Below are 288,358 nucleotides of genomic sequence, written 5' to 3' on the forward strand. Positions count from 1 at the left end.
CAATATTTTCCTGCTTGACATTGAAAGCATTAAATCTTATGCTTAACAATGAAGTGAGAAAATAGTTGTAAATATATTCTGTTCATCTGCAGTTGATTGGCAAATGCCATCAGTCTCATAAAGTGTTGATTATACATTACCATTTTTTATATTGAACTTCCATCATAAAAATGTGTTTTATTAAGTGTGCTCATAACAGAGTGCATTGTGGATGGTGGCCCCCTGCTGAACAGATTGTCTTTTCACAGCAGGTGGACTGCCATTTGCTACAAACTCTTGGAATTGACATCATTACACCTCAATTTTGTGATTCATGTTTGTTGGTAGACGGTGAGATATCTCATTTCCAAAGTATCGGATGCTGTTTCCCCAAAAGGGTTTTAGCGATATTTCTTGTGATTCACATTGTCATTAACATTTTAAGTATATTTCTCTGGATTAGTGGATTTCTCCAAATGCTGATGTCTGGTTTGAGTAAAGAAGTTTATCAAAGCAGAGCAACAAAGCAGTTGTGCAAAGCGTGTTGGCGCTTGTCACTTTGACAGACTGTAGGTATTCAACCCACACTAGCTTCAAAAATAGCATAATTCATGCAATCCAGGTGGACAATTAGGTAAAATTATGATAATTATAATCAGTGAGGGGTTTCATGTGTTGTGTTATGTTGTGGGCATGTGTGTTCTTTAACCAAAGAATAACTTTTGAACCAAAATGGCTGCCAGACCCTCATTAATGGCATATCCACAGAGACTAAACACAGTCTCCACTGAAATAGAATATCTGTATTATATCATTATTAGGAATAGCATGCTGGTAACATTTCATAGTTCATATCTCATTTTGTGGTTCAGTACATCTGATTGCCGTGATTGGTTTTTAAATTTAAAAATAATGATTAAATGAAGACAGCATGAGTTGCTCAAAGTTCGATCCACGGGTCAGAAACAGAAATCATGTGGAGCCCATCAATGAGCATCACAAAAATTGCATTCATTATATTTTAATCATCTGTGGTCCATTTGAATATTTTCAGTCAGTATCTTTCATTGGAAACATTACCTGGCTACTTCATCAACCTTCGCTCCTTAACAATCATCTGTCAGGTTAGAAATGGCAACTTGTAGAAAGCTGCTGGTTGCTCTGCAACTTGTGTCCCCCTTGGGAATGCAGGAATTATGTTTGGTCACTAATGCTAGTGCTGTTAGCTACCATTGAGGATCTGAGTGGACGATGCAGCAGTTTATTGAGGAAGTGACACAGCCACCATTGAAAAAGGCTTTATGGTTTGGACAAAGTTATTTCAGGAAAGATCGATTAAATCCTACTTCACTGAACCTCAGGGGACAGAATGATCTGCCTCATTTGCAAACAGGAGAATACAGTGTTTAATACATTTAATGTTTAACGCCAAATATAACGCTACTACAAGACCCATCACAAATCCCACAACAAATTTATGGTTGAAGAACGTAAAAGTAAGGTTTAATGGTTTCAAGACTTATAACATTTGTAAATAGACTTTACACATCTTGTCAGTGATGTGTAAGCAGTGACGGTGTAACACAGCAGTTTCATGAGCGAACACATTGCTTGCTAAAGCCTGATAGAGCAGTTTGGTGATGCAGAGTTTGTGTGAGACTGCTTGGTGAAAGTGGCTGACATTTCTTAACAAGGTGGCGTGACTTCCTGTAGTGTACCACAACTTGTCATTTTTACGTTTTGTTTTTTGTACGGTTTTAACAAATGAGATATGACACTGTTAATAAGTGAACTTAGGAGGTGTGCCAACAAGCAAAGTACAGAACCAGGAGACTGGTGTTCATGTCCCATTTGAAACTTAGTCAAGTAAGTTATTTTGTCATGTCTGTTGTAAGTCATCTGAGTTTTTGTGTGGATAAAACAAACAGCATGTGATCTGTTAAATAGTGATCTGGCAGGTGGATTTTCTTACCTTTTGACAGAGCCAGTCTGTGTGCTACCCCTGCTTTCACTCATTATGCTAAGCTGCGCTCATTGTCTTTGGGCTGTAGCATTGTATGTCACATTATTTTCTAGAAAACAGAATACTCCAAATACTACTGTTACAGTAATTCTTATCTATTTGAAAAGCTTAGGGCAAGATAAACTCTCAAACAAAGACCGTGCTACACAGTGTGCCACCCTGGCACAGGACGATTCAGCTTTTCCATGTTGCCAAGCAGCACTGGATCCAAGTTTGATCCCACACAGCTTCTCCCATTACGTATGTGTGTCCCCACCGTTGGCCAAGTCGGAGGACAGTGTGGTCAGGCGGTAATAGTCCCTCATATAACCAAAGTGCTATGATGTCAACATAATCACATTGTTTGTACAGTAACCACGATGTGGAGAGCTGCACTGTTAGGTCAGTCCTTCTCTATTTCTGGGTCTCTTTATGTGAGAAAATGAATGATGGCAAGCTTTATCCTGTATGCTGCCAAATGTGTTCTGCTGCTTCACATTCAATAGTTTCGCACACACACCCTCAACCTATCAACACTAATGACCTCATGCTGAATTTCCTACGTGTTCCATCTCTCACAAATAGGCTAATTTTAGACCACCCACAAAGTGTACACACAGGCACCCACAAAACCAAAATGTTCACCAGACATGATGCAATGCAACTGCAGGACTGAACACAAGAAATGTGGGAATTTATTCACACAATAGGCCCAAGGCCCAAGTTTCACCCTTTTACAATCTCGAGTCTGACACTCTTATGGCTCATGAGAGGCAGAGCCACTGAGTTGGCGCACCGCTTATGAGAAAAAGACAAACGTCCTGCAGAGAGCATTGAGATTGGAGCTCCTGTTTTCATTACTTTGGTTTATCGGCTCAATAGTCACCTCCTTTCTCCCAGTGCTAAATGTCCCCTTGATTTGCTCTTCTCGTGCCTGCACCTGAAACAATTCATTAAAAATGAATGAGAAGAAAGCAAAACACTGAGGGCTGGGAGATGAGAGGGAGCTGGAGACGGAAAGAGAAAGTGAAAAAGACTGTAGTCTGAATACAGGTAAAGATTACACAACTATAAGCTATTCAAAATAATGTTTCCAAGTGCATAATTCTAGAATTAGAGCCTGAAGACCGAATGGCTATAGATTCAATGTTTATTTACAATAACTTCCTGGTAGAAAACCACCACGTCATGTACATAAACATACGTAAACAAACATCCATGAGCAAACGCTGCCTTAATTTTAAACTACCAAAAAAAGACTTACTTAAAAAAAAAAAAAAAAATCAATATCAGTTTAAGTATGTGCTATCTTTAGAATATTTTAACCACTCTACCTTGCTGTAAGACAGTCTTTACCGAGGGGGATTTCAAGCTGTTAAATCAAAAACACCAGACTCCACTGAGAAAAACATTTTACTCCACCAAACAGCAGAGTTGCTGGTCTGTCACAGCCTCATTCAACTACTGTGTAAGGTTAAAGAGGAGCAAATATTCAAATATAAGTATACTTAAACTGATATAGAAACTGATTTTTTTTCCTGCAAGTTGTCCACAGTAGTATTTGCTCAGCAACATGTTGACGCAACACTAGTAGATTTGGTTTATCAAAGACATCAGCAAAACAATACGTTCATTAAATAAGCACAACTTCATAGGGAACTTCAAGGGAACTTCATATGTTGGACAACCATGTTTAAATCTATATCTTTATGCTTGGTACCGACTGAAAATGACAATAGAAATAAACAAGTTTACCAAATTTACTGAAAACAATTGAAAACAGTAGTAGTTTTCTGCCTGAAAGTAACTGTTGTTGTTTGTGCAACGTCACAGTGATTTGGTCTATCCTATCGTACTGAGGCATACATTCATACATTCTTTGGTCTTACTTGAAGTCCGACCTTAACCTCAGATCCCCCTTTTATATTTTTGATACACCTTCCTAATACAATATTTATATATTGATTCAAGACAGAATCTGTGTTGTAATTTGGAGGGTATACATCCCTGTTTTAGCTTCTTTGTTGAAAGGTGAAGCAGTTCACGTCTACCACTGAACCTAACTTATCATTCCCACAGCTGTTTCTATTATTGAATGACTGCTTTTTCCTGTAAAGAGAACAAATCTCCAGCACATTCTCAGAGACGTTAGGGGCAATTGCAGTCTTCAAGTGACTTAATTTCTCCAGTTACAGTAGTTCATAGCTTCCCTTTCGGTTAAAGCAACCTATACTTAATAGTTCCACAATGAATTTTTGATACTTATGCACCATTAAGAAATCACTGTGGGTGTTTGGAGAATTTATGGTTGAATATAAGTGATATTCCACTCTGCTGGGGTATTAAGGTTTACAAGCGTTATTCCAGAAAGGATGATTCATGGAAAAAATCACAGGAAAAAAGGGGTATTTCTCACTTTGAAGTTGGTTTTCCATGTTGTTGAGCTCCTGAACTTGATGTAGCAGAAAATGTTTACTTTAGAAATGGCCACTTGTTGATTTTGTGTAATGCTTTCTTCTACATGCCCTTTGTGTTTGTTCCCACTATGCAACCTTGAAAGAAACCACCAAAGCAGTTGTTTCGGTGCCATGAGAGCCCATTTTCATTGCTGTTTAACTTTGATCAAACATAAGTAAATAGTTAAAGAAAACACATATGGACAGTGGTTATTTTAGCGTCCTTTAAGTCAGCCAGAGCAAAACAAGATCCCGTCTCGACATGAATAAGCCTGCAATTTCATGTGAGCAACAATGTGCTCGCAGCTCTATCAGATCTGCTTTTGTTTTGTTTATCTTTCCCCATTTGCATCATTATGAGGGGAGAAAAATCTATAGTAGAGTTTGAATAGCTGGGTAATGAGGAGGAGGAATCAATCTTCCCTTCAAAGTAGGCCCGCTGCAGCAATGAGAATATAAATTCAAACTCATAAATCCCACACTTTTAGGTCCCCACATCCTTCTTAATGTCTCCAGAGTTTACAGCGGCCTTGTGTGTGATACTCCACTGTAGATGGCCTGGTTGATTTACGGGAGGTTTTTCTCTTCCTTTTGGGAGGTAATGCTAGAGATATGCAAGTTAGCCCTCTCTGTGTGAGCAATAAAAATGCTGTAATTGCTGTGTTAATTTTGGGCCAAGCACAAAAAGGATGTTCTGCCGATCCATCCAACTATCAATCTACCTATCATCTCAACATTTGGCGTGCGTGGACCATTATTACATATGCCACATAATTGGGCATAATTAAAAGGAAGCGTAAGTACTGTAATTAATGTCAGTTGTCAAGCTCTAAAAGGCAGGCAGAGGATAATGTTTCCCTGTGGCTTGAGCAAGAAGACCTCTGGAATCAGGAGGCTTGTGATTAATATTACCTGACCTTTCTGCACACACAAATGATGCAGATACTCATTGAAAATCACTTTTGCTATCAATTACAGACACACACTCAACCTCAAGAGCCAGCAAATGTTCTTTATTGTATTTTCTTTTCATCTTTATAACATTATGTCTTAAATGAGTTAAGTTTAAAAAAAAAAAAAAGCCAGATTAACTGATTGGTTTAAAATGTATCTTTTTACCCATTTGACCATTTGCTAAACCCCTCCTCTGAACAGTGATTGTCCAATCAAAGCTTAGCAACTGTAACTAGGCACAGCAGCTCTCGATCTCACCATATGTTGAGACAGTGTGCATGATGTATGAAAGTGTTGGGATGATGCTTTCTTTTCTTTTCTTTTTTTTTTTTTTAACTTTTCCAAAACCAAACATGCAAGACCCAAAGTGAAAAAAGTGAATAAAACATCTCTTTGCTTTATTGAAAGCTGTAGACATAAAGCAATCTCATAACATATTGTCATTGCTAAGACATATATCATTAGAAGAAATATGTAATTTTGTAAGAATACTGCTTACATTAGAAAAACCATCACTTGCGCATCCAGTGTATTGGAGCAGGCCCTGGATGAAACTTTATCACATTTTAGTGGCTTAGTCCTGCTCTATTTTGTATTTCGAGAGGTTTACACTTCAGCAACCCCAGCAAAACCTGTTATTTGAAATAGTGTTAGGTTTGCACATATCTCTTAGTCCTTATCTTGACATCTTTAAAGGGACAGTTTGGATTATTGGAGGAATTGTCGTATAAGGTACTTGTCCATAGTCAGTGTCTTACATACAGTAGATGTCAGTTGGCATGCTAAGCACTGTAATACTGTGGAGGGGTCTGCAACAAAACATTTTCTAACCGTGTGAAAAATTTAATACCATCTTAAATGTGCAATATGTAAAATATTATCACAGCTTTACCTTACCGTCAGGCAGCAATTTCCAATGTTATGTAAATCTCTTTAAAGCCAGACTCTATTGATAAAAACAGTAATATAACATTGCTGAACATTGGAGCTGCTGGTCTGCTGCTGCCTCGTTCAGTTGATTTCTTATTATTGTGTAACTTTGTCATTGAAAGCAATTAGTTTGGATTTACCAAAGTCACACAATAATCCAAACAAACTGACCACTGATTAAGGCAGTGACAGACCAGCAGCTCCCATGTTCAGCGACCTAAAATGACTACTTTTATTAATAGATTCAAGTGGATTTGAGAAGAGCATATGGAGAACTAAAACTCTTTCAAAATGGAAGCCCTAAAGTTCCTGAAATCAATAATTTCTAGTGTTATGGGTTCCTTTCTGCCTAAATCATATTACCTTGCAAGGCAGCTGACTTTACAAGATCATGAGATCACGTGATAATCCAGCCCTGATTTGCAACAGAGCTTGCCCTGAATAACTCCCTCAGTAGAAATATTGTTACCAAATCTCTGCTGGTGGACACATTTTTAAAATTGCCCGATAGATACCAACATATCGCCCAAATGTACTGTATGCTGTGCGTGAAATGAAAGCTTGACGTAGGCATAGCAACAATAACTAGTGCTTCAGCATGCGATAAAGTATAACAAAAGATACTTGTAATAAATACTCCATACTTTACTCTAATGACTGCTGACGTCACCCATGTCCACTCTGGCAGTTTTTTCAGGAAAGGTTATAGACAGCATGAAATTAAGCTTTCCTCCTACCAGACATTCTACCTTCGACTGGCTTTGGTAAATTACTAAAATGGCGTAAATACAAAGCTACAGAGAAACATATGGAGCTTGTTATTTGTATTCCTGGCCATGACCTGCAGGAGGCCAAAGCAAATAGGAATTCTTAAAATGTGCAATGCTGGGAATAAGTGGGGAACAAGCAGCAGGAAATCAGTTTAATGTGGAACATGCTTTCAGCGCTCTTGTGTTGTTTTTTTTTTCTTGTTTAACTCTGTCTGACCCTTGCTGTATGAGATGTGAAATGGCATTGATCATGCTGGGTTAACTGGGATCAAGAGTTTCAAGATTTCTTTCCTTACAGCCAGAAAAAAGACAATATTATTGATGTACATTTTCCAACAAAAATCTGGGGGCTGTTAATTCCATGTAGGCAATAATATTTTCAGGGCAGTCACGATTACACCACATAAAGGAAATCCATGTCAAAAACAGGACTTTAGGTTTGATTTTTGCTATAATAACCTTGTGGTTTATCTGAACCTTGGTGGGTGGCATTTTAATGTATCCATATGCAGAGCAACAGATGAAGAAGTCAGGATTTATATTGTTTAAAAGTCCAGTTTTATGATGTAATGTCTAAAATGTATTGCTATTCACATACAACATAATGATTACTCCCCGAGGAACAAAAGCTATACCCTAGGAATATTTGGAACACACGTCAGAATGGTACTTTTAGTGACTGCTCTCCCTCACTAGGTTTATTTCCCCCAGCCACCTGTCTTATCCAGTGTGGGAATACCACACTGTACCACAAAGCAGCCACAGCAGTAGATCAACTGATGACCTAATGCAGGATGAGAAGAGGCGACATCCTTTTTTTTTCACCGTACCACATGGGATCTATTTCCTCTCAACATTAATAATACTCTGGAGCATTAAGGCATGCAGCAAAAGCAGATGTATTCTTCCCCAGGCTGATTCAACTTGTAAGCATTTCCTCTCCCGAACCCCCCTCCTCAGTCCTGAGGCAAAGCATGATTACCCGATTTTAATGAGATTTTTAATGTGATTTTTTTTTTCTTCTTTCAATTCCTGCAAGACAATCCAACTCTCTCTTATGTACATACAGTGGTTAATGTTTGCTGTCTGATGGTATGCAAAAGGGACACATGTTGTCTTCCTGCTTCCCACGCTTCTTTCTTTTCATTGTGTAGGCCAGAGTTCTGCCTCTTACCTTATACGTTTACATGATATTAATAATCCTCTGGGAGAGGGAATAAAGTAGGTGTGTAGGCTTTGTTGTGGCACTTCAGAGTCACATCTGAGCACCTTTTCAGTGTTTTTATGCTGCAGGGGATTACTCCATGCCAATCTGAACAGTGTACACGCCACACAGACGTGTATGATTGTTAATTTGCATCTTTAATATCCAGTGCAATAATGTATTCAGTGCAGGCGGCATAAGGGTTAACTAAGTGATACTAAAGTAGTTTTTAGTCTCTTTATTGTGCACTTCATTATTTGTCTACCTTAAGTAATTTTAGTGTGATAGTTACTTTCGCAAATTACTTAACAAACTACTGATGCTTTAATCTGATTGATTATGCCAAAACAATTAACTAGCATTGTTCTTTTTCATTTTTTTCCTTGCAGGAGTATCACAGTAAAGTCATATTGCCTTTGCTGTGATACTTAATACCAAACATGAATATTTAAAATAATGTAACTTGAATTTGATCATTAAATAATGTATGTACACTTACAAATGCAGGGGCTGTTATCTTGGCTTATTCAGAGTAGCATTGTATAAAACAAACCCCATACAGCATAAAGATGAAGCATGCTATTTAAAAGAAACTAGCACTGACCTGTCTATTATCCTTCCTCAGACCCAGCAACGTGAAGGTCTGATACTGCATGTTTGGTTGAAGAGAATCTGTACTGTGGTCTGCAGGAAATATTCTCCCGAGTGCAGCTAAAGTAGCGATTCACACTTGTGTTAACCATAATGAAAAATACACACTTAGGGATAAACATCCCTCAGGTTTATCGATCAGACAAAATCCCTTAGATATATAGCACCTAATGAAGTTGAAAATAGTAGGATTTTGTTGTAAACAGTGCACAAAATCCTCTCTATACTAGACAGCTTTATATCTGCCTAACTGAGTCATTGTGCTGACGGACTGGACCCACAAAAGAGCTCCCTCAATTACAACTTCAGCCCTTTCTGGTGTATACAAGTCCAAAATATCTTAAGTTTTGATTTTAAAAACAACGCAAAGTATTATCTTTGTTTGCTTTATGCATTTAGTGTCATTATGAATTCACATTTGGTGTTTTGTTATTGCTAATTCTCTGAACACAAGTTATGCCCTTCAGTTGAGTAATATAGTGAGCCATCATCTTTATAGTTTTATGCATTAAATACGAATCTGTTTAGCAACTTAAGTTGAGCCTATATCATGAATAGCCTTGCGTGCAGTGCAGTCTTATTGTAGCAGCTGCTATACTACACATTCAGAATGTCTTACATGACAAGTAGAAACTGCAGGTTAGATGAGATACTGACAATATGTTACATTATTTTTGCCTCTGTGCTGGCGAAGCCATGGCCAGAGGCATTATGTTTTGGTGTTTGGTGTCCTTAAATTCGTCCCATTCACATGAATACGATATCTCTAGAATGCCTTGAAGGATTTATTCAAATCTGGCCCAAAGTTCAGTTTGGACTCAATGATTGAACTGATTAGATTTTGGTGGCTATAGGTCAATGAGCAAGGTCACTATGACCCCTTCCTTCTCATTTTCGTGAATGCTAATTAGATCTTCTGTGCTGTTGCTAGGAGGATGTGTTTGAAGCATCCATGTTTTCTTAGAGAAGAATGTAAACTTTGCTGCAACTTGACTGGTTCGCAGAGGCATACGACCGCAAGGTTGAAATTCTAGTTGTAGAGGTTAACTGGGTGGGATGGAAAGCAATTTGTCAGATGTTTTGTTTTGCTAAAGTAAAGTGAAAAGGGAATTTGCGTTGCTGCTTCCCTTAAGTTGACGCAACAAGGATAGGGTTCATCAGGTATATCCTAACTGGCCAAAGATGTGCATGCATGTTAAAAATAACTGCTCTGAGGGTAGTTGTGTTAAATACAGCTTGTGTCATATAAAGCTCTGTGCAGAAGTCTCTGTTGGGCTGCCAAGAGTTTGTTTGCATTGAGTTCAGCCTTTCTGGACTCTGCTTGCCCCCACTTTTGCTCTCCTCTTTTCTCCCCTCTTTTCTCCCCCAGTCTCCATTCCTCGACAATGGGGTCATGGTGCGTTCTTGAGCATGTGTCATCCCAAATAACGGTGAGAGCTGACAGACCCTTGGCTTTCTCCTCACATGCTCGCCTTATATTTGGACGAGACTATGACATCATAGGGCAAAATGCCTGGTTTCCGTGCTGAGATTGTCCTCCCGTTCAGTTTACCTTTCCTTTTTCCCACAGCACAGACAGCAGCTGTTCTCACTCCATTTTTGAATGAAACTCAGGATTTCCTGTACTTTTTTGGGAATGATGGTGACCATATGCTTGTCCAACCAGAGCAAATAAAAGTCACAGTTTCAATGTATTTTCTTGAAATACTTCATCAGTCAGCTTGAAAGTGGTGATGTAGAGTCAACAGTGATCCAGAATAAACAAGTCCAATTCACAAACACAGAATTCACTATCAACTCATTAGCGGATAATTTACTATTTTTCAGGCAAGCTTAGTGTGTAATAAGCTATTTTGTGCTCACATTAGTATTTTAATTAAGTATTTTATTGAAACTGCTCTGTCATATCATTTACACTGTTTTAACTGTTTTACATTTTCTTATTTAGACTCATCTAAATTAAGTTGCAGGTTTGCCTTCACAAAATCAGGATAAAACAGGCAAATAGCACTGATAACATTGCATGCATGCCTCTCAAATATGTATAACAAAAAGCTTTTTCTAAAAGTAGTATGAAACTGATTTCCAAGCTGAACATTAACAGGCATTCAAACCATATGTGGAAACGACAAGCATCAGCTGGGGACCTCCTGTCAGGGAAAAATTTGCTCCTTATGTCTGTGTTTCGTAGGATGCCTTCAGATGAGATAGAATTTACACAGTTTTACCGACCAGATACCCCCTCAAAAAAAAGTGTCGAACTCGTGTGATGATTCACAGATTAAGTGCCAGAATAAATATTTTCCTTTCTCTACCCACTGTTCAGATTTGAGTGGGCATCATTGCTCAAACCATGCTCTGTGCTTGTGTAGTGGTGCTTTGTTTTACCGCTTTTAATAGTCCCCTTGGTCTTGGAACATATGATGAGACATGCTGGTTTTGAACTGCCCATGGGAAGAATGTAAGCATCTGTCCATCCTTTATTTAAAGCTCTGTTTCTATTTGTCTTCTTTTCCCTTTCACAACATGCCATGTGAAATAACTTTTCTCTGACTCACTCAATTTCAACTATTGTCTCTCTTCTCATCATATTTTTTTGGCTGAGTAGCATCATGCTCAATGATTTATTAGATGCAATTGGTCTGCCAGTATCAAGTGCTGTGCTGATTTAAAAATGTTAACTGATTAAAAAAAATATAAATGATTCTCAATAAAATAGTATAGAAACCCCAAGTAAATCTGTTTCAGCACCTCCGGTTCCCTTGTTTTTTTGAAAATGTGTTTTTAGTTAGAAGCCTAACATAAGGTCTGTGATTACCACAAACTGAAGAGACTTTCAGGTTTCGTTCTACGACATAAAATATGTCAGTAAATGTCCTACTCATGAAGCTTTTATGTGTCTGTTATTTGGAAGAAAGTGAAAAGCATCACTCTAAGCGCAATTAAATATGTCCTATTTCTCAGGTTGGAAATTATCATTTCATAACCTTACAGTAGTGTTTGGTTGATGGTTTTTGTTCATGTGATTTAAACTTGCATACAGAGCAATATGTTGACATGGCTGGTAAAATCGAAGGATGACTGAGTATAGTCATTAGTGAACTGGGGTTGTGTCTTCCATTGCTTTTTTCAGGGGTCTTAAGCAAAACAAATTGCTGCCAATACAGTTGAAGAGAGAAGACAATCCAATAGGGAAAAGAGGGGATGAATGGAGACAGATTTGAGTAGCGGAAGAAGTGACAAGGCTGCCCATTAGGGCCTCGAGTGTATTGGAGGGGTCGTTGAGTGTGTGTTAGCATTTGTGCGATTATGACACTTGAAGTGAGCTAGTCTGTGTTACATTTATCTGTGACTTTAAGAGCTGATGCCAAATGTGCATGGGCATGTGTGGTTAGATTTTAATTGGTAAATATTTTTTAAATGATGGAATAAAAAGAATGTGACAGAATGAGAATGGAAATATTCTCACTAAAAAAGGACAACTTGGTTAAGTTCTTGAGATATTCCCAAAGTTTCTGAAAGTCAGAGGGGAGGTAGGAATGTGACAAGGATTGTGATGACTCCTGAGCACAGATTTGACATGTTACATAGAGGATGGGTTTCCTTCTCTGGAGCTGGGAGACACTGTGGCAAATGAACTGAGAAGCCTCCATTTATTTTCTCTCTAAATCCTGCTCACTGTTTCCACTCCACTAACCTCCAATCCCTGCTCATGTAAAAGACATACACATTTTAATAACTGTGAGAACATTTTTTTTTTCTCTTCTTTGCAGCATTTAATTGTCGTGATTGTGTTGTGTAGGTGCAATATTCTTAAATCTTGCTCAGGACTCTGCATACAAAAAGCAGATGCAGGTGATTTTTTCAGCCCTATCCCATGTTGAGGTGAGGGGCGGGGGAAAGACAAGTTTCTTTGCCACAGAGGATTTCCGGGAGCTGTCATTGTAGCTCTGAGACAGCTCTGAATTTATCTGCAGGCTGTCAGTGGAATTAATACAGATAAGGTAAAAAATATGACAAAAGTTTGAAAGTCTGTAGTCGAAAGGGAGCTCTCTCACTGCCTCGTTATATTAAAGAGCAAGCCCAAAAGGGGGGAAATATATCTCTAATGGGTTGCATTTGGAGGCTTACTGTACAGAGTTTGGACGACACCCAAAGCCAATTATATCTGTGCTCTGTCCAAACTTAATCACCACCCCAAGCTCTTTAGGCTTTTACATTTAATATTATGAACCATGAGGAAACAGTGTTTGTCAAGAAACATTGCTGTTTTCCCTGCTTCTCTTGTGATGAGAGTGGGCCACTAGATCTTGAACTTTTTTTTGTCTCTGTTTCTGTCATGTTAACAACTAGAGGTTCTTGGGGGTTTAATGGGTGCAATAAAATGACTGTCAAGTTCAGGGGTGAAAGCTTTCCAATAGCAAAGCCAGTGTCTCATTGCCTAAAGCTGTTACCCAGGTAGAACTCGCAGGCTAAATATACACTGCAGCTCAGATACATGGGTCCATCTCAAGCTTTTGTTTTCAACTTCTGAGAAAAATGTCTTGGCATATTTACATTCGATATTAAATGGGAGTCATCCAAGTATTGCCTGATCATCCGCTGAAATAATTAGCAGAATATTTGAACATGTAGCTCACAGCAGGGACTGTCAACATGTCTCCTGAGGGGGATTTTGGTGTATTTTCCTAAGCACACAGTCCAAACATCCCTGCTGAATTGCCTGGTTGTTCTCTCTAAATGAGATTGTTGTGTCTGTAACCTTAAGCTTTCCGCTTCCAGTATGTTAATAGACTACAGCAGGGGTCCTCAATGGTTTTCTGGAGAAGGACCCCTTAGCTCAAAGAGAGACCCCCCTACTACATACACTGTATAAAACTGAGTTGCACTTGAGAAAATCTTCGGAGTGTTTTTGTTTCTTTTCTCGTTCTCATTTGCCTGTTGCTGCTAAGTCACCAACAGTTGTAGCATGGCTAGATGTGTTAGCCTCACCCTCTGCGCTTTCATGGTTTCTGAGGTTGACAATATGTCAGTCTTGAAAAAGTTACAAAACAATCGATTGAGTCTCATAACATGGTTCGTACTCTTGGAATATTAATACATCTTACTGGCAAATATGTTTCCATGGTATGTAAATGTTAGCTAAGTAGTTCACCTTTCTGGTATAAACAGTTGCTGCACAGTGATTTAGCATTAGCTAGCTGACATTATTGCACATGGATTCATGGGTGACAGTTAGTCTATTTTTTGTGATACGTACAGTATATTAAATGTTTTTTCTTTTTTTTAATAACAAATCTTTGCTAGGTTGTTAAATTTATGTTATTGTGTATTTTTAGACATTTTTGTTTAAGAAAAATTATTTATAAAATAATTAACTATTGTCAATTAAAATGATCAAACAATAACTTGGCGGCCCTTCCTGCAGTTAACTCCAAGGACCCCGTAGGGGTGGCAAACCCCTTGTTGGAGAGGCATCACAGTATGTGAATCAAAAGCACTCACTCTCAAACAATTTATAGATGCCAGTGTTATGATCTCTTGCTTTTGTGTTGGCAATATGGCATTTTTTACATCACTGTAACATTTTTGAATCTAATATCTAATCTAATCTACTTAAGCCCTTCACAGCAGGGCTATATCTAAAACATGGTGAGACTTGATCTGGATGTTATCATCCTAAAAGCCAGTGGTTGCTTCAGTCACCACAAAGATGAACTTGGTCACTGTGGCATCTTTCTTTATTCTCCCTTAAAATTACAACATGGCAGTGCTTTGTAAGGAATGCTTCAGGATATACTATAAAGAAAAGCAGTTTATTTTTAAAAATAAAATAGTTGCCCTAACTCTAAATGTGACAGATGCCATTGGGTATTCAGTGAAACTTTATTTTGGCACAGCTTTACAAACTCTGACTGCAGCTACCATAGTGCTTCCTTGGATACTTCTGCAAACACTTAACTGGCTCATCTGTTCTGGGAGTAACATAATCCAATATCTGGTTGGAACTGCTACTGTAATCTTCAGTGTTGCGCTAAGAAGACATGACATCACTTTCAAGTTCTCATTGTTGGCAAAAATTCACTTCCTACAAGACCATCTGATAGTTGTTTGTATTATTCATCTGGGCATGCAGTTAACATGAAGCCTTTCTCTTTTTTTGGCCCAGAAATACACATCCTTTAACTTAAATATACTTCTATGTATAAATACTTTAAAGGCAGGATAATATCCACTTGAAGCAAAGCAACGGACACATTTTTCTCAAAGAAGGCATTTTTTAAATCCATATTATATATCTCTCAGCCTTCAGATGGCGTGTTCAGAGGAGGAGGAATTGCCAACACAATCTATAAAATCAAATCCTATTAAAGCGCAATAAACAAGAAGACACTAATCCATCCCACGCCTGCCTCTGCCAACTCTGAGCTGGGCTGTCTTTGCAAAACACTGGCTACAGTTGTACTGAGCATTTACCAGTTTCTCGCCCACTCTTTCTCATCAGTGTAAATTAATTGTAATTTAGGTGTTTACCTACTGCAAAGTGGGCTTGATGCTCTTAGATAGGGCTGCACGATGTACGCCATTTTTCATCAGCTTTGTTTTGAATTAGCCACATAACCTCTGTAGATTCATGAAAAACATATTTTATGGACCAGTTTGTTCTGGGATGCAAGAATCAGAATACAAGTTATGATTAGGTAGAAGACCATTTTAATCTCTTAAAATTAGCCATACAGTACTCTGTGCTTGTGTTGACAGCATACTGTAATGTTGGGACGTATGCATGAGTCTTAGTAGCTGTTGTTGGGTTTTCATTGTCAGTGGGGTGTGCTGGCATGAGGTGGAAAGGGGCTCACGAAGGTCTTTACCTTGACAGCTGCACCTTTCAGTGAAATCACCTCTGGTGCTGCATCACAACAGCAGCATATGAGGCTGACCTCATCCTCAAGATCAAATGACTCAGCAAAATTTAAACTGCATGGTGGTAACCCCATAGTGGACAAGAGCAGAGCTACCAATCTCATCTCATACACATTAAGTTAATTGACTTTATCAAAAAAAAGCCATCCTGTATTGCATGAGATCATACCTATACTTGAGTAATGGTTTATACAAAGTAAGGAGGATTCTTTTGAATGGCCATTTCCTTTGTAGTAATCAGACAGCAGCTACAAAACGGTCAGATACAGGTTTCCAACTGCTATGAAAAAAGTCATGAAATTCCTAGAAAAGTCATAAAATGACAAAAACCCATTTTCAGGCCATGAAGTAATTTGGAATAAACAGAATGGTTTGGAAACGTCTTGAATATACATCGTCTTGGCTATTGTTTAAATATTTTAATAAAAATCCCAAAACATGTATAACATTACGCATATATGTTCCTTGTATTACTAATTTAAAATGCAGTATTGCGCTGCATAACAGCTGAGACATCATTACTAACGTGATTCACATAGACCAGACTGGCATCATGACATTGCAAGGTGGCAGTATCGCAAAGGCTCAGGTTCAGGCAAGGTCACAAAAACAGTTATTAGAAATATCCATACACCTGATGTCCTGATTTATTTTTTAAAAATAAATAAATATGTTTTGCTAGGTACCCAGATGTTCTGTTCTGGGCAGACAGTCTTCTTGTCTGTAAATGCCTGGGGAGTGCGTATTTATTAATGTATGGCTGTAACTCTGTAGGCCTACCTATTTTAAAGTCATGGATATGGGGTTAATTATTAAGGAAAAGTTTTGAAATTTCATTGATAAAATGTGTGGGAACTTTGTAAATATGTCATTAAATGTAATGATTTAATGTAACCACTGTTACATTGGTTAATTGGACTGAAAAGGGACAGTATTATTGGTATACTGTGTCTCTTACTCAGCTATAGCTAGATGCTAACTACTGAACCGATAATGACTAGATGCGACCAGTTAGTGTTAAACCAAATAAAGACTCAACTAATTTGTCTTTTTACACAGCAAAATCGCAGACACGTTTCTTTGTCAACAGATTTTTGCCAAGCATAAATACAGACTCTGGTACCACAAAGCACACAGAACAAACAGCAACAAAGTTGGCTAACCGAAAGGCATTAATTACAGGAATTTACCACCGACAGATCTATCAGCCCGTGATATCAGCCGTCACCAGCTAAAACTTTCACCTTGTAAAATGTGTTCAGATGACAGGAACGAGCTAATTAAAATGATCTCTTGCTGTTTAAAATTTCAAACAGTGCCATCCGATTGCCTGACACAGCAAATAGCTATTAGAGCTGTTTAAACAGTCAAGTGTTTTTGGCAGAATTGAGACAAATTGCATAACATTTAGAACTAAAAGTACCTTCCAGGGGGTTCTGTTTTAACCTGGGAAATTGATATGAATGCTTCTTTGTTTGAATACTCGAGTGATGATAAAGCTGAAACAGCTAATCAGTTTCCCACAGTTTGTGGGTTTTTAGACTAAATTTAGTTGTTTAACAGGGAAAGTGAAAGCTAAGTGTAGTGTGAAATTAGGTATTGGTATTTGTTTCAAAATGAGAGGAACTGCTGTCATGCTGTTCAAGATGGTACTAACTCTGTTCCTTCTTTCTAAAACTCTTGTGAAAACACTAAAGCCCTCAACATCATCTCGGCTGGGTACGCTGTGAGCACGGAGAATGAGACCTGTTTAAAGGTAGTCATTTTGGTTCCATGCCTTGACAGGGCAATAATAGCTCTTGTGTGTACTTACAACAGGGAAATGGCGGAGCTCCGGCTTTGGTGCAGCTTGTATCGTTTTATTTCTCTCTCTTTGGTTGCAGCGTTAATTCACGGTTACCACTGTCACACTGACACATTTCAATTACACTGAAAAAAACAGAGAGAGAGGGAGAGAATGAGAAATATGGGAGCTGTACAATTCAACTTGCACCACTTTTATGTAGACTAACGTGTGTGTTCATCAGTTTGTTTGCAAGTTTGCACATTAATTTAATTAATCAAGACCACTGCTGATTTTAATTGTGAATTCTTAATGTAATGGCCCAATGGTGTAAAGTAATTATGTAAGCAACAGCCTCTACCTTGCTGTCTCAGCATCATAAATACACTAGATGGTAGGTTTTACAATTAGCATCACCATGGGGTGGGGTCTACACACACACACACACACACACACATATAGGCTACACACACATGCACACAGAATCAAATGAGGCCTGCAACGATAGCCAAATTCCTCATCATCACCAAGATGAGTGAAGCTTCTGCTATACCCAGACATTAACCCGCACGCATCCACAATTTTCTCAGGCTGACACTTCAATTAGGCTAATCCTGCCTGCATACAAAATGCTGCACTCCTTCTCTCTGAAGCAATGTTGCTGGAGACATGCCATATTCCTGTGCTTTTTTGCCTGCTCTGCATCACAAGTAGAGGAGCTTTTTCAGTGATGGAGGGATCCAGAACGATCAGTTCCACTTTCAGGCAGAAACACAGAGGGAGAGATGCAGGGAAGCAGAGAGAAAACGAGAAGGTGGGAGGGAGGAAGGAATAAATGGTGGGCAGTTGAGGGTGGCCAAAAAAAGACGATGTAGCCCTGCTGTGCGTTTCCTGCTTTCATGTATTCCACAGGCACATATAGAAGGCAGGGGGAGGCCTACAGTGCAAGCTGTTGATATAATAAACAACTCAGTGGTGCTCCTACAGAGGCGTCCACTGTCCTGGTTGGGGGTCTTAATTGTTTCAGTTGCTTTAAGGCACTCGAAAAAAAGGACTGTGAGAACAATATAGCACCAATTACCAAGGCAGGATAACTTATTTTTTTTTACATTTTTTTGTTTAAACAAAACTTCTGGTAGATGATAATGTTATACATCATCGATTTGTGTTTGTGCAGTCAGTAAAGGGACGGTTCACCCCTCAAAAAATGATTAATACTTTTCCTGTTACCTGAAGTTCTATTCACCAGTCTAGATTGTTTTGGTGTGTGTTGCAGAGTGTTGGAGATATCAACCACAGAGGTGTCTGCCTTCTCTGGAATATAATGGAACTATATGGCACTTGGCTAGAAATCAGCCAAGCTCAGCTCAGCCAAGGAGGATGCCATTAATGTCAACATCTAACACTGTCACAAGCCTCTTCTCTTTCTCCTGTGCAATTATACGATCTGGAGATGTAGTTTGGTAGAAAGAGAATAGTTCCTGCAAGAACTGCTCACAACAAGGTCTGTCAATTATCGTGAGTAACTGGGTCATGATCTCTGGAAAGAGACATTGCTGTTTTTCCAAAGTATTTTTTTGTGCTTTGAGCAACGCAAGCTGAGTGCCATCTAGTTCCATTATATTTGAGAGAAGGCAGACATCTCGATGGCTGATATCTCCAACACTCTGCAACTCACACCAACACAATATAGATGAGTAAAAAAACACTGCAAGCCAAGAGGAAAATTATTCAATTTTGATTTTGGGATAAACTGCCCCTTTAACTGCATTTAAATTTAAATTGCAATTAAAATTGTTTTTGAAATGAAATACATTATGGGGGATAAGACATGTTGACCTTGTGTGCAAACCTTTGTATTTGATAAGGGCCACTGAACAGAAATGCAAATGATTTGCCCAAAATGTTTCAAATGGTAACTTGTGCCTGGAAAAATACCTAAATTGCTTGCAAGGCTGGATGACTGATGATTACACAGCACTGTAACCTAGAGGTAATAGACTCACCTTGGCATCTGAATTTTTTTCCATGACTGATTTGAGTGATGTATGTAACATACAGTATTCATAACATGAATGCCAGTGGGTATGGCTGTGATGTTATGAATGCTAACAAGCAATGGCCTGAGAAAATGTCACAGTTGGATCGAGAGCAATTGCACGAAGTTTCACAAATATGTCCGTCTGAGTTAGAGTGATTGCTGACATGTCTAAGTATGAAACATATCGAGACAGTGTAGGGAAGTGAGAGACAGTTTTCAGGAGGGAATAAATTGACGAGCGAACACAGCTGCTGTGGCATCATTCTGAGTGTTTGTGGTAAAAATAGAATGCAAGTCAAGTTGGAAGACTTGAAGAAAAGTCAGTATATTCACCCACTTTCTTTTTCTTACTATGCCCAATATATAGAGCAGAGAAACTACCCAACATAACCTTACAGTGCAATTCAAACACTAAAAACAATGGAGGTGGCAAGGCTCTTTTTGTTTTGGATCACCTGTCACTCGATACTCTCAAGTGACCAAAGCTGTCAGCACTACATGGACACTCCACCCCCACCTCCCTTTCCTTTTACTCCCTCCACCGCTCCCTCTCTGGTATCTCGCCTCCCTGAGGCAGTACACTAGGACATCTAGGCCACCAGTGGGAATACAGTAGTTAATCTCTGCTAGTTAAATGCTCTTGTATGGCCCTGAGCAGTAGCAGTCAACCATCCCCTCTTTTCTGCTTTACTTGCTCTCTGGGGAATCTGTTCAGCCCTCTTTTAATGTATTACATGATGAAAAGAAAAGCTTATTTCAAGCTAACAGTTTTAAGCCTGTTTAGTATTACTATACTAAATTGATTGTTTGATTGGAATTGATTGGCAGTCTATCTGTAGCTCTCAAAAAACAAACAAACAAACAATGCTTTTCCAAGTTTCTGTCAAAGGAAAGAGATGTCATTTTTTTTAGTGTGATCCCATTCTACATCTGCCACCTTGTTTCGTTTTAGCAAACTGGACACAAATATTCACGGCTTCACTTGTGCCAGCCACAAAATCCCAGCAGGATTTTCCACACTCATTAGCATGCACTTAACAAGTTACCACTTCTGATGTCACAATACATTGACACACGCACAAACCACAGGGAGAGCAGATAGAGGTGCCACTAAATGTTTTTTAAATGACAACAATTTTTGTGCTTCAGTAGCTCCAGGTGAGAATCCCCACATAGCAGGGAAAATGGAATCTGCCACCAACTGTGCTGAAGGCCGCCAACTCTTAGCCTTGGCCTTCAATAGTGGATATGCTTTAACAACCTCCCTGGTGTAGGGCAAAAGAACTATTACAACTGTGATAGCAGTTGCAACAGATGAAAGGTTGACTCAGTAGTCCTCTTGAAGCAGTACTTCAAATTGAATCAATTTTGCCCACTATTCAGAGAGCTCACAACTGATAATGAATCGGTCAAGTGTTAAACATATTTGCAAATTAATGTTTTGATTAGAATCTCCAGTAAAACAACCTGACAGCTCTTAATCGCTCCTAATCACATAGGTTTTCTACGTTGACTTTCAAAATAGTGTCCTCTTCTTAGCTTCTGTGGTAGATCATATCATGCCTCTGTAGAAAAACATGACAGCTTCATGTTATCCCGATGCAGTTTTATCTAACGTCAAAAGCAAAACTATTATAAAAAAGACATCAGAACAAAGATGGACAATATGAAAGCCTTGCTGTGTATGAGGAGTCCCCTTAAAGCCCTCTTGCTGTGAAAAAATGGTGCCTTAGAGCAAAACTGTCTCCACTATCAGCTGAAATTATATACACCCTGACAGTGAAATGACTACCAGCTGGCGAAGAAAAAAAAGAAGGGGGGTAACATTTAATTTCATGACAGCTCATTTTAATTGCATCCCCACCACCACCTCCAACCCTTCCATGAATTGCTTAAGACCACATTAGGCTACAGCATTGCATTAAAGTTTGAACTTACACTTCCTTCACGTCTCTCCCATTATATACAGGAAGCTGAATTTTCCCATTACAGTGAGTTAGTCACAGCCACTTTCAGTTAGCGGAGCTGCCAAATGCGGAAGAGTTTTATCATCAGAATGTATTATGTAAGATTGACTGCAGGGTGGTGTGCAAGAAAAAAAGAGAAGAAACTTGCTATCAGCTCCTGCGTCTAAAATGGAAGAATCCTGTGCAGGGGTGGTCACGGGGCTAGAACCATTCAAATGGGCCAAGAGTGCTGATGCGTCCTATTTACCGTGTGGTAATGGATTTGTTTGTGGCCCAAACCCCCCTCCTGTCTCGAAGGAATATTGGGGGCTTAGCTCCATTCACTTTCTGCTGCCCTGGCCATTTATTTTGATTAGGGAATGAAGTCCTCCACAGAGCCATACGCAGAATAATTGACACTGTGTCCTCTGAGGTCACAAAAAATATACCCTTAGTACTTATCCCCGTGGTGAAGTGGCAGTGTATGAAAAGATTGCAGCTGAGCACCGAACTGAAGGTGCATTATTGCTTTAGGTTGCAACAAAAAAAATAAAATCTGTCGGGGAGCTCGTAAATTATATTTCCTGTTCTTTTTTTTCTGGCTTGACAGGATAATTGATGTGGGCTGTGAACTTCCTATTGCCTTCAACTAGCCTATATATTGTATATATTTCTTTTGTTGTCAGTTAGGTCCAAAAGATCACTGGGGATGTCAGTGGTTTGTTTTAGGTTATTTGAGGAAATAACTTAACTCCCACCTTACCATTTAAGAAACTTTAATGTGTGTACAGTTTTATTTCTAGAGGAAAATAAGTTTTTTCATTCACTTTGTGTTTTGCCACTCTGTTCTGTGTGTGAACGCTCTGTGATGCATTTACTAAAACACATTGCGATATGACATAACTAGAGCTGAAACAATTGGTCAGTTAAAAAAAGAAAATTAATCAACTATTGTGATGATTAATTAGTTATTTGCCTGTTTCTTATGCAAAAATGGCTAAAAAAAGGGGGGGGGGGGGTATTTTACTGATACCAATGTCATTATTAGTTCTGCCCACTAATCTGATTGTTTAACGATTCACTTATGGATTCCTGCTCAGTTGACTGCATGGAGAAAAAGGTAGGCCTACATAGATATTCAGCATCATTTTTTTTATTTGTGATCTAAATGAATGCAAAAACAACATATTTGAACCAGAGTTTTTCTGTAGCTGGCAGATAGAAAATATCAACAGCCAAATTGTCCAGTGGGAAATTTCCCCAAAATTTAAAAATAAATTCATTAATAGCATATTAAATAGCCTAATATGCATGTGTGGCCTATAACCAGTTCTCAATTTCCATCCCAAAGACTCCAAGGCGTTAATAGATAAATCAATAATCAAGAGTTGTCGGATGCAGCCCCCACAGTAACATTAGTATTTTTCGTTGCAGTCTCAAAGGAAAATATATTGTATATAATAATCTGGTATTAATATTTAAGTAGGTATCACATAACTTTATTGATCTGTGCAAAATTTCAACAGCAAACCTAAAATTATCATCTCATTACCTACCCAGAAACCACAGTTTCTTTTGGTACAAGATCAGATGCCAAAAAAACCTTTTTCCCCCCTCACACCCACATTCAGAGATTAGTTCCTAAAAGTGCCCTGATGCATGTCCACTCCCAGATGAAGCCTACAAGGAACAGAGAGTGCAGAGGCAGAGAGAGAAGGGGAAGCAGATGGTTGGCCTACAGAGGTTCTGATCACAGGGATATTGGCAAGATGCTGAGCTAGAGAAATTAACCTTCAGAGGTTTTTACACTGCGGCAACTGTTGGCTCATGCTGGATTCCTCTCTAGCCCACTCTCACTATCTCTGTCGTTTCTCTAGTCATGCTTTTCGCTCAAGTCATCTCGACCCTATCCCCGTCCATTTTCATCAATTATTACCTCCCTATTTTCTCTCCCTCTTGCTTTACTTGGTCACTCAGTTGTAGAAACCCTCTCTGTTAACCCATTTGCACGGAGCTAGCCAGTAATGACAGGCACTTGAAAGACAAACAAAAATGTATAATCACACTGATAACTGCATTCTTTTACTAGCCTTTTGTGTTTATCTACTTTCCCTCCCTTGCAGTAGTTACTAAAGGTCAAACCCTCATTTTGCTTTTGAAGTAGCTCTAATGTGATGTGCAGACAAAGTCAATGTAGCGTTGGCAGCAGTGTCAGCTCTTATCTGGGTTCTTCATCGTTGAACTGGGAGTCCGCTCGATTGAGGATCCCCATATGGATCATCATCATCAGCCTGCTGCAGGGCATGGTGCCTGTCTTCTCTGCTGCACAGCAGCTTTTACCATTCTGCCGGCGAGAGGCCCCTGGGTCGCGCTGCTCGTAGACCCATAGCTGTCCATTTAATTTGCAGCGCACAGTCGCTCCACTTGTTCTGCATTGTGCCTTCAGTCCAGTCAAGCCAAGGATCCAGGAAGTGCAATGTCTGTTTACTCAGCTGCTTAGCTCTCAAGTTTAATATTAGCTTTGCTGGCGGCCAGCTGTGACAGTGAATTGGTGACAAGGGTGTGATCTCTGCCCTGTACAAGTATATGAAATCACTGCTAAGGTGTGGCACTTGACACTGTAAAATCTAAACTGCCACAATACAGTTTATATTAAAGATGAAGTGAAACTGGCTTTAGTTTACACAGTATTTAAGGCTTTAAAAAAATCCACTGCACTTGGAAATGTCATTGTGAGGAAAGCGTTTGAATTCAGTCAGTACAGGTCATCGGGAGAAACTGTGCTGCTTTATATTCATTGTAGTTATTTTTGGGGTGTGGCAGAAGCCATTTTAAAAATGTAGTAGAAAGGGATTAAAGATGAAACTAGGGCCTCTGCTGTTGTCTTACAGCTTTAAAAGATGCAGCATCAAAGGATTGTAAATCAGGAAACATTTTACAGCCATTTTGTTGGAAGTGCATGTGTTTGTTGGATAGTAAGTCTTAAGCAGAGGTTGTGAATGACATGATCAACAATGCACAAAAGAATAGCACAGGTTTACAGCCTGGTTCAAAAAATGGTTTTGGTCTCTATTCTGTCCAGCTAATATCTAGCTTATCTCAATAGTGATAACAACCGAGGGTGATTTTATTTATTTATTTTTTGAAATAAGTCACCCTTTTAAATTTTATTAATGCTTAACAATATGCATAGTTAAGGGAGTGGCCACTTTGGCTGTCTGTGAAGCATCACCACAGTCTGTAAGTCAGATCCACCTCTCACTCCTTTGCAGCTCCACCCTCTTGTCCAATTATGGTCATTTCTGTCTCAAAAAAACCCAAAAAACAAACAAAAAAACATAACAAAACAAAAAAAAAGGGATAATGATGGCCAAAATGCCAAATTCGAGGCCCCAAAACGGCAGTCCACAAACCAATGGATGATGTCACAGAGACTATGTCAATTATTTGATAGATTAATGTGTCTCTTGTGTATTTGTATTTCAATCTAAAGGATGCTGGAGATGTAAACACAGAAAGCACAACAGATTTTTTTTTTTATCACTTCAATACATCAATTTATTTTTCTACAAGGCATTGTGCCAATCGAGTTTGTCAGAAATATGTACTTTGATTTTAATATTCTCATACAGGCAAAGTAATTTGCTTCCGAGTAATAACTTAACTTTTTAAATGAAAAGCCCCATACTCTGTATTTTATATTTCATATTGCAATTCAGTGGACTGAAGAGAGCTTTAAATAGTGCCCAGTTTTCTATTTATTGAATCAGGAATAGATTTTGAATCAAATCATGGCACTAAGAATCGAAAATGAAACATGGGATACCCGAAGATTCTGACCCTTACAGAAGAGGTTTTTGTTTAAAGAAAAGGTGCCATGATGTAGACTGTGTTAACAGCTATCTTAGGATATCTCTGAAATCTGTTACACTTTTTTTGGGTTGTTGAGTTTCTCGAAATATCTTAGTTTTTGCAGCTACAGTGCACCTGCAGCATTATACATAATTAAAATATTCACAACAACGTTAATATGAAGATGGATGCATGCAGAGCATAACTGCCAACAGTGTCTTATTAGTGAAAATGAGTCATAACCTGATACATGAATTGGTGAAGTGGGAACAGGTGATTGTTTATCAACACACAAACGGAGCATCAAGAACACAGTGGGCGGTGGATGTTGCGAGTGTCAGACTTCTTGATCAAAGCAAACTGCCAATATAATTGAGTTCTTTGAATGCATAGTTATGTAATTATTTTTTGCTGCAGTAGAATCGGGCATGGAAGCTTTTCTTCTTCCTAAACTGAGAGGATAAAAAGAAATGTCTGGTTCTTGAATCCCACTCACTACTGTTGACAAAACCATCCTGCTCCCTAGCCTTCATTTGGACATGTTTCATCAAATTTCGCATGTGGAGAATAAAGCACTCTGGAATGAGGCAAGCTGTGGTCTTTTTTTTTTTTTTTTTTAAGGGGGAAAAAAGGGATAAATGAGAAATGACTTATGCACAGCGTTGTGACTGGCTGGATGGTTTCATAATTCTGCAGAAACTGCTGAGAGATGAAGATGGAACATCTGCTTGACACATCTGAAGTGCAGTCTCCGGTGAAAAATAAGGGCTGACGACAGTAGGAGTTACGTATTTTGTTGTATTCTTGTCGGGAACGATGCAGACATCTGTATTGGCGTGATTGCTCAAGAAATTTAGAATTGTTTTGGCCAGTTTCCATCGTATTGTCAGAAATAAGATGAAGCAATAATTGCTCTTGCCATGCTGTAATCTGTGAACATTTTCCTACATGTCATATGCAATTCCTTTGCAATGGTAATATGATACTCGTGCATTCAGAGCAGTCTGTTTATTTTAGCTTCCATACTGGCATCTGAAATCTCAGCAGTCTCTTGATCTGGGGAGCCATCTCGAACATATTATAGGTGTGGGAGGGCAAATGTAGATGAAATGGATGCATCTTGACAGTTGTGATGCTTATAACACAGCAAGAAACATCAGCACCCAGCATACATTACGAGAGGTCCTTCATAAACATTGCCTTTGAGGGGCACTTTGCTTGTTCTGGCAGATGCAATACTTGTGTTAAGTTGCATGTTGATTTTGAGGTGTGATTTAGAAAAACAAACAAACATACAGCTCCAGAAATTATCTCTGTAGTTCTTGCAGTATGTCATTGCTTTTGACACATAATCTCTACAGCAGTCAATTTTTATCGAAGACAAGTACCTCTTGATATTTATTATGTTTCAACACTACTACGATCTGCTGTTGTGTGGACAACATTTTGTGAAGCTTGTTATACATCAAAACTTTTCAGGGTAGAATGAGGAATAATGTTTCTCCAGCAAAGTGTCATACTTGACAGCATCTGTCATTTCTTGCCATGTGGGATGATATTTTCTAATTGGGTGCATGGATAGTTTTCTGAATCCTGAAAAACTTCTTCAGGCAAGCAGTTATCGACTTTTAAAGTGTTGCCCAGCTGTCAAGCAGTTTAATACCGTTTGTTTGAAAAAAAAACAAAACATTTTTTGTTCTTGCAGCTTTCTTGCTTCAGGTTATTGGTACTTTATTGTATATCTGTAGGTTTGAGTTGTTGACAAAATATAGCATGCAGTGTTGTTAGTTTTACTTACTTGTAGCCAGATTGTGAACAGATTGGAGAGGTGATGCCTAATGTTTTTTTTTTCCCTCAATACATGACCTTGTGAGCCAGTCTGCAGTAACCTCTGAGAAAGAGTGATTTTGAATATATCATCAGAGATAATGTAAATTTTTTTTTGGAAAGCACAGTAAAGAAGTGTTTTTAGTATATAAAAAAAAATGTGCAGGTAGTTTTTTGTCACTTAATATTTATAAATGTTAGTTATGCACTATTCTGCGAAAAGTTAAACCTCGGTTTTCTGGCTGTAACAGTAATAATTAGGGCTGTGTAATGGCAAGAATACTGGCCATATCACAATATCAGGGTTATGCTTAAATATAGAGTGATTTATTGCAATTTCACTTGGGTTGTAAAACAAACAAAAAAAGACGAAACGTTATCTACTGGAGACAGAAGTCATTGTAGCATGTACGCAATTGTCCAGCCTACAATACTGTGTTTCTAATATGCAACTAGTCTACTTAGACAGTTATTGCTGGATGTTAGTATTAATGTCCCTATGTCCCTGTGATAATGAACACATGGAAAATAGGCACCCTTATTGCTGAAGGACCAGGTGACACATGTTTTCGTGGGGAATAAGACATCAGTGGGCTGAATGGAGATAATGCTTTGGATTAAGTTGTGTAACTAACAAACTGCTTTTGTAATTGAAAGAATTCATCTCAAGATAAAGTTTTGTGTTGAAACTTCCAAAAAGGCAAAAAGCATTTTCCTCTTTTACTAGTCGAATAATGTTATCCACAACACTCGCAGTCAACATCGTTTCCACCTCTGGTAGTGCATGCCTTGCACTGTAATATATCACCACATTACAGCATCTTCTTATCAGTTTATTAGAAAGAGAAGCATATGCATTTTTGATGGGACTGAAAATCATACCTCTGAGATCTCTAAGTTCCCTGGTATACTGTAATATCTTGATACCGCCCATGCCTAATTACAATACAGTAAGCAAGGAGCTGTCATTCATGTAAAATAATTTGTTACCTTTGGCATCAATTGAAGATGGATCTTCTACTGGTGTCTAAACCAGTATATGTGTAGTCATTATGTTGAATAGTCAATTATTTTGGTCAAATGGGAGGTTGCTGCTTTTACTGTTGTCATTCTTGTTATTAATGAGTATGCACATAATAGATGAGAAGAAGGAACAAACAGCAAAAGAAAAAAGTACAGTTTTTAAGTAGTGCAATGCAATGGCATTGAATGTAATGCAATGTGGTTTTAATTCTTAGTTACAATACTACACCACTTGGTCGGCATGGTGAACAAAATCTGTGGTAAAAACAAGGCAGCTTTGAAAACATTGCACTTCATCTGTCAAAGGTTCCCCTGATGATTCATTGCGGCTGACATCAGTGACAGGAAAACCAGAGCGATGGAAATCTATTCAAATGTGGTGAGGCTCAATTTCCCCTTTCATGAGAGAACTGTGGATAATATGTTGGACCCAGACCAGCAGGGGGTAAAATAGCTCCATCAGTCTTTTCAAGTCAAAGTGAGGTGGAGGGAAACAAGTGAAACGCCGATGCATAACACTGACATTTTTTAATAGAATTAATTTATAACAAATGGAACTTGTGTCAGCAAAGAACTGATTTTCATACAGACTTCTTTCGCCACCAATGTAACCTAAGTAAGAAAATAAAAAGCACTCCTTTCATTCAGAAAAAGAAACAGTTTACGCTTACAACTAATCAGAGGTAATTGTATGATCTTTTTAACAAGCCATTTTTTTTTTTTTTTTACAATTTCATTATTTAATTTTCAGTCTATGCATCCAGACGAGAGATAGATAGAGAGAGCAGAGAACACAACGTTTATTTCTGTTAATGACACTCCAAGCTTGAATGGCAAAGCCACAAGAACAGATGGTTGGGGGACAGATTTTTCTGAAGTCATCTGCTGGAGTAACCATGGCATCATCAGAATGGATGCTCTTTTTCGCCACAAACTTTTTTTTTTTGTCTTTTTCAAGAGTTGATACCTTTTTTGTGTTATTTACATACACACAAAGTGAACGTTTAAGGAGATTTTTTTTTTTTTATATAGATGGGTTCAAGTAATATATTATTGGGTTTAGAATCAATAGGGCAGTGCATAGTACAAAGATAGAGAAAGTGCAAATCTTCCTACCAGGCCACCTTTGGCCATTCTGCAATGTTTCACCCTGCATATGGAAAATCAATTAAAAAAAGGAAAACTGAGATGAAAAATAAACATCCGAGACTTGAACATAATGTAACATTAGCCACCATGGGGTTAAATAATAGCACTTTTATATCTCAAAATTATGACAAAAAGTAAGCAGTTGACAAAAGTAAAACACATAGCTGCTTGAGTTAACAAGGGAAAGAAAGCACCTGGAATGCACATCCACAAAGCCATCAAAGAGGGTATGGAGAGGTTAAAGATGCTGCTCAACAATAAAGACTGAAACAACCAAACTAAACCCCAGTCTCTACGTGTAATGTCGTAAAAAAGGAATTAGGATTGTCAGGATAACAGGACTGATATTTTGTAGCAGATAGCGTTTCTTTATATCTGCTCTCTGTAGTGACACACATGAAGTCTGGAACTCAAACCTAAGGCATGAAGAAGAAACCCTGCGGTGACGACCTGTGCATTAGGCATTCTTTTTGACCAAATCTATCAATTTTAAAATTGGAAAATCGCTGCCTTAAATCGGTAAAAAGCTCATTACTGTAAGGTTTGGGCCTTCATCCTATTTAGTTCAGAGACCAGTATTCTGCAGCCTCATCCCTGTCTCTATGTCTGGAAAATTTAAACATTTCTTTTGTGACTATTGTGCATTTTTGACTGTATTCTGTAGAGGTCAGTAATATATAAACAGTTGTATTCTAATTCACTCAGCCACAATAAGGCCACTGAAAATGAAAAATATGAGCTTTGAAATGTTCTTATTTGCATATATAATCTCATAGTGTGACAAATGAATACTAAAGGTAAATAAACTATACAGTTACATTTATACTAAATGCCTAGGTTACTCAAAGGATACATTAATGTTAAATGAAACATTATAAAAACAGGCATAAATATAAGGCACTCTAAATGCAAAATGAAAAAAGAAATGTCATTACCATTGAATGCTTTAAAGAACCACAAGAAAGTGACGTCTTTGTACCTTGCCCTATTGTGTGGAGCGGTGATTGCGGCTGTGTGACCCCTCTGCCTCTAATTACAGACTGTAGGAGAGCTTGAAAAAAATGCACCAGTGATGCTGTGACTGGCACCTGACATTCCCACTCCCACACCTTACTTGCGGGGGGAACAACAATGTCATGAGTGAATGACATATCCACATAAAACCCTATCTAAAAACACACATATTTATTGCACAAGAAAAGATGCACTGAATCAGAATACAATTTGTCCTACTGATGTGCATTCCAGTGAAAAATCTCATTTCATTTCCCCCATAGCACACAACTCTCAATTTGGAAGCTTTCATAGATAATCCTCATTTCATATATTTTTACTCATAAATTATGTAAATTATCAATATATATAGAATGTTATATTTATGCTTTAATATATATTTCACATATATATATCTGTACCATAACTATATATTCATCTATCGTATCCAATTCACCAATTCATCAGGTTCTCTCTTATCATCCTTCTAACATGGAAGAACTAAGATAATCGGTAGCAGCAACTTCATACTTTGCTCATCCCTGTTGATTCCACAAAGCCCCAGTTTGTCTTATGGGAGTAATTAAGTTACCATGTATGTGATCATGGACAGAAAAAAAAAAAGAAAGAAAAAACAGAAATCAAGACCAAAAATAACTCTTGAACAAACTTACATTTTGGTAGTGTGAATTCTGTTCTGTGCACCAAGTGCACCAAAATGAGGGAAAAAAAACTAGAAACAAAATAAAAAATTAAAAAAAGCAAAGAGATTCTCTGCAAAATAGCACGTACATCAGAACAGTTCTACAGCTTTAAAAAAAAAAAAAAACATTTAATACGTTTTATCACTTTTTTTCCCCAAGCGATAAATTTGTGTAAAAAAAGGAAATTCACACAGTTCAAAAAAAGCACATCAGCTGTATAATAAAGTACTAAAAAACTAAATCAATAATTTTTATTTATTTCATATTTCATTTGAGCTTTACCCTCTCCCGAAAATTTAGATGATGAACATTGCGACAGGAAAAGGGGTATTTATTCATTATTACTATTAGTCTGTCCTGCTGTTGTGGACCAAGCATTGTCTTCTTTTTCGATGGGTTGTCTGTGTGTACTTGATTGTGAAACAGATTTTTTTTTTCTTTACAATGTGCATCAAGTTTTTTCCCCCCCGCAATTCTGTGTGCCTCCAGTGCCTCTCGTAATAGTTCATAATCACTGATGCATTTCTGACGATGTCATTATTGTTCATTTACTTTTTTGTTGTGTTGGTTTCATTCAGTTTTATGAGCCCCAAAATGAATCCTTGAAGCAAAAGAAAGGGTAATTCCGTACGATGCTTCAACAGTCAGGATTCCCTCGCTTTGTAGCAAGGCGAGGTTGTATTGGGGTTGGGAAATACTTGGTCCTCCGGGAATCATCTTTTTCATTTTTTGACAAGTCATGTCACACATCCAACACTTAATGAGTTGTTAGCAAGGAGTTAAGGAGTACTTTCTCAAGCAGGAATTTATGGCTCAGAAGAGAGGCTCACTGGGTTTTCTATCCAAAGGGCCCTCTGCTTTTTTCTTCCAATTCTGGGTCTTTTACGTTGCATAGTGATCAAAGCTTCCCAGGTACTCCAAGCCAGCTCTGTAGCAGAACTGGTATTGATCCTGAAAACAAAGAAGAAAATACGTAAGCTCACACACTCTCTCTTAGGGATCTTGACTAGCGATTCTTCCGTACCATTTTTGGTATGATTTACTTCTATCATGACTAGATTCACATTACATTTGTTGGCTTTTTTTTCCATTGAATTGAAATCATATTTATTTATATTCCAAAGGTCCCGAGTAAAAAAATTGATGAGATAAATTTACAGTAGAAAGCAGATAAGACTGCTCTAGAATGGTTCAGTTACTGAATTAATCATTGCTTGTTGTTTTCTTTGCAAATATAGCAGAAAAACTCACCTCTGTCTGCACCATAGCTGGTCTCTGTGTCCGTAACATTTTCACTGTCTGAAAAATGTCTACTACACCCTCATATCTCATTCGTTCCAAGACAATGCTGAGGGTGATGAAAACTCCAGTTCTACCAACACCCGCGCTGTGCAAGAAAGGGCAGAGAGGTCAGCGTCGAGGCCAGAGAAACCAGATAAATATAGAAAAAGTCATATCAAACCACATATCATTATGCTAATTCAGTATTTGTGTCAATATAAATCATTTGCAACTCGAGAGATATTTGCATTCAGTTTTTTTTCCGACAAAGTGCAAGTACTGGTTGATCGCTTACCTACAGTGGACCGAAATAGGCCCATCTTGGCCAAACTGCTCTTTTGTTTTATGTACTTGGCCAATGAAGTCGATAAAGCCCTCTCCTGATTTTGGCACTCCTTGTTCAGGCCAGTCTGTGAACTGAAATTGTCTTACTGTCCGTGACTGTCCATCCTGAGAACAGATGAGAGAGAGAATGCACAGAGCCCACTCTTTAGATGGAACATCAGACAGAAATATTGAAAAATGGCAAAGAAAAGTTGATGCAGGGAAACTAGGGAGCCAGTCTGAGGTGTTTTACCCAACCCATGGCAGGCCATTTCATGACCATCTCCATCATAATTATCCACGTCTTTGTGGGTTTTACATTGTAAGACAGCGTTCTTTAAAAAAAATCTAGCAAAAGCACCAAGTTTTAAACATCAGAGAAAATGTTGTGTTATTAAAGATGCCTGTCATTTTACCTGAATGTATTAAACATGAACACTGGAGATGCTAATGCCTTTGATGTGCTACCCTCGACAGGGTGCTTGGAGAATCGACTTTGAGGGTGTGCATTACTTAAGTGATATTGTATCCCCTTGATAAGAGGAGCAATCCCGTTGACGAGACAGTGTAACATGCACTACAAAGGAGGGAGCCTGCGCCATTTATCTGCGCAAGCCTTTGATGGAATTAAAAACTCTGGCAGCTCGCAGCTGCCGGCACCACATTTGTTTTTACACTTTGACATGTGTCATCATTCCCACAAATATATATTTATGTTACACTTAAGGCCATAGTTTGGTATAAACAAATACTTGATACAATGCCAAAAAAAATTGAGCTAATGACTACTGCAGCGTTTAATCCGGTGCTTGATGAGCTTTCACCATCCTGCATGCTAAAACACTGCCGTTCAAATCTTTATCAGTCAATAAAATCATGCGATTAAGAAATTGCAAAATACGATATCAGAAACTCACTTGTTTCTTTTGAAATTCCTAAAGACAGTGACCCAAAGGTAAAGCGTAGATGCAACTTCAGTGGTAAAACGAATAAAAAAAGGTGAAACTATTATTTTGTGTGGTGATGCATTCAGTGTCCCCAGTGAGCCCAGAGTTACTTCATGAGCCAGACTTTGAAAAACAAATCACTAGACCAAACATTGAATAAAGAGCTCCATTCCATCAATGTCAAATTTTGATCTTGTTCTATGAAACAAAGTCTGCTTACCCTGGCATCAGTCACTTTGAACTCTCTCAGGATATACTGGGGCATGTTATACTCAGCCATGGGGTCCACCACAAAGTACTGGTATCTGGCTGACCTCTCTGCTGGCCAGTACTGGTGGCATTTTTCCTGTAGAGAGTGAAAATAGAATACCACAGTGAGCCGCAACATTCTCTTCATACACAACCCTCATTGTGTTCATTCCCTGAATTATTTCAATTCATACTGTATCTTCTGCTGGAAAGCGTTTATTCTCATGGCTGCATCTATGTAAGGTATTTCATATAATCAGTTGTGTAACATGCTTTGTATTCTGTAGCCAGAATAAAGAGGTTAATGTGCCAAGAATAAAAGAAAGAGGAGAAACTAAATGTATGCATACCCTGCCCATTTCTCTAAGCTTGGTGAGCATAACGACAATGGTAGAGTTGTGCTCCCAGAGCATTCTCCAGAAGTCCTCTGTGGTCTCTGCCAGTGGTCCCTGTGTGGCAATATAGGCTTTTTGTTGCCTGTGGGAATGCATTAATCAAAGCATGGAAAAGGTGTTCAATCAGCATAAAAATACATTAGAGAATGTTGAAAGAGACATGTTTGCAATGACTGGCCAAAACATGGCAATTGCTCTTGTCTTGTATACATTTGCTGGCTCTTGTAGTCAAAAAACATATTTGCTTTTAGGAAATGTCAAGCCGTTTTCATGTCCAATGAACTTCTATAAGGGCTATCTGATAACCAATAAGTGTGAGAGTATTTTAGCACTTACCTGTACCCATCAATGAAACTGGCATTGATGTAGTCGGAGCCCTCAACTCCTCGAATGGGCTGAAGACACACTCGTGTGGACTCGTATGGCATTATGTTAACAAGGCGGTTCTTGAACTTGTTGCAGGGGAGATTGGCACTGATGAATCGTGATGTATGGGCTTTAGTGTTAGCTAAACGCTGCATCAAGACAGAGAAAGAGAAGTATCTTTGAGTACTGATGTTCTGGTGTTTCTTAATTTCCCTTGTGACTGACTGTGTTTGACATTAAAGGTTGATTGTACATAATAAAGATCTGAGTGCGATGAACAATCGCACGCCTTTGGATTCATGCCTACTCTTGTGAGAGAAGAGAAGAATACAGATAATAAGCTTTACATATTGGGTGATGAAATCTACACTATAATGGCCCATTGTATACTGATTTTACATACTATTTCACGCATCCACAAAGTATGGAAATGACAGAGTGATTACTATCGCAGCATGCCTTTGCGGAGGAAAAATAGCATGTTATGATGAAAAGACAGAGAAATGGATACCTGAGCGAGCCTGGAGTGGACAGAAGTGCAGTGTAATCTAACCTGTTTATCATCTCTTAGTGGAATCAACATCCATCACAGAGCAGGAAAATAGATGCGTGACGAGCAAGGCAATACCACACATAGAGCAACGTCACAGACTGCAAAGGGCTGGATGATGATGGTTGAGCCGCTCATTGTAAATGCAGAGTATATTGCTCAAGTCTCCTTCCCGCAGCTGTTCTGTGGTGGGGAAAACCTGTGTTTGGCATTTTCATGTAAACTAAGATCCCTGTTACCCAAGGAAGGGGAGCTGTGGGAAGGGGAACCAGTGAGGGAGAATTTATCCTATGTTGGGTTACACAAGCGAGTCAACTAATTGGAATAGAGAGGAAACCACAGGCCCCATGCTGTCTAGCAGGCCGATTGGGAACTGGAAAAGAGTTGGGGAGCTTTACTGAGAGTGGCCAGTCTGACATAATTCTGGGCCTAAATGTGACTCGGAGCAGGGGCGCCAGTGGGATGCCTGTACAGTCTCCCTACATATGGGTTGTTGTTGGTGTTGTTGGTGTAAAACTTGAGGTCAGGTGTGCTGTAGTTTTAGCTAAAACTAGGGCTGTGCCCGACTCAGTAATATGTCAGTCGAATCATATTTGCCACCCCCCCTGCGCAGTACGTCTCTCCTCTGTCCTCCTGTATGTCCACAACTCCCTGTACCAAAGTGTAGTGTGAAAGTCAAGAGTGCTCATTTAGCAGCATAACCTGGGCACATTTTTGTCAACAGATTTTGCCGGGGAGTATACTGCATAGCACACTGACTAGCAGAATACAAAAAACAAAACGACTGCTCGACTTGAAGCATTCTCAGTTGACTGAGGGGTCTCTGACTGATTATTTGAATCTCCAACTTTCAGGGTGCAGACTTACCCAAAAAGTAGCTTATTAGTAGAAATCCCTGACCCAAACAAATGCTTTTGCTTCAATAAAGTCGTTGTACCTTGAACTCAAGTTCCATGCCGGTGACATTCTCTCCACCCTCTATCTGCGTCAATTTCTGGATGTAGGCGTATAGGTTTCTGGCGGGCACTTCGGTGGTGCCGCAGTTGACGGCCTCTTGGAGCGCGTCATGTATGAAGACATACTGGTCCTCTGTCTGCACCATGTAGTTGCGCTGGGCACGCATTAGCGTTACATGCCCATAGATGTCCACAGTCTTCTCGTGCTTGATACGTTCCATCATGGCATCAATCACGATGAAGCAACCTGTGCGTCCCACCCCAGCACTGTAGTCAGAAATAAGATAAAGAAGGAAGAATGTTAATGGGATGGTATTCTCAGTTGTAGCTGTAAAAGAAAAGTCAAATACATAGATTTTATGGAAAAAAATATATCTGACATGTTTGCCGTACTATATCATAACTTTTACAAATGAGGTGCAGTCTTTTCTGAACATGTACAAGTGTTTGGAGAACTCCCTTTATCCCAGTGATGAGGCCAAAAGGTAAACTCTCTGCGCCAAGTTTGCCACTGTAGGACAGACCATTTGGCTTGGAGTGTAATTAAATCTGAAGTGGCACTGTGTGGAGAAGAGGGCTTGGCAGTCACAGCCTTCAGCAGGCTCACTGCTGGCTTTGCAATCTAGTCTCTCCCCTCTGGACCCCACCTGTGCTCTCCAATCCATCAGGACTAATCACTTATGCAACGGCAACATTTAACCTTTATCTCACGGTTCCGAAAAGTGCCACTACAACAAATGCACACGGATATGTGGATACACAGACGCAATTTTGAGGATATGATTTTTTGAGGGCTTCGCTAATGTGCCGGGCAACTTCTGAGAAGTGCAGCTGACTTCAATTAATGCCATTAGATTAGCACTATGCACCCAAATAACGCAAGAGCTTTAGAAGAGGCACTGAAAGGCAGGTCTCTTCATTAAGATTCACATCGGCACATTGTTACATTAGCGTGTAAAAGTGCACAAGTGAAAAAAGCACTCTGACAGAGGGAAAATGTTTTACCCTTTCTCTTTGACCTCTTCTTGCAGACCAGCTTGAGACATATTGTGCGAATGTAGTGCCTTCACCAGACTGCTCACAATTTAAAAACACTCACGCCTGCACCTTACATGTTTTAATAGTGCATGCCTCCGCACAGAGGATGTTTTCTGATGACAATTTATTTACCATGGGGCGACATGGTTGTGGTAAATCTTGTTCGTTAAGTCTCCTCCCACCTCCCGCAAAGCACAGCATTGACAAGACAGCACCTTGCGCTTGGCACTCCAAAGTAAATAGGTTATTCAATCCATTAAACTGACATGCCTACGAGGTGTGAGCCATGCTCTCGTGCCTCCTCCTTGTGATGGAGCATTTGTTTTTCATTTGCTCTGAGGAACGGAGGAAAGAGTTGAGAACGAAAACTCAAGAGGGAGTAAAGTTAGTCCCCAGGGGACAAGTTTGGTTAATGTGCCATGTGGCACTGGAACTGTGCTGCGAATGGAATAAAGACACGTATGGGAGTCATTGGCTTTAACAAATGATCTGATGATCACTTTCAAAATGGCTGACATTGGCTCAATGAACTTTCTTTCCCCTTTTTCTTTTAATAAAACTCTTCACAGCTCTAGGGCAATCACAAAATGTGCATGCCAGAGTCAAACAACGAATCAGGCTGCAAAGAATTGTGAAAGTGTCTCAGGGATATTTGAAGAATGAATCACTTCCAGGTCTGAGAACACCTCAGCCCTTGGGCGAGGGATGCAGAAACTCGAGGAGATTTCTCCCTTTACCCCAGCTGTTTCCAATCTGAAAACATTTTACAGTGCAGACCTGAATGTGGGAGAGTGATGACCTGCAAGAGAGTAAGCGACAGAGTGACAGCACTGAGCTAGAGAGACGGAGACAGAGGAAGATGAGGAATGGGGGAGGGAGGTGAGGAGACTGAAGGTGGAGCCGTGTTATGCAGGGGGGAGATGCTGCCTTGAAGTTGTGTAATTAGTTTTCTAAAAGACTGAGCAGCAGGAATATATATTAAGAACAATTTTTTCCTAAATGTAAGACCAGGAAAAGCTTGGAACATATGCAATATTCCTTCATCGACAAGTGTGTGTGGTGGGGTGAGGTGGTGCAGAAAGCTGTCGGTACATTTGGCAGTTGAAGGGGAGCTGGCGGATTGACTGCACTAATGACCTGACACTGCCTTTTCAGCCAGTCAAGACCAGCTGCTTTGGACGTCGACACACATTAAGTGTCAGACTAATATGCTTTCCAGGAGTTTAGGGAATAGGGGATGGGTGAGAGAGTGCAGTGCAAAATACAGCTGCAATGAGTCCTGAGAAGATAAAGCATGAGCAGCAGTGAAAGCAATTACATATGTATTGTTACCAAATCTCTTGCCGTCAGCTAACCTGTCACCATTTCCCTTACACTGCCTATTGAACATGCACACATGAACTCAAACTCACCAGGATCACCTCATTGCTGTTAATGGAGTCAATAACAATTTTGAATACTTTTCAAAATGTGGAAAGTAAATCAAAAAGGTCATTCATCTCCAACTTGGGGATATGGTGTTTTGAGATACATTTTGTATTATGTGCCTTCTACCATAGTAATACAGAAGAAAGAGAGGGGGAAAAACAGGAGGAAAATCTGGCTAGGTTGTCAGTTCAATGTTCAGTTCAAAACTGTGGGTTGTTCTATCAAAAGTTTCCATTCTGAATCACTGGGAAAGGCCAGTACTCTCCATGACATTCAATCATGACCTTTTGACCTCTTCCATCACCTCACAATGCATGGATAGCCCTTTAGCTAGAACAGCAAAACGGTCCCTGACCTACGGGTTAGTGAAAACAGCAGGAACTAGGAAAGCAGGATGTATGCTATAATGTCAGATTCAATAAGACATACTGTGATTTCACCTTGTGTTGGAGAAGCACAGTGAAAACACGAGTGCATTTTGCCATGCATCAAACCTGTATTTGATGTATCATTTGAAAGGGGACCTATTATGCTTCATTTATGATTTTACAGTGTCAGATGTTTATACTGAATGTAGCCAGTGTATCAAATAATAAAGTAAACATATAAAACTAAAACCCTGTGAGCAAAAACCTCAGGCTTCAGACCATTCTGACTATAGTTTCCAACATTTTTTCTGCTTTTCACGACCAACTGACATTAGCTTGTGATGGATTTCCTTATCTGGTCCTGGCACGCTACTGCAAGTGTTTACATTACATAGCCTACACTGCAACATGCAGCTACATGCAAATGTCAGGGAAACATAACCTTGGTTGCCAGTGTGGCTAATTTCTCCCCCATTTCTGATCATATTGATGTTATAACATGTTCGGCTCTGAATATTTTGGTTGAGATACTTTCATTGTTGATTTGTCACATTAGGAAGCTTACTATACTTCTCCCAATTCAGATGATATTGGCCCTTTAAATTGCCATTATCTGTGATTTTTCATAGATATGAGACAAGGCTGATTCATAGTTGAATGCAGTTTTCGCAAGTCTGAGCATGTGCTTGAGCAGTGGTGTGTCTGCGTTGCAATTACAAACCGGCAGTTGGCGGTAGAATTCATATGCTGCTGTGCTGAGTTTGCGTGAGGCGTGGTAAAGTTTTATTGATTCAACTAACACAGCTAAAATATAAACAAAGTGTGGCTTAATAGTAACAATATCAAACAAAAGCACAAAATTTGGCTCCATTATAACATGGAAAAGACAAAACAGTTGTGTTTTGTTAGACATGTTTTCCCCACAAGTACAACATGCTAATATTATTAGCTTAAGCCTATGACATTTTACATTGCAAAAATTAGCATAGCAGCTGGAAGAATATTATTTTATTTATATGAGGCCAGGAACAACAGCAACAGTTAAAAAAAGGAGCTTTACCAAATTTGGCTCCATTGTAACTCAAAAAGTAAACTGACAAAACAACACTCTTATACTAGACATGTTTTACATATACAACATGATTCCATTATTCGCATTTCTTATGACATTTCTCTTTGCATTATTGGCCTTATGTCTAGCAGACTTCCTCCACTCATATGAAGTCAGGATAAATTACACACAAGATTTTCTGAGGGGGACTTTGTTGTCTTCACATTATATCTTATACACCAAAAATAAATACTTATATTATGAGTAAGAACCTTGGGCTTAAAACAGTGCTATTATAGAGCCTTTCAGAGGGAGGGTGAATACAGGTGTTCAGCTCAGACAGTGTGGGGAGAATAACGTGTTTTTAAAGAATAAAGCTTGTAAACATGCTATAGTAGCAACCCAAAATACAAACATGAACCTGAAAGCAAGTGTAATAGCCTCTCTTTAAGTATGTGCAACACATAATACTCTTAATTTCTATTTAAAATTCCTTGGCCACATGTTCATCATTAGCTTTCTGAGCTTATTTGATAGATTGTCTGGCTTCTAAAATTGTGTCACTGACACAAATAAATAAATGCATGAGTAAAATTAAATCATCTGACAAGTTTGAGTAAACTTAGCTTATTTAAATAAGACAGACATTGCATGTAAAAATTGCAGGTCTATGTGGAGGAATACAGATTAAATGATGATGCGATTATATCTAAGGATCTGAGTTTCCAATGGAGATAATGACAATTATGATAAATGAACGTTTCTAATTAGTGATTTACAAAGAATGGTAGCATTGTGCAGTTTTTTTTTAACTTCATATGCCACCAGCCAAACAAACAAATCCCGAGCCCTTGATTGTTTTTTTTTTTATGTCTTTATGGTCTTTGCATCAGCACGAACGTACATTGTAAGCTGCAATTTTTGGTGCACCATCTAATTAATCAACTGTTTAAGAGACTGTACCACGTTGTTAATTACTGGGAACAAAGGCTCGTTTTTGTCTCTCAGCTCTTATTTAGGCCTTTTTGCATGCGTATAAACAGTTTCAGCATCTACTGTACAAAATATCTTTATCTTCAGTTGATCTCTGCTTAGCCACAAAACAGTCCCAGTTTTATATGGATATAAAAAGATGGCTCCATTTAAAATTGTGGTCTGACATGAAGTAAAGAAATGCTTCTGAAAAGATTTGGAGCTTGGAAATGAGTGTATCTGATAGAGAGCCAGAGGAATTAAAAATTCCCATCTGCACAGTGACATTAATTCCTACATTCTGTTTCATTGTTTAAAAAAAAACAAAAAAAACTCAGGATTTTCAATTTGAAGCAATTCGGCAACTAGCTCTAATTAACTTCAGCATGTGGTAATTCTAATTCTTCAGTAATCCCCCTTGCCTTTTTGTCACTTTCTGACACAAGTTTTCATCTGTTACACTCACTATGGCTGTTTCCTCATTTTTACTGTCTTTTTCCCCCTTCAGTCACTTGCGCTCTCTGTGCTGAGCCTCTGATGACTTCCTGAGTTGAGAGGAGCCAGAAGTCTGCGTTATATCCCTGTGCCTCTCTGTTGGGAGTATGGTCGCTTATGTAGCTGAGGGAAGTGAAGTTGGCGTGAAAGTTATTTGTTTCAGATGCAATAACCCAGGGGAAAAGCCAAGGACTTGTGGGCTGCTGATGTGCGACATGTTGGTGGTGTAGCAAGGAACACGACAGGTCTGCGTGTTTGTGTGTCAGTGAGTGGGAGGAGATGTTTGAGTTTGCTGAGGGCAATGACACTAGTACTCTTTGTACTGTGATGTTGAAAGCACCTTCAGATTTAAAGTGCCTTCTGTGAAAGCTAGTAGGCTGATTTGTTTGGGCTTGCGGAGGGCCATCGTTTACTCCCTGTCAAATATTCCACTTTTAGCAAACATTTTTCCTTCATGTCTGGTTTCTTTTAAAGAGTCTCTATCATTACAAAATGACTCAGATATGAAGCTCCAAATATGCATGAATCTATTATATTCCTTCCATATGTATTCATATATTCATTATAACAAATGGAGAAACCAAAAATCAATTTCATGCTTCCGGATGTTTTTGTGAAACCATGTTGCTTCTTACCTGCAGTGTACCACCATGGGCCCTGCATCTGGAGGGTTGCAAGCTTTCACCCGTCTCAGGAAGGCCAGGAAAGGAGTGGGGTGCTCCGGTACCCCGTGGTCTGGCCAGGCTGTGAACTGGAACTGCCGCACCTCTCTCTTCTCACTGGAGCCATTCTGAATTATGGAGGTGAAGGAAGGTTAGTGACCAACACAGCTCACATGAAGTACTTGACAGATGTTTTGGGGTCTACAGCTGAGTTTCCACTAGACAATTTCAGTATAGTTCCCTTAGAACTGGTATGTAACCCGTACGCACATGTACCTAAACTCTAGATCTATTTTGTGTTTCCACGGCAGACACTTTTCTTACATGTAGGCAGAGTTTGTACTGGATGATAATAGCCACATTGCTGCTCTGTCCAGCTCTCATTATATTTTCTCTAGCAATGCAGAGGAAGGTCTGCACCTTGCTAATCATCCTTAGTGTAAGGTTTCATGCCAAAGTTTTTAGAGTCACTGACTCAGTAGATGGAACGTTTAAAAAGTTTTTTTTTTAAAACTGATGCTTCTCTCCTGACCAGTCAGTGGACAACAGTTTTTTTTGCTCAACCTTTTAGTATCGGATCACGGTGCTAGGTACCTTAACACAGGGGTAACAAAAAATGTGACGTAAAGGAGAGGTTCTATTGGTACCATCCAAAACTTTTAAAAAATGGAAACACAAAAATAACTTCTCTTATGTGTAACTAACAGAGCCGTCTAAACCAGGCTGCTTGGTGGAAATGAGGCTACTGTAGGTCAAGAAATCCAAATGCCCCTTACTTTAAAAAGTGCAAATGTCCTGACACAGTATGTAGCCAGCTCTACTGTGTCTAGTAGTGTCACTTGGATGAGGCCATATGTCTCCGTCCCTCTTGTAGGCCAGTATTGGTCACATTTTACCTGCAGTGAAGAGAAACACCACATTACACAAGGTCTAGATCGGAATACAATAACAGTTTTTGCCCTATAGTAAGATGAGATTTGTCTGTCCAATTGAGGTTTATTTACTGAGTGCAAATGCTCCTTTTCAACAGGGCCCTTCTTAACATTCACACACTTATACACAAAGTCAAACAATGGTAAAATAAATGTCCGAATTCCCCTCATCCCTGCTGACTAGATTTGATTTCATAATCAATTAAATGGCCTGAGATATTTGTAAAGAGCCGACGGAGCTATTAATTATCGTGACATACTCTGTAATTACAAAGGTAGCCGCAGTTTCCAATCGTATCACATGCTCAGCTTTATTGCCATTCGAGTGTACAGCTTTGTATTCCAGTTAACGGCCAATAAAAAACTGCTCCATCATAGCATTACTGCTGAGCTGACAAAGGGAAGCACATACTGGTGTTGGGGAGGAAATAACTGGGTTCAGATTCACTTGTTTTTCTTCATGCTGTCCATTAGAACTAAAGTGGGGTTTTAGCAGAATGTAAACATAATCAAAATGTCATCATGCTCAACAAATCCTGTTGCCTGGTGATCTGTGGCTGTTGAGGTATATGACACCAGTTGTACCACTGGAATATTCAAATCTCTAAAATGTGTGCTATACACTCATTTCCTAAGCAGCTGTTATAAGACTGACACCAGTAGCACTGTGACACCAGGAGAAAATGAATGGATTCATAATAGCATTTACTTGCAAATACTCAAGCTTTAGATATGCAGAACGTACATACAAAGACAGCTTGAGTGCTTCCCAGCAAGTGATACGACTGATTAATATGAAAGACAGGAGCTGTTGGCAGCAACAAAAGCGCATTATGCACTACAAATGTCAAACAACATAATAGTATGGAGGCATCCGGGTGGGAGATGTCTCACAGGAATCCTTTACGGCGGAGCCAAGATACACTCTTATATCACAAAGCATCTGTAGAGTGAAACGGACACCTGACAGCATGAGGCGAATTTAATTGAAGAATTATGCATTTTACAGTGCCTATAATGTTGAAAATCAGCCAAGGGATCTTATTTGCTTTGCAGATTGTACAGATACTGCTCTGTGGATTGAGTCAGCAGCACCCCTGTTAACACTATGCCAGGATGTTAGAAAAGGCGTACAAGTGTGAAGGTCAGTAGCTTATGGAGCCTGTGCGAGCTTTATGTGCTCAGTCAAACACTGTAAGATGTGCAAGACAGAGAGACAAAGTGCCTTTTCACCATGTCAATCTTAAAGAAGGAGTGAGTGCGTACAGCCAGGCAATGTAGCTTTTCAGGCTTTGAGTCTTTTAATCACTGATTGTAATCCAGTGCCTTCAGCAGTGCTCCGCTAATGAAGGGAACCATGCCACTAATCAGTCAGGACTAAACAACAACAGAAAGTGTAAAGAAAGGATTGAGGATATCAGTGAGGAACACGATGGAACTTGGCTTCGCCTGCAGAATAAATACAAAGGCATATGGGGAGGACCAAAATTCAACATACTGTACAAATTAAACAGTAGATAAAGGACTTCAAATTGACTGTGTCACCAGTGGGTGGACGGTAACAAAGTACATTTACTTAAGTACTGTACTCAAGAGCAGTTTTTGAGTATCTGTTCTTTACTTGAATATTATTTCTTTTGGAAACTTCTTACTTTGACTCCATTACATTTGAAAGACAAATATTTTACTTTTGACTTTGCTTTGCTCTGAAGTTAGCAGATATTGAGCAGTTTTTTTTCCTCTTTTCCAAAATGCAAAAGTCTGTAAACTGTGATTGTGCACTTCTGCATGTGGTTTGTTTATAAGTGGTGTTTCCTGTATGCCAATGCCTTGTGCATGCGTTACTCTGACTGGGTTAATGAAATGCAAAATATGTTTTTGATTGTGTGTTTCTGTGGACATTTTTATAGCCTTTGTAGCATATTAATCATTTTTATGAGTTGGGGTTGTACATCCCAAAGTTAAAAATTAAAACAAACTTCTGCCCTGTTATTTAATTGAATACTACTTGGAGCTATAGAGTACTGTAGAGAAATATGACTTTCTCTTACCCTGGACCTCTCCTCCAGTTTGGTCATCATGACGATGATCGCGCTCCTCTGCTCCCAGATCATCCTCCAGAATTCACCAAACGTCTCTGGCAGAGATCCTTGGGTGGCAATATAGGCATTCTGTTTCCTGTAGCCGTCAATGTAGTTGGCATTGATGTAGTCACTTCCAGGGATACCTGAAAAAGTGATGAGGCATGAGCTGAGTTGTTATGCAAGACAAATACTCAAATATTGATTCATGAGAGGCACCAATGTTTTGCAGAGGACATGGATATTTAGCTGGTGGCTGTCTCAAAACAATGGTTACTTTTGTTCATCTAATACAGTGTGGAAAAGATAGAAATTGTCCCAAACTTGTAATCGTTGCTTCCTAGTTGATATAACTCTTGATTTCCGCTTTGATTATATGAGGTAATGTCAGATTCTCCCCCCAGTGGACACTGCATGAGGCTACCCTCTGTTTCCTAAAATGAAGTCGATTACCGCAACATTTTTGTATTAAATTTAAAAATGGCATTAAACAGTAACATTTGGAACCAGTGTTACAGTCCATAAGGATTTGTATTTGCTATCAACAACACTTTTAAATCCGCAGCTTTTGTGTCGCTCTTTCATATCTGCAACTGACTTGCAGATAAAGCTTGGTCTGTAAAAGTCTATCACCTCACATGGAGAAAAACAAACCAACAAAAAAACCAGCAAAACAATTTCCCCCCTCCCCTACCCTCCTCACTCCTCCTTCCCTTTGCTTATATTAAATGAAAGGCACAGCAGCCTTTTCCAATCCAGGCGAAAGAGACAGAGCTGACAGCTAGTCAATGCTTCAGGACTGGCAGTTTAGGGGCTTCGTGCACACATGGTCGACCAAGATAAGTCTCATCTGCATGGACGCCACGTATCAGAGAATCCCCTCACTATAACTGCTCCCCCCTCCCCCTCTCTCCCCCAGACTCTCTTTTACTCCCAGGTAACTTATTCAACAGAAAAAAGGAAAGAAAATGGAATATGAACACATTCAAAGACCAACCCACATATTTTTTTTATTCTTATTCCGACTGTCCCCCGCCCTCTCTTTTGCAGTTGAAGTTGTCCACACAGCCAGACGGCTGTACATTTCCATGATGGACAAGGGATAAATGCAATTAAGCCCAGTGCATTTTCAAATTGAAAAGAAAAAGCAAAAAGAGACATTACTGTGGTTTAATGAGAATGCGGCAAGTTGTTTAATGCACATTTGCAAATGGATTTTGCTTTTGTGCTTTCTGTCACTCAGGATTTGTACAAATTCTACCATTTTCTCTGTCAATATGCGTATTGAAAAATAAACATTGCTAAAGCGTTGTTCAGTACTCAGTAGCCCTCACAGAAAAGCAAAGGAATCTCAAAGGAAGCAAAGATTTTAGGTACAACATTCTCATGGTGATAAAGATGATGATTCTTAGAAGTAGTAGTATATTCACCATAAGACTGTGTGCTGTTGTGAGAAGATGGTTATAGTCACACTATCAAATTCCAACACTGTCTTAATAAATGACCTCTTTGTAGAATAACAGCTGGCTTGTGACAGCTACCACGCTAAATATAGATCACTGGAAAAGAAATTGAGCTCTTGTATAACTTTTTAATGTTTCAAAAAGACCATAGAATTGGTGGAATTTGGAGGGAACATAAAATTTGCAAGGATCATACAAAAAAATGATACATACTAATTGAAATCAGAAACTGTACAATTTGGCAAACCAAGTGTGGACAAAGTTTTAGGGATTAACTTTGAATTCCAGTTTAATCCTGCTAAGCCCATGTTTTGTACGGTCAAGCAACTTGGCAAGAGGTGCCTCGACAGTTGATGAAGTAGAGCAAATTCAGCGATGTCACATCAGTTAAAAGTTCACAAATGTTCTCAAGCGTCTGAGCGCCTGTATTCCGAAGATTCTGCTGATCCATCCCCACATCAATATATTCTGAAAGTAGCGGTCTTCAAATTCTGATGTCAAATCCCAAATCCCTTTTTATTCAAAGAACTCAATCAAAGTAAACAATGGACAGATTGCTTGCCAAAAGGCTTTAAGCTTTAGAAGGAAAAGAGGAAGTCCCTCATGTCCCCCTGGCTGAGAACTACTCGCTTGCTACAGCACAAAGGCTCCAATGTGGTTGTGCAGATGTGTTTATACGCCCAGCTAATGGAGTTCCATCAACACTCAAGCTGTGTGTTGTTTCTGAGAGACTGCAAAAAGGGCTCTTTGAGTCTTTATCTATCTGTTTTTGTCACAATGGCCATTTACTTCTTTGTTTATTTCCCTTCGCCCTCCATGGGAGCAGCTCAATGGAAATGGTTAATTAATAGCTATGTGTGTATGTGCAGTTGTGTTTATTCCAATAAATTTGTGAAGGAGCCAGCACTTAACAAGCCATTTCAAAATTGACTTTTAGTTCTTAGAAGCTTTACTGTACTGTGCAACACTTCTGGGCTGGTTCATGTTAGGTTTGTGATGGGCTCAAGTGTAAAATTGTATCTTGAGTGAGTCCTGTCCATATAATGTTACTAGCAATGCCTCTGACTTATCTTATTTTAGCACTTCATTTATCTGTCTTGCTGTGAGTTTTGCTTGACAGTTTCAACCACATGACAAATGGGCAAACACATTTTTATGTCTGATTTTAGAAAAGGTGCATCCACACAAATAAGTAATGTGTAATGCAAATTACAATGAGCTATACCAGGGTTTCCCACACATTCATTAATTTGTGGCAACCCACCATGATTAAAACATCTGCCCCCACATACAGATTTGATATTTTTGCAGCTGGACCATTCATTGGAAAATAAATGCTGATCATTTTCATTTTAACAAATTCTCAGAGCATACTCTGGGCACAGACGGAGCAGCAGAACACCAGATGCAGTGAAATGGAAACTTAACGCTCTAATTCTGTGGGAACCACTGACTACACTGTCTATCTGTCAGTGTATGCACTGCTCTGATTTCGAGGTATAAATTACAGTCAAGAAACAGGCGAAAGCTTCATACAAAATAGTTCTAAAAGAATTACTGGATATTAAGTCAGAAAAACTGTTGCTCCTGAAACTTGCATCTCTCTTACTGCAGTTGATTGTTTAATCTGACCTGAAAGATTGCCTCAGCATTTTAAGGGAAAATTGCCAGTTTCTAAAACCACCTCTTTCTTTGCAAGCACCTGAGGCATGAAAGGGAATAAGTAGTCTGACTTGCTTGTGTAGGAATATAATTTAAAAGTGCATTGGGTTGCGCTCCTGAGGTCTCAAAGATACAGTTGTACTGGCTGTCTGTTGAATCGATACAGCTGTTGGGAGGGAAAATGTCTGTGGGCGGCATACCGTCAATAGCAGAGAGCAAGACTCTGGAGTGGTCGTAGGCAATCACATTGGCATATCTGTTCTTTGGTTTATTGACCTCCAGGTTAGAGTGCTCCCATGTAAACTGCTGGCCAGGGTCGATGGACTGTGAAGCAGAAGAAAATTGATCATTACAATAGAATATTATGTATGATACAATATTGCATGGACATTTAACAATAGTTCATTGCTGAAATTGAATTCAATTCCATGGCAATTGCCCATGAGTTGTTAGTGAAAGATCAATATTAGAAAGCTTCAGAAATATCACCACAGAGCAACTGGAAATGAAGATGCTATGTTATATTGCTTACGTCTCTTAAACAGTGCGCAACTCAAGGCCATACTAAGTCTTGTGTCTCTTCAAACATTTACCAGGCTTTTGTTTGTCTAGGGCTATGAGGAAGGCGGTTTATAAAAGTGAAAGCTTTGATTTCAGTCTTTTCTGGTGTGTCCTCTTTGTCCCACAGTCTCTTTTCTGTACACTGACATGTGGCTGAAAAAAAAATATTTTGTATTAATGCTATGCATAACATTGATTTTTGGAGCTGCTGTATTGTGTTCCTCATGTGAACACAACAGTGATTCAGAAGTATTGCCTCATCTTCTAGCCCTTCGGCGTGGAATTGTTTTGTCTTTTTTCTTGCCCTCAAGGTCAAATAACATTTAAGGCTGGCCATTTTCAGCTCACAGTTTCCACCAAGTGCAGAGGATTAATACACATAGCATTTACAAGGACATAAAAAAAGCATGAGCATGCAAGAATTCCTAGCCTTGCCAGTTAAAAGCCGAAAAAGTTGTGACCGTGATAGAAAAGTACTTGAGGTTAACTGAGTCCAAAGGAAATTATTGTTCTCTGACTGAAAGCTGATTTAGTACATGAATAGTTGAACCCAGACTTTTATTCTTCTAAGTTAATTTAAATAAAGTCTATTCTGGCCTCTCAGTATCTTGTAGAAAATGGTGTGTCAACAGACACTGGAATCTAAGTTGAAGTCTGCAAAGCTTGAATTAAAAATGGAAGAGTACATTTCCTGGATGGAAATTTGACATAGAAGGTGGATTGTATACTTTTTAGAACAATGTGAATTATGTTATAACTTTGGCATGAAATGACCTCCACATATGAATGATTAGATTCAGAAAAAGATGTTCTGAATAGGCCTCAAAGGAAAAACTTGTGTTCTGTCGGCTTTACGGCGCATACTAGAATACCACACTTGAGATTAGTTCAACAGAATTTGCAATCCAAGCCCTCTATCAGCTTTGTAAAACAGGGATTGATAATGCTCCCACATCACCAATAAATAAACTATAAAATCTAATATCACAAAGGGAAAATACAAAGATATGAAAGATGGCATTCCATTCCACATTACAGGGGAAATATTGTGCTTGTGTTTTTAATGACCACAGACTGCTTTTATGACTTAATCTCCACTGGAAGTAGAAACCCAAGTACAATCGGACACATTGTAACTACCAGCCACATTAGTACACTGACCTTGCTTATAATCTAGAGAGAGATATGAATATAATCACACTTTTATGACTTATTTGGGTAATTTATTGGAGCAATAAATGCTAAAGATAAGCTTAATTATTCATTTTTAATGATGGCAAACTTTATAATACTCTACCACGGAAGGGAGGTATTAAAGAGCATGTGAGCTCAGTGTGAATACAATAACACATTTCAGTACTTTTTTATCTGCAGCAATCACTTAAAGCAGCAATATGTGGGGGACAGACCACTGGCTAAGCCTTATATTTTATCAAAATATGTTGAAACAGTGGACTGCAACATTGCTCATAATAAAAATCTTTATTTCATTGTGCTCACAAAATTGCTTTCCACTGCTCTCGAATAAGCACTATGAAATTGGAATTCAATGTACTTAAGCTGCAGTAATGATTGGGCAGCTTGGCAGCCACCCATATGGTGACCTCATAGATTCTGGAGCCGTTGCAGGACCCGCAGAGAGAAACGGGCAGCGAAAGGGTGACCATTCCTATCTCACACCATGCCCCTGAATCGACCTCTCGCTCGAATAGTTTTTCTTACTCCATGAGTGTTCTGTAAATACAAGTTCATCTACAATGCAAAGCCAATATGAGGGAAACATTTCTATTGTCTGACTACTGCCCATGGGGATTCAAGGGAGCTTAAATTTTAAGGTCTAATCACAAGATTTGTTCCTTGATGCATTTTTCTTATAGTGGCTGTTCGTTCTACAGTAAGACTTTAGCTCACATGTAGATAATATAACTGACTGGACTGTGGCATTTGAAATCTCCAGAATCTAGCAGAACATTAGTCACTCCCATTGGCATAGTAGCATAATTCTCAAGAATAATCAATACTGAATATCCCTCTATATATAGTATATTGTATGTACAGTATGTCCTTTGCTCCATCCAACACGGTACTGCAAGGTGCAGTGCTGCCTTTGATTTTTAATCCAATTATTTTTATTGATTGTTAAGATTATTGCAGAAGTTGATAAAAAAGGAATTAGACAGGATTAGTATCCAGGTTGGTTGCAACTTCAAATATGTGCTGTATTTAGGGTTTTACCACCCATCACCATGCAGATATCCAGTGCAGTCACAGCATATTGATTGAGCAACACTGATTTCACCTTTTTGATAGTAAAAATTATGTCATGTAGATGTCTTTTCTCTGTGCAGATGTTTTGATATGTTGTGGGTGTCACACTGCCATTTTTACGCTGTTTAGTCATTTAGGCCTTGTCCACAGTGGACATTTTTGACTTGTTGTAACAGGAAAAGCACAGGTGTCATTAATAACATTAATGATGGCTTCTTTGTCATTCAAGTGTCTCAGTCAATCATCAGTGAGCCCGCAGGCTCAATAGCAGGGCACTGGAAGTGGAAATGGAGTCAGCCATTATTAATGTTTATAATTACCCCTGTGCATTTCCTGCTATGACATGTCAAAATGACTGCAGAGAAAAAGGCACACTGACTGATTTTAGATCTCTGGTGAAGATATTTCTCATGAAAATATTTCCCAACTCTAAAATAGACTATTTGGCAGCCATCCAGCAATTGTTGACGTGCTTTAAGTGCTGTGTGGTTGCCATGGGTTTGCAATGGATAGGATTAGCGCTTCAAAATATCACTAAATGTGTGTGTTGACTGAAATGTGTGCAATGGCTGTATATAAAGATGGCCTGCATGACAGCTCCCTATAAGCAGTGATGGAATGTAACTAAGTACATTTACTCAATTACTGTACATAAGTATGAATTTGAGGTACTTATACTTGTCTGTTATTTTCATTTTGCTTTATACTTCTATTCTACATTTCATAAGCGAAATTTTGTACTTTTTACTTAACTACATTCATCAGAAAGGGTTGGTGACTAATTACTTTACAAATTAAGATTTTTGCATAAAAAGCATAAGAAAATTTTATAAAATATGATATTTTGTTATAAATTAAACAATCCAACAGTTAATAAAAGTACAGCTGAAGCAATTAGTCGAAAAGAAAATTAAATAGATATTAGCTATTTTTGATCAACATTTCAGTCGTTTTTAATTAATTTAGAATCATTTTTTTCTTTTTTTTTCTTTAAAAAAAGATTTTCTGGATTGGATACTTTTTAAAAGAAAAAAAGATTTTCTGGATTGGGTACTTTTTAAAAGAAAAAAAGATTTTCTGGATTGGGTACTTTTACTTTTAATATGTTAAGTACATGTTCTTCATCATACTTACTCACTATAATAATTTATATACATCATAATCATAAAGCCCACCTCCTCCATGTTCGCAGATGATGGGATAAAGGCCAAACTAAAGTATCGGAGTACATGACAAAAAAAAGTTTGTCAGAGATGTTTTTTGCCATTTAAGATGGTTCTTATCGTGATAATGTTTGCTCACTTGTTTGTTTTCCTGATAAGTTTGGTTTTATTGAGTTACATGCTGTAAAAAGGGGGTGTGATGTCATGTTTGACAGCTTTATGTTGATTGGTGTGCTCATGATCAGTGAAGCTGCTCGTAATTGGGTCAGATATGTTTATGGGTGGGAACTATGCAGTGGCTTCATCTTCTGATTGCAACTGCAGACTCTGCTTCCAAATGATGTCATCAGCATGCAATGGCAGCGTCTGTATCTGGGATATTTTGGTTTCATTTTTGTACAGAGGGGGGAATTGAATACGCAACGTCCATCTTCAAATACAGTGTTTTGGACAGGTGCATGCACCCATTTAAAACTAGACATGTATTATATTTTTGCTGCAACACTCTTGCAACAGCATTTATAATGATTGCTTTGGATTTGCTGCCACTTACCTCATATTCTTGTGAAAACTTGAGGTTGTCATTGGCTTTCAGGCGCTCCAGATGATCTGCAAGGTCCATAATTGGGATTGGAGGATGGCTAGCCATACCTGTCAATCAGATGGACTGAAGGTCAGTCAGCAGTCTTTTAAGAAGGCATCACCCAAGCACAAGCCAACAGTGAATCATTAGATAAGCAGCATGTGTGTTTAACAGGGGGAATGGAAGAGTGGATCTTGTTAGGCTAGTTTGTTCACTCAAAGCAGTGGCCATGCTCATAAAGAGAATATGGACACAGAAGCCAATGAGAAGTCACCGAGCACAACTTGCCCCACTGGGACTCTCCCTATTGAGAGAGAAAAACGTTATTCACACAGAAAGCTGCGGTGGATAGTTAGCATGACAGTAAGACACAGACACAAACAAACATCCCCAAAAGACAAACAAACCAAAAAAAAAAACAAAAAAAAAAAACATTCAAAATGTTAGGCCAGATGTTGATGTCTGCTTTGAGTGATGACATGTTTTCAGGCTGTCATTTCAAACTCCGCCTCCTGTGATGACATAGCAGTAACACCAGATGGATTAGATGTGAATGAGAATACAAGACTAGGCAGAAAAAAGGAAAAGAAGGGAATTAAAGCTATTGAAAACAAAACCATGTCAAATGCATAATCGAGACCAACTAACTTGACAAATGGAGGTTACTGGGGTGACTGGACGCACCTGAACCTGTGGAGGAAACGGCGGTGTAATTAAATATATTGCAGATGTCATTAGCAATGTGATGACTATTTTCTTCAACAAACAGAAGGTAAAATTGAAATGTGACAAGAAGTAGTTGAATGATTTATGTGTATTCTAAATGGGACATTCATTAGTAACATACAAGTCGTCATGCTAGAAGCTCGGCTATGCCACCATGCTTATTTCATGGAAATAAGAAAGCGTACAGGGAATAAAAATTCTAGCAGCACGAATCAAAGTGGAGCAACCATAGGATATGATTTGACATTGATGTTAACCTGAGGATGCTGACATGGTGATATACTACTTGCATAGTCTGCAGTTAAGTGTACTTGACTTTGACAATGTGGAGTTGACATTGTTGAATATAGGTGGTATTCGAGGTGAGTCATCGGCATATTTAAGAGATGTACAGAAACAATCAAACGTGGGGTTTGAACAGTTCTGATGTTCACGAGGACAACTTTTTGTGCATGCTTCTGCAATCCAGCCTCTGACCAAAGATCTGCAACTTGACAACTCAGGTGCCATTTTGACACACCAGTTGCACGGCTGTGTCTCTCCCTCTCTCCACTGAGGTGATGTTTCATTTTGGTTGCTGGCACAAGTGGGCATTAGCTAATGGAAGCTGTACCTCGTTTTCCCACCCACTCTCATGTTTCTGAAAGACGGTAAAGGGTGTTTCTATTGCAGCCCGCTACTCAAAATCCATTTCCACCACTGGGGGACAATGAAAGTACCATTTCCAACACGCTGTCGCTCAAATATCAAGCATCCTTAAGATGAAAATGTCCATTGAGGGGTAAAGAGGTGGAAGAAAGGGTAGGGAGTAGGGGAGAGAGGTGGTCTAATGTAGAAGTGCTTCGGGACTTGAGAGAAAGTGGTCACGTGGTTGGGGGGGGGGGATAAAAATGTTCGGTCCTTTTCGAGCAGCAAGAGAGCCAAGCTCTCAGAGAGGCTGTTGGGGGGAAAAAACTGATGGCTTGAGAGGCGAGTGAAATAGTGGGAGGATGGTTGAGATCACTCTAAGCCAAAAGGAAAAATACCCCTCTGCCAGGTTGAAACAGCCAGTAATGGTCCTAACATCATTGAAGAGCTTTCATAAATATGCATAATCTTTTTTCGAAAATGAGCCTGCAGGGATAATTCATCCTCCTTTCATACAAGCTGACCTGAAAAATATGGCTTTGATATTACAACATTATTGGCAGTCTCTGAACACCTGTCCCCAAAGCAGCCGATGCCAGAGGAACTCAAACGGCAGTTAAGTGTGTCTCTCTCAGTCAGGACGGGGGCAAAGATGCATACCTCCTTTCCAGGTGATAAATGAACTGTGACTCCCATCATTTCCCCTCTGTGAGAAAAGGCCACATGAGTGGGCCAAGGCACGACCACTGACCACCTCTCACCTCAGCACTAAAGGTCAGATCGAGTAAACACTCGTGTTTACAGCTTGCCACCACTTTCTCCTTGCTATCCATGCGCATACAAAGTGGAACACAGGGAGCCATGACACATTTTGTATTTCCCTCACCTTTCACAATGCTGCGTCCTGTCTCCTAGCAGCAGGATACCATCCAAGCAGGACTGCGCTATTTTGAGTAAGCATGACAAGTCTTGATGACCTGGGTAACCCAGGTGCAGAGGAAGACGACAGCTGCCATGAAACTGTCAAGCTTGCATTTCTGCCTCTTCATTTTCCACTGAGAAGTGTCTCCAGGGAGGAAACTGTCAGTTTTGACCCTCTGTGCCTTCTCTAAGCACCTGTCCAACGTCTACCAGCACCTGCACTGTCTAACTGCTCACTTGTGTGGTGCCAATCTCACTACAGAGATAGTGGGTACTTTTTGGGATGTCATGGTGTTAGGTTCGAATGTCGGCAGTGATTGCAGAGGCTAATTGTGAATATACACTATTCCTGTAAGCGAGCAAACAGTAGCATTGACATCCCTTCTCACAATGCACATTGGAATACATACCAGGCGTTTGGAAGTTGAGGCGTCGAAGCTCAACAGGGTCAGTGGGATGATGCAGAGGCATTTCCTTGCTGTTGGGGAGACTGCCTTTCCTAGCTTCAGATTCTGCTCTTTTTCTGCAGAACAAACAGCAAATTGTTGTTTTTTTTTCATAATCTTACTGTATAACCTCAGCTTGCCTTGTGGTCTAATAAACACTGCAGGCAAATATGTAATTAAGGAGGTGGCAGGATTGTATTCTTTTAGTACATAAGGCTACAGGGGGTGGACAAAATAACATCGTCACTTCACAGTATAATGCAATCCAATACAATAGCCCTTAACCCTTAAATGCTACCTTTAGTGAAGCCTATTGTTCGATTTTCAGAGATTGTCTCAGATAGGGTGTCAAGCCAACTCTATAGTAATTTTTAAGCCATAGTTAGGGGTGATATTTAGATGCTGTATATTGTAACCTTGTCCTGGTACTGTATAGAAAGAAGGAAACAATACAAACAAAAAAACACATGGCTCACAAAGGTATCATTAAGTGCAGGGCTATGTACTGGATTGCATTTAGTTGTAGTGTAATCTTGTTCCATTCCCTTTATGTAACGTTTATTTTCAGAAGTTGTAAGATTCATTTCTTTCTCATTAGGGATGCACTGATTATGAAATTCTGCGCCAATACTGATACCAATGTTTGAAATAACAAATTAGCAACAGCAACAACTTTGTGGCAGTCATGAATTAGAATGTCAGTCATGAATTCAGTGTGAAATAAGCTTTCATATAAGCTCACGAAAAACATCTTTAAAAAGCTCAGCTACTTCAAAAGCCTTTCTACTCCAGAAATATAAAAAATTAAAATTAAAAAGCCTTTCTACTAAATACATCACAATTCCCTTTCTTAACATCTATTTTATATTGTTGTGAAAACAGGTGTTTTTTCTTCAAACAGCTGTGTTCATTCAAGTTTCTCACCAAAAACATGACAAATCATGATACCAATAAAATTTACTGTTGACCAATGCTTATTTTTTTACTGTGCTGAGCTTGAACACGTTATGATGTAACTTAATGCAACCCTACTTAGCTGTTAGTTTTGGCCACCTGCTGTTACCAGCTAATGCTAACATGCTCTCCCTCTGCCAATTTTCGCACATATTTGTAGCATTACAGGGGTAAAAAAAAGGTGCATCCCCTGACAAGGTGATAGTGAGTTTACTGCATCCATCCATGCCATATGGGCCGGCAGGATCTCTATTCATCTCAAACATGTGAAACAATGCAAAATCATCAGCCACTGACAAATGATGGTGATATTGTGTTATTTGCCAATAGACCGATAGCAGTCAACAAGGCCAACACCATTGTCCGGCTGATAAATCAGTGTCATCCCTGTTTTTCATACATTGTTAGTGCACAACATTGTCACCTCCGACACAAGATACCATATGTCAGTTTCAACAAAAAAATGGTCACTGATATGGGTTACATTTGTAGGAGGTCACTAAAAATTATACAGTTTATACAATGGAAAGGTAATATGGTGGATATTTTGCATTATGCATTTCAAGTTTATCGGTAGGAAAAGAAAAACATTTGTGCTTGGACTTCCCAATAAGAGCCTGCTGACAGCAGTCCTATAAATAATGTTGGTAACAGTACGTAGCATGTGTTTAACATATGTTGAGCACATAGCATGGTTTCAGGATGACATCAACTCCAGTGGGCGACCACTTTCTATGCGTTTATTTATAATATGTACAGTTGAGAGAGGAAAGGGGGTTTAAAGGGAGTTAGTTTTTCTCTAATTTTCTCTCACTCTTACCTGTCTGGTTTGCTGCTCCATTGGTCAGCAAGGAAAGAAATATCGACACAACATTAGGTTGTAAGACCTTTGGCTTTATATAAAGGAGAATTCCAGAAATGTTTCTTTAGAATAAGTGAATGAGTGACTTTATAGGAGACAAACGATACCAATCATATCTCAATTTTTCCTTTGCGTGCAAGATTAGTGATGCTTCACTTCAGAGATTACGCTCAATTATGCCGCCTCAGGGCTCTTTGTTTCAAATACTACAGTTTCCCAGGTGCATCCAAGATTTGTACATTGTATCTCTGCTATTTCAAACAGTTACAGCTGATTGGTTCTTGTTCAAGCATAAAAGTCATCTCTTGACTCCTAATTGCTGTGTCTGTCTTTTCCTGCAAATAAGCTTAGCACTGTTAACATTTATTGAAATCAAGAGTTATGCATATTCAAGATTGATGCATGCGGGATTATAAATGTGAACATGTGCGATCATTATTTTGAATGCATGTGTATATATTTAGCATATTCCGCATTAAAATTCACCATTTTAAAACCCTTTTTTAGAATATGCGTTGGTTTGGTAGCAGACATGACTTCAATTATTCTGTGTAGGTGTACGAATGACTCTGATTTATGTCTCCCTCTGATGAAGCTGCACATTGTTATTCCCACGTCCTTTCCCAGAGCTCAACATAACATGGTTGTTGCCCTTTGTTTTGCACAAGAGGAGCATTCTGCCACATAAAAATTGATCTTGACAAGAGAAATATCTCCTGGTTATGCACCGAATGCTCCCTGACGTGGCGGTGACACCAAGTTGGCAATCGATGTGTAAATCTGCCTGCCACAAATAGAAACTCTAAAGCCCCCCTGCACACAAGGTCTTTGTTCACTTTCAATTCACCTTTTGTATCATCCAAACTCAAACTTGATATGAATGGAGCCCAAGGACAATAAGGTGTAAGAGAATAAAGCTGTGTGCATAAACCTCTTACATTACACTACTATTGATGTATTTTTTTTGTCTTCAGTATTGGTGCTGTTACAGATTATATTGTGCTGACTCTTCACTAACTAATCTTGCCTTCACAAAATTACTTCTTGAGGACTACTGTGAAATTCTGCTTAGGACTGGACATTTGATTGAATGAACTCTGCAGAAAATTTGCCTTATGTAAAAGGTGAGAACAGACAAGATAGTGAAAGACGGGGAAAACTGGTGTATGTAAGATATGAGTATATCCTGGCAAAAGCAGGAGGGCATCATAAGGTCAGAGTCGAGATCTAGAGCTAGTCTCCCTCGTGGAATGGGTAGTAGTAAAAGTGGAGGAGGAGTTTGGCTAGCTGGGATGCTTGCCCAGACCCCAGGGCCTCTCTAAAAGCTGCACACACACATGCAGTGACATGCAGCAGATAGTCAAAGCTCTCCCCTCCTACGCTTGACTGATGAGCAGCGACAGCACGAGGTCTCGCTACCACTGGGGGGTTTCAGACCAAAAAAAAAAACTGTTTTGGTTCGGTGTGAAAGTGCACTACCGCAAGTGTTTTACATGTTTGTGTGTGTGTGTTAGTGTGTGCGGGGGAGCAGGGTAGATGGACGTGTCTGATTAACTTTCAGTCAACACACGTGTCTGTGAAGGATTGTGGGCGTCTGTATTTGATGGCTTAACAGTTTGGGTAGCTGTATGCTTGGATTTACTCGTGAGATTTTGTGTGTGTGTGTGTGTGTGTGTAGTACTGAAAGTGAGGGTCATTGATAGTCTGAAGATCAATGCGCCTCAGGCTTTAAGTTAAAATCTTACATTTAGTGTCTGCATTCCAATATGCTAATTGAAGATTTGTGCGCGGCAGTGTATTGGTGTCATGAATGTTAAATATTGAATGGTCGTACATAAATATTGAGGGGCTCTACATAAATTTTAATCACACATGTTTAAGTAGTAATGTGTGCTGTATGTAGTATTTGTGTTAAGTGATATGGGAGCTGTCCCATCTGAGGCAGATGCCTATGCATTTGCCTCACTTAGAGGAAACAGTTATATTTTTATATGTGCAGAATATCATTTAATAATCCTCACCTTTTGTAGAGGAGGATGGCAATGACGATGCATATGATGAAGACAACAGCTAGCACAGGGCCCACCACCCAGATGAGGCCTTCCTCCTCGTCGATTATCGGCTGGGGGTCAATGTCAGCTGACACAACGGGGTCGGAGTAGGGGCTTGTGGCGTACATGATCTGAACCGGGGAAAGACAAATCACTATCAATATTCTGTGCTAGAATCCAGTGATTTTTTTTCCATGCTGCCTCTATTTACTTGGCTTCTTCCTGTTCTTTATTCAATTGTGCCTCTGCACCCGCGAAAGCCATGGCTGCAGGCATTATGTCGCAAGTTGTCTGTCCGTAAATCCGTATATCCTGCTTATTCTGGTGAACGCCATATCTCAAGAACGCCTTGAGGTAATTTCTTCAAATTTGGCACAAACTTCCACTTGAACTAAATGATGAATTTATATTTTAGGGATTATAGATATAAGGTCAAGATCAATGTGACCTCGTCTGTCTCAATTGTGTGAATGCAATGTCTCAAAAATACATTGATGGGTTTTTTTTCTTTTCAAATTTGGCTCAAACATTCACTTGGATTCAATAATTAAACATTAGATTTTGGTGATCAAAGGTTAAGGTCACTGTGACCTCACAAAACATGTTTTTGGCCATAACTAAAGAATTCATTTGCTAATTATGACAACATTTCACACAAATGTCTAATGGGATAAATGATGACGTGATGATATTTTATATATAAAAAGGTCCAAGACTAACTTCAGTGACATCATAATATTCTGCAAACACTTTTCTGGCGATTACTCAACATCACATTTCATGAACTGAAAGAGAAACATTTGATCAGATACTGAATTGGTGACATTGATCTTTGGTGTCCACCCTGACACTGTGCTGATTGTATAGATCTTCTGGTGGGAGAAAGATGCGTGCGAAGCATTCATGTGAACTGAAAGTGCGACTTGACTGGTGTGTAGAGGCATATGACTACAAAGTGGTAATTGTAGTTTTAACTTTAATCTGGTAATTTGGATAAAATTATTATTATAATTATAATTATATTATTATTATTTTTTGTTTTGTTTTTATTACATCAACACTCAGGACTGAATTCCGAGTCATATAGTTTCAGACTCACTGGAGCTCAAGATATTCAAAACACTACTGCAAGACTCCAATTAATTTACCCTCACTACAGAGCATATCTAACAAGACTCTGAAAAAGGCAGCATGACCAACAATACAAATTAAAAGCCAATTCAAAGTTTTGCTGTGTAATTTCTGCTAAGCCCCAGTTTGACCAATCAAAATTATCTTCAATATCTCTCCTATACCGGAGCCATGATTGAACTATTTCACATTCTATGAGGAGATAAAAAAAAATAGGTCTTGTGGGATGAAAATATATGCTTCAGTGGACAAATTAGAGATTTCCCTCCGTTCGCCATTATCGTTTTGCTCTACCTGAACTTGGGGTTAGCGCAGAGAGCACGAGGCAGCACTATAGACCCTGCAGCTCATCAAATCCATCATCACGCCTCCGGCTGCCTAATCATGCAGCTTTCGGGGCTTCAGTCCAGACAGACACATACGCGCGCACACACACACACACTCTGGCTGCAGCAGCGAAGATAAGGTGGACCGCACGTAGGACGCAATTAAAGAGGAGCCCTGTTATCGAGGTATTCTTGCGATCAGCGAAGGTCTTAAGGGGTTTCTCTCCCCAAAGCACTAAGGGTCAGCTTCTTGGGCCAGCTGCAGCTTTAAATTTTTAAGTCAAAGCCTCACAAGGGCTCTGAGTAACACATCTGACCAGAAGCAAACTCTGAACCACTGCCATGATGCTGTAGATTTAACCCTCTTTGTCTATTAACATGTAGAGTTTCTAGCACAAAGACCTCCAGGTCACTAGCATGGGATATCCAAGAGGCGAACAAGCTCAGATAGTGAGATGGCAAACTTACATTTTCAGACATCTCCAAAACAGCAAGCACAAAGAAGATGTACTCCTGGCCATTCTGGAGTTGCTTGTTTTCAAAGCCCTTATAGGTCTTGCCATCTCCCAGGGTAAACTCGGGGGGAAGGTCTGTGAAGGAGGCAGCGATGTAGGCTTTGGGCTCTGCCTGCCTCCGCAACCGAAGGCCTCTGCTAGTTCGGTTTATCTCCTTCAGCAGCTACAGTGAGAAATAAAGAGGCAGACAGTCGATAACACAGCACACATGAAAACGCATCCCCACAAACCAAATCTGTCTATCTAGATTTCTTTCTGATTGCCAAGCTGAAAACGCTGATTGCAATAGGCAGAACATTACAGAAAAGATCAATGACTTATTTCATCTGCTTTTTTGACTACAAAAGATTGTAAGATTAAAAGATTGTGTGGATTCCTAGCATATAAAACAGTTGAGGATTATCCAACAGCTTCAAACAGCCAAAAAAGAGCCAGAGTTAATTTTTACTGGATTTAATTAACATTGTTATTTATTTTCCGATTCATTTTTTCATAAATACGAATGAAAGATGTGCAAAGCAAGGATAAATTACATTATGTATCAACAAATGGCTCCAAACTACGTTTTGCCAAGTATAACAAACCTTATCTCCAAATTAAAACATGAGTATGTTATTGGCAGGAATTAACCCAAAAAAAAAAATGGAACACTTGAATATTTTTCCAATGTCAGTTCCAGTTTTTGAAAGGTAATTATTAAATATCAAACCACTGATTTTTTTTAAATAACATTCATAGTCTCCAGAGTAATTAATATTAAAGCCAAAAATACCACCTTTGCTCCTTTAACCAACAGTAAAAATAATGCTAATAGGCTGAGAGAAACGCATGAAGTGTGCCCTTCGTACAAGTCTGTTCCATCTGACTTTAAACTTCCACTACAAAGCATGGATCATAATTATGCTAATCAAGCCTGGCTAGTTGTTTGGGCGTCTGATTTCATATCTCGCTTGTGTGCACGAATGAGTGTACGTGCGCCGTGTGCGCCTGTCATTCACATAAGAGTGTGTGCGTTCTTGTGTGTGCTCTGTTTTGGCTGCGGGGCTGTTGGTGCTGCCCGATAATGTCTTCAATCATCTCTCCTGTCAACACGGCTAAATCTAGCTGCCCTTGGGAAAAGTTGTGAAAAGGTGAGTGCCAATATTGACAAACAAATAAATTCTGACAGAGGGGCGACTTTTGGGCAATCGGTCAAGGCTACAGACATTGGCCTGTAGGCATGTACTGTAAAGCCAATGTCAGATGCGACATTGTGTGTTTTTTTTTTTTTTTCTTTTGCGCCCCCCACCCCTTTAACACAAAGTGTATTTTGATGTTTATACAATTGAAATAAATATTTTATAAGTCACAGTTTCAAAATTATTTATAATTTGCCAGAGGATCTGGTTTACAAATAAGGATGCTTGGCAGAATTTCAATTTTTTGTAACCTAAAGGAGAATAACTTTTTAGTAGTGTAGGCTTCACCGAATGCATAGAACCATTAGCTGTCAGTGTTTGACACTGCACCTAAAAGTGTGTGTGAAATGTAATCTCAGCTCATAATACATAGTGATAAAAGCTTTCGTTTGCTTACACGTTTAATCATACCTGCAGTGCACAGAAGCTCCTGAATTATCTCTACCGGCTAAATATAAAAGTTGTCAAGTGTTTTGTGCATACGCAGTAGCCTAGCTTTGCCTGGAATGAGAAGAGACATGAAGGCCTGATGCAGCTCTTCAGGTAATTACCACAGACACAAAGAGGAGGAGGAGGAGGTGGGGATGGGGGTTGAGTTTGCAGTGCACTTGATGGCTACTTCATGTTCTCATTTCCATATGAACAGTGCTCTCTGCAGCTATTTGCGTCAATCAGCGAGACTCATCTCCTGTTCCTCCTGCCCTCTTAGCGGCCTCAACTTTTTTTTTTTTTCTCCCCAGTTTTGAGAAAAGAAATGTGAGGTATGTGCACACAGTTATGTAGGCCCTCTTAAGAAGCATTGTACAATAACTGGATATATAAAATTTCCTTGAATTTTACATGTCATATTTTCAATTTTCTTTCCTGGTAACCTGAGTCATTTTAACTAGCTCGTCCTTTAAACCTACCTCCTCCAAATTCATCTCATCCGGATTGTCCCAGGGTTTGAAAAACTTGCCGGTGCGCTGTTTCTTCAGCGGCACTACCACAATGTAATATCCCCTGGAAAATAAATGTAAAGTACATTATGTTAATAATATAGTCAAAGACAATGACCATTGCCAAAAATACAAGATCACCAGTTCTGTTTGCATGTCAATGGTTGCTGTTTCATGGACAAGGAGGAACAAATACAACATTGCCAAGTGTCCACCATTTCAACCTGTATTAGAGAGGCTAGTCTGAGACTGATAAAAGAAGATGCATAATCATTAAGCATGTTCAGAGAATTCAAGCTCATTGCCTCATCGCCCCCCCCCCCCCCCAATTAGGAGACCTCTAGGAACACAGAAAAGATACAGCATTAGAGGGATTTTCATCCCTTCATCGGGGTGGCAGAAGAGATAACGGCCTCTGCCAGAGTTTTCTGGGCTTCCTGGTTGGGCACTGCACAAGCTAGCGTTAGCCAGGAAGCCAGTGTGGCAGGCTAATGGGAAACTAATTAGCTTAAGCTCTGGCATGGGAGACAGTGGGCCAAGTGCATCCAGCAAGATCAAAAAACCCAAGATGGGTTTGAAGCATCAGTCTACAATCGGATGTGCTCCTTGGCTTTCTGACAACCCTGGGTTTTGTTGAAAGGCTATAAGAGACTTTATAGGGCTTAGAGGAGTGCGTTTAAATCAGCTGGGCTGTTTCAGAGTGTAATGACTAAGGTGAAGTGGGTATTACAGTGAAATGTAGGGATGAATATGAATTACTCTGTTTTGGAAGAATTACCCCTGACAATGTCAGCTATCAAGTTATCTCCTTTATTTCCATTCACAATGCATCAGTTAGAAATAATAAACAGTAATGTGGACATAAGCAATGGAAAGAGAAAGTTCCACTGCACCACAGTGATGTCTTTACAAATCACATATCCACCAAATTCTAAAATCACATTACGCTTAATGCAAGTGGGCAATTACAAGTAGGGCCGCGTCTGGAATCTGGATAATCAAAGTCGACTCAGAGATGGCACTCCTGGAGTTGATTAGGTTTGTTAAAATTTACAGCCTGCCAGTTACTCAGTGTGCAAGACAGAGCTAAGAAACGTGCATTGATTGGACTGATAAAATCCAAGTCAACCCCTTCTATTCATTGACTTTTAGGGGGCAACAATTAGAAACTACTTTTAGTTTGATCATCTTGACTAACCTCACTTTCTCTGAAGTCTCCACTGCTGGTAGCTCCACAGTCACCATACCATCTGAATTGGTCTTTCCAATCAAGAAAGGTTTGGTGCGTAGGATGTCTGGGGCCGTCATGGTGGACACACGATGTTGCAGACCTCCGGCACTGTTGCCACGATTAGTCAGGAGGAAGGAGTACTGTGTCTCAGGTTGAAGGCCCGTGATTAGCTTCTGTGTTAGCTTCCCATCCACCTCCACACTCTGTCCATTATCGTAGAGGATCTGTATGCGAATAAGTTGTAATGTTAGATCTTGGTTGTTGATGTTAATGTTGATGTTAATTATGTTATTTTCGGTGTCATAGCAATATTTATGAAAATGTTATATTTATCCAGGCAGTGCTCACAGTAAAAGGCTGAGCTGGGTTGTAGGTGTCTGGGATTTCCCAGGTCAGCAACACTGATGTCTTCATGGCAGCTCTCACGTGGAAATTTTTTGCAAACACTGCTAAAAGAAAGGGGGAGCAGGTGATTTAGACTCAAAACATCCTTTTTTATCTATATACACTAATGGTCCCACAGCGGTGCTTACCTGGGAATGTCTCCTTCAAAACCAGGCTGAAATCACGACTACACTGAACTCAACACTGTCCTCTTACCTTCTTACCAACACCAACTCTAAAATCATTGACTGACCTTTGCTTCACGAGACACAAAGAGACATACATACTTACTCCATGTGAGTTTCTTAAATCATTCTTAGACTAGGAAGACTAAGGGTAGGACAATATGTTAGTATCAAAGTTCTGTGGTTGACTCCATATTTTGAGGCCATTCGAGGCTTTGAGGGGAAGTTGTTGTGGTTGGAAAGCGCAGGGAAAGGTTGACTTTTTTATTTATTTATTTTTTTAAAGGAAAGAGCTAAAAGGGTTCAGGGACTGGTCCTACCTTGATCCAAAGGCTGTGTCCTGAATTGGACACTTGGGCTATAGGGACCAGAGCCCTTGCTGGTGAAGGCACACATTTTAATATCATAAGTAGTATCTGCCTTAAGGCCATCCAGGATGACTGTTGATTCTGGGGCGGTGATGAACAGTTCCGAGGGACTGCGTGGGCTGTTGATGTCCTTATACTGCAGAGCATATTTCACTATTTGGCCATTTCGTTCTGCCAGCAAAACAGGTTGCCAGGTAACCTGAATGGTGGAGGTGGTGGCGCCCTCTGCTGTAATGATTTGAGGGTAGCCACTTGGGACATCCTCATTTGTGGTGACTTCTTTGACTGTCTCCTCACCAAAGCCCACCTTGTTGCGCGCGGAAAGGCGGAAAGTGTACGAGGCTCCCTTATGGATCTCTTTGGTAGTGTAGTGGTTCTCTCGCTCAGGGAACTCAATGACAGTCAGCGGATCCACGTCTTTGCGGCCAAAACGGAGGCGGTAGCCTTGCAAGGGACCGTGGGTTAATGTAGGGGGATGCCACTGGAGGAGAGCTGTGCCCATGTTGGTTGTACTGACCATTAGCCGTGGTTTATCAGGAACTAAGACAGTGCCAGTGGAAAAAGGGACAACTTAATACAGAGAACCAATTCCATCTTGTCATATATGTAGTACACATTCAGTATCAGTTGATCTACTATGTCTATCTGTGAGTACAACTAAGTACTTTTACTGTTGTTTAATGCGGTCAAAAGAGCTGAGTACAAGAGCTGAACTTGAGTGTTCTTTTATTTCTTGTCTTTCTTTCATTCCCTCTACATTTTTCATTATTTTGGAAATGCCTTCAGCATTGCCGTGTCACACCAGTGGATACAAGTTACTGCACTAAATGAGACAGCAATTAGCTGCATTCACACTTTACACGCTTGATGACCAGAATATTTGCCTCGTGCTTTTTTCATTATTTGCTCCAGTTTCACAGCTTCATGGAGCAGAAATGCAGTTTCATATCAAAATGTAATGTATTAGCAGAGAACGACAAGAGATTTGTCAGCAGTCATGGTTACAATACCTGCGCCAGTGGTTGTGATCAGTTTGGGCTTGCTGCGTGCACCGTCGCCCTTTGTTGTATAGGCCGCCACAGTGACTGAATATGTGGTCTCAGCCTGCAGTTCTGTGATGATCATTTCCTGTAAAGACGCAGGACTTTAGTTGCAGGAAACTCACTGGCTTATTTGCAGATACAAGAAAGTAGAGAGATAACGATAGGATGTGATGTCAGCAAAATCATCACAAAAGACACAACAGACACATTCTCTCAGCCTATATCTAAAATTGAGGCATGCTTCACTGGAAAAGGCTGTTGACAAGGTTTACTATATAAATAACTTGTGTTAAATAACACAACAAAGAGTGTGTTTCTTTAATGTGTGAACAAAATAGTTTCATCAGTAGACATAGAACTCAAACCTTTTAAGATCAGTAATAGTGTTAGTCAAAGTTTCCATCTGAGGCTTAAAAGGTAAATATCTCAAGAAGCTGGAACAGTGCTCAAAATTAAAACCTTGCAGTCTTGAACTTTTAATGCACAAAAGACACATGCCATTCATGCAGAGGATGACAGCAGGGGGAAACAAGATTGGGCTTTGGTCAAGTTTAACTACTCACATGTTCAGTTGAATCATCATATTCCCACTGATTATGATATAAGAATATGGAGAGAAAAGAGACAAGAAATAAGGCCAGGTATAGACATTACTCACTGGTGAGAAAAAATACACACACAGCTAGTCTGCAACCACCAAGTTAAGTTGATAAAAAAATATATATATATTGTAAAAATAGCGATGAATATAAGTAGACTTGTAAGATAAATTGTGCCCAACTTCTGCATCAATGAAAGTTGTAATTATTGACAAAACAGTAAAATAGTCACTATTTTACTAATATCAGTTATTGATACTTCAAAATGAGCTTTTTTCCTCTGCCATGGTGTATGTAAAAGAGTGGGAGAGAAAGTGATACTATGTGTCTGAGAGGAGAGGTGGCTAGCTGAGGAGGGTTTTTTACCTGGGCATCATCAATCAGGATGTCCTTGATGACTGGCTGTCCTGTGGGCTCCCCATTAACCATCCTGACATAGTGCACCTGGTACCCTCGGATCTGACCGTGCTGCTTGGTGGGCATCGGTGAACGCCAGATCACTTTAATTGATGAGGAGTTGACAGCCTCCACCTCAACTTTACGAGGTGGCCCGCTAGGAACTGGAGGAACACCATGGGATAGAAGAAAAAAGGTCAAAATTATAGAGAACCCCGTCACCCTCTTTTTAAAATCTTGTCCAAAATCCGTAGCGCAAAATGCTGCAGTGACCGAAAAAAAATCACAAAAGTGCAGCAAACTGCAACAAGCACTGCATGACATCAATATTTCAACAATGGTAAGGGGAAAAAACAACAGCAAAAACAGGTCTGACAACTGACCTAATCTTGAAACATTAAAAATGGGTAGTGGATTTTTAAAACATGGAAAAAAAAAATGTGTTTTGCCAAAATAGAAAAGTGGAGCCAAAGAGGGGCTTCAAGTGTTTCAAATTCTTGAAGCACTGCAAGAATTTTGGCTATGGTGCAAGGAAAAAAATGAATAAAAAATATGATTCTGTCACATGAAGGGGGAAAAAATGGCCTTCACAAAAAAATCTTCCACCTTTTGTTTTTCCCACTGTCCAGAACTTGCCCCTTTACCAAGTTCCTTAAAAAAAAAAAGAAAAGAAAAGAAAAAAGAAAAAATGCTGCCATTCAAAAACACTGCAGAGAATATTTCAAAGTTAAAAAATGACAGTTGGGATGGAAGTTGGAGGCCTGCAGTTGAAAATGCCATACCATGTGTTGAAATTGAGCAGCGTAGGGGAAAAAAAAGCCCAAAAAAGTGCTTTTGCAGACTGAGTCACAGTTTGTTCGGGTGAAAAAGTGTACAGTCCAAAATGGGGCTAAAAGTATCAAGTGGCGACAGTCGCATTGGAAGCAGGCAGAGGGGGTAGAAAAGAAAAGGGAGTTGTAGAGAGAGGCGAGATTGTTAGTATTTGATGGGGCAGGTTAAGAGAGGTAGACTGGATTTGCAGCTGGGGCTTTGTTTAGCGAACACATACCATCCTCCTCTGTGCGGATGAGCTGTGGCAGACTTTCCGGTCCTGCCCCGACATCTGTATGAGCAGTGACCGTCACACGATAATCTGTCCATTTTTCCAAGTTTTCCAAAAGGTACTCAGAGCTTTCCGGAGGGATGTTGTAGATTTGGAGTGCAGTGGTATTCCCTCCTCCAGTTGCAACATATTGGATGGTGTACTGCGTTATGATCCCATTTTGTAATTCCACTGGTGGTGGCCGCCAACTTACCAGGACGCTGGTGGAGCTGGGGCTATTGCACTTGACTCCCTGAGGTGGGCCTGAGGGTTCTGGTTGTCGAGTTGGATTTGGTGCAGGTGAAGGTTGTTTTTGTTTGGTCAGGCCGTTCATTGAGTTGGAATTGTTTTTATAACGGAGTTGCAGTATTTGGTTTGATTGGGGTGATGATGGTAGAATTGACCAAACAAAGGAAAAAAGAAGAGGAAAATAAAATGACACAAAATGAGGATAAAGCACAAGGACGTATGTGGCTAAATAAAATACTTTAAATCAATGGAACATCACAAATAAAGACAAAACAAAAGGCAAAGACCAACACAAAAGTGTACACACTGATGATGAATGGAAGGTGTTGATTGGAAAAAAGGACACCTTAAACATATGTAACCTACCTTGTTGAGAAAAAAATAAATAATAAAAAAGGGAAATAAAAGTCATATATCCTAATATCCTATTTAATACATGTTTTTCATTCTAAAATTAAAATCTAAACATATTTTAGAGTACTTGAGAAATAATTTAAGATAAATCATTCCAAAATAAATTAGTAATAACTTAGACAAATTTGGCAAGCAGTTACCATCAATCCAAAAACATAAAGGTTGATGCTTTAACTATTTAAAACAGAAAAATGTTGTATTTGTCACCAACCTTTCCGAAGCCTGTTGGTTTGTGGTAAAAGCCTGATTGTACAACAGAGAACTTCCCAAGGAGACATGACTGATTTATTAGATTCTGGTAACATTGGCATGCACTTTTTGATTCACTTCATCATTTACCTCAGAACATACATCTGAGCAGAGTTTGAACTTTCATACCCACCTGATCCCTGCCCTTGCCTTTAAGAGACCTCAGATTTATTTCAGATTTTCAAACAGTTCTGTGTTGTTCTTTTTTTTGTTTCTGACTAATCAGAACGAGTGAAATTTAAATGGATTTATTTTAACAAAATCCAATTTTTCAGTTTTGACCTGTTTCATAAATCCGGGGTCTTTTGGGTGGAAATGTCCCTAACTGCAGAGACAAATACTTGCTTTGAGCTTTCTATGATATTGTTACTCCACAACTTTCTTTATTCTAATTTGAATTGAGAATAAACACCAGTGCCGAAAAATGGGAAAATCCCAAGTGGTTCTTGGCAGTGGAGCTACATAGAAAGCTCAGTTTCAAAAAATCTCTACTCTATTATTTTTGGCTGACATGCAATGTCAAGAGACGAGGCTTTCTGAAACGCCCTTTATGAAAAGCAGTTATGCATATGTGGGCATTCATATCAATAATTCAAGACTTTATCATTCATTTCAGTCGGGACTGTTTTTGCACAACAAAGGCGTAGAGTAGTTTTTGTAAGCTTGTCTCCTGACTTCACAGGAAAGCCTGGGTACCCTGTCCATGCAACCTTTTCAAAGTGAATACTGCATGGCCAGGTAGCACTTCTTTACAATTTCAAATGTTTACATCTTTTCAAATGCATCAGCCCTTTAAATAAAAACCATATTCACTTTATCTGTGCTCAGGACCTTCCTGACATTCTTGTCAATTTTGGGTATTTTGCAGCACATGTAAAATTTGGAATGCATTTGAAAATGTGTTCCTTTCCAAATAGTTTAAACTGTGTCAGATAAGGAAGAGGACCTACGTGTCTGTGGAGTTTCTGCAGAGATCTCATTGGTGTAAGCTCCAACTCCATGTTTACTCCGGGCAGCCAGCCGGAAAGTATAAGTAGTGAAGGGCTTCAAGTCCTTCAGCAGGTATGTTGTTGTTGGCTCAAAGCTGATGTGTTTCTGTGGACGGGATTTCATATTGTCAGTTTTCTAATTAAGAAATAGAAATATGAATAAAAGTATATTGCTTTCTGACATGAGAATAAAATTTGAGGGTATACGATTTTGCTGTCAGAAATGAAACAAGTTGTCAGATTATATAAATGAATTTGACACTCAATTTAGTACACTTCATAGCGATTGACAAATTACATGGTAAGGTCCATTCTTCGGAAATGTCTGACCAAAGTCTATCTTTACATTACATATTTGACATTCTGTATGAACTACTCGTGATTTCACAAACACCAATGTACAGTTGTATGGCTGTGGTTTTGTGTTGTTGTGTAACTTCACAAAAAGATGTAAATGACTCCAATGAATTCATTGTATTTTTTTGTCCAATGTCATTTTTTGACATGAGTATTACAAAACTTTAAAAAAAAAATGGACTAAGCTAATCCTACAGGTCTGGTATTATGTAAACATCATGCATGACCTATTTAATCTGTTAATATGTTGGGGAAGCACAAAAAAAGACACTTTCTCCACAATGTATAAAAAATGCATAATTACATAACAAAATTAAACTATATTTGTTATAACAAACTTAAAATCTAATCGGTGGGTTAGCGGTTAGGAAATTGTTACCTCTTCTTTATCATCTCTCTTCCTGTATATAAGTTCATATCCTGTGATTTGATTTTCCTGTCCAGTCTGCGCCGGGGCAATCCATGAAAGCAAAATGCTTGTTTCTGATTTGGCTTCTCCTTTGAAGTCAGTAGCTTGGGAGGGAACTGCAATGGAAATGAAGGGATAAATTCAGTAATATCTACATCTCACAATTTTCATCATCGGTACAACCATACTGCAACAGATGCCACTTTGTGGAAAAACTTATTGCTACAAGTGCCATGTTGTATTTTAGGAGATGCAGTTGCCAAACAAGTACAGTGCAGACACATAGTGCAAAGTTACTTCATGCTGAAAAACTTTGTCTCTAGGCACTTGAATTTCTTGTTTTAAGTTAACTTTTCAAATACAAAAATATTTTTCCCACATGAGAAAGCGAGTTGTTTTTCCCGGCAGCCTGAAGATATTCATGTGTTTACAACTACAAACCACTAATGAGGATCTGTGACTAAAAAACCATGTCTTCAAAAATGTTTGTGACACTCAGAGTTTAATTGTGGAGTCTGAACATGTGTTCAACCTTGAATTTGTTCAATTATAGATTCTCTGACAATGAAAACAAACCGCACTTACCTCCCGTCTTAGCGATGATTTGAAGGTCTGGGGAAAGAGGTCCATCACCTACTGAGGTGTAGGCCAAAACCTTGATGTAGTAGGTCTTATTGGGGATGAGGCCTTGTATGGTAACAAAGTTAGACCCCCGAACAATCTGCTTTTCCCAGAGGTTGACATGCTGGGTGGAATCCATGGTGTAGTAGACTCGATAGCCCATGATCTGCCCGTTGGCCTCTTCTGGTTCATCCCAGTGGATGACAGCTGTGGTGGTGCTCAGCATGTGACCTCTGACCTGCCTTGGTGCCGTGCTGGGTGCCTGCTCAGCTGTCTTGGCCTCTATGCTCTCGCTGGGTGGCCCTCGACCGATGTTGTTCACTGCCACCACCCGAAACTCATAGTCCGAGTACGGGCTGAGGCCTCCCACGCTGTATCGAGTGGTGGCTACGCCATCGATCTCCTTGTACAAGTCATCTGAGTACTTGGACTTGTGTTGGATGATGTAGTAGGATACTGGTTCAGGATTGCCAGAGTCCCACGTCAGTGTTATGCTGGTGGCTGTGCGCTCTGTCACCACAGGAATGCCAGGAGCTTTGGGCAAAGCTGTGGTGATAATTATTACATAAATATTAACAGAAATGCAAAATGTACACCAAGGTTATACCTCTGTAGAGTAGTTTATTTCATGTTTTGGGCCATAGAGACTTTATTTTAATGAGTAGATGGTTGAATTTTATTGATTGCGTTCATTTTCCAGCCCATTGCACCTGACACTGATATATATAAATATATATATATGTTTATATAATATAAGAGACTTGTGTTGTGTGCTCCCTAGTAGCTGGGTGGATGATATTATTTCACTTTACTAGTTTACATTTGTTGAAAAAAAGTCTCATATGAACAAATGTGTGAGATTAAAGGCTTGCATACCCCATGCTCAGCAGCTGAGAGTGCTGTTGTCGTTAATCTCAGATTTCCCAGTGTTTATCACTTTAATAATTTAACAGGTAAATTTATTGCTTTAATTCCCCCACACTGTGGCACATGGCAAAAAAGATATCAGGGCAATAGATTGTCTTTATATGCCATCTGAAGTATGCTTCTGGGGGAGCTTGCTGCCAGACTGTTATATTGTGACTAATATCTTGATGTTATGTCTAGGAAAAACAAAGCATGTGTGTACATGAGTCTGTCCCTTGTGTGCACGTGAACACAGCGACACCAATCTGGGATATCTTTCGGGTACGCTGCTGTGTAGATATGATTACACTCAGATAAGTGCCATGCCTACAGAGGACACCAAACAATACAGTGCTCACTACATTTCACATCCCCCTCTCATGCCCCCTCCTCTTCTACCTCTTGCTAACAGAAATGGTGAGCTTGTGGCTCTGTAGCTTTCCCGCTGAGAGATAAGCACTTTGCTATATTCTCAATCTGGCATTTAATGCACTGAGGCCGGTGCCAGGGCTTGTCTAAAGCTTTAAGGAATCCTCCACAGATGACTTATCATGGCAGTGAGAGTAGTAAATAACTTTCTTTAAAACTCTCCCTTAAGTCTCTGCTTGGATACTTTGCCAATATAAAACTGCAAATTGATATATACAGTATTTCTTTAACTATATGCAACATTTTGAGTGAGCTATTTTTGAATCCATCCAAACTGCTGAAATTTCAGCTTTTTAAGGCTAAAGAAGAAGCAGCTTTACCTTTCACTGTTATCTGTGCCACAGCCTCTATCACCCCAAGGGTTGACATGGCCACACAGGTGTAGTTGGCTGACTGCCGGACGTCTGTGAGCTCCAAGACGTTCCGTCCAATGGGCATGTCGTCCTCTGGTGTCAGGTCTTCAGCACCCAGCATCCATTTGACATAAGGCATGGGAGAGCCCACTGCCACACATGTGATATTGACACTGCCGCCTGGCATGATCTCATTGTCTGTAGGTGGAATGGAGAATCGTGGTGGCACCCGGCGTACTGAAAAACAAAAAACATGGTGTGAAAACCGAGCAGAAAATGGAACAACCAATTATATTCATAGAAAAATGTTGTGAATTCTCCTCGACTGTTGCCAAAAGAAAACAGACTGATAGTTTAACATTACCGCATTAGATAAGAATAACATAAGCATAATGTTAAAGGTTTATCATAGCATACAAATTAAATCTGTCTACATAGATAATTAATGATTGTTGATGAAGGTTAAGAAAACACATTTGATCCAAGAGATTTCAATGGTGAATGGGTTAACACCAACATGGGTGCCATGCACAAAACTGTCTCACCATCAGTACAGATATACAGAACTGCACAATGTGCTGGAGAGTCGACAGCACTCCACAGTTGTATGCCAAGAAACAACTTTTCGGCTGCGTACTTCCAGCTGATGTGAGATTATGTGCTGCATCACATCCTCACATCACACAAACATTGATTTTGCTCCAGAGAAGTCGCACACACGCTGCACTTTTCAGGCTCAGTGTAAAGTAGACACTAGGGCTGTCAAATGTTATGCATTCACACCTTGCATGAACTGTAGAGTGATAACACAGTCACCCTTAATATGTTTCCCTGTCCTGCCCTTACTTTTAAAAGTGGCTTCAGACTTTCGAACTCTGCCAGACAGCTCAGAGGATGAAAGTAAAGTTATGCATACTTTTTTTATGCTGGTGAATTCAATGACGAATGAGAGGTCTTTAGCTTATCACAAGAGGACCAATTATGTTGGTGCTTAAAGCATTAACGTGTCTCGCTTAACTACATTCTGTGATTGTACAAATCAGTTCTAGGCCTGTGAATGAATCGAAATCAAGAACATAAAGCAATGTTAATTCAAATTATTTCAACAGGACTGCAGGCCTCAATACTGTTTTAGATAAAAGGCTGACAGAGCTTATTCACATTGAGAGTTCTGAAATGTAACTTCACCTTCACTCAGGAATATGTGGCATGTGTCAAGGTTCTTGACATCTTTAAAAAAAGAAGCAGAGGAGATGCTCCAAGTATATATACAGAAAAGTAGAATCACTGATAGCTTTTCAGCTACTTATATTGTGTAGGATTTATGGGAATATATTGGCCATAATAGAATATAATATTCAAAATTATGTTTTAATTCAATTGGATAAGCTAAAAACAAAATTGTAACCTGAAATAAATGTTTATTGATGTAATCCTGCCTTAACCCAAAGATTTAACCTACAGGAGACCTCAAACTTAACTGTAATCAAATAAAAGGAACTCATGTTTGGAGCAGGTCCTCTTCCACAGAGTGTTTCTACAGTAGCTCAAACACACAAACCAAACACTGTCTCTAAATAGTTCCTTTCGCGTTTTTACCTGTAAGGCTATCGAAGACGCTTTGAAAGCGAGGATTAAGCAAAGGTGTATTCAGTTGGTTGAAACCTGCAGCCTCATCACTTGATGGCACTAAATCATACACATTGCTTGTTTAATACATTTTCAAGATTTATATACAGTATGTAACGTAATCATTGTCACATTATAAAAGATGCAGACAAAGTGCTACTTTGCTTCTTACTTCTCAGTCGTAGATTTACCATGATTTTTGTTAATAGGATTTCTTGTGATTCAGAATTTTGCAAATGCTAAACAAAGTGTTTATCATATAATTTCGAAATAAGTTTTAATTTTACAGCACTGTTGATATTAATTTGTATTTAAAAACCCATATCATTTGACAGCTCTAGCAAATAATCATTCCCCTCAAAAATATTCTATATAAATAAATAAAAGGCTAAAACTTCAAAGAAAAGGTTACACTTTTAAGTTAACTTAAATGTATAACATTCATAATGCACATGGACAGCTTCAAGGCCTTTTGGAGGGTCCGTCATGCATACAAGAACAGTACGTGACTTTGTGAGGCAACCATGTAAGGGAGTTAGTGGGGAAGAGGGCTCCGGGGGCAAAATAAGTAGTAAAGGGAAGACGTGGTGACACACAGTGTAATGGAAAGGTTAGCCTGGTAGTGCTACATTGTTGTAAATGTGGCTTGTTCAAGGTCCACGAAGAACTAAGAAACACATCGAGAGGAAGGAAACAGCATCTTGGACAAAAGGTAAATAAATAGAACAAAAAAAACAAAATATTATTACTTTACTTGTATACAAAAATATGTAAATATAGATAACTTATATAACTAAGGGGTTTAGGCATCAGGGGAACAAACAGGGACTACCAGGTAATGTTATAAAACATTTAGGGAGGACTGAAATTAAAGTAAGGTCAGTGTTACTGCTCATGGCATTTAAGATAGATTAGCTCTTGCTGGATCACTTATTAAGTTCTTTAGTGAACCTTACATTTATTACTTACATTTATTGCCTGATTATTGACCCTGCTTTGTAAACAGCCCCTATAGTCCGTCCTGTGACTCTAAACTAGGTAGATGTGTAGGTATATTCGACTGCACTAGAGGCACACACTTTCTGCTGCCTGCTACTAATTCACAAAGCCCATTCTGTTGAGCACACTGCAGCTCTCCAGAGAGGAAATCTAGGGGAACTGCTTGCATTATTAAATACAACGTTTCTCTCACTCAATATTTAATTAATATCCAATTGGATCACGCTCCCCACAGACATAATATTATCCTGCTCATTTGAATATCATTACATTTGTCAAGTCTCATGGATAACGTTCTAAATACATCATTCTTTCACAACTTCCTGCGCCGAAACATCCTCGTCAGAGGAAGTGTATAATCTCTGAGGGCAAGGTTGTTTTTACAGCTTGGCGCTTGACTTTAGTGCCAATTACAACAAAGGATGGATTTTGCTTTAACATATTTTTATCTCGGAGAAACTTCAATTGCAGAGGGCACCACAGGGAAAATTTGAGTGTAGTGATGCTTAAATGGCTCTATGGAGAGAAAGATTCAGTGCTCATATGGAGCAGCTCTGCATCTATGTCGAACAGCAGCTATTAGTTCCAGGAGCCCAAAGAAATCAAGGACATTGTTCCTACTGATGTTGTGTTAAATTACTTGTTTTTGAAATATCATTTATTTACAAATTTTTTCCTCTCATCCCATTAACCTGCTGTGAAGTCATTGGAGAAACCAAGCAGGAACACTGACAGGGTAAGGGTTTAGGCAAGGGCTGGGAAAGGGGGATGGCTAGCTCAAGCATTAAGAGGTGACCATGCAAATAAGCCCTGAGACAAATGCAAATATCATCCCTACTACCCCACCTCAAAGATGCAAACATGCACCACCTGTTGGACAATCAAGCACTCTGACAAGGACCAGGGGCATTCTCAATGAACATGAACACTGAATGAGCGACAAATTAAAGAAAATATATATGTATTTATATCAATAGAAATTTTAAAAAATGAGATTTTTTTTGTTGTTGTGGCAAACAAATGAACGTATTACTGTTTTGTGTTGTGTTCAAAAAGTAAAAACACACCAACCTTCTCGCAGCTCTGAGGGATGTAGGAAATTTGATGCAGAACAAAATGAAATAAGGAAAGGAGAAAAACAAGGGAAACACAGAGAGTAAAAAGGCCATGTTTTAGGTGTTCAAATGCTACTTAAACAATTCGAAGGACCTTCTGTCGCCACGGTGCAGGGAGCCCCTTGTATTTCAGTGGCCCCCAGATTACAAAGCAAAAATGTGAGCTCAAACATTTTGAATAAGATAGAATATTTAGTTTTAATACAAATTCTGCCCAAGCCTTGTGGTTAGGTTACAATGAATTATATATTTAATTATATATTGTGCATAATTGGCAACTGAATGGTAATTACTATTACATTTTACCGTTATCTGTGCCACACATTACATTGTAAAATGTATGTATAAATTGCAAAAAAAGAACAGATAAACATATATTTGTTCTCTACACATGTGTATTTAACATTTTAAAAGTGAATTTTGTACATAAAATAAAAAGAAGCTTGGCTGCTGTGTCCAAGTAAAACTGACACAGTTGCACCAAACATTATGACTTTAAAAGAGTAAAAGATTGCAGCCTCTTTTTTTGTGTATAGTAAAATCATAAAGCTGTATTTTGTCAAATACTGTATGGCAAACTGACTATTTTATTAAGCTATTTTTCATAATGTAGGAAATAGGATTAGAATTACTTTGTACCATATTTAACTGTTGTTTTATGATTTAAGTGTCAGTAAAACTAGTGAAATTAATGGGGAGAAAAAAGGCCAGAGAGGATCTGTTCACTGCTGGGGAAAGAGTTGAGACTGACGGAGGAGGGCAGGCCACCCTTTCCCACCTCCGACAGACAGGCTTGAAAGGCAATTAGTATATAAATACAGCAAGCAGTCTACTCATTGGTGTTAGATTCAGGATTATCAACAGAAAGGACCAAAAACACACAACAGAGTAGATATTGTAGGTTCAAATCAGTGCAGGTAAGTCAAGTGCAAAAGAAAAAATAAATAAATGACCGAAACATCAAAACAACATACTTACAATGGCCTCAGAGGATGTAGCCCCTGCAGACTTTATTGGCTGATTTAAAGGTTCCTCGTGAGTTTCAAAAAGAAAGTTAACATTACGTTTGATAGAAACATGCCAGTGTTGTCAACACGTGTTTCCTACCTCTGACATATAGATTTGCCGGGGCAGAATAGCGGGTTCCATCGTTGTTGGTCGCCACACATTCATACTTCCCCTGGTCTGACTCTTCACTCTGCTCTATCTGGAGGGCTCCTGGTTGGGAATAGCAAACGGGGTAGCGGAGTATGTTTGGTTAAAATCATGTTTTACATCAAGTTCACTAAAAGCAAAAATAAAAGAAAGAAAAAGAAGCTGTTTGACCTCAAGGAGGCCAACATCAGCCCCCTTCATTTCTAGTTTTGCTTTGTCCTTTCAAGCCTCAGTAGTTGAACAGTTTGAAGTTTATAAAATATCCAATAAATACTATTTTCCTGCATCTGTTACTATAACTCTAGATTTTAAAGTGTATCCCCCATCGTTATCACAGTCTGATCCACTGGCTGAGGACTGTGTTATCCTACCATAGGTGAGAGATAGCTGCAAATGGTAATCAAGACATCGCAATACAAATATATTCCTCTTAACAGGCCTAAATTAACAACAAGGGAAAAGAAAATAACACATTGACAACAAAACCCAAAAGAACAGAAAAGAAAACACCTAAATTATCTTGTGTCTATAATACATTTACCTTGTTGATGATTTCTTTTGAGAAAACCTTGATTACTTAAATGGCTATAGTGTTTTAAAAGACACTCATCCTAGCGCCAATGTCAAAAAAATGTCATAATTTCACTTTGAAGAACAGGGGCAAGCCCTTCAATATACAACATGTCACTGGACTGGTCAATATGGGGATGAGTGATACTGCTTCAGGGAAACATGGATCAAACAAAAGAGGTTTACAGTATAAGAAAGCAGCATAACAAGGGAGGACAATTGAAAGAAAGAAATTTTGGTATGAATTTTAGCATATTCAATCACAGATTGAGCGAAACATTCATCTAACTGAATAATTTGGTACTTCATCTAGGTGAAGTAGCTTTCAAAAAATGCAGCCCATACAAAAAGTTGAAAAATGCTGCTCATATAATTGGAAAATTTAAGTACTGTTTATGGCAAAACCAACATATAACCCTCTGTAACAAAAGTTTTGACATGCAAATCTTGGCAAGAAATGTATGTCGGCACAACTTACAACCTTCTGACAACCCTTAGCTGAAAAATAAAATGCAAATGTATTAGAAGACAAAATTCAAAATATCGACCTGAGCCGACAAGAATGCAACCAACCACTGCTTTTAGCTTGTGAAAGCTTCAAAAGACACCCATAAAAATCCACCAATGGGATCAGCAGTGTGGTGTCACATGACCCAGGGAAAAATGGCTTTATGCATCAACAACTCTCCAGCTCCCCGTCAGACGGCAAAAATGAGCCAATCAGGTCCTCGCCAGACTCTACTGTTTGCCTTTCCCAAACCCTGAAGAATAAAAAGTCAAAAAGTAAAATATTCTCCAAACCCAAGAAAAGTAAGAAAAATAGGTGAAAGAGAAAAAAAAGCACCGTAGAAACTTTATCAAAAAAGTGGTTGTTTGGGCTTTTTTGTAGAGGTACAGGAGAGGAAAGCAAATAGAAGAAATGGAAAAAAATAGTTTGCAAAGATAGAAAGAATTCTTTGGGAGAAAAAAGCAGAGGAGAGGCAATGTTGTCTTCAGCATGCCTGCGTGATTCCACAGCATCTGTGCATATTTTTTAGTGCTGAACAAGAACAGCTAAGGGGAAAAAATGCTTGGTTGTTTTAGTTGGACAAAAAGAGGGACACATGATTCGCTATGGCCAAAAAGAAAACAAAAATGAACGGAAAAAATAGAGTTTAAAAAAATAATTGTCATTGGATATGCTTATTTGAGCCAGGGCAAGCATATCGCAACTGAGCTAAACAGGCTCTTGAAACCAGAATACAAAGGAGTAAATAAAGCATAGACAAAAAAAAAAAAAAAAAGGAATACAAATTTAGTCAACGAAACAGGACAAATAAGAAGGAAGGTCCATATGAACGTAATGGGATTTGGTCTTGGTAAACAGGACAAAAATGGAGGTGATTTGAGTGAATGGATGAGTTGACAGCAAGAATGAATTTGTATTATTTTCATTCTGTGAACGTCAGTTCAGCACTCTTACCTCTTATTGGTGTACCACCTGGGTGGATAATATGAATGCAAATAAGATTAGAAAGAAGAAGCATTAGTACGAGTAGATAGAGGCTGGGGGCTTTGGAAGAAGAATCAAATTAGATTTAACAGGGTACGTAAATAAAGGTACTAGAGGAAAGAGAAAGGAGAGAGAGAGAATAAGAACGTTTCTGTACTCTACTGGCAAAGAAAGACAGGATTCATCATAGAAAAATCATAGGTCAGAGAGAAGAACTTGTACATTGGTGTACCACGGGGAGGTGCCATTTTGGAAGTGGCAATGGCTTCTGAACACCATCGACTGAGGGGAGAGACTTTGAGGACTTTGTGTGTGAGATTGATAGCAGACATCTTTAATCAACTTGAGATCCCTTTGCTTCACCTGAGCTAAGCATAACTGGTCACCTCCCTAAAACTCTTGAAATTCCCATCCTTACTGTTCTGGCATTAAAAGATTAAATAAGTGAGTAAGTGGTGGGTCAGTGAGTGAGTAACAAACATGTGAGGAGAGGTCATTACCCAGGTCAGTATATGACAACACTAAGATAAAGTTTGGTGATTCTAATCTCCAGATAAAGGTGATACTATATAGCTGGCAGTGGTAGGACACTTGAACACCGTGGGGTGAGGGAAGAGTGTATGTGCCTCGAGTAGTAGCCCTAACACTAAACTGTCTGTTAGTAAAATGCATGCCATGCATTTTAATAGTTGTTGGAAACATGGAAAATTAGTGGGGGGTGATGTGTGCTTTAGAGCTAAGCACTTACCAAAGGATTCTGTAGATTTAAAAAATATAGAGAGAAGAAAGACAGCATAAGAATATGATTATATTCTTTAAGTAAGTTTAGTTAACAAAGGTTTCGTTAATGCTTTAACAACTAAGTGAATCAAAGTCGCACATTAGAAATGAGGGTTAATTCTACACAGTTCTGTTGAAAACAAGTCAGCAGCAAGTAAGTAAGGTTAACAAGACGGTTTAACAAAGGACAGCTGTGAAATCTGTGAAGACAGGTGGTCAAACATACAAGACTTGAAATTTACAAGTAGTTGCGCTAATGTGTTGTCGTTAGCTGGCACATAGAGCTGCAAGCTATGTCAATTTTTTTGGAAAATAGAATCATCTCACTGTACTGAGATATTGAAATCAAACTTGGAATATTCAGGCGAATGGGTATATTTGGGTATGTCGCAGGCAAATAAAAACAAAGCTACACATTAAAGCAGGGGGCTGTAAATTCAAAGAATCAAGGGGTAAGGGGAAAGCCTTATGAACTTTTACGCACTACTGTGGCTGATTCGTGTCAGAAATAGATGTATTTCTTCAACCATAAGAAAGTGCTTTAGCAAAGCAAATATCTATTCAGAGGAGGTTTAAGGATCCCTCTTCTCGACAGAAAAATTTAACAAATGCGCAAGGACGATGATTAATTTGCTTTTCTGCATTTTTTCCTATTTTAAAATCATTTTGCACTCCTTAGCAGATTCTGAAAGAAGCCGAATGTTGAATATTATTATTTTTTTTTTTTTTTTTTTTTAAAGGCATAAGAAATGACGAGAATGGATCCAAAACAAAAATACTGCACCAATGCAGTTAAAAAAAATCAACACAAAACAGCAAAATAATTTATTGTAAAAAGTCACAGCAGTGAGCAATGAGGGCAGAAGTTAGGGCATAAGCCAGCAAAACACAGAGGGGGGAACAATCCCAACAGCCCATGACAACACTGGAAGACAAAGGGAGACACACATACAGACAGCACACACCAGGGCGTACAGATAATAGAGGACAGGAAGTAGTAGAAACAATGCCATTACCTAAAAAATTAAAAGCCAAATGAGAAGTTAAATTATGGGAGGAAGAAGAGGATGAAAGAACAGAGGAGACAACAGGGGGTGCAGATCAGATAGAAGGCAACAAGAAAGAAGACTCCCTGTTTTGTAATTGAGTTTTCAGCAGAGGAAACCTACCTGATCTGAGTTGTTTAATGCGTCCATTGTTGTTGGTGGTGTTGACAGGGAGGAAGTCTTTAAACCAGGAGATGTCTGGGTCGGGGTTGCCACTGGCGGCACAGAGCATGGTGGCAGTGCGCGTTCGCTCCACCACTTTCAACTGTGGGCCCATGTCTATGGTGGGGAAACCAGGGGGCAGCTGGTCCTCTGGAAGAAGATGAGAGACATTGTAGCAGAGGTCAGATTCAGAAAGTCAGTGTTCCTCCTCAAACCATATGCAGAGCTAATGAGGAGGGAGAGCCAGTGGAAGTCGTTGTCATGAGACTGCGAAGTAAAAGAATAAGCCAAAGATCTATCTACTATTGTTGGTCAAACGTAGTGTGTAGTGAAAAGAGACAGCAGAGGAGCAAAATAGAAGATGCTTTTTGTAATACTGTAAACTCCATCAATAAAACAATAATTATTTCTCAAGTCCTGACATTTAAAACTGCTTTTCCTTCCCAAAATTGGTATTGACAAGGACACAAAATGAACACAAAGTGGAAGTGGACAACAACAGTTTAAGCACTCTTGGTAATTTAAAGGAAAGTTCAGGAGTATTTTGGAATATTGACATTCTCACTTTCTTGCTGAGAGTTGAACATGATTGATACCACACAAATATCTGCCCGTAAAATTTAAAGCTATAGGGTTTTTTTTTATACATGTTTACATTCCATGTATCATTTTGATATACAGAGTCTGTATTGTCATTTTATTATGTTGGTCTATTCTATACAACATCTATAGCATGTTTGTCCATCCCCAATTGCTCTATCTAAGGTTTCTTTAATTTTTTCCCTCAAAAGTTTTTTTTTTCCTTATCAGCTGTTAGGGTCTCAAGACAGAGGGTGTACTAAGAGGTCAACAAATAGTGGATTTTTAAAGGCTGATAAAAATAAAAATAGTTTGAAACAGGAAAAAGCCGAAAGCTAATTAAATCCCTTGAGGGTGGGATTTAGAGCAATATAATGGGATAAATGAAAAACAATATTCAGAACTATGTTTCCATTAGTGTATAATCACCTCAAACTAAGAATTGTTGTGTTTTCGTTACCTTAGAAGGAGCCGATTATATCTACATATCTACAGAGATGGTCCTCTTCCACAGAGTCAGACATGTTTTTTTTTTCTACAGTAGCCAAGAATGAACAAACCAAGCACTGACTCTAGATAGGGAAATTTCTATTTTCACATCAGCCACTGTAGTTCTCGTGCATGGCTGACACATGGTTGGGAGAAGTTGCATTTCTGTAACCTAAACTAACTAAATCCAATACTAGACCTTCAATTGGCCGATATCCCTTTCACTTTCACTAGCGCTTGAACTCATCAAATACGTCCACTCTGTCATTGCTTTTGGCGTACAAGTTTGTTACCAATGGCAACCTTCAACATCCAACTGGAACGCAACTGAACGGCATCAGATGAGAACGCACCCCCAATTGCTCTTTCTAAAGTTTCTTTCATTTTGGACAGAACCAGTGGCGTTGTTATTGTACATGACTTTGCTGCCTAATCCTAACCATTGTGACAGTCCACTTTGGCTGCCATGGGCTGTGTAAACATCAGGACCATGCTGCATCATCCCACCATTTGCATTTGTTGACATCACAGAAAAAACTAATGATGATAGTGTAAAACATCATATCTGTGCCAATTTATCGGCCAAACTGATAAATTGGTCAACCTGCATAATGAAACGCCCCCTGAAGCAATTTGTGATTTGTTATATTGGGCTATGTAAATAAAATTGACTGAAGGAGTCACCTAAAAAGAATGTTTCCCATAATGTATTTCTTTTAATAAGGGAAAGGGACAAACCATTGCAACACTAGCTAAACATGTACTGAGGTGAGATGGAGCTTTGAAGTTCTTTGATGATGGCAGGTGGCTTTGCTGTCTTGAATAAGCTGTCTTGTTCCTGCCTGTGTCTCAGCTTACAGACTGAACAAGGGCGGGCTACATCTTGCTGCCGTTTGAGATGTGAGAGAGATAACTCACATTGCTCCTTGCTCTAAACATGTTCTTTTAGCAAAACAAAGAAAATCAAAGCCTAGAGCAGCTTTGTCTGAAGCTCAAGGCTCTGAACAGGAAGTATTTTGGGCTCGCAGCAAGTGATGATCTTTGAGAGGGCACAGAGTGGAATTTTCCATACGCCTTGAGATCCCCGTATGCAGAATGCCTGCCTCTCCGCAAAAGTTAGCTGAGTGTAAATCTGCGAAAACAAGACCTGCTTATTCTGAATGCCAATGAGGTTTATGTGCACCTTTAAGTTTTCCTTTCCCTGCTGTGATATGGCTAATTAGTGTCTTCCGCTGCTCTCGTAAACGGCACCTTTTTGGAAACACTTTCTTCATTAAATTTTCATGAGGAGACATCAGTCTGGAAACAGCTTTGAGATGCCATAGCCTGCACACAGCCAAACGACAATCATGGCCGCCTTCCAACAATGCTTTTGGGTATCTGGCATGAGAAACCACCTCGATGGATAAATCTTCTCAGAAATAGACTGTATTACAAATTAGTGACTTCAGACTGAACTACAAAACTTTCCAATGCAACTCTGTGTCCCTGTCTGAACTGACGTGTTTTGTTAGTGATCGAAGGGTCTTTTTTGTTGCATGTTTTTAGACAGCAAATCACAAAGCAGACTTCTCAAACTGGTTTAATTAATTCCTCTCCTATATAATACGTACTTTGAATGCTGGCAATCTTCCTGGCAGTTGTGCACTGATACTGGCCAATTTGGGCCATGCATCCTTATACAGTATGGTTTATCACACAGTTTATCACTGTGTGTCCTTGACATGGTGTGCAATATATATATATATATATATATATATATATATATATATATATATATGTTATCTTTATCCTTTTCAGTATCCATTAAGGTAATGAGAGCTGCCCCGGCTGTACTCTTGTTAAAAGTTTGTGGGCGTCTGGCACTGTTTGCTTGTTGTTGCACAAAATTGATGTGCTGCTTATTAAACCAATAACCACTTCGTCAATTTACCTCAGTCACGCAGTGGCCATATTTAGTTAGCATCACAGTTAAAGATGGAAAGTGGACAGAACCAATTCTGGGATACAAAAAATTAAGAAATTCACCATTTTTTCTTGTCAACTTGTTTTGCCACAGTTTATATCTGCTTTACAGCCATTAACTGTGATTGGATGGTTATGGATGGTGTATTCTATTATTTTTAAGTGTTATGTGATAGGCGTCAAGAACTGTATTGGCTATTAGCTTTCTAACCGGTAAAAAAAAAAATGCGCTAAATTATGTACTGTGCTCATTGTGTTTTTTACATTCACAATACATACATTTAAAGAGTGCATACATTTTAACACATACAATACTTAAATATAGTGACAATGCATTCTCCAGAAGGAACACACTGCTATAATAAGAACAAAAGCAACAGAGAGAAGGTTGGTCATCTCTAAAAGAACCACATTAGCAACTATCGAGCAATGAGGGAATAAACTAAATCTGAAAAACTGCGCTTTCAAAGGTGCTCATTCAAATGGAGAAAGACAGGGAGGAGGGGAAAAGGAATTAATTGTACAAGGTAGCTCCTGTCCAGGCTCCCTTCAGCCTGTTCAAGGTCGAACAGACAATTAGTCGATTCTACAGTGAGTCAAAAGTATACCTGATCAAACACAATAGCCAGAAGCAAGCCTCGGAGCATGGATGCGTGTTGAATATAGTAATTGGATGTGACAATCCATGCGAACTAAAAAGCAACTTCTGTGAAATTGCAATGTATTCTAAAACAAAGTGCTTAAGAGATCATAATTTAGCTGTCCTTTAAGAAGTCAGATTTTTTCTTGTGCTGCAGTGTACAATGCTGCTGGTTATTTGGCTCTAAGGAGAAAAAAAGAGGGTGCAGGGTGCATTCATTTTAAATTGTAAATGGTGAAGCTTATGTTAACTTGATTGCACAGTAAAACCATAGTCTGATTTACACTATTGATTAACTAGTGTAGCTCATTGAAATCGCGAAAACATATAAAAATGAGGCTGGGTCAGGCATACAAAAGGGCCCTTTCACCAAACCCATCCTCCCTATCCTATAGAATGCATGTTACATGATGCTCGCCCGTAACTCCAGTGCAGGCAGCTGATATGACTCCAGGCAGTGCATTTAAAATTAATGATCTGTTACGAAGGTTTCTGGCCTTCTGAATGCATTCTTGCTCAGCCCAGAAATGTATTTTACAGCTGCTTTGTGCACTCATGCTCATCTAGAATGGCCACAAAGTCATGACATCAACTGTGAGGTATCTAAAAAAAGTTTTTCTTGCACAGGACTTGAGATTAAGATGTAAAAAAGAAGAATAAACAAGAGTACTTTGACATTCTGAATCTCCGTGCAACTCTCAGCTATACCCTCATTTACTTCCCAAAGAGAATTACCATTGTGATAATAAATAAAGGGAAGGAAATTGACCACATTTGCTAGCTTGTGCTGTGATTAACAACTCACATCAGCAGAGCTGCTGCAGCATTTCCCTTACAAGGCAAAGAGACCAGCATGAAATCAGATTAATCACTATGTAATTTGAGCCACAACGTGTTTGTTGTGCATTTTTTGGAGAAGTTGGGTTATTGACAATGTGTTAAAAGTAAAGAATGAAATAATTAATCAAGCAGGGGCCAAGTGGCTGGTAGTTTTTCCCATGCGCTATGTTCCGCTAACAGTAACAGAGGTTGGTTTTCGACTAGTGGTTACATAAATTATCAGCAAGGACCTACTTCATTACCCCTTTAGGAACTCTGAGCTGCATCCTGATAGGAGTGGAAATTGGACAAGTTTGATTTGCTTGTAGTGCATTTGGTTTGGGATGTGTGTTTTGGGACTTATATACTATATGCTGCATGAATTGCACATACAGCCCCAAGCTGTACAATATATGAAAGTCAGAGCTGAAAGGTGAAATAATAGAAAAAAAGGGTTTTTACAGTTTCCTTGCTTCCTTATTCTACCTCGCTGAGAGCTGCAATCTCAAGGACAGCCTAAGACAAGGGCAGTTTCTGCTTTACAGACCCATACTGTATATTCAACAATGGATCTACACACTAAATGAGATGGAAGGGAGAGAAATGCTGAAGTCACCTTCTAGAGAAGTGCTGAGCACTGGTGCTTGATATAAAAAGACTCCCAATGACAATTTGCACACATTAGCCACTGCCAGGCTATCAGGCCATATGAGTGTGCGGTGCCAAGTATGGGAGGAGTCTAAAAAGGACATTGGCTCAAAAATTCCCTCAGTGAGCAGATTTCTGCTGAAGACAGAAGGCCACTGGACATAAACTCAGCCCATTAGCAGATTATATCTATTGATCACTCAAACAAAATACGAGGACACGTGAAATCACATTTTCCTCGTATGAAAACTGAAATGTTGCTTGAGTGCAGCATAAATTCAGCATGATTTGTCATCATATTGCAGTTGCTGCCGATAAACACACACACTCACAGTCTCGGCTCAAAGTAAACTTCTCACCTGCTGTGGCGTAATGGGTTGAGTGACAAACTCAAGTAATATCCTCCTTGTTTGGGCTCTAATTAAATAAGCCTAATTGAGTCTCAACAGATAAAGGTTCCATTCAAACGTGATCTGTTACTGTTTACATGTTTGCTCAGTTAGTGCTACACCAGGGCACTTGTGTGTATGTGTAGTCGGAGGTGATGTTTACAAGGTATTACGGGACTAATGCAGTTACATCTATGGAGTGGAATTCATTAAAGAGATAGTGGAACCAGACAGTGAAACTAAGGCCAGGATATCTGCTCAAGTTTATCTGCTTACATGTTGACAGCTGTGGGAAACTGTAGCTCCAGAAAAACAAATTAAAAGCATGTTCCTCTCTCCTACATGGCACTTACAGTAGTGATGGCAGTCTGTACACAGAGCGCAGGTTTTGAACAAAGCAATTACTGTGCCCAGTTGGTTGATGTTGCCAAAAAAAATAGTAGTTTGCTCATTTTGCATGTGCTTGAAGAGGTATTTCATCATTGGAAATATGGTCTTCTCATAAAACTAGGCTCTCTATGCAAAAGAAAGATTCAAAAATGTGTGCAATGTGACCAGAAAAAACTTAAAGAAAGGAATGGCATTGCTCAAGAGATAGAAAACCTACAACTACCAGAATGCACAGTGCCACACCAGACCAATAAACGCTCTCGCTAGTGGGTGACATAATGCGACAGCCCACTGGTAATAAACATTCTTGTGTTATAGTTAAAAGGTAAACTGAAATATCTTACTGAAAGCATTTGAAGCAAAAAATAGGTAACACAGTCACAGAATGGTGGTTTAAATTTGATCAGCATTGCTTAGTTTTACGGTTTGCTTTCAGTTTTTTAAGTCTCCATTTTCTATATGCAGGAAACTGTATGCCCACTTTCTGTTCACAAACTCTCTTCATTACAGCTAAACAGAGCACTAAAATGTGTTTCTAAAATCATTTTGGTGAGAAAAAGGCAGTAACATAGTATTGGTTCATATTCAATCAGCACTGCCTATTGTTACCGTTTGATCAGAGTTAGGTCTGAGTTTAAGAAAGAGAGAGAGAGAGAGAGAGAGAGAGAGGCCAATACATGTCTTGATCTACTTCTATACTCTTTGTGTCCATAGTGGTGGCATGCATGGCAGGAAATACGAAAAGTGCAGAAATATAGCCTGTAGTCTGAGCAACAGCCCGAGATCTGGGCACTGGTTAGATGGAAGGAATTTTATTGCAGTTCATTTACACATACTACCCACATTATTATGAGTCAATCTGGTTGAAATTTAGAAAAGTATCTCTTTCAGCTTGCAGGTTTACAGCTTTAACTGGAGTATTTTTTGGCATTGTTTCTGATATTTGGCATTAGATAGTGGGTTATGATGTCAAATACGTTGCGATATTCATTGTGTAGTAACACAAAGCAATAGAAAACTGAGTGTAAATCTGATCCTTGGGTCAAATTAAGTGAGATGTATTTTATGTCACTTTTATGTTAAATTTGGTTCCAACATTACCGAGTTAGTACAAAGGAATTTGAGAAGAAAATAAATCTTTGTTGCGCTGGACGTTCCAAGTGGAGCACAATGAAAACATAAACCTTTCCGGTCACATTCTGGCTTTAGTTCCGTGGTTGCTGCACAAGGATTGGATTCGGTCCGACCCTTTTCTTCCCAAGCGGAACAAGACTTTTCACCCCACGGTTGAGGTTATTCTTCAGGGAAAATCACTGCAGGCCATAATAAGATATATTTGTTGGACGTATTTGAGTGGATACAATCTCCTCAAAGGGGCTGTCACAGGTCACTTGCTGTGGCGGAGAAAAGTGTGTGTCAAGATGAATTGTTGTTTGAGGATCCCTTCTCGCCAAGAGATGCTGGATTATGGAAGTGTGGGAATTTGGGGCAGATGTCTTCGAGTAGACGCTCTTACATTTTACACTCCTCTTTTCCCCTGCCCTAAAGATTATCCTTGCCCAGTTTAGGAATCAATCTGATTCTCGCTCCCCCTTCCCAGATAAGATTTCAGCCCGAACAAAAAGACAAGCCACAAAACATTACCCATGGAGTGTGACAGCAGTGCTTATTTTTCTCAGCAGCCTGAGTCAAAGCCACCGCACCATAGCATATAATTTCAAGTTGAGGGACACTGATTAAAGCTTTTTCCACGCTCAAAAATCCAAAAGAAGTGAGAAAAGAAGATGGCAGAATTTAGCAGGGTTAGGGTGCTAATCACGTTAATCATACAGCACTCTTGCTGCTCACAAGGACATCATTTGAAATTGGCCTGTTTCATGGCTTGCTAATACATTAGTTGACCTAGATTGAATTAGGAGTGTTTTGTAAACTCATAAAAGGTAATTAATAATAAAATAATTCTGCACACAATTAAAGTTTAAGGTTGAAAGACTTGTAGAACTGTAGTAACATCATAGAAAATCAAATCTTGACACACAGATAAATTATATTTAATTGTCTCAGAGCAGATGTCTGGTCTTTGCGGTTAAACTTTTTTTTTAAATGAGGTTGTTGATACAGAACACATTAACACAGCAACATTGTCCATTATAATTTGTTTACAGTTCTCTAAAATTTGTTGCAAGCCTTTTTAATACATCCGCTCAGAGACGACCTGAATCCTCTTCAACAAAATGTTCTGTTCGGCTCCTGTTCAACTGACGTATTCAATTATTTTTTTTCCTTTGGCATGGGAGAGGGAACTGTTAATTATGCTTTTGTTTTCACACAAACAAAATTACTCAACCAAACGTAAGAGCTCTTGATTAACAAAGGCAGACAGCAATTCCATTTTGTGCCAATTCTATGACGGCATCTGTTCTATTTTTCTCTTTCCCTCTCTAACGTTTCACCACTTTCACCCACATCGTTGTTGATTTCCTTGCTCTACTTACAGGGTATCCACTCAATGCTGTGGTTAAAAAGGTGTACTTTTCCAATCTAGCGCCTAATGATTGACAGATTCTAAATTTGAGCCCACCCTTTGCTTTATCAGCTACCTGCAGCTTGGTTAAACTATCTCAAACTTGGACTCAGACAGAGTTGCTTTACACAACACTCCATCCATCATTCTGCCTAGAAACTTTTGCAGAGGTGGAGCTAGTCTCCACATCAATTTTTGACCCTTGGACCAGGGCATCCTAATTCTTTGTCTAGTTGTATCCCCTATTTACAATTTTCACTGAAAAAACACAGCCATTAAATAGCTACAGTTCTTCAACCCGGAATAGATTCAATACGTTTTGATAATGAATTTTGCACACATGCCTGGACATTGTTGTTAGCATATGGTTGGTTTTATCACTGCTTTGGGTAGCATACTTGGAAAAGTTAGATACAAGTGAAAGTGACTTCCCAATCATGAGTAGCAGGTATAGCAATTCTTTGAGAGAGCAACAAGACAGACAAGCATGTTAAGTAAAAAAGCACATGTGCATCATTGCTGAGCAAAAAGAAGAAATGACGAATTGAAAGTCTGAATTTTCCCTAAATGCCCTCAGAGAATCCAAAGCCTGTATTTATCTCATTGATACATCCCAGTGCTGTCTGGCACATATGTTGTCCAGTCTAAATAAGATTAGGTTTTCCCCCAGAGCTTCCTTTGAGCCAGATTTCCCAAATAAGCCTCCTGGCACCTGCACTGGGTAGATATTGCTTAAGTAATCCAATAATGGAAAACAAAATGCTCTGCACTTCCGTCAAATAAGGCACACAGTGGTGTGTGGTGGAGGACAATTCCGAAATTCATCTTCCCGAGATGTTTTTAAGGGTTTACAGGCTAGTGAACTCCGAGTCAACCTTCAAATTGTTTTAAAACGTGGCATGTGTCTGGACTGATGTGGTTTTCATTATTGTGCTGACTGGAAAAGACTCCCGAGGAGCTCAAATGTGAGAGCATGTCCCAATTATATGCCTGGGGCCGGAGTTTGTTATGTTCCAAAGCCTTAGACGAACTGATATGAGTAAATGTTAAGTGGCAAGGCATGACTGCTTTCCAGTTAAGGTTTAAAAATACGTCTTGTGCAGGTCTCACGGGTCAAAGTCAAGCCCGTTATATCTAGCAAGTAGTGGAAAGTTCATTTTTGCTATGAAAGCCGATGATCCGTTTATCTTCACTGAGGATACAAATGTATGTTTCAGTCTTCAAAAATAACATTCATGGAGTGGGTACCTTCTAAAGAGGATCCTGTCAGTGATCCATCTAAATTTTTCTACATCGGTGTGTCTACATGTTTGTACTATGTGTCAAAGCCCTATTTTTACAGAAATAAGTCAGTCAATTATTAACTATTTCATACAAGTGAGGGTGATTTTAGGTGAAAAATAAGAAGATGGTGATCATGTACAGTAAATAGTCTCTTAAATTAAGTTACTACTACATGATCTACACACACCTTGGCTTTAAGAAAACTAGAACATCAATGACATGCATTTATGCCTCCACATCATCAACAGAAGTGGCCACATATTATGTTTTTTTGGGTGGTCCATCTTTCCCATTCTTGTGAACACAATATCTCAGAAATGCCTTGAGAATCATTTTTTTTACATTTGGCAAAAATATCCACTTGGACTCAGGGATGAAGTGATTAGATCTGGGTCGTACTATAACCTTACATCTATCTCATTCACATGAACATTGTATCTTAAGAACACCTGGAGGGAATTTCTTCAAATTTGGCACAAAAGTCCACTTGGACTCAAGGATAAACTGATTAGAATACTGACTGTCAGAAAGTAAAGGTCACTGTGACCTCACATTCATCTCATTCTTGTAAACGTATGATCTTAGGAACATCTGGAGGGAATTTCCTCAAATTTGGCACTATCGTCCACATGGACTGAAGGATAAACTAAATAGAAACTGGTGATCGAAGGTTACGAAACAAACATTTGGGCCATAACTCAATAATTAACTTTCTGATTATGACAAATTTTCGCACAAACCACCACAACCATGACAAAACCATGAAGTTACATTTTACATTCAAAACTTCAAAGGTCAACTTCAGCGTGACTTCATAATGTTTTTCAAAAACACTTTTCTGACCATTACTCAGCGCAATAACTCGGGAACAGAAAGGGAGACATTTGGTTGAATGCTGAATTGGTGACAGTAATCTTGGTTGCCCACCTTGAAACTGTGCTGACTGCACAGATAGTCTGTGCTGCCATATTGAAGATGTGCATAAAGAGTCCACGTTTGGTCAAAAAGTACACTTTAGATTAAATTTACTTCGCTCCTTCACTATATATATAATATAAATGGACAAGGATATAAACTGCTACTGATCTGGTTGTCAGGAGCAAACAATTGGAAGGTGACAATTTTAGTTGCAACACTGCCCCATTATACTGAATTTTTTGGAGTGAAAAATTGGGTTTTACAGTGCAACAGAAATCAGCAGTAAAAGGGGAGGAGTGGTAGAAAAGCTGGGCTGGGGAAAATATGCTTCAGTTTAGTTCATTAGTTGATTCTACAGGTATGGAGCACACTAATGAATATTACTGTGGATGTGCCACAGTTGGCTCAAACAGCTAATTCCAATTTACTATAATAGAGTTTTAAGAGGAGCAGGCCCACTCCAACACAAAGTGGCATTAAGTCTCTCTAGCCTGCTACCTCTAAAAGGTATTTCAGTAATTTGCTGAACAAATACAGTCTCTTTGAGAAAACTGCTAATACCCAGGGGCAGACAATGAGGGACCATCTACTAACCACTAAAATTTTATTTTACCCTCGCTGCCTAAGGAGTCAAATAGGAATGAGTTGTGAATTACTACCCAGTGTTTCCCTTCTCCTGTGATGATGAACATTGGAACAAAACACAGGAGGAGGAAGGTGAAGGCACAGAAAGCCCTCTTAACCCGAGGTTCATGGCACTCTGTCTCAGTGAAAAATAGCATCGTCTCCCCCTTTTGCCCTGCACTGATTGTTTCTTCCATAAATCCCCTTTGAGATTGTATAATTAATTGAATGCTGCTTATTTGTCATTAAAAACCCTTGCCTAATGCCTGAGATTATGAGAGAACCATTGTAGAGTCAATCTATTAATCACCAGGCCTTTTTTTCTGGCAGAAAAACCTTCACAGACGAACAATTCGAGCAATTGCTCTTTCTAAATGACATTGGAAAACTTGTTGTAAAACTCTTTTAAGTTGACACACTGGTGTCATGGTAGATTGTGTGTCTGAAACACTTAAAATCTCTTCTTGCATATAATAAATCAAGGAAACGTCCTTCACAGATCCCATATACCACACAGAGAGACAAACTGCACACCTGCAAATTACACTCTACGAAACGGAGTGCTGTTGACAGTCACGGGATGTCCGCGCCCTTTACTCCTGAATTCGAAGGCCTTACACTTACACCTATAGGCAGCTCTGTAAAGACGCAGTTGTTGGGATTTTGGATGGAATGTAGTTGGAATTTGAGAAACATATTCCAGGTCAGAAATTCTATGAGTTCTTCTTAAAAATTAACACACCTAGTATGCCTCCAAGCCTGCCATCCCCCATAGGTATTTTTTATGGTCATCGCTGCCGGGGCAGATTGGATCAGCCAAGCAGAGGGCATGCAACAGAGATGTACGCCACTTCTGGCAAGGCGCCCCTACTCTCCCTAGGCCCCGTGTCATTCATAAACATGACGGATTAGCTGTGATATTCCTCCATTTACAACATAAGCAAAGGGAGTTGGAGGAAGAGAATGAAAGCAGAGAGTGAGTGTTAGTGTCGGATGCCCCTTAGGGGTAGTGCTAAAATGGATGGGTAAAGAGGGAGATGAAAAGGAGAGATGAAGCAGGAAGGGTGGAGAGGGGGCCTTTCTCTACAGGCCTGGCTGGGCAAGCAGCAAGGCAGGCAGGAAGCCAGGCACAAAGCTCCATTTACGCTCAGATGCCCCCCTACCCCCACCCAATCCACCCTCTTCTTGCTTTGCAGACTACGCGTCAGCTCAGCCAGATGTAGTGTTCTGAGTAAAGATCACCTAGGGGGAAGGCGGAGAGGGAGAAAGAGAGATTTCAAGACCTTTCCTACCTACAATCATGTCTTTCTCCCACACTGCCATTGTCTTTTGAATTTGCCTTACTCACTGACTTGATCTGCCTCGATTCAGCCGCAACTCATCTGAGACTTTAAAAGATGCTTGATGTTAAAGACTCTCCCTCAATCTGTCTTTGTCTGTCTCCCGCCTTCTTTGCCTTCTGTCTCTCTCCCACCCTCTTCAGGATTTCACTTTGCATATTCCATTTGCTGGTTGTTACCTTGAGCAATGATTCCATTTACTTTAGAAAACAGTGCCCCATTTATTCAGAGTTGGGGAAAGAAAAAAAACTTCTCTTGTTGTCATCTCATCTCCCATCAGCACTTTTTTCTGTTATTATTAGTAATATTCAAAGGAGGAGGGAGAAAACTATTTGACAATGCTTTGAGCTATTTGCCAAACACAAAGCTAAAATGAATGTCGCTTATTTTCTCTCAACTCCATGAAACGTACCTAAGGAAGACTCTTCCTTTTTTTCAGCTTTTTCTTAACAGTCCATCAACCCTCATTTGATCCTCTTGAGTGCATTAAACATTCACAAATAAAGAGGATGTGGCAGGGAATATATAAACAACTACACACTGCCTCCTCCTTAGAGACATACCTGTCACATTGAAGCATATACTGCCAGACATCTGTTCTGTTTTTATGTTTTAGGCTTATTCATTGTATATCCACCCTCTTACCACCCACATGGGGTGACTATAGGATGCACAATGTGTCAAAGTTAAATAAAAATTGAACTATTTAGGTTGATTGTTTTTGTTTTGTCTTTTCAGGGAAGGCTAAAAAAGCCAGAAGCTGGAATCAGTGGGAGCTCAAGAGAGTATCAGCAACCAGGTGAGTCTTCCGAGCGGGCAGGAAAAAAGACAGAAGGTAAAACTGTGAGACATTGAGTTGCTTCATTAACCTTCATGTACTATACATTCAGAGGCAGGCGGGTCAGTGTGATCAAACAGGCGTTTCTGATGCTTTGGCTTGGATTGTGACATGGCATATCTTTAACCAAAGTCTGTGTATTTTAAGGAAAAAGACAGCATGGGACTGCTCGTGTGTATGTGGAGGTGTGTATTACTAGCAAGGAAGCATCCCATCGGCTGTCGGGATTGCTTCCACAAAATCCTCTGAGCTTTAATCACTTTTAGCATTTTGTGCATGACAGTGCCAGGTATCTTTATGGGTCACAGCACGGGACTCTTCAATTTGAACATGGTATCATCAGACTCAGACGAGACTTTGCAGTATAAATGTCTGAGGAAACTGACTTCATACAAGTTAACTTCCTCCTAAGAAAGGGAAAACCTAGCACCAGCCATTTCAATAATTGATATAGCTAAAAGCTTGCTACAGGAGAAGGGAGTATAGAGATTATTCATGCTTGCTGACATCCTGCAGAGAAGGACCTCTTGGCTCTCAAAGAGCCCTAATGGAAAAAAGGGGTTGTATCAGGCTTTTGAAATTTATCAGACGGGCATTCTCCTCAAAACTGACTGTGGGAGTTGACGGGTGTCACAGCAGGCAGTGGTTGGCATTATTTCATTATGGAAATTACTATATTTAGGCCACATGTTTAACGCTGATGAAACTCGCGATGAGAATGTGTAAGGTCCCCCTTTCCTTTCATGCAGCCACAAAACATCTAATTAGTCACCACACTCATCTTTGCTGTACTGAATGTAATAATGTATAGACAACTAATTACACCCCAAAAATCAATTCTTGCCACATTACTTTTTCTCAGTCCAGAGTTGTTTGGTTGTAATTAGCGAGCAGCCTTACACAGCTTGAAAAGTTTCTCAAGATCATTAGATGCATTAAGGATGACCCTGCAGTACCCAATTAATCTAGTAGAAAATGACTGTTGAGTGCAGCTAAGATCAAAGCTACTAACATTAGCACCCCTCAAATACCTGGCTTAGACTTACACACTCCTCGTTTTATGGCCTTGTGTCCCCTCCAGTCCAGGCAGTGGAAAATTTCTGCCTTATGTTGTGCCATATCGTCTATGATGTGATGTGCACAAATCCAGATAATGGTGAAGCTAATACAAAATTGATGCTTTGTCATGGTGAGCACGTTAGCATGCTGACGTTAGCATTTGGCTCCATGCACAAGTACAGCCTCAAAAAACAGCGTGTTGATATCTTGCTGTTAATATTTTTCTATACTTCTTAATGCCACCTTTGCATTTAACACAGAAGTATAAAATGGTGTGTGATTTTTGATAGCATACGGGCACTGTGAAAGCAAAAGTGTGTGACAGGCGTTAACCGAAACACCGTCTGCCTCTTGTGTGAATTAAACATATGTGTCAGCAGCACTTTATAAACATTAACTATGTCATAACATGGCATAACAATCCTTTATTGTCCCTGTTATAAGGTGGTTGATCTCGTCATTTACTCATAGGGTAAGGAGCTCCCAAATTTCATTGTTTTCCTAGTTTTCAGACATTTTTTGCTGTTTCTTATTTGAATTAGCTGCTAACTACTGTTGGTTGCTCTTAAAATATCCTGCTATTGGTTGCATGCACAGCATGCCTTCAAAACTTCACACCCATTCCTTCAACCCCTTTCTGCCTGCTGTCCCTTTTACACTGAGCTTGATTCGGTGCTGTTCCTACCATTGTTGCCAGCTCAAAGATGAGACAACTTTGTGTGCCCATTCCACGATCGAGCCCTTTATACAGAACGGTTAGGTGGCATAATGGCATGTTATTCCTGCCTTGAACAGGATGTTTAAAAGGGACTGTTGCATACCACACATTTTTTTTTCTTATCTAAGACGAGCAAAGGAACCATTTTCAGGTGTCTAACGTTTTGATATTTTCTTATTTACTGTTTAAATGTACTTCCACAAGATGTGAGAAACAATTAGCATTTTAAAATCACTCATCACCTAATTATGCTGCAAGTACTGTGAGGTCACTGCGGAGAACAGTGAAATCTTAAGGCCAGCGAGGGAGAAGGAAAACAAACAAAACCACTCCTCATTCCTTTGAATCAATAATTATTAATTCAGGAGTCTGTGTTTACTTTTATTAAAACAAATACAGAGCCACAACATGTGCAGTGTTATCTATCATGCTCAGTGTGCAGTCCAAGGGGCCTTTGTGGCTCCAGCAGATGTTTTCTCACGCACTATGCAGACTGTAAGTCCAACATCCATCTTGTTGGCAGCGGTTATGCCACAAATCATCTTGCATAGCGTATAGATACTGATTGGCTTCCACGATTAAAAACGCAGTAAGATATAAAGGGGTGTGGAGGCTGTTTTATTTTTTTTACTGAGAAGAGATCAATTTCAGTGAGGACAGTCAACTCCATCTTTTTAATTACAATAATGAAGAACTTGTCATCATGTGCTCCATTTTCGTGACGTATGAGAGAGGTGAAGTCGGGAATTGAGGCGAGAAAAGCATCAAGTCAGTACTAGCCAAATCCCAAGCAATAACTCTGCCCGTGGATACTTTATGAAACATCTAATGGACGTGAAGATAATTGATAGTCTGCGCAGTTGGTTGCACTCAGTCACTATATGTCTCAGCATGCTGAGGTGAGAGAGAAAAGAAGCAAGTTGGTTTCTGGGAAAAATGGGTTGCAAATTACAATAAATGACTAGTTTACATGAAAAAGCTGCTGGTAGCCTCTGAAACACTAGTACATAGTGACGAGGTAAATCATGTTTGACTAATGTTAGAGGATAAGTCATTATCAAATGTGCTTCACAGTGAACCGGTTAGGTTAGGCCTATACAATTCCCTCTGTTCCAATATATGTTTACAATATCCATGTAGCAAAAGAGTTAAACTCCTACAGTGAGTCAGCATGTTTCCACAGCACCATTTTTGGAGGAAAAAATGTATTTTTTGAACAAAATTGAGTGTTCCATGTGGCATCCCAGGTCTTGCCATCTATAGAGCTCCCGCCAGTAAACCAGTCAATTGTATGGTAGCTGCTCCCCCCCCCGCAGTAATTTCACAATGGTCACTTGCTTCATCCCCACTGCATCCCTTGCTCCGACAGTCCGAGACAGCTGACACAGCATTTATCTTGCTAAGCAATTTGAGCATGCAGACCAGCTTTTGTTCATCCCTCACTCTGCACTTGTTAGACGGAAAGCATTATACATTGAGCAAACGGTGCAAGAGCACAGAGATTAAAAAACGGATGGTTAGGAATGAGTATGAAGGTACATTTTAAATTATCAGTCACTCTTCATAGTATTTTGGGGGGTGGGGGTGGTTGCAATGCACGCAGGTCAACAGTGTACTAGCATCTTATATCAGATATCAGTTAACTAGACTTGGAATGTAAATTAAGCAGCATTTGTTGTGTTTTATTAACTGTGGAGGCCATTTTTCTCATCACAATGACAAAAGCTGACTGCATACATTGTCTATGAATAATCACTGATCATGTAGCACCCCGTTCATTGTATGTGGAAAGACCCGTCTTGGCTACAAGGCTTTGACCGTGCCATTGCACCATTCCATACAAATGGAAATGATGCATTCTGTTTTTCCGTCACAGGAGAGCGGCTTCCCATTTTCCGCTCCCACTGTCAAGTTGTGCACAGCTGCATAAGTTTGCACGCTTGTGTGTGGGGCACAGGAAATGGCTGTTGACAGCATAATGGGAGTGTGAGGATGCAATATAAATCCTTAATCATGCCTGAATCATGAACTGCAGCATTCAGATCCACACATCATTCTGCTGGAACTACTGCTAGCAGAGAGTCTAGACCTTGTGAGGTGTTTTGGCTACATTTTAGGTATTTCTTTCTTTTTTCTTTTTTTTAAGTATGGTTAAAGGGTGCAAAAAACTGTACTAACATCATGTGGTGACAGATATTCTTATTTTAGGCTGTCAGTCAGTGTAGGCACATATGCCAAAGTCTTACAGAGGCATATTTTAAATGTGAGATCAAATGCCACTTGAAATCAATTCCAGCCATGACACCCAAAATGTGCTGTTTCTTCATTTCTCAATCCCCACCCGTCATTCTCAATTACAAAGCAAATCAAGACGACCTTAATTCAAAGACACGAGTAGCATATGAGTCAGGTCATCTCATAGTTAATCAAAACAGAGGGTGCAAAAAAAAAGAAAAAGTGAACTAAGGAAACCCGTAGCTCATGCCGTGGCCTAGCAGATTTGACTCGGAACATCATTACGTTTCAGGGTTCGCCTTTCATGCAAATCGCTTCCCTAAGCCTGGAAGTTCATTACTAATGGCACTTCCCATCAAGTTAGAGACCCATCCGAATACTAATATCCCCCAGTGCTTTGGATTTGTCACCTCGAGTCCTCTCTCCTCATAGCATGGCAATTACAACAATGTGCTTTTCCTTCATGGAATTAGGCATCACCCCCTGTGGCGAGCTTCCCACAACAGATGCTTTGCAGTCGTTTCCACAGACCATTGGAGCCCAAATGAACTAAACGAACAGTCACTTTATATGTATTAGGCCTGGCGTAGTAGCACTTATCTGTGTTTGCTTATTTATTTATCTCTCCTGTGCTGCAACTTTAGTATTTCTCCACTAAAGGGGCCAAAGGAGGAGAGAAATAATTTTTGCTGGTCATAGTGACAGATCGGACTTTAAAAATGTGCAGTTGCATTTTTCAAACTGCAGTTCATGTCAGGTGGAATGATGAGTAGCAAACCAGCAGCGCTGTGTTTATTGTACTGTACCGAGCAGTTTTGGACAGAGCTTTTCGCTCTCCTAAATAATATATAATGCCTCCTTGAGGTAACCTTGTGTTAACTCAGGTTGCCCATACTGTAAGATGCCATGACAATACAGTGTGTCAGCTTACTTCCAGCTTCATTAAAGTCCTCCTTCTGTTGTGTCAAAAAGGGAGGAAATTAGTTTGGCTGTATTATGAATGTCTACAAATTGAAGTTAAAACTTTTGAAGAGTGAACTCAAAAACTATGGATAGCTAGAGTTTATCTTATTATGGAAATGCTTGATATCATTGTCTGTAGCCAGCACTGTGGCATAATTTTCCTTTTGTTTATATTTGATTTTCATCTTGCTTCCTCTCCTTTGTCTGTCAAACTATGACTGCTATCACTGCTCACAGTGATTATTCAAGTCTTTTATTTATTATTTATGCCATGAGTATGCATAACAATACATTTTCTCTGTGCCCGAGCTGGGTATAAGTTGAATCCTGGTTGTGTCATAGCAAGTGGTGACCAAAATAAACATATATTTTATATAGAATTGTTGCAGAGTATTTCCTATTCAGTCACAATGCCAATATTTTGCAGATTTGTGTCCACAAGACGAAATGTGAGGACAGGTAGCATATTCTTTTTCGTTACACCAAAGCAAGAAAAGAAAATTTTTTTTCTTTTTTTTTTTTTTTTTTTTGTTTTTTTTTGTTTTGTTTTTTTGGGGGGGGGGGCAGGGGGCTCTACTCACTATCAATACATTGATGGGAAAGGAGAGCGAGCAGAAGAGCAAAATGGAAATGGTAATAAACATGCTAATGCTAGGCCGTGGAGCTGGGAAGAACTGCTTCTATACTCGTCCCTCAGCTATCTATTGGTGTGTGTGTGTGTGTGAGAGAGGGGGGGCAGAGATAGAGCCAGAGCAAGAGTGAAAGGGAACAGGAAATGTGCACAATATTGTGTGAGTAAGCGCGTACATACACACACTTTGTGCTCCAGAGTAAACAGGAGAGAGCTGCATGTGAACGTGCCACCTTTCTCTTTCAATCTGCCTCTGGAGACAGTGCAAAGGGCCTTTTGTTGGCTCATTGGTGAGATAAGAAGCAGAGGAGGGTGGGGGCTGGGCGGTGGGGGTGCTTCAGAGACTAGCAGAGCCAGCTTTTTTTCTATAGGATGGAAGCACCCCTCTCAATAGAAACTCATTTGCCATGTTGTGTAATTGTGGTACATAATGGAGCACACCTCATTCAGGCAGCCCAAGGCTTTTTTTCTAAAGCCATTTTCTCCATTCACAGCCAAACAAGTCATGTTTTAGAGAGATATTACTCAGCCTTTTGAGCTCAGGGCCACCACATATTTGCCTTTGAATGGAATGTTGTGTGTAATCAAGATAAAATTTTGCTCGGTGCTTATTATAAAAGCGGCACTGTCAACCAACTTGATATTTGTCTGACTTTTATTCTCACTGGAAGTAAACAAAGTGGCTGACCTTTCCCGCTTGGATTATTACACATGTTTGTGTAGAGGAGTGCTGGCTATTAACAGCCACCGGTCACTGAAAGATACTGGCAACCTGCGGCTAGAATATAAACAATACATGCTTGTTAATCCCACAAGAATACACTGCTTTATTTTCTACAAGGCCAAAAGAATATCAAAGCTGAAGTGCAGAGATGAAAAATGACTGATTTGAAAATTATTGCTGAGCTTTTCCATTAAACCACTGCAGGCTAGGAATGGATGGCTATTTGCATAATTTAACTGGCATCTTAATTATTGTGTCAGGAATCTGTATGCAAATGACTTAAGTCACTTAGAAACGGAAACTTACTTGGCTAAATGGCTAATGGACTAAATCTTATCAAGTCAGAATACACAACGTGAGTGTAACCAGAGTCTCTAATTGGGTTTGACTGTGCGGTGTGACAGTGAGAAACAAAGAAAAGAGGACAGGACAGACATAAAACAAGGAAATGCAAGCTTACCTGTGTTAGCGGGGAAGAAAAGGGACATGTTAGTGGTGTGTGTTTTTTTTCTTTTCAGGGACCTACCACGTAAAACAGTGAGTCTGGTGGTAGCGCTCGTCTCTCCAACACTGTTGGAGGCTACGCATTCATATATGGCTTCATCTCGGGGCGTGCGCAATGGCTGAATTCTTAGCACTGAACCAGAGCCGTCGTCGAACTCTATCACCTGCAGGTGCGAGAGACAGGATATGTTAAAGGAGATTTTTTGGTTCACAATGGGTGAGGGACCTTCCGCAGAGAAAAAAACAAAAGAAGACAACATTGTTGAGGACATTTGGCTAACGACACTGATGGTGACTGACACAATGTGCTTCCTATGACAGAAACAAAAGCTGCTGCCTACCTTACAATGAACACTGTGGATTTTGTGTTCTTTGTGAATATTGTGATTGTATATGTACAGAAAGTAAATTCAGGATCTGTACAGTGTAAGAATACTTAAATATGTAAGTCGTGAGCATATTTGATTAAAACAAATCTTTTTCATTGTAGGTATGTACTAGAACCATTTCTTATGTGTTCAGACATGCTGTCTTTTAGTAAATGTACTATTTACTACTCATTTGTGCATTAATTGGTAAAATAATCGATGCGGCTGACTAACTTTAAGAATGGGGAAGGTTATCGTGGTTAGAATTTTTGCTCGGATATTGTGTTGCAGTGTAAAATTTTAATCTGGATGTGTCCCACTCTTAAAGTTAACATTCAATCCCTTGAAAATGCATCACACTGGATTGTGTCAATGGGACAGAAACAAGCACAAACAGTTAAAGGTGGCTTGATAAACGGTAACGGACAGTTGTACCATGAGGTGAGGTAGTGGTACAAAAGACAGGACCGACTGTATTAGACGAACGACACATAAAATGCTCACAAACAGGTGTTTGTTGTAGCTTATTCAGCTATTTTTTTTTTTTTTTGCATGCTACATGTCGTATACTCACTGAGTTTAGAAAGCCCTGTGTCATAACTCAATTTCTTTTAAGCATAGAGGTAGATTTCAATAAAGATAGGCCTGAGACCTCCACTCCACACAAACAATCGCACACATACACGCGCACACACACAAGCACACACAGAGGCCTACGAACATTTTTAAAGTTCACAATATATCTGTGCATTTGTTAGTTAACAATACACTTTAACATTTCATTGGCCAAGCTACAGCGGTGTTGGCATTCAAGCTGACAGCAGGTGATGTAAAAAAAAAAAAAAAAAAAAAAACAGCCTTCTTTCTTAGTCAAAGCAGAAGAAATTAGAAAGGAAGTGAGTTCTCTAAAAGGAAATGGGTTTTTGTTAGAAGATGAGGTGGCGGTGCATGATTGAATGGGCACAGAATGGCGGCAGCCAGCAAGCCCTGTGAGGCAACGAGGGAATGGAAACTAGCGTGTTGGCATTCAGCACAACGTGCGATGCAAACGCGATGAACTCTGATAAGATTAGATTTCTATGGGCATGAGACGCAAAGAAGAGGCGGGAAGAGGTCTCCAAGCTCCGTTAAGCCATTGCTGCTGTGCAGTAGCAAGCAAATATGGCATCTAGTGCAGAAGAGAAAAAAAAGTGACACTGTGATAGTCCCGAGGACTGACACAGAAATTAATAGAAATCTTATCAGTGTTCAGCGATGATGTGTTATTTCTCATGGGTATTAAGCCCAAGTGCAGATTAAAGCTGACCAGAAATCAAAGCTTCAGCCAAAATAAGGAGGGTAGGACATGCATTTAGATAAAGATGCCACAAAGCAAAAGGATATTTCGAAGTGAAAGTGCTACTTCCCCTTTCACTTTGCATAAAGCTGGCAAATGTGGCGTGATGGTAATGTAGGTATCTGGGTCACACCACAAGTTGCTTTTTCTTCTGTCCAATTGCTCTTTTCTTGTCTTTTATTTAATTACAAATCTGTCCCCAGATCTTTTGTGTACTCGCTCATTAAAACTCATGCATGTTTAAAAGCCTGGCCAGCATGGTTATTAGAGCCTGCTAATGCGTGGTGGCAAGTCAGGGCGAAATGCAAGCGAGCTGGGCTTGGCGCGATGGATTATGTGCGAGCAGAGCCAAAAGCAGTGCTGAAGCATTCCCATTTTGTCGAGCATTTTACATCAGAACAATAGACCTAATACCTCAAATCTCTGGTTGCTGACTTTCTTCCCCTTCTTGTTCCACACAATCTTCGGCCGTGGATCTCCTGTAGCTTGGCAAATGAAGGACGCCACGCCTCCTTGCACGCCTGTTTGGTCATTGGGGGTTCTTAAAAACTTTGGTGGTGCTGGAGAGAGACAGAAAAAGAATAAAAGATAGCAAAAATAGTTAGTGAGCATGCTAAGCTTCACAGATAGAGCAATTAATCTTTCTTATCAAGCCACACGCACTAGAAAGCAACAAAGTTGCAGATTTCAGCATGTGGCTGTTAAGAGGATTGCCTTTGGAGGTCAAGACAAGAGATTGTACTGACTTTATTTTGCAATTGGAAACAGATGATCAGTGGTTTAGATCAGAAGTTAAGGACAGAGGGCGTTTCATATTGACTTTGCTAGTGTTTCTATGTAACTCTAAAATCTCCTCTGAGGGATGACTGTCTGAGACTTTTAGATTTAAGGAGGAATTCTGAATAAAATCACAAAAAAATAGTCCCATAGCCTACTTGATATTTGATTTGATCTGTGAAAAAAATTTTTGGTTGCAAACCAACACAAAAAAATCCTCTTATTATGTTTACAACACATTCAAACAAACAAAAAGGATCTAACTCATTTACAAAAAGATTGATCCCTGTAGAGCTCCTCCTGAGCCTGTCAGAGGCAAAAATACACGCTTTGTGTGGACAAACACTGGCCGTGATCATGCACCAAGTGGTTGCAGCCTGTTTTGCAGCATTATTACTCAATATTGAAGCACTTAAAAAAATATTATTACCATTACCAAGTACATTAACTGGCAAATACTTTAGTAGATTTTTCAGATCAAGACTTCTTGAGCTGTGTTTAGGCTTGAATTTAATTAATTTTGATTAATATATTGAAAATAATTTTGCTTGACATTTTGCACTGACTTCTTTAAGTTTGTTTTTAACATAATACTATCGTATCCCCATGAAATGTAAAGAAATGAATGCATGTATGTACATAGGCAATTTATATTTTAGGATGGTATAAAATGTGATTGTATGCCAGATTTTAAGTCCCCTTAGCTGGTGAGTGAAAAAAGTTAATTTCGGACACTGCTGTACTTTGTAATGTTATGAGGCATTTAAGCTGCCAGTAACTAATTTCTAAGATAACTAAAGGGGGAAATATGCTCTTAAGATTAGGAAAAACCATAAGGGTAGATCACTTAGCACTTTCTATAATTAGTTTAAAAGGATGATTATCCGTGGACTGGTCCTTTTTGTGTGATTCAACATGAAAGTAATATTTTTTAACAAGCTGTTACCCCACACACTGTCCACATAAATCATGTGGCCATTCAGTGTCTCTAATAACACAAGCTAACATTTTCCAAACTGTTGCTGAGAAACAGAAGCTTGTCTATCGGTTCAGTAGCAGACAACACTAATCTGTAGAAAACCACCAATTGGAACTGTGGCTGTGCCCCGCGCAAATGAGACACGCACCTGATAAGGTCCTCGCAACGCTCTGACCAGCGATGTGAGCATTCTGTTGCTCCTAATTGGTCCCTCAATTCAACACAACAAGTCAAGTGTAAAGGCAATGAGGATAAAAATGCTAAAAATGCAGGGGAGTGGAGGTGAGAGAATAGCAGAGTGGAACAGTGTTTGCTTTGTGTGGACACGGACATGGACGTTCCCATCTACTGTGATGGTTTTGCAACACTGTACAATAGCATTTGTTCAGGCTCTGATCTCCATAACAGCGAGGAGAGCTGCAGCTCTGTTCCTGCAGTTTGATTTTTAGAATTACAGTTTAAAATTACTCCCCAGTAATATTCAGGCTTTGTCAGCCATTGTAACAATTCTTTATTTACTTTCATATTTAAGAATTAAGTTTTGTTTTCGCCTTTTCCCCCCTTCAGGACAGTTAGTCCCTGCTCATGAGCTGATATTTCTATTATGGCAAAATCAAAACAAATGAAAGTGACTAAAAAAATCAACGGAGACCGTGTCTTCCTTATGCAATTTTGATTTTGAGATTTACATTCCAGCTTCATCACGTTGATCAAGGCTAATTTCAATAGCAATAACGTCATAGTGCTAAGTCAGACCCCCCTTGTATTTTCCTCTGAAGCTCGAGTGCCAGCTACAGTGGGAGGTGCAGCTCCATCTGTCCCCCTGCAGAGCAACTGTTTGCCTTTTATCAATCACTTCAGCGGGCCATTAGGGGCCGCACAGCTGCAGTAATGCCAACTATCTGAATCACCTCATCTGTGTGTGTGAGAATGTGCGATTGTGCTTGCTCGCGTGCTTGTGTGCAGACTGATTTCCCCCTCCCAGATTGTACTGCCCAGCAGCAGCGACGCTGCGAGCAAGGGACAAATTAACCCGCAGGATTTGTGGAGAGGTGACATAAGATGTGTGGTCAGCAATCAAAAGGGCGAACAGATAAACAGGCAAGCAGCTGGGCTTCCACTGGGCAAATGAGTTGGGGAAATCACCTGATTGCCTCATGACATGTGCACAATGTTGCGTGTGCACACACATTAACAAACCCACACACTCACACACACTTCTCAGAGACTCTCATTCACCGGCTGACAGATCCGACAGGTGGGCAGCAGAGTTGACACTGTGTAATTTGTACACTGCAAAAAGCACCATTATATCTGCATTTGCACCTTATCTCATTGACTTTGCTGGGGTGTGGTGCACATTGGCATCCAGCCAAGAGGGTGCTGATGGGTAATTGATATGCTATTGGGGCTGTTTTCGCTCCGGGGCCATCCATTATGGCTCGGTGCGTCTCCCTACGCCGGCTGTGATAGACTGCTAGGACATGAACGGGAGATCAGCACTGGAGGTGAGGGGAAGAGGGTGGGGGGACAGTCATCGCACAATGGGGAGTGATTGAGGCGTGACATGGAGGTAATGGTGTTTTCACAGACATGGCCGCTGATAGCACCATCATACCCCCATTTTAGGTCTGCCGCTGACAAACATCCATTTTGGTAGACTCGTATGGCTTCAGGTAGACAGAGGCTGATTGAAACCTCTGTTTTCTCCAAACAATACCATGACGAGTACCTTGACAGCAACCAAAGATATGGTCTATGAACAAACACTGTGCAAACTCATGCACCACAAAGAAACCTTTTACCAACAGAATCCTGATTTTTCAGTGCTTGTTTTGGAGGATTACAAAACAAAAGCTTCTCTCAAAAAAGTAATGGAATGATTTATCTGTAATCATGTTAAATTTGATTAAAAAAAAAAACATTTAGTTAACGTGAAATACCATTGGGTATAGTGTGTGGACATTGTTTGATCATATAAAATGAATTCCAATTGAAAGAACTACCATGCAGTTAAAGCTCCTGTTACCTCCGCTGCATGTTGGCATCTCCTTTGAGAGGTAACCATGAATTAATACCGTGGCTAGGCACCTGTTAATCCAGTGCTAAGCTGTCGCCGGCAAACAAATGAGAAGTGTAAAGCCTGTCACGAGCTAAAAGGTTAGCGACATGGGCCTGTGCCTGCTTTCCCTCGAGGTCATTATGTAACCTTGTTCACATTGGCTGGCATTGGAAAGGAAGAAGCTCTTCATAGCATACTCTTGCTCTATTTTTCATGGATCAACGCCATGTTAATAATTTGGTGGCTGACTGAAAGCCTTTACTGTTCTTAAGAACACCCATGTCCACAGGGCTGAGGGGGCCGACTGTTTCAGGCCTGGCAGGATATATTTTTTCGTGGAAAGACATAAATGGAAATTGGAAGCCTTCAACAATGCGGGCAGCACATACATAGAACATGAAATCACTGCATAATATCCTTATCATTTTGGCTCTTTTGAGGTCTTTTATAATTACCATCTGACCAATCAATAGATCTCTTTAGGTGATTATCACCACATTAGGGCAGCTTTTCCACCTAACTTTGAGCGAAATAGTTTTCTCCTGAATTCCACAGAAACGACTCTGCTCAGCAACATTGCACTGGTCTATGATCAAACTCTAGCACATGCAACAGTTTCCTGGATCTGCTAAGTTGCAGAAGAGGTATACATTTCAAATCAGGACCATGACCAAGAAAACCTCTATGTATGTCAAAGACACGCGTGTCCAAAACAAAACCAATGTTACCAAATGAATGGCAGCACTAAATGACATTTAGAGGTAGACTATAGTGGTGTTTGACTTTACATTTAAATGCCAAGAAAGTTATCTCCCCAATTGACCCTTACCCTAAAAAAAAAAAAAAAAAAAAACAAATCGGAATGAGTTTCTGAACTGAAAGTCAATTATTAAATTCAAAATGGTCAATTCAATAAACTTTAACAGAGCAGAACATTAAATCGAATCCTAACATGATACAGAAAGTTAAAAAAAATTAAGACTGTAACTACATTGATCTTGCATTTCCAGGTGATATTGTTTGCACTGTTTGCATGAAGACAACTGGGTGTCTCTCTGTTTTCCTGTCAGCCTAGCAGTGGGACTCTTTTTCTTTTAGTAGGTAGAGTTTCCACAGTTATTTCTACATTTACTTGTTTTGCTGTCCACCATTTCTGCTACTGGAGATACTAACTGAAAAAGAAGAAGAAGATTTTCCCAGCAGATTGTACCCAGTGACAGACAGAATTGCATAGTGAAAGTGAGGCTTATAAGAAACTATAATCTAACTCCAACGTAAACAATCATGATGTCATTGTTCTGTAGCCATTGGATTGTGCTATCAACATTTACTTCATAATGACAAGTTAAACCAAAGAATTTGTCTATTTCGACTTCCTAGTACCTGTCGCAGGGTGAGACTATGTGTTGAGTGGATTGTGTAACTGAAGCTAATGATATGATATTTTTCTATCATCATGCAGAACTTGAAGGAGAGCTGGGTTCAGAGCATGTTGCGAATCTGCATTCATTACAAGTTTGTTTGATATTGGCTTAACTCACAGCCAAACATTGCATTTAAATACTCAAATAGATCAGAGTCTAGGCTTCATTCATAATGGCCAAAACATTTCAAGTCATCAGGGCTCCGCCATAGACTAAAGTTTGATCTGCCAAGCCATTAAAGAGCATGAATCAAAGAGTGGAGAGAAGAACATTAATAAACCCACTTTCACTTGGAACCTCTATTCGGCACAGACACCAGTCCAAGACGGCTCGGTTTTCACAATTATACTGACTGACATATTCAATTTCATTTGCATGAAAAGGGCCATTTCCTCTCTGAATCTTTAACTTGCAGGGTGAGGTGGGGTTGTGGAGGGCGATAATTAATCCTAACACATTGGGTGGCAGTCTGAAAATACCCTGCTCCATTTTGGACATACTGGTGGAAGAAAGAAGCATTTAAAGATGCCATTAACCTCATTCGACATCTTTAAGCCGTGGAATATCAGTTCTGTGATATTGATGAATTGTCACGATGGCAGCGAGTGGTGCAAATTGGTCTGAAAGGAGTGGTTAATGTTGGATGAGGGTAAAAGTGATGCATGTATATGTGGCTAGGACATTTGACGTAATGTAATCTTTCAAGTATTCTGAAAGTCAATATCATTATCATCGCATTTAAATAAAGAAAGGTGCAAAGGGATGGGTTTGCTGGTGATTGTGAACGCAGCTGTGTGGCTCATAAAGCAACACCCTCTCTGTGGATTAATTAACTGTCTATACAATGTTCAGAAACATCTGACCACATGCCAAAAAAGAAAACAGACTCTAGTAATGCAGACACACAAACACAGAGATAAACAAAAAAAAAATGTGGAAAAAAGAGGGGAGATAAACCACACATACTAATCAATGGAACAAACACAAGCCTAAGCCATTTTCTTGGGGCACTACACAGCTCTCTATCTGCAGCATTATGATAAAAATGTGTCTTTTGTAATGCTGAGGAAACAAACTCCACATTGTATGTGCTCACAAAGGGTCTGAGCAGAAAGAAAGAAAAGGAATTGGAGCTTAATTAGAACTGTTGGGCTGATTTGCATTGCATGCTCATCGGTAATCTTGCCTTAAATGGAAACTGAAATTCTTATTGCAATTAGTGATTACTTGAAAAGGGATATGGCCCCCGAATGATTGTTAATTACTGGATCAGGAATAGTACATTAATTCACTGCAGAGGTTTTAATGCAGTGCAATGATGGGGACCCGCTCTTCCATCAATATTGTGCTGCTTGTCACACATAATGAAGTTCATAATACAAGCCTTCTCCTACACTACTGCCCCCCTCTTCCCAACTGCTTAAATGTGCTCTCTAAGCGAAATTCAGAACGGTCATTATGTAAAACTAATTCAATAGAACATACAAGAATGCAGCTTAATGACACATTAATATTGAGACTGCATGTAGATACTAGGGCTGCAGGTCCATTTTGCGTCAGGGTCAGGGTCTCTTATTTGGCTCATAAGCCGCTGAGAGTCTCCCGTGAATAAATAAATGCGTATCATCACTTCCAACAAAGCTTCAAAGGCCGGGAAAAACTACAGCATGCATAATCATACACAACTCACCAGCGTATTCTCCTTGCCAAATATTCAGCCCAATGACTAAGGTTGCAAAAATCATATTCCAACGGGACTCTCTTAACCCCAGTGTGTGTTACTCATGCTCAGTGGCACCGCTATGCAAGGTCTCAGCTTCTGGCTACAGCTCTGCTGGAGTTAGGGCACTTTTGCACAGACAACAGCCACAGCTTCAAAAAGAATAGTTAATGCTTTTGTCCCACATTCAGTGCACTGACAGATTCTCTCACAAGACGAGGTGGGAGAAGGGCTCCAGAGGTGCACAACCTATCACGCACATGTGCATGCAACACACTGTCACTCACACGGGTGTTGGAATATTTTCGCTGGATGGAGCAAGCATTGCAAATGGGCAAACGACATTAATAAACTGGGGGTGTGGGACAATAGAAAATTCTGGAAGGGTACATTAACTAAATATAAAGGGTTATTTATGGAGCAGTCTTAGTCTGTGTTTCATGGGATAAGATGGAAACTGAAAGCCCACCTTATTCAATTATCATTGTAGATTCATAAGGCAAAAACCTTTCAGTTGTGCAATGACAGCTACATCAGTGATGTAGTCTCTTCTGTGGTTTGTAACAATGTTTGCAGAGGAAAACTTGTACCCTCTCTCTCTCTCTCTCTCTCTCTCTCTCTCTCTCTCTCTCTCTCGCTCTCTCGCTCTCTCTCTCTCTGTGTCTGTCTCTCTATCAGACACACACACACACAAGCTACTGCCATCTCCCACAGGACACATTAGCGAGGTAGAGGGATCCAGTTTGTCACTTAATAAAACGGCCCACTCAAACAGATGGCTTTGTTCAAACGGCCCCCAACGCTTTAAAAGCTGGAACTGAATCGCTGCTGTGGCAAATCAGACACATGAAAGCCCACCTCCCTTTGCGGTGGAAACCAAACAGAAGGAAACATATAAATATTGAATTGTGCCACTGTTGGCGCGAGACCATCCGGCGGAGAGAAAAGAGAGAGATGAGCAAGGGGAGGGAGGTGGAAAACACTAGACCCTGCTGTACGAAATTCTGAACATCTGGGCTGGGGTTGTCAGAAGAAGATGCAAAATAATACAGGGACTTCGATTTCAACAAGACATCTCCCCTCATTCATTACATGTTCATTTATGTGTGAATACACAGATCTGGGGCCAATTTGTGTGTGACCATTTGAGAGAAAAAACAGTCGAGCAAGAAGTATGAAATTTGGATTTGTTTGTCTTGTTTGTTTTTCCTCCAACGTCTGGCAAAAAGAGAGAACATAGATAAGTAATTCTAATTGTGCAGGCTTACTCTGTTTGGTAGTCAGTGCAGTCTATTTGCAAAAAGTTAATTATCTGATAGGATAGGCAGTGGCAGCCACTAACACAGAAAGCCATTCGTTCATTCTGTTATCCACGAGGCAATGGAACGATTCATTAAATGGCAGTGCTGCAGCGAAATGGCCAATAGTTATCATGCTGGGGCTGCAGAGACTTGAAAAGATGTTAAAAATGGCAAAAGTGATAAACATTTGTCGGCCATCTCAGCTTACTGCCAATGTAATCCCATGTGTAGATAATAAGAACGCATGATTGCGAATGATTCTGATGCTTCTGCCTTACATGTGATGTACATCTTATATTAGATTGATAAGAAAATATCACCAGGATGGCATGTGCAGATGACAATCTTCAAAGCTGCTAGTTTTTCACTATGCATGTAGCAGAAATCAAAAGATATGGATGGGAAAAGTGGAATGGAAAATCCAATAAGCAACATATTTGACTGGTTGTATTCAAGAGAGAATTACACTATGCTCAGGCCTGTCCTATTTCTTTATAGCATAAACTTCACATAATTGTCTTTGCCCTCAACCAGGGAGCGGAAAAGCTTGCCTCATATTTGTCTCTGTAGGAGCAGGGATGGATTATGTAGCAAATCATTCCAGGGATTCGACATTGTATATTTAAACAGACTCTAATTTTATGGATAAGTAGTGCCAAGCCATTTCCGATGGATGCCAGTTGTCAGGCCATAAGAAGTGACACATTCCCTGCACTGTGTTTTCTCAAGCGCTAACAGGCAAACTAGCTCATGCTCCAGCAATCCCGCTAGATGACAACTGGCTTCCTTTCAGCAGCTCAGATATCCAGCGAATGTTCCCAAGTTCAGCAAAACAAGGTTACACCTCAACCAAGCTTTTTGGGAAAAATTAATTGGCTTTTCAAATCTTATTTTCCCACATATGCTGTACTTCCATCCATCACCATCTACCGGTTTTCACGTTTCCAAGATTCAGGGAATAGTTCGCAAATCCATTGAGGAATAATGGACGATGTAAAAATATGAAACTATAATTTTAATGAGCATACTGGTCTCTGCAGCCAGTCATAGTCATGGCTATCCTCAAACCTTTTCCTGGGACAAAGAATATGCAGGGGAGGTACCACAAACAGTCACTCAAGGACCAAAGTGACCTTTCACAGGCCACTAATTTTATGCAGCAGTGAAGGGAGAGTATTACGCATAAAAGAGAGGAAGAAAAATGGTGGTGATTGAAACATTTTGAGACAAAATCCCCCTTTCCTCTTTGAAGCCAACAATAAGTGTAATCTGTCAGAATACAGTAGCATTAAAGGGTTCTGAGGACTGCCAGACACTACTGTTTGGTGGGAGTGATTAACTGAGAGCAGTATTGTGCAGTTTTTACACTGTACCTTGCTTTGAACTGTTACGGATACAGTCTTGAACGTCTTTAATGACTGAACTCATGGTACTTTTACTCCACATTTAATTTTGAACTTCTTGGCTCCCTGGTTAATTAGATTTTATCAAAGTTCAATAAAAACGTTAATTACTAAGCATTAAAATGTTTTTTACAGTCAAAATATTGCCTCTGAGCTGGTGCATTTGATGTAATATATGTGAAAATACAAAAATGATTGTCCAAATTAATTAAATTGAGATGATAATTGTCAATGTTACTCCTTTTATTCCATTTTTAATTAGTTTGTTTTACATTAAGTGAGTAACATACACTACTGCAGGATAACACATTAGCTGCATATTAGTGGGTTGTTTTTGTCAGCCAAACATTATTAATATGTCTCCAACTAAACCGCATGCAGTAAATCTAAGTTGAGGTCTTTGAATTCTTAATTGCGAACCCCTGAAGAAAACGCTTCGGCTCGCATGTGTGTGTGGCTGTGTCTTTGAAGAGCTACAGATGGGAAACAAATGAGGGCGGGTGGTATCAGGGTCAGCTTGGCGGATGGGGGTTTTCACTTGGAAGCAAACAGTGCAGTGTCACCCCAGGAGCAAAAAACAACAACCCCCAGGGGACATAATTAAAATAATCCAGTGAAATTAAGTGCTTCAGATCATTTTTTGAAAGGCTCCTTCTTGATGTGTGTGGATGTGGGGATGATTCATTGGAAGATGCGTAGAAGTGTAAAGAGGATGACTCGTGTGTGTGTGCATGTGTCTGTTTACAGTGTGTGGGTGTTATTAGACACTTTTGAGCCAAAGTTTTAAGGTGCATTCATATTCATTATATTCATCAGCCCGCTAGAAAAGGAATTGTATCATTGTATCTAGTTCCAGAACTTTTTCCCTTATATTTTCTCAGACAGGCAGTTGGTTGGTTGGTCCACAAAAATTTCTCCACACTTTGGCAACCATAGATTTAGCCCTAGGAGGCTGAAATTTGGCATGGAGGTCACGTGCATATGTGTGAAAGTGTGTGTTTTTGTTTATGCCAACTGGCTAAACAGGGGTGTGTCACTAGGAGGGGCCTATTGCAAAAAGGTGGATATCTTCCAAATTGATTTACAGACTTGCCTAGGATTTTGTGGAAAGATTGCTAATGAGCAAAGGACAGATGATTTACTGTTCATGCGTTTTACTGTTCATTACTGTTCATACTGTTCATCCATGGATGTGCATGGATGCATATGTGTATGTGGTCACAGCTATTAGATAATAACTGATCTGTCAATGCAGTTAGAACTGATCATAGCGATGGATGAGAGGAGCAGCTGGCTGCAGAGGGAGTAAAAGCGATAATAAAAAGGGAGTAACAGCTATTGGATAATAACTGATCCGTCAGTGCAGTGAGAACTGATCATATCAATGGATGAGAGGAGCCACTGGCTGCAGAGGGAGTAAAAGCAAACTTTTAGACCCAGCACAATGAACGGTTTAGTTTCAGTTTCACTGCTCTTGGATTTGTGTTACTCTATTTGTATGCTTTGCGCTCTGAGAGGTGCAATGAATAACAGTATGGTGGGCTATATATATTCCAACAGTACTCTTAATGAATGGTCCAGCTCCAAAAATATCAAATCAATACCTGGTGACAGATGTTTTAAACATGGCAGGCCGCCACAAATGAATGTGTTTGGGCCCTGACATTGCGTCAACCTTGGAAATATTTGCGTCACATCAGAGGTGTTTACTATGAACCTGGGTGGGGCAGTGAATACATCACTTTGATGGTGTTAAAGCTGGAAATTTGTAAAAGAAATGAAGAGAAAGACACGATTATTTTAAGTACTATTTGAAGAGCAAGTGACATTAAGAGAGACTGAAAAAAAGCCTCTCAGAAATCATGTGTACTATATATTTTCCAGCTGTGTTTCGATTAATTATTTAATGGGGTAGTGTGTCATATCTTCTCAGAGGCTGGGCAAAAAAAAGGGGTAGATTTCTAAAGACAAAGAGCCTCCTTGGAGTAAAAGACTGTTGGGGACCGGAGATGTGGCCTTTGGACTGATGGAGTTTGTTGCGCTTCTCTTCTTAGTCTTTTTTTACCCTTTGCCAAACTGAGCCTTAGTTGACAGAGCAAAAGGGTACACAAAGGCGCCGGCTTCAAGAGCAAATGTTTGCCAGCAGTAATGGGCTCTAGTCCACTGGATGAGTCAATGTGTGTGGTTTTTGTGTGCATTAAGTGTATGTACATAGAAATATTGTGCAGACAAAACGGTATATTTAATTGTGGGTTGCGTATTTGTGAAGGGAATCATTCTGATCATAAATCAGCTAGATGGGGGACAGAAATTTTCCAGTAAAAGTACAAAGACCGATCTATCCACTTTGCCCTTTTCACAGTTATCGGGATTATTCTAAAAGCACAACTGTGAGTAATGGCTAGGGCTATTGGCTTTTAATGCGGAGTAGTGAAACTGCGAGGAAGAGAGAGTAAAAAGCCAATGACATTGTCACAAAATGCCACAAGGTACTGGGGTCCTCAGTAAGTAATGACTTCATCCGCTTTCTCACATAGATTAAAGGTTAAATAGTAAGCTGGCACATTGACTCAGCATGATTGTTAACTTCATGAATATTCTAGGGAATCTAGCACACTTAAAGGCAACACAAAGTGACTGATTTTTCAGCTTGAAGGGGGTCAAACTGATGAAGAGGCAGTTTGTCACGGTGTGTGGCATGTAAATTACATTCAGTGAACACTTATGTATGTATAATGTAGGCACATCTCTTCAACATACATCTCATAGAATCAGGTATTGTCACTAATGCAGTGGTATCCACTCATCGATCCCTGTATGAGATACTATGCGGTCTTCTCTCTCTTTTTTCTGTCTATATTACATTAATATCAAGATTTATATTATTACAGTCAGGGTTCCCACAGGTCATGTAAAGCCTGGAAAAGAGTTTTATATATATTATATCATTTTTCCAGGCCTAGAAAAATCTTGTAAATTGTAAAAATTATTCAAAAGTTTTGGAAAAGTCATGACATTTTGTTGTGTGTCATAAAATTGTTAGAATACTTTTATTTGGTTAACCTCTCCTGTGATGTAACATAATGGCAGATTTACTTCCTGTAGTGTGTCAATGTAATAAAGCCCAAATATGCTGTGGTTTGTGACGTGTTGTTCACTGTCTCTTTTTCTTAATTTTTTGCCCCTGCGTTCCGTCTCATCCTTCATGTATGCCAGTTAGTTGAAATTATGTTTGAATAGAGTTTGAATCTGGTAAGTTCAAAAATGCCAGTCAAGTTTGGTGAGAAAGAAAGGATGTGTCCTTTAGAAAATGTGTGGGAACCCTGTACAATGTAATTTATATGAGTCCTATTTGAAAGTGGCACATTGTACCATTTAGAAACCAGTATAATATAAAACTCAGTATTAAATACTCAAATACTGCACTGCACTACAATAATTTTTATTGTTTTGCTTAAAGAGACTCTAATTCCTACATTTGTGTAATGTACCGGTAAATAGTAGAAGAAGAATAATGTTTATAGCTGTGCTCTCCTTGGTGTGTTTTTGGAGCAGATATTTTCACTCTGCAGCATGTAAGGCGAGTCCGCTGTCATTAATCATTCCACAGGTGCAAGAGCATTGTCAGAACCCATACGTCCCTTTGCCTTTTCAACCTGGGAGGAAAGTGAAATGGTGTGTGTGTGGTGGGGGGGTTGCTGAACACGTCCCTAAAAAACAATTTCCCTTCCCCTTCTTCTCCTGCACTGAATTTGTCAGGAGGGGGAACCAAGTCCAGATTAATTAGATTCCATTTTGTGGTCATCTTCGTTTTTTCCTCCTTCCATGACTCTTTTCTTTTTCTTTGTCTTGCCTACAGTCCTTACAGCCATCCCGGCACCATTTATCACGTTGCCATCTCGACAGTGCCTTCCCCCTTCCTTGCTGGGAAGCCATTAGAGCATCTCTGCATCGCGGCGGCCAGATTGCATTCCGGTCCCCACTCGCGACATTTATCATCTTTTGTCCTAACTTTTTATCTGCCCCTGCCCTGTGTGAAGCCCTATCTGCAATGCCCACTATAATGAAACACTGGGAGGTGAGGCTCAAGTAAATAACCTAATTAAACCTAGCAAACAGGGACAAAGGAGAAAAAAGCACAAAAGGCCTTTGTGAGAATGCCAGAGGAGGAACACTCACAGATGGCAGTGAGGAAGTCGAAGCAGTGATGTGGCACGATGCCCATACCACCTTCTCATCTCAGTATTTATAGTACTCCTAGTGGTGATGTTGTTTGTCCAAAGATGTCCTCTTTATGTGATTTGGACCAGCGTAGTATGACAGTTTATTCTTATCCTGACAAAGCACTAATTACACATCAAGACATGATGAATGTAAGAAAATAAATGCTCCTGCAAGACAAGGAAATATCTCTGTGATAAGGCCCAAAGCACTGAATAATGGGCCCTACGAGAAAATCTATCCTTCCTTTTCACTCCCTTCACTCCTTTCTAATTCTTAGGCAAAAGTCGAGCCAACTCTGATTGGTCTCATTAGGGACAAAATGAAGAATGCCAAGCGTCATAATTATCGGCGCACTGCTGCAAACAGTATCGAGTCAATACAGCAAAATGTCAGGGGGGCATTAGTGGGCAATTATTAATCCATATCAAGCTGGGATGGACAATTTAATTATCACCTAATCAATATTTCCAGATCTTGTACAGATGTAGAGCAGTGACCGGGTGGATAGATCTGCCTTCTTAGAAGCCCTGTGTGGGGGTAGCTGGGGACTGTAGCAGGGCTGCAGTAAACAGGAATGTGCTTCTCTGCATGCATGACCAAGGGCATACAGCGTCTTCCAGAGATGGACACCAACTGTACTGTACCTGAATATGTTAGGGAAGGCTTGAAAACAGCTAGGAGGTATGTCTAAGCTAAAAAAGTTCCCTCTCTGCTGCAGTTGTTGGGAGCTTTTCTAGGGTATACAATACTGCTTTGGGTGGTCTACAAGTTTTAGTGCACACTTTGACTTAGATGTTTGCTTTTTAAAAGGGAGCTATTAAACTCCATTTCGGGTTCATAATTGTATTTTGGATACCTTCTAGCTCATATTTACATGTTCTAATGTAAAAAAACATCTCTGCATTGTCATATAGTGGCAACAAAATACCAATTGCTTTTCTCTAAACAAAAAAAAACTACACAATTAAACATGTACCAGCTGGAATCTGGTCCAAAATTAGGAAGAAATTAACAACAAAAATATGAGACAACATATAGTCTGAGACGTTGAATATCATAATGTCTTAAGGGTTGTCTTTTTCTGCCTCTTAAGGCTGCCTTACAGTAAAATTATGTAATTTTCTGAACTCACTGGATTGCTCTAGCTGTTCTATTATTTGCCCTTATGCACTGAGTCCTGACATTCACATTACTGATGATTATTTGTTGAAAATCTCATGGTGTAAATATTAAATGAAAGCACCAATAGTCAACCCTATATTATCTTTACAATATCGAATTGAGGTATTTGTCTAAACATAATGATATTTGATTTTCTCCATTTCACCCAACCCTAATCAGAAACCAAGAATATGGGTTTTCCCTGAGTATGTAGCCACATGCATATAATGTAAACACTTGCAGTGATGTGCCTGGAACAAATGACCATCTAAAGAAATTCGTCATGAGCTGTCAACTTAACTTGAACATAGACAAAAAAAATCCAAAGATTTCAAAAACTTCTAAAACCTGTGGATTTTGCTCACAGGATTACTTTTAAATATGTTTACTTTATTTGAAATCCTTACAAAAAATTTAAAAGTTAGCACATCTCAAGTCTTCAAGTCAAGGAGGACAAAACAGAGGACAAAAAAGTATTATATGAAAGTTAGGCCCCAATTGATGCAAACACCCAATATTGTAAAATTATATATAGAACATATATAGAAAAAGAAGAACATAAAAGATTCCCTTCAAATGTTTGACCCAAAATTCGACTGTGTTTTCATTACACTCTGGTGTTACTTAAACATTGCCATTTACCAGCAAACCTCAAAAAGCCACTACATGATGCAGGAGGGATGTACTGATGAAATGGGACTATGAATCAGAAAAAGACAGAGTTATTTGTGTTGCTTTTATTAACAATTTTCTGTAATATTCTATCATTGCCAATAATATTGCTTACTTTCTGCTGGTACTCTCTGTTCTCAATGCAGCCTGAATAATTACTCTCATTGTACCTGAAACAAACTATCTCAAATAATGTCAGTCAAGCCTTTGTGCGAGTGATGAAACAAAATGAATGCTGTGTAACAGGCCCTTGTGGATTTCAAAGACACCACACAATGAGGCATGGCAAAACGAAAGTGGCTGTCTTCCACAAGATAGCAGTCATCTTGAGATAAGAATACCGTCTCATGGTTCTGTTTTGCTTTTTTGTTTGCTATTATTGTGACTCCCATCTCCGTCCCTGAATCGCTTTAGTCACTATGCAACCAATTGATTACTACTAAGTTGCCTGGACCTGGGTGATTTTCACTGCTTATTGCCTCACTGTCTGTTGCAGTAGATTAGTACTTTAACATAAGATTGCATTTTTGGCTCACTTTTTCTTACCCGACGCACATTATAAACCTACATTATGCTTTTGATTTTTCCCTTTTAATGCTTCAGTTTCCATTTGCTATAATAATACCAAAAGCGAGAGTGCTTCTTTTTGTGCATGCCTCTAAAAACTCACTTGTAGACTAGAAGTTGGTTGAAGTTGAACATGACGACTGATACTTTCTAGACAAAAGTTGACTTTTTTCATTGTGTGTAACAAGAGACTTGAAGTCAGATAAAAACGGTGACATTCAATCCAAAATACAATATCTTTAATCTGTTTACCTTTGACTTACATTACCAAATTTTAGATCCTTAAACAGGGTTGAGATTATTTCATAAGATGTCAGGAACCTTATCATATCTTTAGGATTAAAGTTGTCGGCTCCTGTATTACTTTTTGGAAATTATCTTTGAGCTTTGAAAAAAAAGGAGAGTTGTGACTAAGCAGTGAAGAATCATAAAAGAAATCCCTGTAACTCATATTAGCTTTGCCTTCCTTCATTCCTATCACCTTATCTGCTTTGAATGCCTTTGAAAGTCAATCCATCCATTCTTTCGGTTAATCTCCATCTAAGCTCTTTCTCTCCCATGTTATGCTTTCTTTTCTACCTACCTACTCCTAATCTCTGGGTCCCATGGTATTTTGAGATACCATGTCTATGACAGTTTACACTTTGTCAATCTGACCCTTGCCTACAGTTTTTCTTGTAGTTTATTAATTTCACCCCAAAATCAGGAATAAACAAAATAACTCAACAACAATGTGTCTTTCCAGAAATCATGACTCTGTTACTCAAGATAATCCACAGATTTTGTTGTGAGCACTTTCATATAGGAGCTATTTTCTGTCTGCCGGACTACACCCGCCAACCATATCACTGCACAGAATTAAGCATGTATCTACTCATGGAGAGGCTCATTTTTGTGACATCCCAAGATGCAAACATAAGTGATGTCTGCCTCCACTGAACATTAGGAGAGCTAGCAGTAGATAGAGGCTTCCTTCTGTGCTGTGTTGTTATGTGTTGTTTGGGTCTATTTTGTATAAAATTCCTACATTGAACTGCTCACAGCCGGGTCATGATTTTGAGAAATAGACATTGCTGTTGAGTTTTTCAAATGTACCTTTCTGGCAATTTGAGCACCACAAGCCGAATGCCATCCATTATATCAGTGAGAAGCCAGACATCTGTATGGCCAATATCTTCAACACTCCAATAACTCGCACCAAACAATCTAGATTGATAAATAACGCAAAAGGTAAAAAGAAAAAAAAATATGCATTTTTAATTCCGGGGTGAACTTTCCCTTTAAGGCGTCTTGCCAGGTATTGTGTTTGTCTTCTCTGGAAACAAAGTTGTTGGTGTCTTGTGCACATATCTCATTATTGAGGCAGACATCACAGAATATTTTTAGAATAGGTCAAAGTGGACTTTTCAGACCATCTGATCAGGGGTGCTCTTTGGACTAATGGAGAATGAAAGCATATTATTACAGATATGCCATATTGTCCATCTCTTGGTTCCATTAGGAGCCTAGTCCTAGTATGTGTGTGAAGAACACAATACTATTTTTATACATGAATACTGCACAGATTATGAATATGTGTACAAGCGTGCACTGGTGCTGCTGCTATCATACACATATATGCCTGAGGATGCACACATATGAGGTACTGTATGTGTGGGAGTGTGAACAATAAAAATGGATGTACTTGCATATTCATGCACACTTGTGCAACCTACAAATAAACAAAAAAGTCTGTGTTTGATGCTGAATGAAAGCAATTTTCTTCCAACTTGCATCTCATCTAGGCCTTTCAGTAGCACTTTGCTACCTGCTAACTGACTAATGTCTCCTGGGCGTCCCCATTCTCCTCCCACTGGAGTTGGTCAAAGACGCCAATGAGGCTGTTCCCGTTGGACTTCATGGCAAAACTACAGCTCATCCTTTCCGTGGACATCTCTCCTTGAATAATCACAACAGGGGGGAGAGCACAGCCAATTAGATTGCGCCGTGTAATGAGAGGCGGCAGCTCATGCGGTGTGAAATTTCTGTCAGTGGCAGGAAGGAGACAGAGACGGTGAAAGGGAATCTCTTCGAGACTCTCTGATCATGTGTTATTTTTTCCCCTCTCCGCAGGGCATGAGCAGGAGAGTGGGAAAATCTTATTTAGATAGTGTACTTAAAGAAATCCATGTAGGCATAAATCCTGACATCATCGAGTCTGCTCAAACAGCCTTCTCCCCTCTTTCTCCACGCCCCCCCAATACATGCTCTCTTCTATTAACTATCAGACTTTGAGATAAAAGTGGGGAGATGAGTGGATTAGGAAATGACTGCAGAAGGATTGAGCTCGATCGAACTTGAGAGGACTAAAATGATGAAATATGTCAGACTCTGTGTTGGCCTTAAGTATTCGGCGTGAGGGAAGAAAACCAGATGAGGTTCTTTTGAGGGAAATGACCACTCCAGATTCTACTGTCACCCCTCTCTGTTGTACATTAATTATCTACACTTAACTTGAAATATCCTTCATCATGACTCAAGTGATGGAGGGGATTGTGGTAATTAATTAGTTGATGAGAGAATGATAAATGACATGAAAGACTGCACCAAGGGAGTGTTAAAGCAAAGGGGAAACAGACTGTGCTTGGATGTTATGATGGATGCTGTATAAACGGCTCATAAATGTCCAGGGACCTTTCGGTAATAGTGTGTGTACACGTGTGTGTGAGAACACATATTCCATGTTCGGCGGTGTGATGGGACGGGCACTTAGAGCACCGTGCCATTAGAAACAACAGCTTGGCTCAGTTTCAACTGGAAAAGCCTATGGGTCTGGCTGTGGCGTGAGAGCATTTTCGCCTCTCAATGGAGGCTTTCACTCTCATTTGCCATAACTAATAAACCACACTAAAGCTGTGTGTCACAATAAATCTGAGCTCCTCGAATGGCATGACTCACTCGGTGGCACAGAGAAGCCAAATGGGGAGCAAGCGTAAGTCTGCGAGTGTGTGAATAAGTGCGCAAGAGAGTGAGTTAATGAGTGAGCAAACAAACAAACAAGTGAGAGGGAGGAGTGACAGAAAATAGTGACAGATGTAGAGTGTATGAGAGTATTAAGTGAGAAAGAAGGCTCTCCAAAGACGGACTTTGAGCGCTCACTCCATCACTCCACTGAATGTAAATCAACTGTGACAAGAGGAGCTTAGGGCATAAAGATTCCCAATCGGCGTCAAGCATTGGAGAGTGCTGTAGGTAAGAAGGTGGGGATGTAAGCTTTCTGGCTGGGACTGAGAGATTGCCCTGAGGCACTCCATGGAGATGAATGGTTTAGACCATTAACCCCACCGCTGAATCTCAACATACCCCACAGGCACACAAATGTGCTGCGCTGAGATCAGTGCAATGCGTCGCACTCTACGGACCCCTGGAGTGAGACCAAAGCTGCAGCCTAGGGCCAGGTGTTACACATGCGAGCTCACATGCACAACCGCACACACATAAGATGCATGAAGTTTGAGGCAGATAATTAAAAAATCGCTTTTATAACCCAACTGTTATGTACTATAAAAGTGCACAAAACACATTATTTCCCTCCAAACACATACATCCAGAGAGGTAGCATTTTGGTCTCTTGAACAGAGTAATGCATTCAGCAATATTAATGCAGCTCTCTTACAGTAGTTTCAAGAATGATTAATTAAAAGAAAGACAAGTAATTCCTCATGTAGGCTCCCTATAATTTTAAGTTTACGGAGACTAGTTCTTTGATTCATATTTTAGTGAATGCCATGTGCTTAAGATATATGTTTTAAAACCACACAGTGTAAATAATGGCTGAAATTGTAATAATGGGTCTGCTTTACTTGTACAGAATCAATTAATAAGCCGTGAAGGTATAGCAGGTGAGGTCATGCTTTAGCCAAACCTGTATTAAATGACCATTTGTTCTACCTGTATGCAGAAAATGCTTAATGAGACAACCCAAATTCGATAGATTAATCAGTAATGCAGGAATGCATTAGTGCACTAATCCAACACTTACAGAATTTTGATCTTTAACATAATAGTGGTAATCCATAAACATTGTGCCATTTTGACTATGTATTTGTGTCTTTATTTTTGTCGACTATGGGCACAAAAACATCGAAAACCAGACTGTCATCATCTTTGAGCCTCCAGTCTATATTTTAGTGTGACGTCCCTGTTTTAGATTGCTGCATGTGTACATGATATGTACTCTGGCTTTTCATTGTTCCCACACTGCGGTAAAACATCATCTGTGCAGGCAACGCTGATGTATTTCAGACTTGACTGGTCCAGTAATCCCATTACCGCAGCTACAGCATCAATCTATTAATTGCACTGTCACTGGGGCAATGTCATGAAAACACCTGCATTGTTATACAGTTCACTGGCATTGCGTATGAAGGGTGATCAGATTTAGTACATATGCCAGCAAGGCCAGAATCATGCCAAGTGTAAGCCCAGCAGATGCAAAACAGCTGGCATTGTGCTCAGCTCGCCGGCTGATCCCAGCTTCAAAGGCATGCTACAAGGTACCCTTTGTGTGGGAGTGTGTGTGTGAGAGAAAGAGATGGTGTAAGTATAGACACCTAGACTGGTGCACTGCATTAACGCGGCCCTCTTTTGTTTTTTGGCACCTTAAAAGCTCAAAGGACAGCCAAGGAGGCTGAATGAAATCCATACCATTTCACTCTATGATAGGCCCATTTCATGTTGTAATGCAGAGGTATTCAAATATATGGATTTAGAGAAAGATTCTGGGAGTTTGTTCATCGTCCCTTAAATGGATTTACAATTTGGATTATGGTGCTTTTGTTCTGTCAATAATAAATGGTACAGCATGGTTAAATTGCCCCACCATTTTCAAGTCAATGTGTCTTGGAGACATAAGAGCACTTAGATATAGTGTTCGTGGCTGGGGGGCTAGGCTTTAATTACCTGCATCTGGGCCTGTACAACATCTCCATATTGTTTGTTATTATCTGTTTTTCTTAAGAGTAGGAGGGTCACGAGTGTGGTGAAAATTGCTCAGCTTTTGTGTGATTCCGTGGTCTAAGTGCGAGGAAAAATGACTGCAATCCATAGATGAGGCTAATGGCCTTAAATGATACACTTGGGTGTACTTGCCAGAGAAATCGGCATTCATGGAGTTAATAATGGGCCTGATACAACCTTAAAACATAATTGCACAGCACATTGTTGACAAGAAGTTGGCACAGGCGTTTTTTCAGCCAAAGAAAATGATAATGACTTCTTACTCGTTTGAGTTCAACCTGCGAGCAAGAAGCATCTTGCAAGGCACTGATAACATTGTTTTATCTCAGATTCCCAGTCTCGTCACAAAGTCTTCATCCAAACAACTGGATGGTAATTAAGTGCTGGCACTCTCAGCGAAAGGTGTTTTCACCATTTTTTTTCCTTTTTTCATTTCAAGGGTGAACATGATGCGATGTTGATGCTGTTTTTCTTTTTCTTTCTTTTTTTTTTTTTTAAAATATGTACTGTGCTAAGACGCGTTTTGAAGTGAACGAGTGGAGCCAACAATGAGATTTCCACTTGAGCAGTGTCCGGCAGAATGATGAACGAGGCGGAAGGCTGGGGGAATTAGAGTGATTTAAAGTTGGATCAAAACCGCTACCAGTTCACCTCTCCTCTTACTTTAATGTCATTCAATGTGGACACATGAACATGTAAGCCGTGTGAGTTTATTTGTGTGTCTAGTTCACTTGCATTGTGTGTGTAGGCTGCAGCTCTTAGGAGTACATATTGTGAATTCATATGTGTGCTTGAATTAATGTGTGTGTGCGTGGTTTGTATGTTAGTGCTGTCTGTGTGGGTACGAGTGTAAAAGGGAATGGAATAGACTCAATTTAAATCAAATTAGCATGCAGGCAAATTAAGCAGAGGGATTTAATTTGAGCTGTTGTAAAAATGCTAATTTCAGTACAGCCCGGAAGCTCATATGCAAATACAACACTATTTTACAATAATTCATATTAGGCCAGGCATGCATAAAGCACACATATTACAGCCTGATGTCATCTGGGGAATAGAGTATCATTAGCTTTCGGACTTGCTACAAGGTGATCCTGTTTGGGGGGGTTTGTGTGCATGTGTTTGTGTGCATGTAACCGGGACTATTCATCGACTTTTTGTGTGGGTGCATGCTTTCGTATCCCAGCATGCAGCTCTCTGGTTTTTTTATGTGTTCTAACAGATATACAAACACAGCTACAAATCATGATCATCTGTATTCCACTGACAATATCCTGACTTTTACACAGGCAGATGCTATTGGATTGTTACTGCATTACTGCCAAACAAATTACTCCTCACAGAGCAGTAGACGCTCTTTGATCATAAATGTGTAACTTGTACCTACATAACTTTTTAGAGAACATATGGGAAACTGGTTTCTCTTACAAGCACAGCAGACAGTCAAATTTAAAACCGTCCTATGTAACATCTCCCCAATTTCTCAGTTTTGAGATCAATAAAGTATATCTATCTATCTATCTATCTATTTAAAGGGATTAACTGATTGTCAACCAGCTTTTTGTATCAAAACAATTTGGTTAGCATGTGTAGATAAACTGTAAACCTCCCTCAGGACCAAAGTCGGATCAAACGGTAAAACTGGGCGGTGCTGATTGAATATAAACCACAATTATTACTGCATATCACCACTTATTAATACTGCATGTTTATTTCAGTCCTGATTTTTTTTTTCATAAACACATTTTAGTTCCCTGTTTGGCTGAAATAGCTAGAATTTGTTAGCAGGAAGTGGACTAAATACCGTTCAGTGAAAACGGTGGTTGAAAAAACTGAGACCAAACACAAAAACTAAAGCGCTGGTCAAATATAAACCAAAATGTTTTATAATGAGCTGTCTATTTCTCATCTCAGATGTTTTCAGAAACCTACGTTCTTCTGCAACAAATTTTTGAAATCTAAACATATCAAAGTTATATAATAATTACTATATATTACTTCTTTTTTTAAAACAAATTTTGGGGTAATTTTCTTGTCATCTTTTACAAATTCTTGCATTTTGTCGGAAATTTCTTGCCAAGTTGATCATTGCATTTTCCCCCATGTTTTCAAAGAAATCAATAAACCAGGTTTAGGGTCAAATAGCTTATGAAGGGTATGTTTTAAAGGGTTAACTGCAATAAAAGATGGTTTATTACCAGCTGACCATTGTGTTGAATGGTCTTCTTTGCATTATGGGAGTGGTTATTGGTCTGGTACGGTGCAGTGTATTCCAGTAGTTGTAGGTTTTCTACCTAAAGAGCAAAAGCGAATACCACAACCCTTTGTCTCTTTTTTTCTTTGTTATGTAGCTCCAAATTTCAAAAGTCTCTTCATCTTTCTTCTTTATGGACAGTGTAGTTTTATATGAGGACCCTCTTATGTTGGTTAAATACTTGTTTATCATCTTCATGTTCTTGCATTACAATGGGAGCAATTTTGCCCCCATCTTGTTTTCTCCACATTGCTGTGGCTCAAAAGAAGTACCACATCAATAGACAATTTGCTCTTTTTCGTCCCGTGTGGTTCACCTTTGATTGCTGGCTTAAAAGGATTTGCACATACATTTGAAGCCTGTGTATTTTGTGAGCGAGTAAACATATGTGTGTATGTGTGTGTGCTCCTCTGCACACATGGCTGGCTGTAAATACACATAAGTGAGCGAGATGAGGTTCGGGTGTTAACATCTTAATGTTTAGAGAGGCTGGAGGGGCCTGTCGATACTCATTTGACGTGTTAAAGAGAAGCATGCTGGCTCGCTGGGACTCCCCATGCCATCCACCAGCGAGGAGAGGAATCAATTAAAGCACTATTAGGCGTAGGGTTTGACATGGTCCGACGCAGCATGGGGGTAGAAACTGGTGGGTGTTTGTGAGCTGATGAATCTCGGCATATTTATAAAACTGTTTTTTGATGTGAATATGTTCATTCAGAGAGTCAGCGATTTTAACTTTTGCGATTCAGCAAATGTAGCTCAATTAGTATAGGTCGATATGTTGCATACTGTTGCCCAATCACGAAATTATGCCTGGGGGAAACTTTCTACTTCCACACATTGAATTGAGACTCACCCTAACTTCTAACATCAGTTTTTTTCTTTCCTCATTTCAGTGTCCGACTCATGAAACAATCTATCGAGTTAATGAACCGCTGAGTTATTTAGTGCGGATGCCCACACCAAAGTTTGAGCCTGATTCATCCTTGCCCAGGTGGACGTGTTAAACGCCTCCAGCTCTCCTCTCATCCTCCCAACGCTTCCTTTTTGCATTACTGTTGAGCAAAATGACACAGAGGGAATTGTTTGTTGCCTCCCTGCTCTTCCTCTCCCGCGCTCTGTCCCCTTGGCTCACCGGGGACAATTATGCCCTTCTTTCAAGCTATTGCCAAGCCCAATTTGCCACACAAATTAATTGGTCCGCATTTGAAGAGCAAGGGGGACAGGGTGAAGGAGAAAACGAGAGGGAGAGCAACACAGAGAGAAGGGCCAAAGACAAAACAATGACGGAGCGAAAACAAACCAATAGACCAAACAGCGAAACAGAGCCTCTCAGATCATTTTTGAATCTATCGTGTTCTTCCCAGCTACACACAGGTCTCACTTGGAAACATTTGCAGAAAGAACAAATTTGGTAGCACTCCCATTAACACATTAACAGTAATGTGTGTTTGTTCGGGGGCCTGATTGGCATTTTTCTTGAGAGGGGGCTGCAGTGGCCACTGTGTGGGGTGGCGAGTAGGACTGGCTCCGAGGATCGTGCCATCTGTTGAGCAGGCCGACTCAGCCATTTTCTCGCTCTCACGTGTCTCATATCCTCCACCATATCCACAGCCGGAGGCTAGCTCACGCCCAAATGGAACCAGAGCACCAACAGAGGGCAGCTCTCTCTTTGGAAACGCAACCAGAGTTTTGGTGCTGGGGTTTCAGTCTGGAGCATAGTGGAGGTCTTTTTGGTCCTCAGCACACACCACAGATGGGGAGAAAGCCCCAGAGCGTCTGGGATGTGCATGCAGCGGCACAGTAGAGGAAATTAAGGAGCTGCTCAGTCGCTGGAAGGGGCTATTGCACTGCTTCCAAACAGCAAGGGGACAAGGTGGGGAGAAGACAAAGACGCAGGCGGAAACAAATTAGAAAGAAGAAGCCCAAATAAGAAATGAGGAGAAAAATGGCAAGAGAGCGATTAGGAAGAAAAACAATAGAAGGGAGTTGGGAAGGGGAGGAACAAACACGTGCATGTGGGAGATCAGGCAGTGCAGGAGCAGAGTGGTGCAAATATAAATCCCAGAGCTAATATGTACAGCCTGAAGTGGTTCTGGCTGTGAGCATACACTTGCTTTCTTACCTCCGCGGCATACAAGACACACACCTCATCCCTGTGACCTCCCTGACTCCCAGACACACCCCTTCAGTCATTACCACACAGCCACTGTGGCTACCTCATGATAAGTTTGTTTTGGCTTTGAAATGATGACCCAGCACAGCTGTCTAAGTAGGGTATGAGGTAGCAGCAGCTGCTCACAGCCAGACGGCTAAAGGAAGGAAATTAATGGGGGGGTTCTTGGGGGGGATGGTGAGCACAGAGGCGTCAAGATTTGGGGCCCTCTGACTGCACTTGTGCAGCTCTCTGTTACATTTGTGCTCAAATGTAGTCGAGGAATGTCTGGACATGCGAGAGTGTAAGTTTTGTCGAGACAGTTGTCTGAGGCAAGGTTTTGGCAATAGTATTTTTATTCGTCAAATGCTGTTATGTGAATTCACACTAGACTGCAGAAGATGGGAGTTTCTGAAAAGATAACTACTAAAGAGCCCCCTCAATGGTAACGTTTATCGACTGTTAATGCCGTTTTGGGAAGGTCCCGTAATTAAATTGTGTCAATAAATCCTGGAGCTGCACATAAAATGGGGGATAAACGGAGAATACATTTCTCGGCTTGCCTCTCCCCCGCTGTGAGACATATGTGGCAGGAGGCAGAGAAGAAAAATAAAACACATTTGAAAAGATTGCAGGGAACATTTCTCAAGCACAAAGTTGTGAATCTCTCCCATCAATTTCACTTTGCGTGGCTCCGTTGTATATGACCTTGGGTGAATGATCCCTTCAGTCAGAGATATTCAGCTGAACTGAGGGGATTTCAGTCGGTGCAAAGGGAGCAATAAAACTTTTATTCATCCCTCTGTGACTCCAGAAGCTAATGATTCATGGATCTTAGTGTAAAAAAAAAAGAGAGGGCGGAGGAGGGGGGGTGCTGTGGTGCAGGACCAGAGCTCAATGAGGTTTGAAAACTGTTGTCACACATCAATGGGCAGGTGTCTGATGTCAAGTAACTCAATTCCAATGACTTCTCATGATGAGATTCTTGGCTGAGGCCTGAGCATTTCTGGTTCACATGGTAGTTTTAGTGGCAGAAATAGATAGTTGAAAAAATAGGGACTTGAACACATTTTGATAGCTTGGTGAGATGAAGAGATGGATTATTGTGCAATTTAGGTGTGCGTGTGGCACAGCAAAAGGAAGGGAAAAGCATGTTTGACTGATGCAGGATTTCCTCAGACATGTTTTAAGACATACAAAAAGAATCTGCTTAGAAAAACTTGGTTACCTTATTTAAGTGAACCAAAATATTTAATTTCCTCTCCTGGCGTACCTTTCAGTCTGTTCAATGTTCTCATTTTATGTGCAATATTCTCTTATTTTTGTTTATAGCTTTTCATATCTATGGATACATAGATACTGTTTGAACTAGTGTGATAGCCTGGATGTGTTTGAGATTTTATTTTTTATTTTTATTATTTTCGAATAATTCCCTTCGCTACATGTCCCCCGCTCTTGCGCTTGCTGCTAGCACTGCAATTAGTAAAAGGTAAAAAGGGATTAACCCTTTCTACCTTTTACTAATTGTTTCAGTCTTTTATTCCTTTATTCCATTATTTATTGAGCTCTACTTGGTACTTGGATGGTGCAACTAAATTTTGTTGTATATACCTGTACAGTGACAGTGAAGGTATTCTTGATTTGATCTAAATGGCTAAACCTTTAAATAAAAGTGACTACTTCAGACTTTTAACTATATACATCATAATTCCCTCCGTAATATCTATTTTGTATTGCTTATCAACAAGTTTCTCTTTCAAACAGCACATGTGACGCATCTGGTTACGTTGCTCTGATTTACTCAATAGAGTTTTCCTGTGCCCCAAAAGATCTCTGTTCATTCCAAACATGTTTCTATTGGCCCTGGAAAAACATGACACCAATAGTCTCCAGCCCTGCTTTGAATCCTTCTCAAAATTAATGTGACACAACTGAAAAACACTGACCACTGCTACAGATGAATGCCATTAAGGCAAATATCGACCTATACCAGTGTTCTTCTGATAAATCGGGGGATCCCTTCTTAAGATGTCACAAAATCATCTTGTGCGTACGTGTACACTTTAACTCAGATTTAAGATGAACACAGAAAAATGTTTCCCCTTCAGCAGAATGTAAAAGCAGTCGCCTAACGTCAAACTTTCATTATTTTGTGCAGTGAAGGTCATTTTTTGAGTGGAGAAGGACTTCAAATTCGATATGTTTTCATACCATAACTGATACAGATTCTGTATTTCCCCCAAAAGTTTCATTATTCATAGTGCATACTTAATATATTAATATCTAACTGAATTTAATGTATTTGAATTTTATATTTAATGAAGAGACCCAGTGTATCAGCAGTCTCGTCATAAAAACCAGCATGTGAGTTTCATGAGGAAGTTTTATGCATTTATTTAAGTATTTAAGTTGCATGTGTGTTACATCAAGTATTGATTTATTTGATGATGTTCAAAGAGGAAACAACAAAACAAAAGCAATCCCACCCTTGCCACCCCGCCCCCAACCCAGCAGGACACAACACTTGAGGCCCACGTGAAAGCCAACGGTCCACTTACTTTGAGCGTCGGCGAGGTGGAGGAACAGACCCAGGACAAGCAGCAGCGGCAGCAGCAGCGTGGGTCTGGCTCTGTGCATGGTGGGACAGCTTGGCACCAGCATGCTTTGGCAGCCTCGGTGGCGCTGGCTCACAGAGCCCTGTGAGTCAGTCTGGTCTGATTTCTCAGATGCAGGGTATTCACAGCCTATGCAAGGCAAGGAAGGGATGGGGAGAGGAAGAGGGAGAGGGAGGGAGGGAAAAATAGAGAGAGAAAGAGAGAGAGGGACTGAATGAAACAAAGCTGTTTGGCTCCATGGGTTTTATCTATCCCTGCACATTTCTGACATACCCCCACACAGCCTCGGCTGGAGCTGACAGAGGATAGGAAGAGGCTGATGTGCTCACAGGGTATGTTCTGACAGTTCTCTAAATGGAATAGTCACTTCACACAATGCGTGTGCACGTGTGTATGAGAGGGAGAGCGATAGAGAGTGCAATAGAGAGAGGGAGAAACCACACAGATGAAAGGGTGGACTAATAAGATTTTGTCTTCACAGCTTTGGTCGCGAGCACCAATTAAATACGCTGTATAATAAGAGTACATTTTAAGTCCTCCTAAGATCAGTGTTGATATCTGTTTCACATAAAAAGCGCATTTGTTATAAGTCATTGAATACAGGAAATATTCATAAATGCTGAAAGCTATTTCATCGGTCCTGAATTAGGAGTTTAAGTCAATTTGAGCACTTTTTTTCTTCTAACTACAATACAAGATATAAATGCTGTCTTTTATGATATCCACATTCAGTAAACCAGCTCATATTTGTGCATCTCACACCACATATAATCCATAATAGATGCTTTAATAGCTCAAAGTGTCAATAACAAGTGATGGAGTAGCTTAGCTTTAGCACACATTCTTTTATCCAGCGCAGCTCAAACAACAAATAAAATCTATAAGACAGAGTGTCCAAGTGTTGCCATTCATGTTTCAGCCCTTTATTGAAGGGCCACTACATTGGCTGTGAAAATCAATGTGATACCGTGAGCCAGCATTAGCCGCAGCCCGGCTCTATCCCTTGTCATCCATTTGCTTAAGCCCGCGCTTGATCCTTAGTGATGGATGCTCTGCGGTAGTCTTCAGCTCGTAACACAGCTCCCAGCTAATCCAAGTGTGTGAGCTTTGATGACATACTGTACTGCTGGTTAGCATGCTGGCTAGTATGCCCGCATTGTTGTACACTGTTGTTTCAGCTGTGGCGACTGGTTGAAGGCAGACCAGTGCACGGTCTGTGTACCATGACACGTTATGTGCCATGAGATCAAAGGAACGGCATGTCAAATCTGTTGAAGTTTTGGGATTCTGCAGTTTCAGTAGAGACAGCAACTGCGCATATAAATACTGTTGCTAGAAATAATATTTTATTGGACTGTTTATCTGCAGATTTGACCGCCACCCGCTAAAACACGGGGAGAGAGAGAGAAAGAAAAACAAGCCCCCCTAAGCCCAATCAGCAGGCCCGATGATGACAAAGTACCTCATTTCCCTGTTACCAATCATCCTCTTTCTCGCCCCTAGCTCTCCCTCTTTCATTTCTGTGGGCTGTAAATGGCAGAAAAGACGGGAAGATAGCGCACCTGTCACACTCGATTTGTGTTGGGGGGAGATAGACACGACTACCTGTCTCCAAGCGCCGCAGGGCTAGCAGCAAGCGCAAGAGCGGGGGACGTGTGGCGAAGGGAATCAATTTGAGGCAATCTCATCCCCCGCTCACACCACCACCGACACACACAAACATAAATGCGTATACATATACATACATTTGAGCACACTAGACAGAATTTTCACCTGAGTAGTGTTTGTAGCGATGGTGGATTTGATTAGAATCAACTGGACGGAAAAAAAAAACAACAAAAGAAACCAAGCAGGGCGTGAGGGGGATAAAACTGCAGTGTGATCATACGAAGTGCAGGTACAGCTGTCTGTCTCCTCCGGTTATTGTTTCACGCATCTGCCCCTCCAAATCTAAGTGATAGCCTTTGAGTTAATTAATGTGTGAATTTCCATAATGACATGACATTAGGCAGCACACAAGAAATGGCACTCAGCAGCCCTCCTTTTCTCAATCCACGGCCGGCCTGTACACACACTCATTTACACACGCACACACACACACATGCTGATAGAGGCAAACAAAACCATCTGTATGTTGTGTAACCACCAGTGAGACAACCAAGAGGCCGTGCCATGTGAGTAAATACAAGGAGAAGCTAATGTAAGCACAGTGAAAACACCCCCCACAAACAGCTCGATTTATACCAAAAATGAAAGCAATTATATTTAGTCTTGATTTGTGGTGTTCATTTTTACAGGGAAATTGCACTGCAGATTTCTTCCTAATGTGCTAAGGGGAAACAAGCCACCTGCCAGACCTGGTAGAGGAGCAGCAACCCAACTGCATTGTTATCTAACAATGGATTTTATCCTAAATATTTAATAATATTTTTTTTCATGCATGTGTAATTACACGTATGAGTAAAAATGATCCTTTCCGTTTTTCCACATAAAAAGACTCCCTGAAAGGCAGCGCCACCTTTGCCCATTTTATCCTCAGCATGGCCATTTTGTGTTGCGCCCTGCACCTTCACTTTCATACATTTGGTGGCATTGATGCTTTCCATTGAACATTTATTACAATAGAAAGAAAAAAAAAAACAATCTTGTCTTTCTTCCTGAGCCCCTGGTGGTATTATTGTGTTCCCATTCAGTGGTGCTTCATTCAAAGGATTTTGCTGCTGATAGCAATCATGCATTATTAAACAAAGCCTGACAACATGCACAATGTTAATTAGAAAAGGGGGGAGTGTGTGGCAAGAAAAAGAAAGGGGCTGTTGAGCTGTCTACTCTCTCTCCTTCCCCATGATCCTTATCAGAAATGTGAAAGAGAAGGAGGGTGGGATGTTTATACTCTCCATAATGGCTGGTCTCTATTCTCATTTCAGCGTGTGTTTGGTATTCTGGTCTATTTAGACGGGCAATAATATTGAGGGGGGGGGGGGGCAAAGAAATCAGTCATATTTATCTTATATTCCAGCCATACTGCAATAAACTTGTTATGGGAAAGAATGCAGACAGAATAGTTATGAGCTCCCAAAAGCAGCAGGTTCACAACATCAGCTTCACGGCAATTTTGTCTTTCCATGTTCCCGCACATGCTGTAATATTTTGGCAAAGCGAGTACCCAACCAGTGGGAAACAAGTGCTGACACAAGAATGCTACTGATGGTGCCATTTTTAACAAATTCAACATGGGTACGAGCATAGCAGTTGCACCACACTATGCCCATCTTTCGTGCAAGTGGACTAATTTCACTTTGGCCAGCTCCAGGGGCTTTTTTAAACGGGGTGTTTTTAATTTCAGGCTCATGCACAAACTCAATTGAACTTCAAGGAAATAGTGGATTCACAGTGTGTTATCCTAACAGACCAAAGAAGCCACAAAAATGCCACCAAATCTATTAAGGCCAATCCCTCTGTAATTAGTCCAACACATGCAAGGACAAAGCACAGCAGAACTACAGAGGATGTGATCCATACTGCTGTGGGTTATAAAAAAGTTGCCCAGTATCATGCCCAGCCAGGCACGGCAAATAAGAATTTGTTTCGTTTTATGAGGCAGGACTTTTCTATTTCCTCCGGACCAGCAGAGTTAAAGAATGCAGTAATTACCCCCCACACGCACACTCTGAAACTACAATGATATGCAGGGCAATGGCAGAGAGCACACTGGGTAGGCCACTGTGTTGGGCCTGCAAGGATCTCTGTAGTATCTCTTTATCACTCTGCCCTGATGCTGAGAGAGGCAGCCCCTGCTTCAGAAAGCACTTCTGTAGAGTACTGTTGCTTTTCCAGTGAAGTTCAGCAGCAGTGAGGTGGAGAAGAGTCAGGGCTGCAGCTAACACACTTTCCACCACCTTCCTTTTGCTTTTGACATAAGTAGTTAAACTGTTTTCCAACATAACATGAATGTGGAAGGGTATTGAAATTGGGTAATAGCATAACATGTTTGTTGTTATGACAAGATGTTTTTAACTTTTTCTTTTTACAAGACATTTTCATATTATAATATTTATATATATTTCATAATATAAGATTTTTCTTGTAAAAAAGGGAAACTTTACTTATTATCACTATAAACTATTATCTTGGTTTAACGTAATCAGTTATCACTTAATAATATGAAACATTATGTTTTGTGGTTGCCAGTAATGTAGTTCTACATATTAATATTGTTTTAATGTGAAAAAAATCTTTTAGAAACATGAAAAACATCTTGTTATAACAACAAAACTTTCATGTTACTACCTGATACTGATCAGTTTTTGTTCTTTCTTTCTTTTTTTTTCTGGCGTGGCAGTTATGTACTTCCGTACTTGAAGGCACAATAGTCGACATTGGGCACTAAGGCATGGCATGTTAGAGTTGTGTATCTAATTTTGATAACCTTGTATTTAATTATCACTGGTCTTCATCTCAATGTGTATTTTCACACAAAATAACATCAGCAATATGCTGTTGCAGTTTTGCACCGGAGCTATTTAACAGTTCCTCATTGTAGTGCTAAATTAAAATGATTCATTATTGCAAATTGAGATGTCATTTTGATCGTACTTTATTGTTCTTTCTTGCTCCTCATTGTTTTCATCTGTCTTTGCTACTTCGCTGTACCTTTTTTATTGGATATTACATTCAAAAACCTGCATTCAAAAACATAATTTTAGATCATTATAGTCATTTGATAGCTACAAGGAAAATAAATGAATACCAACCAGCCGTTTATGTGCCATCCCACGTTATCTACAGAATACCAAGAGGGATACATTATAGTTCATGTTGTTGTGTTGTTTAGCATATATGGTTAGAATATGTAGCACATAATCATTATTTAAACAAACTGCCTGATGTTCACATATGCTGCATTTTAGATCATGAATACATTCCTGAAAAAATATGTATGAGTTTGATTTTGACCTAATTAAATATGAAATATGTAATATAATATAGCTACATACATATCTCCCTCTTTGTCTATGCAATAGGTGTCAGTGACCTGCACTTGCAGTTTGCTTTGCTCTTTGAGCAATTGTAGTGGGTTCAGTCTGTTGTTATGTGATGGTTTGGGGCAGGGATACCAAGGATGTCACCTGATGTGAACTTTAAGTATTAAAACAATTCCTAGTGTAAATCAATTTATTTTATTGTGAATTAGTAAATGTTAGGGGGACCACCCGGCACCATATTGGGGGCCATGATTTGGCCTACGGGCTTAAGTTAAATATCATTGGTTTAGGGAGGGATGAAGACAAGATTTCACTTCTTAAGGACTCAGTGTTGCTTAAATTGAGGGGTGCAGTTCAAAGGGCATATAAAAAGGCACAGGTTGCAGTGCAACAGCACTTCACCTTGTTCCACAGATATGGAAACAGTAAAACATGGCTGCTTGTGACTCGGAGTGCCCCTAGGGTTTTTGTTTTTTTTTTTTTTTTAAATATCATATGACCGGATTTATAAAATAAGCTCATCAAAGGCAGCTACCCACCCTCATCAATCTCCACCTACCTACTTCCTTTTCCAAGCCCCACTTCCTCATCAAGAGGGGTTGAGTTCAGGTTAAGTCACAATGTGTTTTACATGATGGCTACACCCATTTCTTTTATCTTTTTTTAAAATGTTTACTATAGTTCTTTCTTTAATGCCACAAGTCTGTCTCTTCACCACATAAAGTCCCTTCCTTATGTGAAGTTCTTTCTTTTCTTAACCCTTCCCCCTTTTGTTTTTCTCTTCTGTGTGCTTTTTATTTATTTTTTTTCATCTACCGCTACTTTCTTCGGCCTGCGATGGTGTGATTTAAGACCGAGTGACAAGGCCGTTTCTCACACATCGCTCCCGATCAGCCGGCATGTGTAATAACATCCCTCAAGCTAAGCTAAGCTATGCCCTCAAGTGCAGCCTCCACATGAAAGACCCTGACAACCACACATCAGAGGAGTTTATTTGCTTTACTTATTTATTTGCCCCCCTTCCCACCCCTTCCTCGCCTCCCCTGACCTCCCTCAAACAAGCCTCCCACGGTCATAAACTATCCTTTGGGTGGTACCGCCTGACTTTTCTGTTGCAGGGAAAAGTCAGGGTTTACAGTTCCGCCTGCAAGCTTGACTAATTTTTGACAAGCGAATGCTGATGTCTCTGGTTATATCTTGTTTTCTTATGAATGAATCGCCCAACATGAAACGCACAGCGGGGAGCTAATTGCATCTGATGACATTTGTCTGTCTAATAATTGGTTTAAAAGCACCTGCTGCGGCTGTAGGACAAGGAAGCTATCAAAATCCCATCTCAGATGTGTGTCCATTGCAAATTGGTGGCAGGAGATTTCAAAGCCACCCCACCTTTATTTTGTCAAATAATCTGGACTTTGAAATGTCACACTACAAATAAACATTTATTCACCTAACTCGCGGAAGCTGTTACTAATCAAATGGCCTTTTATGTTTCCAATTTCATGCAAATACTTGCCGCCGCATACAGAGGTTACACATCTTCATAGAGCGCTGTAAAAACAAGTTTGCACTGGAAAGCACAGGTCAAGGACAGGATCTTGCAATTTGAAAACCGTTACCTTGTTTGGGTGCAAAGAGCAAGGTTGTGTCCTCATGAGAATTCAGCCCACCCAAACTGACCTTGAGCACACACTTTAGTGACTAAAATCGCCAGCTAGTATCAGCTCACAAACACTTCTTCTCCTCCCACTCGTTTGGTGTGTGCTCTTTTTGTTTTCAACAGCCTCTCCTTGACTTTTCTCTCTACCTGGTTGCCACTTGTTCTCTCTCTTTTCTCCCTCTCGCTCTCCACCCATCTCTCTCTCGTCCCATTCCTCTCGCCACGTTCCCCAGCAGCTGTTGGGTTCAGATGGATGGTCCCCACAGTGCAAGACCCTGACCTGCAGTCTAGTGACTGATTATCCCAGTGCCCCTGTTGTGCTGCTCCCTGAAAGCATACCAACACACGGCGCACACACAGGGAAACAAACACACACACACACACAGACAAGGTTACACAGCTATTGAGGACACTGAGGAGTTTAGAAAGAGGGAAAAGCAACATATTTCATCTTTGTCTGCATGTTTGGTTCATGTCCTTTGACCTTGATGACACACGTAAACATACTACCTATTGAACTTTTATGGGCACCACTAATGCCTTTTCAATGGGCAGCAGATGAAACCAGTACAGTCAGCCTCTAGCTAAGTTATGTAAACTGTTTAAATGATTCCCTGCTCATTGGGCAGCCTTCTCTTCTACTATGTTTGCTTGTCACAGTGTGGGCGGCTACTATAGTACAAGCATGTGCCACTTGGGTCGTGCTTGACCTTGCGCATAAGCATTTAGTGCAGGAAGAAAAGTTGTTATCATGCAAACAGGCTGAATCTTGAGGAGTCTATTGTTTCGGGAGCAGAGATTGTGGCAGGATGACACCCCCCCCCCAACCTGGAATGCCTGGGATTAAATGTATGCTGCATGAACAGGGGAGGGCTAAATCATGTTACATATTATGAACCAGGAAAAAAAGAAGAGGGAGTGAGGGGAGGGCGGAGCAGAGGGGTGGAAATATAATGGATAAGGGGAGCAACGAGGCAGAGAGGGAGAGAGAGGTGGTGAGAGAGGAAAGTAATGTGGAGGGGAGAGGAAGGAAGGAGGCGAGGAAGAAAGGAGGGAGATGAGAGCACGCTGTAGGGTAGAAAGCGGTGGAGGCAGAGGGAGGGAAGCAAGGGAATGTGCCTCACTGCCAGCTTTTCTCACGCTCCGTCTGTGCTTGTACGCCTAACAGAGGCAGCGCGAGAGATATGGAAGACAGGAAAGAGAGATCGAGGGAGAAAAAGCAGGCGTTGCTGAAGAGGAGATGATGGTTGCGAGGCCACTCTGACAGACTTAAGGTATTGTTTCCTGAAGGGAGGGAGCTAGAAAGATGACAGCAGGTGAAAAACATGTCCTCTAACTCTCAAAAGCGCAAACCCGGGCTTGGGTCTAATCATAGAGATGCAGCCAAAAAACGCACAACTCCTACACATACATGCTTACTAATGTAAACTCCAGCATTCATGTGCACAAATAGACACATGGAAGCAGAGAGCAGGCACACATACCCTTTGCACCACATGCTCCTGGCATTTTGACATCTACCCCCAACACAGCAACGGTCTGTGGGAGGATGAATAATCTCACTTCCGTGAGGCAGAGAAAATGAGAGAGAGGAAGGAGGGTGAGAGGGAGGTTGTTCCCAGTCTGAGCTCATGTCGTTTTATGGAAAGTACAGAGCCCTTGAACAGACAAAACAGCATTCCACTGCCACTCGCCGACATGGCAGAAAACATCACAACAGACTCCTATTGAAAATAACTGAATAATACAGCGCTTGGAATTGCGTTGCCCCCCTAATACATATGGCATAAGTCAACGACAATATGCGTCCTTATCTTTTGGAAACAATTGAACACCAAGGTACATTGTGCGGCAGTGACATTTTAGTGGCTTTTGTACACAAGCCAAGCCGTTTGGTATGTAAATGCACTACTTAGGCGTACATGAAGGATGTAAGGAGGCGCTTGGGGCATACACGCTACACTCATAGGGCAGCAAAATAATTAAAATGCCAAGTGTCTCCCATTATCTAAATGCTAATTTGCCTTGATATACCCTGAGCTAAAATGTAACGCCACATTATGGTTGCTGTACTGCACTGAGGCGATGGCGGGTGAATTCCCCTTCAATTAGCCTAGCATACAGTATGCTATATGCAACCTAAGGCAGTGCTTCCCAACTGGTGAGTCGTGGTCCACTGGTGGATCGCGGGTACATTCTGAATGGACCGCAAGTGACTCGCAACCATGTCAAGTTTGTGAAAAACACACTTTATTTGAAGTACATTGAATTTGAAGCACAGCTTTTATTTCTATTCATTTTGTCAAATAAAGTTGAATACATGGTAATTTTTCTTATGAGTGGACCGTTAACTAATGACCAAGGAGAAATCTAGACCCAGAGGTTGAAACAGCTGGGAACCACTGACCTAAGGTAATGCAGCAGGTGTACTCATCATACAGCCTCAGCATTGATACGCGAGGATTACTTATGTGCTTCTTGCCCCTCTGTTTCTTTATAGACATATAATCAAAGCTAAATTAAAAGGTGAACATTTTGCCATGTTTATGAATTATTTGTGTTTTTTCAGCTTTATCAACAGGCTTCAAATGATTCATAAATGTCATCCTGTCTGGCTGGGAGTGTCTGGTCAAACTGGTGTTCATGAGGAGACTGACAACTATTCCTGTTTTCCAGTGTATCATGGGCACTGGTGTTTTTACCATGACTCAGACTCAATAAGAAAGCCTGAGTCAACAACACAAAGAACAGACAGGCAGCATTAGAACCTGCAGCTTATCAAAAGCTTTTTGCATGAAAATACATCAGTGCCAACAGGGAGGGCAGCGGGACAAAAAAATATTATCACAGATATGAGATGTTTTTGCTGAGTACACAGATAGAGGTGAAATTGTGTTGTTTCTGCTTTTCCATCTATATCCTGATAAGACTGTCAAAGGACATGCACGGTGGGGATGAACAGCAGTTTAGAAAGCTGTTTCAATATTTCAGTGGTTCAAGTATCTTTACTAAAGTTTACTGAGCTCTTTGATGTGGGCGCTGCTGATTAATAGGTTTGAAAAGCTCAACTTTTTTTTTTTAGTTCTTGGACACCCTTGAAAGGTGTTTTAGCCAAGCTAAGCTATTGTTCTCACGGAAGGCAGTGCAGGCTGCTTGTGCAACTCAGTTGAGGGAAAGCAATGGTTCACCCCAAGGCAAAAGCAACAATTCCCCCTTTGTCGTTTCACTAAGACAAATGCCTGCCATTGCAACGTTAGCAACCAAACAAGAGCAGTCCCCCGTCAGTGATGGTATATTGTTGCACTCCAACAAGACATTTTATTATGCTGCCGAAAACGAATGAATAGGTCCTTTTCTCAGGCCCCAGTTTGGGGATTGAAATTCAAATCAAATGCCACCTTCAAACAAATGTCAGTACAGGAAATCAAAACCGTTCTGTCAATGCCTGGCATCAAGCAAAATACACAGTTTGACATTTGGAAGTGATTTTCTCTCCCTCTGTCCTTGTTTCATGTAAAATTAACTCGAAAATCGTCGCAAGAAATGCACAAAAACTCACATCACACAAATAGTCTTTGCTGCTCTCGCTCTACATCTAACACCCTCTTAGAAACCTTTATACAAGCTCCCCCAACCCAATACAATCCACCCCCGAACACTCACAAACATGATTAAGACACTGTCAAGCCTGACATTGCCATCTCCCATGCTGTCAGTGGCCCTCACTGGGAGTCGCTGTTGACTGACTGCCTGGATGTGCCTTATCATTAACAGGGCTGCCTGTGCCACCACGGAGGGGCTTTGATGACAGAAACTAAGGCCCCGGTGCCTGCCCCTCCCATTTCGCCTGCCCAAGTGTCATCTAAATGAGATAGGGCCCAGGAGCTAAGGGATTAGGCACTGCATAATTACCTATTTAAAGACCCTAATTGAGCATTTCATTAAGAGACTGGCACTGAGATTTTGCCAAGGAGGGCACTACAGGGATAGAGATGTATTTGCCTGTGCATGCATGCGTGCATGTGTTGGTGTGTGCGTGGGGGGTGAAGATGATACAAATATGCAGGACTGCATATGCCTGTGTGTGCATTTTGGAACTGCAGCAGACTGTAACCTTGAATTCAAGGGTTACCTTGTTAGTATGGATGCCTTTTTTGTTTACATAGCACTTGAGTGTTTGGTACATGATTGTCCAAGTAAAACCAATAAAAATTCACCTTTGGGAAGCTGATTGACAGTCATGAGTAAATGCAGTCCTTTCCACAGAAGAGTGCTGTGCTCTTTCACATGTTCAAACTTCTAAATCAAGTTACAGCTCTGCATAAAGGTAGAGGATAAGATTTTGTGTGAATTTATGGCCATTGTTCAGATTCCAATGGCATTTTTTCAACTCAAAACAATACACTTCTTATCTTATTCGCATTCTGTTACTTACTCATGATTAAGTTACTCTATCTACAGTATGAGTTAGCTGAGTGGACATTTCCCTGCTCTCCAGCAGTGAGCAAATGCAAAATTAATGAGTTTCTCACTCTGTAGTGCTGATATTTCATATTTTAATGCAAGCTTTTATCATTCTGCTTTTATTTACTTGATAAAAACTGTTGTTACAGCTGATATATTATGGCACTCGTCCTTTGCTTTGGCCAAAGAAAACGTGTTGGGGAGATATGTACAGTCTTCGTGTTAACCTGATGCAAATTCTGTTCCAGTTGTTCCAACTGCTATTTTTGGGCAACATTGTCATTGCCAGACAAATAAAGCTAAAGGAGAACATTTGAGAGTACTCGGCTGTGCTACACATGATGAAAGAAAAACACTACAAAGCTAAAACATTTCTCATCTCTGTGAAGCTAATTGAATCCAATAGAAGGGAAATTTGTGTGCACACATTACTGTTAAGTTTCCTCTAGCCCAACAATAAAAGACAGCGAGTTGATGCCATTAACAGTGTCGGCCGTCAAACTCGTACTTTCATTGATGCCACGGAGTGTCGGCCCCTAGGTCTCCAGTGCAACATCTGAAGCAGTTTTGTCAGACAAGAAATAAGATACAAGAGGGATGTGTATCTTTTTATCTGCCTTACAGAAGCCAGGATAATATTATTATTCATTGTGATGTTTACCACTGAAATTGAATTTCTGATGTGTTGGGAGAAAAAATGTTACATTTACTTCAAAAGGAGCTTTTATTTATGCAGTCTTTAAGATCCTAAAAGCTTTTGTGACAAAAAATACCACCAGTTCAGTGCAGAGAGAATGCTATTTAGTTTCCTTCCCAAACATTTTACATTTTTGGGTGGCCACAGATTCCTTTGCCTTCCACAACATGACTGTCTAACTGGCTCTTTTACTCCACATATTTTAGTGGTGAGACATTTGGGAAGGATTTTCAGGTCAGATCATAGCTCTAAACTCAGTCCACAATCCTATGACAGGCCAAAATCAACGAACATTGGTGGACTCCGGACAACACCAGGGGCCCCTTATCTCTTGTCATAACAACACACAGTGACAATCATTCGAGCAGAATGTTAGACCCAGATAGTTTTCTGATGACCAAAGTGACCTGATTTCAATAACCAAACAAGCTGTGACTCTTCTTTGCCCCCTCATCTCTATATCTGGGATCACTGGGGACATTGGCAAGTCACTGGCAGTTGGCTCCTGCATGATTGACTTGTTTGCTAAATGACTAGCATCTGAAGTGGCAACGCTAGCTTGGGGCTACAGGAGTCTTTGGGGCAGACACCAGCTGCTAACTGCAACAGATAAACTGTCCCTCCCTCTGGGGATTCATATGAGGCACTATGGTGGGGGAATGGTGCTGAAGTCTGGCCAAAGATGCTTAGGGCTATAATGACACTGAAGCATCATGAGTCAGTCGCTGCCGTTCTAGCAGACCTATTACTCTTCTTTGACATGATGGAGGTTGAAAAGGTTCTTACATTTGAGAGGAAATGAACTTGGATCTCATACATGACAGGTGAGAAATCTGTCTGTGAGCCACCAATGATAACACCTCAAAAGTGACTGTTTCAATGTTGAATCATTGTTGGACTGTGGAAGAGGTGTCAGGAAAATACGCTATCTTTCGGTATTACATTTTCAGAGTATCTAGTAACTAGGGTAGCAACGGTATACAATAATTGTCTTAGAAAATATTGTGGTTTCATGGTATCATGGTATCATGGTATTACAGGTATTAGAATTAGTATTTTTATATTTTTCATTTTTTATTTTTATTTTTTTTTTGGTTGAACAAATGTTTTATTGCTGTTATTGTAACTTAAAGTCGTAAATGTGTTCTTTACATTTTTTATGTCCTTGAAGCTAAAATCAAAAATTAATATTTATTTTTAGACAAACCCCCTAATATGTTTTTTTATTTAGGTCTTTACCAAATGGTTGAAATGGCCCTTCAGGGTAATACTAAAATGGAATGAAAATTAAAATCAGAATTACAAGTGCTTTGCCGATATAATGCTTGTAATATATTAGTACCAACATCTATCAATTTGTGACCATGGAGTTAGTATTATTACCAGTACTAGTAATATTTCCACACATATTTACCATTACAGTACTTTGAAACATCTCAGAAATGGTAAAAAGATCATAGTGATAGAATTTCTTTCTCCAAAGATATTGTATGTTATTTTTAATTGGTATTAACAACAGAAAATATTCTTTTTTTTATTTCATAAAAATGTAAATGTATTATCCAAACATCACTGCTTTTACCACAAAAGGCCAGTTCAGCCATTTGGTAAAGCATGGCTTTGGACAGTAAAAAAAAATCACTTACAAAATTATTTCAATGTAAATATAATAAGATAACATTAGATGTGTGATTTGAACAATGAATGATCAGAATTTTTATCTTAGCAAATAGTCAGTTTCAATTTCATTAACTTAGCTTCACTACTTTTACCATAAATGGACAAATCTCAGGTTGGTAGAGTAACTTTTTAAAACATTATTTGGCCCTTATAAAGCTTTTATTTCTGTATAAAATTACATAACTCTGAATCCAAGCCATTTCTTTAACATTGGCTTTGATGATCCTGACAACATGTCAGAATGGGGAGAGACAGCATACTATTCATGTAATCCAAATTAATTGAGATATTAAAGCAAATACAACAACACAAGCTGCTGTCAACATATCTAAAACTTGAGCCATGGCCTCTAATAATCTTGTTGAGTTTGTATCAGGTGTCCGAGGAGCTGCTGCTGTTGTGATGGCTTAAATGTAAGCATGGGTAGCTGGGTAGGTAAGTTACTAGGTAGGATGCTTTATCCAAATCTCTCGCTTGAAAAATCATCGTCTAACTCCCTCTCTCCCTTTGTTGCCTCACAATGAACTTGAACAATGAAGCGCGCAATAAGCTCCGCTGTCTGAAATACATTCACTTGCATAAATGGCAGATTGGCAAAGGGTACACAAGAAAGCAAGACACATAATCTCCGAGAGAAAACCTCTTTGTGCGAGAAAGCGTGCCCGTGTGTGCACTCCCTTCCAGCATAAAATTTCGACAGCCTTGTCACCGCTGATTGTTGACTAGAATGTAAGCCTGTATGCTCGATACTGTGAATGCCTGAGATTGAGATTCCTGTGAGTACAAAGACTGTCTTAAGACGAAGGCTGTACCTTGTGAATGACTGTAATTAGCTATGGACTTAGACATTTAATTATCGATGGGACCAGTGTTTGTTCAGACGGTCTATGTTGTCTCTGAATTTTGAAAATCCTTTTTCCCATGACCAGTGCTACATCTTATGTTTATGCTATCTTGATTCTAATGCATGACCACATTTTGACCCCATGTGTTGGACCAAACATCAGAATAGATTTAGAAAATATATGCAGAACAGATTTCACACTCTCAGCCGCTGCCCTCTTTTGAGATTCATGGATTAGAAGGGTAACAGTAAATATGACATAATGTAAGAAAGCCAAATTATTGCATAATTGAGCATTTCTGTGTGGTCTTTTGCATTACCAAGTGTGGACAAACCATCTGCTCCCTGTCTGAAAACACCCATGGCAGAATAATTCTCTAAACCAGGTAGTTTCTACTCCAAAGTTCCTCCACAGTTCTGGCAGCCCTGGTGACAGTGGAGCCAATCTAATGGGCAGCAGCCCAATGTGGGCCCTATCAGGTCCCATCTTGGCCTTGTGCATTCCCTATCTCTCTATCTCTGTTGGGGAGACATCAATCTTGATTTCTGCTGAGTGCCAAAAAGGAGTAGCAGGACAATGAGAGGGAGAGCTGGAGAGGAGGATGGAAGTAGGGCGTTCACCTGATAAGGCAGCTGGGAATCAGGGGAGAGGATCTTGGGGAGCGTGGCCCCAGCGTGCTGGAAAGAGGAACTTCATCTTTATCTAATTACCACAGGGCCGTTTTGCCAGGGTAGATAGCGTGAGCATTTATGGCGACCGGTTGGTATCGCACTACTCTCATGCCTTTACAAGCACACACATTCCCGTGCACAAACTTATGCAGATATGATTAACATTCAAATACACTTCCAGCGTCTCACACAAGTGCAGCCACGCACAGGCACTCACACATACATGGGGCCCAGGGCTGAGTGCCATAACAGCCCAATGAAATATATTCAGATTAGAAAGGTGTCGCATTACTCTCCAGCCGGATGATAAATACGCGGTTAGCACCATCATTAATCTTGTACCCCTCCCCACCTTCCGCCTCCAGACGCGGTGATGTAAGGGGAGGAGAGCCAGCATACACTGGATGGAGCTAGTGCCTCAGTCAGGGCTGCAGCGGTGCGGCTGGTGCATGCATGGAGCAGTTGCTTGTTCTAGGTCTCCGAAGCACAAGAGGTCATGGCAGTCTAATTCACTGGGCTTGCTTGTAATGTCACTGTTTGGAAAGGCAGGTTGAATTGAGGTCTTGCTGATTTTTTTATTCTGGGATTGTTATAATGAAATACATGAACCCCCCCCCACAATTGTTGTACACATTGTCTCTTTTGTTCTCAAGCTGTCCATAGACACTCCCTGTCATTCCTTTCGCATTCACCTCTCTTTCCTTTTACTCCTTTTTCTTTCCAAGCACACTGCCTTCTGCTGCCACCCCCCCTTCTTTCATCCCAAGGGTTTTCTGACATATTGCCCTGAGCGGCATTTCATAGTAAGTGGCCATTGTCTGGCTAATGAGCAGCATGCATAAAACACTAGAGGGCTGAGAAGACAATGATAGAAGTACACACGGAGACAGAAACACATGCTGGGCACAAGGGTGGATTCACCATCAGTGGCTTAAGCAGCATATTTCTCCTGCAAACACCGCTGTGTCCCTCTGGGGAGGCTTCAGACAGACAGTTCAGACAGTGGCAGGTTGCCCTCAATACAATCACAGCCCTAGGGAGGGGGTTAAAGGTCAAAAGCGGAGGAAATTACGTGTGATAAATTGGCGATGGTGCTAGGAGTGTTGTGTATATGTGAGTGGGGTCATCCTCCCCTTCCCCTTCACTGGTGTGTTTGATGAAGTGTATAGTCTTTGAAAGTACAGCCTGTGTCTCATGCTGAAAGTCAGTTTGAGCAGGATCCTCCCACATATCCTCATTCAAGTGGTGCCTCTTGGGAAAAACAAGGGAAAGCACTTTATTGGGATTGGTCCAAATGGATGACTAAAATTTGAACGCTCAAAATGAGTCACAGTTGAGTCACCAAATGCTTAAGGAGCATTAGATCTTTTTTATCGTCTTTAGTAACATCTGCTCAGATGTTGATATATGGAAAAATCTGTTGTGAAGACCTGTCGTTGACTAGATTCATTATGTAATTATCAGTGTACAAACATCTTGGCAAAACGGTCAAATCTTATACAAAACCGCTCAATATTACAACAACTCAATTTAAGCTTAACAAAGCACTGGCATAGACTGGAATGTTTGTCTTTATCATACATTTTAAACAGAAAACAGATCCAACCCAACGGAGCACTGCAAACGGCGTCCCTGAAAAGTGGTTAGACATCATATTTACAAGATGTTTTGCTGATTCAGAAGTCTAGCAGGAGGAAAGTGGAGTTGATTGAAAATTCACGGCTGATCTCACATTCCAAGGGCAATTTTTTCAAGGGACATTTTCTCATTGTTGTTAGAAACTTCTGTCCACAGTCCAGCCCGTGGTTCCCCAAAATACTTTGGACCTCATTTTTGTCCTCTCAGATTATGACTTTTTTTTCTGCTCCCGTCTGCTTTCTGTAATCACCAAGACAGCAAAGGGATGAGTTTCATCCTTGCCAAGACCTTTGTGCTCAACAACAAGCGTACACTGGGACTATTGTGTGAGGAGGCCCAATATAAACTCTAGTGTTTCATTGCAAGATGGCTGATTAGCTCTTAAGGGGGCTGTAAAGAATTTGGTGCCCTCGTTTGGGGCTTCATTCAGGAGGCGCTTGTTAAATTAGGGTGATGAAAACTGTTCTGCACACGCATGGCATACACTGGTATATAAAATGATACTATAATCGAGCACAAATTCCACACAAAAATTGTCACTCTCGTGCGGTTACCTTGTGTTGAGCCAATTGTGTTACCACTTTTTTATTGAATCTCTCAGTCGCCCCCAATCACTCTGTGCTCCATAAAATGCTGGCAAGTGGATTGGGGCTACTATAATGGTGGCTCAATGCAGAAATAAACTTGTTTTACTGCCGCAAACAAAGTGATGTGACCTGGAAAGGTTGTATTTTTTGCTGGGATAATGACTATATTTTAGAGTCAGGTCTCAGTGTGAACTCTAATTACTTGTCTGGGGCCACTGAGCTACATTGGTCTCAAGCACTTAGTAATGAAGTCCATATTGTTTCCATGTTTATTAAGCACAACATGAATATGGGGTGAAAATATCTTTAATGAGTGCTGATACTACAGATTTATCTTTACTTTAGATCCTTGAGCATGATAATATAGATAAGCATCCTTTAGTTTTTGATATTTAAAGATCCACTGTGTGTAGAGTTTAAGGGGGTAAAAATAATTGTTTTCATTTGTGTATAATCACCTGAAAATGAGAGTCATTATGTTATTGTGACCTTAGAATGAGAAGTTTATATTTACATAGAGCAGGCCCTTATCCAGGGAGTATGCTATGTTGCACCACCATGTTTCTACAGACAAACCAAACACTGGCTGTAGATTGGGCCATTTATTTTTTTGCGTCAACAGCCATAATTAGTAGTCCCTCCGCAACGAGCCAGAACAGCATTGGAAAAACTCTGATTTTTAATATTAAACTGCTTTGTTCAGTGTTTGTACCAGTTTAAATTATCGGGTCCGTTTTTTTTGTTGTTGTCGTTGTCGAGACCTCTGCGAATAATATGGCTCCTGGTACAAAGCTCCTGAACATTCAACCATGAAGGATTTCTAACTGAGAGCTCACACTTCACATAGGAGAAGTTTCAGCTGGTTGCAATTTGAAATCCTCACTACTAGATGCCACTAAATTCTACACACTGCTCCTTTTTAGTTTAAGTTAACCTGACATGGGGTGCTAGAATGAAAAGATCTACAACATAATGGCCATATTTACCATCTTTCCAACAGTTGTAGCAGCTGCTGTACCCTCTTTTGACATGAATTTTATCTGTCCATCTTGCTGAAGCCAAATTCCTAATAGAACATCACAAACTCTGACACAAGTTTGAAAGAGATATGTTTTAAGAAAATGTCCTTTGACTTTCACATTTTATATGATTTCATTATCCACTCTCTGCAGAACTGGCTACCAGTTAACTTAATCACTGTGACACCCATTTCTCATAAATATGCAAATACAATACAGACATCTTGAGCACTTTGAGCGCAAAAGTGACTTTAGGCGAAAGCTTGCCGAAGACCCTTTCTCAAATCTCGAGTCAAGTCTTTTGGACACCTCATGTGGGGTGCATTTTTCCCCCGAAATTGTGAAGTTTCTGGGTTCCTGCTGCAACATGTTTTGCCAAAACACAGTGTGCTTGTTTGTCACAGTAAATTTAATCATACAAAATGGGAGCACTCTGTGCTGCTCTCATCACTGCCACTTCTTTTGAGTGGTTTTGTTTCCACTGTGGTTAGAATTGAAGCAGATAGAAGGGAGGCACAACAAAGACAGAAAACCAACCCTGCAATCTTAATGAAAATAATATCGTAAAAATGGCACAATGGAGGTCTGGTTATATAGCTCAAAATATAATTTTACACTCAGGTCCTTTGTGTCCCTCCAGACAACTGGCTGACTAGTAAAACAGTCCTCCACAGACTGAAAGGCGGCATGGGTTTGTGAGATGGTAGGGAAAAATAAAAGGGACTTGAGGCAGGAGTGGGGGATTTGTAGGGGTATTAAGGCATTGCACGCCTGCTGGCTTGTGCCTTATCCCACTGTACATTCCAGTGGTGCAGTGTGCAAAACTTACAGCCCTCAGCCAACAAAAAACTTAAGAGTTTGGTAGTCTGTGTGCAACTACTATCACCCTTGAGGTGGACCATCTCAATCCATCTTCTGTCAGCTGTCTTGTCTCGCCTCTGCTCGCGTTTCAGCTGATCTACTTCATCTCTGACAGGAGGGCAGAGCTTGTGGACTAACAGCTGGGAAATCTGTGCCCCCCCACTGCCCTTGCGCTCCTCCTCCTGCCACCCACTCTTTCTCCCTCTCCATGCCCTACCAGGTCAGCCTACTGACGGCTAATAAAAGAAGCGGCCCTTGACTGTGAACAGCTGGGTTCCTGTGATCTAACTCGGCAAGCGGCTTGCCGGGGCTTTTTCTTCTGTGAGCGGAATAGTAAAACACACAAGAATGAGGGTGACAAATACAGTACGTAGAGAGGATTGGGATAAATGGAGAGAAAAAGGGGGCATAAAAGTGTGAGCGAGAGAGAAAAGTGAGAGAGCAGACGTACTAGCATGCAGCGGTAAGCCAGAGGAAGGGAGCTCAGTGGCTGTCTTGTCCCTGGCTTTTCATGGCCTAACCAGCTAATCAATAGCACAGAGAAACACTATTTCAGCTGGCTCACTGAGCTCTCCGTACAGGAGAAATACTGAGAGTGCCAACTCAGTATCTGCTATTTCTTCCCCTTTACACTGCCTGACAGCAGTATTTCTTTTAATATATTTAGCGGATACACAGGAAGTGATGTATCTCGCAGAGCTGTGAGCGTGCACCTACGCAGGAACCTGACTTGGACATTAGAGGGAATGGAGTGAGTGGGAGCAGCTGAAGTATGTCATTGAGAGAGCTCTACTGTTTTTATAGCTGCTGAAGTTTCTTTGGCAAAGAGAAGTGGCTTTAAAAGAATTAAATAATCAAACGCTGACCATAATAAAAGCAAAAAATAGCCATGTCAGCTACCATTAATAAATCCAAACACAGAAAGCAAAGTGATTACAAAAGGCTGTGAGGATTTCTTTAGATACTGGCCTCGCTTTTAAACAAAATTCCTTTGGTCCTTTTAGACGGCTTTGATGCATCTTTGGGAGTGCACGCTGGGAATGGACGAGGTCCTCCCCTCTCTGCTGTTGGCATTCCAGTCTCGAGAGAGACGTGATAGTGGCACCGTCACTCTAAAACAAGGACTCCAGACAGGGCACGGGTGGGGGGCTGTGATGTGAGGGAGGCTTAAAATGTGGCAGACTTAAATAGCTGTCCATATGACCCGTCATGCCTGACCTACGCTTTCTTATCGCATTGCTGTTCCATGGATATCTTTTCTAATTTCGCGTTTGTGTGTGCGGACAAGTATGTGTGCAGCAGGGGAAGTTGGTGAGTATGAAAGACGACTCCAGATGCTCCCAGCTGGCTGTTGCCCAGTGAGGCTAATACACTTCTGCCTGCCTAATTAGAGCACACACTCACACACACATGCAGAGTCGACCCCTCCTCACCACTCATGTCCCGCTGTTTCAATGGGTTTATGGTAGGAAGAACATATGCCCCCCCTGTGTTTTATACAGGACACACATGCAGACAGCTAAACAAACAACCAGGGGCTTAATTACCTCATAAGGGACGCCAGGGGTGAGGGCTGCTGATGAGTCACAGGAGCATAATGTGAAAGGATGTGCAATGCAGCCCGGGAAAATGCAATACAGCCTGCTGTAAAATGCAACCGATTTGTGGATTTTTGATTAAAGTGGTGACTCAGTGGCATGAAAACTATTCAGCAAAAATGCTCTATGATTGCAAGCAGTGTGGGAGTCTAACTAACGCTTATAATATCTCAGCTGCTTCGTGCAAACACACAAACTAACAAGACCACCCTTGACTCACTAAAATGAGGGGGTTTGCATGGAAAGAGAGGAGCATGAAATGATTAGCTTCTGAACTGGTAGCACTTCAGCATATGTAAAAGCTGATCGACATATTTTTCTTGTCAGCCGTAACACAAATTGACTCTGGATGCCATATGTGCTTGGCACACTGACCCTTTCTTTAGGCTGTCGAACAGCAACACGGCACTCCGGCGGCAGCAGCACTCCCTCACAACACATCTTGTCAGACATTTCCTGCCAGCCTGTCAGTGTTAGGCTGTGTGTGGCAGCTTGTCTTTTTTTCCCCCATTTTTCTTTTTGTCTTGTTGGCACAAACACATAAAATGGCAACAAAAAAAAAAAACAAAACCTCATACCATCTGCAAGAAGAAATCAGTACTGAGTTAAACCATGGTTTACATAATTATCTTTAAAAATAAACCCACTTTTCTTATTTTTTTCCTTTTTATACTTTCATAACGTCTCTGTTATCAGCTTCTTCCAAGGATGTAATTTTAAAATAAATATCTAAGATAAATCAATCTTAAATAAACAAACAGTATTGCCCAGACTTATTAAAAATTATACAATTACAATAACAGACATTAAGTATGAATACTCAATATTGCACAGAAGCAGGAATCCAATAAGGCAGGGGGGCTTGTCAGTGCTTGAACATCAGTTTGCAAGTCATGTCTGACCACAAAGCAAGGTCTAAAAGGGTAAATGATAGCCTCAAAACAACACACACAGAAGCAGTGCCAAATGAGGACATAGGAGGAGGGGGAGGGCGGTCCGGGGCAGTGGAGTAACAGAGAAAGAGATCCCAAGGTCAGTGTTCTGGGGCCGGCAACAGACGAGGGAAGAGAGATGGTGTGGACAGATGTCAAAAGAGATAAGCGTCAGGCCTGACAAGCTCCAGCTTGGCTATCAGTTACTACTCCGAGCCTGAGGTCGGGCCGGTGCCAAGACAATGCCAACGCCTCTCTGTGACGATCAGTGCCTCCGGAGGTTGTGCAAAATGGCTGCCGCCATGCCAACGCATTATTACGAGTCAGTGGCTCGGCATTTTTTTTTCTCAAAGGAAGTGCCATCTGTGAGTGACAGCGGGGCCTCGGCCATTTATTTTGAATGCAGTAAACAAAGCTGCCATTTTTGCATTTTGAGGGTCTGGATGCTTGCATATTACCACCGGCAAGGCTGTTTGTTGTCATGGGAGATATTAAGTGCAGTGTGATGTATATCCTTTCTCCATCTCCATTCATCTAGTTCAATCCATGCTCCTCTTATAAGCATCACTCAAGCAGCAGGACAAAATAAATCCTCATTTTCACATTTGAAAGCAGGGTGGACAAAAATCCAATACTCAGGAGAGTGCTTGGTCTTGCTTTAAGCATAACCGCTCATGAGAAGAGAAGGAGGGGGCATTGGGAAATAAATCAATATCAGGCCATTTACTATGATATTCTGTGGTCATTGATGATCTGTCAAACCATTTATTTCACAGTCTGAACTGCACACCAAAATCATTTTCCAAAGAACTTTCTCTACATCCAAAACAAATAATGAATAACTCGCAAATCAATACAGTGTGCTTTATTGAGCTCACATGCTTGACTTGAGTCTGGCACCTGGCCCAATTGTTTTTCATTTGCAAGATATCCTCTTCTCTCCCTCCTTTGTTCTGCTTTGTATCAGGCTAAATAATAACAAAAGGCACGGATCTTAAATGATCTGCATATACAGTGTGTTTTGACGTGTAGAGAGACTATATCTCTTCTAGGGACAGTAAAGTTCCATAGCACCCTGCCAGCTCCGTTGAATAACACGTTTCCAGAAAAGAAAAAACAAACCCAATCTGAGCAGACTGATTTGACTGTTGAATATACAGGGGCTCAACAGTGTGAATCAAAAACATCCGGCACCCTTGATCAGCGCCTCTCAAAGGGCCTCGGGTTTCTCAATGGAATCAGCGTTGGCAGTGCCACATCGACCCGGGTCACACCCCGCTGTTCTACTGAGTGGGGCTGAATAAAATCATCGCCGGCAGACTGAGAGCTCGCCAGGGAAGGGTCAACTGCTGTGACCCCCAACGGGAGGCCAGGCCCCATCTTCCTGAAAAAAAAAAGAAAAAAAAAACACTCCCAAAAAAAGCCTCCGTGTCAGCAGGATGCTAACAGAACCACTGGGCGAACAGTTCTAGGAAGACGTTTTGAATGACAGGCAAACTAGCATTTTGTGCAGCGTTTGACAGGGCCGCAGACCCAGCTCTTTGAGGTTTCAAAGAGAACTGGTCGCAAGCCAAAGTTGTTAGCATGTGCTGTAGACTGCATAAGAAATGTAACGCCTTGAAAGAAATGAGGGATGCGAGAGGACAAAATATGAAAGGTGATTTCCTTATTTATGAAGACAAACTTCCAGTTACACCAGAAAAAAAAACCCTACAGCAATGGCGCCAAGATAAAGCCTCATTCATTACTTGCCCTTAACTCACCTACTGGTGCATCCCTGTCTGCCTGAGCATGAACAAACTACCTACCGTCACTGACCCACTCAACTCCACCATCTAAGGGTCCCTCTTGGGTCACGGCCTTAGTGTCACACATGCCAGTGGACGAGAGAGGGATATTGATTACCAATAAACTCATTAAGAACTAAGAGAAGGACTTTCCACACAGACACAACAATTTGTTTCTGTCAAAATAAAAGCTTAGCAGTCAGATTGTTCCCACAGATTCCGATTACTCTCTTGCCCTTTTGAACTTGTTGTTTTCCATATGAGTTTTGACCCCAAGCTTTATCAATGATTTTAATATTAGCTGTCCTTAACTATATTTAAACCTAATGTTAGACAGTAAGGTGAATGAGTGTAATTTAATGGCTTAACAATGAGGGTAATGGAATGACTGTAATTCTGATAACACTGAAATTCTGGCATTGGTTTATGGCTTTGGGACACTGGCCATTATTTTACAGAATGAGCAATTGATAGTCATATAGTATCATATATCTGCTCCTCTTGTGTTGTGCATCTGCTGTCCCTGATGTTCGCTGGCAGCTGACCATTTCTGCCTTCATCCTATCTGCATATTTTTTAATGTGATTTGAAGCTTTTTAAGGTTGTCAAATCTGGCACATTAAAATGAACATGCACACTGCCTACATTTATATAAACATGTAAGGTCTACAAATATACGAAGGTTATTTCATTTTATTTTTATTTATTTGCCAATTATTTCCCTTATAAGGTTTCTGAAATGACACAAACCTTGACCAACACAGATCTGTTTCAAGGCAGTCTTTTACGAGGAAGTTCACATTGCCATTGTGGCCCGAGACAGCCATTTTGTGTCTGCCTTTGAACCACTGTTTGGGGAATCCTGCATGCTGAACTGGGGATGCAGGGAATTAAACCTTCCCAGCATATCGATGATAAACTGTCAAGTCATCGCCCCTTTGCCCCCGCTATGACGCTTCTGCTCTTCTGGCCCTGGAAAGGATGTGCCTGAAGATCGAGATACCAAGCGAGGACGTGGACGACTACTGTTATCGCAGCTCTGCCATTAATAAGATGGCCCGGTGGCTTGTGTCCCGAGGTTTGCTGGTCTGTGTTATCACGCTTCGGGACAATCTAAAATGAAACAGCGCTGGAAATATGGCGCCACTGTGACAGGGGGTAAAAATGGGAAGAAATGTGATGGGCCATGGTGTCAGTGTGGTTAATCGAAAATAATGGCCAGCAATTTATAGTCGCCGTCCTGACCAGCACTGGATGTACTGATGCAGGAGATCGAATTTTAATGTGTACATTCCATCACTTCATACAGGCTACTGATGTTTAGGGCCTCAGCCAAACGGCACATGAATCTGCAGATGGAGGTTATCATAGTGCAGTAATAAACTGGGAAACACTCTAAAAACAGACTCTCTGTTGGGTTTGTGTGTGTGTGTGTGTGTGTGCAAGCATATGTTACAGAACCTTGTTCAGCATTAGGGCGATTTGACAATCATGCGATTTCCACCTGCGGCCATTGTCATAAATAAACGGAAATGGGAGAGGGAGGAGGTAAGCTCATGGGAGATGCAAATGAAGTACACCTGCTGTGTTTTCAAGACCGCAGGGAGCCGTGAGACCCATCAGTATTTTTCCTCATTTGACAAGAGTCCATCTAATCTTCCTTCCTCCCTCGTTCGTCTGACTGTGCTCCCCTGGTGTTAAACACTTGAAATGGATCCTGGGGAAAAATAATTCCAGATGCGGTATGCCCCCATGGTGCTTAGTTATGCAGCATTGGCTTATACTGTCATGTATGCTACTACAGTCCTGAAAAAATCAGAAGAACTACAGCACTTGTCAGTAGCCACTGACAGCAGCAGGGGCAGATCAAACCAACTGCATTACTTCTAAATAAATGTTTCTAGTTTTAAGAAGAAGTAGTCCATTTGTATTGCCATTCGTTTTTGTAAGTTAAGTACATGCAAATAATTTTTTTCTACTGTAGTTGCAAAGCTCATGCAAAATTTTGTGAGCATCACTAAAACCCCTTTCAGACTAACACAGTGACCCGCGGCAAACCTGCTTTGGATGTGAACCTAAACGGACCTGACCTTAATGACCCAAGAAACAAAAGGTGTTGAAAAGTTTGAGAAAAACTGATAATCAAGCAGTAATGGAACTATTAATTTCTTTTATTTATTTAAGGGTTAACCACCAACTGAAAGCATCATTATTTGACGACCTTGGGTTGGTTGGTTGGCTGGTTGGTTGGGCCAAACCACCAACCTAGAATTATATACTGAACCTTTGATTACATACTGCTCAATTAAACAACAACTACAAATAGATTTTAAATATTGCAAACAAAGCACCAAAAATCCATGTGTGCACTGGTATGTAGGGATCGACTGCAAAATGCATGAATGACTGATGGTCTGGCCTGAATTAGCTCCTAATGCATTTGTCTTGTGCCATGTCAAAAAAAAAGTGGTTATTGGGAAGCAGAGGAGGTTGATGACACTTTATGTTGCAATCTATGCTGTTAGCTGACTAAAAGCGGCACTTAATGAAGACGTAACAGAGCCTTTTGCTTTTTGTGATGATGCCTACCTGGAAGGGACTTGAGCAGTGGCAGAGAAGTGTCTGCTGTAGGGAGACAGCAGATGGCATTAGGATGGATGTGGATTTTCACATTGGTCTGTGGGAACCAGGATCCTAGACCATGGTGAGAGCATGTGATCTCTTTCGTGTCATATGAGTCAGCAAAGCACAGCTTGACAAATCAGGAAAGTGGCTTGGTATGAATATTTTTCAAAAGAGCTTCTGATCAGCAGGTCTACATTGAAAGACAGAAATTATACATCAGCTGTGACTCAGGCTCCTCAGTATTAGGTAAACTCACTCATTAAGCTCAGACTGTATTATCGGTTCCCTCGGCTCGGAGCACAAACACTAAATAACCTCCTATAGAGCTGAAGAGGTAGAAATCAGCTGCATACAATTTTTCTTTTACACCAAGTCATTTTCTGCGTTTCACTTCTGACGTCAGAGCTCTTAATGAAGACAGCATAGCTCACCGCCGCCGAGTTCTGCACAGCCAGTCTAAAGATTTTATTTCACTGCTTCCACAGCTTGCCTTATTTCACTATGGCTTAATGAGAGTCGTTTGGAATAATAGGCTTCCATTGAACGGAGGCATCTGCATCCACACAGCTCTAAATGAGTGAGCTAATTTCCAAAGATAATCACCTCTCCTGCTGTGTTTTTATGCGGAGATGCTGTAGATTTTTAGCCTCAGATTTAATGAAGTCAAAAATTACCTCCAATCCTCCGGTAAGGTTGACGGAAGCTGAACCCGTCACTAATATTTGTCTTTACATCGTAAAATAAAGGGTGCTATTTTCACAAACATGGCAGTTAATGAAATGACGAATGTCTCTATCCTTAAAAAAAAAAGAATATTTTAAAATCTGAAATACTATATAGCATTTTCTATGGCAAAAAGTGAGTAAAGTTATTTTATAATCAGCACTTTATTGCCTAACAATTAGCTTGTTTTTACTGTTATGATGGAAGCAGCACCAGGTCACAACACATTAGTCAGTCTGCCATTTAGAGTCCATTAGCACTACTGAAATATGGCCAGATTTATAGTTTCTTGTCAGATTATTCAATAAATGCCTAGTTAAACCAAACAACAAGCCAAATTTTTAATATTTTATTTAAAGTTAAATGTGAATGTCCTTCAATTCTGCTGCTGTAAAAGATTTTGGCACAGAGGCCATGCTGAGGGCAGCCATCAGATCCATTAGCTCAGCACATAATCATCAAAACTTTGTTACTGCAAAGAAATCCTTGGCTTTACTGTCTGCTTGAAATATGCCTCGATCTGTGCTACAGAGAAATTTTGACTAGCCCAACTGAAGCACTTCACGCTGCTGTAGAGACATAAAAAGAACTACAAACACTTTTTACATGTTTCCAAGAGCAAACAAGTGAGATTTCTTAGGATGCCTGGGTAATGAAGTCCACTGGGACATTCAGACACACAATTAAAGGCCGAAGTGAGCTCTCTTTTTCACTGTCTCTTCTGTCTCCCCTCTTTTCTTCCTCTCCACTCCCTCTTGTCTGGTCCCTGTGTGTGTGTGAGAGCGTTGTCACTGATGACACCGAAGCTGTGGCGTCATGCAGTCACTGCAGATGGCAAATATGAAGGGAAAAAAATGGGACAGGAAGGGAGGAATCGCTTACAAACAGCCTAGGCCATTTGACAGAGAGAAACCCTGGCTTGTCAGAACAAATGGGAAAGGTCACAAACTGTGACAATATAGTAATGTCCCATTCACTGAACTACACTCTCCTTTATTTAACTTCCCACTTTCACGTCAACTAACTTGTCTTTAAAAAAATGTCATGCCCTTTTATTTCTGTAAAGGTTGCACTAGAGGCAGCCACAAGCAAGGGAGACGGAGCTGTTTATCACATTCACTGTGTATTTATGCAGTTAGGCTAGAGAGAAGCTGTCAGTAATTTGGCAACATTTACAGTACTTTTCCCCTCGCGGCTCTGTTGGAGTGGCTGTTGCAAAAAATTTATACAATATGAAAGAAACAGCAGCAGAGGTTAATTCCCTGGTGCAGTGTTATGCAGGCTGGCAGTCCAAGCGGAGGAGCAAGACAACAATATGGCTAGCAGCTAGCGCAGGACATCCTCCTCACAGCTTTGTGTTTAGCTTATCACAATAGACGGTCGGGAAGGTTTCCAAATAACGGCAGAGGGTGGGAAGACGGGGGAGAGAGCAGAAGGAAGGGGAAGGAAGGGATTGCATTGTAATGTGTTTTCATGGCTACCAAATGAACCTTTCTATAGACTGGGACACAAAGAGCACTGTAAAATGCACATACAGACACACACTCCTCTTGGACTGTCACAGGAATGAAAATCAGCTATGGCAAAAAGAAAATCCATTTGCTGTATTAAAAGCTTGAGGTGTGACGGCCAGCATCAACAGCTAAATTGCCATCCATCCACACATTTTCTTTTTGATGCATATTAGCTTTCTCTCAGATTTAATACTTCTAAAATAAAACCTACTGTAATTGACATCTTTTTCCCTTGTCTAGACCTGAGGCAAGTCATCAACTATGGATGACACTTAAAGCTAGTAAGCCATTTCACAGTCGATCTAAATCTCAGTTTCAACTACAGTCCTGGGGGTAATGTTTCTGCAGGAATTTTTTCCTCCCGAGTTGCCTTCAAACCATGCAGTTGTGTATCTAAGTCACTTTATAGATAGTGTTTAAGTCCATAAAAGTCTACCCACTTTCCTCTTGTTTGGTTTGTGGCCTTGTCTGTATATTTTACTCTCAAACTGTCATTTAATTCGTTCCTATATAAGCATGCTAATCATGTGTATATGTGTGCCTGTTAGCATCCCTATCACTACCCTCAGCTAATTCCACAAGCGCTCTCTTTATGAAATCCTACCTGTAGTGTACATAGTCACCAAGGCTGGGTATGGGTACTCAATACCTTTAAGGTATCAGCCAAAATAACCCAGTACCCAGCCAACATTAGTATGTAGGGCTCCTGTGGGTAGGAAATGGGCTGAAAATGGGTCCTATAGTAAAACAGTGTCTACATTTGATCAATTTTGCACCCAGATCTAGAAAAATAATGACTTATAGTTTGGTTTTGCTTGCAGCCAGTCATCCTGAGTGTTGATGGCATTTAGCTCAACTGAATTCTTCCATTCACATGATAATTATAGAATGAAGAAAAGAAAAAAGGTATGAACTGAAGTACCTATATTGGTATCGATCTGTTGGTATCGGTATCACTTTAAGTGTACAGGTATTGTTACTGCTGTCGTCATTTTTTAAAGCTCACTGGCCAAGACTTTGTCATCCCATCTTAAACCAAACCTCATATTAGCCTTTGCTACCTTGGGACCTGATCCCAGGCTTATGTGTTACCTGACATCATGTAACCCAAGTAGCATGTTGTGTTAAACTTTCACAGATTGGAGGGGGGAAAAGGAGAGGCCGTACCCAAGCATTCCAATTCCCACGTACAAACTCTCCCTTTCTCACTGTCAAACACACTCACAGGGCATGATGGGGTCCGGTTACAGCAACGCTAAAACTCTCTGGAATGTTTCTTTAGGGTAGATCGATGGGAGAACACATGCAAGGACAAGGTAGGAGTAGGTGGAGGATTAAGTGTTACGGTTTGGGTTACCCTGCCCTACACCTGACATGGACGTCTCTTGAATGGCGTGAGAAATTTAATGTAAAAACGTTGTGTTAGAGGTCACGGAAAGTCTTGTTAGCTCTACCCTCTAGGATTTGAGGATGTCATGGATGGCTGAAGGAGTTTGCACTTGTAAAATTTCTATTTGTGAGCTGCACCTTTTGGCCAATGAATGGAATTGCATAATGTGGCTGTGACTGTGGCATGTCAGTATGACAGGATCAGTTTGCTATAACTCTCATGACTTGACTTTCCTCGTCTCATGGCCTATTTCACGCCCGCGCAAATATCAACATTAAATAATCATGATGCGGATCTGCCTTACATGCAGAGTCATAAATAACTTGGTGACTTCATGGGGTTTGGTATGTGTAGCTTATTTATGCCTATCTTTAACTCAGAGCTATTTGTGGTATCTTGAGCCTTTCTGCATGAACTTCATTTAAGAGTAACTTAAGTCTGCTAAACAGCTCTGGCTAAAACTGCCTTTCTATGTTTAACTGTTGCCATCTCATCTCCCAGTGGATTTGCGTATAAACAGGTCCAAATATAGTTAATTACCAAATGGGTTCATGGGGCTGTAAAAGTGAGTGGATACTGATTCCTTATTTGCTGATTTTGTGACTGGTACCAGGCCAGTATGCTTCTATAATACTTGGTTGGTCCACCTAAAAAGGCAGGAGTGTTTGGAAATGCATGTTTTAACATACTGCCATGGCAGCCCCCAATACGAAAGGAAATTTAAACACTGGTATTATTCTATAAATACATAGTTGGGGTCATATGCGCCATAGTTTTCTCGCCTGACTAAATATAAACAAGGCCCGTCTGCGCAGTGTTATCTCTACCAGCGTGATGCAACTCTCCGAAACCCCTCTGAAATAGTTCCTAAAATATACATGAAAAAGGAGCGGAAAGATACACCCGTTCTTCTGTGTCTGCTGTTTGAAGACGCAAGCACAACCTTCATCTGTCATCCCTAAAATATCACGACGAGGGAAGAAATAAAGGAAGGAAGGTAGACGGGATGAAACACTGAATGAAAAAGACAAAGAAGGCTCACGCTTCGGATGGAGTTGTCAGCATCGCTAGCACCACTGAAGCACATCTGTATGAGCAACATTCCTGTTCTAGTATGATGAAAAAACTGACAAAATACCTAAAAGTTTCCTTTCAGGTCTTGGCAGGTTTTGAAATAGGCAGGACAGGGAAATGCTGCGACTCACATTAATGTCTAATACTCGCTCATTTTTTTTCCCACACAGAGCTCTGTATTCCCCCCGGGCTACCATTTGCTTTGCAAAATGCATGCATGAAATTCTTGAGACCAGCCTCCCCACGAGAGTCTAAATAATAGATTACCAACACAGCATCCAGCCTGCGCTATAACTTCAGCCACAACTGTCTGGCCTCATTAGCGAGGGAAGTGTAAAAGATAGCCAGCTGCTAGCCCAGGTGACGGCGCTCAGCTCTGGCCTTTGGCAGTAGTGGCCCACCCTAAAGAGAATATACGGCGTCTCGCTCAGTGCAATTCATCTTGTAATCCGCCTTAAAGCTGCTAAGCTTCCGTTGATGGCAAATGAATGAAGACCAATGGCAGGGACGATGGAGACAGAGGGACAAGAGGGTGAAAGTTTCAGTAAGCAGCAAAGGGAGGGAAGAAAAGGACCAAAATGTGTTGGATTCATCTGAGAGGAATGACAGAGGGAAAGGCGGTTGGTTTGGGCGGTCTGGTCAGAACCAGAGGTGACCTAAGCCATTTTCATCCACTGATTGTCCCCCCTTTCTCCCTCCTTCTGCCCCTCCCTCCATCTCTTTTCACTCTCTCCTTCGCTGCTCTATCTCTCTCACCCTCTCTCTCCATGTTCGCTTCCAAATGGCAGTCATTATACCGGACATGAAAAGTCATTTTAGTTCCGCCTGGCTTCTTCAAAGCAGCTAGCTATAATTGCAGATTGAGTAGAGGGAGAATGCCGGGGTTACACAGAATTTAAACATTGACTCCTAACCTTGCAGGGATGCAGGAATTTAAATTTGGATTCAAAAAATGGGGAACGATAAATGAGTAATCATACAGAATCAATATTTACACAAGGCTGATTTAATCAGTACTGAAGTGCCTTTTTTTTCTGTACATGTTTCTCACTTTGCTTGTGTGGTATCCATACGTTTAAACATCTCCCAGTAATGTGGGTACCAGACTCTGCAAGCGGATTGGAGGCACTGGATCCCATTACAACACGTGTCACTTCAAGAATTATGGCATGGATTGGGGAAACACTTCCAAATTATGAAAAATCCATCCACTATTAAATGCATTCCTCATTCGTGAAATTGCTATGTGGCAATGTCACTGCACTTTTTAATGGAATTTTCCCCTCTTTGCCAATTTCAGTTGGAGTCTGGGAAATGCAAATGCCCAACAAATCTCTTTCACTATTGTTCTGAAGCTTAATTTAAGATAAAAGTCATGTCTTGTTTTAGTATTTTATGGGAATTATTTTATGGAGAGCTGCAGCAGCAACAAACACTGTGTTTAGTCTGTTCTTAGGATTAGCTCTATCGTTTGTATACAGTCTTTTGCATCCCTGTGCGTGTGTGTGTGTGTGTGTGTGTGTGTGTGAGATTGTGAGTGTGCGTGTGTGTGCATACTCGTGTTTGCAAAATTGCGTGTTACAAATTCAGCCCCAGAACAGTTTACAGTCCCAGAGGGTCATATATATATATATGTTGCTCTTTCCTTAGTTTACGAGCTACCCACCAGGCTGAGCTGAGCAGCCCTCCCTTGCACTTATCTCTTGCACCCCTCTATTTGGCACAGCAGGTAGCGTAATTGTTCTTGAAAAGAGCCTATCAACTAAAGGCTCCATTTTTGACTTCTTGTCGCACAGACCTTTATCATAACACCCCATTTTTGCCCGGCTCCAGGCTCTAACCGCAGAGTGCCTCTGAACAAAAAGTGTTTCAGCTAAGTCATTCCTTTTTGATGGAAGATGGAGGTGGGTTGAGCGAAGAGGGAGGTGGAGACGATAGAGAATATAGACTGGGAAATATATCATCTGTAGGAGACCCTCCCCGCCGGCCACTCCCTCAGCCCCCCCCACCCATGAAACGCAACCCCTGCTAACTCTCTGGCAAGCAGAAACAAATTCTAAAACTGTCATACTTTAATTGAAATTCCATCACTTGTGTGGCTGCTATTGTGGAATAGTTTGATAAAGCTGTGTGACATGAATGCACAGAGCCAACCGCCACTTCTATTTCTTCCTCCAGCTTTTATTTCCTCATTCCGCCCGTTATTCAAATGAACCTCAGTGGATTCTGCTCTCAGCCTTTCCAAAAAAATTAAGATAAGAGGAAATGAGACAATGGGAAGGGCATAAAAAAGAAATAATGTTTTGGGTTGCAACACAATCAGAATGAATGCTTGAAAAATATCGCCGAGCTACCTTTTTATACCCCATCACTTTCATTCTGGCAATATTTGAAACCAGAATTATTAGCGTTCACTTCAGTTTTCTTTGAATTTGCTTTAACTCTTTCAAAGTGCTAATAGTGACAGGCTGTTAGTCGCTACATGGGGGATGATCCAAAATGGAGTTCAAGGGCAGAATTCCAATCCTCTGCCAGTGCCACTGACCCTGATCCAAATCCATACCAGCATACTCCCTCCCCCTCCATGTCTTCACAACTGGCTACAGGCGTTTGGCATCCATCATATCTCCTGAAACCCAATCTGCAAGCAAAGGACAGCTGCGGCAGTCCTCCCTGTTTCTGACACATCAGTACTCCCCCCGTATGCAAAGCCTGGAGGCAGAGCCGCCAGGCAAAGCGTTCAAACTGCGTCCTGCCCCAATGCTGAGTTGAACCATGTTGGAAGTGACACCGTGCTTTGCGTGTTGGAATACATACAAGTCAATTTCACCGAGGGGAGATACATGTAGGGAAATCAGGATGAAAGGATGAAATGGAGGAATTTTTTTCCCCATGATTTTGATGAGACCAATCTGAGACAGAAGGAAGTATAGAAGAATACGAGAAAGCACAGAGAGGAAGCAACACAAAGACTAAATAGGAAAGAACAAGCTCAGTGATAGCCCTGTGCTCCTTCCACTGCCAAATAATATTTACGCCTCAGCTTTCTGCCCTGACAGGGTGATGGACAGTAGAGGTGATTTTGCCTGGGCGTGAAAATAGGCTTCTTATTATTCCAACCCAGTGGCAACTTGAATATCAATAAAAACTGCTAGCGTTCCCCTATGTGTAAAACCAATGCCCCGTAGCGGTGGTTTTTATCAAGCAACCCACCCTTGACGCTAGTTATGCAGTACTAGAGGTTACGGGAGGAAATGCTTGCCAAGTAAATAAGTGAGTGAAGCGATTGAATAGAGGGGAAAAACACAGCGGGACTGGGGCCAAAGTGAACCAAGGGTAAAGTCATGATCACTTCATTATGCTGGAGTGCAGCTCAGTGTTGTGCGAAATCAAACTGCTTTCTCATTTGTCACAATGCATCAAGGCGGCCTCTGTGAAGCGGGTTTGTAGTCGACTGGAGGACCCTAATGCACAGAAGCACACATCGCCTGATGAACATGAAACTAAACTGCAAGATATACAAAAATAGACAAATGTACAGTAAACATACCAACACTGCTATGACACATGCACCTTGCTACCATCCTGCTTTTTTTTCCTCCAACATGACCTCTACCAGTCAAACTTCCCCTGCATTCGCCAACCACCCACCCTGCCAGCTAGCCAGCCGGCCTGCCAGTCAGTGGGTAGTTGTTAAGGGCTGTTGCTGGCACAAAATAAGCTAGAGTACACCCACTGGATTACAGAGGGCAGGCAGTGAGGGGGGTGATTGCTAACAGACCTATTGGCACTCCATCTCCTCCAGCTCCAACACCACGGCGCCTGATAATTGTGGCCTCTATGTTTACGTATCCATTTTTGTAATGTAAGTGTTGATTTCTCATTCCACACTTGTAATAGGGGCCCTGGCCTTGGAATTCCTGAAGTGCTGCTAACACACATACAGGCACAGGCACACACACGTAAGCACACAAAAACTTTTTTCTCGCTCTTTTTGTCTGCACTTGAAAATAAACCAGTGAGTCAGAGCTACTTGGCTGTGTAAGACAATGGGACTGTGAGGTGCAGGCACACTTGTTTGTAAGAGGGCTTGGCTTTGTGCCGAAAAAGGACTTGGATAAGGGAATGTTGAAAGCTCCTGTATGATGTCTCTGTTACATTAAATGAACTGCTGTCATAGAGATTATATATATGAGTTTAACATTAACCTGCATATCGACTAGCGGCTTTAAAAAAAAAAAAGAATACTTAGTCAGGTCTGTGTACATTTGAGAAGTATTACAAGTAAAAAGGACATATGAAAGACATTGTTGACTTCTCTCTAACATTCAGTCTTGAAAATACCCCGGTGTCCCTTCCAGACACTGTCAAAAATGTGGGATATGATTTCCGAATGTGCTTCAGGCACAAAAAGCTGGAGAAAAAAGTACATCGGCAGGCACGCAAAAATGGCCCAACTCCCTTATAGGCACTTTCTAAAGCCTTATATCATTTTTCAATTTAATGGCTTGCATGCCATGAACTGTTTGTATCCTTCACACACACAAACACACACACAAGCACACACACGCACATTGCTGTAAGCTTGACTCATTTCTCCTTTCATTTCCTTTTTACTATAATATGGAATTACATTTTCACAATTTATTTTTTTCCCACAAAAAGCTACGTTATTTTGGAGGATTTAGAAGCACCACTGAGTAAAGGTTGAGGGGTTTGAGAGAAGATGGCCGCATCAGTGCCGCTTTTCCTATGACTTGCTCTCTTCAGCGACTTTGGACAAGCAGCACTTTAAGCGAGCACCACCTTAATGCATATCCATTTTGTCTCCTCTTTTGAGTGCTGCTGTCGCAACAGCGAAATTGGAAATCGAACGTGTGGTGACAGCTCTAATTGCGCCATGTCAAAATTGGGCAAGTGCTAATTGTTTGAGCGGGGAACTGTAAAACATGGTAGACAGTGGAGGTACTGGGGAAGTGCTCTCCCAGAATGCTTACTGGCAATATACTGGGATTGGCTTCAGCAAACACACATGCATGGAAATTTGCATGCTTAACACTTAACACACTAACTGGCCATTGGAACACCTCACTAGCCTTCTCCGCCTTCAATCACCGCCCTTTCATTTGGTTCAGACAGCAATATACTACAATACATATATGTGGTCAGATTGTTTTACACCATAATGCCTCCACACATACTGTAAATTCCTTAAATTTCAACAAGCTGATGGATACATTTTCAGTATGTTGTGAGCTTTGGCAACCACTATATCTGTTAAAACAGTTTTCTACATGATGCCTAAAATCCCTTCTTAATGGCTTGTAGCCTCTGTACTGCATTCCCCCCACTGGCTGAGGAGAATGAGTCCCCTAGTGGCCCAACCGGCACACTGAGCACAGGTGGTGTGCACAGCTCTACTGGAAGTAAAGCTCCACTTTCACCTGATTGACAGAATATGTTGCGTGACTGACTCTGACACTGTCTCTGCCTCACTGATATATATTTTTGCATCTTCTTGACACATGTGAGCTCTTAAAAAACTAAAATTTAAAAAAGCAAAGTCAACTTTAAACCCCCGCGAAAAAAAACGTGTTCTAAAAATAAGACGGATAAGATGAGAGATCTCTGGAGAGTTGCAGGAATGCACTTTGAAAAATTCTACTCGCTGAAAAAGGCTTCCACAAAAGGGTCCACTAAATGAACTGTATTTACATGACAGTGAGCTTAAAATAACATATTAGAGCTGGCGGGTTTTGTTATTTTGATCACAGTGTAGCCTTTTCAAAACGCACTATTGAAGCAATGCAATATATTTACATGGATGTGCGGTGAGAATTTATTCGAATTAAACAGATTTGGACATTAGTCGCCTCTTCAAACCTCAACAAAAAACGCACACGATAAAAATAATTTACCTGCGCATACACCATTGTAATTATGTGCAAATGCATATTCAAAATACATAAATAAACCAGTTATTGGTGCTATTATATGTGGCGTTTTACATATCGTAATATGACTCGGCCAGCGCTACCTATTCAAGGTTGCGCGCATTCACAATAATAAACTCTGCGTAAAACAATTATTGGCACATAATTTAAACCTTTATATCGCTCAACACGTCAACCAGCAAATAGTCTATACGCACTGTTAGAATAAAGGCAGTTTAAATAGGTGTAACTGGTTCCAGCTAATATGTTTGAACCAACTTCATAAGGCTCTACGCACACCTGAAATCACTGCGGCAGCGACTTCAGTTCCGACTGTCACAACCTCAAAACTCACGCGCACGTCAAACAGTCTTACCTTATCACCATTTTGCGGTCAGTTTGAAACTCTCCTTTATTTTCTGTGGAGTTTTTTTAAATTTCTTTTTACATCCAGCAATGACAGTCTAGTCCTGGGGAAATAAAATAATGTGGAGGAAAGAAATCCGTCCTCAGGTTCTTCTTTTTCTCCCCCCCGGTTTGTTCGCTCGTATTTCTTTCCTCGAGTTGTCCGTCACCAACGATCTTCGGGGGGCGATAGGACGCAAAGCACGCACGTGGAGCGTGTGTATGATATATTCTCTGGTTTGGGGCTCTGTCTGTTTTGCGCTCGTTAGATCTTCATTGAGTTGAACGTGGCGAGACTGTGGTTGTGTTTGAAGAGTGCTGTGTGGCTGGGACACACAGCCCCTTCGCGCTCTCTCTCTCTCTCTCTCTCTCTCTCTCTCTCTCTCTCTCTCTCCCTCCCCCCTCTCTCTTTCTCCCTCACTCTGTCTCTGTCTCTCCTTCTCTCACTCGCTCTGTCTGTCTGTCTGTCTGTCTCTCTCTCTCTCTATCTATCTCTTTGCCGAGACCCGAGCACGGACTGAAACCCCAGGCAGAGAAAAACCAGGAGAGAGAGAGGTGTGTGTGCGTGTGTGTGAGTAGGAGGGGTGACGTCACTCAGCGAGGTCCCACTTTCCCAACTCTCCTGGATCAACTTTCCCCCCCAAGTCCACTGCAGGAATGTGCACTTGGACATGGCTATTTTAGAGTTGTGTGTGTGTGCGTGGGTGAGTGTTTGGGTCTGACTGCATAATTATTTTCAGTTGGTAAACCATGAGTATATAAGTGCATGTGTGAGACCACACGTGTATGCATACAGCTATGTTATCATGAAGAAGGATAAGAAACATACTGTAGCTATAGCAAGATGAAACCACCAGCAATGAATGTAAGAATTTAGGAGAAGAATAATTAATGAAATTGTATATGGTACAAAATTTGGACAAAAATGGAAACAACAATTGGAAATTAGTATATCGAAATTGTTCTGTTTGTGTCCCTATCAGTGGTGAAAAAAATGTATTTACATATCTTACTAAAAACCCAAATAAAACATAAATACAATAAAAACAAATAACAAAATTCAAAATTTTACTTGGTAAAAAGTGAAAGTAATTTTTGCAAAAAGTACTTAAAGTATAAGGAGAAATGTACTTAAAATGCTCACCATAGGTGTGAACTCGAGTCACATGAAATGGACTTGGGTCAGACTCAAGTCACACATTAGATGGCTTTGGACTTGCCTTTAAAAAAATCAAAAAAGACTAGCATCTTGACCTGGACTTTATAGACTTTACTTGGACTTGGGCCTTTTGACTTGAAAATACTTGAGACCTTCCTCCAAGCCTGAAGATGAAAAAAGTTTGTTGCTGAAAAAGTGTGCCACAAAATCTGTTAATTTTACTTTAATTTCCAAAATTAACTAAGGTTAATACTGCATCTTTATTTAATTTGGACATAAATAAAATATGCCATGCACCAACTTACAATATCAATTAAAAGGAAAAGTTTGAAGAAATATAAGAGAAGAAATATGTAGACATTTTTTTTCCAATATTAGATGGGACAAAAGCAAGACAGGTAAGAAACATACAAAATTAATTTTGTTGTACTTGTTAATAGTAGGGATGGGCATGAGTACTTATTTGGACACTCAGTGCCCCACTATCATTATGTCTCTGTTTATCATGTGTGTGCTACTGCAAAGTTCTAGCTAACAGTTGGGGAGCATCTGCCTGCACAGATACACAGTGACTGGGCAAACTGGTAGCATCACACGGCTAATGTTACCTCCCTATTATTCACAGGAGAAAGTCAGGTGGTCTCGGTGTTTGTGTGAGTTTTGGGACCATTAAATGGCTTAGTGTTGGATGTTAGCTGCTGCTGCATTATCTCATGCTTTAAAGGCAGATGTTGAACTGACTGTGAGGAGAGCGTCTTGGAGACGGCCCCTTAGTCCTGAGTCTAACATGAATAGCATTATCAGCAAGAACAGATAGTTTGCTGATTTTTTCTTATGTTTATTTTGAATTGTTGATTTAATTGGCTAATTGAAGACTGTCTGTAAAATAAATACATTTCCCACTGCACTTGTTCTCCATTGTTACATTTACAATAGCTTACTATTCTTACTTTTTTGTAGTACTGCAGTACATTATAATAATTGATGTGACTGCATATATGTAAATAAATTAACATGTCCATCCCTAATTAATGGGGCTATATGTTGTGGAAGTACAATGCCAGTGCTACTATTATATGATTAAGCTCTGTCTCACTTGATTTCACAAGCTTGTTTTAACAAATGAATAAAAATTTTAAAAAGCAGACATGATATTTGTAAATGTAATATATTATTGCTCTGTTGTTAGTGAAAGATTCGTAACTCAAAATTAAGGACTTGTCAGTATTGATTTGCAAGTTGAGTGCAGACTTACTTGTGACTGCAAAACAGTGACTTGGCCACACATCTGGTATTCACCGTGCAGGCAAAATGGCCCTTTGTCTATTTTTACATTAGGCTATTAACTGTCCTATTGAATAATAATTACTGATGCATTTACATGCAAGTAGCATCTACCTGTTATACTATAAAAATGCATGCTCCATATTTTTTATGCTGATTAGAGGTTTTCAGCATCTTAATGTGAAAATGCCCCGGTAGCTATAGCCATCAAATAGATCTAGTAGAGTCAAAAATGCAATATTTCCCTCGGAATTGTTGTGGAGTATGAATACAAAGTAAAGTAAAAATCAGTTTCAAGTGCGTACAGTACTTGAGTAAACATGAATTACTTTCCACCACTCGTCCTTAAGCAGGTGGAGGTGAAGCCTGGCATACATGGGTGCTTTGTGGTTCACGTACTGTCATCGCAAACTCTGTAAAAATGCCATCATGTACTCTAAGGTCACTATAAACTCATCACTAAGAGTCACAGACACCCTATGAGTCCCTGTTGGGATATTATATTGATTTTGTTGTCAGACAATGCTTGAATGTGTCTGCATGTCTGTCACCTACCATTTTGTTTATTTTTATCAAAGGATCCTGTATGCAGGAAAGCTGCGTTCACATACTGCATTGTGTACTCCAAGGTCAGCCTGTCAGAGCAGCCAAGTTGAGCAGTAACTTGTGTAATCCACGTGTAATAATCACACATTTCACGTAATGATTCCAAGACGTGATTCATTCACATTTACGTTACTGAATAGACATTATGGTGCACAACAATGCATAAAGCGACAATATTGCAGCTGATAGCACAGTCAAGTGCACGGTCCTCTGATGTAGGGCTACAGAAAAAATAACAGCATTGGCCTGCGGAGACAGATGACTATGACCAATTGTGTTTTGAGAAAAGTTGCTTTTGTGGCAGCAACCCAAACCTTCTGATGAACAGCCTAGCCCTGCAGACACCAACATCTAGCATCCAACAATAGTACTGTGAGAGACAGACTACTGCAGTCAGCAGATCTGTTTTCTTACCTGCACTCAGACATGTCATGTATCTGATTGAGTAACAGTGATGGTGATTTATACCTGCAAATTATGCCGAGCTCCATTTTCTAAGGGCAGAATTTAATACAGCCTCCGCATGCAGATTTATAGGCCAAAAGAAAGTGTTGGTTCTGTGACAACAAGCAATAGAGAAACTTGATGAAATTACTGTTATGTGAACTATTGCCCTCCACTGCTGGCTATGAGAAAGCATTGTGGGAGTGATAGCTAGTTGTGTCTAGAGGCACAATGTACAGTAGATCACAGATGTCGGATTATCTGACTTTCACTAAAGCAGTTATTCGGAAAATACTGTTATATATCTGTCGTATAGACTGAAGGTTTGAACACTGTTTTGGCTGTGAAGAAGATATCCAACACTGATGAACCTCTGCTCGCATTAATGAAACAATTCCAGTCCTTTAGGTGATGCCTGCTGACATTCCCTTCGATGCATGACTGTAAGGGGCTTCTTATTTCTTTTTTTTCCCTTGCCGGTATTCATGATCTTTGACTATAATTGGATGACACTTGTTATTAGATTTACAATTCTGCTCTGCATCTAACCTTGTGCTTTCATATTCTTGGCACCAGCTTAGCAGTAATACGGCAGCACTTGTTGACAAATGGGGGTAAGGGTGGGATTTATCAAGAGCTGCCTTGCTAGCCTATCATGGCTGAACTTTGTCGCCCAACAGGACGCGGTACTCTATAAACCAACTGTCCTTCAACAAGAAGGATCTAAGACAGAGAAAATCTGAGTGCCGGACTAAAACGCAGCATACCACATGCTGCAAGTTCCTCTATTAAAACTGTTGACAGTAGGAAGGTCATTTAACTCACTTGGAAAATGCTTTCTTTGTTGTAGGAAAATGACAACACATTACTATTATGTGAGCCAAAAGTGTTTGATATACCGCCTCGGGCATGTTTACATCCATGCATGTGGGGGTCAGGCAAAGTGTAGCGCTGATTGACATTTACTATGTAAATGCAATGCAAATGAAGCACAGGATGTAAAAGGTTATACATTATCAATATGCATTTGCTTTGGATAAATTATGTAAGCAAATCTTTTGATGTATATGTTTTTCTGTGTGCCTGCCCACACAGTAGATCTATCTGGTTTAATTATCTCCCTTTTATTTTTTTTTTTTGCCTCTTTAATACGGAGCAATGGTAATCATTTGAATGCCATATTCACTAATGAGTTTAGGGGTAGTATTGATTAGCAGCTAAATATCACTGTCATCATAGATATTTATCTTGCAAAGTTTCAGAATTTCACTGAAATATCTTGGCAACTACTGTATAAATTGCTATTAAATTCTGTCCATACATGCATGGTCCTAACTTAAGGGGACAGTTCACCCCAAAATCAAAAGTACATATTTTTCTTCTTACCTGTAGTGCTATTTCTCACATCCCCGTCAGCCTGGAGCTGTACTTTGTGGTTGCATGCTAAACCAAAATGGTGCTAAACTTCAGCATTTTAGCATGTGAGCTTCTTGGCATGTTCACATTAGCATTTAGCTCAAAGCACAGCTGTGAGTGCAGCCTCGCCGAGCCACTGGCATGGTTGTAGACTCTTAGTCTTATTTAAAAATAAGTAAATTGCTTTATAATGCAAGCTCAGTCCTTGACAGCCCCTTTGTGTCATGCTGCTAGCGCTGGTGGATACCTTGTACTTAAATGTTATATTTTCTCTCAGCACTGTCTTGAGTGATGGCCCTGTGGACTTTGTTACAGACTATGAGTTACAATATAAAGCAAATCAATTCATAGATTTGGTTGGATTGCATTTTATGGGGTGCAGTGTTTATCGCAGTGGGGATAAAACAACTTTTTAAGTCATACTTTTCTCTTGTGTATCAGCTTTAAGCTGTCTGGTTCCGAAACAGACAGGCGACACAAGTAGAAAATCAATCAAGTTACTCTTTAAGTTGCAAGAAAAGTGGTTTGCTTTTAATCTGCAAAAAAGGAGGTTTTAAGTGATGCTTGTCAGATGAATTTACACAAAGGACTAGGCTCAGACTGGATTCTGTTGTTCAATAGGCTAAGGTCAGCTCCATTGTAACTCAATCCAATAACTGCCATATCAGTTTAACACTTTAGATTTGGGAGGGCTGACAGCTGTTTTAGAAGGATTTTTCTCCTTCATGGACAGCATTTCAATTCTGGATAAATTGCATGGATTTCTGATCATGCAGCCTATTTATAATTCTGCATGCAAAACTGTCAATTTCACATTTAATGTTAGACAGACAGACGTGAAAATACAATATCGTTCACTGTCAATCTCCCCATAGCCCGAGGTGCAGGCCTTTTCACCCTTGACAAGTTGCTGGCGAATTACAAATGACTGTCACTCAAGTCATTACTCTAGTTTGTGCGACCCAAAGACAGCACCATGTATAATACTGCGGAGAAGAGGGACAACTTGTCTGAATCAAAAACAAGGACTGTTGTTTTCGGCTCCTCACGCCCCGGAGTTGATACATTTATAGTCCCCACCTCCCCCGCAACCCTGATCAAGTAAACCAGTCATCGTAAAATTAATTTCCCCATCAAGCGAGACTCACGCTCTTTGGGATAACAATCTATCTTAAGCGGATAAATCTAATCCAATGTGTTGAGATTGACTTGTTTATGGCCGCTGCCCAAGCAGTCAAGAGAGGGAGAGAAGGGCGGCGGGTGGTGAGAGAGAGGAGGGGGTAAAAGCGACAAATGCCAAGGTGATATTACACACATCTCCAAGGCACGAAAAATGTAAACCAACACCCAACTGTAGTCCTTGGCTCAGACATCTAATACTTCTCTCCTTCTTAGAATCTGTCAGACATGATGGATGGCTAAGCATACAGCCATGCTCTCATGAGCTTTGATAGCCATAATTATGAACATGATAGGGAAGAAGTGGTTCGTTTATTGGTCCGATGTCAGACAGCTATATACAGGGCCTTACACAATCAGTAAGAACATCTATTTCATTCACTTAGTGACCTACGTAACTCGGAAACAATGACAGCCCTATAACATGTCCTCCATGGCAAAACACTCTGTAACGGGTCCTGACGCCACATTATTAAATTAACCCTATTTATGTTCCCAGATTATATTCAAAGAGAGTTACCTGGACCTAAGACGGCTGTGTCAAAAGGAAAAGTACAAGCTGTGTGTTATTAATCACACATTAGGATAAAAAATATGTATGATTTCATGAAGAGTTTTTGTGTCACAATCAGGCAGCTCTGCAAACTTGGCTTCAATTATTAAGTATTTCTCTGTCACATTAAATATTCATAAGCACCAGTCAGAGTTTGAATTTGGGGGAAAAACATCTTTAGTTGTTATTTATTGAAAGTTTTACACTCCAAACTCAGCTAATCTGCTTCATCAGGACTATGTGGGTGTAGCTTGATCACATTTGATTGACAGCGCAAGCAACATACGCAAACAACCCCAAAACTGTCATCCCATTCCCATTCAAATGTTGCTAACTTTGATAAGTGTGCAGAAATGTATGACATCAACATATTCTGTTGAATAAACCAAAGCTGCTCCAAATTTGGCAGGAAATGTGTGAATGTAGGACGGCATCGCTCATAGGAAAAAGCTGATTGAGAAAATAGGTTTTGGATGTGGAGAGAGCGTTGTGGTTATACATTAGCTCCTGCTGGTGCTGCCAAGAGTTTTACGTTAGATATTAACTATATTTGGAGCAGCTGACTGCAGCCTGGTGTCACAAAACCTCTGGAGTTTACTGCACGTAGTCTTAAACTCTTGACTACACGTTTAGTCTGGTGTGACATTGCCTCAGATTGGAGGCGCTGACTGCAGGCTTATATGTTTGTTCAGCTTTGATTAGCTTTCAAGCAGCTTTTGACTGGAGTTCCCAAGATGCCAACAGTTCAACGTGTAAAGGCCACAGCAGTGACACCACAGAAGCTGCAGATAGTGCTGTGTGGAGGCAGCGTTTCTTTCTCGTGTATATCAGTGTTTCTAATCCATAGCTCAGTGTGCAACAATGCATAATATAGTGTCTGCCACGGAGAGGGTCACAAGCATATTGTCGATGAAAAACACAATAGGCTGCGCTCCTAAAGAGGGAAACTTGAACTCTTCCATGACCCCTAACAGCTCCGCCTGTCACGGGGTACGCCGTGACGAGAGGCGCGCGCTTACTCATCTGTTCTGGAACTGCTGAGTCATGAGTAGTCAATATCACCTTATTATGATGTCAAGCAGAATCAGATTCGCGACGAGGCTTGTGGATGGGACCTCGGTTTGATTTAGTTTAGTGTTGGCATGGGGTGCAATGAGCTGAAAAGCAATTAGGTCCATTAAGAGATCAACTGGGATAGCGTGAGCAGCCATGGTGTGAAGCAGCCTGTGCGGAGAGACAAAGAGAGATAGAGGTAGCAGCGAGGGAAACAGGGTTTAGACAGATTGAGTCAACTCCTGCCTGACGGAGTCCCTCTGTGGGACCTAGCTCAGGACACCTGTCTGCTGAAACTGTGCAAATTTCTATCTGAATGTGTGGTGTGAGTATAATGTCTGTGCTTGAAGTAGTAAGAGCCTAACAAGTTGGCATTGATCTGTGATTATGAAATTGGGGTGCAGAATGAGGATTCAAGGAAGAGACCCTTTTCCCAAATTGATCCCGACTCCGCTCGCTGCTGATTGTCAACCCGCTTTCCAAGCAGTGGAGGCCAATTCGAGCTGAGGGTATACATAAGCAACTAAACTGTAAAAAGCACTCACACACTCTCCTCCTTCAGCGGTACACATCCGTCACCATGGTTACAGGTAGATGCATTAGCCACTCTGCTTTTGAGTTGTATTCTGTGCTTTTTCCCTGCGAATGCAAAACATCCCAAAAGAATGAACATTAGCTCTGTGTTCTCCATGTGTACATACAGTGTGTTAAGCTGGCACTGAAATGTTTAGTGGATCAATTTGTGAAAATAATCAACAGCAATTTACTTTTCGACGAATCGTTTGAGTCATTTATTTAGCAGAACTGTTGTTTCCAGCTTGTCAAGTGTAAAAAAATTGCTGTTCGTACCTGCTTTTTATTGATGTAAATTTGGTTTTGGACGGTCCACACAAGCAATTCTTTAAAAGGCTACTTTACATTATTAGCTCTGGAAAAATGTGATAGAGGTTTTTTTATTGGTATTTATTGTAATGATTAAATAATTCATTGAAAAGTGGAAGAAACAGGAAATTTGTTAACAATTGTTGGTTTCAGCCCTGTTTAGCTAATGGATTCTAGTTAATTAAATCAAGTTAATTTTGGTGTTGGATGTTGGTGGTTTATGTTCTGATAGTATGATACTGTGATAATGTGGCACTTTTAATTTTGTTTCGGACCTCATTCTCACTTTTCTCCTTTCTTTTCTCTGTAATTTCTCCGCCTTGCCTGAATTCACACGTGTGTCTAAAACAAAAGACTCATGCGCTCCTGCTCTTTCCCTCTGTTGATCCTTTCCCATCGCTCTCCACTCCCCTTCATTGTCCTTTCATTTATTTAAATATATTCCCCTCCTCTAAAAGCCTGTCGCTCCCTGTTGCTTCATTTATCTGCCCACTCTCTCCCTCTCTACATCCTCTCGTTCTGCTCTCTACCCCTCTGACTTTCCTTCCCCAAACTAAAAGTGACACATACCTCATCTCTGTCTATGTCTTTTTTGGCCACTCCCTCTCTCTCTCTATCCCTTTCTTTTCTCTCTCTCTCTCTCTCTCTCTCTCTCTCTCTCTCTCTCTCTCTCTCCCTCTTTTTCAGCGTGTGCGGGCTGGCACAGGGTATTTACGAGAAACCTCTCACCATAGCCGATTGATCACGGCCATTGTTTGCACTGGGTCCTCCATTTTACAGTTCAGTGTTCATGAAAAGGAGCTTTTTCCACTCCTATCTGTCACCCCGCTCCACCCCAAAATATATTCTCTCCCTCTCTCTTTCTCTCTCTGACCGGTGATCCCCCACTGACATTTTCACAAGCACACCTTCATCAATTTCACACCCCCCGATGCCCTCCTATGCCAGTGTGGAAGGTAGGAGGAGGTGAATTGATGGGTGAGTGCTGACAAAGCTAGCTTGAATTTGAAGTCAAGGAGTGACAAAGTTTTTAAGTGTAGGGCAGACAGGACATGTAAGGTCATCACTATGTGTGTCGTAACCAAATACATGTTCCAATTCAAATATTAGAGTCTATTGAAAGTGCCTTTTCCTGATTTTGACCACAGTGCAAAGCATCTCAGCTTACCATTTGCTGCCCCCTGTAGTTTGCATCTCTCTCATTAATTCCTCCAAAGATGAGTCATGCAACTCATGCTATAAATCCAATAACGCAATAAAAGGTGTGATGGAAAAAAAGCAGTCCAGAAGGTAAACATCCTCTGTGCTCGCTTCCTCCCTTTAGTCTTGGGAAATTAGGCCATTCTATCATCAGCCAACTGGTGCATTTATGAGCTGCTAAAGTAATTGGCGGTAGCGGCAAGATCTCAGCTGAGGCAAAAGGTAGCACATTCACCTCAACAGAGCCTTAAGCTAAACGCTTGGATGAAATAACAGAGAGGAGATGGAGGAGGAGGAGGAGGCGAGCGGAGCAAAAAGAGAGAAGCAAGGTGCCTCATTCACTGGCTCAGGGGTTTATGGGATTGCTCCCAGCTGTCACTCTGTGTAGTGAATCCGCAGCACCGTAATATCTTAATTGTTTCAAATTAAATGCTCGTAAAATGGCAAAGGAAATGAGTTTTTTCTCTCTGGCTAATCCAAAGCAGCCCCTTGACTTACATCTGGGCCCACTTTAAGTGAGAGGGGTTTAAAAGGTGGAATGGCTCCCACATGAGATGGCTATGGATAGGCTGGTGTGGAATTAGTCTTTATAGATTGTGAACTATGAACCTATCGCCACGCACATGTAAATCACGTGTCTCAGAGCATCTCGCCCTTTTCTCCGTCTCCCTATCATTTTCCCTCCATCTCCCCTCTTTCATTCTTCCCTTACACGTGTGCTTACGAGTTTATGTGTGTACTTCTGTATGTTTATGTGGAGGATGTGTGCATGCAGAGGCTTATCATAATAAACAGTCTAAATATCCTGTGGGGATTCACACATTTAGTCCCCCCCCCATCTCCCTCCAGCACTTCTGAGACTCAGCTCTCATTCCACAGCACATATTCAAATCACTCAACCAGCTAAAGCGTCCTGAATGACATCAGCCTTGCTGTCAAACACACACACACGCACACACATATATGCTCATGTATGCATGCATGCACATGCACAATGCACACACGCATGTTGGCATACATGCAAACACAGGCACGTATAAAGCCCTTCCCACCTCAGTCACCAAGAATAATCAGTGAATATAGCCTCCTGCTATGTGCTCAAAGCACGTACTGTACATGCCGTTTACATGCTGAACATATGCATTCTGAGAGCACAGTAAGACATGCTTCTCGTGGCTTTTCTGAACACAATTCCCAGTCTGAATGGATATAAGAATTTCCCATTAGCCCTTGTTAACTTGACACCTTCCCTTCCATTGCTGTACAAACACTGGCTTGAAATGAAGCAAGTCCTGTGGACAATTAAACGCTAGTACATCCGCAAAGTGGTTCTGCGTTATTGCTGTAGGTGGCGGTGACTGTAGGGGCATTGAAGCAGATTATTATAAAATGAAACACCAACAGAGAAGGCCTGACACCTCTCCACTTGGAACCAGAGACTGATTGAACAAAGCAAAAAAAGAGGGAGCCTAAGCATCACAATTGCTTCACAATGTAGGGAGTAGCTTTCATTCTCCTCAGCAGATGGTGATACACGAGTAGCTGTGGTAAAAAGTTAAACTGACAAGTGCTTGAAAAGTTTCTGGCTGCCATCAATACTGCCATCTGCAGTCAATAACATCTAGAGGAAAGCAGTGTGTCTAAATTTGACAAGAGTAAAAGTATAGTAGGCTTCTTTGTGAATTTTTCGGTTCAGAGACTGCAAGTTGAAGTAATAGTAAATAGTAGTGGATAATACTACTACTACTACTACTACTACTATTAATAAAATAATTATAACAATAACAATAATAATAATAATTGTGACTTTTCTTGTATTCCTTGGCATTTTTAGAAAAGTTAGTCGTTAGTTTATAATTTACAAATTGATCAAATAAAATAATAAAAAACTAGGATGAAAATTTAAATTTATATTTAAAAAAATTAATCTAAATGTGTAAAAAGGGCTAAAGTAACAAATCCACAAAAAATTATTACCCCACTCTGCTGTTCCTCTGAGCTATACAAATCTGTTTTTTTTTCCTGTTGGCTCCCTTAGCTCATTATTTCGTTATATGGCCCGCAAACTCAACGTATCAACTTAGCTTTCAGCAAAAGTATTTGGATGAACCCACTATACACTATCTGCCCAGTGCTAAGTGTCTGACAAAGATTGCCAGTAGCGTATTAAAAATGCTGAATGTCTAGCAAACTGAAGGTACAGTTTCTCAAGAGCTGATGGCAACACAAAGCTAGTAGGAGAGTTATATCTGTCAAGTTAAGTGATATTGTATTTCTGGCTGTCAAATGGATACAGTGTTGCAGAGGTTCGTAGTCTCGCCTCAAACCAATAGGATTTTAGTTTCAAACTCGCTGGCCAGCTGGGCCCTTCTGTTTGCATGTTCTTCCCATGTCAGTGTGAGTTTTTCTTTGGGTTGCCTCCTACAGTCCAAAGACATGCAGGTTAGGTTAGTTGGTGACTTTAAATTGCCTGTGAGTGTGAATGTTTATTTGTCTCTGTCAGCCTTGTAATAGTATGGTGATCTGTCCAGAGCACCCAATATCAGCTGGGATCCACCCCCCCCCCCCCCTGCAAGCCCTTAAGAGGATAAGCAGTTATGAAAAAATGAATAGATATCCATCAAATGACTCCAAATAAAGGCTAAAATTACTCCATGTCTGCTGATTGCTAAAAAATGTGCCTATAAATATGTCTATGATAAAAAAAAAAAAAAAACTTTGTAAGGCGTTAATGTGTACAATGCATTTTGAGCTTGCTCTGCTGCCCCCTAGTGGCAGCTTTAAGTGACACAAAGCACGAATCTCACCTTGATCAGATCAGCTAAGCCAATCAACGAGAAAGAAAAAAATGCATAATATAAAAGAAATCAATTAAGGCATGAAAAACTTTTTACACAGCAGACGTTTTGACTAATTATTGTTAAAAAAAAAAAAAAGCACAGGTGTTTCTAATAAAATTAATGATGGCTCCATTCCATTAATGTCCCATGACAGCATGACAGTGAGCCAGCATCAACCATACCAGGACTCTGAAACTGGATTTTATTATTCACACCCATGCTTGTCCTGCTAAGACAAGTTGAAATATCTATGTCCATCTAGAAGTTAGACCAAATACACTGAGGCCTAGCCATGATGATGGTACTATGTTTCTAGATACTGTAAGGACAATTGTGTCCATCCTACTGTCTTTCACTGAATCAGTCTTTTTTCTGTCAAACTGTACATTTAGGTCCATCATCCACTTCTTACCATCTCCGTCTCTTGCCTGCGTGTCGCGTTGTTTTTAATGTACTGCCGAGTATTCTCCATCCTCTCCTCCGGTGCTTCACATCCCATCTATCCCCTCTAATCTCTACTCTTGCTCCTACCATTTCCATCTCTCTCTGTTCCTCCTTTACCCTCTCTTTCCTTCTCATTCTGTTTTTCTAGCATCCTCAATCCCCTTTTCTCCCCCCTCTCATGCCTCTCCCATCACTTCCACTCCTCCCATCCGTTTGGTTTTGTTTCTTTTCTTCCTACCTTCATGCTACACAACTTCTCCTCCTCTCCTCCACTCCCTTGTGTGCTGTTGGATCCCACCCTTCCCTCTTGCATTTTCTGCTTTCCTCCGTGTCTCTCCCTTTACCATTGTTATTACCTTTTCTGTCCTGTCTGTCTGATTATCTTGTTACCCCTGCTCCAGCAGCAAATTCTCTTGACCCAATCCCTTTTTCTTATCCTTACATCTTCCCATTCCACATCTCCTTCGTGTCACTTTGACTTCTGTCTTTGCACTACTTAACCAGCCTTTATTTTTCCTCTTTCCCCTTTCCTCTCGTTTAACCTATCCTATTAGTTTTTCCCTATGCCTTGTGCCAGAATATGCCCTATCAGTGCCAGTCTCACACTCTGTCTCACTCTCTCTCTCTGCCATGTTTGTGGCCTTTCGCTCTGTGCACATCTAATGGCTGGGGTGTAATCCACTGGCTAATCTGCTGACAGCCTGTGTGACAAGGCATTAGCTTTGTGTCACTGCCTACCATGCTGCTTCTCAGCGTGTGTGTGTTAGCGAGAGAGAGAGAGTCAGAAAAAAAGAGACAGATGAGACAGTCTATGGATGCTAGTGTGTCCGCATGCAAACGGAATATGTTTGTAAAACTTTGTGGTGTTAGTAATGGCTTGTGTGTGTTTGTTGCTTTATGTCAACTGGATGCCCAAGCGTAAAATTGACACTGTAGCTCCTCCGTTTTGCCTGACCTTTCACCCTTCCATTTTTTCCACTATTTACGGCCACTACTGCACTTTTTCCCTCTCTATGGGTGATAGCAGTTTTAATAAGATGCCAGGTCAGAGTGCTAGTGGATGCAGCAAGAAGCAGACTGGGCAAGACAGGCCAAAGTTGCATTGTCAGGTTGCCTGCTGCTCTGTCAGGCATCCAGCCATGTCAAATAGGGCTGAGTTCGGAACTAAATATTGGATTTTTTTCCCACTGTAATAGTTGGTATATCATTGTATTTCTTTCACCAGAATTTTTTTTATGATAATGATTATTTTAACTGTTTAAATTTATCATTTTTTTCAATTTTTTCATCACTTGTTTAGTCCCTTAAGAATACATATTTTTTTCATGATAAAACCGAGAAAAGCAGAAAAAAAATAAAATGCTGGAACCAAAGTGGTTGAGTGTGCTTTTGCATGCAGGTGTGATCATGTAATTCCGTGCACGTCCCGTGGCTTTGCATATGCTCCACAAAAATCTCCTCCCTCGTCTGATTTCCCAGCTCCACTTCACCAGGCAGAACTCACCTTGCACATATTTCTCTCTTTTTAGCTTCCGTCCCCTTTCTTCAGTGGTCCCCTCCCCTGTCTCCACCTGAGTGATCCTGTTATCACAGCTGACCCTTCGCTAGATCTGTCAACAGCCAAAGAGATTACACCAAAGGCCGGCGAACACATTGGGCTCCCCCGTTTGAAGCAGGGCGGGGGGGAGATTGCCTGATCCCCTGATGCTGATAAACTGGCCAAGGCTTTGGGGATTCGAGAAGGTCTCGTCGGGAATTGGGTAGGGTGAGGCGTGTGCGTGGGGGGTGCTATAGTCGACTTTAAGTCTACTTCTAATCACTGGGCTTTTCAGAAGGGATAAGGGAAAGGAGAATGGGAGCTTGGTTTGGAATGGAATTAGGCCCTGATGGAGCTGGGGATAAGGGTGTTGGGCTTTGATTTGATCACACAGTTTTCTTAAAAGCTTTTGAGTAACATGTTTGATCAAATCTACACTGTGCATGGAACATGCTATACGGCTTGGGTGAAATACAATGATAATACCAAAAAAAAAAAAAAAAAGCTTTAGTAGTCCCTTAAAGGGATACTTTGCAGATTTCCAAACAGCTTTGTGTCAAACAATGTGGGTAGTATGTGTGAATGAACTGTGGTAAACTTCCCTCTAACAAGTGCCTAGATATCCTTCCTATCCCCAGCAAAACCCTGCTGGATGGTGCAAATTGATGCAAAACACGTCATCTGGTGGAGTATTGCCCTGCTCTCCTGGGCTGTTGTACTTTTGCATTTTTGTCTTGCCCGCCACCCAAGCCGCCACCACAAAAGTGTAGAAGTGCATCAGGAGACAGGCCTGCCCCCCACTCTCTCTTTCAAGATTAGACCAAAATCTAATCAAACTATAAAACTAGTCAGTGCTGATCGAACATAAATCAAGATCATGTTACTGCACCGCCTATTTCTCTCACCGTGTTGTTTTTAGAAACACATTTTAGTGTTAGAGTTTGTGAACAGCAAGTGGGCACCATACTGCATCCTGCACAGTAAACACATAGGCCAAAAAAACTGAGCTCAAACAATAAAATTTAGCAGTAGCGATCACATTTAAAGCGAAATTCTGTGACTGAATTGCCTATTTCTCACCTCAGATGCTTTCAAATACATATTTTAGCTTCCCATTTAACTGCAATAATTTCTTGTTGGTTTGTTTCACATGTATAAGTTTGCATTAAATCACCTAATAGTGGGAGTATTTATTGGTCTGGTGTGGCGCAGTGCATTCTGGTTGTTGTAGGTTTTCTCCCTCTTGAACAAAAGCCTCCTTTTTCTGTGGTTAAATAACACAGACTTCAAATGTATTAGTGTCTTTCTACTGCATAGACATCCTAGTTCTATTGAAAGGCCATCTTCCAAGAAGTGAAATACTTCTTTTAGGGAATTTTCATTCACCTTCTACACCCCAGCAGGTCAGCGACAGAGCAGCTGGTAGATTCATTGCCTTTCACAACTCTTCTTTGAACCTTTGTCAACAACAGGCATGTGTAATGCATAGGATAACCTTGCTTTTCATAGCTGCTCATAATTTATATTATATTAGCTGTATTGGCACGGTCCTACTGGTGCCTTCTGCACTGAACATTTTCCAGTTAATGAATCATAATCCCATGGGAACTGTGATTCATTTCATTCATGCTAATTTCTGGGTATTCCTTGATCCATCCGCCCAAACTCCCCTTTTTTGACTGTTGCCGTACGGGGGGATACTTGTGCCATTCGAGTGAGAACACAGCACAATTATCATTGATTCATGCACCATAAAAGCAGAGCAGAGTGAGACAGACTCTTATGAAACGCGGCTTGCCAAAGTACTGTCAGAGACGGAGGTTTGATGGCTCACTCGTCCGTGGCCTCCGCATCATGTTGTCTTCACCAGCTGTTGTTTGACAGAAAGGGATTCTTCCCGCAGTGTGCAAAGACACAGCTATCAACTTAAGAGGCTTGACAGCAACACACTATGGGGCCGTTTTTCTACTGTATTATATTAGGTATTACTGGCAAAGCATCTGCAAATGCTGTAACACAAAACAACAGCAACAAATTATAAAGAGAGAAAGCAGAGTGTAGCCCCGGTGGTGTCTTTCTTCATAAAAAAAGCGTAGTATTTTCTCACGATTTCAGATTGATATTACAAAACGTTGTTGTGCTACTATATGTTTGTTTGTAAAATACACCGTAAACATTTTTTTCCAACATTTTATGGCATTTTTAAGCCATAATCTTGCGACTACAATGGAATCAAGACCTAGAAAAGTGCACCAAGCAGTACAGTCTTTAGAAGCAGTGAAAGAAACTGCCTTTTATTGATCTGCCCTAATTACAGGAGTCAATAAAATTTATGGCTTTCAGGCTCGCCAGAAGCCACTTATATGGCATACTGAGTTGAGCAATCACGTCTAATGGCAAGTGATCAAATGATATACAGCTCTGCCAAAAAAAAACAGTACAGAACAAACACGGAGGGGTATAAAATCCAGTCTGGAGCCAGACACGGCTGTAAGGGCTGAGCAGTTGTTGTTTTTATACTGAACAATTGATAGCAAATCATAAAATAAACCACTACCTGCTCTTTTGTGTGGCTTCCCAAAAAGTTAACACAGTGCTGTAAACATGACAATAACAACAATGTTTGCAAGATCTTTTTTTAACCAATTTCCTTTTGTATATATGTCAGTATTCAGTCAGAAAAGGTGCAACATCCTTCATCCTCATCATCATCACTACAAATCAGCATTGCTTAGACTTGGGGCAATTTGACGAATGCGGTCAGAAACCACCGTCTGCCTGTGTAGACAGTAAAAATCTAATGTACAATACGAAGCACGCTGTAGCTTGTTGATGCTGATTGTGAGAGTAGGGCCGAGCTCCCAACACTTAGTAGATCATTGTAATTAAAACATAAATTGGAGGTATTGAGCTGCATGCAGTCGCCGGCGCAGGCTCCGGGGAAGCATTGATTCATGCATGCACTTGGAAACAATTGCTCTGATTTGCACGGAGTAAAATATAGAAGCCTTGTAAATAAAATCAATAGCAAACAAGCTGCCTAGGCTCTTCAAATAGCAGACAGTGAATTACAATCGGGGCACATAATGCTGGAAGCATGAGCGAGCATGGGCACATAGGAGAGATGCAGGGTTTACAGTGAATGCAGGATAAGATACAGTAGATTTCAGAAATTTGTCTGAGGAAGAATCTCTTAACAGTACTGAATTATAGGATGAGTATTGATTGATTTTGATGGCCCAAGGTGTTTGAAAGAATCTGAGGAAAGACATCTTGCAAAAACGGTTGCACAAACGCTGCACCTTTCAAGCTTTTAAGCGTTCGCCAACCCACCCACAAGCAAAGTGTTTTGTTTACATGTTACGGATCAATCACACCTGCTGACAGCTAACACAAAAGGAGAGCACATGAACCGCAACTTGTCATCCGTTCACAAATTCATGGAAAACCAATGAAAAGGAAAAGATTTTTTTGAGACCACAGTAATCTCATGAAAAGGCATATTTTGATGGCCACTTCTCCGCAAAATAGTGAATCCAAATTGTTCTTGTAATTGTTGTGTTCTTCTACCATTTTTTTGTTTTTTAAAGAGAGCTGGGCAGCATGGAGCTTTATCTCAGTCAGACATATTTGTTAGTTTGAAAGCATTTCTAATTCACCCAGAATACATAGAAAATTAGTCCTATATAAGATAGTGAAGAACAAGATAGCTTTGTGGACTTTGATGTGTACCGGAAGTCTGAGTTGTCTGTTCTCTGATGAGGGGTAATGGAAAGGATAAAGGTCTAGAATATTAACAGCACAATCCTGATGCAATCTTTATTACATGCCATTTATGTTTATGTAACAAATATTTTTAAAAAATGCATAAAATGCACATAGTATAAACACTGATATGATAATATAATGCCAGCTGCAGTAAAAGGAATGTAACTGTGCTGATATCGAAAATTGCATACCTAGCTTGTGAAATTGTATTTTTATAAAAGATTTGCTGCTTTTTTTTTTTTTAGTGACTTCTTCTTGGATAGAAGTGTCGGATCTGCTCAGGAGCTTACTTGAGCAATAATCCAATCAAGCAGAGCTGTAATCTGGCTATTTTCTGACTTTACTTCAAGTTCAAGGTTCACTTCCAAGCTGTTTTTTTCTTTCTTTCCTGTCTTTGTAGAGCTAATATAGCGTGATGAAAGAACAGAAGCACAAGGGTTGCTATCTGCAGAGGTACCATGTGCTATGGCTGAAGGAATATTCCCTAAAATGGCTCTGGGCTCACACCTGAACCCTGTGCTCCACATTTATGTATTTACATCTTGAAATGAGTTGTGCGTCTAAAGCAAGAACGCTGCTTTAACCACACAAATTATTGAGTCTGAAGTGAAATTTGTGCTTGAAAATGTAATAAAAAATATTAATCATATAATGTACATAGAGTTACATTTCTGGGAATGTTTTTTTTTGGACTGTTTGGGCAGTGTCCTACACTGCTTCCAGCCTCACACTGGGGAAAAAAGAGGGGTCAAAAAAAGTAAAAGAGGGACGACGGGGAGAAGCAGCAGTCGCAGATGAGCGCGGGCATGAAGACAGCTACAGCGCGGAAAAGAGGCTACAGAGAAGGAGTGGGCTGCATGTATAGGGAAAATTGGATAGGGAAACAACAGAGGGAGGGGAGAGGCAGTCAAGAGGAGATAGCGAGGGCAGAGTGGCAGCAGAATGAGAGAGGGTAGAAAGGAGGGAGATGAAGGAGAGAGGGGAAATTGGAGAAAAGCAAAAGAAGGTGGTGGAGGAAGAGCTTTTCCTCCTAGCCGTATACTGTATCCTCAAAGCAGCTTTCATCCGCCCTCACATCAACAGCCTAGGTTGAGCAACCCATTTGCAAACTCCACACACACATAGACACACACTCATCATGCCAGAAAGCGTCCTTCGACAGTAATCACTAGTCTACCTTTTGGCATCATACAAAACCTTTTTTTGTGAATTTTGTTGCTACAGGGAACTGCTTAAAAAGGAATAGAGAAAGCCCAAAAAGGTTTCCTCTAATTATAGCCAAAATGAGCCTCGCGAGCCAGCTGAGTACTGAAGCCTTTCTAGCTTGAGAGACAAAGCCAAAATGGAATGATTTGCTTTTCTTTTGTTCTGCAGGAAATCAAAGGGGCACTCACACAGGTATCTGAGTACAGGCAGACAGAAAAAAACAAACATGTATGCACGAACGTACATCATGACGCAATATCTCCCTTGTATTACCATAATGGTATTATATAGGGTCAAATGAAATTTTACCAAATACATTAAGTATGCACATGCACCTTAACGCCTCAGCAAAGATACACACTTACATAGACGCAGTCTGCATAAATTCTTGGAGCAAAGAAGAGACAAAGGATTTAAGGCAAGGCTGACTAACAGAGTATGACATGTCCAAGGCCTATCACTAATTATGCCCCCACTGCTACAAACTGTTCCCTTACTATGATCCACTGAAACAGGAGACAGGGGAAAAGGCTGCAGCAATTACTGAGGAAACTACCCTATAAGTGAAGTGTGTGTTAGTCATAAGAAAGTGTCAGGATGTGGGAAAATCTTTTATTAATAAAGACACACTACTTTTAGTAAGTTATTAAGGGTTCTATAAAGATTCTTTATTTTAAGATTAAGTATTAAGTATGTAATAAGTATGTTTTCTCTAGTGTATAATCACTGGAAAATAAGAATCGCTGTGTTTTTGTTATCTTAGAACGAGCTAGTTATATCTGCATATATACATGCACCGCCATGTTTCTGCAATAGCCCAGAATGGACAAATCAAACACTGGCTCTAGATAAAGATATTTGCTTTAACATGTCAGCCTCGGTAGTCAGCAGCCCCTCCAGGACGAGCCAACAGTGTTGGAAAAACACAGATTTTTAATGTGAAACTGCTTTATTCAGTGTTTCATGGTTTAAATCAGCGGGTCAGGTTGTTTTTAAGAGGAAGAAAGCTCTGCAGATAATTCAGCTCCTGGTAAAAACCTCCCAAATACCTCAATCTTAAGCTCTTAGAGAGAAAAGGTGACCACACATTTGCAGTTGTGCTACATCATTGGAGAAATACTGACTTGCAATGTAGAGCTGCTATATTCTGTGTTTTTATCAGTTTTAATCACCTGATTTGTTTGTTTTGGAGAGGAACCAACCTCTGTACATAGTTGGGTTCCTGTTTACAACCTCCTGCACAATGAACACATGAAATCCCGACCTGGAGTTCCAGCTTGGCACACTGGTGAATTTCCAGCTGTTTGCAGTTTGCATTTTTCACCACTGGATGCCACTTAATCCTACACACTGCTCCTTTAATACAGTTAAAAAATGTAAATAATCAGATCATATTGTGCATCGAGAACATCTTGCATGTTAATCAGCGATCGGAAATTGATTTATTGTAAGTATATTTGTAGAAGCCAGAAGCAATTCTTTAAAACTGCAGTGAAGCTGTTTCTCGTCTTACGTTTCCTTGTTTGGACTGGAGACTTATCAGGTTCAACCTGATGAGTTCTGTTTTTTTCTGGACCCAGTATTTGCATGCAGGGCATTCATTATCATGTTGCCTGTAAGTGGGCAGTTCACCATTGGCTGTAAGCACTAAATGTCTAAAAATATATTTTATTTATTGTTTACCATAGGTTGCAATCACTACTGCAACACTGTTTGTTTGCAGCTTGTATGAGCAGCTCTCTTTCTACTTTTTATTTGTGGTGTAATCTTGAACTTACTTGTCACAGGGTATAATTATCTAGGTGCTTTTATTATATGCTATATTCTACTATATGGAGACAAAAATCTGGACCGTAGCATTTGGTTTAAAAGTGTAGTCAGTGTAGGATGTAGCATATAATGTATTCAGTGGAAGCTCTGTGTTAATCTAGTCTTCTGCACGGATGAATAACTGTTCCCTTGTTTCAAAATCTTACCAATTTTCAAACATTAACCCAAAGTATACGTTCTTTAATTTAATTTTCAGCTTCAAAATGCTTTCCGAGATCAAGTCGTGGAATGTAATATACATCACCCTTAGTCATTTGTGATTGGCTTGCATTTGCTACTTAAAAACATCATACATTTCCGACCTATTGACCGAACCCAGCCCTAGAATCTCATTTGGGGTTAACAGAGCAGATGAATTGCATCTCAGTTAGGAAATATGGGGTACTCTTGTGGTAGCAGCTGATAATTGATAAAAGAGCTGTATGTTTTTCTCAAACTTCCAAGATGTCGAATGTAATCTCAGCAATCACACAACCATGCATACAATCAAACACGAGCAGATCCGACTCTACAAACACACTCACATAGATTCATGTTGTTATCGAATGACCTACATGCCCACTTAGATTTGTGGCACTCCTCTAGTCTTCCCACAATGCACTATTGCATGGGTAACAGAGATGATGGGTGAGGCTGAGATGTTGCGGCATGCCATTTATCTCTGTCAGACGTGGTTGAACACAAGTTCTTATTGGCTGGGCAGGATTCGTGATTGCTAAAGCGGCACCCCCAGTCTCTGAGACCATGCTAATTAAACAGTGGGGAGAAAAGAGCAAGGGGCCTTCACTCTCTGAGGCTCCATTCTGCTGCACCCAGCATTAACACACACAGTCTGGAGACTGAGCAGAAATGGAATTCTGGCTTTAAATGCCATGACCCATCTTTGTTGTTGACTGTACAATGATTCTTGCTTCAGATGTGAGTGTAAAAGCTTACCTTTCAGCGCTCAAGCAACCTTCCCAACAGTTCAAGAGCTGCAGGACAACAACAACAACAAAAAACACGTTAGATTGCAATTTATTCCCCGTCATAAAAGCTGTTATGATAAGAAGTTGATGTCATTTGTTGGAGTTCAAGAGGCATGGGTGAAGATAGCAGTGGGTTTTGTTGTTGGGAAATAATTTTAATCACGGTGTACAACAGTGCAGTGATCTGCTGCCCTGAGCTTGAGCACACATTGAGTACTGCCATTTCTTTTTATGGTGTAAAGGGCAAACATTTATTACCCACTGATTACATTTGGCAGGCATATGTGTCTGACACTTAAGCCCTTGTAATTTTCCGAGCTGTTACAAAAACCCCTTCTTCACCACTGATATTCAATCACTGCTTGAATGTGGTGTATCTAACAGGGATTTCATTGGGGCACAAAAAAGGAGTTGTGAGAACAAAGGGGTAATGGGAGTAAGGGGGGGTGCACTGAGCAGCTTTTTAGTTTAGTACTAATTAAAATGTGGGCGGCACTCAAAAGGTCAGAGATTGACCAAAAAAAAGAGAAAAAAGAGGGCACGTCACTGCTGATTGTGTGCATAAGGCGCTCAAGGTCTTGTAGATTAATACCAAGTTCACTTTCAAAAGGGGAATCCAGAGAGATGGGAGAGAGAATTAGTCGTGTGACCGATAAACAGCATATCTCCATAGCTCTGTTCCCTTACTCCCCTCTTTATTTTTTTTTCCAGCTGGGAGATAAAATTCCAGCTTGGCAATTGTTGCTAGCGCAATTGATTCTGGCAGAGGAATATGACTGCAGAGTATGAGGGCTAAGTATCGGAATAGCTTCTGTCAAAACGCTGAAGGGGAATTTATTCCTAGTTTATATGCAAGCTATAGCATGGAGTTACTGAGACTAAATGGCTACAGTTTGATGTACAGTATGCTGTCATTTCACTGGCGTATAATCACGGAGCTGTTCGAGACACACAGGCTTACGGGTGCTGTGCCTGGATTCAATGAATGCAACGAGAGCATACAGTCATTTGCCGGGATATGACAAATCCTTTACATTTCAAAATATAAAATAGTCTTTGAGGTGTTGTAATTACTACAACCTTGTCAGCTTGTAAAAAAATGGACATTTTGCAAACTTCAGTTTAAAAAAAATCCATTTTGAATAAATCTTGATGAATGATGCTCAGTTATATCTTGCGTTAGAGGAATATAATACCAGCATCATTCAGGAGCAAGCAAATGAGGGAGAGAGCGAAACACAACAAAGAGTTAGGAGAGAGGAAATTGGTAGCCCCACTGTGTCTGATCCGTCCCTCCACTGAAAAAAGGTGTTTTGACCGGTAGGGAATACAGAAAATGATTAATAGGTACACTCCAGCAATCAGCAGGCAATAAGAGAGCCACCTGTCAGAGGTCCTGCTGCCCTTTGTAGATTTATGGCTAATAATTGGCCATGAATGTAGCCGGTCTGGTGCTATCAGAACCTCGCAGGGCCAGTTGGTCGAAGATACAAACAGAAGGAAATCAATCTGTTTGTTTTATGCTGAGAGTATGTGGAGATGCAGAAAATCACTGAAAATCCTTGAGCCTGTTTAAAACTGAGAATAGTTCCAGACAATAAGCCTCCTCTCCTAAAATAGACAGACAATCACATGTAATGGTGCCCAAGCCTGTATTCACTTATAATATGAGAAATGTTCAGATGGCAGACATTACTGCTAGTCACTCCACAGCGCTGTAAGAGGACACTTAACATTACTAATTGGATAGTTTATTAAAATCATCTGCTGCTCAGCGTACACTCCTTACATTTCAATCTTAAACACTCCACAGAGAGCTCCACACAGTCTAATAGCTTTAACAAGCACTGTGTCTCTGCAGCTGCAGTTTGATAACACCTTGACGCATTCTAGATTATGCCTTTAATAGAATAGAATAGAATACCTAAAATCTAATACAATATGCATATTCAAACAAATATCAAATATATAAAAACATAATATATGGGGCAAATATCCCCCAAATAATGAGACAAGCCTGTGCAACATCTAGGGGAACAGACATGATGACCTTCTTAAAACACCATCTGTTGCGTAGCACAACCACAACAAGGCCATATTAGCCAGTGAGGCTCAAATAGTCACATCATATGACACCCACAGTGTTCCGTCACACTGTAAATGGCAAAACACAGTATCTCCACTTGGTTTAATTTGAAACGCTATTGTGCGCTCACAATGATTTCATTCAAAAGGCAGTGGAAACATGTCTTAGCTATTGTAATTAATAGAACGGTAAGATTTGATGGGCACAAAGGCTGCTGTGAAACACGATGAAAAGGAGAATGAGCGCACTGGAGACGTTTGACATTTCCATTTGTATCTGTGACAAGCGATCAAGCGCGCAAAGAAAGTGATATTATCCTGCTTTATGTAAACATAGTCTGGGAAAATCAGACATGATGAACAGTGATGATGTGCCGCCTACCTAAATAACCCTCGCGATGACGGGCCTTGGCGCTCCATTTATTCTTACACTAATGTCACACCCCTCCCCCTTCACCTTACCCCAAGCCCGTCCCCAATCACACTCCACGTTCACCACTTTTTCAATGCCTCTACATTTTTTTTCAGGATTTGAGACATTTCTTTCTATGTACACCTTGGCGTCAGGGTCACTGTCCTCCCAGCTCCACTCCCCTTTTTTTTCTTTCCCCCACCTTTCGAAATTCTCTGTCCATTGCCCTCCTGACAGCCACCCATCAACCTGGGTGCAATTTAAAAAGCCCTTCAACAGCTGCCATTCCACAGGGCTGGCTATCAGTCCAGCTGCCAAAGCCCAGACAGGGACTCTGCTTCAGCAAGCAACTTTGAACGTCAGGTTGGTTCCCCCAATTCCAAATAGACTGAAGGTGAAAGACTCTATTTCTCAAAGATTGGTTCAGCTGGAGACAGGGGGACTGAGGCGGAGCTCTGAGGCAGCATTGCTGCTTCCTTCCTGACATGTTAGAGCCAACATCTGGCATGCAGAGTTGTGGCGTGGATGCAAATGGTTTGACTTCATGACCATGATTTAATAACACCAGCAGGGAGCGATGTGTTGAATTATATTTGTAAACATGATGATGCTTTGGGAAAAAAAGAATCATGTAAGGGAGGAATATTTGTGGTTCTGCAGAGATATTTATCACTTGTGTTAGAGCTAAAGCAGTATGTGTGCCTGCCAGCCATCCTGCATGCAAACACTGCATACATTGCTTGTCTAAATGCGCATGTTGCCTGAAACAATCAAGTGAAAACAGCTCAGGCTTGAGGCTGGGCAGCCTGCTGCTGTGCACCTCTCTCCTCCATATGTCTTTGTCAAAAATATTTGCTGTGCGCCGAATGAGGGATGAAATCAATCCAAGTGCTATTTTCCCAGTTGCTCCTGAAGGCAGCAAAAATTGTAGTGATACTTGCCAGATCAGCCCACATTGTCAAATGTAACAACTGGCCACCAGTGACATCCGCAGACAGACCATCTGGTCTCCAGCGTCCCATAGTCGTTTAGGGAAAGAATGGAATGGCTGAAGCCTTTCTCCTGTCTCAATTAGCAACTGGGAGAGATAGATGTGAGAACTGCTCTGGTGTTATGGACCAATCAAAGATGTGTGCCGTGTGCCAGTTGAAAAATGTGCCGAGGTGGTCCATAGGCACTAGTGGACTAAAAATTTCCACTTAGAGCAACTGAACAGATGTACTTGCTGGCATTCGTTTTCCGTGGTTTCACCCACTCAGCTGGACTTGTGGCACTCTATCTACACTGCCTGAAGATAAAATCAACAGCACAGTGAGGTTGTGTCAAGACTCTCGCTAACACAAAATATGCTCTGATTATAAACTTTATTAGAGTTGCATTTAGAGTTTCATAATTCTGTACATGTCCATCATATCTGATTTATATCTTTATAATGTGATGCAAATACATCTTCCAAATAACTGCTAATGCTTGAGTCTATTTAGCAGAAGGCCATTTCAGCTGAATTGTGTAAGTGCTGCATATAGCTGAAGGAGTGAAGCTATTTTCAACTGCTGCTTCTGGACCGTCTACAGCCATTGTGTTAGGGACTCTTGCTGTCCGCCAAAGCTTTTAGTCCATTGTATAGCAGCATCACTTTTGCCCATAGCCACAAGACCACATGAACAAAAGCTCCAGTTGGCTGGGTCACACTGTGATGTACCTGGGGGATATACGTGTGTTTTGCATGGACTGGGGAGGGTAACTGTTGGGTCCATTAACATGAGAGAGAGCGGTAGCTTCCAACTGAAAAAATTGCCCCTAAGCGAGCTGGCATTATGGGGAGGCATCTTCCCTGATCCCATTCAGCAAAGAAAGTTAATGGAGTTGAAGTGGGTCGTCTAGAGTTAAATTGAATCTGCTGCCAATGGAAAGGCTTTGATGTAGCAAAGATTAAGCAATTGTTGTAATTTTATGTGCAAACCCCGAGTACCATCAGCCTCAGACAGCAAGCCTTTTAAAATGTTCTCGGCCCATCAGTGGTTGCTCTACTCTGTCAGTAACAACATGCAGTGGAACACAGTCACAACTGTACCGCATGTTGTAAATGTAGGAGAATTGTGAGTTTTCTTTTTTAACATGAACCAGGGCTGTTTTCATCTTATAATGTAAGGATGTCAGTGTGATGTGGAAAGAGGGTACACCATCCATATTGCTAAAAATAAAAAAAAATAAAAAATTGTTTGGTCTGCATGGTTCATAAATGTAAGGCAGAAAATTACACTGCAAGATTTTATTATTGAATTGAAGTCGAGGTTAGAAAGAGTCCATGCATTCACTGAAACCCCTTTGCATTTGCATCATATAGGTCCCGTTTTTATTTTTGAAGAATACCTTTGAGTAGAGATCATAGACTGTATATAAAGAACAACAGGACAACATGACAGTTCCCCAAAATGTAACATGTCAGTCTTGATCGCCCTCTAGTGTCAGTCTACAGTATAGGTCTTACAGCCTGCCCCTCCATGTTAGTGAATGGGACATAGGCCGATAAAAAAATTCAAAGTACACACCAAATAAAATTCTCCCAAAGGTGGTTTCTGACACTGAAGGTATTTCTCATTTGTTCAAGTGATCGTTTTGATGATATGTTTGGTTTTAGCTAGCTAATGTTAGCTCCCAGTCGACCCAGGTGGTGTAGAGTGCATAGCAGCAGAGGAACCAGTGGAGACCAGTGGTTGGGTGGTGGATATGTTTCCAAATGTTAATGCTGCTTGCCAGCTTTTTATCATGCCTTCTAAATAGATAGCACTTTGAAATGCAGTGCTAAAGCTTACTGTGTCAATGGAGCTATGGACTAAAGGAAAGGCCAATTGTATCTTTTTTTTTTTCCCTTAAAAATTAACCAGTTAGTTACTGATAAATTGCTGCTGAAAGCAAAATTGACCAAAACCGACATATATTTGAACATAAATATGGTCACGTGTCTGATCTTTCCCCCCCCACTTCTCTCTAAAGCCCTAACGGCTTCTCTTTAGCCAACAAGTGTAAGATAAGTCATGGATCTCTGGTGGGAAATATCAGTTAATGGTGGAAGTGTCCTTCCTGTGCCCTTCTGTAATAGCCAAGCATCATTAGTGAGAGGGTTAAGAGAGGGCTCAGCCATCCATATGTTTCAATAATTACCTTGCACTTCTGTCAAAGCACATACAGAAAGACTGAGCTTACATCACAAGCGCCATAGATAAGATAAATGATGAGGAAAAAGGTGTCTAAATTGATCTCTTTCCCCGTCAAGTCTCCTTTTCTTGTTGTTTTTCTGTAAGTAAGTTTAAAGTGGCCGTAGGTGAAAGGTACAAATGTCAAGGTTTTATCACATGAAAGAGGCTCCGGGTCACGCCTCAGCCTCGGTTGCAGAGGCAGCAGTCTCTACACTGTGAATGACACATTATTTCTGTAACCCTCACCACTCCCATCCCCAACTCCCCCGAATCGCAACCAAATCTATTTTCTGCCTGGCTAGTCTTATGAAACTGCATATATTCTGTCAGATTACTCCCATCATATTCCCATACTGTTTAGTTTGCGGGTGTTTGAGGAGTAGATTTGAAAATGAGGGCCAAAACAACACAGAATGTGTGAGCTGATCAGAGACAGGCTGCACTTCGGAGATTTAACGATGGACCTTTGTTCTTAAAAAATGTAATTCATGGTTTTCTGATCCTGTGATGTGGTGAATATATTTGGAGTCATGTTCTAGGTCTCAGTTGTAGATCTGTGTCATAGTATTCTGATAGTGTACACTTTTTCTAATTCTACTGGACATCGTCACGGCTGTATGGTGGGAATGCACTACCTCAATCAAGGATAAATGGATGCATTTTAAGCAGATATTTATTACAGCTCACTATTCATACTTAGAAGATGGAGCGTTTTGAAAGGCAAGGGAAAACGGGAAATTCTCAGGGAAAACGTACACATTAAAATGATCTTCAGTTCAATATTTAACTTGAATTGGCCAATAGGTTGTAATAAACCATATACGAGATCTCACTGAGATATTTCATGTCACTACATTGTAAAAGGAAAAATAACCTTCCAAAAAGAGCAACGGCTATATAACCAACAACAAAAAAAAGATGATGAGAGTTAAATTTGTCGGGAAATTACCTGAATGGCTCTATTCATTCAGAGCCTGAGCTGGTGCTGTGCATAAAAATTGCTGCCAGAGAGACAATAGCTGATAAAATGAAGAGAATAGTGAAGCAGTTCAACAAATCAGAGCTAACTGGGCAAAACTATTTTTATTTTTAAAATTCAATCAAGAGTGAAATCACTAAGGCAGCACAACCCATGACTTATGTTAACAGGAGCAAAAATATGTACAGTTAGGGACAGCAAAACAAGCTGTAAACAAAACTTTTAAGCATATTATCATCTAATGTTAAAGTTGTTATAGAGAATGTGTTCACTGCCAGTGAAAAATATAGCAGTTAAGTTGCTAATTAATACATTAAGTTCATCATCTAGTTGCGCACTTTGTCTGCTGTTAGGTGTTAGATAGGTAGCACACAGTGGTGAGAATGAACGAAAACAGTAAAGTTTTGGGCTGTAAAACCAAAAAGCTCCATAGAACTGAGGGGAACATGTACATGTTTTTCTTCCTTTTATGTGGGAAAACCATGTTAAATAAAATATTCATTATAGCAGAGTAATTTGACATATTTTAACACGTGTCTGAGGGGTCTTAAAATATTCATTGTACACATAATTTGGACACCCTCCGATCTTTGTTTTGCCAGCATTTTTCAAAATCTTTTCTTTTGCGCTGTGTTCATAGACAACTTAAAGTGAATTCCTGTAGTATATTGAATGCATTGTTTAACCTGAATGTGGAATGTCACATAGCTGGAAAGGCTGCTGCTGTTCTGCAGAGTGAATAAAACATTGACATTTGCACCATTACATTTTTTAAAATCTTACTCTGAAATAAGCTTTACATTCCAGTAATGCTGACAATTCTGGGCCTTTGTACAAAGCTCTCTGAAGCATAAAAGGGTAAATGGCAAATGCACCGCTTCAGAGAGTTAGTATTGCACTCATTGTCTATAGAGCAGGTTCAGTGTTTGCGGCTAGATGATTTAACTGACCTTGGTCACTGCAGTTGCATGTGATGCCTTCAACACAGTGTTATGATAAATATACACATTACCTTAATGGCCATTCAATAATGGAGAGTTTGAATGAGATTTCCTGCTGCACCGATTAATACTGATTGATGCATCTATCTCTGTAATGATGACCATTAACAACATTCATTGATGTGTTTTGAAAAGAAGTTTCATTCAGATCAGTAGAAATAGAGATTACAAGATTTGAGCACACAGGTGGTATGTTTTTTTTTTTCTTTTGTATAGTGCTACTTATTAAGTTAGGAAAAATAAATCAGTTACACTGGAAATCAAAGTGCGGTGTGTTCTATCACTTTGATACTTTTGATATTGTTATCCAATTATTCATCGTCCCTAGATTAAATACAGTAGTTTACCGTAAAGCAAATCAAATTTCTTACTCACTTGAGCCAAGTCTTGAATGGTTTGCAAAGTTTTAATCGTAAAACACTCTGAAAGCAAGTTTGCATCCATTTGCCACACTGCAATGATCTCTTGCTCTCCTGATCTGAAATAATGTAATGTCAAAAATGTTATCGTCATCAGCGTTCAACAAATATGAACAATATTTTCTGTGCTACCCTCAAAAAAAGATCACTTTCAGATTGGATGTGGACTGAACATGAGGTACATGGAAGGCATCTGTTTGCTCATGTCAGTGTGCTTATATCTGCCTTTACTCTTTAATGCTGCACACAGCTTGTTTCTTGATGCATTCATTCAATCCCCCTTCCTATCTTCTCTTCCATGAATGAAAATCTCCAAACGGCACACCACAAAAGAAGTTGCTAAGCCATTTGGATCAAGAATCTCCCCAGGCAAATCAGCAATTAGAGCCTAAGCTGCCTTGTAAAATCAATTAGGAGTTGTAGTATGTGTTACAGGTACAACACTGGCTGGCACCTCTCTAAATGGACCACGAAGAGTGGTTCAAATCTGCCATGCAAGAGTATATAATCTGCAGCACTTAGACGCAAATTTTTTATGAAATCTTTCTCTCTTGTGAGGAGTGGCTTCACACTGTAGGTTTGAGTTGCTGACAAACTTTTATAAAGTTTTGACAGCTGGGAGTTGCACTGCAAAGAAAGTATATTCTGTCTGCAACGTTGCAAGTTTCTGAGCCCAAAGACTTTATTTTTGTCTTTAAGTGAAGTTGTTCAATGATGCAATAAGCTCTCATACACTACAGTTAACTTACAACAGCTTCTGTTAATTTGTGTTATCAGTGCAGTGCAAAATAATGTCGACTGAAATAGCATTGTGGCTTAAAGGACAGAACCATTGCCCGACAGCAGAAATGTCAATGGCTAGATTACTTTTTGTGGAGTTTGCATGTTTTGCTTGGGTTTGTGTGAAAATGTAAATGTGAGTGTTTTTCTCTACCTACTTAATGCATTTCATTTTGTTGTGGCCCCAAACTTTAGTTAAACCTGCAATACTGACACATTATCACCATCAAGTTTGCATAGTGAACTCAGTACAGTTACATTAACATTCATTTGTCATGTTTCTGGCTACCATATGAATGTAAGTCCAAATATTCACTCTCTTTTAGCTCTGGTTTGGTCTGCCAACCCCTCAAGGAATGATATGGCTCTAAAGCTGTTCAAAGTTTCGCTTTTTTCCAATAACTAATTGCTAACCTTGTTCTGTTTGCTACTGGAGCTGGGCCAGACCTTTTATGCAGAAAACAATATGAGAGCTGTGACAGTGAACAAAAAATAGTGTCGTTTTCAGCAGTAAAATGAAAATAATCTTATAAATTATTCTTAAGTGGTTGCTTTATGAAATTAATGAGATAATTTGATATGGGATTGTGTTTTCTGCCAGATTGTGTTTTTTGCTGAGTGCACACAACATCCCATCTGCTGTATTTAGAAGGTAGCTATGGCTTTTGGGCCATGTTAGTGCAAATCAGCTTGCTCTGTTGCTCCTTTGCTGACTGTTAAATATGAGGAAAAAAAACAAAAACAGAATTAGGTTCATTTTTACTTATAAAGCTATTACTCAGTATTTCAGTAACTTGAATAATTGCTCACCCTTCTGATTTGACTCAGACTGACCATGACTTTCCTTCTGAACAATACTGAGTTACTGTCCTACTCTAAAGATGTTAAAATAGCCTTTTTCAGTCTGTCAATTCTGTCTCTTCCTCTGTCCTGGGCTATTTATTGAAGATTAAGATTCAGATAATTTTTTATTAGATTATTAAATAACTTTAGAAATCAGTGACAAACCACTGTATTTACTTTTATTTACTCGGCATCGTGGGCAAATTTATCGCCAAGACTTTGTCATATTTTATATTGGTTAAAGAGAGGAATTTCTGCTTTCTAAAATGATCTGTCGACAACTGGTGCTCAAAAAGTAAGCCACAGAGGTTCAATATCTAGTCCAACTCACCAACTTGCATTTGTTTGCCTGATGAACAATGGCAATTCTTTCCTCACGTGCTCCGTCAGTTTCCACTTGGACTTAAAATAATTACTATAATCTGCAACACATAAATTAATTAAGTTTTTTTCTAATCAACTTATCAAGTTCAATTAAAACAACTGCTAGAAAATCAAATTGAGAAACCAATTCATTTTTGTGTTAGCAATTGAAGTAATTATACCAAGTTGGTTAACAACTCTCTTTATTCAGCAAAGTGCATCAAAGCAGTTGCTGAAAAAAGGCACAATAGTTAAAAAAGCTGCGTTTTTCTGGGTTTGGCGGCGAATAATACAAAAGCAGCCCGCCTTTAATTTAGATAGGCAGGGAAAACCCTGACGTAGCATCTGAGCGATTGTCAATACAAACATATTGAATGCAGCTTGACACTTTTGAGATCACTAAGTATTGGCAAAAGGTTTTGCCAGGGAATATGATTTTGCTTTGTAAGCACTCGGGTCTGAAACTATCCAAATGAGCCATTTATTTCTCAATGAAAGCTGCCTTTTCAACGCTCACCGTGATTATTAATGAGATCGACATTTTCAATAATCTCTTTCCTGCCTTTACTTTGCTGTTGGAGTGCACTGCGAAAAGAACAGCTGTTAGCTTCAACGGGGTGGGAAGACGGGTGATGGAGAACAAAGAGGGCAGCATCTGCCTCTTTGAAAGATGATGCGTTACCTTTTCATCAATATCTTTGCGTGGCATACCACCGCCAGAGCAGATTTTCTCCAGGTGCGTCTAATATAGTTGGACACGACAGAATCGGTTAAGTAACGCAAACAGACGTGGTTTGTTTAATGTTGCATCCTGGTAGTGAACAGTTGGTAGGGAAGCCTGTGCTATGGAAATAAAAGGCTGTTTGATGCTGTTCAATTCTCCTATCCTTAGAAATACTGCCATATAGGTAGAGCACTACTTACTGTATAACTCCTCTGTACTCTCCCCAGAGCATGTCTCAGATGTTAACTTCTTTCTCAATGTAGCTTTCTTGACATCTCTGCTTATGTGTTGGCAAATACAGCCACTCACAGTAGCCTTTCAGAGTTTTTTAACGTGGCAGAGATTTTTCTGTCACAAAATGGGTCATGTAGAGGCATGGGGCCCTTTTTTACTTTCACCAAGGTCAGTAGGTCTCTGTTGGCTTATGGCCTATTCAGCTGGGAGCTGCAATTAGGCTGTGAAGCCATGTATCATACCAGGTTAGTCACCAGCGTCAGTTGCCCACTAGTACTATACATCACCCCAGTTGCACCACGTTGAGTATTTGGAAGGCCACAGTCAGCCCACAGGGGAATCATTAGTTCATATGTAAATATGAGGAATGGATGCAGATTTCACCTTGCCTGCATGGATCGAGAGCTTGGGAATGACAAACAAGGGTTATATAGCCCAGCCACTGCCTTTGGTTATCATCCTGTATTATAATGGAGGAAAACAGAGGCGATGCATGCAGATACCTGCCACACAAACACATTTGAATAAACAGCAAAACAAAATTGGTATGGAATAAAAAGCATCTGCAAATAAATGTAAATAGAATTAGACAGCAATTTTTTTTTTTTTTTTTGCACGACTATTTCACTCATTGTGTCTCAACGCAGTTATTCATGTGCTCCCGTGAAAGCTTGGCCCCATTTTCATGTGGTTTTTTGCATTTGTATAGTTTTTGTGAGAGAAGGCATACCCCGCTGTGGTGAAATAGCTTCACGCTGAGATCAGTGGAGCGCATGTAGTTCAGTGAATGCTGTTGTACATTCTCACTTTTGCACATCAGAGGAGATGCAACAGCTCATTCTTCCTCACTGGGCCAGAGCAAGTCAAAGATGCAAATGTGGGCATTCAAGCATGGAACCCCTGACCTCAGTCGGCAAGTCTGAAATTATAGAACAGCCAGCACTTTCCTTTCTCTTAAAAGAACGTGAAATATGCATTGGCTCATTTATTTATTTATTTATTCAACTTTTTTTAGAGGAAAAAAAACCCACAGGGCAGATTTTTTTTTAATCATCTTGCCTGTAAGAGCAAAAGAGAGAACTGATCAGAAACATCACAGAGTGACAGATTTAGTCTGAATTTCCATGCTGGCATTTCAGACAAGATCATATCTGGTACGCTGAAGTCAGGAGATTTTACAGTCAGGTCAAACCGCAGTAGTTCCTCCCAGCGGAAAATGAATAAGAGTTCAGATTCTAACTGTAACATTGGTACACAGGTGTGCACTCAAAGTACAGACCCATTTCACATCACGGCAGACAGCTTAGGTTTCAGGCAGCATGTTTGAGCGTTTGAAGGAAATGTGAAAAATGTATAGCCGGAAAATTCTGCGTGACAAGCAATACAATGACACACTTCTTTTTGACTGCAGTGCTGTTCTGCCTCCATGTCAATGTGTGCTGTTGTCTGTGGCAATTACTAGTGGCATTGCTTTGTGAATAACACAAGTGTTTGGTTCATATTTTCAGAGCCTTCCAGCGTGGTAGGAGGTGGAGTACATACAGCAGAAGACAAATCACCCTAAACAGGTAATACAAACAATGTTTTTTATATATATATATAAATTTACCTGAATATCAACACTGTGAGAGCAACTCCGCAGGAAATTTGCTCTGCACAAATCTCATTTGACTGCAAAAGCGTAGAGCAAGAAAATGCTCCATCAGCTCTCATAAGCATTTCAAAAAAGTCAATAGTGTTGAGGAGCCGATGTGTCACACAGCTGGGCTGATATTCAGCGGCCCTTGTGTTGGTGCTTCTGGGCTAAGGAAAAGAGAAAAAGGGGGGGGGGGGGGGGGTAAAAAAAAAAAAAAAAAAAACTGGGCTGAGTTTGCGAGCTACCCATGTGGAACGTGCCGAAAAATAATTAGCACAATAACATGGTGAAAAAGGAAATGCAACTTGAGGAAATCAACTGTTAAGGAACATCTGAGGCCGCAACAAGCTGTGCCTCAGCATATGCTCCTCCGGTGTTTTCAACAATGCTCAATCTTCAGTCCCTGCAGGAGAAAAAGCCTCTATTTATAGTTCAACTCCAATGTTCTCTAAACATGGACTGCAGCTTGGCTTTTGCAGTTAGGGCTAATTTCCCAGGTAGGACTCTATATACTTTTCTGAAGTATAGTACATTAACTTTTTTTTGTAATTTCCAAACATTACATCAAAAGGAAAAAGCAAACATGTGGTTACGTCTGTAAAATTAATGCTATCAGGCTAATTAAAAGCTGGAAACTTTCCGTAGAAAAATAATTGGAAACACGAACGTCGCCACAAACATGACCACGAGTCTTTGGTTTTTAAATAACCTTACTCAGGAAAAAGAAAAATTCAGATGGCGACCTTTAGAGGTCTGTTTTACACATAAACCAAAATTCCACTTACTGTACAGTTTTCAGAACATCTGATAGGGGAAAATCCAGCTCTTCTGACTGTACCACATAACCAGTTAGTGCTTTGAGTGTAAGATCTTATATAAACTGGAGTCACATGCTTTCAGAAAGACTGCTGTCTTAGTTGTCTTGCGTTAACATCATAAAATCGGCCTGGTCAAGCTGAATCCTCGAGATAAAGTGAAACTGTCTTGGCCATGTGTGAAGTACTGCTCAGTTTACAGGACACCACTGTCAAAGCTGTGATATACTTTAATCTATCATTCCACTGAAGTTCATTCACTGGTTTTTGGAGACAGTATGTTGGCCACCACCTCATATAATCAGGAGTCCATAACAGCGAGTTGTAATTATCTGTACCTATACAGTCCTCCCACTCAGTCTATTCTGCTGGGGCTTACTGCAGCAGCTCGTCTGAATTGGGGGTATTTATACATGAAATTAAGGTGTAATTAAAATCGGTCTGGTGCTAAAGGGGCTGAAGGTGATTACGCTCATTTGCATAGTACACTGATTTCTTTTTTTTTTTTTTTTTTAAATGCTGCCTTCACAATTACGACCGGTTCTAACACATTTTCAACATCCATCATTTTTAATATTTCAAACAAAACCAAAACTCCGGGATGATTAGAAAAAGTGTTTATGCGCGATAACATTTTGCATTCTTAATGTATCTCCAGGGGTAAGGAGAAATGATTGACATGCCACCGATGCGAGTTACTGAAACAGACTTAATTCTCAATGTATTGCTTTTTATTTATCCAACAGATTTTTTTTGTGTTTTTACTCCGGAGTGAATTTGCTACCACGTTGTTCGAGATAAGATTAGAAAATGTAAGCTATGACACATGATTCTGGTGAGAATCTGAGGGGGGAATCATTGAAACCGGACCTCTGAAAATAAACATTAGTATTCAGCTCATTTTTCAGAGGCACAACATTATCTAATTTGCTCCATTGGGCTTGTTTTGAAGCAAATGAGGGACTATTATATGGGCTGTAGACCAAGGAGAAACTCATTACTTCTCACATTATCACCGCAAATGCGAGGAGGAAAAACTGAGCTCTGTCGCTCCAGTCTGGTCGCAGGCTAAAGCCTCGGCGCCTCATCCAGGTTGTAAATGGACCCCTCTCGGCTGATTCGCCGCCGCATCCTAAGCCATCCCTGATATTTGGTGAAGGGATGTCATGACTGCTCCAGCTGTCACAGGCACAGCTGTTCACTTTCCCCTTGAGTGAGCAGAGCTGCCTTCGCCCCGCGGCTTGATGGCGTGTGTACGTATGGGCGAGAGTGTGTCCAAGCGCGAGCGTGCAGGGATACTGACAAGGTGCACTAGCAACGCAGTTTTATTTCAAGACACAGCGATATAAACAACTCTACACAAGTAAATAGGGAGCTGCTACATGTTTCCCGGCTATGATGTAAAATTATTTACTCACTGTGATAAGGGAGGACATGTTTTATGAAGTGACATACACGTTCACTGTTGACGAGCAGTGTGCACTCTTTGCTTCTTTTTCCAAAGAGGAAAAAAGTGCTGCTGATGTATGCACTGCTACATGATTGATGCTTCTCCCCTTTGGCCTGGGCAAGCATTTACTTTATCACAACACTCTTCACACCATGACTGTGTACCTCTTGAGGTCTAGGTGTCCGAAGTGCTAAAAGGGCCATATTGATTGCATACTGAAACAGTCAGTTATGATGAATGGACACTCGCTAAATCAAATTCGGAGATTAATCGGCCAGCGGCAGTGTCATTAGGGCTTTGTGATGGGTGAATTAATATGGTGATTAAATGAGAGGTTGCTACTATGTCACCGTGTCAGCTCTGACAAGCTGACCCCGGATCAGCTTGGCAATGGAGTAAAAGACACTTCATCATCTTGCGCCTATAGAGTGTCTTTGACCTTTGGCATTTACATTTATCATCTGGGGTTTTCCCTTACACTTGTACTGGGGGATAGTTCATCCTTTTTATGAATAGAAACAGCTCTGCAATTTTGAATTTAACAGGAAAAAGGAATCCCTGCGTAAGCTGAGAAAAGAACACAGCCATTGTGTTAAATCCAACACAGCAGAATGTGAAAAGACTATGAACTGTTTTCTGCATCTATATTGGTGGAGCTAATAAAAGTGTTCTTGGCTGGCAGGAAAATGCAAATGCTGACAAAATCAATGCGCCCCGCTGCCAAATCCGCAGACACTAGCGAACAGAATTTGGCTCGTTTCGTAAAACTGGCAATACATATACACACGCACATGTATACGCACACTCTCACACACAGAGACAAATCTGTGATACATGGTGTCCCTATGACCCTTCTGCTCCATATGGTCAAGAAGAGGGCAGAGAAAATAAGCACACGACTCTGTGGGTGACTGCAGCTTGGCAGTCAGCAAAGCCCTGAGGTCCGTGGTGTTGAAGCAACATAGCAATGGTTGGTACAACCCTCTTTTCCGTACCAACGCTCCTGTCCTGCTTCATATACTGTAGTGTAGTGTATAAACATGGTGGTTGTGTGGGTACAAAAAACACCTCTTTTTTTGCTTTTCTGGGCTGAAAAATCAGCTCTTAACTGAACCAGATTTACTCCATTGTAAAAGCAGCAAAGCAAATAAAACATACATAAATCATGTATGTACACAGTGTGTGGCTATAAGCACAGAGCTCCCACAGGGCGCCACAGTGAATGTAAAATGAGCTCCTGAGGAGGAAGACCAGGTTGATGACAATGAAAATGAATGAGAGAACTGCAAATGTTTTACAAATTGGACTTAAAAAGATAAAATTATGGCAACAAGTGCACACTTCAAGGCTCCGTTTAACCAAATTACACTCACTCAAATTATTTTTACTTACCTCTATTGAGCCATGCAAATAACTTGAACAGGATAACAGGTGTTTAGACACCTGTCTCCAAGATGGCGGTAAATGGTATTTTATTGGTTGCGCTCAGATTTATACAGAGATTTTAACAATTCTAAATTTAGCATCGATGTGTCTCTCCAGTCATTTTTAGGATTTGGCACCAGTACTGCTTCAGTGCACCACTTTTGTAAATAATAATGACAGAGATGTACACTCCGCTGTTGGTATTTCATTGTTTTCCAGTTAGACATGACACATCATGACAGTTTAGGTCAGGACAGTATACTGCTCAATAACAAGGTATGATTTAATCATTAATTACAGTGTATGAGGTTTGGATTTTCACAGTTCCTTTGTGTAATGACCTCTTTGGTCCCTTGGCTTCTGCCATGATGTCCGTACAGAAAATACCGAGCTAACGTTTTAGATTTTTATAGTATGATAACCATCTCAAAAAAAAATGTTTCAAGGTATTACCGTATATATACAGTAGTATGAAACAATTATTATCATCACAATCAGTTATAATGACCATTAATTCAATGAAAACATTAGTTTTTTTGGTTGAACATATGGTTTATTATACTAAACCTTGAAAGCTTTTCTATAATGGAAATTTGTGTAAAACAGGCAGTCAGGGAGATGCGTGCATTCACTGGTGAGATTTTCTATTCCATAGCATTTTTATCCCCAATGAAGTGGAGAAGTGCAACAAATGTTAATGTTATGATATCTATCAATTTTCATATCATACCATGGTGTGGTATACTTTCATGGTATATCGCTACAACTTACTGATTGCATAGTGTAAAGAATCTGTACTGGATTGCACCGCAACTTTAGCAGTTTTTAACTCTTATTGTGTATTTTATACTGGATTTATTATTGTGCAATCACATTTTATAGTTCAGGATATCTGCATCGGTTACTGTAATTGTGGTTGTCGAGTGTTTTGTGCTGACTCTTGCATTGCACATTGGGTATTGTTTGCCCTAGTAAACTTTAAAGATGTGGTTATTGTGTTAACATGTTGTGTTTTGTGCTGTCAGGTGTTTGCCTATTGTCCTTTGTTGTGTGGGGCATCTGCTTTTCATGTATTCTGTAGTGTAACTGTATGTATTGCATCAGTCTGTTAATTGTAATACTACAGATGGAAATTAATGTTTCCCTAAGTCTGGTGGTGCATGCCATAGTGCTGTAGTGTGTTACACATCTTTCGGAGATCATATCTGCTAACCAAAGTTACATTTCGCAATAACAGACATTTGGGGCGCAGAGTGGGGATGGAACCATTCTCCTGATTATATGTCATTATACCATCGAATGGTCATTATACCATGCTTTAACTGTTTGCATTGCACTACTTTCTAACAAATAGTCTCAATGAAAACTATACATTTGCCTTTGAGAATTTCAGGTGTATTAACCCTCAAATTGGATTGATTTTAAGCTGATCAAAACTAAAATGTGGCTCAAAATATACAGAATGCTCCTCACTTCATCAGGCATGTTTTCAGAGAGGACATACTGTACAAGCCATGAACAAAGTCACAGCTGTTTCTTTTACTGCCGCTACCACCACTCGCGTTAGAAAGATAAATTGCATGACAAATTGTATGTGTGCCATGTTAATATAGTTTCTGTACCACATGGAATTTAAGCAGTCTCCCAGCTCACTTAAAGTGCACTGATGCACTCAAGCAAAGATTGCATGAAAATTCAAAGTGAGACTCTAATTAAACCATTACCAGGCGATGTGACTGGCTTCCTCTTTGCTCGTGAATACCTAAGTAGTCGACCACATAAATAAATATCCATTCAAAACCTGTCAACTCTGCTGATGTTATCAGACAGCTTATACACTGTATGTTCCGCCTCCCCATGTTCATCCCTATTGCCTTTTCCAGGGGTATGATGATGGGTGATCAGTGTTGGGGTGGCTCAGTGGAGCTGAAAGCACTCTCTCTCCATTATCAATGCGGAAAAAATATGTGCCAATCCCTCCTTTGTCAAAACGCATGCAGCCGGTAGCGAAAGCTTTTATGTCTTTATGTAATTTGTGCCAATGACAGTGCCCCAGAAACATTTTCCAGCATCACTGTTCGGTTTTGCCAGTGGAGACCACACAGTGCACTTATCACAAAATACTTTAGTAGATGGGGCCCTGCCCCAACAAAAAGATCATCACTCACAAAACAGGAGCACTGGGTGACCTCTAGATGTTTTGATGTGTGAAATAATGTTTTTGTGGCACAATATTCATAGAGTGTGATAGGCCATTCACATGTGGCCATATCTTCCAAATGGTTTCCTAATTTGAGTGGACAGGTCCACCATTGGGTCACCCGCCAGCAATCGTGCATTTGACCAGGAATAAAGCTGAAATCAATTTCCTCTGGTCTCTCTGTGGGGCCTTTTGAATGGCCTTGTGTTTGTGCCTGAGGGAGCACTTACTCCACTTCTGCTGACCTCTTTGTCCTTTCCCCTATGAGCATATCACTCCCATTGAAATGATAACTGCTTTTCAATCTGTGGTCAAAACAACTGGGCACACTTTTTTAAAAACCCCAATGGCTTTCAAAGCACTTAAGTACAGTTACCAGAGAAATGAATTTTGGGCACTTATCAATATGAAGCATAGTGATTGTCAGAAATCAACCTAAATGCAGCCCGAGGACCATTTCATTGTGACCTCTCTGCCGGTTGGCCACCCATGTCTCCCTATATGCTGATGTGCAAAGTTGATGGAATGACACAGCACGCCAGCAGGTGCTGCCATTATTATTCTACCTTTAATCATTTAAAACTGAGCCAATTGCTTTGATTCTTTGGTGCTGTTTTGTTCATTTCTGTTTTTTTTTTTTTTTTGTGACGGTGAAGGAATTTATGAGCGCAGCATCTGAGACCAAGATATATTTCAATATGGGGACATAAGGTAATAATCTTATGTGTAATAATCATATAATTTTGTATCTTGTAGATTCCTTAATTCTCTATGTTGACATAGTTTTCGACTATACTTCAACAGCATAATAATATTCTTGAAATTCAATTTTGCCTTTTGGTTTTGGTGTGCCACCCTAAGATTTTCAATTGCCCCATCTGGCCAACCCATTGAAACATTTTAGGGGGTACCACAGCACTAAAGATCGCACAATCAGATTATGGTCATAAGTAGAAGAAATCAGTACTAAGCTACTGCACGCTTCAATGTTTTTAACTATGTCCAAAGTTGGGCTTAGTATGTTACATAGAAGGAACAAATGGAAACAAATACAATCATTTTCAAACTTTGTGTCATATGCGATTGTAATTCAATTACTGTACCACCAAGGAGGCCTGGAATCTGTTGCAGAATGGCTCGTTCCGACTCACTGCTTTGGGTAATGGTGTTTTCTTTGCTCGGGAAATGAAATATAATATCATTAAATAGAGATATGCAGAATGAAGTGTCGACAGATCCATCTTGGATGCCTGCTCAATCTGTTTGTGGGTGCTGAGTGGCTCCCCAATGACAGATCCAGCTTATCATTGAAACATCCTGCTCATGGAAATCTGGGGATTTGGCTCATTCGACATTTTCGAGATTTATGGTCGTCAATATGTTGAGGTGGGAACAAAGACAGGCAATTAAGGGAAGATCCTGAAGAATGCTGAACAGTCTATTACTAAGGATTTGTTGTGAGAATCAGAGGTCTTTTCTAAGGCCAAAGATTCACAGATCAGGCTACAAACCTCTCCTGGTAATCCACACGCATGCAGGTTCACGTGTTAAATTCACACCTCTGCAAGGATTAAATCATCCTTGAACACGGCTATCAGCTGTGACTGAGACCATTGACAAGAGACAGCTAGGATTTTCAGTGTTTGCACCATCCTGAAAGATAATATTTGCCGTAGTTACCACTGCTTTTGGCTCCAGATAGCAGTTAAGAGGGGCTGAGGAGGGGGAAAATGAAGAGGGGAGGCAATAAAGAAAAGCTTTGATGTTGTCATGCATGATTGTGCGGAGGCATCCTCAGGCTTGTGTCGAGAGTGTTGATTTAGTGAGTGCTGCAGAATCGAGAATACAGATGGCTATTTGGGGCCGGGCTTTGAGAATTAGAACCTCTCCGACATCTTTTATCTTTGGTGACACTTCAAATACTTCAGACACGAGCGTCAGATTCTGTTCCACAAGTGTGGCACTATGCCCGTTTAATTAATTTACTTTGGGGGTGGGCTGACTGCCATTACTAGAAGAACTATAGCATATGAGCAATTAAGCCCATAAATGGCACTGACCACTTTAACCAATAAGCATTGGAGGATTTTATTTTTTCTAAAAGTGTTATAAAACAAATAAGTATTTCCAACTTATGTTTATTCATTGGATAAAATCCAGTCTAACAGATTTATAGCTCAAAGATTGTCTTGATATATTCATTTGAGGGAAAGTTTACATTAATAACTTTGCAAACCTACCCTTATGACTAATTCATTTAATATCAGCACACCAGTGATTTAAAAAAAAATCAAAATAAAACGTGAAAAACAAAGCAAAGCCATGTGATAGCCTGGCAACAACAGCTAATTCTGGTGGCACAAATGAGGTCTCCAGGTGTTTGGGTCTTGCCTGTCTCTATTGCAACAGCAGGGCGTTCCAAATGCCGAACAGGATTCTGCACCTGAGCTTGGGACCGCAGAGCCAAACAATATGGGGGTGTTTTATTCTGAAACATCGTCCATGGATCATGCAAGCAGGCACTTAGGCAAAAGGTGACAGATGTTTCCCTATATCAGACCCAGGAAATAAATAAATAACTGCAAAGTGCAACAAATGAGTTGCGTCCACTCCATGTGGTGGACATCTGTGCTACAGACTGCCTGTGGTTGTGGCTTAGGTTCCTTTGTTTTAGTATCACGCAATGGCTTTGGTCTTAAATATGGAGTATCTTCAGCTTTTGAAGTAATAAAAAAAGTTCAGTTAGTGAGATACAAGTGATTTTTTTTATAAAACTGATAATAGTTACCTTTGATTTATGAAATTTTAGTGACATGTAGCTGTTTTTCATATTATTAACAAAGACCTAAAAGAATAAATAGACAAATAAGAATATGAGAATATAACACTGACTGAGCTAGACAGTGATTCCTCACCAGTTTGCATTAAGAAATTTCTTTGAGCCTCCAGAATTTAATTTAATATCTGAAACACAGAAATCTTTCAAGGCCACAAGTTAAAATAATACAATTTAAGACATTTCATTATTTCAGGAACCTGCAGTCACTCTGTTGTCACCAGAAATACACTACCTTAACTGAGTTTTAATTTCCAGTGACAGAAAATTTCAACTTTTAACAAGGATTCCATCTGCATGTAAATAGTCGGACGAAAGAAGACCTCTATGTTCTGTCTTCTCTCCTTTTTTTCTCCTTAATGTGACACACTAGCAGCAGCCTATTGTACATTATACTTGCAAGTCATGCACATTTGGCTAAACACAGCTCCGAGGCATAATGTAATCAGGGAAGCCATATTCTTGTCGCACAGAGTACCCAATATTTTGGAAAATGGGATTCAGCGCATTCTCATCAAACCCCTGGAATGAAATATGAAAATTTTTTATAGCTGTGGTATTTGCTAGAATAATATGCTCGCCAGGTGAATAATCACACTGGCTGGAAGTGACAAACCAGTGTGCTGTGCCATAAATAAGATGGGAATGGGGCATAGGAAAATGATTATTATCCTTTTAGGAGGGTGTTCTGCTGTTGCTATTCTAAAATATAAGGCTAGTGCTTATACATATAAATTCAAGCTAGGGCTGTTTGGCACTATCCAGTGCCCCAACGCTCAAAGAGGCTTTAGATGAATCACAACTGTGATGACATGCATCCCCAAACAGTTAAGCCACTGTTTGATGAATGTGATCCACTAAATACAGTGACTGCGGAATATAGTTGGCAGAGGTTAGCTGACAGAGGATTCTGCTGGAGTAAGCCACAAAATACCCAGTAAATTCAACTGTTTTCTAAAAGCTAGAAAACATGTGTCATGGCTTCTACCGCCAACATTATCAATGGAGAACTGTATAGTGATAGCAGGATCAACCATTAGCATGGCTGATCGTGCTGTACTTAGGAACTTGCTTGAGATATATGCTAACATGCCAATTTTAGTAGGTGCAACGTTCAATTTGTTTTATTCATTTTAGTTTTGTCTGTTAGCATGCTAACATTTGCTATTTAGCACAAACACCATGTATGGCTAAGGCCTATGGGAATGTCAATTTTGCAGGTATTTGATTTGGTCTCAGCAGGCCAGCAGTGTATTGCAGTGTGGATATTTGGTTGAATTTAGGTTGTAACGTTAGTCGACCAAAATTCAGTGTCAGGACGTGTTCCAAACATCTTCCTGTCTTCTACAATTTGACGTAGAATACTTACATTTATTCGTAAGGTATCAAGAGCAAAACATGAATTTCTAATGCTTTAAGACATTTCAAATATCGTCAACCTAATTTTTATTTGCCCAATTTCAAATTGTAAAAATGTTAAAGTCAACATTACACCCAAAGTCTTGAGTCCCTTTTACAGGTAAACTATGTAATTCTGGTGAAGGATAGTTGATTGTTGAGTCTCATTTCCGGGTCATCAGATATCGACACTTTGGGTTGGTGGTTCAGTCTGGTAACCAACTCAACGTCAGACTGAGACTCAACTGTCAACTATCTTTTTCCAGAATTGCATACTGAACATTATTTGGAATGGTGAAGCAAAAATGATTCTAAAAATGATGATGAGCATACTTTGCATAGGATTGCTGGAGCAGTCTGAATAATATTCTATCACTTAGGTTGTTATGGTTGTTTGTCATTCTGCACATATAAAGGATGCCTCTCCAGTAATTGGAAATTCAGCTTCCCATCCTACCAGGAGCGGTGTCAAAACAGTTACACCTTGGCTTGCAAATCCGATAAGACCAGATTTATAGAGATAGTGATCTCATCTCTGACTGTTATTCACAGATATCTTCTGACAGTCACATTTGAAGGGGCCATGACCTTCAGAGTCAGTACTTTCTAATGTAAAGAAACTAATAAGTCTGAATTAGTGAACCACATCCAAAGGTTCAATAATGGACTGCCTCCATCCTGTTACTTTGTCAAAACAACAGATTGATAGGAATCCTATGCTGGTTCAAGTCTTTGAAACAACACAAAGGTCCAGCTTGGAAGAGGATGGATTACGTTCTCTTTGAAACTTGTGATTCCTTACCACTAACCTGAGTCTTAAACTGGTGGATGACTTCTGATATCTCCTTTCAAAAAAAAAAAAGGGCAGCTATGTCACACCAAAGAGGTCAAAGAAATCAAGTGAATCCAAAAGAGCGGTAATACTTTCGGTGGGGTCCATTTCTTAAACTAGATAAAGTGTATCGTTGGAGTAAAAAGAAAAGCCTTGTTTCTCATTTTCCGGCACTTCCATTCAGCTATGTCGGCCTTATCTTCCATCCACAGCCAACTGTATGGTCCAACACTGCCTTGATACGACAAGTGTAAGATAAACTTGACAGATCAACTTTTTCGATAGTCACCGAGCCCATAAACAACTGGGGCCTCTAATCTGATAATCCACCAATGAAAGATTAGGCGCAGGGAGTATTATTGTGTTGTCACTCTTGCTTACAGGGTCACACGGGCTTTAGCTGCCAGGGTTAGACATCCCTCGGCAAATCCGAGGAAAGTGTCACATCTCAGCAGGTGAGGTGTGGCGATAAGACAGACTGGGGGATATTAAATGGACAAACTGCAATTATCACAGACATTAATGAGAAAGCAAAAATCTACAGAAGGGCGGCAGGGTGGCCTCCTGATTAGAGACATGTTCTGTAGCTGAAAGGTCACAGATTTTGATCCCAGAAATAGTCAATGTGCATCTATCAGCAGCTATTTGTACTGTGACATATCCTCAAGCAAGCGTCAGCATGTTCTTTTACTGTATCAGTGAAGTTTTCAGTGGGTTTCAAACCTAAATTATAGAAAACGTCTGGTATCAAAAACTTTGATTTATGCTATGAACGGCATTAACGAAGCCCGCATTGTCCTCTTCTGCTCCTTTCAGTTGCAATCCTGCTTCTCTGTACATTTCCGAACCTGATATTAACCATCCAGGCAGCTCCTGCATATGCTCGCTGCTATCTCACAAGGAGAGCCGGAGAGTTGGAGTAATTCAAACATTCTTCAAACTGCAATTTATTTTCCCCGAGTTGTAATTATGGTCTATTAAAATGCAAATGATGTCAATGGCAGAGCAGCGCTAATCACTCAATGTCTGTTTATGGGCAGTACAGCCACATTAGAGAGAGACTCACATAGTGGAGACTGAGATGAACAGAGACCCTGTATCTGTGAGGGATCCAATAAATTAGAACCCTTTCAAGATGCATAGAATGCATTTTTCTCAGGGGATGTAAAGATAGTCTTACCACAGAATAATATTCAAGTTATATAAAGTTCTGGATGTTAGCAGAGTTGCACAAACTATATTTACAGCAATCTGTAAACATTTTATATGACCAACATGTACCATCTGTGGACTGTTGTGTATTAAGATATGCAACTGCATGTATATTTTTTTATATTTATTTTGACAGACACACTTTACTTATCTACAGTATTGAGAAATGTGCAACTGGAAGGAGAATGTAACTTTCAGCTATATTGAAAAAGGGTACTTTTATACATATTTGAATTTGTTTTTTAAACGGTTTGAAGTTTAATTCTAGTAAAAAAGAAAAGCTTTGTTTAACCAGGAAAAAAAACTTGTGTTTACATCAATTTAAGGGTCATCTTAAGTGATAATAATATCAATTCTGTAATACTATACTACCACAAAATTTTCTGTGAAGGTTTTTTTACCGTGAAAATCTTATACCATTGCAACCCCAAACATATCTTTTTGCAAACGTCACATGGTTTTCATGCAATAAACTTGACTACAGGCAACTTTTGTGCCTATTATAATAACCAGAATTTCCAACAGTCCATGAGAAATGCTTGAGGTATTGATGTTTTGTATATTATATTAACACACTAATTTACTGCAACATATTAACATACAAATTAATGTAAAATGATGTGCTCTGAGTATAATTGGATAATCTAAATAACATTTAGCATTTCACAACACAGCTAATCAGTTATGCAAAATACACAAAAATATTGCTTACTGAATAAGAACCATATGCAGTTGCTGCCTCGGAGTACCAGCACCCTTGTTTTAATAAGACAAAGATTGCAGATCATATAAAATCAGTTTGGCCTTTAATTCCCAAGAACTGAAAACATCTTTCTGAGACATTTGATCTTTTTCTTAATAGATCCAATAGAATGCACAGCATGGAGCCATCGGTGATGCTCACATGTAAAGATTTTCTGCTGTGTGGACATCCACGGTTTAACATATGTGGCTGATAATTATCCATATTTCAGTGTTTTATTCATGAATGCATAGCCACGGGTAGAATATGTTCATGCTTGTTAAACTACACATGATTTCCTGTTGTGGGTCATGTGAGTGAAAGCTACACAAGAGCTGCACTTATGGAATAATAATGATTGTGATGAGCATGAATTACATGTGCGTTGTAAGCAACCTATTTCATGTTCTTCTCTCTTCCATGTGTAATTCTGGCACACTGCTATTTTACCCCCCCCCCAACCTGTAGTTGTATGTTCTGTGCTCCCATCATTTTTGCTATGCATTACATCGAGCCCTAGTGGGGATTAATGCTTATCTATAGTACTGTTAACCATATGCCGTGACAACAAACTCATGTCCCCCTTATCACAGGGTTAGCTGCTGTCAAGACATGATGTTATTAATAATCAAAAACCTCTGAACTGGATGCAACCCAACAATGCAGAGCCACCACTGAAATTATACAAAAATCCCTGAGCTATACGGCAAATGTAAACATGTTTTTAATATTAAGTGAAATTGGGTCAATGTTTAAATATTAGTTCAGAAAAAGACGTTAATTTGACACTTGAGATATGGTGGGGGCAAGGTTACATGCAGTCTGATAGGGGAACCCTCTGCAGATAGAAGCATGCTAAGATAACGCTGTATACATATGAGACAAATAAACCGTCACCCTGCACACTTTACAAATTGAGAACAAGCTGGCCGCAATAGTGGAGTGCTTTTGTAATCACTGGTGAGAGGATTTGTGAGAATATAAATAGCACTTTCATTAGATCAATACTGTCATCCCTCCTCCGTCGGCTCACATTAAGAGCACAAGCTGGGTAATAATGGAGGACTGGTTGGACACACTCTGTAGCATTCTGTTTGATCATAAGGGGTGGTGTCCCCTAGGGCGCAGTCTCGGGCCCGCTGATAAATTCATCTTTCTGACTGTCCCCCTGGGAGCTTGCCAATGAGTGAGGGACATTGACTTTTCATTAAGGAGATCACTGCATTGGAAATTGAATTTATTTTGGGCTTAAGAACATAACAGAGCTGTTTGTGAGGCAGCCCGAAGGCCACAGAAGAATGCCGATACACCGAAAGCTGATGGAATGTTTCGGTTGACTAATAACGCTACCCCTGTTCCCTCCAGTGAAATGCATACAGGTGTCAAGAAATAACATGCAAAGTTGAGGACTCTGCTGTTATTATTTGATAGAGTGTGCCATAGCTCCTCACAGCAGACTGCTTGATGCCTCGTTTAAATGATAAGAAGTGCACAGTTACATTAAAGATGTATTAAGAATGGTTGTCACACATACAGTCTTTGCTATATATGGCATATTTGTGTGTTTCTGTATTTCATATGGCAGGTGACAGAAAGAGAGGCATTCAAAGTAGTATTAGTACAATTGTTATGTTATTTTTAGTTAGTTTTTCAGCAGTGGCTATTTATGTGATTCATTTTTTAAATTGTTATCATTCAGCAGTAAAAACAAAATGGGCTTACTTATAGAAATGCATCAATGCTTATTTTTTTAAGGTTCATACTTATATTTTGGGTTTCTACCCTAACATGTTTTCATGCTTTAATGTTCAAAATGACATTTTTCTAATACTGTCTGTGCTGGAACACCTGTATTTACCGTCTGCCTTAAACTTTCTATTTTAGTGCCTGTCTCTTTAATCCCGCCTCCTGAAAAAGCCCAGTTTGTTCCAATTGGTTCTTAATTCTGGGTTTTCACCTTGATTGCAGCTGGGAAATAAATAGAACAGCACTATAGCAGCCATTTATGCCTTTATGTCCTTGGTTGGCGACATTACAACTTAACAGAAGTTGTAATGTCGCGACTCGTTTAAAAGCAGAGATTTTAATATGGACTATATGCATTTCTTTGTCAGTTGAGCATTTGATACTTTGACAGTATTGATATAGCACCTATACATGCTTTGCTATAAAAAAAACAAACAAACAATGGAAATATGACTTTTTAGTCTAATTTAAAAGGCCCATTACATTTATACAGCCTATTATTGTGCTCTTACAGTTTCATTGCAGGGGATTTCACTGTTATTTATAGACTGCATTTAACCACCCCAGTTCATGAAGGTTCAGCAAAATATCAAGGGTCACTCCCCGGCACTGCACCTTCCACCTATGCAAAGCTTTTACACTTGCTGTAAATTTCATCAAGGTGAACTAAAGTGTTTACCCCATTAATTTATTTCAGGTAAAGCCAGAGCGCTGACCCATAAAATGAGCTAAGATAATACTGACCTTAACATGGTCTTCTGCACATGGAGGTAATTGCTAAGGCTCCAGATCAATCAATATTGACTTGCCATTTTTTTTTTCAACCCCCTTCCCCATCCCAGTATAGCTTGAGCTGAATGTGTAAAATTGGCTTTAGATGGATGGAGAACATATCCCTGATAGTTTAACCTTTATCTAGCTAACATGTTCACTTATCTGTACAATTATAGATTTTGCCAGTCAAGCTGTTTCACAGAAAATCTGTTGAGTGCTGAAAGACTGAAGCGTACAGCTCGGCTAATTGTGGACTATGTTTAAGTTTAACTCTCTAGCAGAATTAAAGTGCATATAATAAGTTAAAGTTGTGTCCACAAATAAGCTTTGCAGTCATATGCGGGCTTGTATCTTCCAGCACATATCACAGCAGGAAATAGCTGATATTGAGCAATAGCATTTCAACAATAAATTACTAAGAAAACAAGTGAGCAGGTGCACACACACAAACACACACGAACACACGCACACCTTTACATCACAATCACTGTGTACTCCAAGGCATTTGATTTCTCTTTAATTTTTCAAGGTAGGGGCACAGACTTAGCAGGCATTTCCATCTTGACTTGATAAATATCACAATCTTCTTTTCCCTGCCACACTGAAGTAATTTATTTTCTATCTCTCCAAGCTATATTTTCCAGTTAATATTTCATTTTTTTTCATACAACCTGACAAAGGATGCCACGAGGGATGATAAGAAGTCTGAAACCTTTGCACTCTCGCTCTAGATACAGGATTTACCTTGAGAATTTTTCGAAGAAATAATACTAAGGAAAAAAGGGAGACACTTAAAACAACACCAGTGTGTTCTTTTTGAGCTATACAAGCTATACATAATCTTGTAATAGCTAATTATAAAAACATTAATGATTCATGGTTAGTTTTGATGTGCGTTAAATGCAAGTTCATAGATGACTGCAGCTAACCGCAGGGTTACAACCTGCACTGAGTGTGTGATGAAAACAACAAAACAACATGCTACAAATGTGTTTCCCCTCAGGTGAAGCTCACAAAGACTGGCTGACTAGAGTTGCTATTTATAGAGTTTTCAAAACAGCAAATCCTGATTGTGTCACTCAGACCTATTTTAATACCCAGGAGGTAAACATTCATCATTCATATGGTACAAATGTGCTCTGTTTTGACTGTGGATTATGAGGAGAAAATTCAAAGTATTAACATTTTTGCAGGAAAACTGTGATCTCAGTGATTTACAAAGAGTGCTTGTATTCTTTGCAGCAGAACCAAATTACATGTTCCTTGAGTGATGGGTAGCAGTGTCCTTCTGGCTATTCAACTCGCCCTTAATTTGAATTTGATAAGATTTCTTTTTGAGACATTGTTAGGCTAATGTAAATTTGGAGGGAGGACGCAAGCCTACCGCTGGCTTAACTTTGATGAGGTGTTAATATCTAATATCAAAAGCAGATAAAACCCTTATTAGCCCCAGTGGTCTCGCTAGAGTGGGAACTTATTACACAGAGGAGATGAGACGAAAGCAGATGAAGTAATAAGACTGCCGGGGGCTTTGTTACATGTCCTTAAGCTTTCTGACGGGGTCAACTTAATTTTGTGACTTAAATGCTGAGGGTTTACGGATGCAGACAAGCTGACATTGTTTGAGAGATCTAATTCAGACTCTCATATTTCATAGACTGCAACATCTGGGGGATTACAGTGTCTCGAGCCAGAGGCAGTTTGATAATCGGTTGTCATTTTAGGAGTTGTGCGCCCTTCCCAGCTTTGGCGGTTTCTAAAGGTCTTTGGTTCAATCAAATGTTTGTGAGATTAGTTGGCTGCACTCCTTTCAAGAACTATTTCCATGTGGGTTGGGTTTTAATGTTTGCCTTTAGGCTTTCATGGTAAAACACTCTGAAAATATGCTGGGAGACTGATAATTTTGGGCTCTGAAAGTTATTTTGAGAAATACGTAGCCATGCTTTGCTGCCATTTAATGGTCAACAAGGAATAATACACATTGTAAAGTCAAACCAGTTGCGAAATGCAATAGTTTGTGACATAAACACATAAAGAGAATCATTGGGGCTGGTCTGAAATGAGGATGTGCATTGAATTAGTAACAAGACTTAAGAGTCTACAGCCAATGCTAGCAGCTCTGAGGCTGCACGTAGGCCCAGCAGTGTTTTGAGCTATATGCTAACATGCTCATAATGATAATGTTAACTGTTGTATAGTATAATCACAGATTGCATAAAGTGGACACATCTGAAAAGTGAAGCCAACAGACAATGCTTTAAAATGTGTCCCTAAGCTCACAGAGTCAGAGGAACACCAAGCTAAAAGTGAAGGCTATTCTAAGTTAGATCCACTTCTCACTCCTCCACAGCCCTCTCCTCCAAATATGGTCAGTTCTGGATCCAAAAACAAACAAAGTTAGCAAAGGCCAAAATGCCAAACTCCAGACTTCAGATTGGTAGTGGCTTTGTCTCCTTCTTTTATACAGTGTATGGGTGTAATGTTTCAGTGTTCACAATCGGTTCAGCGTATTTGCATGCAAACAAATGTTAATTAGGGGTTAACACTAAGTAGGGTTGAGGCCAGTGGGAATATGGTTAGTTTTGCAGGTATGTGGTCATAAACCAATTAAAAAATCTGAATTTTTGGGGGATTTACCAACATTATTACAGTTGGTTCTACTAAGGGCATTGCTATTTGAACCAAATTTGATCGCAATTCACCCAACAGCTGACAGCAGACATTTCTCTAAAGGCTATAAATGGGAACCTCATGTTGGAACTTTAGCAAAAGTCAGGGAATCACCTTAGCATATATTGTCTTGGGAACATGAGTGTCTGGAATTTTATGAAATTTTGGGTGCATCCATCCAGTGAATGTTGAGATATTCGTCACACCAAAGCGGGGGACCAACAGACCAACTTAGCAATCCATAAACTACGCTACCAGCATGGCTTCAGAATAGTTTTCAAAAATCGATACAAAGAGGACTTTTTTGGATGTCAGTTTGTTTTGACCATGTATCTGTTGCTTTTTACAGCCCCACGGAAAAGAGGATGCTGTCAGTAGTTCAACCTCTTTAAATATAAATGCAGGCTTGTAGACACTGCTGACTTGTAAGGCAGCGTAAACTACCTTGCTAGACCTCTTCAGAAAGCACAAAGTAAGCACACTGTTGGTATGCCACTAATCAATGCTTTGGACCAAGAGGAATGAGCTTTTGACTCACTGACTGAGGGACGGCATCAATACAAAGCGTTCACCCTAAACAAGTCGGAAAACACCTTGGGTTCCAGCACTATGTCCCATTGATTTCTGTTCAGCTCAACGCAGATTCTGCAGCATTTAGACATTTAATTCCCTTTCAAGCAAAGTCATTACACAGCCGGGCATTTAATTAAGCAATCACAGCGGTGCAATCTGAATGATTCAGTGTCTAAACGAGGGCCAAGTTGGCAGTGTCTAAATGTGGGCCATGTTGGCATTATTGTGGCTGTACAGCTCCTAATGAAACCGCTTCCAAAATTTAAGATTTATGGAAAGAATTCCTGAGAATGACTGCCCTTTCTTAACATATGAATCCTAAAACGCCTTAATATCAGCGAAGAAAAACAAATATGAAGGTCAACATTTCTAAACTCACACTCAATAATTCCACAGTTTGACTCTTAATTAAGTGTGATAAAATATTTTTTGAGATGGAAGGAGCCAGGTATTCACGGCTGACCTATTTCCTCCGCAAAGAAACATTCGAGGGGCATGGGCACAGATGTGTCTGAGGATGTACTGGGGAGGTGTTTTCACCTCTCCACGCCTCTGTGAACAGGCCGACAGTTTATTATGTCTGGATGTGGCCTCTGTGTGCTTGGTTTGCCTCCCCCCAAATGAGCTCAGCTGTAGTGACATTGAAATTTATAAAATGTTCATAGTTGGTCAGTCAGCACCACATATTGTGAATGTTGTAATGAACAACTGCAAATACAGTACTTTGATACAGTTTAATTTTTGCAAATCATCCGAGTCATCAAGTCTTTTCTTAAAGTTGTTGATTGCCTTGCCATGCTGTATCAGCACTGTTTATCAAGAAATAATTACCCAGAAAAATAGGAAAACAATATTTTGCACTTTGTGATTCACTCATTAAACAATGCTATCAAGAAATGGCAAAACTCCTGCAGCCGATAGAAAATAGACAATTAAATTCATGTCTCATTGAAGCAGTGTGGACAAACAATGTGAGTGAGTTTATGGTCTCAAATAACAAATTGCTTACAAATTTAAGTCTGTGGTAAATGGAGAATTAATTTCATGGCAGGTTTGCTACTGACGCTGCAAAAACCTTATTCAATACAAGAGCCGTGTGGTGTTCTGTGTGATTCTCTCCCCTTCTTCTCTCTGTAGTGGGCAGGTGTGCAGGTGGCAAGAGCACCTGCAACTGCACCTGTGTGGTTTATGTCACAGTATGTTGGTCTCTCAAAACCATTTGTTCCCAGTCATGTTGGTGTGCTCTCTGCAACTGCTTCAATCAGGAATCGTTTAGATTTTTTTTTTCCCTTGCAGTTTTATAGGAACAACTTAATCAGTGATTTAATGTACAATATAATGTCAGTTGGGATTTTAAAGGAATACTTCAGCATTTTGGGAAACATTGATTGGCTTTTTTGCTAACATTTTGATGAGAACATTGATAGCATTCTCATGTCTATATTGTAAATACTGTATATAGCTGGAGTCTGCAGCTGGTTGGCTTGGCTTAGCATAAAGCATAAAGAGGGAAACAGCAAGCTTGGTTCTGTTTGACCAGCACCTCTACAGCTCCCTGACTTGATAAGTGAGTTTTAGACGCACCTGTAGGCCAAGCTAGCTGTTTGTCTTGTTTCTAGCCTCTGAGCTAAGCTAACTAGCTGCTGCCTCAGAGTTTATAGCCTATTTACTGTGGTATCAGTTTTCATATGTCACTCTCTGCAATAAATTAAATAAGTGTCTTATACAAAATGTCAAACTATGTCTTTTAACTATGACAAATCAGGTTTGTATGGTTAATGGCAAGTTTGTAGTACATGACATGACATGACATGACGTGTGAATGTTAAAAGATGCAAAAGTTGTGCTGATGTGTCACTGATATTCAGAAACTTAAATATCTGGACCTTTCTGCAAGTCCAGATCCTGTCGTGTAATATTACTTGCAAACATCCATTTTTGGAGGAATGAACTCTTGTTGTACGCTTGGTCTCGTGTCCTTTCCCATGTCATGGAGGTATTCCACCTTGCGAAATGTCTTATGTGTGACTGCTTGTCTCACATACTTGAGTAATATGGAAACCTAAACAACTTAAATATACCCCATAAGACAGACAGTTGTGTAGTGTTGTCCTTACAGCAATTTGACAGCTTTGAAAGTCATAAAGTGTGTAGATTATTCTATGGCTCAGCAGACTAAAACCCTATGCAAAAGTGTTTATGGAATTATTTTTATTCCAAATAGAAGCCTCGCTTGATAATGACACCTGGTGATTTTGCATTTTTAAAAAACTATATTTTCCCCCAAACTTGAACTTTGACATTCTAAACTGCGACTACAGATGTTAATCAAAGTCAAGACTTAATCCAGGCCTGATAAGATGCTCTATTTAACAGGCTCGTTTTAGCGGGGGGCTCGATCAGGTGAAATGAAGAGGAACTGATTGCTTGTGGTGATTGTGCTGATTGCATTTTAAATTTAAAACTTTCCTCCTAGTACATGGTCCTGAAGAGTATTGCAGACAATGACATAGCAGGCTTAGTAAATGCCAAGGTGGCTGCAATCTCAATGACTGGGAGGAAAATACCACACTTTATTTTTTACTTTAGTTGAAGTTAGAGAAAAGTAGCTGTGTGGATGTTACAAATGGAAGAGCAAACGGAAATCTACTGAGAATAACTGTGTGTGTTTTTGGCACCACATATAGTCTACAGATATAGCTATTTTTCCACTTGACCAAATCCCTACACCTGTCATTGGTAAAATATATAAAATAACACTATATTATCTCAACCATATCCAAAAGCTGAAAATACAATTTTCATATAATCCTTTGTATGAATTGTCCCGGCAGCTTTAATCATCAACATATAAAAATTTAATAAAACAATTGGACAAAACTATAGGACGGAAAGTTCACCATTCCTGACTTATTCTCACAGTGGACAGAATTCACAATGACAGAGATCCTTGTTGCAATTTCCCCCTAGTCAAAACATTATGGATGCTTTTGCTACAGCTGTCATATGAATGACATTTGAAAATATACGATGAAAGGCATTTGCATGAAATATGGCACGGGATAAGGCATTAGCATATTTGAAGGGGGGGGCTTACAATAGTGTTCATGGCCTCTCTTGGAGATGACAGATCATGTCATGTACATACAGTACACACATAAAACCTTACACAAGCTGCTAACTGCAATTTAAAAATCCAAATAATTGAAAAAAAAAAAGTAAATATTCATGTGTTGAGAGCAGAACTGTACCATGTTTACATCCACACTGAGCTTAATGCAGGTCTAGCAGGCATTCAGTGCAATCACTGTTTGTAAGCTTGAATAACCTTGTGCTAATGCAGGATCACAAGAGGACTGAGACTAATCTGTGCTATGAAACCAACGCAAAACCCCTTTCACTGACAAAAATGGGAGACTCACAAATCATTTTACAGAATCACATCAAGTTTGGGGAACTTTTGCATCCCAGTGGGTTTAATATCATGGAAGAGATATCAATTTCAATGCGGAAAATCGCTCTTGATCTCTTTTACATCATTTTGCATCTTTTCCAATTCGTTCTCCGAAGATTTGTGTGTTGGTGTGACACCCTAGATTAAGGAACTAATGGCAAGTTCGCCATCTTTTTGACTGTGTGCTGCAGTTGTGCAAAGTTAACTGTGAGCAGGAATATTTTAATGTCACTCTGTGACAACAGAAACACCATCACCTCCTGAGTGTATTTGCTTATGTCCCATGACCAGCTGCTCACCCTGTGTAAGTTTGTAAAGAAAAGCAATGAACAGCACAGTTTTATCAAACAAAAAACATCCTTTTTGGGCAGTTTACAGCTAAAGAAAGGCTGTCTTTGTGCTGCAGATTATCTGTATCACATGGATGATGTTTGAAGTGAATGGTCATATAGTCATTTTATGAGCATGGACACATGCTTAAATTCAAGCTTTTACTATATGGCTCCACCACTGTTTTGCTGCTACTGTTCAGAGCTGTATTCTCAAACTCTCCCTGCATAACTCTGGAGACAGTACTTTGAGGTCAGTGTGAGAACAGAGACATTGCATTGTATCGCAACCAGGCTTCCGGTGTTTTACAAGTCAGGAGAGACTGCTAGTTCGTATTTGTTGGCAAATTTAGACAAAAAAAAATGCAATACCTCTCGGCTGAAACTGAGAGAACTGTTCACTTGGATTTGTAACTGTATATGTCAATTGAAGCAGTCCGCACACACTGTACTGATGGACACTACTCTGCTTTATATACCTTAAGGAATCTTATATCATTGTAACAATCATTTCATGTTTTAGAACTTTTTTAGTTAATGTTTTGTTCTGTACTTTTGCCCTAAGCAACTAGAATGTATCACTACACAGCTGGCTTTGTTTACATGGTGCTTAACAGAAATTTCAGATGTTTTCTTCTCACTGACTTGTCCCCCAAAATGTTCTGTTTTTTTCAATGGTTGTTCTGTCAGTGGGTTTGTTGGTTTTAGTTAAGCAGCTCAATGAGGATAATTACCAAAACCTTTTCGGTAGTATGTTGTTGTGGGAGTTCACAGATGAGGCAGTGCAAATATGAAGATGTATGAATCAGCAATCTAAGTTATTTTGCAGAAAAAAAAGTTTACTTTTTCTTCAGAATTGTGTTTGACAAGTTAGGTTATACATTTAAATGAAACATCATTTTAAGGGTTTGAAGCAGTCTTACACAAATGATATCTCCAAGGTCAGTTTACAGTGAATAGTATGATTTTGTTTTGGCATGTGAAACTTAAATGTGTCATGTGTTGTTGTACATGACCTTTTGGGAAGGATTTTGTAAGGAAAAATTATAGAGTTTTATTTGTTTATTTGTATTTTATTAGTAGTATTAGTATTAGTACTACTATTATTATTATTATTATAACTAGTGGTAGTAGTAGTAATAGTAGTATTGTTGTTGTTGTTTTTGTTATTATAATGCTTTGTTAATAAAAATAAAGAATTATCCAATTTGCCACAATAGTGCAAGGCAGCCTAACATTTAGATGCGATTTAATTTTATGAGGGCCAAAGTGTACATTAATATGTGTATACTTTGTGCCATAAACTGTATGTGTGCGTCTCTTAAAACATTTTTGTATCGAGAGGTGAGCATTTGCATGTGTGCATGTTTTCATGTGGAAGTAAAATTGTTCAATAAAATGAACACATTTATTGGTGCTCAATATTAGTGGTCCACGGTGAGTGATGTTAGGAAATTAGATGGGAAACTTAGCAAATTTACTGCATGCATATAACAACAAAACAACAGCAGAACATCAGTCACTAGTTTTAACAAGGGTAATATAACAAACATTTAATTTGTTATATAGGCAAGTGTGCATATTTCTGAAGTGGAACGCGGTGCATGGCCTCAGTAAAGATGTCAAGGGCGGTTAATTTGTTGCAGTTACGACTTGTGTTTTGTCTTACATCCACTGTGATTAGCTTGACAGATGTAAGGGGTCGATTCACTGAATATGACAAACAGAGCTTAAGTCCAACATAATGTGTAAATCAGTTCACACTTAAAATGTGGCATGATTGATGAATATTAAGAACTCAAGCCAGGATCTGCAGCCTTTCAATAGTAACCTCACCGAATTGTAATTTGAATGTATTGGGCAACTTTTTGTACTGTTTGGAAATATTGTTATTTGTACTTTTATAATAATCTATAGCAAATTTGGTTGTATGTCATGATATGCAAAAGTTGATTTTCACAATTTATCACAATCATCTAAAACTGAGAAGTGATGCCATCCACTTCTAGATATTTCAAATATCCATCTCACATCACCCATCTTAACTTACCTGTCCTCATCCGTTCCACCAATAGTGATATTTGAGTTATTGTATCCATTATAAAACCATATAGCTCTAAAGATAAACCACAGAGAGAAGAATTAAATCCATAGAGAGGCCTACCTTGAGGTCGAAGGTGTGAAAGTCATGGAACATTCTCTCTCCTGAGACCTGTGACAGAGCAGAGGGGGGAGTTGAGACGTCAGTCACGATTAGGCCACAGTGCAATTACAGAGCAGCTCCTCTGACAGTGATTGATCAATGAGGAACTCTCTTAATGAAGACAAGGACTCAGGGGCTCCCAGGAGCAAATTGGCAAAAGTAAGTAGTGGGAATAGTGTCCCCAGATTTCCAAGGCACTAAGAGGATCATCCCGTCTGGGGCAGCAGTTTGTACAGGTGCGTGTCTGGTTTCATACAGTTGGAGCAGAAGTCAAACTGAGCTAATACCAAGACTATCAAAAGTTACAGGGGGATTTTGTCCATCACAGCCACAGTTTGCTATAATATTTGGGCATATTTAATGATTCAGACTAAATCGCTTCACCATTTGTTCTTCGAGCGATGGACACGCAAATAGTAATTTCAAGAATATGTTTTTTCCAACGTTTATGAAGAATTATTTTACATTAAATGTTTTTTTCTAGGCTAATGTCATAGCCTAATGTCATAGCCCATACATGAAACCTTTGGTTTGTTTGACCACCAAAATGCTTTAAATCACAGGAACTGATAAGTATATAATGCATGAGTGCTGGGGTTTGTAGGTAAGTTGTTACAAGTGATGCACATGAGTAAAAAGTACTTTCTTTTTAGAAATGAGTACTCTTCACGGTCCTTTCTATGCCTCTGCACTGGCAATAGCCATGGCCAGAGGCATTATGTTTGTCTGCCCATCCATAACATGTTACCTCAAGAACATCATGAGGGAATTCCTTCAAATTTGGCACAAATTACTACTTTGAGTAAACCAAATATAGCTCAAAGTTCAAGGTCACTGTGACCTTATGTGTTTCATTCTTGTGAATGTTTATCTCAAGAACACTGTAAGGGAATTTTTTTATTTATTTTTTATTTTTTTGGCACAAACGTCTGCTCGGACTCAATGATCAACTTATTACATTTTGGTTGTCAAAGGTCATGATTAAAGTGACTGAATTCGTCTCATTCTAATGAACATGATTTCTCAAGAACAAAATCTCCACCTCTTGAAGTGAGTTACACATAATGTAGGGGAAAATGCAGTTAGCGTTATATGGTTAGCTACATTAATTTTTCATGTGTAACAACAAGTGCTGTTTTTATATGGCCAGCACTCCCTAAAGATACATAAAATGGTAATATTCACTTTTACTTGAGTCATTTTTTATGGAAGCAAATGCACTTTCACTTGATTATAGATTTTCACCACCACTGATGAATGCCCTCAGTGATGTATTACAGTCTGATCAATGTTTTTTACTGTATGTCAGTGATCAACATGTTGACAAAGATGGATTTAAGTTCATTTTTGCGCTTCATTTTTGATGCTCCTGATAAGGACTGACCGGATGGGATTTCATTAGCCTCTCTCCCATGAGTTGCAAACTGATCCTTTGTGGTGCTTTTAACTTTGTTGCACAAAACAGGCTGAACTCGAGGGCCACTTAAACATGACTGCCTCAGATGGACTGTCAAGTACAGCCTCATTGTTAAAACACCAGAGAACGAGGAAATCAGGCCCTTGAGGCAAAAGCTTCATATGGCACTGTGTTGAAATTCAGTTTTTGATTTAGCCCTATAATAAACTCCCCGGAAAATCTGGACTGTGCTGTAGTCTGACCTACCATAAGGAGGGACACATTTGCTCTCTGTTCTATTCATGCCATGTACGCGGGTGAGGGGGGGCGCTTGCCAGAAACAGCCAGCCCTTCGAGGGAGGCATCTGATTGGTGCTTTGACTTTTTTTCTTCTCTGAACTTAGACATTTACAGATTCCATAGAAACAAACTCACATTAACTTTTTGTCTGTAAAGAAATAAAAGTCTTTACAGATGGTTGACTGCATGACTCGTATCTGTGGGGAGCTGAATGAGACTGGGAATATGGCACATGTTGTCACTGGAGTTACTAATTAATAAGCAGCACGCACTGGACCACATGCTGCGTATTAATAAGTGCAGGTGCATCTCACATAATCTTTTAGTCAATCACAGTGTTTGTAGGCCACCCTACTCAAGAACTGAATATTCATAAAATCATTCATCTGGAATGACCACCCCAGTACAAACACACACACATACACCGATTCTGCAAATAATCCTGTAAAAGAAGAAATTGCTCTTTGTGTATTTAGGTGATTGATTTAGAAATTGATTTCCAGGGGATGCGAGGCCTGAATACAAAAGAGACAACCTGATATAAAGTCATTTCTTTCATCTTTCTCGAAGCTCTGTATCTGAGCGATTCCGAGCTCATGGTGCTGCTGTAAGTTCATACTGTACCCAACTGAGACTAGTTCAAACATGATGGCCTTCACCTGCTGTCTTTCTACTTGCCTTGAACATCAAGATTACAGAGCTCAAAGTAATGAAAGTGGGAAAGTCAAACACCCCTGGAGTGAGCCACACCATGCCGTGCTATTTTCCCTAACTATCTTTCTTTTAAACAAACTGTTCTCTTCTGTCTTTAAACCGTCTGCCTCTCCTCTCTCCGTACACCTGTTATTAGTTTTAATAGATTTCCATTCATTTGGATTCTCCTGTGAGCACAGCAGCTGTATCCTCATTTTACTGGCCTGTAGTGCACTTTGGTTCCCATAGAAACCAGTCAGTCACCCAATGGTGCTGAGGGTAGAACACTTTTGTAAGAGTCTTGAAAGTGGTCTGATTATAATAGATTCTACTGTATGAGCATGTATCAAGTGATTTGTGTGGACGTGTGAAATTTTAGCAACATAGAAAAGTATGGCCAAAACTGCAAGCATGCATGAAGGCACTGAAGGCACATTTCCACTGCATAATGGTAAGCATGTAATTTGCAGGGACTTGCTATACACCACTCTGATGAGCATTTTATTTAAATTACATATATCAGAGATCATAAAACCTTTTTTTTCTGCAAAAGGAGAGGGATATGTGTGGACACTTAGTTATTTTGTCCCCCCAAGGTGGCATGAGATCATACAGTGGCTGGACTCTGAGCACAGTTGTGTACATCACGGTTGCATTTAGCCAGTGAGACTGAACATGTAAAGGACTACATTACTCTGCAGAGATCAGGACTACTCTGCTGTTTCCTTTTTATGCAATTTCTTTTCTACATAAATCTACATAACACACACCCATTTCATTAGGGATGGATTTTTTCTTAGTGGATATGAACCCATTTCACATTTTTGTATTTTTTAAAAAAAAAATTATAACCTGAAGATTATGCACATCTGAGGGTAAGAATATGGATAATTTGCTATGTCATAAGCAAAAGGAAGTTTGCTGATCTGTTAGGGAGCCAGATAGTCAGACATCAGATCTTTGGCACAATTGTGTCGGCTTTTTCTGAAAGTGTGATAGATTTTCACTGTGTTGAAGGCATGTTTGGCTCTTAAGCCAGCATGCTATGCTTGTTCATCTTCTTTGTGTTTATTGGTGGCTCCCAAACCAACTTTAAAGGTGTAGTGCCACCTAATGTAACGGTGTCTGTCAATACTGTCCTTTTTAAGTCATGCTTTTTAAGGCTTTGTATTGTTTGTTCTATTTGTTGGATATAATTTCATTATCAGAATAATATATAATAGTATAGATTTACCATTATTGCCAGATATTTTATCAGCCCAGTATATATCATGAATCCTTAAAAGTCATAATTTCTGTTTTGCTTAGTTACAAAAGCATGTATGGAATAACCAAACTTGTTTTGAGCCTTTCAATAATATACCAGAAAGGTTAGCATTTCTACCCTACTTATGAATGCTTATTCATATAAGGTATTATGCTGTCAGAGTTTTTCAGACACGACTTGAGATGCAAATACATTATTAATACAGCAGTATAATATAATAATCTCAAGTCCTGTGCTTTGACAGCGACACATTAGCCAAATCATATTTTATTGATCCACTCCTTTATGAACTAAAATTGCAGTAATTTGCATTTGTGATAGACAAGATGGAATTAAGACCAGAGAGAACTGTCAGCTTTGATTTTATTTTTTTCCAACCTAATATTGTGGCCTATTTAGCTTTTTCAGCTGAAAATGACCTTTTTTTTTCTTTCTTCTTTAACTTTACCCGCTGTCTTTGTCTTGCTATCTATCTCCCTATAACTCTAAGTGACTGAGTATGGGGTGAATTTAATGATTTGATGTTAACAGTGAAATGGGTCCTTGGGAGCTTCAACAGCTGAAAAGTGCAACCATTTGGCCGGCGGACCTGCTTGCCTCAGCACTTAGAGGCGCACGTTTAAATGTTCGGCTTTCACCCGGAATGGCCCACAAGAGGGACGCCTGAAGGGGGTTGGGGGGCGGAGGCTTGATGCTGAGGTCCTGGGGAATTGCATGGTCATTCATCACATTAATGAGTCATGTCACTTTATTTACAAAAAAGGGAGAGTTTTTTCCCATGGATGGGCCCCACTATCATGATGCGGCATTCTGTTAATGTTGGCTGATGTTAATCGAAAAAAGGCAATGTAAGAATTAATCTACAGTAGCACAGGTAGCCAGTCGAGTTCAGTTGAATATCAGCGTGCTCAGTTGTAGAGGTTCAAATTTGTATGGGTTTTTGGGATGCAGACATTTGGGGGGATTTTGGCTGAGAATGAGCTCTAGTTATTAGCACTTGGGCAAGCTTTGGGCCAAAGGCAGACCATTCATCACACCTGCGGCAGTAGTCTGTGCAACCAGCTGTGCCAGATTTAGGTCATGTTTGGTCCAGGCAATTCTGGCAAACTTGAGAATGAAAAAGTCTTGGGGGTATTTGATTTTATACACAAAACTGCTGCTGTATGAGTGGTTTTTTTTGCTGTCACAGTGATGTTTTTACTATTTCAGTCTGATAAAATGACCATTTATAAAATAAATAAAAAATAAATAAATCATTGCATATTTAAATCTAGGGTCATTCCATAGCAAACCACAAACCTCCCAGTTCATGACATGTTTTTTTTTCTTCTTTTTTTATATTAATGTAAAACCGTGTTAATTTCACTGGACTTTCTGATATCCTGTAGTTCTACTCCAAATACTGTTTAGTTATGAATTTTTGACTCCGAGCTCAATTCATTATCTATACCGTATGTGTGTTGAGCTAAGACAACTAAGATGAGTATTTTGTCCAGACAATCTAGTATGCAACAAACTAGCAAATACAAGCTGTAACTTGCAAATTCTCCGAACCCAATGGAAAATGGCTTCAATAGATATAAAACAAAAATAGAAAACCTTGAAATCAACATAGTACAAATGCTTACCTTTGAAGTAAAACCGCTGAATGTAGTATTACAGACAGCTGTTGTTATTACTTATTAAAAAAAATTCTAAATCGAATACATACTGCAGGGTTGTTCAAGACAACTTTCTGTGCAGTCCAGTGAAAAATAAGCACTTGATGAGGCTTAGAATACACATTGAGCATTGCAAAACTTCAGAAATTCATAATTGGAAAAAAGTATTCTGAGTACAATCATAGTATTTTGCAAGGTCCCATAAATATACTAGAATTATTTTAAAAAATAAATGCATGAGCTGTGAGGTCTAGGTGAGTTGGTATGACATGGTTCTACTGTTTCAGAATATATAGTAGCTTGACATATAGCTCATAGACGCAGTTCATGAAAGTTATTGCTTCCATGTGGGTGGTAAAAGGTTAAGGTGCTAGATCCCATTCCTACCTGTGGATATATAGTGAAGCAGCAATGGTATACAGGTTAAGCACAAAGTCAAATCCAACAGTTCTGCAAACTCAGTCCCAGCTACTGTTCATATCATGTTGGTGTGCTATTATCACCAGCTTCCTCCCACGCTTTGGTTGCCTCATGAAAGCTCTGATACAGACAGGCTAGGGAGATTTAAATATGTGTGAGGATATTGGAAGTATATGACATTTTTCTTTGCCTAGGAAATCCAAATCTGTGATATTACCATTTCAGGGGTGAGCGGATTTAAAGCACGATGGACTGATAAATTTCAGGACAGGGTGAAATAGATGAATCTCAAGTTATTTACCCTTTTTAATTGGAAATGTCTGTCACAGGGCAGCAAGCCGAGTCCTCTTCCAAGCCATTATCTGTCTGCCTTGATCATTTGCAGGTATTTTATGGAGAGTGATGTGCTAAGTGTCAACGCTAGCTATTGAATTTATTCCTGTTGGATTTTTTAAAGGCTTAAAAACACAAACGCTGAGGAATGAAAAAAGCTCCCAAAAGGTCAGCTTGTTAATCACATCACCACATTTACTGTTTTACAGATTCACAGATGACAATTGATGAGATTTTACTGACAGGAAAGCCAAATCGTTTAATTTACTTTAAAGCTAAACTCTTGAGTTTGACAACCCCCGTGGAGTTCATATGATTAATCTGTCACTGGTTGAGCTTCAAATTTACTTTTGTGCCGAGCTAACTAGCAAGAGCTGTTATCCCTTAACAGAGGTCGGAGCTGTGTTTTCAGTAGACTTAAACAAGCTGCCTTTTAGCAAGCCCTTGGGCTTCACTCATAATTGCTCCCCAGGGTCCTGTCAATAGTTTCTACCTGCTCTTGAGCTCTCATTCCCGGGCTGTCATCCTTGCTCACTGGCTGTCTGGGCCCCTGAGTGACACAGCAGCGTCACAGGATGAGCTCTGTTGAAGGATATCTCTGGCTCTAAAGGAGGACACCACTGGGACACTGCCAGCCCGGTGGATGATGTCACACTGTGACAGCGGCGACTACTTGAGCTCACAACAGTTGGATGTGGGCTGCCCAGGGACTATGGGTGTTTATGTGGGGTTGTGTACCATCGTGGATGTACTCAAGTATGTGTGTGCACTAAAATGAGATCCAAATGCATATCCAGAGAAACTGCCAAACATAATATTCTTTAGAAAAACTGTTTTGCTGTAAGCACAGACACATTCTTGGACTATACTGAGACTCCTCGCACAAAGAACCAAATGTGCATTCGGTACTAACAAACAATTCAATGATCTCATCTCTTATTCATGACAGCACCAACGTCTGTGCAAACAATATATATATATATATATATATATATATATATATATACATTAATATATATATATATATATATATACATTACAACAGCTAAGTCACTCTAATCTGCATTTGTCACAGCAAAAAACAGACATTTGACTAAACCCTAATTTAAGCACTAGTAGTAATACGGACGTTTTCCACCTCTGAAGCAGTCGCTGATGTGTTTCGACCATGACAGCACTAAAAGCAACGCTTTTGTTTCAGTGTCCTACCCATACAAACATGGATCTCTTGTGACTGCACATTGGCTGTCTGTCCACTGTGTCTAGCAGCAGCACATAAAGGCTCATTTGCACCATCTGCCAGTGGAGGTGACAGGGGCAACTCAAGTGCCAAGGGGCTATTGAAAAAAAAGTACAGCTGCCACAATCTACCTGCTCTTCTGCTTTGCTCTCTATGGAATATTTTCTCGGTTAAACTGGTCTTTTGGTGGCTTTTGATGGCCAGCAGTGTTGAAAGAGTGAGACATTGTGTGTCTTGCACACAGTCACAGCAGGGTTTAGCACTTGTTCACTAATGTTCTGAGCTTTTTGTGGTGACAGGAGGTTGTGGGAAAGGTCTGCTTCAGTAAAATGTGACTGCATTTGACTGCTATAATGTATAGTGAAGCTAAATGAGCAGTATTTTCAGGAGGAGTGGTTTTTAGCCATGCTAGAGGTTTGCGTGAAATATCTCAACAGCAGGATTAATCCTAATGGCTTTTGGTATTTTTCATTTTTTGTTTTGTAATTTGGCGCAGATTAGACTTGGGGGTTATTAAGGTATAGCGGTATACCAGGGTATTTAGACATTCTGACAGTATGATTTCCAATACCATCAAAAATACAGATGTTTATCTTTCTATTAACCTTGACAGAGATGCTGTTGTATGGATGCATTGTATGTAGTTCACATCACGTGCCACCAGAGGTCAGTCTCTATGGTCGAACAGGCAGCTGAGCTGTTCTCAAAACAGGCTGTTTTGACGTTTTACTATAAAGTGTAATCCACTCAAATTCGTACATATCCTGAATAATTATAAGCCCATATTTTGTGCATAGTCAAAATATTTTTGAAGGCTGCTATCATATGGCCAGTGAGCTGACAGGAGTAAACAAGGAAGCTGTTGCTAGCAGTCTTTAAAGAAAGCAGGTTGGAATAGTGGATGGGACACAACACCACAGACTTTCCCCCCGGGACTTTCCCACAGAGATGCTCGATCAGAATTGTGTGAGTAATTTTAAGGTAAATCCTCACCATGTTTCTTTTCCTTAATCTAACCATAGTAATTTTACTTGGCTGCACCTAACCTCCATAACTTTGTTAATTACGTAACTTTACGTCAAGGATGTTGTTGTGTCCTATGGCGCTAATTTGTAGGTTACCATACATATTGTTGTGTGTGCGTTTTTGTAGTATATCAAAGAAAGCCTTCTATGAGGATACGTTGATGACAAACATGGGGACTGCGAGTGGTGTAATGTTACAGGAGTGTAAAGAATTGCAGAGAAAGAAAACTTTTTTACATCAAATTCGATGAATTAAGTATTTATTTCAACCAAATCAAAGTTGGTGATTGTTGGTACAGTGGACTAACTAACCAAATGACTAACAAGACTAACCATGATGTTTTTGATGAGTTATTTGTTTTTTACAATGAGTTAATAAGGCTTTTAAGCTAGTCTTGTTGCAAGTTTGGTGAAAGAGGAAATTTAAATTCAGAAGGTGTGCATTTGTATTTCTCAAGAAAAATAGGTGTAGATATTTAGCTTTTCTTGAAATTTAAACTCATATATTGTGTATTTATAGACTGAAAAAGTTAAGAGAGACTTCTCAACATAGCGAACACACTGGTGGGATGATGAGAGGGTAGCACTGTACTCAAATACGGGCATACACCGTATACCCAGGTGAAATTTCAGTAAGGTATGAAAGAAAAAAGATAGCGCTTAAGCCTAGTAGCATTCATGATTACCAGATGATGGCTCATGATGACTTTGGTGATCCCCTGAATTTTCCTCTTGTGCCACCATGACTTTGGCATCTGAGGTTTTTTGAAGAATGAAACAAAAACAGTTGGGTTTATTGCCACGACATTTGGTGCAAATATTCATTACACATGCAGAATGAATTGTAATTGCTTTTGTGATTCCCTGACTTTTTAATATAGCACCATCATTAGATCTAAATTCGAATATATCCAATACTTTAGTGTAATACCTGCAAAACTAATGACATTCCCATCATCCTAATTGTGAACATATTAATATGCTGTGCTAGAATTTAGCTCAAAGCACAGCTGTGCAGCCTCACAGAGCTGCTTTCATAGCTGTAGACTGTTATTCTTGTTGTATCAAGATTCCTCAGTGAAGAGATTTCAGTGCAGAATTTGATACAGCTGTCACATCTTCAGTTCATTTAAACTCTGATTGTCAGTGTCCAAGAAGAGAACATGTTCCTGAACTTGCAGATGTACAACTAGACAGTTATAGACAATTATTGGTGTGCCAGCCCTCTTTGTAAACTGCTGATGAAGCGACGGATTCCACTTTGATGGTAATTTGAGCACCGACATTCTTAGACAAGGATGTTTCATGAGGGTTGATTCTGTCCCTTCGCATCTCTCTCAAGACTTACCACTTTCAGAAACTTCCTAACAAAGTTAGTGATCGTTGGTGCAATGTGTCATGCTTCTGACGGTTTGATTGTTTCTGTGTTTTCACATGCAGAGGAGCGGAGAGAAAAAGAGAGCTTCATGTGTTGCTCAAGGTCCTTTTAGATACTCCCCATCCCACATCTCCCTGCACAATTAATTTTATCTTTGGGGTATTATCAAGAGGGAGCCTGGCAAAGCAGCATGACAGAAAAACGGCCCAGAACCCCGAGGCCCAGGGTGGGAATTAATCTGTTTGACAAGATCTCTCACAAACGATTTGCCTGGCTTTCGTTCAGTTGGATGTTGCCACTACCCTGCATATCTGAGGGGGTGAAGAATAAGCATGTTTCAAACATAATGTAAACTGAATCGACTCAAAACGTCAAAGTGAGCAGTGACAGGATGTTGTCGATGTGTGCGAAACACAAAGAAAACATGCAGTCTTTACAGGTGTTAGGTATCAGGAATGTTAAGTGAGCATTAGCATTTTTCATATCAACCATGCAGCCATAATAATTCATTCCTATCACTGTCAGATGACATTATTTCCTCCACAAAGCAGAATCTAGTTGTGAATCGAGCTCCCAAAACCGGTTCGTCTTATTCTTCTCTTGCTTTCCAAACTATTGACATCAAGCAGACGTTTGATGCATTATCTGGGAAGCAGAAAATTAATCAAAGTAATGATTGAATAATTATCTCAAGTGCAATTAATTAAACATGCCAATGAACTCATCTTGAACAGCTGTCCTAGCTTCACCACTTAATCACTTGTGAGAATTACCAAACACAAATGGAGGACGCCGAGTGCATGCAATAATCTCTGCAAAGTGCATTGTTTACAAACAGTAATTAATATCACACCGTGTATTAGCAGGCTAAGTGACTGCAGTGCACTTCTATAATTGCACCAGAGAGAGTTGGGTTTCTTCCCCACTCTTGCCTCAGAACACCTCTTGTTAAGACAGGAGACAGATTAAAAGACTGAGTGCTGACATTATAGACCACATTCTGAAAATTCAACACCGATTTACAGTGTTTTCGATGGTGTGTTTTGTGAGTGCCGTGGTGCCTTATTAAAATGCCAAAAACACATCATCCTTCACTGTAAAATCTATGATTTAACCTACTGAATGTCCTGGAGAGCATTAACCTGATAATTCATGCTCAACTCAATTTCTGCCCACCTACTGTAAAATGGATTTATTTTATGTTTCTGCCTGAGAATGTGAAATAGTTCCCACTATATGTGCTGGCAAAGAACTGCCTAAAAGTGTCAGTGAGCTCCCTTAGTGTCTTTTGAAGGGATAGTTGTTACCAGGCCAATGTTGAAGTCTGTGGCATTCGGCGATGAGGTAATTTCGGGCATCACATATACGGCTTTCATGGTCCGTGGAGCCTGACAGTCACAGCGGACTCCAGGAAATGGTCTGTGTGGTTCTGACATATGAAGGATCTATCTTAGACAGACTAGAGTCGGGAAAGAGGAATGAAGATTGACAACGAACAGCACCGGGCAGCAGACTGCCTAAAAATGAACTGGACAGGAACAGTTGCTAACGCTTTATATATGGTCATTTATTAGCTAAAGTTATGATTTACTGATTGCAATAATACTAAAGCTCTGTAGCTCTGTTCAGCACAATGGACTACTGTATTATGACACACACATTAATATAATATCAGTAATTATGTGCACTTTTTATAGCTCAAACAAAATGGTGCGATTGTCCTAAGCATATGAAACCATTGTAGGATTTTGAATATGAAAAAGGATAATTACCATTTTCATTACGATTTTAATATCTTTCACAGTACTGTACATTTCAGTGATTACTGTACCGTCAGAGCAAAAGTGAGATACTACAGTAATTAAAATAAGCTTAGTGCAAACTGTGTGCCTCACTGCCATTTTCCCCATCTGAACTTAAAAATTCCCATGTATAATGACAACATAGAAAATTAAATGCCTAAGAGGCAAGGTAAGAGATAAAATACAGCAGTCTTTTACTTTGCCAGACAAAGGTTACCATTTAATTAATATAGTACAATAAGTTGTGTATTCTCTTTAGTTCACAGAATGTGTACATGAATTAAAAAGGACAAAATGACTGTCAAGGGACATTGCTTCCCAACCTAATGTACAAATAATCACCTATCTATGAGTCTATTTAAAGGAAGTACACTGAGCATTAAAAGTTATCAGTGTGATGATGGTACACAGTATTATTTTATTCTCTTGGCATTTCTCAGAGTTTTCTTGCAAAAAGAGCAATTCAATGAACACAACACAGAGTTTGGACACTGGGCATAAATCTGCATTTTCAGTTTCTTGTAAATAAAATGTCACCAGCTTTATCAATTAATGTGAAGAAAAGCAATTATCTCGAAGAGAAAATTTGCTATGACGGAATGTGACTGGTCTTAATCGTCGTTGTGTTGTTGTAGGAAAATGGTTTAAGCCGTGTAGTTTCATCTTTTCTTCTTTGTTGCTTCCTTCTGAATTATTTTTCTGCCTGTCTTTGTATACGCGTGTTCATGTCACGCTGGTCTAAAACTCTTAATAGCTTCAAGAACTGCAGATTTTGACTGGGTTAAAAACTAAGTTTAAAGTACACACTCATTTTGCAGCTTGTCGCAAGCAAAGCATCCAGTCACTTTGATCATTTTATTGTTTGTCCAAGCAGAGTGCTTTGTTGGAATCGATATCCCTCCAGTATAATTGGTGTCATGCCTGGTTTGGCTAAATAAGCCATTACACCAGAAGATACTCTGGCAAACTAAAAGGGCATTTCTGACACTTTGCCTAAGAATATACTGAGCAATTACATTGACAAAAAAGGGTTTGGGGCATTGTGCTGTACAAAGCTCTCAGAACAATTTGTAGTAGTATAAATAGGAATTACTCACACTCAGCCGAGATATGTCAGTCTAATCACACGTCCCTTCCCTCTAAGGTTTTAAGGTTATAGTATATGTACATTACAGACAATGTCGACAATTGTTTTTTGCTTTCAGGAGGCTTGTTCTCCAGTTTTTGGCGAGCATGGCTCATGTAACATTCACATCATGAATGGCAATAACATTTGTTGTTGCCAAATTCTGCAATGTATTATCTCACTTTGACTTGCATGTTTTTAGCAGACTTTTACTGTGATTGAAGCGCATTACTGCAAAATGGGTTCACCTCTGATCATTCAGTCATGTTCAGTGCAGGTCTGTAAAACCCCAATTCACTGTCAGCTATCCAGAGGAGCTTAATGTATTTTTGTTAACAGAAAAGTACAAGGTTAAAAGGTTAATATCTGGCAGTGACTACAATTCTCTATGCTATCGTTGCAGCATGCTGCACCCCCCTCTCTCGCTCACTCTCGCTCTTCCACAATTGTGTTATTGTGTGAGTGCACACTCACGCAGATGCACACACACTCATGGTACTCTCTCTCTTCCCCTCAGTGTACAAGTTGCAGCAGAGCCATCCATCCAAACCCGTAGACCATGAAATTAGGTTAAGACGTAAGTCTGTGAATGACACAGGTGTGGATACAAATGAGAACATCCGAATGAAGAAGTGCAGATCCAAGACGGCTGATACTGTAGTCGTTATAGGCATTCGGAATTATATTTCACAGTTTCCTCCTTCATTTTATTTAGTCCACTTTTCCTGTTGTGTATTAGTGGTCAAGACAGGGCATTAGCATACATGCTGGGAAGCTGTGCGTAAGGATATTAGGAGCTCTGTCATATTCCAAATCTCATTTCCCATAGAAAACTTTAAAGTCGCTCAAGCTTGTCTGCACTCCTCTGCTCCCTTGTATAAATCAGAACATTTTTTTTTCTTTCTCTCTCTTTTTTTTTGGAATACATTTAGATATTCAAATTCTACGGTCTTGTTCTTTTTTAAAATAATTTCCCATGTATGAGTAAGATTTAACAAATGACAAGCACAATAGCTATAATTGCAGCTCCCTCTTTATGACAATATTAATGTAACCACATTTCCAGACAGAACGTCTGCTTAACATTGGATTCAGTACCAATGTTCATTGTCTTACACACAGCATAAAAAAATTATATTACTCCTGTAAAAGTATTGTAACAGTTAAAACTAAAGATGACATTGAAAAGTGAATATTCATTTTTGGTCATTACATTTTTGGTCACATTTTTATGACAGAATTCACATTCTGTCACTAGCTATACTTAGTGCCTTACTATATAAAAATCCCAGTATTTCCTGAATTGATACTGGAATATAGCATTCTGTATGTTATGCTGGAAAATTGACAAGTATGAATATAATAGCTATGAGGACTGTGATGTATCAAACAAGCTGGTCATTAGCTGCTTTTAGTAATTTAGATGTAAAAGAACATGGTGATGTGAAGTAAATTTAAACATAACATTCAACAGTTAATTGTAAAAAAATCAGATTAATGAAGCTTTTGTACTGTTTAAAAAGGAAGCACAGTAATTTAATGTAAATGTATTTCCTCAAGTTTGATAAACTGCAGGGTTGATAGAGATACACAAAGGCAAAGTAAATTCACTGTTTTCTGACTGTGCTAAATTTGTCTGCACTGTATTAAGAAAGAGGTCAAGACCAATTAGTTAAAGATGATTACGTAAAGCAAGTCAATAAAGGTTGGTTTTCTGGAGTGATTTAAAACAGTGGTAGTGCATTGGCAAGCCCAAGCTCCAAGCTTCACAGGCATTTCCAAAGAGCATTGATGGCAAACACCCAATCAATCTAGACTTTAGAAAAAACGGCTATAATAGAGTTTATTCTGTGTATAGTGGAGAAGTGAAGCTCTTCTCTCGATGCCTGATCTTTTTTATTTTTCCTTCACATAATACAAGAAAAAGAATCTGACAAGACAAACAATCTCAGTGTTGTTAAACCATCAGATTCGTCATCAAAGTACTGTAGAACGGGCCGCAGCTTTTGAAAACAACCACATCTAGAGCCAGTAATGTGCGAGCATTTATTGACTATTGCTTTTACTATAATAGGTATTGACCCGTGCATCGGCGAGGATCTGCTGATGTCTGCAGTCCTTCAAATCCCACCGAGTTCAAACATAAAAAAGTTTGTGCACCAATTACTATAGGTCTATGTTGATACAAAAGACTGCTGAGCACTTTAAATGGAATGAAATATGTGCAATGGTGAATGTGATATCAGCTGAATCAGATTTTGATTGATTGGGAAGTTGGGGCTATGTAGGGTGCATGATAGAGAAAGTCAAGAATAAATTTGCCAACTAATGATCCTTTTTGTTTTTGAATTATGTTTAACCTGGCGATTCAAGATAGCATGACAGTAGGTATGAAAGAGTGAGAGGGTGAGTTGAATTGGAATGCCAGTCAAGGAAAACAAACCCTATACACCACAGTGCGTATTTCACTAATTACATAAGGCTTCAATGCACGCTAACTGTGTTTATATCCAGTTAAGCACAAATATATGAACTCAGTTTTATTCATAGCCTTGGATGCACAGTTAGCATGAAATGAATAGACTTAAGAGGTAAATTAGCACATGTAATGTGTTATCTGTGCTTGCTTGCACACAAATGCTCACACACACACATACACACATATAATACATAAGCACTTGTGGGAAGCCGAAGGGTCAAGTGGTTTTCAATGCGTGCTATGAAAATGCCTGACGCTAGCTAATATTTCCTGATGTGTTCTTTTTATTTGCATACTGGGTGCTGCCTCAGCCAGCTCCTATTGTCAGAGCTTTCTATTTGAATGTCAACACTATTATTACAGCAGGTGATGCAACAGCAGGTGTCTCTCTGCCTGTCTGTCTCGTATCATCTGTCTGTCCTCCTGCGCCTCTCTCTCTCTCAGCCTCTGCTGCTTTCCTTTCCTCAGTTTTGTTTAACAGCTATCATTATGTGTCTGCCAAATGGAATCCACTTGGAATCCACTCTTTCTACCCTTTGCGAGCATCTCTATTTTTCTAAGCTTGACATTCTACCACTCTTTCCCACTCACTCTGACTGTAATGGGTGAAACGGAGAAAGCTCCTTGTTGTTGTCTTGCCTCTCTTTTCCTATTGTTTACAGCCGTAGCCTTGACAGTGTTGCTTCAGACTAGCTTTGGGAAAATGGACACTTTGACATTTCACACCCTGAAATGTGGCAGCGTATGGTATTACCAGTAAACACTGTTCATTACTGCCTTGACAGCTGATGACCAAGATTCAACCCCCCTGCACCTGCCTCTGCCAAGACTCCACACAAACGGGACTTTCTAACTTCAAGATGTTCAGAGCGATCAAAGCTGAGAGGCTGTGTTCTTTTCTATTTTCCTCATCCTGTGTTCTTCTGTCTCCTTGTCCTTACTTCCAACCATGTAATCAAGTGCACTTTATTGCTGTCATGTCTGCATAGGTCGGACTATATTTTCAATTCTGGCTTCATTGATGTTGAGAGACTTTAAAGATAGGAATGAAAATATAAAGATAAAAGCAATTTGTTTGACAAATTTGACATAAAAATGTGTTTCTTTTAATATAAAGTTAGCATCTTGAACTTTAAATTTCAAGCAATGTAGATTTCAGGATAATTTATTCACTGTGGGCCAATCAGGCAGTGAGTTTTCTATTTGAGTTTCTTGAGAGATGTGTCAAGAGCTTGAAAAACAGAATACTAAAACAGTAAAAAATTAATTTCATATCACTGGAGTGTGCGTTCTACCAAACGATTGGTACCCCAACTGCAATTACGACACAGTTTTAAAAAAGGCTCGTTCTTATACACAGAATAAAATTTAGCTTCAGGTCAAGTGCTTCAGTATTTCCTTATTCAAACTGAATCCCTAATTCATTGCTCATTCATTAAGGCATAGCATTTCTTCAGTTAGTCCAATATGTCATTTTGAGTCGGCATAAATTTGGCAAGCACACTTTAATGAATCTGAAGTGGTCTGGATTGCTTAGAGACTATCACTCCTTCATGATTTACAAGAGGGAGTAAGGTGATTTCATTTTCTTATAAATTTTAATCTGCCCCTCTACTGAGGTGCACAGCTGTTTGCTATGCTTACAGGAACACTGTAGGCTACATGACATGGTTAGATGATCCTCAAGTAAATAGCATTTTATAGAAGTTTTCATGAGATTGGTTAATAATTTAAAATCCTTGTCAGTATAAGATGAAATTGAGATATCGTAGGAAATGAGTGAATCAAGATTTATGGAATTGTGAGAATAAGACAGTTAAATTCATAGTAATCCAATTGGCAACTGCTACAGAGACTAGAGACAATGATTGAAAATGTCTAATAAAATATCCTATTATCAGCATAATGCAAATGCAGAAAGCAAATAAATGTACATGTGAGAGAAAAATGAAAAGGACCCAGTCTAGTGCCCTGTCTCCTCCCTAGAAACAGCGAGGGACAAATGGCTCAGTTTTAACCAATCAATGAGGAAAACAAGATTTAAGTTTTTCAAAAATTTTCTGTCAAACTGATCGGTGAAAGACCTTTTTTCTCTGAATTAAAAATAGAGAATAATAAGGGACTTTTCAACAAAAAGGAAGTCGCAACTAAGACTTCTAACACGATTGCTAAATAGCCATGACTGCAAAAGCAGTAAAACTATGTAGTCTTTGTACAAAATTTCATATTTTTCATTTAGACTGGCCAAAAAGGGTCTGTTTGGACTGTGTTTGTATTCAGTATTAAATGGTTTTTATATTGAAAATGCCCATATAGTAATTGTAACACATCTTTTCTTGATATGCACATTGATTTTCCGCATTATTTATTTATCTATTTAAGTCATTGAAACAAAGCATCTGAAATCTGAACATTACATATTGATCTTTCCACTTGAACAGATAAATGATGAGACTTTGTAAACAGTAGTGACTATCTGAATAGATATTATACCCAAGGCTAACCTGCTGCAGCCATGGACATGACATACTGTATAAACGTTAAAAACATTTATACTGGAAAATGATCACAACAATCCTTTGAGCTGCCATGTTGCTTAAACTACAGATCTAATGTCTTTGTAAAATGAGCAAAACATTATTTAATCTTACAAATAGCAGATTTATGGGAGAGTTCTGAGATTGAAATAATAGATTTGACCATGAATCATTTGGCACTCAAGAACCAATGATGTAACCAATATTCAATCAACAAAGTGCATTGTTGGAATCAGCCGTAGCCAAACATGATTCAGGGTCCCTGTAAGTGCAGGATATGGTCAGAGAGTGTATGCATTTTGGAAATGATTGTCCCATCGGATGTTTTATATTATCAATAATTATGATTTTTGTAATAGATATGAGAGTAGATTGGACTGAGGTTCAGCTTACACCCCTACAACATTCAAATTTAACAACTATAAAGAGGTAAATTGAGAATAAATATAGGTCCTCTGCAACATATAATATGAATTTACAGTAATATACTGAGAATCATAAAAAAGACATAATTCATTTTTACAAATGATCCAGGAGTTTTCATGTATTGTAGACATATATCATATACGCTGTTATTTTATCCTTTATAGCATAGAATAAGCATAATATACAAGCCTTAGCAAAATCGTGATTTATGACATTCTGGGTCATTATAAATGCAGTTAAAGAACAAAGACATGGTGTGCAAGGAACATACATATTTTGAAAACAGATATCCCATGGTGTCTGAGTCTGTACCTGGTAGAAAATTACCCGAGATCATTTCATATCATTTCATCTCACAGTTCTGCCCTTGAAACTATATGCCCAATCTGTGTCTTTGCTATAAATTTCAAATGACATACGAGTTTCATCACTGCAGAGATATGGAATTCATTTTGGCACAACTAAGCATTTTAATGACAGTCACTAATATCATTCATAACTGCAAAATTTCCAGTTCAGTGGTTGAATATTCTCATATCCGGTGGGACTGGGAACGCCGTTATTTCTTCCTAAAGAGGCAACAGCAATATTGCATGTCTTTTGAGTATATGCAAAGCATTTTCCATTTTCCTTCAACAGTGCTCAGTCAGAGCAGCCATGGCAAATATCATTAAATGCCCCGCTAACACCCAACCCCCCTCTACACACTCACACATATACACAAACAAACACATGCACAAAACCACCTCTTCCTTCTCTGTGCCCATACTCATTTTTCCCCTTCTCTTTTCTTCCTGGCTATCACTCAGTGGCAGCGCGCGAGGGAAAGGGAGTGCATTGATCTGCCAAAGTGAGCAGCCATTTCACAGGGCGAGTCTGTGCGGCGCTCCTGTCCCTGAATGGGAATTGCTCATTTCACCTGGCCGCGTTGCCTTTAGCAGACTAGTGGGAAGCCCCTGCTAGAGAGGGACAGAGGGAGGGAGGGAGTGCAGGAGTCAGGGCCCCGGTCAGGGCTTGGCAGGCGGCAGATAAGAGCTCCTCATGCTGCTCCTGCATGCACTTACTACTGCTGCTGGAGCTCAGCCCCTCTCTCTCTCTCTCTCTCTCTCTCTCTCTCTCTCTCTCTCTCTCTCTCTCTCTCTCTCTGTCTTTCACACACTCACATACGCATAGCTTTTCTCCACACATGTGAGGCACTAATAATAACTTTGGCGTTCTGGTGAGTCAGCCTTCTTTCCTGAGGCAAGGATAAAAGTAAAACATGGTGCCTTTATTGAGTCTGAAATCACTAACTGTGGAATTCCCAGAACAGGGCTTTAGCTCAGCCTGTATTCCATTCACTGCCAAGATGCCATGTGTCCACGAGATCTAATATTGTGTCCAAAGCAGGTGCTGATAGACTGATAAACATGCCAGTAAACTATTCATGACATTCACTTGGACAGCATACAGTATAGGGAACATGTAGTTCCAAAGATGAAAAGAGTTGTAGATGAATAAACTGGCTTATTTCCATTTCAATATGGACTCTGTATTTTTTAGATTAATCAGTAACACAACAGAATCAAACTTTCAACATGTTCTACAAAATGTGATGAGGACAATTTTTTGCTATATTCCCGATACTAGACATTTCATATACCAGCAGGTTTTTTTTACAGTTTATTTATACAGCTAATGTGTTTTACCAAATTTACTCTGAAGGAAAGGCAATTATTGCCTTGTGTATGTTCACTGGTACCATTTTTTACCAGTGAATGAAGCGCCACATATTTGCACAGCATGCAAGATGTAGGGAGGTGGTCTGGATGGAAGTACAAGGTGTAGGAGTTGTTGAAAGTATTTAAGGGAACTTGCTGCCTCTCATGTCTCAGTGTATACTTCACCAAATTCTGGGTGAAGCAAAATTAAATGTGTAATGTGTCTGCACCCAGTCAAATATGTATAATTAAAAAATCGCCAGGTATATGAAACTTCGTTTCCAAATTGTAAAAAACTGAGCAGTATACTCTGCTCTTGGATGCTGGGGGCGTGTCCACTGAAGGAGCTGAAACTATGTTGCAGTTTATACTAATGTTAGAGCTCATAGTATAATATTTTAAATTAGTGCCGTTCTGCTTCCCTCTGTGGGTGTGGGAGTGGTGAGTTCACTTCATTCTCTTTGAGATTCTTTGTGACAAAGGAGTCACAGATTTTGCTTCTGTTCACTAATTATTTATTTCTTAGGTATACATTTGTTGCATATTGATAGCAAGTTCACCAACACAATGATAAATGGAAATGTTAAGTAGACTGCATTTATATAGGGCTTTTCTAGTCTGTACAACACATAAGCATGTGCTTACACTGGTGGTCGAGGCTACCATAAAAACCACCTGCTGATCATATGAATATTCACACACACTCAGGAGCAATTTGGGGTTCATTATCTTGCCCAAGGACACTTCAACATGAGGACTGCAATGGTACTAGTATTAGTATACATAAGGTGCCAGTGTGCATAAAATGGCAACAAATTAAAACTTGTTCATCCAAAAAAGTGCCAGCGGACCATCCCTGGCACCCTCGATAGAGGTCCAAGCGAAGTCCTTAATGTCCTAAAATCCTAGAAATGTCCTAAAATCCCACAAATGTCCTAAAATTCAAGAAACATCCTAAAATCCTCATAAAATCTGGTTAATGTCCTAAAATCCTAGAAAAATCCCCAAATCCTAAAAACGTCCCAAAAATGTCCTAAAATCCAAGAAACGTCCACAAATCTGAGGAATGTCCTAAAATCCTGGAAACTTCCTTAAATGTTTTGCAAAAGTTACCCCAAATGAAAGCAAGCTGAGTATCCTTGACCGAAAAATATCAGCATGGCTTGATAACAGAATCAAGTGAAGCAGAGTTGTGGGGTTTTTCTTGTTATTTAGATAAACCAACCATAATTTCTCATGTTATTGCTTCAGAATATCTATTTCAAATACATGGCACCTTGTTGAGATTTATGCTGTTTTTTTGCATATATCATGTCAACTCAATCCATCTCCGCCAAACTTAACTTGCATATAAGCGGAGACTTCAGCCTTTCAGTATCTGTCTCACCTCTCCGCCAGTGACCACCTACCCCTCCACCTCCCCATCCTTCATTTGTCCGAAACACATTCCATCCCGCCACTTCATTCCCCTACTTCATCCTTCACATGTTCTCAAATTTATTTCTCTCTATCTCTCTCCCCTGGTCAGCCCACTTCCCTCCCTCCATCTCGCCCTATCTCTCTGCTGCTCTCCTTGCTCAGTGACAGTCTCATCACACTCTATCAATCAGGCTTGTGAGGCCGGGGCGCAGTGCAGCACAGCATCGCACAGTCCTAGTCTGGTCCCATCAGTGCCAGTCAGTCTCCCTCACTCTCTCAGTCACTTTAAAAAGGTTTAGGTTGCCAGATATAGTCTGTTTCCCCCCAGCCCCATCTCAGGTTGGGAGATGGAAGGGATCGAGCTGGAGTCAAGATTCAGCTCAGCTCTTGGTTTGATATCACTCGACATGTTCTCAGTCCTGCTTCGACACTCGAAAATATAAAAATTCGCTTTAAAACAAAGATGTAAATGTGGACACGTGATCAGCTGGCTTGAAAATTCGGAAACATAAAGAAAACACAGCATGTGGGCGCCCTTGATGTGTCGCATGGGATTTAAGAAAATGGGAAATGATGCAAAACAGAGGTCAGAACATTCTTGTCCTACGCTCATCAGCTATTCTTTTCAGTCTCTTACCTGCCGCAGGCCTCATCCTGTGGTTGACGTCTCAGGAAAGAGAACTGCATAAATGAGAAAGACAGAGAGGAATAGGACGGGGATGAATCGCTTAATCAGCCTGTATGTGTGGAGGAAAGAGTGGGTATTTCTGTGCATTTATGACAAACGGCAAGGGAGGCTTCATAAAAATAAAGCACTGATGAAGTTCACTTAACAGTATTTGCCATTAAAACTGTTCTTGTTATGTTCATTTTAATTAGTTAATTACTCAGCACCAATACGTAGAAAATATATAGTAAAGACATACAGGATCCTTGTTTTGGAACCAAATTTTAGTCAAAGGAACAGAAAAGTGCGTGCGCAGTCAAGAATGACTTAACCACAGTTATCGATTGGCTTTGTGAATTATAATGAAAACAAGTGTAATTACATTTCCCTTTAAGTAGCACAACAAATTAGGCTTGTGAGTTATTCTGGAAGCAAAGAGGAGGGAAAAAAAGAAGTCTTGCATTTAATGTGCTGGGAAGATTTTCTCCGGCTATTTTCTTGCTAAATGCATTAGCAGATGCTGCTGTGCCCATACAAGCCTGTGGTCTAATATTCTTGTAAATGATTAGCTACTTATTTAACCAACAGGGTGAAATGTGCTTTGGGTGGTTACAACAAAAATGAGTTTGGGGATAAACATTTTTTTTTTAGCTACAGTGGGTGAGCTTTAATTTGACTCATTATCTTTTAAAATGTTATTGTAGGGTTTTATGGCAGTCAAATGAGATGATTAGCGGTGATGATTATGAATGTCATGATTACAGTGGTCTCTCTGCCCGAAACTTCTCATTCGTGCTAAATCACAGTTAATTTTCTGTGTGAACTTAGTTGGCAGATTTTTATGTAAAAACGGAAATGGAGGCAAACAAAACTGGCTCCTTAGTTGCATTAAAAAGGTGTTTTATTACATAGTTTAGGGTCCGAATGTGTGAATAACAGAGAAACATAATTACCCAGGTGAGGATATGGTGAATTCCTAGCCCCTTCAGCCTGACTTCATCAGCAGTGTGTTTTTGCTGAGTTCCTTGTTATCTGCTTTCTCTCTATACACCCTGTTCATGCTAATGAATCCACAAATTAAATTGTAGAACAGAGGAATATTAGGGCGCCTGCCGTTTTGATGTGGTGAGGAATACTCAATTAGGCTGGATTTGGCCCCCGTAATTATTACATTATAGCTAAGATAAGTGTTCAATGGCAACAAATGCTTTGATGGACTCCATTCTGTAACAAAGGCAACGGGTGAGCAAAGACGAAAATGCCAGAACAGAAGAGCGAAGGGGTAAAGTGAAAAAAAAAAAAAAAAAAAAAAAGCAAGTGAGAAAGTGACAAGAAAGCTATCGCACGGGAGCTCCTGTCTGCAGCAGCCATATTTCATTACACAGCACCAAAGCTTAGGAGGCAATCAAGCATATTTAGCCATCCTCGTCTCGCCCCCCCAAAGCAATTATTACTCCCCAGTTTTTTACTGTGCTTTGCCATGGGGAAAATGAACCGCAGTACTTATCAGCTCAATGCATACACAAGTGACTGGGGTGGAGGACATGTAGGTGTGCATGTGTGTGTGTGTGAGCAAGGGCATGCGCGGATGCTTTGTTTATGTTTTGGGGAGGTGCTGGAGGGGAGGGGAGCAGCGAGCTGACCACTAGTGAGCAATAGGTTACCTTTTTCAATCCCATTAGCTCGCTAACATCAGCACATTTAGGGGCAGCGGGCGGAGCTAGCAGAGATACAGAGATAACCATAAACATGTCACCAAAAATGCATTGTTATTTGCATTCATATTGGAAAGAGCCAAATTGATGTGGGGTCAAACAGGGAAGGTGAGGGTTTATGACCTGTGCATAGCTCTGCTGTCAGCAGCTCTGATCTATCGGACCGACCAGCCTTGTCAGGCTTTACGCCTGATTATATTATCATGGCTGACGATCAATGCGAATGAATGATCGTTCATCCGCAAAGGGGAGTAGAATGAATAAAATGTAAACAGGACGTTCTTTAGCAACACAGCGAATGGAAATGCATTTCCCATCCTGCAGTCATCTAGTTAAGTGATGCATTGCATGCCAGTGCAACACAAAACACTTTCGAAATACTTTGGCTGTCTCTTGCTCTTTTATTCAGCCTGTGTGTTTTTTTGAAATATTATCTAGCAGTAATAGAGTGAAGCAGCAGAACTGTGGAATAAAAAAAACAAACATACTTCACTATTCTGTGGGTTTTGAGCAGCTAATGTGCACTCATTTGGGTGGCGCAGCCGCCAACTGCAGCATTAGTCCCCATCTGGGAACTTGTGTTTTGGTGAAAGTGCTTCTCCATTTGTGAGACTCTTCAGTTCTGGGCATCCTCCCCAAGCCCATAACTCAACGTCCCTCTATCACTCCCATGCGACTGGCTGTCATAATCATCAGCATTATGCTACCTCAATGGGCCTGATTTACAAGTCTGGACATGGCACCAGCTCTGCGCCAAGGGGTAAACATGAGGCTGTTTGCTATCGCCAAGCCTATTTCTCCCTACTGCATTTAATGGGGAGGAGAGACCGACATTCATAACAGAAAAAGAGCTTTTTAGATCTATGATTTGTTTACAAGACTGCAAATAATACCCTGAAAAAGTCTCAGATTGTGTTCAAAATTGTTAATATAGGCATTATTTTTGCATTTTTTTCAGCTGCTTTAAGTGATTTAACTCTTTGAAACCTGAGCAAATAGGCTTGATTTTTAAGCCAATGGGATGGCAATGGGCAACTTAACAGGAAATGTCCCAATAAATTTGCAAAAAATTACAAAAAAAATGCAAGAAAATTACCTTAAAATAGGCACAAAAAAAGTAAGTAAGTAAAAAAACCAAACTAACAAATAATACACACACACACACACACACACACACACACACACACACACACATATATATATACTGTATATATATTTCTTTTTTTATTTTTCTGTAACATTATTTTAAATATACTAATTGAGAGAATTGCAGTTTTCTGGAAAAGAAATACCCCTGGCTAAATTTCAGATAATTTCCTTGACACCTTTTTCTAATTTTTTCAGGTCAAGTTGCTCTTAATGTTTTTCCTGCCTTTTTGAAAGAAATCAGAGCTTATTTTCTCAGGTTTCAGAGGTTTTAAATGCAAGTGAAAGGTGTTTGAATGCAGCACAAGACAACTGATATTGTTCGAGGTGTTACAGGGTTAAGACACAATGTAGCATAAATAAATGCATGCATTTATTATTTGAGAGAGTGAGAGTCTGTTTGAATTTCTGAGTAGCTTGAGCTTTTTTTTTCTTTTGGACCCTTTCCACAACATGTCAGATGGGTCATGTGTTATGTATCTGTCCATTTTGCTTAATGAGGGATGGTCTACATTTTTCCCGACAGAGCATGGGAGGGTCTTTTGTTTCCTAACATCATATTTAGATTTTATTTCTGCCTTTGCAAGGAAAAGAATGACAAAATAGTTATAATTACAGTTTCTTTAAAGGTGCACTTTGCCCCTGCAGGACCACAGTCTAGTCTCGGTTGCCCATCATGATCAACTGGTGGCCCGGAGGGCAAATAAGTCACTTTTGTGGAACACAAGATTTTTGTGGTTATGCGATTTAAATTTACTAAAGGAAACATATCAAATGCACCATAATTAGTTAGTCTGTATCATAATTCAGTTCAGCATGGCATATTACCCAGTTCACTCAATCATGGCAGAAACAACTGTTTCTTTATTTGAAATGAATAATGACTCATATTCACTATTTTGTTATGTTTCCACAACTCCAACAATTAATAATTTTTTAACAGTTGAAGCAATGTAAAAATTAATAATTAAGATATGGTTTAAACCCCATTGAAAATAATTTGCATTTTTTTCCATTTTTGTTAATACTGGAGTCCAAAGAAAATATTTTTTTAAAAACCCTCAGGAGGGCCTTGCTTAAAAAACAAAACAAGCAAACAAACAAGAAAATCATTTTATTATTTTGTTCAGTCTCTCAGTCTTGTAATATATTTTTATAAATGAGTTATTTCTGTCAAAAAATGAAGTACCTGTATATTTAGTTGAAAAATAAAAAAGATGGAATGTCAAATACTATTAAGTTGTATAAAACTAAATTGCAGTCAGACTACATATGCAAGACCTTCCCTCTCCCATTGCCTCAGATATTGAAATATAGTGTCTTTCATGGAGTAATGATATGTCTTATAATATGTCTTTGGACTTTGATCATACTTTTTGTCACCTTGAGGCAGCACCTGGCCCTTCCCTTAACCCTCTCACTCGTTCCATAATATTATATTAGCCCATATTCATCCACACATTGCGCCTGCTAAGTGATAGGCCACATAAATCAATTTTTATATATACACACACAATAACTGTTATATGCGGCTTCCAAACCGCCTGCTGATAGCTGCCATTTCTTATCACTCCAGTTGAATATAGCGCCGTTATGAAGGCACTTTCGTTGCTGTCCAAATGGAAGAGACTGAGAGAGAGGGAATGCATTTTTTTTTTTTGTTCAAATTACTTAAGCTGCCTACAAAGCTCTTTGTAAAGGGCCATGGTTATGAAAATTCACTGAAAAGAGAAGGGAGTCTGGTACAGTAGGAGAACAGTCTTGATGACAGAGAATCACCTTTATTCCTGTGAATTTTTCTCACTGTGTTATGTGCAGTTTCTGTGATTCCCGTGTTCAGACAGTATGTATTTTACAATAAACTCACACTGACAAATATAATCAGAAAGCACAGAAATATGTGCAGCTTTCTTGTGACTTTCGTGGAAGTAATAATATCTATAAAGCAAAATCCCGAGTCTTCTTTTGATCACTCCGGCACATGAATAGACCCTCTCAGTTTCTTTATGTTTCTGCTTCTAAAGAAATTGTGAGAGTAATTCTGCCATCTGCGGTATTAATTTGAAACGCCTAATACATGAGCTAATCAAGCATGTTTATTTTCCCTCTTGTTGAGTTGTGGGCTTTAACGTCTGCAAGGAAATGTGTATCCCGTAGTTAATGAACTAAGCTAAAATGAGCTCTCATAACTGTGAAGTGAAATCATGGAAAACACAAAGCCCATATCCTCCATCTCTTCTGCTCATAAGGCTCCAGCAAGGGAGAATTTGATTTTTCTCCAAATGGCATCAAGTATAGGTGTTACGCTAGCAGGGAGGGCCCATCGGCGGGCAGTGTGATGTCGTGAGAGCATTTGATAGACAATGGCACAGCAGGAGAACGAGGAGAGGAAGTGGGATTCGGGACTACAGAGCCAAGAGACACTTTCTCTTTCACTCTCTTGCTCCCCAACTGCTCCCAGTGCCAGAGACATGGGCCGCTGCACAGACAGATGGCGAGGAGGTGTGTGATGCGGGGTGTGTGTGTGTGCGCGTGTGCGCGCGAGTGGTGGGTGGTGACGCCATTCTGCTTTGTGCAAGTGCAAGAGATGGAGTGCCAGAGATATAAGGGGAGAAAATGAAGGAGGGAAAAGCACTGCAGAGGTGTGTGTCTACGAGAGCGGTGACTTTCTAATGCAGGCATTAATCCACATGCTCTTTTTTTTTTATTCCACATCCAAATAGCTTGTGTACTTCATTACAGCAGCAATAAAAGTTCATTTGCGCTGTCACTTTGCACTCAGCCGTCATACTGCGCAGAGAAAGGGACCTCTCCTGATGATGAGAGGCACACCTACTGGAAGAGCTGTGGGTGTGAGGAGGATGTGGGTGGAAAGATTGTGTATTGACTGACTGCCATCTACTGGATTTTATTATAATTTCAATACAAACTATTTTATTATCGTGACTCCTTTTGCATGAAGTGTATGCATACATGTATTGCTCTCAAATGGTTGATTTACTGTAACCGTGCAAGCTGCATGCACATATCTAAAGCTCTGTAGACAGAAATTAATAGCTAATTTACTCTGTATGTTTGTCTTACATGTCTCCTTTTTCTGTTTATTATTTAGGAGATGAGATTTTTCTTTAAAAGAGATCCTCAGAGCAAAAAATAGCATCTTTTAAAGTAGACCTTTTTAAGAAATTCACCAAAACATTAAGAAGCTAATGTTTAATTTTACATAACAATTTAAGACATGCACCGTTTCTGAATTCTTAGATAACGAGTAAAAAAAGACCCCCACCCCCCCAAAAAAAAGACTTAATTTGGTGTTAAAAAAAGGACCAGAAGGAATTTTAAAATGATTCCATATTCATCAAATGCTGGCATGTAAATCTATGGCACTTACTTCAATGATGGGAGGTCAATATCACTGCTTTAGATGAAGTCACTTTATGGACAAATGGTGATACACAGCACCATCTTGTGGTTGTATTTCACTGGATAACTTGGGCATAACGCCACTGAAAAATAGCCAAAAACATACATTTGATGATTTAATTTAAAAGAAGAATCTGCTAAATATTAGTCTCCTAAAAGTTTGACAGTAAAGGAGATATATATGAGCATTTCTCTTTCATTTCTTTAGGGGAGTATGGTATGCAGAGGTTTTAATTGACTGTATCATAACACTTGCTTTTGCCATGTGGACATTTACAATAGATGTTTGCACTGTGATATTGAATGAGGAAGGATGTAATTAATCATATCTACAAGCAGCCAATGCTATTTTGTGTTAGGTTAGGGTTATTTTTCTGGATGCACATGCTTATATTTGTGTGCTTGAGAGTGAGATTTTATAATGCATTTCAAAAGGCACCCTAACCATTACCTGTCACGCGACTAATGAGCAGCCAGCGTGCAGTTAACGGTCATGAAATATGCGCCAGACTTAAATACCTCATCCATAGCGCCTTGAGATAAATTCCTGCATTTCATTAAACATACACGGCAGCTCGGCTCGGCTGTAAAATTATTCCTCCTTTGGAGAGGAATAAAGTGAATTTTCTATGCTTTGTTCTTAATAATCACAATGGCTATGTAACGTTGGAGAATTTGCACTTTTATTACGACAAATTAGAGAAGGCTATAAATTTGGAACCACAACACATCCACTTATTTGAACCTCCTGATACACAGAGCACACGGTGTGGTACGCACTGTACTTAAGGAGGTAATTTGGAGGTTATCATAAGTTGTCACTAATCATTTAATATTGTCCTTTTTTATTTCCTGATCTACTATGGCCAGTACTTCAATCTCTAATCCTGTCTGTTTGTGGCTTAGTAAAGATTCACCCTGGGAAACCGCTAGCTGCTATCTGACATGAAACAGATTTGATCCATTTTCCAGAGCATATCTGTCTTTTTCAGACAGGCTGTTTTCAAAAGAAATATGTCAGCAGTCTGGGGATTATGCTTTTTTTTTTTTTTTTTTGCTAATCACCAAAAGACCCAACCTGCCCGACATTTCTTTGGTTCGACAATGTAGCGCGCCGAGCAAAAGTCTTTTTCCCATTTAGATGCTTATTTTGATCTTCTTTTATTCTTATTGTGTTGGTACAATCAGATGTATTAACCATTAGCTCCACGCTCTGTTGAGTTACATGATTATCTTGTGCAAATAAAAAGTGATTTAGCAGAGGAAAAAAGCAGAAGATGGACTAATTTCACAACCTTGTTCTAGTGATGTTGAGCGAATAGACTCATCATCATTCATCCAGATTTGCTCTTCTAAGAGTGAGCACGAGGAGTTGGCACGGTTTGCTCTTTTGGGGAATATACCATCTATCAAAGCATTCTGGATGTGAATATTTGGGTAAACATTTTGCCTCTCTTGCCTCCTGACAGCTTTTCCACATTCAGAGAACACTGTGCTTCATGTGTTCAATGTGAAAAATTAGATGTATACAGTGAACGTCTTTAGAGGGCTTTCTTGCCCTGAGTCAGGGCTCACAGGCAATTCCTACTCTTATGCAGTGTTTTTTTTTTTTTTTGTTGCTAACCGGCTGATGTCGAGAGCACTCAAGTGTAAGCACACAACATGTGGGATGAGCGTGATGGATTCCAAGTATCGCTGGTAGTTATTTGTGGCGTGCCTATAACCACAATTCCCCAGCCACAGCTTATTGCAGGGTGAAGCTGAGCGAGATATACTCTGAGGCTGGCATAAAGCCACTGGACTTTGTAATAATTCATCGGCCAAAAAGCCCTCCATGTACTCACCGTGCAATATTTATACCCTGCTGAATGTATTTTCTCAGCTACATCATCGCACAGGCCCAGGGCAGGGATTTTCTCTTCTGAGAACAGGCTTTAGTATTTCAGACCTTAGTTAAATCTGGGAAACAATTCTCTCAATTTGTCTCATGATCACATTCTGTCTGCTTGGAATGATGCATGTTGCTCCATGCCAATGTCTATTTTTAATTTTTTTTATTTTTTTGTCATATTTTTAATGTCTAAATCTAATCCCACGTCTATATTTTTAGATATCTAGTCTATTCGTCTGGCAGTAAAACTAAATCATATAGATGATAAGTCTGTTTTTAATGATGCTGACAGCAATCATTTGGGGACTACTTTTTAGTGATTATTTACACAACGATGGACATTAAACCACGCTGTCACTGAGTGTGTGTCTGTCCCTCTGTGAGCTTGTCCTCGTATACCCTCTTTCTCTATCCGTAGTCCCCCGTCCAATCCAGTCTGAACCCACAGTGGGGTTTTGTGTCTGTTGTTTGTCTGGTTTTCTTGATTAGCCATTTCTTTGTCTTTTTTTCCCATTTTCCTTTTTTTCTCTTTTATTGTGTGGCTTCATTTTAAATATATTTTCTTTCTCCTCGGAGAGGCTTCACATGAAATGGAAATGCTTCAAAATATGGTTTGAAAACATTTTCCAAAGCGGAGGAGGGTTAATGGACATAAGAAGAAAAAGCATTGGTTCAACATATTCTTACTAATGATGCTCTTAAACATGCAAGCCATTTAGCGGAGCACAAATGTAAAATGCAGCAGTGCTATGAACAGATTTTTTGGTAATCATAAAGCACTAAAATCTTGATTAATATAACTCTGATTTTTTTTCATTATGTGATGAAGTTCTCCTTATCAATATTAAATGTGTTTTGTCTGTGAATCTCAAGCAATTTGGAATTCACAGTCATCCTTTAGTAATACTAAAAGAGAATTCGAAGCAGTATTTTTTTTTTTCAATTTAACAAAAGTAGTAAAAAAATGAGTGTGTGTCATTTTTAATTCATGTATGTATCTATATTTTTTAGGGCAAAGTTGAAATTAAATGTGGTATTCAATAGGTTCTTTTCTATCAGGCCTCACTGTAGTATTTCTGTGCTCCTGAAAAACTCACTGATGACACTACTTCCTTGTCAGAAGCTTCAAATAGTGTCATATGTTTTATGGTATTAAGTCAAATTTTACACAATAATTTGCCGTTCATTCCAAAGAGTCACATAATTTTAAATACAACAGATATTCAATTTTTTGCAACAAAACAAGTGTTATGCTGTGTCTCACTTTATGATATTTCATACTTAGACTTGCTATTTTGACTGCATAAATGCATTCACACTGACAAGTATTGCAAAATACAGTGCAGCGTGAGTACCCAAATGGTGTACTCATAAGAGCCAAAGAGTTGAGTGTGGAACACTAGACACTCTCCCCCTCAATTGTTGCTATTTTGGCTAAATAGCAGAAGGGGATAAGGCCCCCAGGAAGCGCTGAAGGCTTTGAAGCCAATTTTTGTAGTGGCCAAACAGTGGAATTACAATGTCTAAATCCGTCGCATGAAGCCATCGGGCTCAAAAAGGCTTTTTCCCCATAGATCTATAGGTAGCTATAAGTAGCTTGCTTGGCCTATGGACGTCTCTAATGCCCTTGTTGTATGAGCAAAATGATGCGAAAACAGCGGCCTTCACTTGAGTATTTTTATACATGGGAGTTAAACAATATTGGATTCATGTGCCAAAAAAAGGTTTTGGGAAGTGCACAGTAGTATCCAAATTGAGACACAGCTTTAAACCCACTTAGACAAAAGTGGTTTACCTCTAGTTCAATTAAGGTGAACCTGAACTTAACACATATTGAAATTTCCAAAAGGGGTTGATTTTAAGAAATCTTTTTAAAAAATTCTATAATGAGATCATCCTCATGTCATTTACTAAATTAAAATTGTTATTTTTACACCATTCACAAAATCAAGAGAGAACTCCATTTAAATGCAAATACTTGGTTTAAAAAAATCTTTTCTACACAGTTCTGTGTAGGGTTTTTTTCAATGAAATTGCTGTACAAATTTATTCTGAAAGCTGCTTTACTCATATTAGAAGCTTAGAGTAGAGAGAAAAATGCCTCTGCTTATTTTGCAATTAAGCCCTTCTTTTCTCAAGAGTTGATGAGATTAAGTCGTAACTAAATTAGCTACCACAAATTTTAAGTTCACCATGGAAAAGTCTGAGGAAAGCAGCGAAAAACATATGTTCAACTCACCAAGAAATGAGGCTCCACTGTTGGGTTCATGCAGGTGCCAACATGCTGCCCGATGCTGCCGTTTTACCTCGCCGACTCACCAATAATAAGAATGCCCCCTTTGCCCCCACCTAAGAGATGAGAAAAAGTCAGTGGAATAAGGTTTTTATATTAGAGAACTGAAAAGAAAATAAGACAGAAAGCTTGTTTAAAAAAACAAAAAAACAACATACATTAAGGAAACCTACTGAAATAAAGCCAAACGTACAGCTACCATTCTGTCAGTTGGAGCATCAAAATCTACTAGCATCAACCCACTGCTTGCCTGAGAGGCTTAGTCCATCATTTGAAAGCAAAAGAAATCGGTGGATGAAATGCATTTCTAATATTAGCATGTTTTCATGGCCTATTTTCAACAATGCCCTTATTTATTTACTAAAGCAGAAAGCAGTCAAAATTATACTTATGGGGGAAAGCAAAAGCAAACATGTCAGATTTGATATGTTCATTTAGTCTTTTTTCTACTTCTTTTCATGGTGGTGCATTATGTCTCTCCAGCAACCAGCTTGCATATATTTTTCACCCACTCTTTTGATATTGCACACAACATAACAATAAGACACCTGAGAGTGAATAAAAGAAGAACAAATCTCTAAAATGAAGACTCATCACAAGCACACTTCAGCCTCACTCCATTTTCACTTGTCATTTTGAGAATCTGACTGTATTGTCAAAGGTGTGTGGAGAGTGACAGGCAAGCTACTCAAACTGTGTAAATTTAGTGAAGTCTCAGCATGCAAATGACCATTGCTATCTCTTTTCCACTTGTGCAGACTTGTGTTTGCAATAAAAAAAAAAAAAAAAATGTTACGTTGCCGCCCTTAGGTGAAATCCCAGCTCAAAATAATCATCCAAGGTCAATCTAAAAGACTCCACTTTGCATCGCAGTGGCATCCCCTCAGTGTTATTAGAAAAATATCCTAAATGTTTTCCAACTCATGAGGCCGTATTTGCATAGAATTAACCTCTCAAAAGACATATTAAAGACAGGCCTTAAATCTGACGTGCCTTTGGAATAGCTTATGTGCATTTGCATACCGTTTGCCTCCTGCACAGGTGATAAAGCAGTATTAAGCCTGGATTACAGTATTTGATTTTGTGTATGCGTGTGCATGTTTGTGTGCGTGTGTGTGTGTGTGTGTGTATACAATGAATATATACTTTATACTGTGTACCTGAATGTGTGCAAACTGGAATCTGTTTTAGCTGTTTTGGCATGCGTCCCTATTGCCAGCAGGGCCAACAAGAACAGTGTGCTACGCCTGACTGCCATGTTACTCATGTGACCTCATGAAAGTACAAGTCCCTTCAAGCGGTATAATAAATCATCAGAGCTGGGGCCGGCCCCCAACACATGCTTAGATGCACGCAGACACACACACACACACACACCTTTTTGCTAGCCATAACACAATATATCAAATTTAAGAAGAATGGAGACACAGTCATATCAGATACCCTGACCCTTACAGGTAGCAGGATGGACCAGCAGTCAGTTAGGTCAGACCACACATCACAATGGAAGGCCTCTCTCTTGACCCCATGGATGGCCATACCCATTAAAGTATCCTTGAACACGATAATTAACCTCTGCTCTGCTCTGGGGTGACCTGGCAACATCTCTGCCTTAAACAGAGGAGATTAAATGGAAATGTGTCCCTGAGGGTTGATTAAAAATATACTTTGTATATTATGAGGCTAACTTAACATTAAAGGAACAATGTGTTCGATTTAGGGGGATTTAGTGGTATCTAGCAGTTACAGATTGCAACCAGCAATCTGTAAACCAGCAATTGGATGCTCCTTAATTTAGCCAATGTTTTGTTCGGCCATTCAAGGCTACTGTAAAAACATGTTATGGCCAAATGTTTATTGCTGTATATAAGGCAAAGCAAGGCAAGTTTATTTTTATAGCACCCTTCAGACACAAGGCAATTCAAAGTGCTGTACAGGGGCACAGAAAATTGTGAAATACAATAATAAAAATAAAACCTTAAAATTACATTCAAACACTAAAAGCGAATGAAAGAGCAAGTCCCACCCATTCTTCTAGTCTGTGGACCAGTATCTTATGGTCGACTATATCAAATGCAGCACTGAGATCCAGCAACACCAAAACTGAAACTTCTGATGCACCACTATTCAGATGAATATCATTTAAAACTCTGACACGTGCAGTCTCAGTGCTGTGGTGTGACCAAAATCCAGACTGGAATGCATTAAAATAGTTATTTTGAAAAGAAAGTGTTGCTGGTAAACCACTTTTTCAATAATCTTTCCTAGAAATGGCAGGTTTGATATGGGCCTGTAGTTATGCATCCGGACTTGGTTTCTTAAAAGACCTCTTATAACTGCAGTTGTCCGAGCGCATGGAAAAAGGCCTGACAGTAGTGAAGTATTAACTATTTTGTAAACATCTGATGCTATGTAGTTTAAAACATCTTTGAAGAAACTTATAGGCAAAATGTCTAGACAACAGGTAGTTGGTCAGAGATTTTGAACAATATCTGTCAAAGTTGCATGGTCTAGTGTTCTTGTTAGGAGGCACAAGTGATTTTTGACCATTTTTCTTGAACTGATTGAATTACAAGCTTTTTGTCTTACTTTAACAATTTTGTAAAGTAAAAAGACACAAAATCATTGCAGGATTTGGTGGATGGTAGTTCAGGAGGCAGTGATGTTGGGGGTTTGTCAATCTGTCAACGATAGTGAATAAAGTGCTGTTTTATTTGTTGCTGTTCTTATTAATGACCTCTGAGTGAGTAAAAGGACTGCCTTGCCCTCTTTAGCCCCAGGTTGTAAATTCTAAGTCTCTCTTTAAAGATGTCATAGTGGACCTGGAGTCTGGTTTTTCGCCACCGGTGTTCTGCCTTTCTACACTTCTTACACGTTTTTTGAGCTTAACTATTGTGGCATTGCTCCAGGGAGCTTTTTTCCTACCAAAGAGAACTTTAGTCTTCATTGGAACAATGTCATCGATAACATTTGTAATATAACAACTGAACAAGGTCATTGACTGAGGGTGAAGGCAGAGCTAGTGTAGGTATAAAAACCTGGTTGAAAATTGTGCAGGTGTTTTTATTAGAATAACACTTTTTTAATAACCTCTGTTTTAATTCTGTTGGTATTAGTAATGATGATCATTTTAAAGGGGACATAGTAGTGGTCAGAAAGGGCAACATCTCTCACCATGACGTCTGAAATGTGTAGACCTTTAGAAATAATGAGATCTAAAATATGACCCTTGTTATGTGTTGGATTTGTCACATGTTCGGAAAGACCAAAATTGTCCAGGATGCATAATAGTTATTTAGCACTGCTATCTTTGGGGTTATCAATATGAATATTGAAATCACCCACTATAAGAACATAATCAAATCAATACACACAGCAGCCAACAATTGAGAAAAGTTACCCACGAAATGTGGATTATATTTAGAGGGCCTATAAATAGTTAATAAGGTTGCTCGACAGGTGGATCCCAGCTGAAACGCAAAATATTCAAAAGAGCCAAACTTCCCACATTACAACTTTTTGCATTGGTGGACATCATTAAATAAGGTGGCTGCTCTGCCTCCCCTTTTAAGTGCTCTGGCCTCACTAATAAAATTAAAGGTTGGGGGAGCTGATTTGATGAGAGCCGCTGTGCTATTATTTTCATTCAACCAAGTTTCAGTTAAAGACAAAAAATCCAGCTTCTCCTTGATAATGAAATCATTCACTAAAAATGACTTGCCTGACAAAGACCTGATATTTCATAGTGCTAATTTTAACGCTCTAAAAACATTATCAGGCAGAGTTTGAGGCTGGTGCACAACTGGAGTTAAGTTAGCTTGGGAGGCTGCAGGCTGAGAGCATACTTTTTTGTGCCTGATGCTGGTTATAACTGGAATGGCAAAGGTAATGTCTCCTCTATGCCTGTGATGGCTGTGTAGAACAAGAACTGATAACCAATGAGGAGTGAGTATCCAGACCAGAGTCACACATGCCGGAGATTGTAAACAGTCATGCAGGTGGGCCGGACAGAGAGCAATGAAAAATGTTTGCTGACAACATATGTGAGCCCAACCGATTTGGATGAAGACCGACAGTTCAGAAAACGCAGGACGCTGCCATGAAAGATTGAAGTTGTCAATGGACCCAATGTTTTGAGCTGGACATTGAGCCTGAAGCCACTCGTGTAAAGCCAGCAACCTACTGAAACGTTCAGTTCCTCAACCAGTGTTGGAATGGGTCCTGAGATGGGAATGTTTTTACCGCTTTTTGTAAAGAGCTCCATCAGTTCAGTGAACTCCTTTTTCACCACCTCTAATTGTTGCCGTGCAGTGTTGTTGGTGCCAATACGGACTACCACCTTCTTAACAGATGAGTAATTTGTCAGCAGGCTGGGAATGGCATAAACTAAGTCAAAGACTTTAGCACCACCACCAGCATTGATGAAGGCGGTAGCGCTGTGTGCCCAGCATTCACAGGCTGAGACCAGCGATGCTTTTCTTCAGCCTTGAAACGGTATGGTGGGGTGACCGACACTCGGATCCACACTCAGCCATCAGACTGGTAGTTTGTCCGTAGAAGTTGTGGAAGCTTAAAGTTTCATCAAAAGCGACTGACTAGCCTAGCCACCAGGCTAAAAACAAACCTGTTAAGCTTGCAGCAGTCCAGAGGGTCCAGTAGGCCAGATAAACTAAAGATCCAAACGTTCAATGGATAAAATCTTCGACCTTGTCAAAACTTGAAGGTATGACAACCAAGATTCAAAGGTGTAGTATAAAAAGAGGCTCTAAAACTAGATAAAAACACCAACTTAAAGAAAAGAACTCCCTTCCTATGTAGATATAAATGGCTCATTCTCAGGTAATAACATGTCAATTCTTATTTTCTGCAGATTATACACTAAAGGAAACACACTTTTTTTTTTTATTCCATTTCTGGCAATATATCCCCCTGAATACTACGCATTGGACCTTTAAGAGCCATAATTCAAAACAGCAGTTATGCACTGTGGTTTGTACCACCTTATCTTTTCCCCAATTATAAAAGGCCTTAGCTGTAAGAAGACAGCATTTTTCACTGTTAACAGGTCACTTCTCATTTACAGTAAGCACTTTTGGAAAGTAGACTTTGGAAAGTTTTTTGGCTGCTGGACTCATTGCTATTCTAAACGAGGTCACCTGCTACTGCTGTGAATTCTGCTTTATATAACACAACTCCATCTGACAGGTGTAGGGCACTTACGCTCTCTGTGAAATGCACCATAGCGTCATTTACAAGTGTCTTTAAGACTTTCTCTCTGAGAAGAAACAGCAGATTCAATTTAAATTTAATGCCTTAATGGTTGTTGAACAGGACATTCAAATGGCCTCCAACAGACTATGCGATGGTGACAATTTTTCCGCTGTCATTTACAATACTTCAGGCACAAAGTTAGTCTAACTCACTTGTCTGTGCTTAACTGTTTTTGTCTTGCCTTTCCACTGAAGCTACATTTGTCGCTGTCATCTTTAATTTAAGTCACTTTGCCACCTGAGCCTTCAACAAATTTTTGCAAATGTTCACAGTAATTGCCACAAGGGACAGAGGGCATCATATGTGTGAAACGCTCTAAGTGAAAGACATCGTTTGCCTCGTAGCGTTTACACTTACCTATTTAACACACTTGGGAATATACTTGATGCTGCAGGTAAAAATAAGACATAAAAGCAGAGGCCGTGTCCCTCAAAATAGCAAGCTGCAAAACTTTACTTGAAGGTGCAGTTGATAAGTTCATTGGGAATCCTATGGACATGTAGGGGAATGTTCTGGTGTGTGCTGCCCAGGGAAAAGTAACTCGCAGCAACACAAACGCTCCCAATTACAGCTGCACCCGCAAGTCCTCTGGGGGAAACCACAGCACTACTCATTGATCTGAAAAACAGTACTGTGATAGGGGACAACTCTGCTCTGGTTCCAAAGGACGTGAACTGTACTGCTAATGATCCCAGCTTGAACATCATTATGATGATGATTATAATGAGAAGCAGACATTCATTTTAAATTTGAAGCATGTTGTGTTATTGCTGAAGGCATTCTAGTAACAATATTATTTCAATCAGTGATTTTTGTCATTCTGTGTGTTTACATTTGTGCCACATACTGTAACTAGCTTATTGCTTTTTTTCCCAAGATGGCTATTCTTGTAGTACTTGTGTGTTTGCATTTATTCTCAGGCCTCCCCAATGTGCTTAAAGCACCTGTCAGTGCTTTGAAAAGTGCGAATGGGTGCATCATCCATACAGTCTTAATGTGGAAAAAGATCTTCTGTAAAAAAAAAAAAAAAAACACGAGAGCCTCAGCAGCAGCGGCTGCAGCAGCAGTAGAGATTCCTGTACTCCAGAGGGCACCATTAGCATGCTTTATGTGTGTCACTGTGCTATTCAGAGCAATACCAGTGATATTTCAAGCAATTAAGCATCAGTCCAGTACAACAGCCTAACAGCAGCTACTGATGTGTGAGAAGAATGCTGGTCACACATTTTAAATGTGATTACAAAGGACAGTTTACAGTATAATACTGTAAACACAGCTTGTTAAAAACAAAACATTGACTCTTCTATAATTTCTAGAACAGCCAGCCTGTTTCATAAAGGAAATCAAACCTAACTTGTTTGCCAAGCTTGAATATTGTTTCATATCAAATAATAAAAGTCAGGTGGTAAAGAAACCAATTTACTGTGACTGAACAGTAAATCATTTCATACATTCATCTATACTCATCTATACTAACAACATTTAGTTGTTTGACCTTTGATTTGATATCTCTGTGGTAACGTTATTATCTTGCTGTTGGGTTTTTTTTGTAGGTGCTTTGACATTTGGGCGTTAAAAACAGGATTTTGGTTATAGAAGATTGTCATAGATGGAGTGCTTTGTTCTGTAATACAATTTTAAGGGAGAAGGATCTTACCTGTTTGGAATAATGATTTGCGATTGCTGCTTCAGACCAGAGTGATGAAAGAAGAGAACTCCTCAGAATCTCCCTAAAGGGGAAGAGATAGAGAGGTCCATGTAAGTCATGCTTTAGTGCATCATATCATTGTCCATTCACACCAAAAGACTTGGATCATTGTGCTGTAGAGTTGCCCATATAATCACATGATGAGATGTATGGAGACAAGCGTACACCAACAAACCCTCTACATTGCTGTATTATCAGCATAGTCCCATTAGGTTCTGTAAACATGCTCCATGTACTTTAAGGAGGTGATTTTCCGTTGTGCATAATGAGAGCTGCTAAAAATAGACTCCTGCATGAACGCTGACAGTGTCTCTACCACATACTGAAGACAGGATAGCAGGATGTTGGAATATGTCTGCTTGTAAGTAATAATTTTTGACAGTGACTCTCTTTCATGCACCCTTAGTTGTGTGCAAGAAAGCATGAATATGCGCCTGACGTACACACACTCACTCTGATGCACATACACGCCCTGTGATAACCGTACAGTGCACATGCATGGGACCTTAATTGATTTTGTCAACGGTTCGATTCAGATTGATGACTAGGAAATAATAGGGTGGCAAGGGACCCTAAATGATATCCAAGGAGCATAGAGGTCCTCCTCATTCTCGAAAACACACAGGCAGGCTTTATCAATATTAACAGTCTCCCATATTTACTTTATGAATTTCCAGGACTAGAGCTAGGCTCAGTAGCGGAAGGAGGAGCACATGCTTGAAATTGTTTGACTGCTCTGAAACGTCACAGCAACGCCATTGACTGACAGATCTATGCCTGTTTTTGTCTTGCATGACATTGACACTGATAATTGGTTGTTGGACACTGTTGTAAACACTACCTCTCCTATCTGCTGCCTCCATGCAGCACCGCATCTTCAAAGCACTACAAATGTGAGTTGAGCTTGGCTTTTTGCATCTGTAATCCGACTTCACATTTTTTTCCCTACTTTGCCAACGCACTTGATATGCAAAAATCATATGTTTACTTTTGAGATCAAAGTTTCTTTCTCCCTCCCCTTCTTCATTTTCCCCATCTAAAAATGGACTCCTTTCATTATGCAAGCCAACAAAGAGCAGCGTCTCCTCACGCAGCCCATTCCAAGCATACTGATTAATTAGCTTGTATAATTAGCTTAATGATTTAGAGAAACATGGCCATGGCCACCCAAGAAGCTATGCTAATGGACCCCTGTCTATAGCAATTAAAATGCCCATAACTTAACAACAGTCGCTTAAAAGTCCAGATAACAGCTCCAAAAGAAAAAGGTGGTGCAGTAATCGATACAATATCATATTAGCTGGTGTTGTGTTAATGGTCATTGTACTTTTGAGATTGTGTTGCAAGTTATGTGTTTGTATTGAATAATATTTCCCAGACACCACTGGAAGACTGAGAGCTAATGAAGTGTTCTCATTTCTTACTATGACGATTAGTTTTAACGCTGGCGGCACACTCGGTGCACTTAGACCTCAAATTAGACTTGAGATGTGATGTAAGATGCTGAAAATGTGAAACCTGCTTTTACTGTCGCAATGAGCAAAGTTATATTCCATCTATCTCATCATGCATTTCTATATATCTTCTGTCTGCCAGTTATGTTAACTCCTCGGTGTGAGCACATACTGTAAAAAGTGCATGAGTTAGGACACTCAGTTGTGGACTTTACAGTTTCCATTAAATGTGATTCAAACCAGACAGTATCTCGGCACTTTGACAGTAGCATCAGCATTCCTGGCTGCACTTCAGACATAAATCGCCCGTTTATGACCTTCCCCTGAACAGTAACCAACAGAGACACCAGCTCGACTCATAAAACCACCAGAATGTTGAGGTGGAAGTGAAGATATTACTTATCCATACACGACTTCTAAAACGCCAGTCAAGTGGGTGCAGTTAGAAAAAAATTGTATCCTTATTTGTTTATTTTTTTTAGTGCTCTGATTGAATGCTGGGAAGATCACACCCAGTCATAAATGACTGGTAATTTACAGCACACTTTGCTGCTGGCAAAGCAAGGGAATTATGGCACCATGGTGCTTGTATAAACAGCACAGGAAATGGACTGTGGTATGGAGGGTTAGTTCAATGTTTACTGCAGGACCACTGTAAAACAAGCCTCAAGTCTGTGACTAAAACTGGCAGTCGATACTGTAAAAACACAACTAAACTACTGTCCAGTTACGAATAGAGCCTGGTATTGAATACTGAAAACGATCTGGAGTTGCACTTTCGGAGAACATTGCATAACTTTTGAAACAATACTGCAACAAGAGAGCACTTAACCCCAACACTTACAGTATTGGGGTATTCAAAATCTAGACTTATACCTAGCCTCATATCACAATGTTGATATAGTATGGATATATTGTCTAGCCTTCAAATCATGCATTCATTGTGCACTGGGAGGTCTGAATTTTGGCATTGCCCGTCAGAAATGTTAACTGAAATGCCTCCTGAAGTTGGATATCTGAGTTGGAAAGTCAAAGAAACCTTACAAACCCTTACATGCCAAGATGGCTCTCTGCCCAACAACAACAGTAAAAGCTGTAGTACTATACCGCTTATTAGCACTTCTGAAGACAGTCTGTTTGTTGACATGCTGCCACAGTGTTTGTATGTCCAATATTCCAGATCCTTTTAGTTCTTCTTCGGTTTTCACCAATCTCTTTTGCTACTAAATGCTTCAATCTATGTTTGGCAGCTTGTGGCTTACTATGTCTGTCCACTTTTTGGTACTGGGCAGATACTTTACAGTAGGATTATACCTCACAAATTTCATTACGAAACAATATTTTGTCAATTATTTGGTCAATGATACAATATTTGCTAATATCAAAAAGCCTGCCATGACATTACTTTTGATCAAGTTAATTCTGGTCCATTATCAATAAATATCCTCATTGTCTTTTTCTTGTCTGCTTGCCATTGTTTGTTTGGCACTAGGCAGCTAACACTGTTTGAATCGTAAGGAAGGAGGTGTGCCTGGAGGGGAATGGTAAAAAATCGGAATTTCAAAATAAAGGCGCACCTTAAAGACGACAATATGAATAGACATCATTAAATCAATATATTGATGGAGACCGAGGTATCATTACATTCCAACTACACAGTGGGTTGTACATTTGTGAGCTTTAGTATCTGTTTTATTGAAAGAGTTTGAAACATCAACAAGAAGGAATAGGCTTCATTTCAGTGCTGACACAGCATAGCATAGAAAACAGTGAGGCTCCCATCTGTTAAATATTTCCTAAAAACATGAGGGAAGAGGTGAAACAAAACTCGCAAGACAGCAATTCTCACACTACGCAGTAGCTAATAACCGATCAGCTGCTAGACTAGCTGAGTGTTGCTCAAGTTACAAGTTACAGGACTAATATGATTTACCCGATGCCATTTACAAATTGTTTCAGCAGTTCCAATAGCTTCCATATGTTATCTCCCTGAAAGCCTCTTTAATGAAACAATGTATGGCAAATGTGTCATTAGGGTTCACAGCACTCCCAAACACACTAATTGCCACGCAGGCTTGATAACAGTCTGTTTGTGTCTGTGTCTGCATGTTGCCAGCAGGTGCGATGTGATTCACTTGTGTGAGCTGAACATCACAGTCCCGAGTTTGACACCATTGTGTCAAAAACTCTGTGCTCAGCTCGTCAGCTCTGGTGCGCTGTGCCCAAACAAGCCAGCTAAAAATGAGCACTTGGGAAGTGATCTGCCTTTCGCTTCCCCCTCTCTCTCTCTCTCTCTGTCTCTGTCTCTCTCTCGCTCTCTCACTCTCACTCTCTCTCTGTACCAACAGCTGCCTCAGTGGCACCGGGTAGCGTCACTGTCAGACGTAGATGGAATTAGTTATATGGTACATCATATGTCTTTTCAGAATTGGCGTCATGCAGCCCAAAAAAGATCTGCTTTGGGTGGGAGGAGGTAGGATGTTTTAGACACATTTGCATAGGTTTGCAGTTGTCGGGCGGATGTTGATGGGATATCACATTTGCCATGTGAGCTGTCTCAGTGAAAAATGTTCCCATCCAAACTCAAAGATGCTAATTCCAAAAATCAATTCAAGATGCAGCAACGTTTGCTTATAATATAAGTTGCATGGAAAATTGTTGTTGTTTTATTGCTACAACTGGCCATAGCTGTCCCTCCTGTGATTGCTAATACTTTAGACCAGTGGTTCCCAACTTGTCCAGCCACTGGTTCCAGATTTCTCCTTAGTCATTAGTTCAAGGTCAGCACATAAGAAAATGTACGACATATTCAGTTTTATTTTACAAAATGTTAATAAGACATGGGTTTAAAACACAATGCATTGAAACGTATTCCAAGAATAAAGAGCAATTAGTTAAAACCAGGGGCATTTATAGGATATGAGGACTTCGGAGGCTTAGCCAGGACCTTTGTGGGGAGGGGTGTGTGTGTGTTGTTGGGTGGGGGTGTGTGTGTGTGTTGGGGGTGTGCCAAAGTTGCAGGCCCAGTTGTTTTATTCTTTTACATTTTTTTCAGATTTTTGTTTTCCTTTCAAATTTTGGGTAAAAACTTTTGGCATTTTTTTTCCTTTCCAAGTTTATAGTGATATTTTTAAAAAAAAAAATATGCAGTTTTGTTTTGCTCAAAATTTTTGGGCGATTTTGAAAGAGAACATGCATTCCAAACCGTGGGCCTGCCAAAATAAAAATCGCCAAAATGACACCACTTATCGCAGCCAGAAACTGTAAAACAGAAATTATAGTTGAATTTTCAAATTTCTGACAGACACTGCAACCAAAGAAGTATTTATTGCTTCAAGACCAGTGCAAAGGCACAGTTTGTTTACAAGCAAAATAAAACCAAGAACAGGGAAATTAAATAGTTACTGTACTTAAAAAAAACCCAACCCTCTCTCGCTCTACTGCAGGAAACCACAATTCAAAATGATTGATATGCTTGGAATTTACTGTAGCTCAAAATATAGTGGGTTTTTCACGAACTTGGTCATGAGTCACTTGCGGTCCATTCAGAGCAGACCTGTGTTCCACTTTTGTACTGTAACCCACCAGTTGGGAACCACTGCTTTTGGTACTATCCACTTTTTTGTCCTGCACACAAGCACTATTGCCAATTTTGAAACAAACTGAAGATAACTCTCCTTCTTTCTCTTAGAATGAAGAATGTGGAGGGCTGCTGCTTCTGCTGTGGTGGAGAATAGGTGAGTACAGACATCTTTCGATAGTACCTCTCCCTTGTCTGCAAAGCCCCTCTTATCAGCAGAGTTTTCTATCATGCTGGAAACTTTCCATCATGCTGCAACTGCTCCTCCCCAAAGGCTATCATAATCTGCTCAGCATGCATAATGTTAATCGTTCAAATATCTCATCGACACAACAGGATAAGCATGCTGTCAGAGCAAAGAGGGGAGTGAGATAATGTGTGGTAGACAGAAAGCGTAGAAGGAGGTACGGTGGAAGAACAGGATGGGTTAAGGCAGCAGAAAGGAGTAAAGGGTGAGAGATCAGATGAGACAATGAAACTGAGAATGAAACAGGAAGATGGAGTGAGGGAAGCTGGAAAGAGGGAAAACACATTAAGGCTAAATTGGGAAAATTGCATGAAGAGAAAGGAAAGGAGGGTAGCTCCTCTTAGGAAACTCTACGCCACTATATTCTGTCCCGTTTTTCCAGTCAGCTTTGGAGAAGATGATAGCATTGATCATCTTCTTAAAAGGCCGCTTTTCCTGTCACTGTATCACCTCACGTCATTAAGATGACTGGTTGAGTTGCTTTAAAAGGTTTTTCTTATGCCTGGTGGAGTCAAGCTGTTGCCTCCCTTCATTCGGCTGACAAACCTAAGAATGCTTAAGTGTCGGTCATATCGATTTTCAGCAATCTGCCGTTATTAGATCAGATTTAATGAAAGGGCAATGTCTGGGAATGAAATCTACTCAAAATTGTGTTGAATTGAGGCCCATCCAAAGGCAGTGGGCATATTCACTGAGATTCTTTGTAATTGGAAACACATGTTCATCAATCAAAACCAGATAATTCCATCACATTCATCGCATCCATGACAGATAGTCTATTCTATTGTCCTGATACATTACTTCTCCGAGGCTCACACCCCCGGGTTTCCCTGAGGAGTTCCCATCTCAACTCTCATGAGTACTGGGACGAATGAAGTAAATAGATTTTGCACTCCAGATCGCTCACATTTCCTCCTCTATAAATCCACTTGTCGCCGCATAAATCTTTGGGAAGTTTGGGCCGCCCTGTGCCTCTGCTTATTAGCCAGCCAGGGATCAATTTATCACCTTTGAGGACAAAGAATGGAGGCGTTTGGGGATTCTCTCTATCCCTTTGATTTATGGAGTCGATGGAGAGGCAGGGCATTTTTGGGTCATGCAAATTCTTCTCGGCACAAGTGCCTGCCCCTCCTGCCTCCCTCTTTGTGCTGAATTAATTTCTTTGGCAGCGAGAGGAAGAGCGGAATCTGTAAGTGAATCAGGTGGTCGGGGTGTGATTGAGAAGGTTAAGCTTGTTCAAGAAAGTGGTAATGATGGCGCCTCGTAAATGCAAGGACCATGTATCAAAGGGAATTATCCACTTTGGGTGACAGCTGAGAGAAGGGTTGTTGGTTTTGACTGAATTTCCCTCAAACACATTCAAACCCACAAGACCTTTCATGCAGTTCTAAAGCTTCACCACTAGTCTGTGCTATCGGTCTGGCAAATTCTCCACCGCTCTTGTGACCCATTTATTTCCATGTGAGGAGCTGCAGGAATGTGGCTGCCCCACCTCACCTGCGCTAAGTGGCTACCTCGTCTTTGGCAGATGAACTGCAACGCCTGGCTGCTACACTACAACTCCCTCTTTTGTAATTGTCCTCATGTAAATGATGGACTGGGGGATGATGTGGGCTTGTGGGAAATGTATTTTCTTGTGAAGTAGAAGCGGCTTCAGTGAGGTTGCTGGCTTTGCATAGCAGTTACAAGGCAGGTTTGAACCATTGCATCACTGTATTGTTTGGTATACAAGTGTGAATCCAGTGTGATTCAACCTCTTATCATCAGACACTATACTATGCAGGGGAAAGGATGGGGAGGCTATGTTTTGAGGTTACAAAAGGCACTTTTGTGTCGGCATACTCCTTTCTGTAAGCTGCATGAGTGTGTGTGTGCGTAAGTGTGTGTTTGGGCAGCTGACAGAAATACAAAATATTAACACAAATTCAGATGTCGCTCTGTGTTTGGCAGCTTTTCCAGATATTAAATTCTTCAGCATTACGTCTGCATTACATACATTTCAAATGAACTTCTTCCCTTCTTTGTGCACGGGTTAAATACAAGTCGTGTGCGGTTCACAACTCACTCGCCACCGCCTTGGCTCTCGTCCACACTCATCCCTCCTTGGAACAAATGAGCCTGCGCCGGCCAGCAGATTTTTCCAACGCCTACTAGTACCGCCACATCTTTGTCATCTTCCCTCTCCCGTGCTCTCCCTTTTGCTCTCGCTTCCTCTTCTTCTTCCTTCTTCTACCTTGTTTAGGCACACTCTTTTTTTGTGGCAGAGAGCATAACTCGCCGTTTGCTGAGTGGGCAGCGGGGAGTGGAGGAGGAAAGAAGAGAAATAGAAAGAAAGACGCAGAAGGAGGAGGGAGGTAGAGAGTTATCTAACAGGATTAAAGGAGAACAACGGAATGGAGAGCACTTAAAATACTCATGACATGAGCCTTCTTGCAAAAAGGAAGGGATGAGTAACAATGGCTGAATCACTCTTGAGGCTTTCTGGCTCTACAAAATATGTTTCTCTCTCCTTCCTCTCTCTCTTTCTATTACCACCTATGTCTCTCCTTCAGTCTTCCCCTTTCGGCCTCATTTGTACTTACTGTCCAGGGGATTTGATGGATCTCAGAGGAGTCGAGTTTAATAATGTGAAAGAGAGAGTAGCTTTAATTAACCAATGGAAGAAAAGGTATTCAATTCAGATGGAATGACATCGGCATATACTGTAAGCCTTGGGTGGATATTGTTAGCTAGAGGGGGGTGGGGGGATAGGGAAGGGAAATCAGGAGGGAGAATGGGTAGAGATAAGTAAGAGATGATGAGATAGTGCAAAGGGAGATATCTGGTGAGACAATTTCAAGCAAAGCAAGAGAGGATGATAGGCAGATGTTGATGAGGATTGAGAGAAAGAAAATCTGAGTTTTTGGCAAAATCCTGTGTGTAGCCAAGGGCTAGGTGAATATATGATGAAGTATGTCCTGTCAAGAATGGGGCTAGAACAACTGCTTGGCCCACTTCTGCCCCGTCCAGGGAGCAAAAGACGAGATAAAAATGTTTTTTTACAGCAAGGCCAAGCAAATTCCTTAGTTACCTTTACCGGTCTGTTACGCACCAGTGTGTGTTTATTGAGATGTCGACAGTAAATAGGAACAAATACCTTCCCCCTCACCCCCACCATACAGGAATCAGAAAGGTAGAACAACATGACAAATTTCTTCTGGGCGGATCGAACTTCCGGGAGAGAATAGCACTTCAAACGATCGGCGTGCCTCGCCAGCTTCCCTGCCCGTCTGACTCACCAAGATAGGAGCCGTCTGGCAGCTTGGGCCCAAACACACACAGAAGCGCTCCTTTGCACACAGGTGTGGGAGCACACAGGATTTTGCATAAGTACACACAAGCCCTCTTCTACTGTACTCCTCAAACATCGTATCCCTCACTCAAAACACCGCAGTGTCCTCCACCTCTTGTAAATGAAGACGTGGCACATCCTTTGTCCAGCACTTGACAAGCGGCTAAATTCTGAGCGGATCTTAATGCAGCAAACGAATGTGTTTACACTTGCTATAAAAAGATTCCACTTGGCACATAATATCTGTGGCTGAGGTCTCTGGAGTTGCCGCTGCCTCTCTTTTTATATCACATAACAAACATGTGACGGCAGTGGGAGAGAAGCTCTCCAGCCTTTGTAAATAGGGCACCATTTGAATATTTTACTCATGGCTTGTGCTTATTGAGGATTCATTTCTTTTGAATCATCGCTTCGTCCAAAAATGGAGAAAGGAAAGTATATGAAAACAAATAAATAAATAAGACTGTGTACGAGTGAGTGCACACACAGTGAATCCTGTCCTTCTTCTCAGCATGATATCGCGTCCTTGATGGTTATGTAAGGGACGAATTTTAATGATAGTAAGATCATGACAGTATATGCACAAAATAATGACGACTTGGCCGCTTGGTAAATTGACTGAGAGATTTGGCTTTTGGTGCTGACTCTCCAAAGAGAAGACTTACAAGGAGCTTCTGGGATTTGAGAGTTGAAAGATAAAGGCTCGGTTACACTGGGGATCCGCGAGTGCCTCAATTTTCGGCTCAGCGCCATGACAAGAATCATTAGGCTAGAAAAAACTTGATGGAATAACTCAAAGGCATAATCAGTTGTTTACAATAGCAGGGGAGGGTGAGACTGAAGGCAGGAGATGGAACAAAACCTTCACAGATGAAGGAGGGGGTCTGAAAAAAATAAGAAAAAAAATGCTCAGAGTGACCAGACGGCGCTCTGACATATTCTGAATCCTCGCTGACACACTCCTGATGTGTGACAGCGAGGGACAGATGGGAGAAGCAGGGAGAGAAGTGAATGTAAAGTCGAGAGTGAGGATAGATAGACGAATAGAAGAAGCAGTTGAGGGAAGGTTTGAAAAAAAAAGGTGGTTGAAAAGTAGAACGAGAAGCAGAAAATGGACAGATGTCCTGAGAACCCTTTCAAGTTCACTCAAGTGCCCTTCAGCAAGGCACTCCGACCACTCTGATGAAGCTGGTCGGCAGCAAAGAGTACAACACCGGGGCAACTCCCAGGTGTGAATGAGAGTGACCTTTTCTCTCTCTCTGCATCTACACCCCAAGGCTGCTTCTGTAAATAAGAATGTGTTCTTAGTCAACGTTCCTCATCCCATAAAGGATTAAAGAGCACAGCACAAAGGGAGAGAAGAGCAATGAATTGAAGAAATGACAAAATAGCAAAATGGATCATGCTCGGGATAAGGAAATAGAGAAAGTAACTAATTCCATGACATTGTTTTAGCTTGAGCTATGACGCGCATTTCCATCAGAGAAGGTCAAAGACGTCGTGCCTTCCGTGACTGCAGCTGATCTGAGACCTGTGACAGAGTGAGGCGCATCACCATACACTTGTCAATGACTGACAGAATACTAAAGAGAAAGTCACGTCACTGGAAGGAGGGAGAGAGTGAAGGAGGGAGGCGGGGAGAAGAGACAAAGCTTCGAGAGGCAGCGCCAGGATGGAGGACGGAATATTAAAGCGCCAAGTGTAAACTGAAAGTGGTACAGCGAGACAGAAACACAGCTGGGGAAGGGGAGGCAGTCAAGAAGAAGAAGGGGAACTGTGAATGAATATTAGGCAGAGGGCTATTCACCGAGTGTTGATATGGATGAAGGCGGGAAGGACGGGAGGGAGGGGGAGTTGGGGAGGGAGGAGACAGTCTAAAAGTGGAGGAGAGTGTGCAGAGGAGAGATAGGAGTTCTTACTCTCCTCTGGGAAGGTCTGGGGGTGGAAAAAACGAGAAAGACAGGTGAGATAGAGAAAGAGTGAATGGGAGAGAATGTAAGGCGAAATGCGGGATGAAAGAAAAGGAGAGAGCAGAAGAAAACATTTTGGAAGGAGAGCAGAGATAAAAATAGAGGAGGAGACAGAAGGAGAGACATTCCGAACAAGCCCAAACTATCGCGCCAGAACACACTTATCTCCCAAAGTGCAGACAGTACATTATCGCCACTGGCACTAAAAACAGCCTGAATCATCAATAAATGAAATCCGGCGCAGGTAAACACGAAGTGGTGTTTCAAGCACAGAGGTATCAGTGCTGACAAAGGGAGTGTGATGGTGAGAGGATATGGCCGTGCAGACGATTTCTCATTATCTGCCTTGTGTCAGTTATTAACGCTGCGTCCATTCCAACATCTAATTAATGCAGATAGCCAAATGCCAAACCTGATGAAATACCGTGATGAGGGATTAGCTGGAATAACAAACGCTCTGACCGGCATAACTTTGTCTCCCTGATTAGGTGGCAGAGAGAGGAGGGGAGAAGCATTTCTGGATCACTTAAGTCTCTCTTCCTCTTCTTCTTTTTTGCTCCCTCTCTTTCTCCTCCTACCTCCACTTCGCTGTCCTTAATGAAGACTTTTTCCCTCTGCCATGTGCCCCCATTCTCCCAGCTTCCCTCCCCTAAGTCACTGAGTGCTGTCCTAATTCCATTCTGATAGATGGAGAGGGGAAGAGGCTCATTAAAAATGGCTTTGCTGATTGTGCTGCTGCTGGGTTTTTTTCTTCAGTCAAGAGGCATATGTGTGTGTTGTGTCTGGTCAAGTTTTTTCCAGCTGCTGTTAGATGGAGTGGTGGGATAAAGGAGCATGTAGTATAAGCAGAATTGTTATTTAGAACATTTATTGCACCAGAGATTTGTGCCCACATAATTGTTGCATTATATTTAATTAAAAGGGATCAGGCCTGAGAAAACAAGACGACTCAGATCTAGAACAAGAATTACTGCCTCATATTTGTATGCCTTGGCAAACCAGTCAAGTTGCATTTAAGGTTTACATCCATGTGTGTCCAGACTCATATGTGGCCATGACCATTGAAAATGCTTCAAATATGAATGATGCTGCAATTAAGCTACAAATTCTGTGTCTTGCTGTTCAGCAATCAGCACAGTTTCAAGATGTATACCCAAGATTAGTGTCACCAATTCAGTATCCTACATAATATCTGTTTTCCTGAGTTTAGACACTGAATAATGCAGAGCACCTAATCCTGTTATCCTATTGGACATTTGTTTGAAATTTTGTCATAATTTGCATATGAATTCTCGAGTTATGGATGAAAACATATTTTGTGAGGTTACAGTGACCTTCATTTCTGACCACTCAATCCTAACCAGTTCATTTTTGAGTCCAGGTGGACATTTGTGCCAAATTTGAAGAAAATCCCTGAAGGACTTCTTGAAACATTGCGTTGATTAGAATGAGATGGACTTAAGGTCACAGTGAACTTGATCTTTGACCGCCAAAATCTGATCAGTTCATCATTGAATCCATGTGAATGTTTGCACCAAATTTTAAGGAATCGCCTCATGGCATTCTTGATATATTGTGTTCATGAGAATGGGACATACACATGTACGCAAGGACTGATGGACAGCTCAAAAAGATAATACCTCCAGCCAAGGCTGTTGCAGCTGCAGAGGCATACAAACCAAGGCCAGACTGACTATATAAAGTCGTTAGCAGGCTACATGCAGAATACATGTTGTTTTTGCTTCATGTCTATAGGTAAATAAGGAGTTACAGGAAGGAGATGAATGAGAGCAGACAGTTCTTTGATGCATTGCATTTCTTTCCCATGTTTAAATGTAACAACCAAACATAGCTAAGCTAAATGCCCTTTTCATCGTGGAGAACATGCTTTTTCCACGTTGTCAGAGCAAGAAGCATTTGCCCGTTGAACAAAGAGCAGCATGTTCTGAGATAGCTGGAGTGTAAACACAAGCGTCATACGGGACTTTAAGTCCAGTCTGCAGATGAATCAGGAATAGATCAACAATTTAACATACACACTTGTGTACTCTCTTCCCAAGAGTCAGATGACAAGATCTACATCTCTCTCATCTGTGCATGAAGCATGGAGCTAAAGCTAGCAGGAGATTAGCCTAGTTTAGCATTAAAAATTGGAGGTAGGGGGAAATTTGTTTGGGTTAGTCCAAAATTAAAAAATACTACTACCAGCACCTCTAAAACTGAGTAATTAACATATTGTGCCTTTTTCCAAAAAGTCAAGTTGTTATGGTTTTACAGGAAGTTGACACAGAAACGTTTCCCCTCTGGGCTTAGTGACGTCCTGGAATGAGGTTGCCATGCAACCAGCATGGACTACAATGCAGAGCGTGAAACTCCCTGTAAACCCATTGATTTTTATAGAGAAAGTAAAGGTACTTAAGCTGCGTGAGACAGGGGCACGAACTTGTGTGGTACACACTCTTGATATCTTATCAAAGTATATATCCTCAGCCCAAAAATTAAAGTTTGCAATGTCTGGATATATGAGTGAGGGTAGTGCACCAGGGTCTATAATCCTGTCTTGGTCTGCCAAGTCATATAGATCTGTGTTGATTCTCGTGATTTATTTGTCCAAATTCTGTTGCATGACCGCCGTCGCAGGCACAATAAGACAGCATGATCCTCACAAGATGCCAACCCCACGTGACGTCAACGTCACATTTTCTGTTTTGGAGATTTTGGGTTGTGCATTGATGCAACTAACCAAATACAATGCAATAGTCTTAGTGAGATTGAGAGGTGCTGTTAAGTATGTATTTTTCTTAACTTTGGAGACAGAGAATGCCTGGCTGGCTGTTTGCTCCAGCTTCTAGTCATTATACTACGCTACGCTAAATGCTCCAAAAGCTCTAGTTCTGAAGTTAATGCACAGGCATGAGATTTATCAATCTTCTCATCTAACTCCCAGCAAGAAATTGAATAAGTCTATTTCCCAAAATGTTGAACCATTACTTTAAAATGAAAAACTGATTTACTGTTCTTGGATGTACTTGGATGTCACAGTACTGTAGCAAATATGGACTAAATTGACTAAAATGGATTTAAAATGCCACAACAGCTGGTAAACATCATTATGTAAAGGGCCCACACAGGCTTTCTGGATGAACCATAACCTCCACTGCACAGATTGCGAATCCATCCATTTGTAATCTGAAATATATAGATTTCAACACATGCAGAAGTCACTGATTAGGTCGTATTTTCTCAAGTGGGCATATCTGCAAAGTACTGATGAAGAACAGAACAGTGAAGGATTATACACGAAAGTGATACAAACAGTGATATACAATCACATGTAATGTGGGCTGTTCATTATTGTGTACCTGAAACCTTATGGGAAGAAAAATGAACAATAGTGTACCATCTAACTGTCCAATAGAAGCTTGCAGTGTTTTACACTTGAAGTCATGCGGGAACCCAGTGTTTCTCTAAAACCATCTGTATTTTGCAGGCCTGTGACAGACATAATTTCTGCTCTGATTACTGACATTTTGTAATTGCCAATTTACAGTGTCACTGTCTATGAGCAGAATGACAGGTATGGCTGTAACTAATACTGGCACAGTAGCTGGTTTTGGGAAAATGTGAAAAGGCGAGGCCTAATTCTTTCTATCAAGCATAAAAGACTCATTTGAGGTAAATTCCTCTGTTGTTCATTATCAGAATCCCTGATAAGTGCAGACCTCAGTTTACTAACAATATTAGCTTTTCATTGTATTGCATTCTCGATTATTTAGTTAATCTAGTGTAATGCCGAATGTGATAGGAATGAAAGGTATAAAAGATCAACTGTGATATGCAAACACAAAACATGTGCAATTAAATAATTCAGTGTCTTCTATTAAAATAGCATTCACCTTAATACTATTTTGAATTCCTAAAAGGCATTAAGTCATGATGGCATTATACTGTACTTACTACTACAATACTACACTTAGTGCAAGAGAAGGAATTACGGTCTGTGTCAAGGACAATTCTGTTCACGACAAAGCAGACTTCAACATGAAGGCAAGTTAGTTTTACAGCTAACGTAAGTAATGTTAAATTAAATCCCTGTTAGAATTGTTTGTTTTAATGCACACACACCTATAACACAATACGTTTCTAGCTCTTACACATGACTGTTAGTCTGTGATACTATGAGCACCTTTCCAGCAATTTCTCTGCATGGTTGTAGAGTGACATGTCGATAACACGTCACTCTACAGCACCACATTCCCTACTGAGCTGCACTTAAAGATAATAAGGCCCCTTACTAAGCTATATACACAATAAATGGCTGGATAAAATAATTGCCTGAAATTGAAAGCCTTTCTGTGACTTTGTCAATTGCGGAAGTCCCATGAAAAGTAATGAAAATATATATTTTTTAAATAGTGAAAAAATCACAATTTCCCAAGGACCAAGTTTGCTTCTTGAAATTTTTTTTTCCTTAACAAAATCAGAAACCTTAAGATATTCTTTGTCATAGAACACACAAAAAACAATCCAGCACATATTCACATTGCTTAAAAAAACAAAAACATAACTGAAATCTGGAGTCTTTCAGCCTGTGTCATTTCAGTCAGTCTTAGATACAGTATATCCCCCTCTACACCTTATTCACAGTTCTAATCTGTATAAATAGCTTTCAGCTGCTGTGTCCTCCCACATGAGATCCAATACGCATAATAGTCTTACACTTAAGGGCTCTGCAGCACAGACGTAATCTCACACATATCACTCCTGGGGACAAGCACCCCTTTATGCAATCAGCGGGCCATGAGCTGCATGCATCTGTTTAAACATGTAAAGGTTTGCAACCTACACAGATGCATGCCATTTTGATGCCTGAATGCACCGACACAGATGTCCAACACCATAACTGAGTTATAATCTATGCATGCACATGGATGTGTTGCCACGGTGTAGGTGTGACATCACAAGCACACATGGTTAATTGAAAGGCTCTATTTCAAATATTCATATGCCAGTTTCAGATGTCTCCGTCATTTTGTTGCTAAAATTACCATCCTTTTGTTCATAAAAGTGATTCAGTCCACCATTTAAAAGCCTTGCATTACCAAATTAAAGCGGCAATGTGAGAGGAGACACATGGGAATTGTCTCTTCATTGTCAGCTTGTCTCGCTCCGAGTTTGGTTCTCTCTCACGCTCTGAAGATGACTGTTTCCTTTTTTTTCTTTTCTTTTTTTCTGCTCCTCGCTGTGCACACAATGCTGCCAATTAGTTAATGGCGGACAGTGAGGCAAGAACCTCTTTGCTTCAAACTTGAATCTTCCACATTTACAATTCACGGCTGTAAAGAAACTGGGGAAGTACTTAACAAGCCCAGTGCATATATGATTATGGCCCAGGATGTGACAGTGATGGGTGGCACCGCAGAGAAGACTGCTTGTACATAGCATAACACGCACAAACTGTACGTGCAAAGACTAAAAAGCAAATATTGAGTTCACCTGCACCCGCGCAAAGCAATACAGTGTGAATGTGAATATGAGCACAGCAGTAAAAGGCAGCCTTTGGCAGGAGGTATTTTAATTCATGCCTGCTTTGATGCTTTTGTGGAGTTCACAGGGCCAAAACCATTCAGAAGCCAAGCATTTCTTCCTCTTTACATTTTTGTTAACACACGCCCACACATGTAGTATTTATACGTTCATGTTGCGTTCATGCAAACACCCGTCAAATTCTGTATTTTCTGACACAATTCCCATTTTAATCACCATAACATCTATATGCTGGTTTGTATGGATATTGAATGTTTTGTGACAATTGTGAGTCACGTGCACACAGGATATGATTTGAAGGGGTTACAGGGTGAGTAAGGTTGTGCTCAGAATGCATAGAGCATTACACACACATCAAACCTTCCCCAGCAGCTTTTTTTCCCCCGTTTCATAGGTACTGCCATGCCCAGTCCACAGATTTATCGATGAACCTTAATAAAACTGTAACATTTGATAAATCTGCTGAGTGGGAATGATCAGGGCGATAAATAAAGCAACTTGTAGACTACAGCTGTGATGTCCACTGTAATTGTGATAGTAATGGTGCAAGTCTGTGTGGGGATGGGGGGGCAAATGGAGCCTGGAGAGTGAGCTGCATGCTTATTGCCTGGACGGGAGCCCTAGTTAACGGCGGTAATGTATTCTCGGGCATCAAAGGCTCAAAGTTGAGAGTTTTAAAGGAGCTCGTCACTATTGATTTTGCGCGAAGAGTAGCTTCCCAGGTTCATTATATGGGAGCTCTCAGCCCTTACTTTAGGCAGCGGGGGCCATTGCACAAACAACAGGGAGCTCGGGGTGAGCATTCCTTTGTTGTTTAGAACAAAAATTTGTTTCAATCATTTGCTGTTTTGCATTTACTGGCTATAAAGTATAAGCCATGGCTAATGAATACTATCCGAATGACTTGAGTCCCTGGGGCTTTTTCACAATTAATACACACTTTAATTGAGCCCAGAAAAATGGGACCATTTGCTGCTTAGCAGTAAGAAGAAAAAAAAAAGGATAGGGGCTAAGATGTAATTGCTGAGCTTTTCTCAGCCTTGTCTCTCAAGGAGAAACTGTTTTTCTGCTTGTAGCCTTTGAGTCTTCAAAATTGTCAAAACAGCTAAAAATCATGCATTTTCATGTGTTTTGTTTGGGTGCATTTTGTGCTGTGTACATGGAGTGTCAAATTTAGTTGTGTGCTATGGTGGAGTCATTCAGTAGGAAACTGCTAAAAAGTGATGCATATTCATACAGTTATTTTAGGTTGTTTTGGTCCACTTTGTGCAGTGGGAGTGTAGAAAACTATGAAAAGTATGTAAAAATGTATTAATTATGTGTGATAGATATTCCGGCTGCCTTGCGTATCAAAACTTACAGTTAATTCATTCAAACATCAGACGTACCTAAATTGCACAGCAGAGCTCAGAATGTGCTTGAACAGATGGCCTATTGTTTATGGTGGACTTGGAGAGTATTAGACAGGCAAAAGTGTAAACATCAGTGTGGGCAATCAATATCTCATTAGGGTGTCTGCTTTGGTTCATGTTTTGTCGCTTTGCATTCTCCACACACACTTTATCAGGTCAGTAACTACTGCCATTTGGTAGGAAGGGCAATGCAGTACACGGCAAGAGATACAGGAAAATGGACCTGCACTGATTTCCACGTGCTCTACGCACACTTACTCCGAGTCCATCATCCAATGATATGATCGGCAGTTTGAAAAACATCCAGGCAGCACAACTGGTTCAGAATTTCTAGCAATGCCATCATCCTTTTTAGCATATTTTTAGACCGAGGGAATCAGGGACACAAGATAGCTAGTGGTGCTGGTACACTGGGAGATAATGCAGGATGAGCCTCAGGCATAGGAGGGCTGGAAAACTCCTCTTGTCACTTTAGATAAGGGGAAGGGAATGGGACTGGTTGCTGAGGGACCAGCTAAGTGCTTGTTGCTGTCCCTTTAGCTTTCCAACAACAGGCAGATGCCCATCTCGCCACAATCAGTTGTGTATGGGGTTCATTCCCACATGGGTAGAGAGCAAGGTTGATGAAAGTGGGTGTAAAGTTTGCAACCGAATTGCTCTTCAGCTGTCACACTTGGAAATTTTATCTCATAGAAGTGGTGGGGTGGAATAGCGGTAAGGGAGACTGTCCGTCACCCAGAGTAGCTAGATACGAGCCCATATGGCCTCCTGTCTGTAGAAATGTCCTTAAAAAACACACTCAGTACTTGTAAACTCTTGAGATAATATTTCATCAAATACTCATAAAATATAATTTTACATCATTTTAAGGTTCAAACTTGTACTCTGGGTTAAGTGGGTTAGCCCACTTTATGAAAAGCCCAGTCTGCTCTGATTGGTTAGTTTTTTTGAGTTTTGCACATCTGCCCTCTTGGTGTCTATGCACAACGACAGCAATCAGAAAATGACTGTAGCAGCATTGTAGCAACAGTTTCTAAGTTTATACAGTATATTGTGACGTCACAACTTCACGGAAGTCCTGTCGGCTCTTTTAAAGGCACAGTTTCTGAATGCAGACTGTGTACATTTTTCTGTAGATTGAATATTTTGATACCTGAACCATATTTTATAGCATCTATACCTGGTATATAATAACTGAGACAAAAGAATGTAACATTTTACAATATGGGACCTTGAAAAAACAGGTAAAGTTTAGGGTATCATGAGGACTAATGCAGCATGTGCACAGTTGTTAAATGTTAATAGATATGTAAAATTGAAGCTTGGAGCTTGATATTGACTAAAAGTTAGGATATGTCTGCCTCTGCTGCTCTGACTTTTAATTGATTTTGAGTTTGCAGCTATAAGGAGGTTCAAAACTCAATTGTTGGAGTACCCTGTAATAATTTAAACAAAAGCATTGATCAGGGACAGATTTGTATTGACATCTCTTGCATATACTAACAAATTGTCCAAATAAACACTTGCTTTATTTTCGGCCCTC

The 288,358-nt window shown here is 40.0% G+C and overlaps 1 protein-coding gene across 19 annotated transcripts; it reads right to left on the reverse strand.

Moving 5' to 3' along the window:
* Positions 1-31,396: 31,396 nt before the first annotated feature.
* LOC121961980 (receptor-type tyrosine-protein phosphatase delta-like) lies at positions 31,397-170,658 on the reverse strand. Of its 19 annotated transcripts, XM_042512116.1 has the most exons (38): positions 170,226-170,658; positions 133,110-133,295; positions 105,269-105,414; positions 103,173-103,314; positions 82,831-83,019; positions 81,630-81,638; positions 80,852-80,869; positions 78,772-78,882; positions 77,621-77,632; positions 73,889-74,158; positions 72,198-72,779; positions 71,583-71,728; positions 70,808-70,952; positions 68,913-69,218; positions 67,835-68,028; positions 67,433-67,459; positions 66,837-66,954; positions 65,779-66,366; positions 65,238-65,338; positions 64,857-65,113; positions 63,629-63,722; positions 61,496-61,705; positions 59,541-59,701; positions 57,478-57,489; positions 55,668-55,780; positions 53,632-53,673; positions 52,954-53,051; positions 48,609-48,732; positions 45,254-45,429; positions 43,047-43,166; positions 42,244-42,398; positions 36,238-36,523; positions 34,721-34,899; positions 34,340-34,466; positions 33,961-34,086; positions 32,765-32,919; positions 32,440-32,575; positions 31,397-32,139 (listed from the first exon to the last, which is right to left on the reverse strand). In XM_042512116.1, the coding sequence occupies exons 2-38, from the start codon at positions 133,210-133,212 to the stop codon at positions 32,071-32,073; spliced, it is 5,847 nt and encodes a 1,948-aa protein (XP_042368050.1). In that variant the 5' UTR covers positions 133,213-133,295; positions 170,226-170,658; the 3' UTR covers positions 31,397-32,070. The 19 variants fall into 19 exon arrangements, with proteins under 19 accessions (XP_042368050.1, XP_042368070.1, XP_042368060.1 ...); XM_042512136.1 differs by lacking the exon at positions 53,632-53,673; XM_042512126.1 differs by lacking the exon at positions 68,913-69,218 and having other exon boundaries at positions 105,266-105,414.
* Between the last annotated feature and the right edge of the window lie 117,700 nt (positions 170,659-288,358).

Source organism: Plectropomus leopardus, chromosome 23, assembly GCF_008729295.1.
Source record: "Plectropomus leopardus isolate mb chromosome 23, YSFRI_Pleo_2.0, whole genome shotgun sequence".
NCBI classification, from domain to species: domain Eukaryota; kingdom Metazoa; phylum Chordata; class Actinopteri; order Perciformes; family Serranidae; genus Plectropomus; species Plectropomus leopardus.

Bases quoted from the DNA above. Each gene is read 5' to 3' on its own strand.
- LOC121961980 (XM_042512116.1), bottom strand. From the start codon at position 133,212: ATGCTGGTGCCAAGCTGTCCCACCATGCACAGAGCCAGACCCACGCTG. The intron at 61,706-63,628 runs GTAGGTTTAAAG...TTCTCACTGTAG, and splicing joins ATGAGATGAATTTGGAGGAG to CTGCTGAAGGAGATAAACCG. The intron at 53,674-55,667 runs GTATGTATTCCA...TTTCCTCCACAG, and splicing joins CCTCAACTTCCAAACGCCTG to GTTCAGGTGCGTCCAGTCAC.